The 243,793-nt window shown below is 32.7% G+C and overlaps 2 protein-coding genes across 2 annotated transcripts; one reads left to right on the top strand and one right to left on the bottom strand.

The window, feature by feature from the left end:
* The first annotated feature begins 13,527 nt into the window (after positions 1-13,527).
* On the top strand, positions 13,528-200,030 carry LOC118197185 (uncharacterized). Its single transcript, XM_085814126.1, has 4 exons — positions 13,528-13,744; positions 122,284-122,464; positions 194,264-194,371; positions 198,617-200,030. The coding sequence occupies exons 2-4, from the start codon at positions 122,296-122,298 to the stop codon at positions 199,075-199,077; spliced, it is 738 nt and encodes a 245-aa protein (XP_085670252.1). The 5' UTR covers positions 13,528-13,744; positions 122,284-122,295; the 3' UTR covers positions 199,078-200,030.
* A 1,451-nt stretch (positions 200,031-201,481) lies between these two features.
* On the bottom strand, positions 201,482-243,387 carry LOC118197186 (protein LTO1 homolog). The gene is made up of 5 exons (XM_035368693.2): positions 243,238-243,387; positions 228,561-228,666; positions 223,567-223,637; positions 209,932-210,046; positions 201,482-209,434 (listed from the first exon to the last, which is right to left on the bottom strand). The coding sequence occupies exons 1-5, from the start codon at positions 243,288-243,290 to the stop codon at positions 209,339-209,341; spliced, it is 441 nt and encodes a 146-aa protein (XP_035224584.1). The 5' UTR covers positions 243,291-243,387; the 3' UTR covers positions 201,482-209,338.
* Between the last annotated feature and the right edge of the window lie 406 nt (positions 243,388-243,793).

The raw sequence follows: 243,793 nt of genomic DNA on the forward strand, positions 1-243,793 counted from the left end.
CGAATTGAGCAAAGTCGTACTGTTCCCAGTATGGTGTTCAAGGCTATTGGCAACGAGAGGCGCAATCTTGCCCTACCTGCCACGTTGAATTTCGTGAGCTAATGTTGCTATCAGACAAGTGACGTAAGTCACACAAAAATTACGAAACAAATATTTTATACATTTCTCTGGTCCTTATATTTATATCTAGGAAAATTTTGTACTCTTTATAAAAAAATAAAACAAAAATAAAAAAAAAAAAAATAAAATAAAAAAAAAAAGTCTGAATGCTTTTAGATTTTTACGCCTAAAGAGATTTTTCTAATTATCGCTTATAACAAATATGCCAAATTTCAAAACTCGCCAATATGTAAATTCTGGTATATCTTAGGAAAATTTAAAGGAAAAACTCTAACTTTTTGCAGTTATGTTTACAAATACATCTACTTTAAAATAATGGTAAAAATTTTATAGGTATTTGATTCAAAATTGTTTTAAAAAAATTATAAAAATTATTTAAAAATACAAACTTTAAAAATAAATCATAAAAAAGATCTGAAAGCTTTCAGATTTTGCGCCCAAAGCGGCGTCTTTTTAACGTTTTGTGTATTACCTTTATTTATTAAATATCATGTTCTTCGCACTTAAGCTATAAAACTCAATTCGACAGCAATATCGCTAAATAATTTAAAAAGAGCATACCTTTGAATTTTTGATACACAGTCTCGCGCCCTTAATCCCCCCCGCACATTGCTCGCTTTGAATTATTGATTTTGTTAATTAAAAACTCATAAATGCTTTACAGAATCTAAAATAGATAATAAAACAAATTCCGAATTTCAAATTTGGGCTTTTTGATGCATATATTTGGGTGTAGACGTACGTTATTCAAAATTTGATGACTCTAGGTACCGCTGTTTTATCACACTGCGAGAAACACATACTCATTTATGCAGATTCTTCATTATTTAATTATGATACAGGGCGATAAATATTTGGTGGCAACAATTTGAAAAGTTATTTCAGATTTTTAAAGTTTTCGACGCAAATTGCCAAAACGACATTAATAGCCTCTTTGTGCTGATAAAAAGTTTGACTTCCGCTCAACAAAAATTGACAAAGATATTTAGTTTTAAACGTAGGCATCTTACACTGTAGCTGCACACTAAATGAAAAGCGAAGTATTGGATATGTACATACTCAACGCTAAAAAGGAAATATCTGTTTAAGAGAAGCTTTCTGATGTTAACATATTAAGTGATGAGTATTTCTATACAAAATTATCCTGACAAGCATTGGTCAATATAATTTCTTATTTTAAACAAGACTCAAGAAATCATATAGAGTTCTTGTTCTGAGAGCTTTTATTATTGTCCATATTGCCAACTCGTAACCCTATAAAGCATTTTTTCCCTTCTTACTGTGCCCCTTCTTGGTGTAATGGGAAAACACGTCCGATTCGCAATCGAGAGGTCTGGATTTCGAAACCTATGGTACACCATATTTCTTACATCATATTTCTTTTATTTCCTTATAAAGCATTTTTCTTGCTTTCATAAAACTGGTGACACTGTAATCTTACTTGCATAAATGAAAAAATACTTCTATCCTCATAAATATTTCGTATGATTTTTTAAGTCAAGATTCTAAAGTAATAAAATTATATGAGACTAATATTACGAAAAAAATATTAATAGTTTTTGGCGAGAGGTCGCCAGACTTGGTGACATTTTTGTTCGGTACCTGTATCACCGCAATAGGTATTGTAACTGGATAACTATAATTGATTTCATATGTAGCAGTAACCGTAATTCAGCTCTTATATGCCGTCCAGTAATTTCGAGAAGCAGCAAGTACTAGAAATATATCGGCTTTCGGGTGAAAACTATATACTGCCGGAGAGACAATCTGCCCTGATTTGTTGATGTTAGCTGTTAGTTCAGCGTAAATTCAGAGTACGTAGTTTCGCTCTTTAGATGCGTTTTGCATTGCATTGCGCTTAACGTTCTTAGTTTGAAGTGTAAGTACTGATTGTACTCTGTGACACTGTGAAGAGTTGTACGAATATTTTGTGAAAAGTTCCAGAACTCCGAAGTGCTTCTTTTCATAAAATTTTATCATTCTATCACCGAACCTGTGGACATTCAAAATATTACGAATCTGTACGCACGAAGTAATATTAACAACTCCTTTCAAACATTTCAAAACTTATAAATAATTTGTGGGAAAAGTCTTTCGGTATGTTATAAGTTAAAGAAATATTATAAATTTTAAAAAAAATAAATTAAGGAACATTACACAGTATTAGATCATAAAAGAATATCACTGAATGGCATTTAAGAAGAAAAATACCATCTTCAAAAATTATTCGAATTTATTTATTAACGTACTCCTCAATGCAAGATGAAAACGATGTCAAAAAATCTCAAATTTTGATAGTCGAAATGGTCGAATTTTGATAGACGAAATGGCTTCCGACGAATTTTTGTAATCAAAAATACTGTATTTAATGTTTGGCAACGTTATTTTTATCTCATCGTAAAACTTGGAAATATTTTATTAACAAATTCTAGGATCTGAAAGCTAGTAGTGGCAACAACTTTCGAAATAAAGCTGATTTTCATCTCCAGCTTGTGAGATTGTTGTTACTCGGAAAAATGAGGTCGAAAATTATCCTCTTTCTGAGTTTTTAATTAATATCTCTGATTGTAGCTGCTTTTTTTTTGAAAAAAAGTGGACGTTGACCTTTTCCAGGACTTAGAAAAGAATTGTAGAAAGTTTAATGACGATAGCTATAGCCAATGACTGCGTTATTAGAGGACAAACAGACTTCCTTCTTTATATATATAAATAATGAGTATAACATTCTTCTGAATATAATAAATACAGGAAAAAAACATATAAGAGGTTGCATTTTATATTAAAAAAAATTAAAACTACAAAACGTTAATATTGGGATTATTTAAAACATTTTTCTAACTTGAAATATATGTTTACGGCTGACGGTTGGAAAAATAAAGGCCTTGTAAGGACTTCTTGGACACGGTGTATCTGTTACCGTTAAAGTGCGAAAGCCCGGTCCGTGACACTTAACCGACAAATGTGGGGTTCGTGGCACTTAGCCGACGGGACACTTAATCTACACCAGTTAGCCGATAGGACATTTAGCTGACATGGACACTTAGCCGACAGGACATTTAGCCGACAGTTCATTTAGCCGACACAGACACTTAGCCGACAGGGCATTTAGCCGACAAGGACACTTAGGCGACAGGACATTTAGACGACACAGAGGGTTAGCCGACAGGTCATTTAGCCGACAAGGACTACGAAGGTATCCCTCCCTTTAGGCATACAGCCCTCTGGCTTTACCGTAATTACATAAACCAAACCTACTTCTGTTAGGTGGTCGCAGGCCACGAGATACGAATTCCCGTGCCAGAGACCTATCCCAGATTAATAAATATTGTTGTTGTTGTTGTTACTAATCTCCATGCCTAGGAATATACTAGATGAGGTCCAAGAGTCCATTCACCTTAAGAAAATCGAAAACAAGCTTAGGAGACCCGTAAAGGTCACAAGAGACAACTCCAGGCACTCAAGGATATGTGCCGGTGATGCGGGTGCATTGTGACACTTAGAATAAATTGGGTGCATCTTGATACCACTCTCAAAAGTAAGTCCCCTCAAGTGCCAAGTTAAGAATCGGGAAAGTGATGTCTGAACACATCTTTGACAATCCATAGCAAGGGATCTTCCAGAATAATCAGCTTGATACCAGGGATGATTAATAAATATGCGATGCCTAACCTGTAAATAGCATTCTGAGGGTGTAAATAGCATTTTGGATAAAAAAGTAGTTTCAGTGTGACGAGGAGTAGGGCGCATCACTCTATTTCCTAACAGGGAAAGGAAATTTCATTAGTGGGAGGAGCGAAACGACTTTATACGGGAATGAATGTAATGTGATGTGTTGAGCAAAGTAGTAATGAAATGTGAAAGTATTAGAAATGTAAAAGCATTGGGAAGAGCGAGACTCATTGTCGGTTTAATGTCATGTCGGTTAACTATCCGTGTAGACGAAGTGTCCTGTCGGCTAAGTGTCCTTGTCGGCTAACTGTCCTGTCGGCTAACCGTCCTGTCGGCTAAGTGTCCTTGTCGGCTAACTGTCCTTGTCGGCTAACCATCCTGTCGGCTAACTGTCCTTGTTGGCTAAACGTCCTGTCGGCTAAATGTCCTGTCGGCTAAGTGTCCCTGTCAGCTAAATGGTGTCGGTTAAATGTCCCGTCGGGTAAGTCTCCGACCGGTTAATATGCATATTACCTAACTAATCTGCAGATTAACTGATTTGCTCTGTTAAAGTGCAGAATTAAGAGTTTTCCGCCTATTACCTACGCAATGTGCACATTAACGGTCTCCGTATCGTTAAAGTTCAAATATTTGTTTCCCTCATTTCCTTTCCCTCTCCATCGACTTTGCGTATTACCTACTAGGCACTCGCTAATGTGCACATTGCCTACTACGCGCTCGTTAAACTGAAATTACGATCTTTGCTGGAACAACAGCAGCGTTTCTGTAAGCTTAGGTTAACATAATGCTATTTATTTATTTTTCGATATCTAAAATTAAAAAAAATCAAGTTAATACAATCAAACGATCAACAAATTAGTCGATAGAACCAATTACCAGGAAATTAAAAAATAATTATACAAAGAATAAAATGGTATTACAATTAAGGAAAACGAATTGGCAAAACATGCTCTCTTATTAGTGAAATCTAAAGATTGATGACACTTGGAATTATTTAGCAATTTTGTGACAAGCACACTTATTTTTGGTACACAATGCAAGGGAAAAAAAAAAAAAAAAATTCTATATTTTTCGTTCTACTGAACTGATTGTCAAAATTTCGTTTTCATGTCTCTAAAGCGCGAGTCAGGATATATATTAGATTTATATATAGCATTGGTACTAACATAGGTATTTTCCCAAAAATTCAGATTTTTGCTGAAATAACATACCAATATTTTTTTTAATATTTCGATTCTACGACACAAATTATGCTAGACTGCTAAGTTTTGAAAAAATCACACGAGTAGTTTTTAAAAAAATAGCTTAATTAAATTTTAGCTTCTCCATGTTAATTTAATTTGGTATATAATTATTATCTTTTCTATTAAACTTATTTGATTCTTCCGTTAACATTTGGAAAGTGATGTTCATTCCCAATAAAATTCGCCCACTTTTTATGGATATTTTATAGATTAGATTTCTAAATATTCTTCGAAAAATGTATAAAAATTATTTTAAAATACAAATTTTATTTACCATCATCTTAAAGTAGATATATCTCTAAGCACACCTGCAAAAAATTAAGAGTATTTTATTGAAAATTTCCTACGTGAACATCGGCGCGCGTTTTGAAATTTGGCATGTTCGTTATAAGCGATAATAACGCCAAATTGTGTCATTGTACAGAAGCGGAAGGACTTTCTTTTCCTTCATGTCGGATTCTTTTCCTTCCAATGAGAAGAGGGAAAAGAAAATAGGTTGCCATAAATTACAAATTTCACCAAGGAAATTATTCTTGGCGCAAACTGAAAAAAAATGTCCCAAGATAAACTTTTAAATTTCTCACAAAATATAAAAAAATTAATATCCGGACATAATTCGAGTCGCAGAATCAAAATATGGAAAAAAGATTGTATGTTTTTTTCAGAAAAATTCCGATTTTGTGTCAAAATATCTATGCTAGAATAATGCTATATATAAATCTAATATATATCCGAAGTCGCGCTTTCAAGACACGGAAAGCGCAAGTTAAATTTCCACAATCGGTTCAGTAGAACGGGAGATATAGAACTGTCCCCCCTTTTTGTGTGTGCAAGGTGTACATTTAGATTTGCAGACACATTTTCTGACCTGCTCGATCAATAATTTCAAAGTGTCGTCTGTTTCAAGCGTATAGAAACGTTGCTACTGTTCCAGCAAAGATCTTATTTTCATTTCAACCAATGCCTAGTAAGTTATAAGGTATTTCTCCCGCCTTCTTTGCATGCCTTCGTGGTGTAGTGTTCAGCACTCTCGACGCGTATTCGAGATGTCCGTGGTTCGAGTCCCGGCGACGGCATTGCTCATTTTTCATCTCTCCTGCTTCGAAAAAACCTAATGCCTCTACAAAGTAATGGGTAGCTTATCTGGGTACTTTGCAGGTTACCTAAGTAATTTCAGAAATAAAACAAATTTCGTTCTTTTACTGATCATCGTAGTTAATCAGCAGATTAACTAGATAATTTGTAGAATAACTGATTTCCGCATTTTAGCGGTAACATATATACGTATATTAAAAAATCTTCTAAAATTCTTAAACATTTACTGACGAAAGGTTCTGACCGGAAAATTTCTAGAATATCGGATTTCGATATTAAATCACTTCTATCTGTTTTTTTGCCTTTAGCGAGATATTACTTTAGCAACAAAAAGTTTACAGAAATCATTCAAATTTGTCCAATGAAGGTGAATTTTTAACACCTCGATAGGGGTATTTTTAGCTGCTATGGTAAATTCACGTTATAGCCAAATAAAATGCGTAGGCACGATCCACCCACTCAAAACAGTCAAATACGCTTATCTTCCAAGCGCCTTCGATATAAAGCGAATACTTAGAATACTGCCATTTGACAAAGAATCTTTCACATTTAACCAGCTTCATCTTGAGCTGAAAGAGAGCTGTTTAAAAGTAGCATAAGCACTTCTTAATAGTTTAAATAATTTTTTTACTTTCTTTCTAGTAATATATCACGATACGCATTATTTCGGTACGATTCAAAGAAAAAATGGAAAATAAACGAATGAGAATAGCTTGTCATTATTTACTCGCTAATTTTATCAGACTTTACAATTGTAATCGCGAAAAATTTCTGGTATCATATTTCAAGAAAAATATTCATTTTGATCCAATTTAGAGACGTTTTTGCGTGGCATCTGTACGTGCGAACAGAATAAAGGATTCCCCCCCCCACCAAAAATGTAAAACGGATTTAAAATGAACTCAGAAGTGATTTTTTTTGTGGCGTCTGTGCGTACGTACGTACGTATGTATCTCACATAACTCAAAAACGAGTCGCCTCAGAATGTTGAAATTTTGTACATAGGACTGCTATATCATGTAGTTATGCACCTCCCTCTTTGGTTACATATTTTTTCACTTTTTAAATATACAGAAGATATATAACTTCCTGATCTTAGTTTAAATGCATATTAAACTAATAAAATGCTTCGCTATTCCACCTGGGCTATCTGTGTTGTTAATCTCTGCTGATAACCCACATTAAATTTTAAAAGAGCCCTTTCGGATATTTTATACAAATTTTAGTGGTTAATTCAACATATTATAATTCGCAACTGTAATAGTGGTTAGTGACACTGACTGCCCTACCGAAGGCCCGGGTTCGAATCCCAGAGAAGGCATGGCTGTTTGTATATGTATAGTGTCTTTGAGGCATGGGGCACTCTAAATATGTGGCAGGCCGAAAGATTTTTCAAGAGGTTGTAGTAGGGAAAGAGGGCTGAAAGACCCTCGGATTCGCTGCCCAAGGTGCTCTCCTTCAAAATTGGGGGGGGGGGGGACTGAGCAAAGTCGTACTGTCACCTGTATTGTGCCAAAAGCTGTTGCCAACGACAGACGCAATACTCCCTCCTTGCCAAGTTGAATTTCGTGGGCTTGTTCTGATATCAGACCAGCAAGATTAGTCACAATAACAATACATAGTTAGGAAATGATCAGTTTGCAGTAAGATAACTTTCCCGCAAAGTAAGTTTAGGGTTGCCAGATTTCGCGCGAAATCTCCCATTTGGAGACGAAATCGGCGACATGCCATAGACGGAACGGGAACAATCTGGACGAATTCTTACCGGTTTACCCCAGAATGTTCTCGAAGGCAGGTCAAAAACTATATAAACTCTACCTGTACGCGGAATATCAGCGTATCCTGAGTTTATCGTGACGAGAAATATTGAAAGTGATGATCTTCGAGAACGATCAACCGAGTCGGAAGCTGTACTTTTGTGCTTTGCCGTGAAGCTCTCTTCACCGTTATAGCCTGAAAGCTGTGTTGCTGATTGTTTTAGCGTGTTTATCGTAGTTGTTCGACGACTATAACGCGTCTTTGAAACAGTCCTGTGAAATACTGACGAATAAATTGCGTTTTGAATCTTTTTTAAGTGTTGTCGTCAGTCACTTCAAATCCACGAACCCGTAGAGCGCAACAATATTATAATTATCTAAAATAAATGTTAGTCTGAAAATTTAACATTCAATTTTCATTACGTTTGAATTAAAAAATGTAACCTACAGGAATTTCTTGCAGATCCTAAACTTTAGATTTCTGACGAAAAATAAATATAAATTAGAATTTTTTTTCTTTTTTGTCGTTATTACTACTGTATGTTTTAAAAAATAGTTTGTAAACAAAAATTAAAAATTTAATTACGAAAATTTTATTTTTTTTCTAAGCTTACCATTTTGTTCACAAAAATTTCGGTCCGTCAGGTGCTTTCATACTGTGCAGTTGCCTCGCATGCAATTTAAGTTTCAGACTGTTGCTATAAGAAACAGTGGTATGCAAGTTTTAGATTTCATTTAAAGGCATAGTCTGTAGTGAAAAACATTCTAGCGTATGAAGGTCAGCGAGTATAAAACAATTGTCAGTTTATTTCTTTTTGATGTCATTGTTTTGAATACAATGAAGAAACTATCCGTTAAGGAGCTAATTGACAGCTTCATACTTTTTTAGGCGGGGGGGGCAATGTTTTGAAGAACTGTTGAGTTTGTACATTTCATCCTTGAAAATCTGTCTTTACGAAACTTTGTTCATGGCAACAGCTGAAGACTATTAAAAATATTTTTTCCCATTCTCCGTTTTAATCTGTTTAGTGGGAAATTAATGGACAGTCGAACGTTAAACGGGGAAAAAGTTGCTTTTTCTAGAACTTTACCTTTAAGACTTCATATTTTACTACATATATAATGCCTCAAGCATCTTCGTGGCTTTTTAGGGGTAATAAACAACTTTGCAGTGCATCACATTTCTTTGTTAGCCCAGAAGGGTTATTAATTTCGTTGTGGCATTTTGCGTCGACAAACTTAAAAGCCTGAATCGCTTTTCAAATTGTTGCCACCAAATACTATCGCCCTGTGTTATATTTTAAGAAATTAAATAATAAAGAATCTGCATAAAATGCATTGTTACGAATTTCTTATTTACTTATTTATTTTTAGTAGAATTGTAATTAAAATTGTTATATTTCTTCGTGCAATGCAGCGCGAGACGAATTTTAAGAGAAGGGTACGCCTGAAAAGTAAAAATACAAGAGCACATGCATTTAACATTTATTAAATAGATGTCTCGTAATTTATATTTAATTTGAATAAATGTAACTGAGTACAATGTTAACTGCAACCGTAATTCTACGCTTTTTGCTTTCCAGAAATTGGTAGAACTCTCTCGTGCGGTCGATTTAAAAAGCTATAAAAGTCAGAGAGAGAACATCTCAGCTCAGTTGTTTACTTAGTTTGTTGTCTTTGATTGTAGCGAATTCGTAGTGAGATCGGATTAACTTTCTCTGCGATCTGGATTGCGTTCTATTTAACGTTTTAGTAGTTTAAAATATAGCTGCTGATTATATTGCGTGAAAATAAAATTTTACTAACTTTTAATCGGACTTGTACATTCAATCTATTACGAACCCGTACGCACGGAACAATATGTATGTTCCTCGCATTGCGATAAAAAAACAGTAGCCATCCAGTTTTGAATAACGTACATCTCCACCCGAATATGGGCATCTGTAAGTCAAATTTGGAATTTGTTTTATTATCTGTTTCATATTTTGTAAAGCATTTGGGATTTTTTGATTAACAAACTTGACAATTTCAAAGCGAGCAATGGCAACATTGTGCGAAAAAAAAAACATTTTTATCTCCAGCGCGCGAGACTATGTATCGGAAATTCTAAAGATATGCTCATTTAAAAATTTTTTTGCTATATTGCTGTTAAACTGAATTTTATTGTTTAAGTGCAAAGAGCATGATATTTAATAAATAAAGGTAACACACAAAATGTTAAAAAAAGTCCCTTTAGACGTAGTTTAAAATCTGAAACCTTTCAGGGTTTTTTTTTTTTTTTTTTCTTTTCCAATTAATGTCAGTCAGCATTGTAAATAAATAGCTGCTGGTGGCAACTTTTTTGTTTTAGGTTAGTATAATTGAGACGACATATTATTGCCCCGTTAATTCTTTGATTGATACTGAAAAAAAGTTGTTGTATTACATTAAATTTAAATCATGACGTCATGTGTATAACTTGAAGTGCTAAAAATTTTTGTTTTCTGATTCGGCAATAGTAAAAATAATACTCAATAAATAAAATAAAATAAAATATAATACTCAATAAAAAAATTATTTCCGAATTTGTTGTTGGTTGGAAAGAATGAACTAATTTCTTTCATATTGAAATACTAGCGACCCGCTCCGGCTAAAGTATTAATGGATATTTTAAGAATGAATCGCAGTTCATAATCTTTTTCTAAACTTACATACCTCACCTTAAATTACGATTTTTGAAAATAATTTCCCTAATATTAAATTGATTTAACTCTAAATTTTAACCAAGATCTTAATAGAAAATTCCAATCCATAAATTATGGTTTTATTTAATCTAATCTTATCTAACCTTATGTACTTATAATTACTATAAGTGCGATTTAAAAATTAACCTTAGAATAGAATATCATTTATATTTTAAAACTACTATCATACAATTATTTATCGTAACTTACTTATAATTACTGATACGTTGTCGCGCTAAAAGAGAGCTCCGATAATAAACGCGTCCGATCGCTGCTAAATTCAAAGTGTTATAGGGAGAACCGCGGCCTCCGACGCGCTATTTATAGGCACGCTCCCGCCGCCCCGGCCGGCCGGTACCGCCGCAAACGCTACTTCCCTCAATTTTTAAATCTGTAGACCTTTTCAATGTGTACAATACTTAGTACATTATTTTGATAAACCTCGTAGGGTTGCGTTTGCAATGTAAGCGGAAAAAATGTAATTATTTACGACATCACATTAGAAACCTAAAAAATAACAGTATTTCTCCACTATTTAATGGATGTTATTATACATATAAACCTTCCTCTTCCATCACTCTATCTATTAAAAAAAACCGCATCAAAATCCGTTGCGTAGTTTTAAAGATTTAAGCATACATAGGGATATAGGGACAGAGAAAGCGACTTTGTTTTATACTATGTAGTGATTTTCATATATTTGTTTTTCAGAGGTACATAGAACTTAGAAAATTTGCTTTGGCTGCAGTCTGCTCATCTGGAGGGCTTGCCCGCTAGTATAATAGAAACTTTGAATCAGAAAAATCCCTTTTTCATCTTATTGACTGTTTAATTTTCTGTCATGTAATCTTCTACTTTCAGGTCTCACTACATCATGACAAATGACAAAGAGCTTGTAACCCATACAAACTACGTCCAGTATAACAGCTAAAATAAATAAATAAGTGAAAAATCGCCTTTGCATAACAACAAATGTGTAATAATGAATTGCGTCCAATTTAATGCTAAAGAAAGAACATTTCTACCTGATAAGCATATCGTATGCAGATAGAAAAGTATTTTTGGACTGTCTTTCACGCTGCAAGACCCGACAGGAGGAAAAACGTTTTCCCCTTTGACCTTGAAAAATGCATTATTTCATTAATGATGCTCGTATTTAGACAGCATGCAGCAGCAGTTCCAACACCATTTATGTTTTTTTTTAATCCATTTTTCATCTTGCACAGGAAAAAAAACTAGGTGTTGCCATTCGAAAATTTTAAATGCTTTCACTATAACCGTAACCGTGAGAGCTATAATGCTTTAAATCATCACAATCCGGCTCGCATATCTTCCAATAATAATATCTGAAATTTCATTTCGATTGGTTGAGCGGACAGGCGGCTAGGGGAAGTTTTTTCCCCGGTCACCCTGTATATAAATAAATGGTCAAAACAGTAAACACATTGTGATAAAGGCGTGACTAAACAAACCACGAGGATAATAGTTGAATGAATCGAAGAAGTGAGGAATTATTTACGGATTATTTCCATCTGACTGGTCGATTTTAATTTGAATGTTATGACTTTTGTGCACTTACGTAATTGCGAATTTACTTAGTTCAAGTTTCTCTCGGAAAAATGAGTTTTTTCAGAGTTTTAAAATTTATATCTGGGCTGATTAAAGTCGTACGAAGATGGAAACCGTCGAAATGGCTTCCCGATTTTTTGGAATCAGGAATAATGTGTTTAAAATTTGGCAATGTTACCTTTATTTCATTGTAAGAACTTTCTTAAGTAACCAACTCTACGATTTGAAAGCGAGTTCCAACGCTTCGCGAAATAAAGCAGATTTTCATCTCCAACTTGCGAGACTGTTGCCACTCGGAAAAATGAGGGCGAAAATTATCGTTTTCTCGAGTTTTTAATTAATATCTTTGATTTTAATTTTTTGGGGGGCTTGTAGGATTCCTACTGATCTGGAACCTAAGTTCTGCTTAGTTATGTCTGATGTTATTTCACTTAGTTTTAACCGTAAATTAAAATCCACCTTTTCTTCTTTCTTATCATGGTATTTATTTTTTAACGTGGAAGAAAATCCTTGTTCACACAAATAGGTTGTGCAAAAAGAGAATAAAAATTTAACAGCTTTATTTTAAAATGTCTTTAAATTCTTTTTCTCGGTTCAACCAAAAGTTAACAAGAAGTGTGTTATTTTTGAAATCTTCAGCCAGAGTTCGATCACAGGAAATTTCTATCAATTGTTCTCTTTCTTCATGAGATTTTTTAATTTTATTATTTAATTTTTGAATTTAATAGTTAAAAATACTTTGCTTCTTTGCGTACCACCTATTTTTCTCTTGCATACCACCAGTTGAGAATCGCTGCTCTAAGAACTAATTTGCATACCGGTGAAGAATGCGGAAAGAAGAAGTTATAGTACAGATTGAAATGAAATCTTCACTTCTTAGATTGCATTTAATGACGGAATTTCTATTCCATCAGCCAAAAGAACTCAGAATTGATTGTGACAAATACTCTAAAAACAACTTAATGAGTTTTGAAAAAACGTGGGTAGATAAAATGTTTCTACGTGTGATGGCACAAAAGCCGTCCGAAGAAAAGTAATTTGCTACCGCTACTAAATTTCTGTTTCAAAGAAAACTGAAAAGAATGTAACTCATGAAGTTCAGTTCGATAATCAGCCAACTGCAAAATTACAACTAATACACCCTCTTTCTCTGCCCACATTTTAATACTCCAATTAAAGGCTTCGTTACTCTCAACGACCAGCAAATAAAAAAAAGGGGTCTACTTTTCGAATGCTTTATTTTTCACAACCACCCCCTCACAAGCGCCTAATAGTCGAAAGACGTTGGTTAGCCCTGTTTGGTCCGTCCGTTAAATGGACTTCTTCTCCATCTTCTTCCGTAACATACCATTCGCTCATCAATGCATCCTGAATGGCAGCAACTGCGTAAAATATGAGAAGCCGCGACTCTCATTGGTCCGAGTGGAATGACGTCACGTCTCCGCCGCTTAGTACGGAAGGAACATCTGTAGTGGATGTCAGTGAGATGCCAGTCAGTATCAGAACTGATCCTCTCCCGACCTCGTAGTGCACGTGAGACTGAGCGAACTTCGAATCCAGTCAACCGGTAAGCTATCCATCATTTTACAGACGATAGGATTGAAAAGAATGCCATTCCATTGACTGTTGGTTTCCGCGATATTTTTTTTAACTGAATAAACATAATTTTTGATGTTTGTTTAAATAAAACAAGTATTATCGATTTCGTTTATGAAGAAAAAAGTACAATTAGCTATTAAAATCGGTCAGATTAAAAAAATCGCTTTAAAATTTTAAATAAAATGCAAAAATTATTTAAAAAATAGTAACTCGCTTCTTAGAGAGCAATGAAGGTTTCTTTTAATTCTATTGCAAACAGTTTCTGTCTTGCGAAATTAAATTTATTTGTATATTCATTGAAGCAGACCTAGAAATGAGGATTAATTTTGAAATTAAATAAAAATATCATTCTTAAAATAAAAGTTTTGGAGTAACAGGTTTTAATTAAAAAAAAAACGCACAGAACCCTCTGCCCCCCCCCCAAGAGAGGTATAATTATTATTTTTATGTCGTTCTACGTTTTATATTATTCCCAAGTTGTGTAACTTTTTCTTGCTTTTATTAAATAAATAAATTATTGATAATCTGCCTACTAAATCAAACAACACTATATAAAGTATAAACCTAAACTTAAATCTTACTTTTATGAGTTATCTATTTACATACAGTGGCTCACAAAAATGATCTGACACTTCGAATTTTTGTTCACTTTAATGAACGAAAAACTAAAATAAATTAAAACGGATTAAAGAATAAAAGCTAAAATAAATTAAAGAAAGGCTTTTATTTTGATTATATATAAATTCAACATTCTTTTTATAGTAGATACATTTTTCAAAAGACGAAAATAAAATTCACAAATCAATATTGTTTGTTTAATGAGGAGAAACATTCTCACAAAAATAAACGGACACTTAGTAGCAGCCAAAATGACAGAAACTTGCATTTTTTTGCTGCTTAATATTTTGTGGGATTACCTTTACACTAGATCATTTCATTTAATATTTTGGTCATTGGATCCACAAGTGTTTTGTTATTTTTAGACTTATATTATGCAACTTCTCTCGACTCGCAACTTTCCAGCTGTTGCTGCGTTGATATTCTCTGTTTTCGAATTTCTGATTGTAGCTCCTGTCAAATGTGTTCGATAGGATTAAAATTTGACGATTGAGGTGGTGCTTTAATTACTTCTGGACACTTATATAACAGTCAGAGTCTAATATTGTGCGCAGTCTGCTTTGGATCATTGACCTGGTAGAATTTAAAACTATTTTGTATATTAAATTCTTGTGGTGACGATGCCAAATTTTGCTTCAAGATGTCAAGACACTTGTACTGATCCATGATGACCATGTATAAACTCTATATTACCAACTCCGGAATATGCCATAGATCACCATTCCATAACTCCTTCTCGGCCTCGTATCTCTTGCTATTAAGTTTTGTTTCCAAAATTCTTCTTTGGGCTTTGTACACAACAGCATTTGTCTACCTGCGCCGGAGATGAAAAATTTGCTTTCTTCAACAAACAATACATTTTTCCAGTAGTCAGGTATCCTTTGTTTCATCGATTTTACGAAAGAGAGTCGAGATTTTCTATTGTTTTTACGGACATAATTCTTTTTCTTGCTACTCGCCCATGATATCCTGCAGATCGGATTACTGTTCTTAAAATTTCTGGATTTACGAATGTTCCATATAATTCACATAGTTCGCAACAAGTTTAGGAGCACTCAGTCTTGGATTCGTTTTAATATATCTTAGAATAACGTCTTTCATTCTCTCAGATAACTTAGATAGTATTCCAGATTTGAATACGACTCTGTTTCCCATAGCCCTGAATAATATCAAAAACTGTAGAATTACTTAAATTACGTAAATAGGCAATTTTCTACAGATTTACGTTTCTTTTAATGCAAATCAAGAACTAATCTGTGAATTTTTAAAAATGTTTCCTTTCGTGAGCGAGCCATAGTAAGAAAACATTAAAATAACGAATATTTTCTAAAAAATAATTCGAATTATAAATGCAAACGATTTTTAGGTTGTTTCCTAGCTTCTTTATCCAAATTTCATAAATTTTCGTGTTTTATTTATTGCAGACTATTTTAATTAGAAATTCTGAAAATGTCCAATTAATTTTGTGATATATTTTTTTTGTCCATTTCAAAATAAAACGTAATTTTATAATTTACTATTTACTTTTTTCAAATTTATTTAGTACAAAAAGGGAGCTAGGAAAATGTGCATTGAAAGAAGAAATATTCTTTATTATTTTATTTCAAAGTTTTTCTCCTGTTATTTAAAAAATAAATAAAAAAAAACAATTATAGTGCTCGATCATTTTTGTGAGACATTGTATACTTTCAGCTATCGATCATTTTCGTCAGCACATTGTTGTGAATATTAATTTATGGAAGGGAAATAATAAAGAAAATCTATTTGTCACTTTTTGTATACTTTTGTGTACTATATTTTAAGACAGTGTTTCCCAAACTTTGAATTTAGATAGCATAGTGATCCACATGCTTAATTAGTTGCGACGTATTGGAATGTAACTAGTTAAGTTTAAGAAAAGAGGAAAAGAAAGAAGAGATCCACAAGAAAATAAACTGATAATTAATTAATAAAATAGAACTACATATAATTATTTAAATGAATCAATAGTTATGAAATTTATTAATTTTCAAAAATATAAATATGGTCATCATACTACAAGGGGGGAAAATATCGCTTCGCGAGCCACTAAAAACCGTAAGGCGACACACACTTTGGGAGACACTGCTTTAAGGTTGTGTAATTTAAAAAACAAATTACACTATAAATTGTAAAGGAAACCCTATATGTCCTAATGGTAAATCCAGAGATTGCTTTTTCAGTATTATTAAGCAAAAATCATAGGCAAATGTCCATGGAAAGCCTGAAAAATTTATTATGAAAGTAGACTTTATTCGAGATTCCAGTTAAAAGTTCTACATTATTAGTACAAATTTTATTCGAATATATTTGAAATTTTACTTAGACTATTTTGAATATATTATGTGAATATGTTATGATTACTATATTATCAAAATTTAATTAGTTAAGATTTATACTCTTTTGTAATTTCATGGATTACTTCTGGTTTATCGTTTAACGAAAGCATTTTGAATTGCTTTACTGCTAAAATGACGAGTAGAAAAATACTGATTAATTTTTCTACTGCAAACGTTACGCATTTTTAAAGATCTATATTTATTTAAAAGAAAAAAAGATTTAAAAAAGTATTAAATAATTATTTATCCCATTAAAATTTTTACTATTGGAGGCTAGGTTTTCAGCATTCTGGAAACGCTTTTAGCAGCTTCTTTAATCAAAATACTATTCTTCTGTTTTATAACGTTTTGAAATGGCTTTTTAAAATTTTGAACATTACGATTTTCGTCTTCCTGGTTAGCAAGTTAACTTTCTGGTTAGTACTTTACTTTCGAATTAGTATTTTGTTCTAAATCAAAAGCAAAAATTTTCAGGTAATTATTTTGATTATTTATTAATGATGTCTGCTAATTACTCATTAACGCATTCTTTTGATTAGTCTTTATTCAAAACAATGGTGGCGAAATTCTGTACCCATGGCGATTAACTGAAGATGCGTTACGCTACTTTAAGGCCGGGTACAATAGTGTGCTTTATTTAGCCAAGATTTAGAAATGCGATGTAGATACATGTGTTAGACTTATTTTAGATTAACTTTATAAATAGGTTTTTAGATGCAACAATACTGAGACTAAATGCAAGAATGCATATACAAGCAAATGAAAATGTCATACAGTTTTCAGTAAAATGCAGAATTGTTCGCAAGATCGCTATGGTGTGATTTTCATGAAAAGATTTCTGTTATATTTGTATGGTACACAGTAAACAGGTTTTAACTTTTTTTAAATATTTTTAATTTTTTATACCATTAAATTTAAGACTTAAAAAATGCAATGCAAAGACGATACTATGAATTTTAAAAGATTCGAACGTAACTATGGATTTAATGTGGAAAAAAAACCACTTTAATTGAAGATATTTACAAAATTTAGAAGCAGTATAATTAAAAAACGATATAGATTACTTTCAAAACATAAAATTCTTAAACAGAGTTGAGTTGTAGCTGGTATTACTCAAACAAACTCCCACCTTGCAATTTGTAGAATACCTATAAATTGCAACAAAAGTTATAAATCATGTCTATTGGGAATTTCAACACATCGACCAGCTCTAGTGACAACATCTGGGACTTTGGGTGATGAATCATCATCTTCACTGTAATCTGATTCATTAGCTGCGGGGCGTAGCTAATGAATCTTCGTAGTTACGCCCCGCAGTTAATGATCTTCGTAGATCTACGTAATCTTCGTAGAGACGTAGCTACGTAATCTTCGTAGAGACGCTTTTGTCCCTTCGAGCATCTTGAGCAATGAATGGTAACTTTTCCGAACTGTTGATTTCTAACGGATAAAGTCTCTGGAATGGTCTCAATCCTCTCCACCAGCTGTTCTCACTCTGGCAACTCTTGAGTGTTCATCTGCTCCAGAAAAGACTTTAGGATGACGATTCCTAAAGGCCAGTTGATACGCTTGCCATCAGTTTCTAGGAGAACGACCTCCCCAACTCTTAAAAAGTCTTCCTGGCTCTTATCTTTATGAATCAACATTGCAAAATACTCATTCCGAAATCTCATTCTTACATTCTGCCTTAATTTTTGTACAAAACGCAGTCTTATATTTAGGCTTTTACTGTCGATTTCATCTAAATCAATTGTTTCACTGCTAGGAATACCTTGGAAGAAACAAGCGGGAGTTAATGGCTTCAGACCTTCCGAATTGTCTTCAATATACGTAAGTGGCCTAGAGTTTATTGTAGCTTCGCAGTCACATAGAATAGTTTACAACTCTTCATAGTCAAGACGTTTTCGGCCCAAAATTCTTCTTAGCATCTCTTTCAACATTCTAATCACGCGCTTTCACCATCCTCCCCACCGGACGGCTGTTGGAGGGTTGGTATTCTTTTCTTATTTCTGTGACTCTTTGTTTCCTATGAGTTCTCATGCAAAGCAACAAATTGACCAGTTTTCAAATAATAAATATTACGAGAAATTTCAACTCTAAATATACGATTATAGTATCTTTGTTTGTTGTATTTTAAAAGGAAAAAATATGAAAACATACTTCATCGCTTAGTAAGATTATATTTTGCTAAACCTGCCGAGGATACGAAAAATCATAGCTTGTATACGTATAGTGTGGGTGTGCCATCGGTCACCACTGATTTAAAGAATAATCATAAACAAATTATGCATATTTCACTTAGCCTACCAGCTGCAAAATGAAGCAGCAAAATGTTTCGGTAGTTGAACACAGCCATGCAGATGCTTTCGGGGATTTTCCTGAGCGTAACGCAAATATAAGCAATTTTTTCCTTCAAAAGCTTGTCACGAAAGCATCTCTTCGTTTACATGTCCATAAAGAGCATTGCCCTAGCTAGTCTATAAGAAATTCATTTTCCAGAACTTGTTATCGTGGGTTTAAGTGGTTAAGTGGTTAGAGAGGGCGGAAAAAGATCCGAGATTCCAATCCCGACGAAAGTACAGTTAATATTTCAAGTTTCATAGTCCAGAAATCTTAATAGCTCCTAGAAATCAACCATTCAGATATTCTAGATAATAAGGTATTACCTCGGTATTAATCAGTTTTAGATACTTGGATATATATCAAACGAACTTTTTCAATAAGTGGAGGATAAGTAACTGGTCCTTATAAAAAATCCTATTTATTATTACAACGCTATTTAATACTGTTGCTGTGTTGTGTTGTTGTGACTTAACCTCCTTTGTCTGACAGTAACATCAGATTCAAGTCCGCGAAATTTATTGCGGCAAAGAGTGCAAGTTTGCGCCTGTCGTTGGCAAGAGTCTTGAGCATCATACAGCTGACATTATGACTTCGCTCAGTTCCACCTCCAATTTTGGTGGAGAGCACTCCTGGGGGAACAGTCGAAATTGCAGATGCAATAGCCAAAAGAGCAGCAACTGACCCCCACGTTCGCACACTTGACGTGCCTCTCCCGGGTTCGTTCTTAAAAGCTGAGCTCGAGAGAGAATTACTCAAACGTTGGCAACTTCTGTGGGAGACAGAAACCACCGGCAGAAGAGTTTACAATTTTTTTCCAAAAGTCTGCCGGCTTCTAAAATCTGGCTCGTCTCACTTCACTCAGTATCTAACAGGACATGGTCCCTTCATGACTTACCTGCATCGCTTCAGACGACGCGAAAACGAGCATTGCTCATGCGGGATGGTAGGAGATCCGGACCACTATCTGTTCGCTTGCAGAGAGACCGCTAAATATCATCTTAGGCAACCAGTAGCAAACCACATCCATGCATGGGCCGAAGCTACTTCAAAAACTCGCAATGCATTGAAACGCATATGCGATTGCATAAACATTGCACGCATAATCTCAGACAGGCTGGAGTAATTCTCAGCCACCATCCTCGTCACCAGCACAGCCCCTGTATGCTCTGTACCTGTAGCGAACTAATTTTATCTTAAGTTAGCTTATTCGGCTTTTCTTATTCCCTGTATATATTTATCTTCTTGAACTGTAAACCTTGAATTATGAACCTTGAACTATGTATTTTGCCTTATTTTATGTATTGTTTCTACTGTTTTGCCTTTTTTTTATTTTATGCATTGTTTTACTTTCTAGTATTTTACTTCTTATTACTTTTAGTATTTGTAACCACCTATCCATTACTCTGTAAATATGTAACTGGAATTGTTCTTCACGCCTGCAATGCACCCTTCTTCCATCATGCGCTATCGTCTTCGTCCAGCATTTGTTTGCACTGCCCCCAGCAGTCGTCTTGAGCACAATATGTATTTATAAGTGTGTCTTTTGTTCAAGTTATTTCCGTCAGCGGGGCTACCTGGCCGATATGCTAACTACCCAGTGGACCGGCTGCCTCGCTGTCGATGGAAAGGAAAGAAAGTCAGAAGATCTCCTACCTCTCTTCCCCCTACCAAAAACCTCTCGAGAGGACTTCCGGCCCGCCACATATTTAGAGTGCCTTCATGCCGATAGACACTGTACATTTACAAACATCTATACTATCCGGGATTCGAACTCGGGCCCTTCGATACGGCAGTCAGCGTCGCTAACCACTATACCGGTTGAGTGGCCTTTAATACTAAAATACATGTGCAGTGAATGAAATACATAATGTACTCAAATGAAGAATTTTACATGATACTATGTACTACTATATACATAAATGTTTTTTCGCTATCCAGATCAAAATCAATTTCACTTAAACATGCTAAGTCATAGCGCGAGTAGTTAATTGAGTATTAGCAGCTGGCGTACTGATGCTCATGGGCTGTCAGTGTATTAGCAAGATTTAATTATTGAGTTTTAATTATTGAGAAGTGGATTTAAATCCCTCATATTTGTCGAATTCACAATTATTATTTGGAAGATAAATAAACGTTGTATTTATCTGTATTAAAGTAATAAAATAAGGAAGCCTCTGCATAAATGTATGTATATTTCTAACACTGTGATAAAATAAAGATACCTAGAGCCATCCAATTTTGAATAACGTACGTCTCCACCATTTGTACTAACGGCTAATCTATAACAAGTATTAAAGGAAGCATTTTACCAACGTATTCTCTAGAAATGCTACGAGCGAAAAACAAATTATCTATGCTCTAATAGGTTTTTCTTCGAACATAAGTAAATGATATTTTCTACATTCCAAATAGAACTATTCTACAAACAATTTTGGTGAATTGTTGGATGTAATCGTGTGTAAACAAACGATTCGGAGTGCATAATTAACATGATGATGTCACTAATGACTTTTATGAATTACAAATCAAAATATCTGTAAAATGTATCAGTTTGATATTACACGATGTTATAAACTGCAATATTAAATACTTTTTTACAATTTTTCTATAAATTATTAAATGCATATTAATTCTAAATTGATCATTTTTAATGGATAAGCAATGTGTTGCTATGGGGTAAAAAATAGCATTGAAATAAAAATTATTAAAATGTAGGTGCATTACTTAAACCCATTCCACCAGAATGATGAATAACATGTTGTTATATTTCGAAAGATTAATTTAAAATCTTATTCTGCGTGTGATGGCAACAGCTCTCAGCACCAGCAAGTGTCCCAGTAACATCGATGATTACTAAAACCTTTATGCTGCTTGAAATGACAGCAACTCTCAGAAAGGAAAATTAACTAATTCATATGGTAAATAAGTAATGTGACGCAAAATAAGAAACGTTTATTCTATAGTATTATCAAATCAAAATTCGTTTTTTTAAGTAACTGCCTTGTAAAAGAAATGTGTAGTGACATAAGAGAAAGCACCGTGGTACATCATATCAAATGACATTGCAACAATAGACAATAAACTTGATAAAATACATTCCAGATTAAATACTTCAAAGTGAATTATCGTATGTTCTCATAAAAAATAATGGGAAACAGTTTAAAATGCGACTCGAGAGTTGTAACTAACTGGATAAACAAACAGTTTCATTTTCGTACACACAGTTGTTTATTTGAATGCAAAGAAAGAACTAGCCCTGTTGACAAAAATCTTTTCTGAATAGAAATTCAAATTAGCTACAGTACTGCTGTTATAATTAGGAAAAAATTCTAATGAGAAATATCTAATGATAAAGTTTGAAGAAGTTTCTCAAATAATTAAACTTTTAGCTCTTTAATTAATCAATTAATTAATTCTTTGCAATGTTTCAGGTTTAATTAAATTAAAGAATTCGGGTTTGTAATATTCAAGCCATTTTTTACTTAAAATGCGTAGTAATTGTTAAATTCTCTTACCAATAAACAATGGCGTTTTTCTAATATTAATAAATTATTTAAGCAGAAGCTAGGAGGGGAAAAAATCTGAAGGCTTTCAAATTTTATATCACGCCCAAAGAGGCGTTTTCTCAACGTTTTGAGTGTTACGTTTATTTATTAAATATGATGTTCTTCGCACTTAAACCATAAAATTCAAGGCAACAGCAATATTGCAAAATGTTTAAAAGAGTGTATCTTTAGAATTTCCTATACACAGACTCACGCGCTGGAGATAAAAATGTTTTTTCTTCCAGTACTGTGTTGCCATTGCTCGTTTTGAAATCTTTAAGTTTCTTAATCAAAAATTCGTTAAAGGTTTGCAAAATATGAAATAGATAATAAACAAATTCCAAATTTGTGTTATTATCTTCTTACGTACCGACTGTAGTCATTCAGTAAAGCATAAGGTATTTCACTTTCAAACTTAAAGTTTTTGTTACTAAGTAGCAAATTAAGTGATTGGAAAGCAATAAATGCAGTTCTTAAAAATATTTTTTTTTAACTTTTTAATCTTATCGATTATAATAAAAATGCCTTTAAATCATAATATGTTTAATTAGAAACATTAAATATTTTCATGAAATTCACAGTAGCTGAACGTATTAAAACCGTTATCAACTTTTTCTATTTTATGATAATTCCTTTAGGCAGCTGCCTCTCGAGCAGCTAGCTTTCAAAGAAATAATACAGCGAATATAAAAAAAAGTATATGGCAACCCGGAACGCTCTATGGGAAATTCTAAAGATATGCTGTTTTTCAATACCTGTGATTTTGCTCTTCAATTTTATGTTGCTTAATTGCGAAGAAAGTGACGCTTAATAATAAAGCTAAAAGGACAAAAAAATTATTAGCAGGAGTGAGTCCAGATGCAGACTGGTAAGCTGCGATGCTCAGCGAGAGCATAAAAAGCCTTAACAAATCCTCTGGTGAGACATTAAAATATGATATGATTTTGAGATATTGCAGTTGAACTGAATTTGACGGTTTAAATGCGAAGAACATGATATTTAATAAATAAAGGTAACACAGAAAAGATTAAAAAACACCCCTTTGGGCGTAATTTAATATCTGAAACCTTTCAGATGTTTTTTGTCCTTTTTTAGGTTTTTGTTATAATTAAAGTAGCCGCTACGCGGCCAGCCTTCGTCTGGCTTTTAAATGTACCAGAAAAATGCCTGAAGGGAATACCAAACATTAAATTTAAAAACTGCACAGAATATTACTCTGCAGAACAACTTTATCAAAAAAAAATCAATAAAAATGTATTATGTATACATAAAAATGACAATGAAATTGTCAAATTCTTAAAAACAGTGACACAAGAAATACGATGAAAAATTGTTGCCAAACCCATATTTCTAAAAGAATGAAACTATTCAAAATGATGCGCTTTCATCAAAAATCTGTCAACAACAATAAGACAGGAAAATTGTTGCCAAAATCACATTTTTAAAGATGTGAGATGTGAGAAGTGTATTCAGAAGCTTCATTTAATTTTTTTTAAATATAAAATATTGTCATTTTTTCAAAAATCATTTTGTAAAAGCAGTCGCAAGGATGAAAGTTTAACGTGTCCAAAAATCAAAGAAAAATAAACTGTACATTTATAAAAATAAACTTTTTTAGAAAAAATCCCGTTGAAAAGGTGTTAAGTGCACTTTGTTAAATAGATTAATATTTAATCGATTTATTGAAACACGAAATTTATTAAGTTCGTAAAATAGCTAAGTACCTACGCTTCATGACGATGTGAAAATGGAGTGGGTAGAGTAAAATCTCGCTTTCCTATAGCCCATTATGTCTCAAAATGACGCGATTTCGTCACAAAACATAAAATTAAAAAAATTCTAATTCTAATTTGAAAAAAAAAAAAAAATCGCTTCGAGGTGCACTGGCTCTTGTCTAGCTGCACCTATGTACCAAATTTCGTAGCCGTGGGTTATTAGCTTACGCGCAAGCGCGAACGAAAGACACACACACACACAGAGACAGACTCTTTATTATACTATGTAAAGATTGTTACATCATTTATAATTATAATATTATTAAATTGCAGTTATTTATTATTATTACACTGTTCAGTTAATTGTCGCTTAAACCACCCGTTTTTAGTTTTACACTCTGCTACCTAATAGAATAAAAAAAATTCCTGAAAGCAAGCACGAAATACATTGCTGATTTATCAATCCTAAGAATCTCCCCTTCCAGCCGGCGATTCCGCTATAAACTACGTCGTAATGATTTCAGTTTTTTTTTTCACTTTGCATGTTCCCTATAAAGTACTTTTAAAACCAACAAAAGAGCCTTTATATCAAAAGACTTAACGAATAGTCGCAGTTCATTAAAAAGCTGATGTCACGCTACATGGTATTCTTTTCGCTAACCGAAAAGTTTCTTTTATACATTCAAGGCTAAAGAAACGTATTGCACAGTTTCACCTCTACGAATCCATCTTGTAAAAAGGGGTTTGAGACAGGAAACGAGGCTCATCTTGGGGTCTTGCCTTTCGAACGGCATTTAGTTTCACATTGCTGTGAAAGGGTCTTTCTTGTTTTTATTTACTTTTGGGAAAAACCTTTTAATGTAAAGTGTTCTTTGTTCCATTTTCAAGTAATTTTTTAATATGGGATGTCCAATTATTTATGTACTTATACTTAACTTCAAAATTTCCAATACTTTCAAAACCAAAAACACTTTAGCTGCCTTTTAATTGTTTACTTTAATATTTGCACTTTTAAATGGAACAACTACATTTATTTGTTCATTAAAACTAAGAATCCGTAATATTATAAAGTATTTTCTCTCTCCTTTCTGCATTCGTTCGTGATGTAACGGTAGCACACTTGGTGCGTATTCGAGAGGTCCAGGTTCGAGTCCCGGCTAGGGCATTGTTGTTGCAGTTGTAGTTCCGTGTGTACTGAGATAAATCCGAGTTAGATTTCTCTTTAGATGCTCTTTGCATTGCGTTGTGTTTAACGCTCTTAGTAGTTTGAAGTGTAACTGCTAATTATACTATGAGATACTGTGAACACTTGTACGAATATTTCTGTGGAAAATTCCGGAGTTCCGAAATATTTCTTTTGATAAAAATAATTTCTTTTTACCTATCATCGGGCTTGTGCATTCAATCTATTAGGAACCCATACGCCCTCAACAATATATATTTCAATAACGCCATATTGTAGATATGCCACAAATTCAAGATAAAATTTGATTTGTAATCCTGTTAGACAAATCAAGGAACAATTCGCCTTCATCAGCGTGCCATTCATTTTAAAGGATATTTCGACTTCAGGGTTAACCTTATCGGTGGTAAATCTTTATTTTGTTCACTATCTTGTAATACCGCGATAAGAGAAGATATCGAAACGCTTTTCAAAGCCGCCTTGAGATGGTTTCCCCACAAGACTTAGTTGTTTGGAAGCGAGGTCGAGACACTTTTTTTTTGGCTGAGCGCTGCATATGTTTCTTGAAATAAGATAAAGCCCGTGTTTAGTGTAATCTCGATGTAAATAATCATTTCCCTCATTCAGGCGGCTTCGTTCGAAATATATTAAATGCTCCTGTAGTGTGACTGAAAATTTATAAGTTTAATTCATTTTTGGCGGAGACTAATGTAGTTCTCGGCGTTTCAACGAGTAAGCAATGTTTGCAAAGATAATTTGTCCTTTTCGAGATAATATATATTAAAAAAAAATTGAAACTTAAAAAAAGGAATAAAATCTGAAAGATTTCAGATTTTAGCGGTCGCCCAAAAGGGTTTGTAAAGGTATTTTAAGCTCTCGTTGAGCTCGCAGTCTACCAATCTACTGTTACACTCACTCCTATTAACCCGTTTTTTTCCCTCTTGTCTAATGTTTTGCTTATTGTAATGTAATAATGAGTTTGGACTAATTATTACATTATATCACTGATTAATCTCTTAGTTTGGACACTGGCCAGACTAAGAGAGCCTTAAAATTTCGCGTCAAGGAACTTGAGGCATATGTTAGAAAAAAAGAAAACACAGAAGTCTTCTGTTGCCCAACATTATTGGTCCGAAAATCACACTTTCAACTTTTCTGCTGTCAAAATTATTCAAAAAACATCTTCCATTGGTGAACTGGATTTTCTAGAGGCATTTCACATTCAAAAAAATCTTTCTGTTCGACTCTAATTCCAATCCATCTTTGCCTTCAGCCTTTAAAGAAATTATGTTTTAGTTCTGGTTTCATCAACAGATGGCGCCAGTGACTTATCTCCTGTCCAGGCTTTCTTATCTTATCTAATCATTATATCTTATCTTGTTCATTTGCGCTTTTGCAGCTGAGGATGATGGTTCGGTAAAATCATCGAAACTAGTCCTGTGCAAATTTGAAAATACAAAGCTGATTTTTGTTGTTTCACTGCTAAATTAATGTTTGTTCGACGTCTTATTGTACCTTAATTAAAGAAGGAGGTATTTAATGGAAGGTTTTAGAGGAGGAAATGCACGCGCGTTAGTAATAGTATGGAGCCGTCAGGCTATACTTAAATATCATTAGATTTAGTTCATCCATTATCTTTGATTTAAAGCCAAAGCTTTGTAAGCACAAGTTGGTGACGTCTGTTAATCTTCATTTAGATTAATAAGGAGACCTTTACACTCTTTTCCTGACTCTGTGGTAATTACAAGATGCGGTGAATACTCCCATGTGATCTTTTCTGGTCTAATTGTATGCTACTTAAGAAGAACAGATCTTAAAATCTGCTTAATTCTGTTTCCTACACCGAAGGAAATAACATGAAATTTCCGTAAGTTAAACATAGGCTATTTTGTAAGGTATTTCTCCCGCCTTCTTACCATGCCTTCGTGGTGTAATAATCAGCACGCTCTTCACGGATTTCTTCGATTTCCTTGTCTGGAAAATTTTCAAATAACTGTACATTGGAGCCCGAATTAAAAGTGGTGGATGAAGATTCTTCACCACCAGGTTTTAAGCGATTGGGTCCCCTAATCCTTAATCGCCCTTTAAAAGGAGGAGTATATAAGGTATTTTTCCTGCAATCTTAGCATGCCTTTGTGGTTTAATGATCAGCAAGCTCGGCGCGTATTAAAGAGGTCCAAGGTTCGAGTCCCAGGGTGCGCATTGCCCCCCCCCTTTTTTTTTTTTTTTTTTTTTTGTCTCCAGCTTCAAAATAACCTTATGATTCTACACCTTCTTACAATTAATTAGCTCAACTGAAATATAAAGTATACACTTACTCTACAATATATTTAGTACAACTCTTAAAAATTAATAAGTCTGGATATTTGGAAAATTTTTATTAACTATTCCTATTGACTTCACTTTTAATACGTCTTCCTGCTTTAGAACTAACTGCCTGACTCGTGAATAAGTTCCTAACATGGATCTATCGTATCTTATTCCAAACAGGGTTATGCTTCGTTGCAAATTCTCCTTTGTTGAATATGGAAAATGGTAATAAAAATTTGAAGAAAACCACTTATTTAATTTACCGTATTTAAACCAGAAGAAAAATTTGAAGAATACCTTGAAATATACATAAAAAATATTAGAAAAGACCTTTATAGGGAACTTATGATAAAAAAGATTTAGAGTATAATGGTTTTAAAAGAACTAAGTATTTAACTAAAATCTGGGTTTATGACTTCTTGCTACGCATCGATTGGGGACCTTATCGTCGAACTATCAAAACTAGCAGCCAGTTTATTATAATTTCTTTTATGTAATATTCTTGCAGATTAGGGTATGTCCTATAGATGGATCTGATCGGGATTTTTCGATGTCACAGACCGAAGGTTATGTTCCTTAATACACTTCCCATTCCGTTTAAGGCAAGAACGATGGGAACTTACAACATTAAATTATTGTTGCACATTGCAAGTCTGCTTTGAGTGGACGCCAATATAACGACTCGGGTTAGATTATAACACTTATTCAGGGTTAACTACCCTGTGTTATTCAGGTGTCTCTGTTGCTGAGGCACAGAAGTTTTGCAACCAGCTTGGGATAATTTTGATTTTGCGATGAAACTCAAGTAATTTAACATCATACGGTGGAACCTCGAGATACGGACACCTCTGTATACGAGAAATTTGAGATACGAGCACTGACTCGAGTAATGAGCAATGAGCCAGGATGTTGGTATGCGTGGCGCCATTTCCCCATCCGGCTCGACTCCGGGAATCCCCTCGTCAGATCACTCGGTGCTCTTTGATCTACGTGTTTGTACACTTGTGAGTCAATTGTTTATTACATTTAATGTGAAAATAATTATTTCACGATGCCTCCCAAGGAGATTGTTGCCTCAGATAGTACTGCAAAGAAAAATAAGGAAGCCATGGCCGTTAAAATTAAGAAAGAAATCATTGATAAACATAAGCGTGGTGTAAAAATGACGGAATTGGCGAAGACTTACGTCCTTTCGACATCGATGATCTGCACTGTCCTGAAGAAGCAGAAAGAAATTGCGAAACTTCATGTAGGGAAAGAAGTTACTGTTACTTCCAAGCATGGTCCAAAACACCTAGAATCTGTTGTTGGTGTGGATTAACGAGAAGCAGTTAAAGTCGGTGTCGAAAGCTATCATAAAGGTAAACTATGGTTATATTATTCACCAAGTGTTATTTATTAGAAAAATTGATTCATATGTTGATATTTTTGGGGGTTCGAAACGGATTAACTGCATTTCCATTATTTTCAATGGGAGAGACTGTTTCTAGATACGAGAAATTCATGGTACGAGTTCAATGCTGGAACAAATTAAACTCGTATCTCGAGGTTCTACTGTATTTAACTCGGCTAACTGATCTGACAAGGTTGCGTCAGCAGAAAAGCTCCTTTAGACCTGGGTTGTAAAACACAGCAACCGTTAGCTTTCCTTAGCGGATAATTGAATCTTCAGAGTGACTTGTCGAAATAGCTGACTAACTGAAACAATAAAATATTGCACTTGAAAATGGGATGAATTGCGTTATAATGTTGTTTTAATGTAATATTCGAATTCCCATAAATTTTTGTAAATTGTCACGAAACTTCATTCGAAAATGGTTGCATTCCAAAATTGATCTTGGATGTCTCGATTTGCTGGAGCAATAAACAATTTTTTCAACGGAATTGCGCAAGCCTACTTACTTTGCTCTATATTTCTTGTTTAGTATTTGTTTTCGAAAGAGCTTTACACATGGCGGATTTAGCAGATTTTGGAATTGCATCCATCATTGTCGAAGATGATTATAGATGTAGTAGTGTAGTGCATACTTTTTATCTCATCTTAGATTCTCGATTAACCCTCCTTTAATCTCTCCATCGATTAAAGGAACTTTCTTTGCGTGAAATTATACTTTCCTACCCTCTTTGTTGTAAAAGATCAACGGCCAGCAGCTACAATTACGCGATAGACAACAAGGAAAGAATATCCCAGCTTTATGTGCGGTTGCCAATGGCAACTACAATCTAATTGGCAGATTAGATGGGGTGCAGAAGGCGCGTCGATTGCCGCTCTCTCTTTCGCGTGAGGTCATAACTCCACTTCCGGATTCGTAAGTTAGTTTGGATAGGTTCTGCCTCTTCCGGTCAGCACTGAAGACTTGCCGGAAGATAAACTGTTCTTTGTTGACAGAATATACTTTCAGTTTCATATGCCGGTGTTGTTCAACGGGCTTACTCTGATAAGTGCTCTGGAATTAAATTAAATTGAAGAGGGTTCCATTTCTTCCGTGTTCAGCTGTGAAAGTCTAAGATTGCGCCCTCTACCGCAAATACTAGCATTTACTTAAAGCTTATTAATATATATTTAAGTTGATAGATATAAAATTAACTCAACATTAGGTAGTTACTTCATTCTGACATGCTAGACTTTAGGAGAAAGGAGATTCTAATATATCAATCCTTACTTATATTAGTTTATGTAGATCCTTTCACAATTTATACTAAGAAACTGATACTGTAAAAGTTTGCAACCTCATAAAAAGCATGGTAGAAGACAAAAACTAGTTATAGTTTTTTATTATATTTAATCTAAAAGCACTCACGTCTTTATAAGAAATATTGCCAAAGATACAATTTTCCTACAAGCTGAAGTTTAAGAAGCCTTTTTTTATTAGAAAAAATGTCACTAAAATGGTCTGAAAATTCCGAAATCCCAGGGTTTGCTAATATTTATTATAGTGAAGGGGTAAAACATCGGAAAACGCGTGTAAGTACTTCTATCTCGAATTTTTATATATAATTTCCAGAGCAAACAAACGCTAACTGGTAGGTGTCCACTTGGATACATTTGAAGCTTGTATGTTTTTAATTATTTTGGGGGCAGTTTTAAAATATTTAAATAATCAGTTATCTTGCATATTTTATGAAACTCGATTTTTATACTTCTTTTTTAACTTTTAGTTTTATACATTAATTTTTATGCATTCTACCCGTACTTATCAGTATTTTTAGTTATCACTGTTTATTTAAAAAGTGTGCAGCATCATTAGCATATTTTTAACGTAGGAAACGGGAAAAATGAGCAGTGCCTTCGCCGGGACTCGAACCTGGACCTCTCGAATACGCGCCGAGTGTGCTACCTTTACACCACGAAAACATGAAGAAAGGAGGAAGAAAATACACCCTTTTAAAGGGATTTGGAACCCCAGTCACCAAACCGTGGTGAAAAGAATCATCATTCACTGCCTTTTAGTTCGGGCGCCACTTGTAAGATCTTAGGTACATTTTATGCTGGAGACGCGAAAAATGAGCAGTGCCCTCGCCGAGACTCGAACTTGGATCTGTCGAATACGACGAGTGTGCTACCGTTACACTACGAAGGCATGCAGAAAGGAGGGAGAAAATGTGTATATAGAATAGGAAATTAAACAGCATTCGATTATGAAGTTAAATTCTATTTATTTTTAAACTGATATACTACAGTAATTTGCTGACTGTGCGTTTCATTCCTTTACCAGTTATTGTTTGCAAATTTTAGTATTTACCGAAATGATTTGGAAAATGCATTTAAAGGGAATTCTTTAAAAGCAGCACTTTCAGACTTTTAACATCTCGTTCTGGTAAATCTGCGAATATAATGTACGATTTACGAATTTGTGGGACCTCAGAGTAACACAAATACTTTATGGGCAAAACCTTTAAAGTTTATAATGTATTTTTCCCTTCTTTCTGCGTGCCTTCATGGTGTAACTGTTAGCATGTCCGTCGCGTAATCAGGAGGTCGGGAATTCGAATCCCGGAGATGGCATTGCACATTCTTATTGTCTCCTTCATCCATAAACCTACCGACTCTACAAGTTTATTCATGAGCGATTTTTGCGATATTGAGCATTCAAGATAAAAACGACTGTTTTGCGATTTTTTTACAGGTAATTCATGCATGTAAAAATTACGAAATAAATTTTCCTGAAAAACTCGAGAATATTAGAGAAAACATCATTTTTGATAATGGTAATGCAGTTAGTTGATTAATTAGAAAGGCAGCATGAAAACTGTCTGCTTGGGCGAGAAAAGGGTGCATGTCATTCTAAGAGAAATTTTTCACTGCATTTGGGAAAAGTTACCATAATCTTGTACAAAAGCTTCTTCAACGGCTGAAGACTGGACTCGCAACTTAAGCTTCAACCACTAGTGGACTACGACTATAAGCGCATTGCTTATCCCATTAATAATAAAGATAAATCAACGTGCCATTTTGTCATTTTCGAAGGCAAGAATAAACAAAAATATCTGCTGCTTGTAAATGTCATAATAACGCATAACTTGAAAAAGAAAATGTGTCAATAAACAAAATCTACACGCACAAATTAATATATTTATATCATTCAGTTGAAATAATTGATAAGAAGATAAGAATTTTATTAGCTCAAAGAGCGTTAGCCCAGAAGGGCTATTAATTTCGTTTTGGCATTTTGCATTGAAAATTTTAAGTGTCAACTTATCAAATTTTTGCCACCAAAATTATCGCCCTGTATTATATTTAAAGAAATTAAATAATGAAGAATCTGCATAAATGTATGTATGTTTCTCGCATTGTGATAAAACAACGGTACCCAGAGCCATCCAATTTTGAATAACGTAATCTTCCACCGAATATGGGCATCTGGAAGCCCTAATTTGGAATTTGTTTTATTATCGGTTTCATGTTTTGTAACACTTTAACGAATTTTTGATTAACAAAATCGACAATTTCGAAACGAGCAATGGCAGGCAACACCCCTGCCCCCGAAAAAAAAAAAAAACATTTTTATGCCAGACTGTGTAGCGGAAATTCTAAAGAAATGCCCATTTTAAAATTATTTTGCGATATTGCTGTTGAATTGAATTTTATGATTTAAATGCGAAGAACATGATATTTAATAAATAAAGGTAACACACAATTCGTTAAAAAAAGTCCGTTTGGGCGTAATGTAAAATCTGAAAGTGTTCATTTTTTACCCTATTTTTTGCTGTTAATTCAAGAGAGAGAGTGGAAGTAGATTCAAACTTACATCTTTTAACTTAATAGAGACATTAGGATTTTTTTTTGGAAGCCGGAGAGATAAAAAATTAGCAACGCCTTTGCCAGGAATCGAACCCCGGACATCTGAAACACCGGCTCAGTGTACTGACCACTACACCCCGAAGGCACGCTAGGAAGGCGGGAGAAATACCTTATAAACTCTTTCTTGAAATTAACGTTGCATATTGAGCAATTATTCCCACTAATTTATTCAAAGTTCTTGCTATGCCATAAGGTTTTAATGAAATTGAATATTGCACCTTGAAAAGCACTTACGTCTAGATGGCTGTATTTAAAAAAAAAGACTCGAATTAGAAGTTTTAATTCCTTTGTAAACCCTTGAACTTCAACACAGATTGCAACCTAGAATTTCTTCTTCAAATGGTCAAATACTCTGCCGAAGACTGTCGAAGCCGGAAACCATTTTGAGATACTTAGGATGGTGCTCGACTGATTTTTTTCCCTTCACTCTTTGTTTGGCTGTAACGTTAGACTGTTCATCTTTCACATTCCTCACTTCTCTTAGATGTGGGACTTCCCCTTGTCATATAAATGATTTTTAACGGCGAACAAACCTATCACTCGAAGGGTTTTATCGCCTGAGGACACATTAAAGACAGACGGCTGAGATCTCAAGCCAGAGAACTTCCCTTTTGCACAGGGAAAGACTCTGCTGCCAAAGCCGGACAAAAGCTTTGAATAATTCCTTGTTTAATATAGGATGTCTTTAATATAGTCCATAGGATTCTATCTGACAGATTCTTCACCTTCTTCTTCAATGGCTCGACAGCCCTGAGTGGGCCCTGGCCTTCTCCAAAAGTCTTCTTCAGGCATCTCTACTTTTGGCAACTTTTTTTCAGTTTTTAACCTGATCAAGATCTTTTTCGACACCATCAATCGATCTTAGCGGGTCTGTTTTCCACGGGCTTTGCCAGAAAGATTTTCTTGGAACAACAATTTTCATTCATTCTAGCCAGAGCCCGGACCATTTAAGTCTTGGTAATTTAACGAATTTTACAATACCAGGTTGTTTGTAAATTTTATATTGAGTTCTAAATTAGATCTTCTTCTCCATGATCCGTTCACTTGGACTCCACTAAGAATGCAACGTAAGATCTTTCGTCCAAAAGTTCCCAGAGCTTCCTTATCACGTAAAGTCAACCGCCAAGTCTCTGATGCATAAGTCAGGACAGATCTGATAAGACGGAGAAGAAATTTAAAGTAATTTAGTGAAGAAGAAATTTAGTTCTTAATTTAAGAAAGCTGGATTTTAAATAACTCTTCAAGGTATAAAACATTTATTTGCAGCAATACTTCTTTTATATATTTCTGGGGCCAACACATTTTTATTATTCATCTCCGTTATCTGAAAGATTATGGCATGGGAATTATCCGAGAGCGAGTGTGTCATGATATGATCGGTCTTTGCATTTCATATCTTATACTGAGACTGCGAAACATATGACAGTTCCTTTTTGTTGAAACTCGGATTCAAATACTTATAAGGGGATTGTGTGTGTTTGATGTATGAGTGCTTGTCAAAAATTTGGTGGATTGCAAGCAAGTGAAGGTTAATGAAAAGTGACAGTTTTGTTTTTCTATGGAGTTTTATAAACTTCACATCACTGTGGCTGTTAGTGTACATATGACAGTTAACTCTATTACGGAGCTTGCAGTGTTATTCCTTCCCCCTTCTTTAAAACAAAAACATTAAAAAAGAAGAAAATGTATCTTTTCCTTCATCGTGGGAAGCCATTAACAGATTTTAGCGATAGCATTTTAGCGGATCGTTAAAAGCAAACATCTTTGGACAGCAAACCTATCCGACAGTTAGCTGTCTAAACTCATTATTGCCATGGTGTTTCTTAAAAGCTTTCTTCCGCATCTTTAGGTGCATTGACTCCTACATTTTAGTCCCATCGCAGAGATGTTAGCAGAGGTTATTTGCCTCTTCCCATTATTACTTATGAGAAGCTCTTTAATGGTAACGGTTTATTTTAAAGTTGAAATAATGTCTCAAAAACGGATCCCTCAGGGCCGCACAAGCCCTCTTTCAATGATTGCGTCGCACCGCTGGCGCTCATTCTGCTGTTATGGTTCTTGAGGGATTCTTGAGATTAAATTTAAAATGATTTCATTTTTTTTTTTTGCTTCAAACTAGAGTAAATAACATATATCATTGGATGCCGGAAGTTTGCTTTAAATATCCCTGCTTTAAATATGCTTTAGATTTATTGAATTTCAGGGAAAAATAATGTATGGTTCTTCTGCCTACATTTATTGGACATGCCTTCCTAAATACATTTTGTTTATACATATTTAAATAAATCATTTAGTTGTGTCAAAGAAAGCATATTTTATTTTCTATTCTACATACATAGAATTGTTAAAGTAAAGGGCGTTAGTCCAGAAAGGCTATTAATTTCGTGTCGGCATTTTGCGTCGAAAACTTTAAAAGTCTAAATCAGTTTTAAAATTGTTGCCACCAAATATTATCGCCCTGTATTATATTCAAAGAAATTAAATAATGACACATCTGCAAAAATGTATGTATGTTTCTTGCATTGTGATAAAACGACGGTACCTAGAGCCGTTAAATTTTGAATAACGTACGTCTGCACCCGAATATGGTCATCTAGAAGCCCAAATTTGAAATTCGGAATTTGTTTTAATGTCTGTTTCAAATTTTGTAGCTTTTCTGAGTTTTTGATTAAGAAACTCAACGATTTCAAAACGAGCCATGGCAACAATGTACGGGAAAAAAAAAAAAAAAACATTTTTATTAACTCCAGCGCGCGAGACTGTGTATCGGAAATTCTAAAGATATGCTCATTTTAAATTATTTTGCGACATTGCTGTTGAATTGAATTTTATGATTTAAGTGCGAAGAACATGATATTTAGTAAATACAGGTAACACACAAAACGTTAAAATAACGCCCCTTTGGGAGTAACATAAAATCTGAATGCTTTCAGATTTCTTTTTACTGAATTTGTTTTCAATATTTTAGGAACATTAATTATTTTTATTTTTATAACTCTATAGCGTCTCGTAAACTTCTGACGAGACCCGGAAGACTGTGTGATTAATCATCGTCAAGTGTCAGATATGAAAAACAAGAAGGGCGTAAAGAGCTCTATATTCGCTCGATTTGAGTTTACAGATGGCCCCGCTTGGAAGTACACAAAAACCAACACTCCTGACTTAACTTAAACGGGTAACGATGAACTAAAAATTAAATATAGTAAGTTTAGCCTAAGGGCTCAAAGAATAATTTAACGTGCAGAAAGGCTCTGACTCGTAGAACTCGGCGTAAACAAGCCCAATGGCTAGAAACACTCAATACCACAGAAATCTAATCGCTGGTAATTCAATATAGTATAACGCGACGACCTTCAAGCAGGCATAAGACGCTCTAAAATCACTATCCAAAACCTTCCCTTAAATACCACTTCTTTCTGCTTCATTTGAATACACACGCGTTAGTTTATTAACATTCTGGCAAGAAAGCGTGGGTGAAAATGTGCATCAAAGGAAAGTTGCTTTAAAATAAAAATTAACTGTTAGGTAAATTAAATGAATCTCCACAACTGTTTTTGAAATAAAATACAACGGATGGAGGGGGAACAGAATTCTCTCTTTTCCGTTAGAATAAAGTGATAATTGCCCTACAGGGGAAAGAAAAAGCAATTATCTGGGTTTTTTAAATATCTGAATAGGCTGTATGTAGTTCCAGGTTTTCCTAATACGTTTTAAAAATTGTAAAATTACTAAAATTTGAAGTGTAATTCCTAGCTGTTACTGATTAACTAAAGAGGATAACACAATTCATTTTCAGTGCTTCTGTTAGAGAGAGAACTAGTGCATCTCTCTTATATTTGATATGATAAATCAATAAAAAACGTGTGTTTCAAAACAGAGGTATATTGAACCGAGTTTTCGTTGCTTAGAGTTCTTTGTATATGAAATCAATAACAAGTCCATTGTCTGAAGACATTTATGAGGGGAAAATTTTGTTTTTAATTTGGAGCATGTTGTTGCTATGTTGAGTGTATATACTCGTATAACAAAAATTAACTTTTAAATTCATTTGCCAAAACCTCTATTGCCCTAAACCGACTGATATCGATCATTTTGTAGATATCTACCAAAATTCTGTGTTTTGAGTAATTTGTAATGATTTTTGATAGAAAAATAATAATGTATAAATTTCATCGATACGTTTATTATTACTTATTGACACATTATTATGAAACTAGTTGAAGAATACGGCGTTCCCCGGGCATTCAGCTTTCAGAAAATTACCATGCACTTTGGCAAATTCACCGTTTTCAGAATATTCGCAAGAAACTGATAGAGAACGGACTTACAAAATTCTGTTTTAAATGTTCTAACTGTTTTGAAAAGTTTTGAGAGTTCTAAAGGGTAAAATAGCACGGCTCTATCTGTCAGTGTTAGTAAGAATTGATAACGGAAACGTAAAAACGTGAACCTTAGGTGGATGACGTCAGCGCAATACTCTACTATAAAGGCTCTGAGTGTGGATCCCTTGGAGTGGATTTTAGAAATCTTATGTAAACAGTGAGCATATTCTTGATTTGAAACTCAAGGATGTAAAATTTCATCAAGATAGTAATAAAACTGTAGATCTGTATGAATTACACGAACACTGACAAACAAACGAACACTTTAATATCTTTAATGCTACTGTTCTTTACATATATTGTTACGGATTTTGTATTTAGTTGGCTGTTTCTAGTAGAATTGTAATTAAAATTGTTTTATTTCCACGTGCAATGTAGCACGTGACGAGTTTTAAGAGAAATCTAGGCCGGAAAAGTAAAAATACAGGATCATTTAACATTTTAATAAATAGATATCTCGTAATTGTACTCTTTTGCTTTCCAGAAACCTCGACAAATTACGAGAAGCCTCTCGTAATTGATTAAAAAACTTATAAAAGCCAGAGAAAAACATCTCAGTTCAGTTGTTTACTTATTTGTTGTTGTTGACTGTAGCGAATTCGCGGCGGGATCGGAATAGCTTTCTCTGCGCTTTAAATTGTGTTCTATTTAACGTTTTAGTAATTTAAAATATAACTACTGTGTAATATTGTGATTCTGTACGAATAATCTGTGAGGAAAAATTCCAGCGTTTTGTTATATTTCTTGAAATAAGAATAAATTTTGTTGACCTTTTATGGGACTTGTGCATTCAGTCTATTACGAACCCGTACGCACGCAACAATATACATATATGATTTTAATGAATACGGCTGATGTCATTTCACGAGTCCAGTTAGTAATTAATAAATAACTGAAATGAGTCTGCGTTTATTTCTTTTATATTTCCTAATTTGTCAAGTAATGACGTAATAAATTTGAAAGAAAAATATCTTACAATGTGCTGAACGACAAAACATTGTCACTCAGAAGATAAAAAAAATGTTTTAATTTGGGCAGCGGCAATACATTGCGTTGAAATTCCGAAGTTTATTCATTAAATATGAAAGACAAGTATACTGCGAGTGACAACGTATTTTTTCCTTCCTTTCTGCATGCCTTCGTGGTGTAACAGCACCGCACTTGGCGTGTATTGGAAATTCCATGTTCGAGTCCCGGTGCGGGCACTGCATTTGTTAATGTATGTAGTTCTACATTCAAATATCACAGCTGGATTTACAGCTTCAAATATCAAGTCCGATTTCAATAAATTCAGGTTACTATAAGTTCATGATCACGTTTTACATTAAAATGAATGAAAATATCAAGAGGCAAATCCATCACATATAATTGAAAATGCAACTGCATTTAACGTTTGCTCACCGTTCTGAAATTACTTCAGAGCAATTGGTGTATTGATCAGACTGTTAAGTGTAACACACCAAATGGTATTTATGAGTAATATTCCTTATCTTAACAAAAATGACTCTAGAGTTCCTTTTATATTGCCGAGTTTTCTGATTAAATTTGAAATACAAATATTTAAACTTTGCAGAGTGGCAACACAAAGCTGTACCGGTGATCGATGATACACGTCCTCACCGCGTTAATTTATAAATACTCCCCCCCCCTGCACCATTGACTTGTCGGCTCATATTTTGCTTCAAGCTACTACGTCTAGCCAAGTGGGCAGTTATCTACTACCTAGCCAACCGCAGCATAAAGATAGGGTCGGCAGGCAGGGCAATCGGGCATTTATGCTTGTATATTAGTAGAATTACAATATTAACTTGCAGATGCAATTACAAGTACATTATGGGGATCTGAAACTTACTAGAATTTTACAAATGTTGAAAACAGAATTTTACAGATATTTACAATGATTTTTGTAACATTTGTAGCTCTGAAACGCAAAGTTCGAAGCTGTGTCTTCATTCATTCCAAATAAAATTCACCCATTTTTTTATGATTTATCTTTAAAATTTGTAATTTTCAATAATTTTTTTATAAATTTTTCGAAAACAATTTTGAATTATAACCTATAAAATGTTTACTTTCATCTTAAAGTAGATGTATTTTTAATCATACCTGCAAAAAATTAGAGCTTTTTATTCAAAATTTCCGAAGATATACGTGAATTTATTTTTACGATTATATAACTTATATTATTTATATAACGATTATATAATTATATTATATATATTACAATTATATACTGGCGCGTTTTGAAATTTGGCATACTTGTTGAAATCGATAATAACATCAAATGGGGTTTAGGCACTCTGTTAAAATTATTTCAATACTGAATAGACTCGGAATTTATTTTTCAAAATTGTTTTCACCATATGCAGTCATATTTGATACCACGATTTTTGCCTGTAGGGATAGGGAAATATATTTAAAGAAGAATGGAAAAAAAAACACGTTTAGCATTTTCCCCTAAAATTATTTTGAAGCATTATAATCCCCCCCCCCCTCTGCTTGAGAGTAGTGTATGTTATACTGTTATATATAGTGTTTGTGTTGGTATTTTCATTTGTTGTTGTTGTCTAACCCATATTACATGGAACAGTGATTGTCAGAGCCCACTCCGAAGAGAGGTTGGACTTCTATTTTCCACACCCAATTTTGAGGGCGAGCACCCTGGGATATCCGGCGGTCTCCCACATCTCTCCCTTTCCACCAGTCCACACGAGAAGACTTTCGGTTCGCCGCATATTTAGAGTGCCGCAATGCCGCACCGACACTATACATTTGCAAACACCCATCTTTACCCGGCCTTCATTTTCGAAGTCGTTGTCGTACAGTTACAGAAGGGCTTTGAATGACAAAAATAGTCGTTTTGGCAGTGTCAAATTAAAAAAAAAAAAATATTTTGAATACCCGATTCTTACACTTATATATGGGAAAGTTTTAAACTCTTTATGAAAAAATAAAATTATAAAAAGTTTGACTCTCGTACGACAAAAATTGATGGAGATATTTTATTTCAAAATTTGCTATTTTTGATGTCATTTTCAACTTAACTTGATGGATCGGTTAATTAAGTTGGAATAATTCGATGAAATAAGTTTAAATGAAGTGCAATAAAAAAAAGTGTAGGCCGTGCAAGGAAGTCGTTAAGTGTCCATATCATATTTTTTACTGTCGTAGAAAGAGACTCAAAAATTTTCGAAGGAAAAAAAAAAAAAAAAAAAAAAAAAAAAAAAAAAAAAAAACTAATAAACATCTTTCGTCGTTTATCATTAGATTTCAATATACGCTATTTGTCTGATGGTAGACTTCGAAATTGCTTTCGATCGCGTGTAATCAGTTGCCCTTACAGTGTATGTTACGATCCTTTCCCTAAGTGCTGAAAATCACGAATATTTTTACTACACGCAATATTTTTGGCATATTGCCACATGGAGAAATATATTGAAGTTAAAAGCGTCTCACGAAGCTTCAGTGCTCTAGCGGTACTTATAGAGTTACATTATTATCTAGTCTTCGGAGAAAATTTTCATTATATTCGCCAAAGATCATATTTTAATGTTTTAGTTATGCATTTAATAATTCTGGCTTTATATCTTTGAAAATACCAGCCCTTTTGATGACTCCGTGTAATAAGCAAACTGAATTTTGAAGCATTGGAAGTACAAATCATTCTTTTCTACTATAACTCGGGTTCAAATGATCGTATAACAAATTCTGGATGATTGTTGCATTAAATGCTACTGGGCCGATTTACGAAATTCAACTTGCGTTTTTCATGTCTCGAAAGCGCCACTTAAGATATGTATTAGATTTATATATAGCATTGTTCAAATATAGGGCACAAAATCGGACTTTTTTCTGAAATCACATGCCAATTTTTTTTTTCCATATTTCCATTCTACGACTCAAATCATGCCAAACTCCCATGTTTTGTAAAAATTGCACGAGTAGTTTTTAAAAAATGATCTCTTAAAATTTTAGCTCCTCAGTGTTAATTCAATTTGGTATGTATTTATTAATATCTTCTTTTTTATGAAACTCATTTGGTTCCTTCCTACACAGTTCTAAATTTAGGTTCATTCCAAATAAAATTCACCCATTTTTTATGACTCATGTCTAAAATTTGTAATTTTGAATAATTTTTTATAAATTTTTCGAAAACAATTTTGAATTATAACCTATAAAATTTTACATTCATTATAAAGTAGATGTATTTCTAAGCATACATGCAAAATATTAGAGCTTTTTATTCAAAATTTCCGAAGATATACGTGAATTAATTTTTACGATTATATAACGATATATGATTATATTGTTTATATAACGATTATATAATTATATTTTATATATTACAGTTATATACTGGCGCGTTTTGAAATTTGGCAAACTTGTTGAAAACGATAATAACATCAAATGTGGTTTAGGCACTCTGTTAAAATTATTTGAAAGAAGGAACGATGTCACTTTTTTCCCGCTCATCCATAATGTAAAAAGGTAGGAGCGATGTCACTTTTTTTTTCCTCTCCTGCACAATGGAAGGGAAAGGAAAATAGGTTGCCATATATTAAGAAGTTCGCCAAGTGAATTATTGTTGGCTGGAAAAAATGTGCCAAGTTAAATTTTTGAATTTCTCCGTAAATTTCGCACCAAATTTTACAAAATTTAATATTTAGGCTTAATTTGAATCGTAGACTCCAAATATGGAAAAAATTGGTATGTTATTTCAGAAAACGCCCCATTTTGTTTCAAAATACCTAGATTAGACAAAGCTACATATAAATCTAATATGTAGCCTAAGGCGCCTATTAACCACTTTAATAGGTATATATATACCTATCCAATTACACTACTGTGTGCGGTTTTGTTATCACGAAAACATTGACTTGCACCTTTAACAAAGCAATTCATGTATAAAAGTTATGGAAAGAACGTTGCTTCTATTAGCGTTGGATAGGAATAATTTAAATGATCTAGCTTATTCGAGAAAAAAAAAAAATGGCAGGAATCTGGAAATGTGGCAGTAAGTTCGATTCCTGAGGGGACAGAAAGAATGTTTATCCTCCCATGTTAAAAGTTAGTTTAATTTTTTTCATTTCCCAACTTTTAAAATTTACGAAAAATTTTAATTCTAGAATTTTATAGTTAGTTTTGGGTAAGAAGAATGTAATTTCAAACTGCAGTCGAAATAAAACAGTTCAGGGAATTAGCCTTTAAATAAATCTTAATGAACCTCCTATTCCGATCGCACTGCTCGTTCCCTTGTTCCGCTTCGTCCTCGTTACCGCTCTTGATTTACTTCTCATTGCGGATCTTTTTTTTTTATCAAGGTTACTCTTAAAGAGCGGTGAGTCATAAAAATAACTCATTCATTTCAGTAAACCAGTCCCGAATCCTATTCCATAAAAATGGGGTTTAAAACAATTAATTGTTCTAGTAATTAGAGAAATAATTCTTCTAATTAATTTCTAATTGCCTATCTTTACTCAGGACTGCTGAACAATTTCCGATATATATATATATATGTGTGTGTGCGTCTGTGTGATGTACCAGCTTTTGTCCGGAATAAATAGATTGGTGAAGAAATATAGATGTAGTCGTAGCTTAAATTATCACACGATAAGTTTTAAAAAAGAGGATCCATTTATTATTGGTCAGGAGAAATAGCAGTTACAAAAATCATATTTCCGGAGTAAATAAAAAAGAATTACTAATAACTTTTTGTATGAAGTTTACTGCATCGTTACATTAAAGAAAAGACCCCGATATTCCTTTGCGAGTCCTTTTATAGCCTCTGGAAAGGCGGAGCTTCCAAGAAATGACATCAGCCTCGTCAGCCATTCCAGTTCGCTTTAAATATCTCCAGAACATTCTATAACTGTACATGTAGAAAAGGCGGGAAAAACAACTTGACTACGGGGCTGTGGATTTAATTCCCCGTACTTTCAAATAAGAGACCGTCGCCATTAAAAATGAAAAGAACATACAGTTAAAATTTTAAGGGCATTTTTGACTATGGAATTTTATTATTACATATATGTTACACAAAATAAGGAAATTTAACGGAAACTAAACTTCACTAAATTACGGAAAGCCAAAAAATTTTCAAATTAAATCAACTACAGAGCAGAATTTTAACACATTAAACCTTGGTTCACCACCCAAGCTCCTATCGACAACATTCCCGTTGATATGCTGGTAAAAATGGAAGGAAACTTCAAAACTCGACTATCTCAAAGCATTGACCAGAACGGAGCCCTCCTTAATGATATTATTTTTAAACAGTAATAAAAAAAAAACTTTAAGTGTCTCTCTATAACTTGTAAAAAAATTAAACTGATATCGCTTATACTATTTGTGTTATTCATTTTTAAAATAAAGTAGTTTCCCTGCCTTACCCTGTATATGACAAGCTTATTGGAAACTGGAAAAATCTGTAGGATCTCTCTGAGAGAAATAACAACTATCTAATGTGTTTAAAAATTAGCAAAAAAAAAAAAAAAATGCGAATTTTAGGAGATGTAGATGTCAATCAAATTCTCACTGCACATGGAAGGTTCCCTGCTTACTTAAAAAGGTTCCACCTCCAGGAAAATGATATATGTAAAGTTTGTAATAAATTCGGCGATTCAAAGCACTTCGTGTAAGACTGTTATGCCTGACGTGCGAGAGAAAAATATAAATTTGCGAATTTTGAAGATTTATTTAGAAATTATAAATTCTTTAGAAAATTTGTAAGAGATATTATGCAAACTGTGAATGAGAATAAGAAGAATATTGGTATCGAGATATAACAAAGGAGAAAATCATATTGAAAACAGAAATAATTGAAGTAATAAATTTAAGAAGAATTTTGATAATATAAAGAAGATTTGAATAATAATAACTAATTGAAAATGAAACTTATAAAGATTTTAAACTTAGGAACAAACACAGAAATGGAAACGGTACATCTATATAATAATTTCACCGAGAGTGTTCGGAATGTACGTATCTGCTTTACGTGTTTTTTTAAATAACACTTTTTTAGCTTTTATGTTCGTTTTTTGTGATTGTATGATCTGAACTTATTACCAGTAAATTTACAGTAAAAGTCCTTTTCTTAAAATATCAAGGTTGATTTTATTCAATTCCTCTTTCACAATCTTCCAGAGTCCATAAATGTTTTGGGATACCGCTTATAAAGAGATTGTTTAAAAAGTCCTATACACTCATTAGAATGTTTTTGGAAGCAGAAGAAATGAAAAATGAGCAAACGCCTTCGCCGGGAATCGAACCACGGACCTCTGGAATGTGCGACCAGCGTGCAGACCAGTACACTAAGAAGGCTGAGAAGGCGGGAGAAATACCTTATAACATTATTAACATTTTTTCGTTTCTATTTTATGAAGCTGATGGTGGTCTATAATTTCTCATTCTATCTATCTCTTGTAATGCTTCATTATTGCAAAGAACGTTTCCAGTGAGTTTCGAACAGTCCAGTTCTTCAATTAATATTCCATCTAATGATTTCGCACGACTCAAGGCGACATAATGCTGCGAAGAGTTTTCGTCCTAGATATATTACTGCATAATCTACAGTGCTACATTGCATCTTTTGTACTGTTGTTGCCCATGATAGTATTAATGGTAGCATTCTTTGTTCAGCAGTACCGTAGCTGCGTTTCGAGGGGAATTGCACTGATATTGGCTCGATTCTGTGAACACCATTATTGCCAGATCCATATATTATTATCACGTTAACATAGAAATATGGGGAGAATTTTCGCTACATAATAGGACATTACATCCGCTTCATCGAATTCTATAAAACTACAATTCTTCAATTCCCTATATTTTTAAAAATCTTTATTAGAAGCCTGTCTTACTGTTGCCACTTATGTTTGTTAAATATTACAATCCCATTGATCACAGTCACGCACTATTATTTATAAGTTGTTATAAATTTAATTTTTACAGCACGTGAGAATTCCTAATAAACGGTCATTATTTGTAAGTCTTATAATATTGTTACGAAATGTACAGGCGCTGTGAGATGGCTTTCCCGCAAAAAGAGTTTACAGTTGCCACATTTGGCGAGAAATCGCCCATTTGGCGACGAAATGAATTCTTATCGGTTTAGCCGAGAATGTTCTCGAACACAAGCCGAAAGCTATATAAACCCTGCTGGTTCGCAGTCAGTTAGTGTGTGTTTCATCTAGTTAGTCCGTGCGGAGACGATTGATTGACAGCCGCTCAGCGAGCGCCGAGTGGGTCGTCGAGTGCATCGAAGAGTCTCCTAGTGTACCGCGGTAAGTGCATCGTCGAGAGAGTGTGTTAAGCTCCAGGAACGACTGAACCGAAGCGTCGGGAGCTGTGCTCTGTGTGTAGTCGAGTGCATCGCGAATTGTAGCATGGAGAGTCTCGAGAGTACGTGGAGTTCCGAGAACGACTGAGCAGAGTCGGGAGCTGCACTCTGGTGCTTTGCAGTGAAGCTGTCTCCACTCTCCACCGTTATAGCCTGATAAACCGAAGGCTGTGTCGCTGATTGTTCCAGCGAGTACTAGATCTTCGACGACTGTAAAACGTGACTTTGGAGCTGTCCTGATTAATACCGTCCAATTAAGTGTATTTCGATACTTCCTCAAGTAGTGTCGACGTTATTCACTCCAAATCCACACGAAACCGGAACGAACGTGAAGGAAGAAAATAACGTAACAACTGGTGTCAAAGAAAAACGCAACAACATATTTAAAAAAAAAAACTGCATATCTTTAGTTTTGATAAACAGGAATCAATAAATAGGAACTGACTTTAATATGTGAAACAAGTGTGTTAAATGTCATCCACTACAAGTATAAAAAAGTGTATTTGAACTTGAGTGGATGAATGAAAATTATTTTATTAACGCTTGAAAATTTGAACAAGATTTAGGGAGATTATGAAATAATAGTAGGAATTTAATAATAACTGTTAAAACATCAGTTAACACTAACGTTATAATAGTAATTAATAATCTAAAACATTAATACTAACTATTTAAAGGGGGAAAACCAAATCATTTTACGTGAAATATTAAAACGAATGCCAATATTTCTGCGTGCAACAAATGATATTAACGATACAAACCAGCTACACAAAACTCTTATATTATTCAATAGAAATTTTCAATGAATTTTGTGACTTTTTAGCGGGTCTCTCTACTTTGCTCGCATCACGTTAATTATAATTTAGAAAAACTTTAATTTCAAGACTCTTAACGGAAAATTCCGCCGAAATGCCACCGAAAATTTCCTTCAAATGCATCAACGATTAAAGGAAAGCCGGACCGATTCATCGAACAATCGAACCGATTCATTAAAACGTCGGAGTGAGAAGGAAAGATGAAAATGCCTTGAGTGCAACCCACGTCGATTTGAAAAACTAGAAGAGTCTCGAGGAAACTCTTACTCTTCATCTGAAGTTTTATTTTTGCGCGTGGGCGGATCGCTCTTCTAGTCCGCTCCGCTTGCTGTACGAAAAGATGAACAACTTCCCCCTTTTCGCGTTTGGATTTTTTCGAACTTTCCTTCACGGAGGCGTAAGATCTGCCCTGGACTTCATTAATATAATGAGTTTGTTGTTTCGAATTTATTTGGTTTGCGGGCTCGATGTTTATGATTAAGTCTTTAATAATGAGAAATAAGAGTATTATTTTCACAGTACATTCATTATTTATTACGAGAACAGCAACTTTTATTTGAATTATGGCAACAGAAGTAGAACCGATAACTTAATGAGTAATAATTTCTTTTTTTTATAGAAGAATGCCGAGTGGAATATTACGCAAAGCACAAGACTGAATATTAAACTTAAAAACGTCGCTTGAAATATCAAAAGTGAATGTCTTCTTAATAATGCGCAACATATGTATATAAATGTGTGTAAATATGCACACCTTGCACACACAGACCCCCCCCCCCTCCCCAAATGGCGCAGTTCTACATCTTCCGTTCTATTGGGCTGATTGTCGAAATTTAACTTGCGTTTCCCATGTATCGAAAGCGCGACTGAGGATATACTCGTATATTAAATTTATATACATTGTTCTAACATACGTATTTTGACACAAATAGGACGTTTTCCGAAATAACATACCAATGGTTTTCCATATTTAGATTCTGAGACTCACAATATGCCTAGATATTAACTTTTGTAATTCTTAGCAATAAATTTATGGAATAATTAAAAAAATTATCTTGTCGCATTTTTTTTTTCCAGTTTTCGGCAAGAATATTTCACTTGGCTAAACTCTCAATTTATAGCAACCTATTTTCCTTTCGTTCTTATCGTTGTACACAAGCGGAAAAGGGACATACTTTCAAACAATTTTAAGTGCGTAAACCGCATTTGGCGTTATTATCGCTTATAACAAATATGCCAAATTTCAAAACTCGGCAATATGTAAATTCTTGTATATCTTAGGAAAACTTAAAGGAAAAATTCTAACTTTTTGCAGTTATGTTTACAAATACATCTACTTTAAAATAATGGTAAAAATTTTATAGGTATTTGATTCAAAATTGTTTTAAAAAATTTATAAAAATTATTTAAAAATACAAACTTTAAAAATAAATCATAAAAAAAGATCTGAAAGCTTTCAGATTTTACATTGCGCCCAAAGCGGCGTCTTTTTAACGTTTTGTGGGTTACCTTTATTTATTAAATATCATGTTCTTCGCACTTAAACCATAAAATTCAATTCAACAGTAATATCGCAAAATAATTTTAAAATGAGCCTATCTTTAGAATTTCCAATACACAGTCTCGCGTGCTGCAGATAAAAAGGTTCCCCCCCCCGCCGTAGAGTGTTGCCATTGTTAGCTTTAAAATCGTTGAGTTTGTTACGCAAGAATTTGTTAAAAGTTTTACAAAATATGAAATCGATAAATTCCAAATTTCAAATTTGTCTTCCACATGCCCATATTCGTAGGAGGATTACGTCATTCAAAATTGGATGGCTCTATGTACCGTTGTTTTATCACAATGCGAGAAATAGACATACATATATGCAGATTTTTATAAAATTAATAAAGAAACAGTAATTTAGTGCAGTTTTAACTTATAACTGACGAATAAGAAACCCTATAAATGTAAAATTCTCTAAGTCCAAACTAATTGCTAACTGCCGCTGCTTTGTCCGTTAAGAAGCTCAAAAACTCAATTAAGTCGATTAATTCTGTGACGTATAACTTCAAAGCTGATTCAAGAAAAAGAAATTCTCCTAATTAACTTTCACGGACAGGGCAATTGCATAAAGTTAAAAATGGGAAACAACCTAAACGGAGCACTTTCAATTCAATTACTCAGATTATCTTCGCATTCGAGTCAGATTACTCAGCATCTCCAAGAAATCTGCATAATGGCGTCTGCTTAAAGATCAAAATTCCGTGCTCGGGCAGCCGTCTGCATCCAGCAATCCAAACGGGGAAAAGCTAGATTAATAGACGTTTCTTCCTCCTTATGGAATATATCTAGACTTATCACGTTTTGTCTTGCTTGTATAAATAATCTAGGGCTTGAACAAAAGTGTTTAAACACATGATTTAAAAACTATGTGAAATGATAATCATTTTAAATTTAAAAATATGTACGGTAAAATATTTGTTTATATAATACTGTATGATATGAAATCTATCGAACCCGAAAAGTGTAATAATTATTTTCTAAATATCATTTCTATGGAGTTGCAAGGGAATTATGAGGTTTCAAAGAGGACAAATGTTTGCGCCCATCTCTCTGACCCTAAGTAACAAATTTATATAGTCCCGCTGTATCCCAGGTAATGACCACAATTTGGGATTTTGGAAAACTTTCATTTGACCTGCATGGACAAACTTTCATCTGGCCGTCATGGTTAACTTTCATCTGGCCGGCATGCACAACTTCCATCTGGCCGACATGGCTAATTTTCAACTTGGCCGGCATCGTTAACAATCATTTGGCCTGCATGGACGAACTTTCATCTGGCCGGCATGGTTAACTTTCTTGGTTAAACACCAGTATCGTCAAAATTCTTCCTCAAATGACGGAAAAAAAGAACTCATTGTAGAAGATTTTGACTGAAAATTAAGATCACAACTGCAGATGTAACTGCTGATCTGAATAACACACTTTCAAAACGTGCCTATCAGTACAACAATAATTAGAAGAGAGTTGCATAAGTAAAAAATTGATGGTCGAGCTGCCCTAGTTCAAGCAACAAGAACACAAATCCAAACGTTTCCTCTAGATTGTTAGAAAGTCCTTCACGAAGACATATCTACCCTTAGGTAGTTAATGCTCGTAGACTTTGCCTTAACCAATAATATAACATTACTATCATCCAAAATGTTTGGGAAGATTCAGTCACGGTTTGGGCAGCCACTAAAAATAATCTGGTGACCTCCCTTATTACCATTATTATGTTATGTTGTAAGGTATATTCTAATTTTATAACAGTTATTTAAAGTTTATGAACCTTTCCTATCTCTTCTAGCTTCAGCTTACAATTCCTTACCAGAACGACGTTTTAGAATCGCGTTAAATGCAAATGAGTAGTAGAAAGTATTCAATCAAAATTCCATTGAATTCGGGAGAAAGAGTTAGGATTACTGAATAGCGCGCGTTTGCCTTTATGTCTACGTCTCTCTAACTGTTACTATGCGCGACCGAATCACGTGCCTTTTGATAGCTACGCTGGCTAGTTTAATATTACGGACCAACTAGGTTAGAATTTGTGTTAGCTTCGGCTAAATCTCTTTAGTTAGTTATTAGTTAGTTCTTATTTCTTACGTCGTAAGTTCATGCCAAGTGGAGGCTTTGTTGAACGCCCTGAGAAAGGGGCCGGTTATTTATATTTATTTGGAATAAATAAAGGATAATTAACCCTTCCTGAGTTTACGTTTCTGTTCTTGGACTTAAGCGATTATTCGCTTAGCTGTTCACTCTTCGTGCTTTACAATAATACCGACAACTTGCGATGGAAACTAAGAATTTGTAACACAACAAATCCAAGGTCTAAAAAAGAATAGTGCTGTACTAGCACTTTAAGGCTAAACTAGATTGACTCGAAGACTAAACTAGGTTGACTCGACGACCTAACAGGCGGGATAATTAATCAAACGACCAAACGACGTATCAGCAAGGTCAGAAACGAAAGGTGCGCTGGCTAGCAAAAACACGCTCTGAATAAACTCCAAGATTCACCCATTTAAATACTCATTTCAATTTAAATTTACGTTCTGGCAAGGAAATGCGAGGAGAAGTTGAGGAGTTCAGGAAAGATAACAAAATTTTGAATAATGGGTTAATTAACTAAGAGAAACCCTATCATGCTAATCTAAACAGTTATTTTATGATTTAGAACTTTACTGTCATTTCTCCTTCCGTTTTCCTACCCGAATGCAAATTAAATTGAGTATTTAAGCCAAAGTTATTAAATTGTGAGATACAGCATGTTTCTACCTCTCGAAGTCATATTACTAGATTGAGTTACGCCGGTGAGAAGTCAAAGCCATTTGTGTCAGCATTAAAACATTTGTGTATCCCTTGGCTACTACTAGACTTAATTTTAAAGTTATATTGCCATAAGTGGTTGGTTGATTTGTGGGCACGAGTCGGGCATTTATGTTCCAAGTCTGACTTAATGACAGTTTTTTTAAAACCTTTTTAAGACTTTGTAGTTCTTAAAGGCGATAATTCATTCCAAATCTGTTAGGAGTTTGGATTTAGTTTATGCTAAAAAAGAAGTCTAAACTCTATGATCGCAACTTAGGTTTCTCGAAAACGAAATAAATAAACAGTTACTGTAACTACCAGCTTGACAATAATATATATACAATTTATATATTAGTTACTTAAGATGGGCACTATAAGTTAGCAATATCTCTTTTTATACTAAAAAAGAAATCTAAACTCTATTACCACAACTTACGTTTCTCGAAAACGAAATAAATAAACAGTTACTGTAACTACCAGTTTGACAATGATATATATAATTTATACAGTTACTTAAGGTGGACACGGTAAGTTAGTAACATTTTGAGAGACGCCTTTTCTTTTTTTTTTAGTCCAAAGGGATTTGAATCCCGAAGGACTATTAGTTTCGTTTTGGCATTTTGCGTCGGACTCATAAATGTCGGTTCACTTTTCAAACTGTTGCCACAAAATGTTAGAGTCCTGCATTATATTTGAAGAAATTAAATAATGAAAAATCTGCATAAATGTATGTATATTTCTCGTATTGTGATAAAACAACGGTACATAGAGTCATCGAATTTTGAATAACGTAATCCTCCATCGAATATGAGCATGTGGAAGACCAAATTTGAAATTTGAAATTTGTTTTATGATCGATTTCCTATTTTTTAAAACTTTGACGAATTTTTGATTAACAAACTCAAGGATTTCAAAGCGAGCAATGGCAACGTTGTGCAGAAAAAACATTTTTATCTCCAGCGCGTGAGTCTCTGTATCGGAAATTCTAAAGATATGCTCGTTTTAAAACTATTTTGCGATATTGCTGTTGCACTGGATCTTATGGTTTAAGTGCGAGGATTTATATTTAATAAATATTTAATAAAGAAAGGTAACACACAAAATGTTAAAAAACGCCCCTTTGGACGTAATTTAAAATCTGAAACATTTCAGATTTTTTTTTTCTTTTTTTTTTTTTTTTCTGTTACCCTTGTCCGATTGCTTTCAGTTTGTTTTAAACAAAACAACCCAAAAAAATTCATATTCTCGAGGTAACTAGTAATAATAGCAAGTTAAATTCTCACAGCTCACTTGCAAGGAATTCTTTTCCTTCCGCATCGCATGCTTTCGTGTTAAAGTAGTCCGGCTAGCATTCGGGAGTTCGGTTTTCGGCAAAACACGGCTAGGGTTGCCAACTCTGTTGAGCTGCAGTATATGACACTATAAAATATATTTATATCAATTCCTTTTCTAGATTATTAGAGTACAGTTTTAGAACTAATATTCATATGAACTATCAATTTCAGAAAATTTCAAAAATGATCGAAAACAGTTTTGCTTCAATAATTCAGATAATAATACGTTGACTCATTGAACACAACAGATGCATTGTTAGAATGGTCATTAGAATTCAGTTAAAAATGTTAATTATCAAGTCCTTTTCTACATTATTGGAGCACAGTTTTAGAATTAATGTTCATATAAACTATCAATTTCAGGAAAATTCCAAAATAATCGAAAAAATTTTTGCTTCAATAATTAAGATAATAATACACCGACTCATTAAACATAAAAGATATAATTTTAGTATGATCATTAGAATTCAGTTCAAAATTGTTAATTTAAAAATGGGAAAAATCTTCTAAAATATTAGAAACTTTTGAAACTGAAATAAACTTTTAATTTTTTAAATGACATTTGTTCTGAATTTTTGTAGACTTTAAGAAAATATGCATCACTTTTATTTTTTACGTAAATTTTGAACAAATTTCTGCCAAATTAAAGTATATAAATAATTCATTTCTCAGAAGTACAACCGAATGCATATTCCATTCTTTTTCCATCCACTAGAACCTCTTTCGCAATATGCTGATATTGCAGGAATTGAAAACAAGTACGGAACTATTTTTAATATATTCATACATTTATAATCAGCACTTTTTTAAAATCATGTACCATTTGCTACTTGACGTTTTGGATCTTATAACACGTTCAGAAACTTGAACACATTCAACGTTTTTCTTTAATTATAGTTACTTCATCAGAAAGGTCATCCATATTCAAATCCAGCTATTTTTTTTTTAACTTCGAATTTTCAATTACGTTAACAAATTTCTGGTGTGTTGCAAGTAAGTTATTTTATAGACTTAGAATTGACAGTATGCTAAATGTAGAATTTTCATCAAAGTGTTCTTCCAAATAAGTAATTACTGAAGAAAGAAATAATTTAAAATGATGGATAAACTTTTGAGATTCTGAATTATCAATTTTTTTAAATGTTAATGAACCTGAAAGACAAAATATTCCTATCATATCGAGACAAGCTTATTTTTAAACTAATGAAAAATAAGATAACCTTTCATTGGGTTACTACTCCGGGAGAACTATGTCCTCTAATGGAGATCGCAGCCAACTCTCTCACTGACTGCAAAAAGCCAGTGGAAACTCGCCCTCCCCCCTTGTGCCAAGTGTTTGAATTATAACGCCAGATGCCATCATTCAGCTTTTTTTACTTAAAAAGAAATTTTAACTTCAAAAGATTTTTTTAACTTCGAACTAAAGGACATTTGACAATTTTTCTAACTTCAAAAAAAGGCAAAGGCAGAAAAAATGATTAATACCCAAAAATATGAGAGGGTTAGAATTCAGTTCAAAAATGTTAATTATCAGTTCCTTTTCTACATTATTGGAGCACAGTCTTAGAATTAATGTTCATATGAGCTATCAGTTTCAAAACATTTTAAAAATAATCGAAAACAGCTATGTTTCAATAATTCAGATAATAATACATCGACTCATTAAACACAAAAGATGGATTGTTAGAATGGTCATTAGAATTCAATTAAAAAATGTTAATTATCAGTTCTTTTTGAGAGAGAAAAGACGCTTTTTCTTCCCCTAAAAAACGCTTGGAATTCCAGGCACAGCACATGTGTCCCTCTTCAAAAGCATATTTACTTTAAATACTGGTAAAAAGAAAAGTTCTGCAAAATAAAATTTAAAGAGAAAGCCAGTATTTTTTATATATAAGCAGTTCTACAGTTATCAATTTAACTGTAGAACTATATAGATTTAAAAGTCGTATCGCATATCGGTTTAAAAATCGATATCATACATCGCTAATAGTCTCTATCGCATTGATTATATCGTATAATCGATATATATGCCAATCGATTTAAAAATCAAAATCATAAAAAACTTCATTTTTTAATTTGCTCTTAACTTTTACTATAATATTAAATATAATTAAAGTACTATGATTTCAGACCTCTCCAGCGGCCGAATGGTTAGATTGCTAAGTACTGAGAGTTGGACCCTGGTGTGATTCCAGGCGGATGGCTGGCTTTCGCGGTTTCCCCATGCGTAACGAAAATACAAACAAGTTTTCCTTAGAAAACCTTTAGATCACAAAAGGTCCCTTCGACAGATGGCCCGCGTGTGCTTTGCCATTTCCAGATAGCTCTAGCTATCATTTCAGTTCAAGATCAATGAACCAAGACCATAGGAAAAGCATGCGTACCCAGCCAATATTCTTCTTTTGTAACAATCAAAACGCCACCAGCTTTTACCAGTCAAATAAACAAAATTTATCGAGGTGTGAAAGCCTTTTCTCACAGATATCCCATTGGTAATAATTACACTTGATACTCGCTATCTGTAAAATATTAGTGGGAGAAGCTTCCTGGAACATCAAAGTAACATATGTTCGCATTATAACTGAATCATTAACATAAATACGCGATGCTATCTATCTCACTCTTGCTAGAATCACATTGCAAAAATGATCACATTAAATGAATACCAAACCCTTGTGCATTTGTAGAGACGTTAAGTATTTTTTTAAAGCAGGAGAGTTGAAAAATGAGCAATGGCTTTGCCGGGACTCGAAACACGGACCTCTCGATATGCGCCGAGTGTGCTGGCCATTACACCACGAAGGCATGCTAAGAAGGCGGAAGGAACACCTTATACATTTGATGTACGTCGCGCAGGGCATTAGAAATATTTTATTAATTATAATAATGCTGCAACTATCATTGAATTATCAGTTGCATCAAAAATGAAATCTTTATGACAAATATTCAGTTACATACATTATTAAACAAAGAAATGAGATTTTGAAATAATTAAGAAGTACTCTTATTACGTTCTGTTCACTAAGATTATTAAGTTTAGGTTATTTGATTATAGCAAAACACACGAGGGCCGTCTACCGAAGAACAGAGAGGTCTTCATGCAGACACACCAGACGATTGATCTCCGACCCAGATCCATATTCTAGAGGACCCATACAGAGTTTAGATATCTATAGTCCAGGAGACCCCGTTCTCGCGGGTGCAACCCCCGCAGTACCCGCCCGGCTTTTACAAAGCATTGGGCAGAACAAAACGTTGCTATGTTGAAACTCTGTCACCTTGCCTCCGGTCACCACTCCATTGGCAAAACTAAATTGTTGTGGATGCTCTGTCCACTCCATCAGTCTCTGCCACGAGAACTGAATGGGGTCAAACCCCCGGGGCTCGGTCGACGATCTACGGTCTAGCCGAAGGAACAGACACGACAGTACCAGTATGGTCCCTGCCAAGCCTGAACCAACCTGAGTACAATAATCAGGTTCTAGTCCTGTGAAGCCAAATTATATACCCCCGTGGTTGAGACTGCCTAGGTACAGATCCTAACCAGTACTTCCCAGGCTTTCCCCTAAGTCAACCCCCCTGGGGGGCGCCTTCATGCAGAACTTTCTAAGGGATACTGACTCGTAATCGCTTTACGTCTTGGAGAAAGCGAGGAAAACCCTAAAGCCTGTCCGTTCACCTGGGGTTCAAAACTATGTCCAACTACAAGTATTCCGTAATCTTTCACCGCTTGTCCCCTAGTGGGGCCTGCGATTGTTAAAAAGTTACAGATTGATTAAATTTTTAATTTAAATAAGAAAAATTAATTTAAATAAAAGTCAAAGATTTCCTACTTTGCCGAAATGGCAGTATTATGATAATCAGTTATTTTTTTTTTTTTTTTTTGGGCGGCATGGAAGATAAAATTAGAAATCTTAAACTGCACGCAATGACAGCAATTGCAAATTTGCGTAGATGGTATACATTTCATTTTTCATCATTATGTCGGCCCTCTTTAGCATCGTCTCTCCTGCCTTCGAGCGACCTCTTAACTATCTTAGGTTTCTTAAGACCTTAACCTTAGGTACCTTAGGTTCCTTAGGACGAGACCTTAGGTCGACTGAATTTAAAGCATAAAACAACATAGTGAAACAAAACTTTTGCTGAGATTTTCAATAAAAGACATTTTTGTCCTTCGTATTCAAGGAGGCTAGAATAAATGGAGTAAGCCTCCTCCATATGTTCCATGCAATAGAAAGGAAAACCATGAAACGTCACGATATGACGTCACGACTTATCATGGTCGCTGCCATAAACGGACGTTTGCTTGGTTTTGTTTACGTTCTAATTGGTGTTATCTATGTGTTAGTTACACATCATTGAAAGTTAATAAGTCTTCCATTCTAGTTTTAGTACTTAGCAGAAAATGATTTTCTACTTAGAATATAGACAAATCTCAAGGACTGCAAATAACTTATCAGGTTCAATGTTCCTTCTAACCTTCTTCGGGAACATACAAGGACCTGACTCGGAACAGAGAGCTTACTAAAGCTATGTTCACTAATTGTGGTAAGTAGACAGGATACAGACGAAGGGTATACAAAACCCTTTATTTTTCTCTATATACAATAACTTCCGTACTTCGGAATACAATGACCCGCCACTCGGGGTCTAACGTAAAAGTATAAAAATAAAACTAAATTCTAATTTAACTTTAGAATAATACACGTGGAAGATTGGCCTTATAATAACAGGAAGCGTATGTAGCACAGAGACTGTGAACACTACAATACGTTTAATTTATCAAGAGGATTAAAACCTCTGGCCTGGAAGGCAAACAGCAACTGCGTAACTTCTAAGGTAAGCGGCCTGCGTTGACTCACTGCTTCCTCTCTTCCGCTTGGCAAAAAGGCCACACTTAAATACTTGGCGTTCGCCAGACAAACTTTGCATAAAAACCTTCACGCTTATAATTCTGGCCGGAAGTAGAAAATAAGAAGTGATAGTAAAGATTTAAAATAAAATAAACGTTAGTAAAACTTAAGATCCTTACATACTTCCCGCCAGAGTTAATTAGTTTGAAACTGAGGTCTAAAACGACCTTGTTGAAAACTTTTAGCTCTAGAATCTAACGCGAGGCCAATCTTTTACAAACATAACTTCGCTAGAAACTAGAAATTTAAAAGAAAGAAATTTGTTACAATAGCAGCTCCCAGGATATGCAACAATCTTTTTTTCATCTGTACTGCATCTAAACAGGAGCTTTTATTCAATTCTGGTTCCTTCCAGAGATCTGGAAGGAAAACTAGTTTAATGAAATGTTACACAATGACATGGCAAGTAACATATACAATTATACTGCTCTTTAACATTCTTATTTCATTCATGACTATTTTAATTATCTCTCCCCGTGTTCTCTGACATGTGTTGTAAAAGAACACCAAACACGAATGTGTTTCTGTCTACGTGTGCCACACTTCCTCCTACAATCAAAACACTAACGTGTTAAAATTCAACATAACGAGACCTCTTAACACACCCTAATTTCAACTCTAAACCCTGAGGTACTATTCTAAAAGTGGCTAACTCTAAAGTGTAGCGTCAGAGAGCCTAACTACATCATTCAACCTTTAACACATATTCGCCATGATTTAGTCTTTACAGTCACACGAATAACAAATTTTAACATTACTTTCACTTTTACCATATCACGGTATTTCTTAACATTTAAAATAACAGTTCACATTGTATATAAGAACATATCAACATGCCGTTAATTTTACAGATTTGAAAACATACATTAGTAGTACATTGTTAACTTCTATTCTTTTCAAAGCAAGTGCCAATTCTTTCTACATTGAAATACTATATTTCAAAAAGTCTTTCAGACTAAAACTTCTCTCTTGCTAGAATGTTTTAAATAAAATTTATACAATAACTTTTTACAATATTTAAGTCTTTACACAACGCTATTATACATCAACTTTAGTTTTACGCGCGAGTAATTGAAAAACATAATAAGAAAATCGGTCACAACTCATTTCTCGCCCTTTTGGAGATAAAGGTAGACCTCGCATGAGGTAAAACTTCTTGAAATCTGCCACTTGCAGTAAGAATGAAAGATTAACTTAAGTTTGCAAAGTAACATAAAATTTTACTTATCTTTGTAATATTCGGACATCCTTTTCTGGGCCCAGTCTTTAAAGGTACTGCAGATAGTAGCTTGATTTATCCTCCTTCTTGTACGGGCTCGCCCTTCAGTGCTTTCCTCTGGAAGCTTCCGTTTTTCACCAGTTCGGCCACCCTTGAACACCTTCCTTTTCTCCTCTGCTTGTGGTCTTGGCCGTTTGAAGGCAGCTGGTCTTGGCGGAACCGGGAAACTTCTGTCGTGATCCTGCTTGGACCTCGTTGTTGGCCGTTCAAATTTTCCTTGTACTTTTTCCTCCGCCGCTGATGGCCCTTCCGCAGTTCGGCGACTTTTGCTGCGGAGAGTTCTGTCGGATGAGTAGATCTTCGGTTTTAAAGCCGGGTTATAGTTGCCGTCATTTCTCCTGGTCCTCTTCACATACGTCGTCCTTCTCCCTTCTTCATTCTGGGGGTGTTCGTGAACTCTGTTTTCTGGACGGTGGAACGGCTTCTTTTTCTTGTTACCTTCAATTTTTCCGCGGGGAAATTTTCTTTTCACTTGCTTCTGTCTCTCATTGGCTTGCCCTTGTACTTGTCGTTTTTCCACCTCTGGAACTTGTACCTGCGGTGTCTGCCGTGCCGGATCCTGCAAAAGATCTGAAAAGATTTGCATTTTATTACGATCGAAGTAGGGCTTGATTTGATCAATGTTTGCGGAACAGGTTTCACCATTTCTGGCTTTTAGCACTACAACAGCGTGAGTTATTTTTTCTATAACATATGGTCCTTCAAATCGTGGAAAAAATTTGGCAGTTTTATCTTCTGGTGCTGAAGAAAGTGAATGCTTAATTTTTAAAACTTCATCCCCTACTTTATAAGTTACTCCCCGTCGTTTCAAATCATAATATAGCTTCTGTTTTCTTTGTGCTACTTCCGTATTCTTTTTTGCTTCTTTTATTAGTTTTTCTATATCACCCATTTTAAATTCTGGGGCTCTTTGTTGCACATAAAATAATTTATCTAACGGTGTTATAATCTTTCTGCCTAGAAATAACTCAGCAGGAGTTTGTTTTGCCCGTTGTATCATGTTTTGCGGTCCTAAGGGCGAAAGCAAATTCATTGACATAGTTATCCCAGCATTTATGAAAATTTTTAACATAACTACGGATAATTTTCACTATATTTCTATTGACCCGTTCCGCTATATTTGATTGCGGCCGATACGGGACCATTTTTAAATGACGTATGCCCAGTTTTTGGCACATGTCTTCAAATATATTACTTACAAATTGAGGACCATTATCCGATATAACTTTTAGGGGCGCCCCGTATTTTAAAATATATTTATTTAAAATAGAATCAGTAACTAATTTCGCGGAGGCTCGTTTTAAGGGAACAATTTCGGTCCATTTACTAAAATGATCAACCATAACAAGGAGATAGCGACTTTTATTTAACTGACTTTTTGGGAAAGTGCCCAATAAATCGATGCCAATTATTTCATTTGGAAATTCGGATTTAATACTATTTAGAAACCCGGCCGGGCGGAAATTAATATGCTTGACATGAATAAACTGCTTGACATGTTGGGCAGGACTGGACATACACCCTTGTTAACTTTTGCAGTTCAGGAAAGTAGACTGCCTCGCGTACGCGTTGGATAGTTTTTCGAATACCAGCATGAGAAGCTAAAGGGCTGTCATGGAGCTCCTGCAGGATATTTAATCTAAGACTAGCTGGGACAACAGGTCGAAATTCGTTGTTGGAATTCGTAGTTTTTGTATAAAATAATAGACCATCTATTAGTTCGTAATGGGCCGCCCTATTTCTTATCGCCACAATATCTTGGTGGCTAAAATTTTCAGGATCCTTCAAATACTCATAAATACTTCCAAACTCAGGATCCTTACCCAGTTCGGTTATTACAGTTTCTCGGGAATTTATTGTACACGCTGTAAGCATTGCCATCTTTACGGTATTGCCTTGTTCGTCTATTTTAATCCTTGATAGGGCATCTGCTACGATATTTTCCTTTCCAGGGGTATGCTTGATTACCAGATTATATTCTTGCAGCTTGAGTGCCCATCTTATTAACCTTGGGGATAAATTTTTCCCCGAGTACAATCTAGTTACCGCCGCATGATCAGAGTATACTGTTATCGGCGCCTTTCCAAAATAGACTCGGAACTTTTGCACTGCTAACAGAACTGCAAGTGCCTCTCTCTCGGTCGCGGAATAGTTTCTTTGTGTTTGATTTAAAGTTCGGCTAAAAAATGCCACGGGCTGCTGATTTTGCGAAAGTACCGCTCCTACCGCATAATCCGAAGCATCCGCTGAAATTTCTAAATTTTCATCCTTTTCAGGAAATTTCAACACAGGGGCTTGCGTTAATGCTTGTTTTAATTTTTCGAAAGCACTATTGGCTTCGGCCGTCCACGAGAATCTTGCCTTTTTCCTTTTTAATTTTAACAATGGCTCAGCGATAGCCGCAAAATCTTTTATAAAGGACCTATAATATGAACAAAATCCTAGAAAAGAAGAGAGCTTCTTTGCCGTGTTTGGAGTCGGATACTTTTGTACAGCGATTATTTTTGATTCATCTGTCTCGATCCCTTTTTGAGATATTTTGTAACCTAAATATTTTAATTCAGGGGCTGCAAATTTGCACTTTTCGACATTAACTTTTAGACCGGCCTCATTTAATAAAGAAAACACCTGTCTTAAATCCTGTACATGTTGGTCGAGATTATCACTAGTAATAATGATATCGTCTAAATAGATAAATGTGGACTTTCCAAGAACAGGTCTTAACACAATGTCCATACATCGCTGAAATGTTGCCGGGGCGCCTGAAAGGCCAAACGGCATACGCAAAAATGCGTAAGTGCCAGACTTGGTTATAAAAGCAGTCTTAAGGCACGTCCTCAGGCCTCACCCCTATTTGAAAATAACCAGTCGTTAAGTCTAAAGTCGTCATAAATTTGGTTGATTTTATGTTCCTTAAAATTTCTTCTATGATCGGTAACGGATATACCGGATATTTCGTTTTGGAATTTAATTTACGGTAATCAATAGCGAATCTCCACCTTTTTGGATGCTCCAAAGGATAGTCATTATTTTTCTTACATAAAACCACCGGGCTAGCATAACTACTTGAGATGGGCGTTATGATCTTTTTACGTAGCATATCGGTAATATGCCATTCTATAATTTTTTCCTTGTTCTTATCATACCGGTATGGTTTTTGACGAACTGGCAATGCATCTCCGGTGTCAATACTATGGTTAGTAACCTGAGTAAATCCTGGAATATCACTAAATAACGAAGCAAATTCACTTACCACTTGTCGGATTCTATCTTGCTCGTCATTAGGCAGGTGGTCAAGATTTAACCTTGGCGGTTCAGCCTTTTCTTCACGCACTGGTTTCATTGTCAGCTTAAGGGACGCTTCATTAAAATCCAGTGTAGCTTGTGCGTCTGAAAGAAAATCTATTCCTAAGATCAAATGTGCTTGCAGATTTTTACTATAAAAAACATCACCTTTACTTGTTCGTCCTTGATACGGATATACAAAGGTACTTTACATACGCACTTACATTTTTCTCCTTGCGCCGCTAATACTGTCGTATTATCCGCATTATATATGCGGTATTTGCGAAAATACTTTCTAAAAAACTCTTCTGCCACACAGGAACACTGCGCGCCGGTATCCAGGAGTGCGGTGGCCGGGATATTATTCACCAAGACTTCAATCTTCGGAAGAGTCATATTTTTCACCATTACTGTATTTAACTTGTAGGAAGAGGGGTTTTCGTTGCCTTCGGATTTCCGCACCCTCTCGTCCGCAGAAATCCGTTTTAGTTTAAATTATTTTTCCTTTCCGTGCTTTCCTTCTTTTTCCACTGGCCTTGAGACTTTTTTCCTGGGTTGCTATTGAACTGTCGACGTTCGCCGGCTGTTTTTGAATGCTCGGGTTTCCTTGCCCACTGATTCGCTTTTTCTCCGTAGCCATGTGCTTGAGTTTGTTGTAGTCTTGGCGTACCAAATTAGTTTCGCTGTTGATATTGGCGTCTTCTTTCGACGTCCGCCGTTCTTCTACTTTCAAACTGGATTGCTAGCTCAAATAACTTTTCCAGTGTAGTCGGATTTCTTAATTCAATAAAGTCTTGCACTTGGGGCAGTAACCTCGGCAAAATCACTTAAATTATTTCAGGATCCGGACGGTTTCCATACAAGAGCTTGAAAACGTGAATTTTTCTTAAAATAAAGCTCGAGAGGTTTTCGATTCTTTGTTGATATATACTAAAAAGTTCCGTTTCTAATTTCGCACGATCCCTTACAACAGGGAAGGCTTTTAGTAGGGCAGTCTTGAAATTTTCGTAAGTATAGGTGGGACTTCCTGCTTGACCCAAGAGACTTCTGCCGATACATTTGAACCAGTTAAGCGCTTGGCCCCTCAAAGCGCTGGTACCTAAGGTAACTTTTTGAAATTCGTGCACGGGGTAGAGCATGAAGTGGTCATCCAATTTTTCCAAAAAACTGGTTACCGGTGAGTTTCCATTAAACGTTGCTTCTGGTTTCATCGAAGCGCGCATGGTCTGGACGATGTAACCGAATCCTTCCAGGGCGGCAGCTGGCATTTCTGGATTCTGAGCCGTTTCTGCAGGCAGCACAGGTTCTTCTTGAAACTCGGCCATGGTTATTCTTCTTCGTTGGGCGCCACTATCAGGTTCAATGTTCCTTCTAACCTTCTTCGGGAACATACAAGGACCTGACTCGGAACAGAGAGCTTACTAAAGCTATGTTCACTAATTGTGGTAAGTAGACAGGATACAGACGAAGGGTATACAAAACCCTTTATTTTTCTCTATATACAATAACTTCCGTACTTCGGAATACAATGACCCGCCACTCGGGGTCTAACGTAAAAGTATAAAAATAAAACTAAACTCTAATTTTGGAATAATACACGTGGAAGATTGGCCTTATAATAACAGGAAGCGTATGTAGCACAGAGACTGTGAACACTACAATACGTTTAATTTATCAAGAGGATTAAAACCTCTGGCCTGGAAAGCAAACAGCAACTGCGTAACTTCTAAGGTAAGCGGCCTGCGTTGACTCATTGCTTCCGCTTGGCAAAAAGGCCACACTTAAATACTTGGCGTTCGCCAGACAAACTTTGCATAAAAACCTTCACGCTTATAATTCTGGCCGGAAGTAGAAAATAAGAAGTGATAGTAAAGATTTAAAATAAAATAAACGTTAGTAAAACTTAAGATCCTTACAAACTGTTCCAAATTTAATAACATATAGGCACATGAAAATGTGTAAATGGTAACTCTAAGACCTTAGTGAAACCTCGAAGACCAATGGAAGTTTTAATGATATTTTTTAATGATATTTAATGCAAATTATTCCTAAAGACATTCTTCTGAGAATACGGACATTGATATTTTCTGTCAAAGTCAGGGTAATTTTATTTAAAACTATGTTTCGAAGTCTCATCCCTACGCTGTATGGTGGTCATGATAAACCGTGACTTCCCCTTGTTGAAATATTCTTAGCTTCACTTTTATGACGTCATACTTACTCCATCTATCGTAACCTCCTTGTTAGTATTATCAAATTTTAGTAGATTAACTGCCGAAATTTGAAAAGTGTTACACAGCATGCTGAATTATTTGCGGATTATTTGTTATGTTACATGAAATGTTATAAGCATCTTAATGTTTCTTTTTTCTCGAAAGATGGCTTATAAACAGGGAATGAATTTTTAAAGCAAGCAGAAAATTAAACATTAAAATTAGCTTTCTTTTACAATAACTCCGTAAAGAATTAAGACATTTATTTAAGTATTTCTGCGATTAACGATTAGTACATCGAGTTAACCTTTTCGAGGTCTCGTATTCGATTACAAAAAACAGCATTATTTATTTTCAATTATTTCTCTGCCCCAGGCATCTCTTTGATCCACAACTCTGTTGAGCGATGACGATGAGAAATGTATTAAACAATGAGAGATGTATTAAATAGGAGAGATGATTAAAATATCATGAATGACACAATAACAAATGTATTAAAATATCATGTGTATCAACAATGAGAAGACAACAATGCATATTAACTGCGAAGTTGCTTCAGTTGATACACTATAATACTGATGCGACGATCTCCGAATTCTAATATCACAAACTTTAACCTAATTAGACTGAACGCGTTTAATTCTACATCTAATGGTTCAGTAGTAAACCTGTTTCAAGAAATAATACATTTAGTTTTAAAATGAATTAATTAGAAATATCACGAACAAGCAATCTAATCTAAAGAATCTAATATCTAGTGCTAAAGCTACATCTAAGAAAATCAAAAGAATGTTCTTTTTCTACTATTGTCACTTATCGTTTACCTAAATCGGATGCACTTTTAATGCTTCTCGTGTTGCCATTTCAAGTGTCTATTTACATATCATTAAAGCTATCTGATTGGTCTGTAATAAAGTTAAAAATGTAAATAGTTTAGACAACACTTTTACATAAAAATTCTGTTTTGCGTAGTTTTTCTTTTTTCTTTTTTTTTTTCTAAATCTAAAATGGCTGTTCGGCTTTAAAGACGATTTTGCGATGTTCGCTTCAAATGCGTTGTTTCACCTTTTTATTCGAGTCTGTTGCCATTCAGAAAAATGTAAGATATTATTCGTTAATATTTAATCTGTCTGTTATTAATTAGCAAACTAAGCTATTTAAAAGAAACAGACAGTTCTCAAGAATATTGTTTTAGCACATTTTAATCTGATTTATTTAAATAAAAATGCATTTACTTCATGCTATATCTAATGAAAAACTTCCAGTATTTTTTAGGAATAGCACTACATACTTTGTTTACTTTTCAAAGATAGAGATGACGTTTCTATGCTATTCTAAATGTATATTCATCTAATAACCTAAAAAATATTTCGCTGGGCCATCTCTATGGATAGGCTCTACTGATGAAGCATATTTAACTTCGAAAGAACCCTTTTGGGCGATCCTTAAAATATCAGCCCTTTCAGATTTTTTTAAAATTCTTTTCCTTTTTTATATTTTTCTTCTTCCTTTTATTTGTACTTTTTGTACACATTGTTTTTAAACTGTATATTGTCTTCCCGCGTTCTAATATGGTTTGAAAATTCCACTAGAGCTAACATAAATATATAAATATAAAACGAAAATGACTCTCGGAAATAAAAGAAAATATTTGAGAATGGCACCAAATTGAGGCTAAAAGTTTGTATAAGAAAGCACGTAAAAAAATGTAAATCATAACCATTTGAATTCTGAATTTAGGTCATTCAATGAAAGGAAATTCAAAGGAATTTTGTCTGCATTGAAGTTATTCGTTGTGAATTTTAGAGAAGCCCATCAATCAAAACGAACTGAATTCATTCTAAAAATAAAGATTTTTCAGAAAAGATTTAGAAAAGATTCAGATTTTTCATTTATTCAGAAAATGGAGATAATTTGTAACAGAAAAAGCGTTTGACTGCGTCTAGAGCGACGAATAAATTAAATTATGTATACTATGTAATATTATCTGGCACTTCCTAATGCGATTTTAATTCACTGGAAACAAAATTCTTTCCTTTGTGAATAAAGGCATATTTTTAAATGGATGAGTATTTTATTGCTTGAATTTTACTTTAATTTCATATAATTTAAAAATTTTATAGAAACCCGTATGTTGTAGCAATTGCAATATTTGTACAATATATTATATACACGGGATTACGATTAATTGGCGTATCAGAGCTAGGCTTGCATCTGAACACGAGTGTCTATTTTCAAATTATATAATGTATTTTAGTTCAAAGTTTCACCATTAATACAACGAAATACAGCACATTTAATACAGCGAAATGTCCTTTAAAAGCTATACAACTGAGAGTTTATGTTAGCATGTAACATTTTTAGTAATATTTTAATGTACTCAGAATTGAAGACAGTTGAATGTTACATAATATGAATTTTATTGTTCTTTTCTTATAGTAGATTCTAATATTGCCATCTCTCGGGTAGATCCGCCTCTTTCGTAAGTCCCCGGAAGCAATTTGCACTTATAAGCAGATTATCTACAGATTTTATTATGCAACCTTTTAGATGTTTCTAGGTTTATGGGTCACCTTGAATACATAATAACGCTACAATACATTACATGTGAAAATAATTCCAGGGAACAACCTTTGCACAAATACATGCTAACCAGATAATTGGCTTGAAGCATCTTAGTAGCCATTGTTATTCAAATAAGCAGATTCAATCAAATGCAATCGACCGATTACCGAACCCTTTGAAAGAACACGCCGTTATAGGAGATTACTGAATTGCATCTCGCTTTTTGTGTATTCAGAAGTAGGGTTGTAGAGCTTCCGGTTATCCAGAAAGGCCTGGATTTTTAATGAAATCATTCGCTGTTTCTACATGAGGTTTCCGAGACCTCCAAGTTTTCTTTTCTGGAAAAGAAATTGAGTAGGAATCTAGATAGTTTCTTTGTTCCTGGTTCTTAGTTGGTAAACTAGTTTCTCTCCAAATGTTTGCCTTGTTAGAATCTACTTTCTCCGTATGTTTGTCTATCCCCTTTCTGCGAGAATGTTGATTTTCTTCTGCAAGATAGGTGATTTGGCTCTGTAATAGACCTTACAAAGACATTTGTCTGTGAATAATTTTGTCGCTCCCTGTCGTTCTATTCCGTTGATCTTTCCTTCCGAGAAGGAGTTTGGATAGACACAGTTGCTTTTTTAAAATGCAGTTGTTTTCCTAAAATATATCGTAGGAGAACCACCAATGACGTTTTTATTAATTTGTTGGCTTATGTATTTATTAATTGTAATCCTTGCATATGTGTGCATTGATTTCAAGTGAGCTTCCATTGATGTGATTGACAATGTTTCTCACTGCACTAAAAGGTACCTGAGATATTCCAGTACAATATCCTGCTCTTCCTGTCCAATATTAGAATATACAGGAATATTCCCATAGCTGCCTGTTTTCATATATACCATAAATATTCTCATATATTTACAAAACATATTCTTTACATGTTCCAGGCATATTTCAGGAATTTAGTCTATAGGATCTAACTCTCTTTGGCCACATAAACTAATCTAGATCCTACTAATGAACCTGGCGACTTCTCGCACAATCGTGAAAGAATACCAGCACAGAAGGAAGTTGAACATAACCCTTCACTAAGAGACTGTCTCGATGCACTCGACGACCAACTCGGCACTAGACTCCGAGACACTCGCTCACTGACTCTTGATTGACTAGCAACTCGTTGGACTCTCCATGTACCAGCCGGGTTTATATAGCTTATGGCATGCGTTCGAGAGCATTCTGAGCTAACCCAGTAAGAATTCGTTCCAGAAGGTTCTCCATACGTCAATGGCATATTGTCAATTTTGTCGCCAAATGGGGCAACCCTGCCTTCCCTTGCATTTTCTGGCAATCCTAAACGTACTTTACGAGAAAGCTGTCTTGTCGCGGCTGGACATTTCGTAACAGTATTTAACAAATAAAGATAACACAAAAAACATTAAAAAAAAGCCTTTTCAGGCATAATATAAAAAGCTTTCAGATTTTTTTTAAACATTATTAATGTAATTTTATTAATATATCGATATACCACACTTCTACGAAGCTTTAATAGATTCTCAAAAGCCTTGGAACAAATTTAATCCGCTGGGTAGATCTATGATTACCCTCATCCATAGACATCTTCTCTAAGACCTCCCCCACCTCCAGAGAAGAATTTGCAGGAATCTTCTAAGGTGGAGGAAATCATCTTAAAAAGGATTTATTGCAGTCAGCTGTATACCTACCAGGCGTCGCAGATCTACATAAATAGTTGAGGTCTTACCTCAACTATTTATGTAACTTTTTGGCGTGCATCTTATAGAGCTGGGAGAGACCGAACTGAACTAAATTTATACTGGTTAAGTCTACAGAAACCTGAATATAAACTAAAATTGCAACACTGAGAAACTAGCGTATTGCAAAGGGATTCCATGCAAAATATTTTAGTTTATTTCTCTAAAGAGACTTATTCAAAATATCTTTTGGGTGTAACAAGGATCATTCAACGATTTCGCGAAAATGAAGTACTCGAAAAGATAATTTTTATCCTTTTTTCGCGACATCATCATTAGCCATGTTTTACAAGAAAGGAAGGGAAAATAAGAAGATTAAGTGGAGGATTGACAACTAAGAAGATAAAAACGAAACACCATCAGCGCTTATCAGAGTTCGGAAATTCTGAGAAGTGCCTATTTCCTCTTTTTCCTTCTGCCGGGGGTCAAAGACCCGGGAGTTTAATAAAGAAATTTCGATCCTTATTATCGTTGTGATGAAAACTATATCAAAAGTGATAGCATTTTACTCTGAAACAAGAATACATCAAAGGATTTGTAAAAAAGCGAGTAAAACAGAAATTAAAAGGCGATGGAAGTGAACATATTAGATTTCCTTTCACAGAAAATAATAATTAATTTTCATTATTGAAAGATACGTAATTTTCTGCAGAAGGAATTTAATAAAGTCTTTCTCAGGTATAATTATTATTTTCGTTCGGCGGACCTTCAGAAGCTTTCATAAATGTGCATCGATTAGATGGATTTCAAAGTGAAAGAGAAAATATATTTATTTTTGCGTAATAATATCTCTATTTTCTGCCAATAAGATGCCAATGGAAGGAGCAGAAATTAGCACACTCATGTCAGAATTATTTAGTTTGTTTCTTTGAGGCACTATGTCAGAGTTAGGTATATACAAGTATTTAAAATTATTGATGTTTTTTCATTCTTTAGACATAACATTATTATACAGAATTTTATTGGTGTCAGAGATTTACAATTTTAACTAGTACTGATTAAAAATGTGGTTGCCCTGGACAGAATAAGCGTTAGTAGAGGCCAAATAACTTATCTGAACTCAAGGGTGTTCGGCCTAGCTGTATGCATGCACTCTTCCTTTTCCTCGCGAATGTAATATCAATCTACAACCTGTAGTGCAGGGGCTCCCAAACCCTATGCCCGCTGCACCATGGTACCCGCCGCTTTGAGATCACAATAAAAATGCTATAGTTTACAGTAAAATTCACTGTGAAAGTTTTCTCATTTTTAATGAAATAGAAATTGCATCCAAGACAGATACCAGCACAAAGCGAAATGCGACCGATCTCCTTTTTTATGTGCATGTATTATTAACTCTATCCAACTATAAATTCACTTTGAAAACGTAAATTTTTCCCTCCGTCCAACACATATTTTAGAATGTGCTCTTAGGAACAAAAAGGTTGGGGATCCTCTACAGTAGTGCATCCTAGGAAAGATTTTCTGTGATGAGCGGCTAAATGATCGCTCGCCCATTTTCCAAGAATGTTTTAAAGCAAGTGTCCTGCCGCTAGAACAGTAGGGTTGGACTATTCACTTTAAAGATACTGTTTATGAACTTCTTTGTAATGAAACAGACGCCCAGTTTTTAAATCAAATAGTTCTACATTTATACGTGGAAAGTCAATCAGGTTTCTTTTTACAAATGCATTCCTGCATTTCGAAAGTATGGACCGACTTCTGTGGGGATGCTTGTGGAAATGTGTTTCTACGAAGCCATATTATGAAAGGATACTGAACTGCACTTCATAATTCACTTTGATTTCGAGTAATAAATAATGCAAAAGCTTTTCTCAGTAAAGGCTTCGTTTTCGCTTCCTTGTACGAAGTAAAGGAAGTTTTGTAATCACGAAAAATTCCGGGTACCATATTTCAACGAAAATATCCAATTTGACCGGTATCGAATGCAATTTAATGATGTTTTGGGGTGACATCTGTACGTAAGGGCAGAATAAAAGACTCTTTTTCCCAAATGAATTATAAAACTTATTTAAAATGGATTCAGAAGAGATTTTTTCTGGGGCGTCTGTACGTACGTAAATATGTATGTATCTCGCATAACTCAAAAACAAATAGCCTTAGAACGTTGAAATTTTGTATGTGGGACTGATATGTCCACATACAAAAGCTTTCAGTGTATTTTTGTCCAGTGTATTTTTGAATAGTGCTAGCCTACAGTGTCTTTTGGTTACATTGCTGTAGCAGAAAATCTGCCTTCTTGCCCGCTGGCCGAGGTGCTTGTTTTTGCGTAGAAACTGCAATTGTAAAAACTTTTTTTTTAAAATTGTTTTAACTGTATTTGGTGTTTTATGTTTTTCTATATTTCTATATTTTATTTGGTGTTTTATGTCTTTCAATTTTTAAGGAATATATTTTGTGTTTTTATGTATTTTTGCTTTGCCGTGAAGTGAGTGCTAGTGAATGAAATAAGTTTAAATGAAATGCAGGAAAAAATGCGTATAATTTAATATTCCGTACAAGGAAGTCATGTGGTGTACTCATCAAATATTTAAAATTGCTAGTTGAGATACAACAACGACAATAGCCGCAGTGAATATTCCATTATAGTCATCATAACAGTTACAATACCATTACTTTTTATATTTTTGTTCCTACTTACATAGGCTACATGTGCATAGGTTAGATATGGTCTCGCATTTCATTTCAAAAATACATCAATCAGTTTGATTTGATACACCCTGCATAAAATTTGCTGCTTTCTATATTCAATTACACTGCTGCAAGTCCACGATACTGCCTTCATTTATTCTTAAGCACAGCAGGAAGCAGATCGCCACAGGCATGCACTATCAGAACTCAAATTCGAAGTCCCTAATTACCGTCAAATTGGATTAAATGGACTTAGTTATCTTTATCTTCCGGAAACTTTCTACCCTATGCCGCACTGTAGTAACTGAGTTACCAAAGCGGATAGGCCATTTGGATATTTTCATTTGATATTTAATGGAGGCTATTTCCAAGTAGAAAACTATACATATTTCAATCTAATGAGATTGTACGCATCTAACTTCACATTACATGGTTGAGGAATAAATAAACTTCAATAACTATTCTCTTAAAGAAGGATTTCGTAGTAATTTATCACAAACGAATCCAATCTAAATAATCTAATATTCAGCATTTAAATATCCAAACACAAATAAAAAACGAATGTTCTTTCTCCGTGGCCAATTATCGTTTATTTAAGTGGAATGCGTTTTTACTATTTCTTGCGCTACCACTCAGCGAAGTAAAAAGTAATTATCGCAACTGGAGTACTACTTGATCATATAATCTCGGAATTGCAGTGGTATTTGTTGACGATGGTACTTTATCTCCACAGCTTGACTGGATGGAATCTATATAAGTTTTGAAATATTTTCTTTCTTTGGTTATTGAGACCAAATTCTTTATATTTGCTGTACTAATGGAACTATCCTGGACTTAATCACCTGAAGACGTAGTATTTTAGTGCTAATTTACCTTCTACATCTTTCCAACATAAGCACTTGTTGCCGTTCATTATAGTAGCTCTTCTCTCAGAACTACTGTTCATGAAGAAATTTTTGCAAATGTCTGGCCGTATGACAGCTCATGACAAAATACCTTTCTTTCAATTTAAGTAAGATTTATCATTATATTAAAGTTGCTTTCAAAGAAAGATTTCTAGCATTCTAGAGAATGTGACATGGATAATTCTTCTTCAAGAACGGAAAAGTATATTGTCAGCAGCAATTGTACAACATATAAGGCAACAGAAGTGGGCGCAGTGCCTTAAATGGTATTGGGACGACCCAACCAATACCATTTAAGGAAGTATTTTTCCCTCTCCCGAGCACGCCTTCGTAGTGTAAACGTTAGCACACTCGGCGCGCGTTCGAGAGTTCCAGCGAGTCCCGGTGAGGGCATTGCTCATTTTTCATGTCTTTTGCGTCAAAATAACCTAACTTCTCTACAGTAGCATCCAAACTAAAAAGTGGTGGATGATGATTCTTCACCACCAGGATTTGCAATTGGGTCCCCTAATCAACAGGACAGGACAGGATTAAGTGTGGGAAGCACCAACACATCGCCATTAGCAGAAGTGTCGCTTCTTCACATTAACCAAGAGAAGAACACCTCCACAGGGCGTAATTACGCTATGCATCGGTGTTAATTGAAAAGTTATCATTAAGGCATAGAGAACTTGTGGTACGGAGCATGGTCGGGATATACAGTTGCTGATGACAATGACATTACAATACAATACCATACATTACAGTTGATGGTGAAACATAAATATAAATATAAATATATGTACACAAATAAACACAAATAAACAAATAGAATTGAATGAAAAACATTAAACATTATTATCTTGGTTAAGTTATAGGATATTTGTGTGATGTTTTTCCTTTTTGCATGCCTTCGTGGTGTAACGGTAGCACATTCGGCGCGTATTCGAGAGGTCCTGGTTCGAGTCTCGGCGAAGGCATTGCTCATTTCTCACGTTTCCTGCATCGACGAACCTAATGTCTCTGCAAATATTCTATCAAAAATAATATATTGCTCATCTTGTCCGGTGAATTTTAAAATATTTTTGTTCAATACGAAAATTTCAATGAATAAAAACCTTAAATTGCAATATGCCTAACTCATAACGCTCAATCTCTACCTTATCGCTGATGACTGACTGATTTGAAATTTATTTAGATCTAGTAAGCTGTAAATCAGTTTCGCCAGTTGCGATTTTTTTCTCAAAACTGTCTTATTTAATCGGAAGATTCAAACATATCTGCTCATTTCAGAATTTCCTTAGACAGTCTCGCGTGTTGGAGGTAAAACTGTTTTGTTCCGTGCAGTGTTGTCACTGTTCGCTTTGAAATGGTTGTGACTGGGAATCAAAAATTCATTAAAATTTCACGAGATATGAAATAGATAATAAAATAAAATCGATATTTAAAAATTAAATTTGGTACAGGTACAGATCTTTGAATGAAGACTACGTTTTTTAAAACTGGAAGGCCTTAGGTACCGTCATTTTTTCACAATGCAAGAAATATACATACATTCATGACCATTCTTCATTATTTAATTTCTTTAAAAGTAATACTGAGCAATAATATTTCGTGAAAACAGTTTGAAATGTGATTCTGACATTTAAAGGAATACGCCACAAAGTCCCGTTTCGAGACTAAATAGACCATTCGGGCTGACGGCCCTTTTGGCCACACAAATAAACGAAGTTATTTTAATTATCGAATGTAACGCGGTTTCCCAAATAAGACTATCTTAAAATTTTAAGGTGTTTCTCAGGCAAAAACAGAACTTGCATGTAGTAACTTTTCAAGTATATGAACTTAGCAGGTGAACTTTTTTTTTACAAGAAATGTAATGGTAAATACCCTGCACACACGCACATACACACTAAAAAAAGAGGGGGGAAGGGGTAACAATTCTATATCTCCTGTTCTGCAGGGTCGATTGACGAAATTCAGCCTGCGTTTTTCATATCTCGAAAGCGTGACTTAGGATATATATTAGATTTATATATAGCATTATTCTAATATAGGTATTTTGACACAAAATTGGACTTTTTCTGAAGTGACATGCCAATTGTTTTTCCATATTTCGATTCTACGACTTTCATCATTCAAAACTGCCAAATATTGTAAAAATCGCAAGAGTAGGTTTTAAAAAGTTAGCTCTCAAAATTTTAGCTTCTCAATGTTAATTGGAATTTGGTATATATTTATTATTCTCTCTTTTTTTATTAAACTTATTTGATTCTTCCTTTCACATTTCGAAATTTAGGTTCATTCCAAATAAAATTCGTCGCTTTTTTATGATTTATTTTAAAAATTTGAATTTTAAAATAATTTTGCAAAATATTTCGAAAAAACGTTTAGATTACAAACTGTAAAATTTTTACGATCATTTTAAAGTAGATGTATTTCTAAGCATACTTGCAAAAAATTAACAGATTTTTGATTCAACATTTCTGAGAAAAATATGGAAAACATTTGGTATGTTGTTTCACAAAAAGTCCGATTTCGTGTCAAAATACCTATATTAGAACAATACTATATATAAATCTAATATATATCCTAAGTCTCGCTTTCGAGACACGAAAAGCCCAATTTGAATTTCGCCAATCGGCCCAGTAGAACGGGAGATATAGAACTGCCCTCCCCCCTTTTTTTTTCTGCATAGTGTACCAGTTTTTGAAGGAAAATAAGTAAATAAGCTTTTTTTCTAGCATGAAACTCAAGGAATACGATACCTTTATATACTTTTAAATTCTTAGGACGGAATATAAATTAAATGCTTCAAATGCAGCGAAATTTTGAGGCGAATCTCAGTGAATAAATTTTTGTTTAAATTTAAAACCCGATAAGACTGATCAACACATTTTAAACGTTAGATTGCGCGTACAATGTTGCCCTGTTTTACAAAGTAGCATTTTTAAACGAGGAATCGGTTTAAAGGAAGAATCATTGTATTTTATTCGGTCAGTTACGGTGATTTGCTTTGTAAAATAAGTGTTCTTAATCAGTGTTAATTTACTCTTTAAGGTGAATAACTAAGCTTTTGCTTTACGGTATTTTTCCACGACGCACAAAAATACAAAATTGAATCTTAAAGCCTGTAAAGTTGGATTCTTGCTTGTACAGGTGCATAGGCAGGGAAACCAATTTCACATGTAGTTACTAGGCGTTTTTTTGTTAGGATAACAAAAGAATAAATATAATGGCTGGCAAAAGAATGTTTTGAACTGAACTGAAATAGCGGAATTCTAACACTATGAGTTTAATTTATTCTCTTGTTTTAATAGTCTCAAAGAGTCTATTAAAACAAAGCACTAAATCTGAACGTTGACGAGCAAATGCCGAAAAAAGGAGAAAATTGTGTACTTTCTTTTCAGGAGATTAATATATTTTTTGGTTTCCATTTCCCTCTTCTACGAAAGAAATTGAAAAAGTGACGCAAAAAATGGTCTAAATGGATTTGGGAACTGTCAAAAATGGATATTTCTGTTGAAATATGATGTTCGAAATTTTTCGCGATTACAATGCTTTATTAATTCCTACGAAGAAGCAAAAAATTAAGCTGAAAGGTGGTCTACATTAAAAACCATTAAGTTTACTACGGAAATGGACTTCAGAAATCAGCCAATAACTTACATTTTCTGTAAGTTGTTTCGACAGTGTTACTTTTCTTTTTCGGTTACGACTTCGGTTACTTTTGGCGAGGGAAGATTTTCGAAGTTGCTTCAACGTTATCTTCCATCAACAATGCGCCAAAAACCTAACGGTTTGGTAATCCGTTTCACTGAAAATGCAGAAGCTAAAATCAATAATTTAAATGAAGCTATAAAAAAATTTCAGAACTCAGCTCTCAAGAAAAACAGCCTTAGCTTTTAGTATTGGCAAAAATTTAGAACCATTTATTTTAAACCATTACAAATGGCAATTCAATAAGCTTTTTACTTCCTTGTACGACGTAAAAAGCTTATTGTCACGCAAAAATATCGTAAATCCTTTTGCGTGACATCTGTACGTAAGGACAGAATAAAGAACTCTATTCCCCGAAAAAAAAATATATATATAAAACTGATTTAAAATGAATTCTCAAGAGAATTTTTCGTGGCGTCTGTGCCTACGTACGTACATATGTATGTATGTATCTCTCATAACTCAAAAACGAGTACCCTCAGAACGCTGAAATTTTGTATATAAGACTGCTGTAACATGTAGATGTGCCCCTCCTATTTTGGTTGTAATCGGCCGCACCAAAAGTATGTAAATATACATACCCACTCTGTTACTCGGTTCAGTGATCTCAGTTTCTATGTTGTTCTTATCTTACGGTTACGGTCTGTGTGCATTTCGTAAATCTGCATGCAATATTTGTAGAATTATGAGCAATTTAAAAGTTGTTTAAGTGCAGCTAAACCTAATTATTTTCCCCATCGCGACCATGTTTGTTTACAGTTGAAACTTACCTGAAGTGGATTTGTTGCCAATTCAGAGAAAATAAGTTTCGTGATAACAAAGGTAACGCCTTCTTTTATTGTTGCGAATTAAATCATATTTAATCCTTTCTGGGATTTTTTAGAGGAAATAAGTGTTTTAAGATTTACTTCGCAATTTTTAATATAGATATTGTGAGTTATGTATTTTTGCCTTGTCGCGAAGTGAGAACTGAATTAATTTAATGAAGAATATTGAATCGTTTGTGAAAAAACTGTTTCTTTTGTTTTGTTTGTTTGTTTCGTTTGCTTAATGTCTTTTATACACCGTTCTAGATTTATTATAGTATTTGAATAGGACATGTGGCAACGATTCGACAATTCTTCAGATGATATAAATTTTGTGCATTCTGAGTTAAAAAATGAGTTATTCTAATGTGATTTCTGTGCTATTGATGAAGTACAGTTAATTCAATCCAATAAGTTTAAATGAAATGCAAGAAAAAATGCGAATAATTTAATATTCCGTACAAAGAAATCATGTGGCGTACTCATGATATTTTTTAAATCTATGATTAATCTGCTAGATGTAAGTTGTTTCTTGTTTGGCTTTAAGATTTTTTTTTCTAAACCATTTTAATTATTTAAATTTTATTATACATTTGTGCTGACATTTTGTATGCTGATAGTTTCAATAATGGGAGCCCTAAGGAGATTTCAGGTCCCAGCCTCGATAGCTGTAGGTTTGCCGCTGTCTTTAAATATTGGAAAATTGTTACATATTTCAGACTTCGTGTAGCATTGCCAGTCAAGATTAGCAGTGATTGGTATTTCGAGAATTCCTGCAGATATAGGGTGGCTTAAGACAAACTGAGTAAGAGAAAAAAGCATATGAATTGTAAAGCAAAACTATAAATTGAACCATACACTGTGCAGAAAAAAACGGGACAGTTCTATATCTCCCATTCTACTGGGCCGATTGACAAAATTCAAATTGCGTTTTTCATGCCTAGAAAGCGCGATTTAGGATATATATTAGATTTATATATAGCATCATTCTAACATAGATATTTTGATACAAAATCGGACTTTTTCTGAATTGACCTAACAATGTTTTTCCGTATTTCGATTCAACGACTCCAATTATGCCTAAATATTAAATTTTGTAAAATTTGGTACGAAATTTACGGAGCAGTTCAAAAATTTATCTTGGCGTATTTCTTTCAGTTTTCGCCAAGAATAATTTACTTGGCGAACTTCTTAATTTATAGCAACCTATTTCCCTTTACCTTTTTTCATTGTAGACCAGCGGAAAATACGTCATCCTGCATACTTTCAAATAATTTTAACAAAGTGCGTATTATCGTTTGGCGTTATTATCGCTCAAAAAAAAAAACGATGCTACTCCAATATGTAAATTCGTGTATATCTTAGAAAATTTTGAAAAAAAAAACCTCTAATTTTTTGAAAGTGTGCGTAGAAATACATCTACTTTAAGATGATGTTAAAAATTTTATAGTTTTATAATGCAAAATATTTTCCAAAAAATTTATAAAAAATATTTAAAAATACAAATTTTTAAAATAAATCGCAAAAAATGTGAGTATTATATTTAGATTAAGCCTAAATTTCGAATTCTGGAAGAAGGAATCAAGTAAGTTTAATAAAAAAAGAGATATTAATAAATATATATCAAATTCAATTAACACTGAGGAGATAAAATTTTGAGAGCTAATTTGCTTGAAAATTAGTCGAGCGATTTTTACAAAACTTGGCAGTTTGGCATTATTTGAGTCGTAGATTCGAAATAGGGAAAAATTGGCATGTCATGTCAGAAAAAGTCCGATTTTGTGTAAAAATACTTACATTAGAACGACGCTTTTGATAAATGTAATGCATATCCACAGTCGTGCTTGCGAGACATGAAAAACGCAGTTTGAATTTCATCAATCGGTTCAGTAGAACGGGAGATATAGAATTGTTCTTTCTTCCTCCGCAGTGTACATGGGAAACTTCAGGCGCAGGTTATCTTCAGCCACACTACATAATATAAGTTGCAGCAGCATGAAATTCATGCCAGGGGTAGCATTGTGAAAAATTTCCTTCTTCTGTTTAGTGATCTATTGACGGTATATTTGGATATTAGTAACTAAATATTTCTACATGGTAATAACTTCCACATCTCTACCATCTGGCATACATTAAGATTTCTGTCATAGCTGCAGTGAAATATAGCATGAAAATAATTCATCCGTTATGAGATAGCTTGCAAATATCAGACTAGATGTAATTCTTTGTTTGAAAAAACATATGAAACTGATCCCTTTCTTATCCTTCTTGAAGCATTTGCTGAGCTATACAGATCAATGATCAGTGATATTCAAAGTGGATTCTGAGGAAGCTTTCAAACGGTCCGCAACTTGTGTTGAAAAATATAGATTTTTATTTTTTGTTATAGCAATTTGAAAAACGTTTGATGTTCATGACGTCTGATAATCTCCTATCAAAACAGCAAATAAAATCATAGCAAAGCATAACTGTTTTTAAACTTAGTATTTTAAAATTAAAAATCTTCAATCCCCCTCCTTTTCCTTTCTACGAACAGTCCTAGTCAATTTGATTTGTTATATTCCTTTATTTCATAATTCGAGTATTTTTTCGAGTGTAAAATAATTTAACGTTTCTAATAAAGAACTGACTGACGGTTAATTTCAATCTAATGATGAAAGTTTTTTTAGCCCAAATGACGTTAGCCCAGATGGGCTATTAATTTCGTTCTGGCGTTTTGAGTTGAATCACATTAAAAGGCGTACCACTTTTCAAATTGCTGCCACCAAATTTTATCGTCCTGTGTTATATTTAAAGAAATTAAATAATGAAGAATCTGCATAAATATATGTATGTTTCTCGCATTGTAATAAGACGACGGTAGCTAGTGCTATCCAATTTTGAATAACGTAATTCTCCTCCGAATATGGGCATCTGGAAGACAAATTTGAAATTTGGAATTTATCGATTTCATATTTTGTAAAACTTTTAACAAATTCTTGCGTATATTTGGAATTTGTTTTATTATCAATTTTATATTTTGTAACACTTTACTGAATTTTTGATTAACAAACTCAACGATTTCAAAGCGAGCAATGGCAACGCTGTATGGTAAAAAGACATTTTTATCTCCAGCGCGCGACACTGTGTATCGTAAATTCTAAAAATATGCTAAGTTTAAAATTATTTTGTGATATTTCTGTTAAATTGAATTTTATGGTTTAAGTGCGAAGGACATGATATTTAAAGGTAACACAGAAAACGTTAAAAAACGCCCCTTTGGGCGCAATGTAAAATCTGAATGCTTTCAAATTTTTTTATTTGAATTTATCTTTTTAGATCTTTTTTTATTTTACTTTATTACTTCGTTGTACGAAGTAAAAAGTAAGTATTGTAATCACGAAAAGTTTCAGGCAGCATATTTTAACAAAAATATCCATTTTGATCACTATCGAATGCAATTTAACAATGTTTTTGCGTGATATCGGTACGTAAGGACAAAATAAAACACTCATTTACTCCACAAAATTATAAAACTGCTTTAAAATTAATTCTGAAGAGAATTTTTCGTGGCGTCTGTACGAACGTATGTACGTACGTATCTCGCATAACTCAAAAACGAGTACCCTCAGAAGGTTGAAATTTTGTATATAGGACTGCTATAACATGTAGATGTGCACCTCGTATTTTGGTTGCAATCGGCCGCACCAAACGTATATAAATATATTTATATATACATTCACTCTGTTACCCGGCTCAGTAATCTCAGTTTCTTTACTCTTATATGTTTGTAAATTGTACATTTTTTGCTTTAAAAATTATTTAATTATTTTGTTTTTATCTTCCGGTTAAGGATTTTATGCCTTTAGTAAATCTGTGTGCAATGTTTTTAGAATTACCAACAATTTTAAAATTGTTTAAGTGCCGCTAAGCCTATTTTAATGGCGGCCATTGATGTTTACATTTGAAACAGCAGACTAGTGGATTTGTTGCCAATCTAGAGAAACTTAGCTTTGCAACAACAAAGATAACGCTTTCATTTATTATTGCCAATTAAATCATGCTTGATCCTTTCTGGAATTTTTTTGAGGAAATAAGTGTTTAAGATTTACTTCGTAATTTTTAATATAGATATTTTGAGTTTTTATGTATTTTTGCCTTCTCGCGAAGTGAGAACTGAATCAATTGAATGAGAAATATTCAATCGTCTGTGAAAAATTGTTTCTTTTTTGTTTTGCTTGCTTAATTTCTTTTATACATCATTCTAGCTTTATTATAGTATTTGAATAGAAGATGTGGCAACGATTAGATAATTTCATTCTTTAAATGATATAAATTTTGTGCATTATGAGTTATAATATGAATGAAATATAATACTGTTAAGTAAATCTAGCGTCAGAGTGTCGCTATGGTAAACAAATAATACAGTGAATTGTAAAGAATGCATTTATTCTATTGTGGTTTATGTGCTGTCGGCGAAGTAGATTTAATTCAATCCAATAAGTTTAAATGAAATGCAAGAAAAAATTCGTATAATTTAATATTCCGTACAAGGAAGTCATGTGGTGTACACATCAGATTTTTTTTTAAACAATGGCTGCTCCTGAAGTGGTGGTCACTTTATTATGGAGGCATCTAAATAGGCGGGCCACCTTTGCCTCCTATGAAAGGGCGGGCAGTTACAACCACGCGTTCTCCGGAATTCGAACTCGGGACCTTTGATATTGCAGTCGCCTCCCCTAAACACTATACCGTCTAGGCGGCTAATGCTGAAAGATTCGGGTGTCCATATTCGAAAGTTTTTTAATTCAGCTGTTGTAGCGTATTATGAAGATAAATCCTTTTTTCTAGTCGCTTATGTAACTGGAATGTAATCTTTCGTAGACTCAAATTACAATTAGAGTTGTACATTTCTGTGTAGAAAAGAGGAAGTCTGTGGGAAACATAAGGTAATATTGTGGAACCTCAAATTATCCATTAATCAGGACTAATGTCGTGACGGATAACAGAAAACTCTCTTCTCCGGTCTACCGTCACAACACTAACATTAGATACGAGTAACTGATAACGAAGATCGAGATTTAGTGCAATATATTTATAAAGTACGGATAAAAATCGAAATTTGAATTGAAAACTCATACCATATAACTCTTTAACTTGTGTACTGTTTAGTACGCTATCAGGAATTTTCCAGCATGCCTTCGTGGTGTAACGATAGCACGCTCGGCGCGTATTCGAGAGTTGCAGGTTCGAGTCCCGACTAGGGCATTACGCATTTCTCCAGTTTTTTGACATCGTTAATAATTCTAATAACCCTACAGTGGCCCTCGAACTAAAAGGTGATGAACAATAGTAATGGATTATTGAGAATACGGCAAAGCACACTAGGGCTACCTGTCTAAGGTGCGGGATGCCTTTGTGGAGGACTTTCTAAGGGAATTTGGCTCGTATACATGTTACAAATGGAGAAAACCACGGAAACGCCCATGCAGCCAGCCCGCTCGCTGGATTCGAACCTCGGACCGAACTACCAGTGTTCAGCGACTTTACCGCTCAGCCGCTGGTGGGCTGATGGACAATAATTCGCCACCAAAAGGATTTGGCGATTGGGTCCCCTAATCGCCCTTTAAATAGGAGGTATATAAGGTACTTTCTCTCTCCTTTCAGCATACCTTCGAGAAGTAACGGTAGGAGGATCGGCGCGTGTTCCAGAGGTCCAGGTTCGAGAGCCGGCGAAGGCATTACTCATTTTTTATGTCTTCTGCTTCAACATAACCTAATGACTCTACAGCGTTCAAAATAGCTGAAAGTAAATCCCAAATTATATGTGTATAATCATCGCATTAATTTAATCGTATTTCTTATCGTGGCAATCAGAGTTAATTTCCTGTTGAAGCTTCGCGTTATGATACATAAAGGTTTACAAATTGTGAGTTAAATTATTCATAAATAACGAGATATATCGTGATTACTAGCTTGCTCGTTGATTTTTGATGGAAAATGTTTTCTGTCAAGTTTTATTTAACAATCTAATACTTTATTCCTTAAAACAATATTTTAACCTTCCATTCTAAACAACAAAACAAGGTTTTACTGCGGTAACTTAACAAGGTTAAGGTCGATATTTTATTGCGTAGTGAGGCCTATTCATGATTTTCTTTCTTTGGTTCAGTTACGATTTATTTACTTTGCAATTATTTTTATTTTTTGTTTTTATTTCCTTGTACGAAATAAAGGAAGTATTGTAATCATGAAAAACTCCGGGTTTCATATTTCAACGAAAATATCCATTTTAACCGCAAATTAATACTGTTTTCTCTTGACATCTGTACATAAAAACATAATAAAGGACTCTTTTCCCCAAACGAATTACAAAACTGATTTAAAACGGATTCAGAAGAGTTTTTTTTCCCGTGGCGTTTGTACGTACCTACGTACGTACGTATGCATGTATCTCGCATAACTCAAAAACGAGTAGCCTCAGAACGTTGGAATTTTGCATATAGCGCTGCTGTAATATGTAGTTGCGCATCTCCCGTTTTGGTTGCAATCGGTGGCATAAAAAGTATTATGAATGTATATATATGTGTGTGTTGTATGTGTACCCACGCTGTTATTCGGCTCAGTGAACTCAGTTTTTTTCATTCTTACATATTGGTAAATTGTGCATTTTGTGCTTTAAGAATAATTGGATTATGTTCTTATCTTCCGGTTAAGGTTTTTATACCTTTAGTTAATTTGCATGCAATCGTTGTAGAATCATCAACAATTTAAAACTTTTTTAATTGCGGCTAAGCCTATTTTTTTACAATAGCAGCCATATTTGTTTACAATTGAAACTTAGCAGAATAGTAAATTACGTGTTTCTGCACCTTCGGTGTCTTTTTCCCGAGTGGGACAAAAACGAAACTTTTAGTTTTGCAACCCGAAAAATCTGCCTTCTTTCCTGCTGGACCCATTACTTGTTTTTGCATAGAAACTGTAACTTTAATTGTAAAAATTGTTTTTTAATCGTTTTAACTGTACTTGATGATTTATGTTTTTCTATATCTTTCAATTTTTAATGAACATATTTTATGTTTTTATAACTTTGACCTTGTCGCGAAGTGAGAACTGAATTAATTGAATCAGAAGTCTATGTCTAAGAAAATTTAAGGACATAAGTTTAAATGAAATTGCAAGAAAAAATGCGTATAACTTAATATTCCGTATAAGGAATTTATGTGGTGTACAGATCAGATTTTTTGGTATAATTTTTCTGTTGATCGATATCCGGTCATTACTGGATAACAGAAACTGACAGTTAAAAGAGTGATAAATAGTCGAGCGTTCGCTGCGTGCAAAGAAAGAAGAAATAAGTGCTTGAAAACTAGTTCTTTCCTGTAATTAAATGCTTTATCAGTATGCAGATATATTTATTGAATATTTGAGAGAACAGCCTTTCGAGTAACTATGGCATAATTATATTCGTATGCTGTTGAAGCTAAAGAACTCAGTTCTATGCATATTTTATTTACACAGGGACAGCGATCACTCTGAAAAATATTTCGACTTCCTCTACGACGAAATGCTAAGTGGAAAGCGCATTTACATGGAAGTATACAGAAGAGGAATAATAAACTTTTGTTTAGAACGTTATCTGTAATGAAAGTCCATCACCTTAATCGATTCCGTTTTTGCGTCCCGGGAATTCATTAGATGCTCGGCATTTGCCTGCAGGTTATAAGTCTGGAATTGAAAGTAAAGATTTTTCCCCAAAATGGCGAGTTCTAACCGTTAAGCATGTTGAGTTGCTATATACATAGAAGATTTATTTGTGCTTCGTGTAATTCTTTACTGCACTGTTTTATGTCAATAAAACAGCTTTTGGTTTGATCAGTTCCTCTGTTTTATTTTATTTGTTCCGACTGTAACGATTTCCCAACGTGGCTTCAGAACGTTAAGAGGGAAAAAAGGATTTTCAGTTTTCAGGTAAATTTCTATTTTGGCATTTTTTTTAAATATCAGTTTCGGTTTCATTTTTCAAATTTATTAAAATTTTCAGTTCTGTTTGTTTGTTTCTAGTATCTGAAGTTAGATAATTTGATTTCCAATTCATGCAGTAAATCATTGTCATAGCACATTACTACGATCAGAAACTGCCAAAATGAAGGTCAACTAAACACTTTTAAGCCTTTTAATATATATATATACACTCACCCTCTTATACAATTAGTAAAGTTATAAAGTAAGAAATTTAGAACCAATTTTTCACAAAGACCAAAAATAGAAATTCATAAGCAATAAATTTCAAATAATCTTATAAATGCAAAAAAAAAAAAAATAATGTTAAAACCAAAACACTTCAAACAAGCTATACCCCAATTCAAAAAATTAATAAAATTTAAAGAAAAAAGAATGTAATAGAGGAGGAATTCAGTCAACTTCAATGCCACTGCGTCAGGAGGAGGAACATTGAAATCAATTGAAATCTCTCTTCCACAATAATTTTTCAGCAGCATCATGCGCGAAAATGCTAGGCATGATTATATTATGTTTAAAAAAATATTTTGTAATATATATATATATATTTAATTTATTTGAAATTTATTAATTATGAATTTCAAAATTTTCATTTTTGTGAAACATTAGCTCTAAATGTCTAACTTTATGTCTTTGAAGTATTTTGCGATTACAAAACTTCTTTTATTTAGTGCAATGAAGTAAAAAAAAATGTTGTTTTCTTTTTTATCCTTTATGTAATCGAAATTCGTGCGTCCTTTACACGCATTCTTCAAGGCAGTTTTCATTCCAATCTCCTTTTTAAAAGACATCTATCATTTCATTACTGAAAATATTTTAATTTACGTATTCTTAACTCTGGCAACCACAGTACACTCGAAAGCCATTGAAAAAGAAAAAAAATGATGAATTTTTAATCATAGCCATAACGCTGTTATCCAGGAAGCAAATTAATAACTGAGAACAATAGAATTGGAACAATGAGATCTCTTTGACGGTTCTCGCTCAGCTGAAGCTGCAGATAAAATCTTACAAGGTCATGAACATGAAAGCTATCGAAAGCGAACTACATATATATAGAACATTTCTCGTGAATAATTGAGGGAAACAGGAAGTTACTTTTGCATGGCGAAGCTTATAATTCCAGCTTTCGAATAGTCTTTCCGCTTCTGTATTTTTAGCAACTGAGCAGTACTTATAAACCCGAAGTTTTTCTTCTAAGCGTAAAATTTATCTTGGGAGAAGCCATGAGCAAAGTTAATATAAATTTGTTTCTGGAGCTTTTTCATGTTTTCAGATATAGTATTTCCTAAAATACCTAATAACATGAACTTATAACGCTGCCAAAAGCGAAGATGCAGATCACGAATAACGTATATGAAGGATTTTCGTTTTTGATTACTCAGAAAATGAACATCTGAGAAGGTATTATACACTGGAAAAAATGGGATAGTTCTATATCTCCCGTTCTACTGGGCCGACTGACGAAATTCAACTTGCGTTTTCTATTTCTCCAAAGCGTAACTTAAAATGTGTATTAGTAGATTTATATATAACATTGTTCTCATATAGGCATTTTGACACAAAATCGGACTTTCTCTGAAATGACATGCCAATTTTTGAAAAGAGTTAATTTTAACTTTCGATTCATAACTTATTTAAATATAGTCTTAGAGACGATATTCATTACCGTTGGATGGAAGTTAAAATTTAAAATGATTATTTAAGGCCAAATAATTATATTTTGAGCGTTTTAAGTTTTTTTTTATCCTTTTAATCAAATTCGTTCTCTAAATAGGAAAACAGCCTTTTTGTTTATCGAATAACGGCATTTTTAATGCAATTACATTCCTGCTTGTTTAACTATAACCGTACCCTCGAAATAAAAGGAAATAACCTTCACTTCGTTAACGCTTTGTATATTAGTATACTTTTACACTCTGCGCTGGGAAAGTGAAGCATACTTCCCAATGGCATCTCGCACACATATTTCCCAGCCGCACTCATTAAAGTTGATAAAGAAAATAAGTAATGTGGAACACTGGTGACTAAGGAAATGATAGCGTCGAGTGGAAATTTATTATGCATTTGGGAAGCAGGGAAATGCATCGATAACGGAGTGCTTTACTCTGTCGCCTCGCAGTCTACTTTTATAGCTCACGTTTAACAATCGCTGCTACTCTTAAGAGCTTACAGTGTAATTTTTCACAAGAACTTGGAACCCATCGTCGTTGCCTTAGAGTTTCGTAAGGTATTTTAATTATCCTTCGTACAGAAGGAAAGAATTTCCCATAATTCTTTGAAATGCTAATACTTTATATACAACAAACGCATTACATAGACAGAGACCTACATGGATAAGAAATAAATTCTGGATAAATACATTTATATAAACTAAAACTAAACTCAGTGGCGCAACAGCCCTAGTGGGCCACGGTCTGCAGTGCTCCGAAATCTGCTTTCTTTACCTTTGGGCCCCGGCCCTGGACAAGTGGTCGGCTTGTCGCAGGATCCCCGGTTTTAGTCCCCAAACGAACTTGGTACTCATTTTATCGATCCACCTAAGGGATGAAAGGCTCAGTCGATCTTGTCTAGCTCAGGGATCGAACCCCGGACCTGTGATGCAGCTGCTTGTCGCGCTAGAGACTTCGCCACCGGGCGAGTGTGCTATTTATATATATAATCTTATATATACTTATATATATATAATCCTTACAGCATTATATATATAAGATACTTATAATGCTGTAAGGATTGGTTCATAGTGAATCCTATTCAGGCTGCCGACCAGACGATATAGTGGTTAGGGGAGTAAACCGCTGAGTTGGCTTCCGACCCAGGTATAGATATATCCATGCAGAATTGGTTACCAACTCAGCGGGCGTCAACCAATAGCTCTCAGCCCGCCGCCCTGGGCAGCCCCAGCTTAGCAGACGACATTTATAAAATGCAAAAAAGAAATATACATGTGCATAGAAGGCACTTGAAGAAAACTACAAACAAAACATATACATATAAATACCAATACAAACATATACATATAAGTACAGCATTCAGATACAGCACAAACTTTGTGTATGAAAACATGACACAGTATAAATAAAAAACTGCATATTAAACATACATATCACATACTCTGTTGCTGACATATTAAACTAGCTTATATAGTTCTAACGTGCATACTGCTATGCTTTGTAGAGCAGTTGGTTAGGGGAGCTGCTGGGGTTCCGAAAGGTCCGTATTTGAATCCCGAAGAACGCATTGAAGTTTATAAATGTATAGTGTCTTTGCGGCATGGGGGCATTCTGAATAAATGGCGTACCAAAATTCCCTCGAGAGAATAGTGGTAAGGGAAGAGGGATGACAGACCCTCAGACTCGTTCCACAGGGGTGCTCTCCACCAAAACTGGGGCGGAACTGAGCGAAGTCATATTGTCACCTGTATGGTGCTCAAGGCTCTTGTCAACGACACACACAGTCTTGCTCTCCTTGCCTCGATGAATTTTGTGGGCTTGTTCCGATGTTACTCTCATACGAGTGAGCTAAGTAACACACACACTCACTAGTTCAGGCATTCTAAAAGTATTCTAATTGCAAAAACATTGTTCGTAGACAACATTCACATTAATACGCTTATAAAATATGTCAATAGAAAGGACATATTAATTCAAAGCATATCTTCATTTTGTTAACCAGTTAACGTTTAGTTTGACTAAACCTCTGCTTCTCTTTTACATGAAACCTCATGCTTTACAACAGACACTGTCAACCTTATATATTAAGAAGACGTTTCGGGGTAGTGGTATTTTCATTTTAAAACGGTCTTTCATGGAGAATAATAAGATAAATTTTATTGAGAAAATAATTACAGTATGCTTTAAACTTTAAACATAAAAGTCAAAATTAAAATTAAAATTATTATAAAAGCAAACATATCTGAATGAACATCATTTTTCTCTTCGATATCAATAGCTCTCCTGATGATGAACTTAATTTGGTCAAGTGTCACTTATAGTGAGTTGACTTAAGATGAATGAAAGCATCTGAATTTTCTGTACATACTGCTCCTGTTCTTACTTAAAATAAGTTTCATGCGTAAAAATATTTGCTGGCATAAATTGAAGCGAATGCGGACAAATGCTGCAAACGCAACTGAATGGCAGCAAACCTATTTTACGAATTCTCCCATAGCACAAAACATCCTCAGGATGTCCTATTTAAGTCGCAATATCCCGGGACATACTTAGGATGTCTTGAGTATGTTAATTCTCCGATGTCCTGAGAACATCGTAATTTAACATCCTGAGGATGTCTTATTTAAGTCGCTAGGTCCCGGGATATGAGAGGATGTCCTGAAGATGTTGATTCTCAGATGTCTTGAGGACTTCAACAATTTCACATCCTGAGGATATTCACACTGCATTGTCCGGAAGACTTAGATTGTCAAACATTCTGAGGATATTTGTTCTCAAATTTACCACTTTTAGTTTTTTGACATTGCAACCCTGAAATTTGTTTAATTAAACATTATTTAATTTTCATTAAACATTAACATTAAATTAAACATTATTTAATGTTCATACCTATTTTACCAAGTTGTTTCTAAATGCTGTACATTAAAAATATTGATATGATTGATGATGTATTCTTGTTATTTTGTTATTAATTTCAACTATTTTTTCTGACGTTTTTAAAAATTTATTTAGTCATGGAAAAGATTTTTTTCAATGGATTAGCATTTTCTAGAATATTTGATAAATTCTAAATAACATAAGTTTTCTTATAAAAAAATTTTTAATTACATGTATAATTACTTGCAGATTACAAATCCTTCTATAAATATAGGCAATATAAGATTTTTTTTTCTTTTTTCTTTTTTTATTTTTTATTACGGAAACAATTTTTTTTTTAATTAGGGTAAAATAAATTTTTCCCTAATTAAATCCTAATAACAACCCATACGCTGTCGATTGGACATAGATAGGATGTTTTTAGGATATAATGGGATGTGTTTAGGAGGTTAGTGGGATATCCCGGGATGTCCTGCGGATGTAGTAAGTAGGAGTTCATTTTCTAATAAGATCCCGTAAGCTGTCGATGGGACTTAGTTAGGATGTCCTGAGGAGATACTAGGATGTGACATTAAGCACTCGGGAAAAGGTGTTTAGGAGGTTCGAGGGATATTCCGGGATGTCCTGAGGATGTGCACATACCCCGCGAGCAACATCCTCAAGATATCCCAAGGATGTTTTTGTGCTATCTGAGTTATGGCTTATGGATTCGGGTTGCCAAGCTTACTGATTTCTCCTTAAAATTAAATTACTATTTTTATTTCTTGAAAATAAAAATGCATATTCATTACTGCGGAAAAAGGCCTTAGTCCCGAATAGGATATTAGTCTCCAAATGGCATTTTGCATTGAATCACTATAAACGGCGTATCACTTTTCAGATTGTTGCCACCAAATATTATCACCTTGTATATTATATTTAAAGAAATAATGAATCAGTATCAGTACATGTAATTAAATAATGAAGAATTATTTAACTTTAAACAAATTTTTGATTAACAAACTCAACTATTTTAAAGCGAATAATGGCAACACTGCACAGAAAAACATAGGAGGTTAGAATAGATGGAGTAAGCATAACGTCGCAAAAGTAAAGCCAAGAAAATTTCAAATGGGTGACGTCACGTCTTACCATGGTCGCCGTACAGCGAACGGATAAGGCTTCGAAACATATTGAAAAAAAAAAAAAAAAACCTTACACTGACTTGTGAGCAAATATCAAAGCCTGCAAGCAGCTCAGAAAAGTGTCTTTAAGCATAATTTGCATAAAATACAATTGAAACTTCCACTGGTTTTTTCCAGGTTTTACCATGTATACATTTGTCTTAAAGCTACCATCACATATACATTTTTATGTACCTAGATTTTAATAAATTTGAAACAATTATTTGCAGCCCTTGCGATTTTTTAATACATTAAGTAGAAACTTTTAATTTATTTTAATACGTCAAGTATTAAAATTAGAACGGGAGACTTATAATCAATCAATGATATAAAGGTAATACATATACGACACCAGTTATAATGCAAACCAAATGTTCGCCTATGGCAGCGGCCATGATGAGTCGTGACGTCATACCGTGACGTGTCATAGCTTAATTTACATTGCAGTGGACACACGGAGAAGACTTACTACATTTATTCTAATTTCCTCCGGAAAAAAAAAAAAAAAAAAACTTTTTATCTCCAGCGCTCGAGACTGTCTATCGAAAATTCTAAATATGTGCTGTTTTTAAATATTTTGTGATTTTGCTGTTGAGTTGAAGAGCCAAGAACGTGATATTTAATAAATAAAGAAAACATACAAAATGTTAATAATAAAAAGAAAAAAAAGACTATCTTGTAGAGTCATTAGGTTAAATGGAAGCAGAAAAGATGAAAAATATGCAACCGCCTTCGCCGGGAATCGAACCACGGACCTCCGGAATACTGGCCCAGCGTGCTACCGTTACACCACGAAGGCACGGTAGGGAAGTGAGAGAAATACTTTATAATCTTAGTAAGAAAATTAAAGATTATTATGATGAGCTGAGAAATGATCGAAGAAAACAAAAAAATTATATGCCAATACTTAACCTTGTGTCGGGAATTCTAAACATGTACTGATACGTAAACGACTCTAAACATATACGTGTGATAGTAAAAATAAATGTTGCTTGTTTTAAAATATTCCTGGAAATGGCGGTGAATGATTCTCGTCAGGTTTGTCCGCAAGGTGACGCATTTCTAAATTATTTGGAGACTTTCTGCTTGCACCCGGCTAAATTATTTGCGAATTTCTGCTTGTAGCCGGCTAACCGAAAAGTACCCAATTTTTAAATTTCCTGCCTCCTGGTAAACTATCGAGTTCAAATTTTGTACACGTAGCGAGTATTTTGAAAACTCGATTCAAATTTTTAGCCCAGAATAATAGCTCAGAAGGGATATTAATTTCGTTTTTGCATTTTGCGTTGATTCACTATAAACGGCGAATCACTTTTTAAATTGTTGCCACCAAATAGAACCCTGTATTACATTTAAAGAAATTAAATAATAAGGAATCTGCATCAATGTATGTATGTATGTTTCTCGCATTGTGGTAAAAAAAGGTACCTAGAGCCATCCAGTTTTGAATAACGTAATCCTCCACCGAATATGGGCATCTGGAAGCCCAAATTTGGAATTTGTTTTATTATCTATTTCATATTTTATAAAGCATTTATGAGTTTTTGATTAATAAAGACAACGATTTTCTAAGCGAGCCATGGCAACAGTGTACGAAAAAAAGACATTTTTATCTTCAGCTCGCGAGACTGTGTATCGGAAGTTCTAAAGATATGCTCCTTTAAATATTTTGTGATATTGTTGTTGAATTGAATTTAATGGTTTAAGCGCGAAGAACATGATATTTAATAAATAAAGGTGACATACAAAACGTTAAAAAACGCCCCTTTGGGTGTAATATAAAATGTGAAAGCTTTTAGATTTTTTTTTTACTTTAAATTTAATATTTAAACTATTTTTCGCACATTTCTTTGTTAACGAATGTATTAAAAACAAACGAATGTATTAAAAATCTTAGAAATTTACTCTTTGTACTATTGCATACTCGAAACACATTTTTTAAATGAAATTTATTCAAAATTTTAATAAATTAATGTTAAAAACGTGGGAGTCTATAACGAAACCCAACGACCAAATTACTTTATCGAAAGTATAAGTCACTTATTAATTTAGCAATGTACTTATTAATTTAGCAATAACTGTTCCTGCTTTTATAGCTGATGAAATAGAAATGTAGATGAATTTTGTAAAGAGAATAATTTAATCTCTTGTTCCTATTAAACTATAAGATAAATTATTTTCGATTTTTAGTTGATTAATTATTTTATTATTTTAAAATAAAAGCTTATTTTATATATTTATATTTTTTCCCAATTTTTTTATTTATATCTTTTAATAACATATTCTTTTATTTATTAACGTCGCTCCTAAATGTTCCTAAGCCAAGCTTAAGTGTTTCGTGTGGGGTGTTTTTTAATTATCACTTCATAATGCTAGCGTGCATGTTTCTTTGCCATACTTCCTTAATATCTCCCGAGTTTTAAAAGAATGTTGAAATAAGTTGACGAACCAAAAGAAATATTCATTTCTCAGAGAAAAAATTCTGAACATTGCATTTTTGAGGGGTTTAGAAGTAGCACAACAGAATCTTTATACGTTGAGTTTATGATACGGCTTATTTCTCGAGTACATTTCGTAAAAAATCGAATTTTTTTCTCGTCATTTCGAAGAGCAATGAACTCTGCCTAGAACATACTATGCCATGATTGATTTTATAATGACATGAAACATTTTTTTATATTAAAAGCATCTTTAGCCAACTTCTTTAAACAAATTTGATCTTCTACAGAGGATGTTTACACATTTTTGTAACGCTTTTGAGTTTCTCCGTGAATTTAAATATTAAATTTAAAATACAAACGTGGCTGGCATCAAATCGGAATAAGGTTTAATTATCGTCTGCAGCATTAAAAATATTCTTTTCTTTAAAATGTCGCTCAAAAATAAACAATGGATCGAAGATTATATTTTTGCGCTGTCTGAAGAACTGTCCACTCTTATTCAATTATTAAAAAATCTTTGTGAAAAGCATAGTTTTAGTATTTCTACACGCAAAACGTTAAAAAAATCCTCTTTAGGCGTAATTTTATTTTATATATATATATATATATATGTATATATATATTTAAAATATATATACATATATATATGTATATATATTTTTATATATATTCTTGCGCGGCTGCTTAAAGAAAAGTGTATTTTAGCTATGACTGGAAGAATGGCGACTTTTGCTTTATAGTTAAGTTTAGTGGTATGCAAATTCTTCACAGAGGATCTTTGCCTAACGATAGTTTTCTGGCGAAGAATAATTTTGTAAAAGAATCACAATGCTTTACGTGTACGGAATCATAGACATCGTAAAATAGCCTGAAATTGATATTAGTAATGTATGTAAAAGTCGTCAAGACGCAATTAATGTATGCAGTACAATTTGCATGCATATAAATAGGTCTGTTTCGTTGAAGGCTAAAGAAATTATCTTAACTCTTAATCTTGGCCTTGATGGCAGGCAGTAGAACACACATAAAAAAGACGATATCTCGTATAATAAAATGTTTTTTTTTTTTTTTTTTTTTTTTTTTTTTTTTTGCAATTTAATACGAGTGCTGTTTTACTTTGCATTACTCGCTCGACAGCAATTTCCAGTTATAAAATCCTTTCAGAATGCTCTGAATTTTTTTTTAGTTGTTTAAAACAGAAAAAGTAACTTATCTTCTCAATGTAAATAAGAAAAGCTGTACGAAAAAAGTTGTCCTAGTCTAATGCTGATGTAAAAGTATAAATATCAGTATCTCTCATCACATACTATCTTATGAAAATTCTTTTAAAAAAATTAAAAACTGCTTTCAGATGCTCTTTCATTTGTGTAATTCATGTATGCTAATTGCCAGTGTAATATCGCCACATCTCTCTTAATTAAATAATAAGGAATATGCATACCATGTATATGTATGTATTTTTCTCTCATTGCGGAAAAACAGATCTTGCACCAAATCTTGAACACATATAGGCCTTCCGCTCGAAGAGATGTACTTCGAATCCCAAATTTTGAATTTTGAATTTTATTAGTCCAAAGGGCGTTAGCCCAGAAGGGCTATTAATTTCGTTTTGTAATTTTGCGTCGAAAACTTTAAAAGTTTGAGTCACTTTTTAAATTGTTGCCACCAAATATTATCGCGTTGTATTATATTTAAAGAAATTCAACAATGAAGAATCTACATCAATGTAGGTGTTTCTCACATTGTGATAAAACAACGGTACCCAGAGCCATCCGATTTGGAATAACGTACTACTCTACCCAAATATGGGCAACTGGAAGCCCAGTTTGCAATTTGTTTTATTAATCTACTTCATATTTTGTAAAGCATTTATGAGTTTTTGATTAAGAAACTCAACGATTTCAAAGCGAGCAATGGTAAGTAACACTGTATGAAAAAAAAAAAAAAAACATTTTTATCTCCAGCGCTCGAGACTGTGTATCGGAAATTCTAAAGATATGCTCGCTTTAAATTATTTTGCGATATTGTTGTTGATTTGAATTTTATAGTTTAAGTGCGAAGAACATAATATTGAATAAATAAAGGCAACATACAAACGACAAAACATTAAAAAAAAAGACCAAATTTGAAATTTGAAATTTGTTTTATGATCGATTTCCTATTTTTTAAAATTTTGACGAATTTTTGATTAACAAACTCAAGGATTTCAAAGCGAGCAATGGCAACGTTGTGCAGAAAAAACTTTTTTATCTCCAGCGCGTGAGTCTCTGTATAGGAAATTCTAAAGATATGCTCGTTTTAAAACTATTTTGCGATATTGCTGTTGCACTGGATCTTATGGTTTAAGTGCGAGGAACATGATATTTAATAAAGAAAGGTAACACACAAAATGTTAAAAAACGCCCCTTTGGACGTAATTTAAAATCTGAAACATTTCAGATTTTTTTTTTTTTTTTTTTTTTTTTTTGTGGGTGCCATGTCGCATCCTACTAAAAAGTGTATGAGTATGAATTTTTTTTTTTTTTTTTTTTTTTTTTTTTTTTTTTTTTTTACACCGTTGTTAGAGAAGGATTACTGCGGTATCGTTTTCTCTGTTGTTAGATGCATTACCCTCAATCTTTCTTAACTGGCATAGGGTACTTCCGCTAGTATTTGTTAAAATATGGAAATTATCATCAGCTTTTAAAATTTTCTCATGTTTGTAAAATTGCCCTTAACAAAAATCAGGATGTTCTGATATGATTGATTCGAGACGAAAGTAAATGGTACTATTTTGCTTATAGCATGTTTCCACAATGCCATCACGAGCTTCTTAGAAAACAAAGGTTTCTTATTTTATTCCAGTTTCTTTTTGTATCATTTTCATGAGCTCCAAATGCAACATTCTAAAAAAAATACTTATAGCATAATCGTAAGCTGTGGGGTCTAATAAATTTCGAAGAAAGTAGCTGTGTATGATTGGATGATATTTCGCATGTAAACACAAATTTATTCGGAGCGTCCTGTCAGCTTTCCGTGGCTCTCTTCCCGAGAGACCGAAATTTATTGATCTCAGACCATTCCAAATGCGTTGCGTCGCGGCTCCTGCTGTCTAAAAGCCAAGGAATGGGAACTACCCGAACAGGTGTTTCGAGATGCAGAGAAAACACAAGTGGTATGGGCTAACGCCTAAAATCTGCAATAACGCAAACTCACACTCACTAATAAAAGCTAAATTTTTCCGTGAGCTTCGGTTTTCCTGTTAATAGAAGTGAATAATGTTGTAGAAGTTAATATATCTTTAGCAAATTGCCAAGTGAAAGTAAAATAACAGCTATTTATCAAACTTTTTATCGGATAGTTAGTATTATTCATGTTGTGCATTAAAAATGTCGCTTCCAGTTTTAGATTTAAAACAAAATTCTTCCTTTTCGAAAATCATAATGTAAAAACATTACAGTTTGTTCATTGCTAGTTGAAGCACCTAGTGTTGAAGGAATTCTATGGAAAGTGAAGAGATTTCGCAGGCGATGGTGTAGGTAGATATTTCAGAACAGAAATAGTGAAACAACTGTGTTATTGTTTGGGCTGCTATTATGGCATTTAGAGATTAAAAAAAGAACAATTCAGTGTATCATGTGATTTCAGTATGTGATTGCAAGACACTACCTTAATTACAGTTATCCTAAGCAAATTCTAAGGCTACCACAAGAATTATCGTCCCGCCCTTGGCTTAGAAACCAACGGTACAATGTGATAAAAGAAATCACAGACACAAAAAAAACTATTTGTAGTTTGGCTTAAAATAAAATTTTTTAAAAAAATCCGAAAGCTTTCAGATTTTAACGCCCAAAGGGGCGTTTATTTAACATTTTGTGTGTTACCGTTATGTGTTAAATATCACGTTCGCGCACTTTAATCATGAAGTTCAATTCAACAACAATATAACAAAAATATTTAAAAGAACATATCTTTAGAATTTCCGATACACAGTCTCGCGAGCTGCAGATAAAAATGATTTTTTCCCCGTACAGTGTTGCCATGGCTAGCTTTGAAATTGTTGAGTTTTTTTAGTTTAAAACTCATAAATACTTTACAAAAAATGAAAGAGATAATAAAGCAAATTCCAAATTTGGTCTTCCAGATGTCCATATTCGGGTGGAGATGTACGTTATTCAAAACTGCATCTCTATGTCCGATTGTTTTATCAAATCTATTCAAATTTTGATAGCTTTAGGTGCAGTGGTTTTATCACATTGCGAGAAACATGCATACATTCATGCAGATTCTTCATTATTTAATTTTTTTAAATATAATACAGGGCGATAATATTTGGTGGCAACAATTTGAAAAGTGATTCACGGTTTATAGTTTTCAGCGCAAAATGCCAAAACGAAATTAAGGGTCCTTCAGGGCAAATTGCCCCTTTAAACCAAAAAATCTCATTCGAATTTTGAAAAAATCGTTTTGAGATGCAGTGGCTCTTGTATAGATGCACACCCTAGGGGCCAAATTTCGCAGCCCTGGGTCTATTAGCTTACGCGCAGCACGAACGAAAGACACACACACACAAAGACAGACTGTTCCTTTCATATATATAGATTCAAGGTAAATATATAAACGCTGTTACTACTAATTACAAATACAAACACTAAATACAAATGCAGAAAAGGAATTCCAACTTCGAGTACACTAGGCCTATTTTCTGTGCACAGTCATCTATTATAGCTTTCAGCTCTCTGCCGAGGAGCCCTGTTAAGTTTCATAGCTAAAGTTGGTGAAAAGAACGCAAAGTGGTCTGGATGAAACACCTACTCACAGTCTCAGTTGCTATCCTCTCCGAGGTCAAAGAATCTAAGATAATCAGGAAAAGGCCGATGTCCAGTGACAGCTGTAACAGATAATTCTCATCGAATGCGCTTCCAGTGGCATTTTGGGAAGAAACGTTTAGACCCGACGTCCTGTTGTGGCCTATTGCTCTTGACATTTAGAGACTAATTTCTGTCACCTGCTAGGGGCTCAAGGGTGTTGCCAACGACAGGCGTAATCTAGCGTTCCTTGCCACAAGGAATTTTGTGGCTTTGGCTGACTACGTCAGACAAGTAAGCATAAGCAACAACAACAACAGAGACTAATGCTTTAAAAGTCTGCCTCTTCAGGACTGCGATCGGCTTTAATACTGGAACTTCCCGCAGTAAGGTGAAGTTCGCTGCTTTTTTGGTAAACAGTGTCCGCTAAACTCTTTGCCTGTAATTCCCGTCTGAGCAGAAATTCAACTCAGAATGGGTCTTGACTGGCATTCGTAGCAAAATGCGTGGAATTTTCTGTACCATTAGATTCCTAGACCTGACCCCGGATATTGCTGCTAAGCTTGAGGCTGAATCGGTTTGAATGTGCTTGGATATGTTAAAATGGTTTCTCGTGTATAAAAGTTCAACTCTAATAGAATTCATTTAGTTTGGAAAACGGAGTTTTCAAACTTTAATTTCCATCTCCATAGATGTATCAGGTTATCCTCTACGAGAAGGTAATGCTGATTGCCGTACCGATGGGTCCGGGTTTGAATACCATTGAAGGCATGAATGTTTGTAAGCCCATAGTGTCTGTGCGACAAGGGGACACTTAAAATACACGCAGAGCCGAAAGTCCTCTCAACAAATTGTGGTAGGAGAAGAGGTGGGGGAGATATTTCACCGCCCTCACCCGGCATATTCTTCCTCAAAATTGGATAGGGATTAAACCAATGGTTAATTTTTTATGACCTGTTCATATCTACCTGTAGCTGTATTTCTATTAATTTCATCTGTCCATGGGCTAACACTGCCTCAACTGAAGTTGAGAATGTACTTTTTAGCATTAGCAACTGTATACAATTCGACATTCAATGGAAACAGTTTTTATTAATATAGTAGCGGGCTGCAGCCAAATAAAAATTTTTAAGTTCTATGTTACCCCTGAAAAGCAAATATATGAAAACATTTTAATGTGAAGAAATTCAGTTCCTTCTTTCCAAGCAAAAACCAACTCGTAAATATTTCTTTTTAATTGACGAACCCGGAAACGAAAACTTTTGACACTTCAGGTTAATACGCATGACGTCATGATTTAAATTTAATGTAATATAACAACATTTTCTCAATATTAATAAAAGAATTAACGCGGCAATAATATGTCGTGTCAGTTATACTAACCTCAAACAAAAAAGTTGCCAACAGCAGCTATTTATTTACAATCCTGACATTAATGAAACATTTTCGACATACAATGACGTCCCCCGCAATCGCGTGCTTTCTTCAGTGTCATAATATAGCCTTATATAATAATAGTATGTTTAATATTTGGCAATGTTATTTTATTTCATATTTTATAAAACTTACAAATTTTTCATTAACAAACTTCGTGATTTGAAAGCGAGCTGTAGCAACACTTTTCGAAATAAAGCATTTTTTGTCTCCAGCGTGCGAGACTGTTGGCACTCGAGAAAAATGAATGCGAAAAATCAGCGTTTTTTGAGTTTTTAATTAATATCTCGGTTGATAAAAGTCGTACGAAGATGGAAACAATCGAAATGGCTTCCCAGGAATTTTTAGAATCGGCAATAATATATTGATTGTTTGGCAATGCTATATTAATTTCATATTTTGTAAAACTTACAAATTTTTGATTAACAAACTCTACGATTTGAAAGCGAGCAATGGCAACATTTCTCGAAATGAAGCAGATTTTTTATCTCCAGCGTGTGCGACTGTTGCCACTCGGAAAAATGAAAGGCGAAAATTAGCGATTTCGGAGTTTTGAATCAGTATCTCCGATAATTAAAATCGTACGAAAATGAGAATGGTCGAAATGGTTTCCAACGAATTTTTGGAAACCGAGGGGGGGGGGGTTATCTCTCTCGAAATTCAAATCCCCACGGTTCCGAAGGAGATAATGCCACAAACAAACAAGCAGACAGACGAGCACAGATTTTAATATTGTTGATTATAATTATATACTCTTTATTTTCTCGAATGAACGAAGGTTTGCTTGTGTGGCCCAGGCCGCGAGTTTGGCATGCCTTGTGTATTGGAATGCATCGAAAACAAACCTTATTTATGTTGTGCGACAAAATCTTTTTTGATCAGTATAATCTAATAATAATGTAACTACTGAGGGAACAACTTATGGAGACAATGGATAAGAATAACAATATGAACGCGATTCGGTCAAGCTGCGATGGCGAAATCAGTCCAAGGCCAGGAGAAATCGATCGCAGTTTGTTTACACCCCGAGATTTCGAATAACAAACGCATCGCCCGCTGTATCACTCTGTCTCTCTGGGAATATACTCCTAAATCCCCTTACGCTACAATAATCCCAGCAAAGTTCCAGTCTGAGTGCTGGTTATTTGACCATAAACGCAGTTGGCATGATTAATTCCTAGAACTCGAATGAAGAGAACAAATGCGAAATACAAGATTGTTTTTCTACGTATTCAAGTTAAAAAGGTGTGCAGTCTTTTTAGTACAAACAGGCGTTAGGGTTTTTAGTCTCCAAAAGGGAAAAAGGGAAAATGCGCTATTAGTCTCCAAAAGGAAATTCGGGTCGGCCACTGTAAACGGCTGTATCATATTTTCAAATTGTTTCCCCCAAATATGATCGCCTTGCATTATTTTTATATGAATTAAAATAATTAAGTATCTGCACGTGTGTATTCCTCGCAGTATGAAAAACTGACGGTACTTACAGCCATTAAATTTTGAATAACCAAGTCCTCCACCCGAATATTGTGCACCTGGAAATCCGCATTTCCAATATAATATTTCATTTATATTATATTTCATTTTCAAGCGTTTAATGAATTTTTGATTAACAAACCTAAAGTTTTGAAAGCAAGCAGTGGAAATATTGTATGAAAAAAAAAAAAAGAAAAAGAAAAGAAAAAAAAAGAAAAAAAGAAAAAGAAAAAAAAACCGCGCGAAGTACACGATATTAAATGAATAAAGTAAACATACCAAACGTTAACAACAAATCAAAAAAAAAATCTGAAAGAGTTCAGGTTTTTATGTGCATTTTAATGCGCCTAAATGTTTTTCTTATCTACAAGCTACGTTGTGTTTCAGTATTTTCCACGTTGATACAAAGATCCGAAATATTTTTCGGTACAGATATAGTTTACGTTCCTATATTCGAATGGCGCCGAATTGAAAGAAGAGTTTCGATTCGAAATAACTCTATAAATTCAACTACTCTCAGTTTATTCAAACCAAACTGTAAACACATAATAATAAAATATTCATACGTAAACATATAGTAATAATCTTATAACACAGTTAAGTTTTAAAATAAGTATTATAACACAGTTAAGTTTTAAAATAAGTATTATAACAGTTATAGGTCAACTACATTCTAGCGACCGAATTCTATCGACGAGAAATCCAAAGGGTGTTGCCAACGCAGGACAATGAAAAAGTTTAAATTAATTCGAGAAGCATGAAAGTAAACAGTTATTAAAGGAAATATAAATTTACATCTAAAGGAATCCATTTTTAAATTTTAACTATTTATTTGTTTTATTTTTTAATAATTAAAATTTTTTAAAATTTTTTTATTAGAAAAAATGTTTTTAGTCCAAAGGGGCTTTGTCTTTGAAGGACTATTGTTTTCGTTTGGCGATTTTGCGTTGGTTCACTATAAATGTCCGTTTCACTTTTCAAACTATTGCCACCTAATGTTAGAGTTCTGCATTGTATTTGAAGAAATTAAATAATGAAAAATCTGTATAAATATATGTATATTGCTCGTATTGTGATAAAACAACGGTACATAGAGCCATGGAATTTTGAATGACGTAATCCTCTTACGAATATGGGCATGCGGAAGACCAAATTTGAAATTTGAAATTTATTTTATGATCAATTTAATATTTTGTAAACCTTTAACGAATTTTTGATTAACAAACTCAAGAATTTCAAAGCGAGCAATGGCAACGCTGTACGGAAAAATCATTTTTATCTCCAGCGCGCTAGTCTCTCGATCGGAAATTCTAAAAATATTCTTATTTCAAAACTATTTTACGATATTGCTGTTGAACTGAATTTTATGGTTTAAGTGGGAAGAACGTGATATTTAATAAATAAATGTAACACACAAAATGTTTAAAAAAATGCCCCTTTGGACGTAATTTAAAATCTGAAACATTTTAGATTTTCTTTTTAAATCGCTTTTTTAAATTTTTTATTAATATTTTTTATTTTAAATAGTTACATTTGCAACAGGTATAGGTACTATATAAAGAAAGGGCAAGAACACAAGGTTTTTGCTCTACGAAACAAAATACAGATGGATTATAAATTATAAAAACGCATTCTTTATCTTTATTTGCTTGCTTGTCTGCCCTTCACTGGCCACGACAAGCTACTTGGGAAAAGGCTTTCCCCGAAAGTGCTGATTGTGAGCTTTCACACGCAAAATGGAAGATAGCGTGACAGAATACACTTAGAGAGAGAAACACACTCTTTTCCCAGGGACTCTTATACAGATGTTTTACGGGATCTCTCCTATCAGGTAATGTTACAGGCACAGCAATCTCAGTTCGACCGTTTTAGATAGATGAAAGGGAGAAATTTAATGCTTGCATGAATACGCAAGAGAAAATTTCTACAAATAATTGATTCACGCTGAAGATTTTATTATTTTTTAAAATGTTGAACAAAATAATTATTTGAATCGTGTTTTATTTCTCTTTCTTTGCATATTTTTATCTTTTTTTTAGCCCAGGCAATTTCGTTTTGGCATTTTACGTCGAATCACTATAAACTGCGTATTACTTTTCAAATTCTTGCCACCAAATGTTAGAGCCGTGCACTGTATTTAAAGAAACTAAATAAGGAAAAATCTGCTTAGAGGTATGTATGTTTCTTGCACTGTGATAAAAAGAACGGTAGCTACACACATCAAATCTTGAATAACGCATTCCTTCATTCGACTATGAGCATCTAGAAGAACAAATTTGGAATTTGTTTTACTACCTATTTCATATTTTGTAAAACTTTAACGAATTTTTAATTAACAAAGTAAACGATTTCAAAACGAGCAATGGCAATACTGTACGGAAAAAAAGGACATTTTTATCTCCATCGACTTCGAGTTAATTTGTCATATAGGAAATAATAATTTTAACTATAAAGAAGTGATAACCTGCCACAGGAAGAAACAGCATTAACTTGCTATTTATGCTAAAAATTCAAATTTATTTTACAGTTTATTTTAGGAAATCTTGATTTTGAATGTCATAGGCGTAAACTGCGCGGAACCGCTTATACGCGAATTTTGTTTCGACAAATACACTGTAAAATATTCCGAGAAATATAGAAACAGTTTTGAAAATTCGCAAAAGGAATTCATAATATAGAAATACTTTAAAAGGTCAAAAAACAAGTTAGGTATCTTATGCATAATATATATTGTATACATATATGTATTCAAGATAATCTGTTTTATCATTATTACTATAAAATATGCAGAAATCCATCATTTGTTTTGTATTTGCTAAATCTGAGTTTAATAACGCGTATCGTATCTCATGAAACGTTTCATCACGTAAAACAATATTGATGTTTAGGTACTGTTAAACAGAACTTGCTTTTTATCGAAAAAAAAAAAAAATTCAAAAAATAAAAATATGGCATGAAAATTATTAGAACAATGTTAGAATATAATATTATTGAGACAAATTTTGAATGTGTATTTTTCATTTGTATAATAAGGAAACTCATAGAGTTTCAGGTCAGAATTATTTTTACATGATTTAGTCTCGCATAACTCAAAAACGGTTAGTCTCAGGACGTTACGTTTGTATACGGTATAGCTATAACATATAGTTGTGTCCCTCCCTTTCTCGTTGCTATGGGTCGCACCAAACGTATGTATATTACATATATTCCCACGCGTGTATTTCAAAAGCGCACATCAGCTTAGCCACTGAGGGAGGGGTTTCTAAAATGGACCAATGAGCTCCTATTGCTCTTGTGACGCTAAATCTTCGTGCATGTAAGCGTATGTTGTTTACGTTTTAATTTGCATTTGTTTCGCAGTTATAAATGTATGGCGTAATAACAGAAAATCTCGTAGTGCTTTTGTTTAATGAGTTTAATTAATCGCTGACATTTCACTTTCGCGATTTTTATCACGCATTGATATTTGGATTGATGTTCACGGCATATTATCGCTCTTTACATCGAGAAAATGACTCAAGCTACAATTAGCCTCAAACGTTATGCATTTACTAACACCTGTGGATTAGAAAATTCAAGTGTATAGTTTTATTTTTATTGAACTGAAAGGTACTGGAAGCGTTACAATGAATCTAGTGTCTTCTTATTTTAGTGCTTGCATTCTTTTAATTTTGAAAGTGTAAGACTCAGAATTCATATCGTGTATGATCTGATTATATCCATTGTTAACATTAAAAAAGGTATGTGAATAAATTAAATATATTCGTTGTGAATAAGATAAATTCATTCTTCTTTGATGAGTATTTCTTGTGTAGAGAGTACATTTAAGAGCGAGCGGTTAGTAAATGTGAAATTTAACACACTAAATGTATACGAATGCAAATTAGTAAAGTTCACTTATAATATTCTGCATTGGTTATTATTATGGAACATCTTTTTCATACAGACTGATAACAAAAAATATTTCATATAGACTGCAATAAAAAATGCCGAGTTCTATTTACATATGTAATTAATGTAAATATTTTTTTCATATGCATAGTTTTATGTAAAGATAGCATTTGGGCTCAGATGTTTATCACATATTTTTTCTTCATCTTGTTAAGTAATATTTCACATGGACATTTTTGCATTTATTTCAAATTTTTTCAACCAGATAATGAAATCCTCACAATTGTTTGTATTTGATCTAACTTCGCAATGAAAATTTTCAGAAGAAATCGACAATGCTTTAATTATTTTGTACAGAAAATTGAGTGCCAAAATATATCCAACCGTCTTGCTTAAATCTTAAAGCTCGCGAAACGTCATGTGACATGACAGAAATATTACTGTGTGCCCATTGGTCCATCCTAGAAGCCACTCCCTTAGTGGTTACACAGATGTGCACTTGTGAAATATGCTTTCCGCGCTCTGTTAGCCGGAACGATGCCGCCATTTTTTACATTTGTAACTGCCAATAGAACAGCTAATTAATTCTTTTGTTGCATCACCTTTAAAGTCTTGTTGCCCAGTGAGATCAAAAGTTAACTTTCAATTTTGTGCAATGAAAATTTTGTTTTCCATCCCGCTGGCTAGTTTTTGCGTAGAAACAAACTCGGATAAAAACAAACTTGAATTTTAATTGTAAAAATTTTTTTTTTTTTTTTTTACTGATTTTAGCTGTATTTGGTGTTTTGGATTTTCTGTATACTACAATTTTTAATGAAGATTGCGTCTTTATGTATTTTTGCCTTGACGGGAGAACTGAATTGATTGAATTAGAAATACAGCCGTAATGAAATTAGAGAAAATAAGTTTAAATGAAATGCAGCAAAAAATGTGTGTGTATATTTTAATTGGCCGTACAAGGAAGTCATGTGATGTGCACATCAGATATTTCAATTTTTCGTAAACTTATACTTTACTCGGATGGATTTGTTAGCAATTTTTCCATCAACCCTCAATAAATAAACCATTTTAATATAGTAGTAAATAAACCATAGTTCGGTTGATCCGCATATATTTGTTACATCAAAATATGAAAGCATAAAATGAATTAAGAAATGTAAGTAATGGAATTAAATCGTGCCTTTATTATTTAGATTTAATTTTTTTTCTTATGATGAAAATAATATATAGCTTGTAGATTTCTATTGAATAATGTAAGTTTTGAAATGTATCTAAATGGAAGTTTCTTGAAATCGGCTATATTACATAAAAGCTAACTTAATGCCGTCTTCCAGCACGGTTTAAGAGATTTAAAAAGAGTGATTGAAGCTTTGTTTCAAGGAAAGTTAACTATATAAACATAATTGGACAATAACAAACTCTAGAATCTATTACATTAATATGGATAATAATCATTCATGGTCTTTCGCCGCGAAGCTCTCCAATCGGTCCGCATATTATGCTCGTTTCAGTTTATTAATTGCAAGTCCAAAATGCGGCAGGAGCGAAGGTCGTAAGCTGTATTTGGAAGACAGCCAAGTTTCGAGCAGCAACTCTTCTTGCTCTTTTCCTGTAATCGAGGGAGGATAAGGTGCTACCGGTTCGGCCTTGCGCAAGGTGCTCGCTCATTATGTAAAAAACTTAAGCAAACACTCTTCTGTTTATCCTTCGAACTGCAGCGAAGAGTACTTATTGTAAAGCGCATCGCAGTAAATTACTGTTCGTGCGTTCTCGAGGCAAATAGCCGAGAAATGATGAACAAATAGTTTAATGGGGTGAGGAAACGAGTAGGCGAAAGATACAATTGGAATAATTATTTAAAATTTGGATATAGAGAAATGAAAGTTCAAAGTTTGGGGAATACTTTTTGCAGTATGGTAAATGGTAATTATATGCAGACTTTGTCATTTAACGCTTCCATAATTTATTCACTTAATCCATTTAATACTTTAGTCTGTTGAAAATTTATTAAGGGAATTTTCGAAGGAATGCTTTCAATTATTTTCAGTAACCGAGAATGATTTATCATTGAATCATCGAATAATCAATATTTTCCACTTCTTCCAAACAATTTTGCTTCTGGCATTTAGCCACAATTTTCGTCCAAATTTTTTGGACTTTGTGTTTTTTACATGTTTCTAAACAACAGCAGACAGGAAAATTGCATTTTTCCCCACTGAAGTGAGAGATACAATTAGACATTAGAGAATTTTTAGCGAAATAATTCTTACATTTGCATTTAAAGTTGTTAATAAATCCTTGGTCCATAGGTTGTGAAAGGATCGTCAATTATAAATAAAAGAAAGTTGTGCTTTTCAGGAATGGCAACATCAGAAGAAACGATCGTTAATTATCTAAATAGAAGAAAGTTGGGCTTATCCGGAAATGGCAACATCAGAAGAAAAAACGATCGTGATTTAAACAAATAGAGAGAGTGAGAACAATAAATAATTGTGTCAATAAGAAACTGAGGCAGAAATGAATGCTACTTACCGTATCTATAATCAACCTCATTCTCGATATTTTTAATTCTTTTTAAATAGTAATAAATTATATTGTTGTGCTAAGATGTTTGTTAAATTAAAAGCCAAACAACAGGATTTGTGATTTAATGTGACACAATCCATCTGTTCGCCGTCCCTCGCGAAGAAGAAAGTTCTATTGGTTTGATCACAGGCGTTTTAACTTTGGTGAAACAAAGGTTACAATAATACTTTCTAGGAAAATTCAGAAGCCGAATGATATTTTCTATAATTGTCCAAAAACAGGCAAAGCAACTACCAATGTATTTGGCATAGAATTTTAGTTTTAGTAAGCTTACTAAACTAAAATCTACGCCATTTGTTTTATTGGGACGTGTATTTTAAGGCATCTGTATAGTTTTTTTATCTCACTTTTCGTCTGGTTCTACTTTATCTTCCTCACTGCTTCCCAAGTTATTTTTGTTAGAGCTCACATCATCAACTTATAGTTGAAATAAAAGATTTTATGTAGTTATTGGTGTAATCAAGTAAACAAGTTTTTAGCGATTTCTAAATATTCTGGCATTTGAGCAATGCTTGCTGAGTCTGACTCTTTCAAACAATTTAGTTTCATCAGTAGTGTTCTAATTTAGAGCACTCAAACCTGGAATTTCAAAGCCGGCTTTCTTAAACCAGTGTTGAATACAACTTTGTGATACGGATTAGCAAAGTAAAACATTCCTTGGAGCTGTCACCACCAGAGCGCTTTTCTTCTTTGAAGCATAGAGTTTTATTAGTCAAAATTCGATAAAAGAATCGAGTTTAATCTGCATTGTAGATGCTTTTAGCCTCATATCGTTCACAAATTTCATTTAACTTTTTTTTATCTAGTTTGTTACATGTTGTATAGTCTGATTTTTCTTCACCACTATTAGTTTTAAAAGTAACGTTATGCCTTTGCTTAAATTCTTCTAATTAACCATTTGGTACTTTGAAGTTCTGTAATCCCAGACTCTCCGCAAATTCCTTTACCTTTTCTTGCAATAAAACTCCACTTACAGGAATATTGTTTGCTGTTACAGAACAAAATCAAATTTAACACTACTGCATCAATTTCACACGCTTCATTTTTTCTAAATTGTACAATCCTGGAATGTTCATTTGAATTAGTAATCATAATACTTTTATTTCTTCACTCTGCTTTAGCACATGACTTACTTGATTTTTACTTATTCCAAATTTCTCCCCTAAATCTCGCAAACTAAGCTTTTCACTTTCTGCTACATGAATTACATCAGCTTTTTGTTTTAGTGCTAATCGAAGACATGCTAGATAACGTATCTCAATCTAAGGCACAAGTACAAAACTACACTTCTTTTTCTCTCCAGTCGTAGCAAGAACTAAGAATAATAGAGGTTTTCATTCTATGCACATTATGAGATCCCTGTGCTTTGGCAGGTGGTCCAGTCATCTCACTACCATTTCTTTTCCATTGGTCCCTGTCTTGGATAGACTTACATTTTGTTAACATTGGTTTCTTCCTTCTATTTAAAATTTTAGCAAGAATAATTGTGTTTTGAATTCTATGAATGTGAAATATCCTTTTGATTTCACCACAACTTGTGTTTTCCCAATGTATTGTGTACAGTAATTTGGAAATCGACTCCTGCTTCGAAATAATCTAGAGATATTAGATTATTTCGAAGTAGGAGATATGAAAAATGAGCAATGCTCTCTCCGAGATTCGAACCTTAGATCTCTACGCGCCGAGTGTACTGGCTACTACACGAAGAAGGAATGCTAAGAAGGTGGGAGAAATACCTTATAATTGTTCCCCTTTTCGCTACTGAAAGACAGTCTTCAAAATAGAGGAAATTAACTTTTCATTTCATTGTTCCCTTATCATAAAGTTATCTTTTACTGATCACAAACATCTTATTTTTTTAACTCTTTTTCAGTATCCCTTAAATAGCATGTTCTTGAATAAGAGGTAAATATGTAGCGTTTGCTTTAGCTCCAATAACTAATTATTCAAATTTTTGTTATCTTTCCTGAACTCCTCAAGTTCCCCTCGCATTTCCTCGCCAGGATGTAAATTTAAAGTTAAGTGAAGTGAGTATTTAAACGGATAAATCTTGGAGTTTATTCAGAGCGTGTTTTCGCTAGCCAGCGCATGTTACGATTCTAACCTTGCTGTTACGTGGAGTTGCTGATACGTCTTTTTGGGCATTTAAATAATTATCACCCAGGTAGGTTGTCGAGTCAACCTAGTTAGCCTTAACGTAAACTGCTATTCCAGTACTACTGTTTAGACTTGAATTTATTATGTTACGATTCTTAAGTACTACCGCAAGTTGTCGGTGTTTTTGTAAAACACGAAGGACATGCCCGTCTGTCCTTAGTTGAGAATAACAAAGGGTTTTTTTCACCCTTCTTCTATGCTGGTATATTTTGCCAGAAGTCACCAGGTTCCTCAGTAGGATCTAATAGAGTTTATGTGGCCAAGGAAAGTAAGATCCTATAAATACTATTCAAAGGGACTGGGACTAACTGAACTCTCTCTTAAATAGAGACAGACTTTAACCAGAGGTGTCCCTTACAGGAGGTATGACTGTACGTTCATTGTTCAGTGTTCATCTGTTTGACACTGCAGTTTCTAGAACAAATAAATGAGCAAATAAAATTTTGTACCATTATTCTGGGATTGATTAATTTTTTTTTAAATCAGAAATCCTTAAAATACCGAAGACAAATTACCAACATAAGTCAGTATTTCAAAAAAGAAAAGAAAAGGGAAAAGAAGAGGAAGAAAACTTAAAACAGAAAGATGCATTGTTTAAGTATTTTACAAAAGGAATGTAAACATATCAAAACTTATAAATGAAGAGGAAACAAAATAACATTTACCAATGAAGATAAAGAAAGTGATGAAAACCTACATCAGCGTACGACAGAAAGAAAAGAAAAAAGCAGAAATAAAGACAAACGAACAACAGGTGTTTGAAATATTTCCAAAGTTGTGATATAACTATCATGCAGAAACCTATTATTTTCATCATGCAAGATTTCAGAATTAAAATCCAATTGCTGTGAAACATATATTTAGTAAATATATGAAATGTAACTGTTGCAGAGGTTGGAAAGAAAATTATAATATCTTTAAGAAAAGACAAAATTTGTCATGCATCAGCAAAAGGTGAAAAAACTGAAAAAGAATATTTGGTATATAGAACCAACTGTAAATAATGTATAATAAAACAGCAGACGATTTGCATTGCATAGGACATTTACTTAATTTAATCGGAAAACCTGCGACTCATTGCCAAGATGTTTAGCAACATTTCTACAAACAGAATGGAAAAAAAAGATACTTTATAAGGGCTAGTTTTGGAAAACATTATTGATCATTTTCTGAGATGAAAATACAAGACCAAAAATTAAAACTTTTCAAGACTCATTAACGATTATAATTTTAGATATTTTTTACCATACTAGAAACCATTGTATTCTCTACTAGTAATGAACTTTACCATTATTTAAATTCTCCACTAGTAATGAACTTTACCATTATTAAATTTCTAGTACCATTATTTAAACTTTTATTGGAAGTAACACATATAAATAAGATCCCAATTTAAATTTGTCTAGAGCTTGTTAGATAGGCATTGTCTTATACAACTGCAGCACTTGCCAGGGCGTGTAAGCGATAAATGGCATAATAACAGAAACATAACATAGCGGCCAAAAATTCGAAAAGCTCTATTAAAAACGCATCTAACATCAAATGATAGCATTTTCTCCCTATTTCCAATATTGGTAGAAACATCTGTATTTGCTCGAATTTTCGCCAATGGTGGGACTGATTTTTAATCGTTTTTCAATCTCAGTCTCTTTGGCCTTGTTCCGTTGAACCACCTTCTGACCTTTCCGTTCGAAATGGAATACAGTTTCTCCGCGCGTGACGGACATGTTTGATTCCCCCGTTTGCATTCATCCGCTATTTTGAGGGGCGTCACCGAACAAAATTCGCGTGCCTAATTTCTTAGACACGCAAACGTTGTCGGGGCAATAACCACGCTCGGGATTTTCTTCTATTCGTTGGCAGTCCAGTGAACTAAAAGAAATCGAATTACGATATCCACTTATTTTTTAGTTCAAAAAGCAAATTCCTACACAGTTTTGATAATTTGATTTGAAGGAGAGTTCCGGATCACTGCAAGGGGGCTCAGTTATCCGAAGAAACTGCACCGCAATCCATCAAGATTAACTATGTAATCCTTTTTTTAATAGGCAAAGGTGTATTACGTTAATGCTAGTGAGACAATTTTGTTTTCAATTTATCGTGTTTTATACCAACGAAGATTACAAATTTAAATAATTAAATGATTTAATACCAGATAATGAATGCTGTACGTAATCAAGGCATCAGAAATTAATTTTTTAATCAAAACAACTGTGCAATGTTCACAGAAATTATGAATTAGGCATAATATAATTTAAACGTATTTAAAAATTATGTCGAAGCTATTGGGTATGGTAATCTAACGGTTGACGTTCACCAGAAACCTAACTATACATCACTGACCTGAGATAATGCAGTAAATTTAATAGTTATAATATTTAAATAATTTTTAATAATATTCGGTAAATTATTTAAAAAATTTTAAATCTGAAAGTCTTCAGATTTTATATTACGCCCAAAGGGGCATTTTTAACGTTTTCTGTGTTACTTTTATTTATTAAATATCATGTTCATCGCACTTAAACCATGTAATTCAATTCAACAGCAATATCGCAAACTAATTTAAAATCAGCATATCTTTAGAATGTCCGATACACAGTCTTGCGAGCTGGAGATAAAAATATTTTTTTTCGTACAGTGTTGCGATTTCTCGCATAGAAATCGTTGAGTTTCTTAATCAAAAACTCATAAACGCTTTACAAAATATGAAATACTTAATAAAATTAATTCCAAAGTTGGGCTTCCAGATGCCCATATTCGTGTGGAAAACGTTATTCAAAATTGGATGGCTCTGGGTACCGTTGTTTTATCAAAGTGCGAGAAACGTACATACATTTATGCAGATTCTTCGTTATTTAATTTCTTTAAATATAATACAGGATGATGATATTTGGTGGCAACAATTTGAAAAGTGATTTTCCGAAATTCATAGCCCTTCTGAGCTAACGCCCTTTAGGCTAAAAATAATATTTGTATAATATTTCTTTTTCGTGATTTAAATGATAATACAGTTTTAAGCTAACATTTTATTTAATGGAACTAAAAAAGCAGTGATTATCTACTAGTTTTCTGGCTTGGAACTTTGCCATGTTTATGTGTCGTGAAAAATTAGGTTTTATTAATAAGACTGGCCTCGGGTTCATTGGTTCAGTTGCGAGTTAAATTAACTGTAAAAGGAGGTTTTATTTTAATTAATATAAAAAATTATTGTTGATCTCTCGTATTTAAAATTCAGGAGCTTTGTGGAATTTATATGTAAAGAAACGATGTTCTTACTGTTAAATCGTCACGTTTTCATCACTTAATGATACATTTAACAAAACACGCTTCATAATATTGAATCTTTTATAATCTCGAATCTTTTAAAAATATTTGCTTTTTGAACTTCGAGATAGCTATATACTCATCTGTAAGTGAGAAATTGAACGAGACAATTGATTGATGAGGCACTTGAATATCTTTAACCTTGCGTGTCAGTTGAAAAAGTTGATATTAATGAAGAGGTTTAGCAGTGAATACCAAAATCTCGTCAGGTTGCCGCGATTCGAAAACATTCACGTAATCGACGGATCCTTTTTATCGGATCCGAGTGCTTTCCTTGGGTGCATGCCAAAGACAGACTCACTCGCAATTTAATTATATTTGTTACAAGACCTGAATTTAATACTAACCGATTATTCAATAATGATGTTTTTATCTGAAACAGAACCGCTTTTAGGTGAGCTGATTAGTTACATTAGGCGTTTTTAGCTTTTATCAGAAAATCTGATGCGTACACCACATAACTTCCTTGTACGGAATATTAAATTATACGCATTTTTTCCTGCATTTCATTTAAACTTATTTCCTCGAATTTCATTAGAGATAGATTTCTCATTCAATTAATTCAGTTCTCCCTTCCCGACAAGGCAAAAATACGTAAAATATCAAAATATCTTCATTGAAAATTGAAAAATATACAAAAATGTAAAACACCAAATGCAATTAAAACAATTTGAAAACAATTTTTATAATTAAAATCGAGAGTTTCTACGCAAAAACAAGCAATCCGGACAACGGGTAAGAAGGCAGATTTTTCGGTTCAAAAAACCGAAAGTTTACTTCTGATCCCACTCGGCAAAACGGCACTAAAGTTGCAGAATAACTTAATTCACTATTCTGCTAAGTTTCAAATGCAAACAACTATGGCTGCTATGGTAAAAAAATTATGCTTAGCATCACTTAAACACCTTTTAAATTGTTGATAATTCTACAATTATTGCATGCAGATTAACTAAACGCATAAAAACCTTAACTGAAAGATAAGAACAGCATAATTCAATTATTTTTAAAGCAAAATATGCTCAATTTACCAAAATATAAGAATAAAAAAAATTGAGCTCACTGAACCGAGTAACAGAATGGGTATACATATATGCTTTTGGTGCTGCTGATTGCAAGGAAAAAAGGGAGGTGCACAACTACATGCTTCTGTAGTCCTATGTACAAAATTTGAACGTTCTGAGGCTATTCGTTTTGCCTCGTTTCGAGAAACATATATACGTGTATACGTGTGTACGCATATATATATACATATATACGTGTCTCGTATATACATGTACGTACACACGCATGTATATATATACATATATGTGTGTGTATGTACATACATAGAGACGCCACGAAAAACTCTTCTGAATCCATTTTAAATTATATTTATAATTCGTTTTGGGGAAAAAAGTCCTTTATTCTGTCCTTACGTACAGATGTCACATAAAAACATCGTTAAATTGCATTCGATGGCGGTCAAAGTGGATATTTCCGTTGAAATAGGATACCCGGAATTTTTCGTGATTACAATACTTCCTTTACTTTGTATAAGGAAGCAAAAAATGCGAAAGAAAGAGATGGTCATAGTAATACTAAGCATTTGTATCTTGCGTTGATTAGAAAATACTTAAAATATTTTTGCTAAACACAGTGTCTGATACTGCGTTTTACTCTGAGTCAATATTTTATTTCACCAGTTACAATAGCTTACTTTAGCTGTCAAAATGGCCTAATCAAGCTAAGCATAAGTTTCTGAGTTCAAATTCCATCCAGAAACCAGAATTTTATATTTTTATAAGACGCATGAAATTCATACAAGTCATATTATATATGACTAAATGTAATACAGTCATTTATATACAAGTATATTATAAAACTCATAAAATTCATATAAGTCATATTATATATGAATTTTATGAGTCATGATACACTCGAGCTATGTTATGAACCTGAATTGAAATAGCTGCTGAAAATTTCGTTTAGCAATTAGGGAAAATGATATCGATATGCTATGTATTATTAAATTTATGGCTCACTTTCGAGGGAAGGTGAAAATGGTTACAGTCGAAAACATAGCGGCAAAAATATCGCGGACAAAACAACGCAAGACGAAAACATCGTGATACAAAACATCGTGGGAGAAAATTAAGCAAAGAGAAAACATCGCAGTTCTAAAACGTAGTGGCACAAAATATCGTCTTCGAAAATAAAGCGGTTCAAAAACTTCAAAGTTTAAAAACATCGCCGTCAAAAATATCGCGGTAAAAACTAAAGTACCTACAAATCATCGCAGGTATGCGTTTATACCTGCGATAACATGCTTTAATAATTGTAAATGGATATTCGCATAATTTGTGAGGGCAAGATGGAAAGAAGGAGAATTTTTACTTTCATAATTTTTATTAAGTAATAAATTTTTATAAACTCAACGAAAAATCTAAACAAAACAAGAAATAAATTTTGCTAAAAGAGTATCAGATTAACAGAAGTGAAGAAAACAATCTCATAATTAACTTAGCAATTTTTTTATAGATAAAGTCATGCAGTTACTTATATTCGTTTTTCGTTTTATTTTCTCTTTGCTTTATTTTGTCCGACGATGTTTTATTCCACGACGTTTTCACCTTGCGTCGTTTTCTCCACGACGTTTTTGTCCGCGATGTTTTTGGCGGTCTCCGATCAAAATATACATAACTGGTTAATGCAAAATAATAGTAACCTTACACACGTTGCACATGGGGTAAAATTATGCAGCTAGCCGGTTCAATAAAATTAACTACGTTTGCTCATTGGTCTTATCCACTGAACATGTTTATTGAAAAGTCCTCTCGAGATACTGCTGGAGGGAGGAGATGCCAGACACGTGCCGAGGGGGGGGGTTGATCACAATTGGAATGCAATACTTTTATGCTTTGACGTAACCGAAAATCCACGCTTCTTCTTTAACCCTTAAATGCATGAATTTTTACTTTAGTCTAAAGTGGGAATTTGCCTAAAAGGGTTATTAATTTCGTTTTGGCGTTTTACGTTGTTCACTATAAACGGTGAATCATTTTTTAAATTGTTGCCACCGAATATTATCGCCCTGCATTACATTTAAAGAAACTAAATAATGAAGAATCTGCATAAATGTATTTATGTTTCTCGCATTGCGATAAAACAGCGGTGCCTAGAGCCATCCAATTTTGAATAAACGTACGTCTTCGCCCGAATACGCGAATCTGGAACCCAATTTTGGAATTTATCTTATTATCTATTTCACATTTCGTAAAGGATTTATGAGGTTTTAATTAAGAAACTCAACGATTTCAAAGCAAGCAATTGCAACACTGTTCGGAAAAAAAAATTATCTCCAGCGCGCGAGACTGTGTATCGGATATACTCTTTTAAATATTTTGTGATATTGCTGTTCAATTGAATTTTATCTTTTAAGTGCAAAGAAAATGGAATTTAACAAATAAAGCTAACTCACAAAACGTTGAAAAAAACGCCCCATTTGGCGTAAAATAAAATCTGAAAGCTTTCAGATTGTTTTACATTTTTATTTTATTATTTTTAAATTTAAGTCAAAAATACATTAGAATTGATACAAAATACAATAGAAAAATACTAAAAAAAATCTAAAGTAAGTTTTTATTCGTATTTTTGAGAAAATAGTATTGTTGCCAAATGGCCACATTATGCAAAGAAATATGGCAAGCAAATGTGTAATAACAACTTTATGTAGCAATACGCATCTTATTAAACTTGTTTAAACAATTTTAAAACTTTAAATACATAAAAATAACAACAAACACAAAGTCAAAAATTCGTAAGCACAAATACATGTCCACCCCCTACACATCAACTTACAACAATGACCGTTACACCGTTAGTGTTTCACTGAAGCTTTCAAAACTGTATACGTAAAGAGTATGCACCCAATTTGTTATACTGTACCGTAATTTAAAATTTGTGTTTAGATTTGATTTACATGATTAAATATGGGTATGTTTCCAAATGGCAACTATTAATACTATTTCTTCAATCAGCATCCTGGCTAAATGAAATTTTATTTCTTTGATTACGTTATTCCTTTTTTTTATCAGACTGTAAGGCGGTACGCGATAAACGACGCCGATTTATAAGAGATCTCGTTCGCGGCTTAGAGAACAAGTTGACGTTTTGGCGCAAGCCTTTCTCACGTGAGGAAATTTTTAATCAGATAACTCCACCATTTAGAAACGCTGAGCGGTGTTTTGCCTATGCATGCTATATTCTGAAGCTGCTTCCATTTGATTGCGCAATGTCTACTAACTCATCAATGGCCTTCGGTTCTTGAATAGTCCTGACAATAGAATGCGCTTAGGTGGTAATATGATTCCTGCCCAGTCAAGAAGCTTCTTGTCATTTCTGGGGAAGATAACTAAAGATACCCAAGTTGATGTGTTCATATATATTATTACGTATATTTCTTTGGCATATACTAGTTGGGCAAAGAAATTATAATGTAAATAAGTAAAAAGTGTTTTTGAAATCTGATTCTTCAGATTCTAACCTAATATTTGAAGGGCGTAAACTGGTATTCTTACAAAATGAAACGGACCAGGCCGTTAAAACTAATCATATCAAATTTTGCTTCGAAATAAATAAATATATATATACAAGGTGTTTATAAAGTCCCGGACCCATTTTGATATTTAATAACTCATAAAATAATAAAGATAGATTAAAATTAATAACATAAATGGTTAGATAGACTCAAAAAGTTTCATGACCCTTGTCAATGAACTTCCACGTGTGCCCCCTTCGTCGCACGGAGAATATCAAGTCGATATTCAATTTCACTCCAGTTACCGGCAAGCATGTCGGCATCCACAGAGACTATTGCGGTTGTAATTCTGGCTTTTCGGTCATCCATGTTGACACTCTCCTCCTGTAAACGTTGTCCTTTACAAATATCCAAAGGAAAAAGTAAACATAACATTGCAATAGTTGCCAAAAACAAAAGAGAGAAAAATGCAATTAATAAGAAGACGATATTTAGAAAAGTACAGATATTTAGACTGGAAAATGAAATTATCTGAAATTAACCACACGCGTAGACGATATTTACAAAAGTAAAGATATTCAAACCTGAAAAGGAAAATATATAAGTTATTCCATCAATAAATGCCATAAGTTTGTTTATAGCTTCATTATTTTATGAGTTATTAAACATCAAAATTGGTCCGGGACTTCATAAACACCCTGTATATATATATATACATATGGGACACTTGTGCTTTACAAAAGGAAACTGTAGTAAAATAAATTAAAAAAACATGTAAACATTTTTTGTGGGTGTGTTTCATACTTTAATTTAGTAACAATTATTACATAACATACATTTTCTAAAAATATTAAAATATTAATTTAATAGAAATACAATTGTTTAGAACGGAGCAAAAAATGGCTCACATAAGTGATGGGACACTTACTTTTCCATCAAATATTTATCCAAAAATTTTACTTTTTAAAAGGTTTTAATATTTTGTTGGATTTCCTTTTTATACCAGTTCATGTTTTACTTTTAAAACATGATTTAATCTTCTTAGGATGGATTAGACTAATTTTTTGTGGTTTCTGGAGTGATTTTACCCCCATTCTTCTTGAAGCACCGATTTTAATTGTTGTTTTGAAGAAATAGTGTGTTCGCGAATTCTTGATTCCAATTCTTGCCAAATATTCTCTATGGGATTTAAGTCTTGGAGATTGTGGTGGTGTTTTTATTATTTCAGGACAGTTATACAGCAGCCAGAGTCTAACGTTCAAAGCAGTGTGCTTGGGGTCATTGCCTTGGTAGAATTTAAAATCGTTATGAAGGTTCAATTTTCGTGCTGAAGATTTCAAATTTTGATTTAAAATGTCAATATACTTGTACTGGTCCATTATACTGTCAATAAAAACAGGATTACCAACTCCTGCGGACGACATACATCCCCATACCATAACACCTCCTACACCATGTTTTACTGTTGGTGGTGGTGTATTTAATTATGGCAAAGCACACGAGGGCTATCTGCCTAAGGGGAGGGATGCCTTTCGTGGAGGACTTTCTAAGGGAAACTGGCTCGTATACACGTTACACATAGGGAAAACCACGAAAACGCCCATGCAGCCAGCCCGTTCGCGGGATTCGAACCTCGGACCGAACTACCAGTGTTCAGCGACTTTACCGCTCGGCCGCTGGTGGGCTTTTACTGTTGGCACCAAGTTCTGTTTGCGAAATTCTTCCCTGGGTTTTCTCCACACCAAGATCCTACCGTTAGAACCAAATATATTAAATTTACTCCCATCAGCAAATATAACTTCATCCCAGTAATCAGAATTCTTATTTATGTTGGATTTTGCGAAAGCCAGTCTGAGTTTTCTATTCTTTTCACTAACGAAGAATTTTTTCCTGGTTGCGCTACTGTGATATCCAGCAGATCGAATTACTCTTCTAATAGACTCAGGATTAACAGGTACTCCATATAATGTTTGTAAATCAGCAGCAACTTTAGGAGCACTTATTCTTGGATTTTTTTTTAATATTTCGAACGATAATTCGCTTTATTCCATTGGATAGCTTTGATGGTCGGCCAGGTCTTCTTTTATCCTGAATCATATGATCCTTTTTATATCGTTTAATGATATTGAAAACTGTTGAATGACTCTAATAGATTTTCTACGTTCAATATGAAAATTAATAACTAGTTTTCGAATTTCAGGCAAAGTTTCTTTTCGTTTAGCATTCATGGCTGCACAGAGCTAAAAAACACAAAAGTTTCAAAACAAACTGGAGAGAAATACTGCAGACGATTTTATAAATTATTGCCAATTGCCTTTGAGTAAAAATAAAAAAAAAAAAATATTTTTATTGTAGTACGTAGTAGTATCTAATGGTGTCCCATCACTTACGTGAGCCATTTTTTCCTCTGTTCTAAACAATTGTATTTTTATTAAATTAATATTTTAATATTTTGAGAAAATGTATGTTATGTAATAATTGTTACTAAATTTAAGTATGATACACACCCACAAAAACCTTTTACATGTTTTTTTAATTTATTTTATTACAGTTTACTTTTGTAAAGCACAAGTGTCCCATCACTTTTGTGAGACACTGTATATCATCAAAATTTTAAAAGATAATGAAATTCCTTTAAAATTCGCTAATAGTATATTAAAGAAATTTGCAGTAGTCTACACCTTATAATACTTTTTAAAAGTCTGAATTTTTTATTTGAAAGCTCCAAAAGAGAAGAATAAAGAAGGATGTTTTAAAGGCATATAGGTTTTTTTTTTTAAAATAATTACTATTCTATTACTAACCGTGTCCTCATATATATTTAAAGTTGTCATCAGAAGCCCATGACATGAAGGCCTTTTACTTTTCTAACATAATTCCTTTATTCTCTTTTTCAACTTTTTTCTGTATTTTTAAATTACAAAATTTAAAAACTAGAATTCAACGTTATATTTTTTTTTACTCATATCTGCGAAACAACATTAAAAAAACTATCTGATTACTTTTTGGGGAACTTTTTAGTCTTTTTTAAGAATTAATTGATTTTAAAATTTAATTAAAATAATATTATTTATTCCCATTTTTGTTTTACAAGAGCAGGAATTTACTCAAATTTCATTCAATAAATATGCAATCTTTTTCTATGACTAAAAACTAAAAATAAATTTTCATTGAAATGCTTAAAAGTTTTTCTTTTGGTTTCAAACTTACATATTTAGTAGAAGATTTTAGCTTTTTGACCGATTACTTTCTAGCCAAGGATTTTTTTTAAATTTCGCCAATGAAGCAAAAATGACAAACCTATACATTCCTTACTGTTTCGCATTTCATAGTTTAGACCGGATTCTAATGAGAGTGATCGAAGTTCTTAATTACTTTTTGTGTGTTCTAATTAGGATTTTTCAACTATGTTTTATGAATTCACTCACATCTTAACCATTAATTCACATTTGACACATAAATTCAAAGAAAAAGCAAAGAGGGGGAGAAAGAAAGAAGAAGAAAGCAAAATAAGACTATAGGCAGTCTACAAATATCAGACTATTTGATACTTGCCTGCTAGTATACCCCGGTGATCCTTAAATAAGGACCATCTACGCGAGTCTAAATCTATGCAGCTTTGGCTGGTTAATTTTATATAGCATTAGATTATTTTTATATTTCCTATTTTGAGATAAAGCCCAAGTTGTGGCTTCTTGTACGCCCGAGGGGGGCCATCTGTAAATATGTTTTGAGTTGGAATAAAAATATTCTGAACCCTTCTCCAGAGTCAGCGATAAATCGCTACACAGTTCTTTGGTATTCTAGCTCTCAAAGAATTCTATTTTAGCTATGATATTACAAGATCAACAACAAACTGCTATTTGTGTTTGATGAGCAGATTTCAGTTTTAAGCTAAGCAAATACAAGAAGTCTAATAGCTTAGTAATAATTCCACCAAGAATTTAAAATATGTGGGACACGAAGCTTTATATTTAAAATGAACTGATCAAAACGGCAAAATCAAACAGTAGACAAAATTTGTATGATATATTTCAAAATGCGATTCGATATTATTACACAAATATTATTTCATAGGTAAAATAAAGCAGTGTGCATTATAATATACTATTAATCTATATATGTGTGAAGAAGAATGTTTGTGCTTTTGTTTTTTCGCGATACACTCAGTCACTATTGTAGCTATTGTCACCAAACTTTCTACAACTGATTTCTGGGCCTGAGAAAGGTCGATATCCACTTTTTTGAAAAAAAGAAACTGGATTTAAAGATATTAATTAAGAACTCTGATAAACGCTAATTTTCGCCCTCATTTTTCCGACTGGCAACAGTCTCGCACGCTGGAGATAAAAATCTTTTTATTTCGAAAGTTGTTGCCACTGCTCGCTTTCAAATACTAGAGTTTGTTAACAAAAAATTTATAAGTTTTACAAAGAAATAAAAATAGCATTGTCAAACATTAAATACATTATTTCCGGTTCCAAAAATTCTTGGGAAACCATTTCGCCTGCTTCCATCTTCGTACGACTTTGATCAGCCTAGATATTAATTAAAAACTATGAAAACACTCATTTTCACATACATTTTTCCGAGTGACAACATTCTCTCGCGTTGGATATGAAAATGCTTTTTTTTTTTTTTTTTTTTTTTCGAAACGTGTTGCTACTGCTCGCTTTCAAATCGTAGGTTTGCTAATCAAAAATTTGTAAGTTTTACAAAATCTCTATGTATAAAGAATGTCTGTTTGTGTGTTTGTTTGTTCGCTTTATTATTTCTGATCAATTATAATCCATTTTTTACCACGTTTGATCGACTAAAATTGAATATAGGTGAAATATTGGATGGAACTTGAGCGTTTTCGACTATTTGATCATAAAGACGAAAATCATTGCTGATATAACGAGAGAGAATGAGTTGATTTTTCTATGGAAATTCTTTATGTGGGTTCCATATCGCATAAGAGCGAAAAATATGTGACTATGAATCGTATTTTTTGCATCGTTATTAGAGAAGATTACGGCGGTGTCGTTCGCTCTGTTGTTAGATACATTACTCTCGATCTAACGTAACTGGTATCGGCTATTTCCGTTAGTGTGTAATAAATTTCACGATCAATGCAGACTAAGTTCTATTCTCAGCTTTTAAGCAGTATGATTACCAACAAATACGTCACAGCGTGATAATGCATATGCTTTATGGAGAAGGCTGAAACGGTTAGTGCCAATTGCAAGCGTGAGTTAATGCGTTTTTTACCTCCAGAGTCCATCCATTGCTGATTGACAACATGGTGTTTTAGCGGTTCTTCCACTGTGTAACGTATGTTCAAATTGAAAAGATAAAGTCCTCTTAGAGAATGCTTCACGAAGACATAAAATAATGTGCATGCTTAAATAGATAATTCCGAACATTTTGCCATAATTAATTAATCAGCCTGATTGTCAGCACATTGAGTGACTTTTAATAAAAATTATCCGAATTAAGATGTGATATAATTGATGTCGTTGATATTCTGCTTAAACTTCGCTATAAGCTGTCTAATTGCTTTCTTCTTTTGTAGTGAGTCTGAAGCATGGGCGAAGACGCGGCAAGTAAGCCCAGGAAGGCCATCTTCTCCTTCATCACCCCCGCCACCACCGTCCGCGCATCATACTCTGTACAAAAGCGATCTCTTACGAAAGCACTGCAAAGACATCGATGGTTCGACGAAGGAGAACTTCTCGATACCATGGAGAAAGGAGGTAATTTGTCAAATGGTTCCATTTTTAAAATTCCTTTCAGTTTCTCGGTTGGAGAAATATTGTGTGCAGCATGCGGGTGCGATTACCTGAATTTCCAGATTATTTCTCTCTGCTGTCGAAAGCTTTTAGAGTGATGCATTAGCGTTTCGGAAAATCCCGTCACGCAACTTTGACTACTCATCACGCAAACAGTATTAACTAAAAACAAATTCGTTTTACAGAAACCACGAATAGTATGTGATAAAATGTAAATCTCTTTGTTCTAAAGATTTTATGCATTAGTATCACTCAGGATTTATATCATATAGGACTATACTCTACAGTCTCTTAGTGGAACATTAAATTTAAGGTCAAAAGTTAAAAAATTAAAAAGCTTTGCTAGGAAAACGGAAAACCAGTCCTTGGTGTCAGACCGAAGGTTTTTCCAATAAAATAAAAATACTTTCTAATGGACCAAGGTAAGGTACATTAACTTGTTCCTTAAACGTAGAAAACTAATGTAATTAACAGATAACATGTACAGATCATAAGTGATTTTGCATCGGAGCAGGAGACGTGAAAAATGCGCAGTGCCCTCTCCACGATTCGAACTTTAGATCTCTGACGCTAGCCGGACGTGCCCTCCAATTACACCTCGAAGGTACGCTGTAAGGAAAACTGATGCGGAGAACGCATGACTTCCTTATACGGAATATAAAATTATACGCATTTTTGCAGCATTTCACTGAAACTTATTTCCTCGAATTTCATTAGAGATAGATTTCTCATTCAATTCATTCAGTTTTCACTTCGCGGCAAGGCAAAAATGCATAAAACCTCAAAATAACTTCATTAAAAAATGAAAAATATGGAAAAACATGAAACATCACATACAGTTAAAACAACTTTAAAAGAATTTACAATTAAAGTTTCTACTTAAAAACAAGCTATTCGGCCGGCGGGCAAGAAGCTGGTCTTTTTGCTGCACAAAACTTAAAGTTTACCTTTGGTCCCGCTCGGCAAAAAGACACTGAATGTGCAGAAGCAGACTTAATTCAATATTCTGCTAAGTCTCAAATGTAAAGAAATATGGCAGCTACAGAAAAAAAAAAAAAAAAAAAATTAGTCTGAGCCACACTTCACAAACTTTTAAATTGTTCATAATTTTACAATTATTACATTCAGATTAACTAAAGGCATAAAAATGTTAGCCGGAAAAGTAAGAACAACATAATTCAATCATTTTTAAAGCAAAAAATACACAATTTACCAATATGTAAGAATAAAAAAAAACTGAGCTCACAGAATCGAGTAACAGAGTGGGTATTTATATACTTTTGGTGCTGCTAGTCGCAACCAAACATTGAAGTGCCCAACTACATGTTATAATAGCCCTATATACTAAATTATAACGCCCTGAGGTGACTCGTTTTTGAGTTATACGGGATATATATAATTTAAGAAAGGGGAACAAACTAAAAAAGATCTTTGTGGTCAAGAATTTTGCGCATTGAGCTGCAAAAATTAGAAAACAAGGTAAGAAGAAAATTCTTCATGCTTTTGCTTAAAGGTCGTTGTGGTACTGTGGTTCCAGTGAAAATTTTTAACACAAGTTAAAATAAAGTGCAATGAAAAGTGTAAATACAAAATAAACGAAATTATCACTAGAATACTTACAATAATAAGCGTATTTAAAACTCAAATCAAATTGGAAGTAATATGTTGATTAAAGTTAAGATAAGTTTTAAACATTTGAACAGAAATACAATAGTTATATAACACATAAGCCGAAATAAAAAAATACAAAAAAAGCGGTAAATGGTAAATTAGCCCAATTTGAATCTCATTATTGACTCTTCAGGAAAAATGCATAATGGTTTTCGAAACCAGCTAATTTCATATCGCGTTTTGTCAAAACAGAAAATCAAGACTGTTCACAAAACTTTTTGAATATTTAACTGATAAAATAACCTAGATAAAAATACTTTAGCCTCAATTTTTCTTTTTCGTTTCCCAACGCGTCCGCTTCTAAAAGTAAATGAAAAACACACTAATGGTATAAAAAAAAACTATACAAACTGGCCTGGTTAGGCAAATGTACAAAATAAAATAAATAGCGAACTGCTATTAATCAATAATACAAGATTTTCAGGGATGATCTAATATATTTTTAGGGAGGACCTAATATATATAAAATTTTCATATGTGTATATTTTAATAGCTTTTCTATATGCTCATTAAAGTGTTTTTAAAATTTTACATTGGAAATAAGAACTTGGATTCTCTGTATCAATCGGCATTTTATCTAGTGATTTATTAATTAATTCATTAATTATCTTAAACTTTACACATTTATCTTGTTTGCATTAATATAGCGCTCCGTTAAGCTTTTTCTGCTTAATTTGCCACAGAAATGGTCCACTCATATACAGTGAAAATTAATTTCCAATTTCAGAGATTTTGCTTTCGTTGGAGGTTTAAAAATATCTTTTATTTTATAAGCCACTTAGCACAGTTTGTTTCCTGTTTTCCCCCAGACACCTCATTACCCATTTCAGTTTCGTTTCATGCTTTCCCGCAGCCACCTCATATATGTGTAAAATAAAAAATATATAAAACAAACTTTTAATTTTACTTTTGCAGTAGTCAGTTAACTTCCCATTTTAAAATGACTAATTTCCCTTCTAAAAACAATAATTACTTATAATAAATCTTTCTCTACTGCATCATTTCAATATGAATTGCTGCCATGTCAATGAGACAGGAATTTGCGTAATGTTTCAGCCAATAATAATTTCAAATTAGAAAACTGACACGTAAAATTAACCAAAAGGAAATAAAACTGAACTAAACCAAAATTAGTTTGAACCGGGTGTTCATTTTAGACACGTTTTATTCTTTCTCTCGCTTCCTATACTGTCGATACGTCAATCTCTGCATTATCAATCTATGTAAAAGGCACAATTGGGATCAAGAACGAACCCTTTGTGTTTATGAAAATTTAACTTGCGTTTTCCATGTTAGGATATATATTAGATTTATACATAATATTGATCCAACATAGGTATTTTGACACAAAAGCTGACTTTTTCTGAAAAAACATACCAATTTTTTTTTCCATATTTCGATTCTACGACTCAAATTATGCCAAATTGCCAAGTTTTGTAAAAATCGCAAGAGTAGTTTTTAGAAAATTAGGCCTCAAAATTTTAGCTCCTTCATATTAATTGAATTTGGTATATACTTATTAATATCTCTTTTTTTATTAAACTTATTTGATTCTTCCTTTCTCATTTCGAAATTTAGGTTCATTCCAAATAAAATTCGCCCATTTTTTATGATTTAATTTTTAAAATTTGTATTTTTGAATAACTTTTATAAATTTTCGAAAAAGAATTTCAACTATAACATAAAACTTTTTGCCATAATCTTAAAGTAGATGTATTTCTAAGCATTCCTGCCAAAAATTAGAGTTTTTTATTCAAAATTTTCTAAGATATAAGGGAATTTATATTTTGGGCCGTTTTGAAGTTTGGCATATTCGTTATAAGTGATAAGAACGCCAAATGTGTTTTACTGATTTTGTTACAATCTCGAGTGAATTGCCACAGCTATATTATCTCCAATTTTTAAATAAATTTGTACAGAAATTAATTATATAGAGAATTTTCCTCAATTTTATTAATGATGCATAATATTTATTAATTTTACATGAAAGGCTATATTTAATTATAAAGAATATCAATCAGATTTTTAACTAATTTGATATAGTTCTTTTGATTACCTTTTTTTTTTTTTTTTTTTTTTTTTTTTTTGTTTTCCTTTGTTGGATGTTTGTAAGAGTAAATTTACACTTTCGCCAAATTATCGTGAAATGGAGAAAGGCTGCCATAAATTAAGAAGTTCTCCAAGTGAATTATTCTTGGCGCAAAATGAAAAAATGTGCCAAAATAAATTTTTAAATTTTCCCATAAATTTCTCACCAAAAATTACAAAACTTAATATATAGGCATAATTTGAGTGGTAGAATCGAAATTCGGGGGGAAAAATGGCATACTATTTCAGAAAAAGTCCGTTTTTTGGGGGAAATACCTATGTTAGATAAACTGCTATATATAAATCTAATATATTTTTTGATTCGCGTTTCGAGACAGGGAAAACGCCAAGTTGAATTTCGACAATCGGTCCAGTAGAGATATAGAACTGTCCCATTTTTTGTGCAAGGTGTACCTAATTTCTTAGATATGATAGTTAGAAATTTAGAAGAAAGTTTGAGGGCTATTTTATTATATGCAAATCAATCACTTATCAACTCATGTTCTGGACTGCTTCATGAGACGTCAAGTACACTGGGGAAAAAAATTGGGACAGTTCGGTATCTTTCGTTCTACTGGGCCGATTGACAAAATTCAAATTGCGTTTTTCATGTCTCGAAAGCGCGACTTAAGATAATGCTATATATAATTGTAATATATACATATTAGAATTATATATATCATTAGTCTGATATAGGTATTTTGACACAAAATCGGACTTTTTCTGAAATAAAATATCAATTTTTTTCCATATTTCGATTCTACGACTCAAATTATGCCTAGATATCAAATTTTGTAAAATTTCGTGCGAAATTTACGAAGAAATTCAAAACTTTTGTTGGCATATTTTTTTCAGTTTGCGCCAAGAATAATTCACTTGGCGGAATTCTTAATTTGTAGTAACCTACTTACTTTCCTTCTCTTTATTGATGCACGAGAGGAAAAAAAAGGATCATCGTTCATTCTTTCAAATAATTTTAACAAAGTGCGTAAACCACATTTTCGTTATTATCCCTTATATTAAATACACCAAATTTGAAAACGCGCCAAAATGTAAATTTATGTAGAAATACATCTACTTTAAGGAGATGTTAAAAATTTTACAGGTTATAATAAAAAAAAATTTCGAAAGATTTATAAAATATATTTAAAAATACAAACTTTTAAAATAAATAATAAAATATGTGCAAATTATATTTGGATTACGCCTAAATTTCGAATTAAGGAATCAAGTAAGTTTAATAAAAAAGACATATTAATCAATATATATCAAATTCAATTGACATTGAAGAGCTAAGATTTTGACAGCTAATTTTTTAAAAACTGTTCGTGCGATTCTTAGAAAACTTGGCAATTTGGCATAATTTGAACCGTAGAATTGAAATATTAAAAAAATTGGCATGTCAATTCTAAATCAACATTCCGATTTCGTGTCAAAATAATTATATTAAAACAATGGTATATATAAATTTAATGCATATCCTAAGAAACGCTTTCGAAACATGAAAAACGCAAGTTGAATTTCGTCAAACGGCCTAGTAGAACGGAAGATATAAATAAAAACTGTACCTTTTCTTTTCTTTTTTTTTTTTTTTTTTTTTTTTTTTTTTTTTGGCGCAGTGTACATTTTAATTTAATATAACAAAAACACGCTTTCTCCAGTATATCAATTCAGTATCTCAGTTACAAAATTTCTATAGGTTAGAGTAATTAGACCTTAACTTACTTACAGTTAGAGTAACTTACTTACTTACAGTTAGAGTATTAAAACGTTCGAACATTTATTAAATACGTAGTACTAAAATAAAAAAATGTAAAGGAAATAAACTGTGAAAAAAAAAATGAACTGTTGCGCAGACGAAAAAAGTTGAAGAAGAAAAGAAGCTGGGTTAGTTAAGTTGCATATCAGTTGGAATGTCGCAACTGATATATGAACTATAAATATTTCAGAATAAAAATGCCCAGATAACTCTAAGATACGGGGTTGCTATTCTAAAAGTAAGGTTTAGGAAGTTAGAATTCAAATTTAAGAGTGAGCTTTGTTGAGAATTATTTATTTGTATTAATATTTTAAATGAGTTTTTTTAAATGAATTTAGAATACATAATATTAATTTTTTGAAGGAAGGATATTTATATAACCTGTATTTTATACACATGGATAATTCTCCTTCTTATACTTAACTAGATTTACGGGAATGTATGTGAATGTGGGAGTAAGTTAAAATTTTGGCTTACAAGCCTAATATACAAGCCTATAAGTGTTTGCTGTTACTTTGATCACTTCTTTTTTTCTACTCTAAAAATAATAAAATATTTATATTTAATCTTTCTAAAATGCATCAATGATAAATTAATGGCTGTCTTGTGATTCTTATAGTATAACGGTTATTCTTATAATAATTCTTGTGGTCTATAAGTCATCTATAAAAGAGATGGCGTAAATGTTTTCAAAAATTATCACAAGGGCGCACCTCGAAGACCTAATTTAAGTCCAATTTTGTGGTACATTGTGGTTAATACTGCATTAGACTTAGGAAATGACGTCACTCTTCAAGCATATGACGATGAGTTCATCGTCATTGTTGGCAGTAGAAGACGTAGAGAGTTAGAAAGAAAAGAAAAGAAAGCGTTAGAGAATTCAGAAAAAATGGAGTGATAAAGATAAACATAGTTTTAATAGCACTAAAATAAAACTGATAATATTTCCTGAGGGTTCAGAACTGGTAAAATGTCCACTAAGATTACGATGGAAGAATGTCCCTGTTCGAAGTAATGGTACATTAAAATTTCTGGGGTTCATTCTTGATAGAAACTTAACTTGGATTCCGCACCTCTCGGAAGTACGAAATGGAACACAGGCAATTGTAAACTATGACATACAAATGAGGATTTATAGGTAAAATATGGAAAAATGTTCTTATAGTACATTATAGTCTTACATATAGCATAACGCTATTTATATGCGATATTATAAATACCCAAAAGTAAAATATATCCATTGATACTTCTTTGTTTACGAGTTTGTAAGAAAATCTCCTTTAGATCACGAACGCTGCTATACTATGCGACAATTGTTTCCGATTTTAAGAGTTTAGAATGTCAAGAACGAAACATTGGGGGACATTGCGTTCAGTTTAAAATCTTTCCTCAAGAACAAAGTATCTAAGAAAGGGTATGAAATTCGAAAATTATTTCTTCTTTTACAAATATTTTTTCTGTAGTAAAATATTTTTTTTTTTTTTTGTTAAAATTGTTGCCCTAAATTTTTGCAATGCCTAAAAGAGAAGTGAAAGCGTAATTTTTAAGTGACTCATATAGTAGTGAAAAGGAAATCCGTTGCGAGGTTTACAAAAATTCGAATAGCAGCGATGAGGAACAGTGGAAATTTTTCAGAAAGCTAATTTAACAAAAACAAACATAAACAAAATTATATCTTCAGAATTCCGATTCGAATATTGATACATTCAGCGATAACAGCTGTTGTGTAGACGCTGCTGATCATATTTTACAAGAATTGGTCGTTTTAGTAACATAGAAAAGTTGATATCGAAGAAAGCCCAATTCAGTTTAGCGAGCGGAATGAATTTAGCTGTCGGGAATACTATTGAAGCCTTCTCTTTTTAAGCAAAAAGCCTGTTTAACCATAAACTGAACATTCTCTTTTATTCTATGGCATTGGTTTGGCTGTGTGCTTATGCATTTAGTATCATATCATATATTTTCAGCAGTATGCAGTGTACGTTTGTAATGTACACTTTACACATAAAAAAAAAAATGGACAGTTCTATTCTAACCTCCTTTGTTTGAAAGTATTAACGATGACTATTTTTCCGCTCCTGTACAATGAAAAAAAGGAAAAGAAAATAGGTTGCAATAAATTAAGAAGTTCGCCAAGTGAATTATTCTTGGCGCAAACTAAAAAAATGCACCAAGGTAATTTTTTAAATTTCTCACCAAAAATTACAAAATTTAATATCTAGGCATAATTAGAGTCTTAAAATTGAAATATGCAAAAAATTGGTATGTTATATTAAAAAATCCCCGATTTTGTGTCAAAATACCTATGTTAGAATAATGCTATATACAAATCTAATATATATCCTAAGTCGTGCTTTCGAGACATGGAAAACGCAAGTTAAATTTCGATAATTGGCCCAGTAGAACTGTCCCATATGGTGTGTGTGTGTGTGCAAGGTATACGTTTGTACTCGTACTTACAAATCTCGCTTGTTCACTTAAAAGAAGAGATGTTGTTCTTCTTTAGCGAAAATATAATGTATAGGCTACAAAAAAAATTAAAAAAAAAAAATTAAAATTTTAACAATAAAGTAAAAGAGTTAAAGGTGCTCTTTTGTTATCGGTAGCAGATTCAGAAATGTATGTGTATATGATTGTATGTGCGTATATGTGCGTGTATATATAAGTATACATTTACGTGTATTAATGAACACATACATCCATACATACAGCTATGCACACATACGTTTCTGAATCCGGTCCCATTAACAGAAGAGTACCGATTATTTAAACTAAGCGTTATACAAGGAATACATGCTTCATACATTCGTTGTCTATGTGATCATATGCGCTTATGCTGTTAAATACGTTTCAGTTACAAATGAATAGAAAAGCCCACGTAAAAAAAGGTAGGGAACTGGAAAAAATCTACCACGCAAGATTTATCAATAAGCAGAATACGCTTAAAATAATGTAATAATAATAATTATAATAATAATAATTATAATAATATACATTATTATTGTATTATTATACTGCATTATTGTACTATTATGCGCGCTGACACAAACATATAGTATTCTAAAACATATTTAGATAATTCTAACATTCTTTATATATAGGTTGGTACTATAATAAATACTAACGGAAAACTGTCAAAAACAGAAATAATGAACTTGGAACAACATAAACGAAATATACTTCCCATTTATCAGATTATGACAAGTCTCAAATTTTTATTTAGATTTTCTTTACGAAAAGTGGGCAGAATGATGAAAGAAACCCATCATTTTACACTTCCCTATTCATTTCATTCCCATTGTTGTTAAAGGAGAGCTGGATGAATCAGGAAGATTAAGACTTGATATCCTAACCTGTGGCGGTCACTAAAAGAGTTTGTGGCATTCTGAAAATCCATACAGAATCACTGCTGTCAAACAAAAGCTGTAATGACTTTATTGCGTGTCACGCTCTCAACAAAAGCTGTGCATGTTTAACAGCGACAAAAAAATAAAAACAACTATACACCTCGCCCTGACTTTTGTCGTCAGAATCCACTTGTTTCAATTGGTATGACAATGCGGAACTTTTAAATCGATGATAGCTCAAAATACAAATTGAAATTTGCTTGGTCATTTTTCTAACTTTTTACTATTTTCCTTTAGTTTTGAATGGAAATTTTAATGCGACAGTCGTAAAAAAAAAAAAAAAAAAAAAAAAAAAAAATAAGATAAATATCATCGAATAGCTTTGAATGCATTCTTCGAGACTGGGGAGGGGAGGTGCTTGCGTTTTTTTCCCCCGGCCTGACTAAAAGAGGAAAAAACAAGTAGTGACGTTAGTCGCGTGCCAACGGCGAGTAAGTCGTCGAGCGGGTCTTCTTTATCTGCCTATTTTGGCGCGTGATGCAACGCTTGTTGTCGATCTAAAAACGTTTTAACAGTGGACGCGAGAATATGTGCTATTTATTTGTTTAAATGTTGGTACGACTTATTAGATTTCTGTCGAACAACCTCAGTTCTCTCCTACTTTTAAGTTCGAATGTCATATGTTCGGATTTACCAAGATACTGGTTTTAGTTCGGTTTAATCCGTAGAATTCAGTTACAGTCGTAATCAAAACGTACTTTATTACAGATTTTTATCATGCTCTGGATTTAAGTTTCCCAGGCTCAGCGATGCCAGGATTCGTAAAATCCTGCCACTCGATGAAATTTCCGATCAATTTTCACCTTACACACAGATACGTGTAACCATATTTATCATGCTTAATTTTTATTAGCCCAGCTGGGCTCGATTCATTTTGCGTCGAAGACTTTAAAAGGTCTCAATCATTTTTTAAATTACTGCCACCAAATATTAGAGCCCTGCATTATATTTAAAGAAATTAAACAATGAAGAATCTGCATAAATGTATGTATATGTCTCGCATTGTGATAAAACAATGGTACCCAGAGCCATCCAATTTTGAATAATGTAATCCTCCTGCGAATATGGGCATCTGGAAGCCCAAATTTGGAATTTGGTTTATTATCTATTTTATATTTTGTAAAGCATTTATGAGTTTTTAATTAAGAAACTCAACGATTTCAAAGCGAATAATGGCAACACTGTACGAGGGGGGTGGGAGATTATCTCCACCGCGCGATACTCTGTATCGGAAATTTTTTAATTTCTTTAATAATCCGTATAGTAAAATAATGTTTTTAAATTATTGTGCGATATTGCTGTTGAACTGAATTTTATGGTTTAAGTGCGAAAAAAAATATATTTAATAAATGAAGGTAACACACAAAACGTTAATAAAAAACGCGCCTTGGGCATGATATAAAATCTGAAAGCTTTCAGAAGCAACCAGGGACGACATGTTTTCTATCGGCGAAAGATCCGGAGAGCGAGCCGGCCAGGGAAGCAATTCAGTCTGGTGATTGACGAAGAACCCTTGGACAATGTGTGCCACAATGTGTCCTGGAGTGATATCCAGTATCGCCCCATGCCATAATACCCGGTGCAGGACCAGTGTGGCGATGCGTAACGCAGCTGTTCAGCATCCTCTCTACACGCGTCAGTAAAGACAATTTCATTCCATTCTGCCGTCCACATCCTTCTTTCATCGCACCACTGGCGGCGGAGACGTCTGTGGTTCTGCATCAAGGGCAGACGAAGCAATGGACGTCTTGCTGTAAACGGCGTCGAATGGTACGCGCAGACACTGGATGATGCGTTACAGACTGAATGTGCTGTGCTGTGGTTCGTGATGTGACTGAGCGATCCGTCACTGCCATCCGCACAATGTTCCTGTCATCACGTGAAGTGGTGCACTGAGGTGGATGCGATCGAACACGTCGGTCCGTCGTACCCTCCTACATCCGACGGTCACATATCCGCATTGCAGTTGTTTCGTTTCGTCCGACACAACTACCGATTCCCCTGAAAGATAATCCACACTCTCGGTAGGCCACTATCCTCCCTCTGTCGAACTCGGATACTTGATCAAACGATGATCGCTGTTTACTACAAGGCATAATTGATCGTTATTTTTTTAAACCACAATAAAAACACAATTGCCGAACTTGAAATCGTCGAAAAGTCCAAGCTTTAAATAGCGCTTTGAAGTGGCGCCACAGGGGCGCGAGATGTGGGTCTGCGCTGAAATTCTAATCATTTGCATATCTCACCTCCGCTAATGCATGTTGTAAATTTCATGTTATTTGCATGCTTCCTTCAGGGTGTTGCATTTACGGTGGCCAGCAGTGTAGTTCCATATTTTTTTTTTTTTTTTTTTTTTTTTTTTTTTTTTTTTATCATTCTTGTTTTAAAAGCGAATGTTTTTTTAATCTGTAAAAATTTCAAAACTTTATATCCGATAAAATTTTAGACGTTGAAATTTTAAAATCATAAGCATTAAATAGTCTAAAAAATCGGGCAAATATTAAAAATTTGCCCCAAACTCAGAAATTAAGTTGCGACTTTGATACAAGTTTCAGAGTAACGTTTTTTCCCGCTGTGTTCGATTTTTCAAACAGGAAAATTGCGATATGCTTAGATTGTTCGATAAACGAAGATTTGTGCGAAAAAACATTTAACATTAAAAAAAAAAAAAAAAAAAAAAAAAAAAAAAATCTGATTTGGACACCACATGACTTCCTTGCACAGCCTATTTAATTATACATATTTTTTGCTGCACTTGATCTAAACTTATTTCCTCGAATTTCATTACAGATATATTTCTATTTCAATCAATTCAGTTCTCACTTCGCAGCAAGGCATACATAATAACTCAAAACATCTTCATTAAAAATTGTAAAATACAGGAAAAACTTAAGCAACAAGTACAATTAAAACAGTTTAATTTCTTTTTACAATTAAAATTAGAATTTCTACGATAAAATAGGAAATTCTGCCAAAGGGAAGAAAAACAGAAATTTCGGTGCACGGAAATGTAAAGTTTTGTTTTGGCCCCACTGGCAAAAAGATACTGAAGTTGCTGCACCAACGGACTTAATTCACTATACTAAGAGCTTTAAATGTAAACAAACAGCCGCCACGTTAGGCCTAGCCGCTTAAACATTTGCATTGTTGGTAATTTTACAATTATTGCATACAGATTAACTAAGTGCATAAAAAACTTAACCGGAACATAAGAACAACATAATTCAATCACTTTTAAAGCAAAAAATGCAAAATTTACCAACATATAAGAATAAAAAACACAGTTCACGGAGCCAGGGTGGGTATATATATATATATATATATACAAGTTTGCTGCGGCCGATTGCAATAAAAAGAGAGGTGCAAAACTAGATGTTATACTTCCATATACAAAATCTCTGCGTTGTACTGCTAATCGTTTTGACTTATACAAGCTACATGCATACGAAAAAATTCCTTTTTGAATGTATTTTATAATCCGTTTTGGAATATAGAGTTCTTTATCCTGTCCAAACATCCAAACATCACGCAAAAAAAAAAAAAAAAAAAAAAAAAAAAAAAAAAGTCCACATGGATCTGGGAACGGTAGAAATGGATATTTTCGTTGAAATATCTTACCTGAAATTTTTCGCAATTACAATACTTCCTTTAATTCGTACAAGGAGGTAAAAACCTAAACCGAATTTTGAAAAAATTCCCTTTACTATACTACATTTTGACTCAGAAACAGTGCGTGTACCAAATTCGAACTCCATAGCTTATTAGAAAATAGTTTAAAAATCGATGACGAAATTCCATTTACAATGAAATCCCATGAGTGAAGTATAAGAAATTATAAAAATAAAATTTTGGGGGAAAATGTTATACATGAAAAAGAAACTCTTGATGAAATTTTTGTGAAAAGTATCCTAACCGAATGAATCACTACATACTGTTAGCTTAACCATACAATCATGAGATGATTTCATCCTAATCCTGGATCATATCATGATTAGCCTAACCGAATGAATAAGAACATATTTGACAGGATCTTCGGGAAATTAATTAAAAAAACTATTAATATATCTTTTTGCTTACTATAGATCTATAAATATGTTGTTTTTAATGTATATGCTATTTCAGTTATTTTTTTAAACATCCAACAATAATTATCATTAATTATCATTAAATAATTATCATTAATGCAAAGGGGCTGTACCCTCTTGAGTTTTCACAAATGGGTTTCTGTTATACTGAAATTAATATAAGAGTTCTACTTTCCATGCAGTTTTCTAAACCCGGAAATCAATAAATCCATCTAAGTATCCAAAGAGAGGGAAACATATATATCTTTTACTGATAAGTAAGGAATATGAAGTCAAAATTTTCTTTCTTCCAGGTGCCGAAAACATCCTTCCCCTCCCACTCTCACGTCGATTTCCGTTAAAGCCTATTTGGAAGGATGTGGATGACACTTCTCTAGGCAGGAGGCGGCGAAAGTCTGTCCACAGCTGTCGATTCTGAGCCGGGTCGCGACATCCGGGATTAATGTGTCTGGCTCCTCGTTCGGTTTTAAGATTTAGAAAAGCGTAGTAAATGGGATTTTCTACATCATGGCTTGCTCCCACGAAATCCGAAAGACTTCTTAAGATCGGATAAATAACAAAATATCAGCAAAGAGTCCCTGTCAAAGTCTACGAAACGTGTTGAAAATTTGAGCCACAAGAAGACCTGATTTTACTTCTCTGAACTTTTTGTAAACAGGATAGAACTTCATTTTCCGCTTTCATGGATTTGTCCCGAATTTCTAGATGAGTTTCATTTGCCATTATTTTGAAAATACAGAATACCAAATATCCGAACAAAGCAGGATAGACCATGTAGTTGTTTGGAAAATCCAAATAAAAGATTTTTTTTTTCTGTAGGTTAGATACTTATTGAATATTGTGTAACTCAGGCAGTTTTTTTTTTTTTTTTTTTGTTATTTCTTTATGTTATTTCAAATATGGCTATCCTACTAGAAAATAATACAAAGTAAACCCTTCCTTAGTCGACCAGCCACGGCCCAGACAATTTTGCTCATCCAGGAAAAAACTTTCTAACAATATGATTGTTGTTGATGGCCGTTTATCGATTTGGGTATCATATTTATCCTATTTAAGACTCTCTATCCTGTTAAAGAAAAGTTCCAGAATGTTGAGATATGTTAAAGAATAACATGAAAATATTTTAGTTCTTTAAAACGCTGTAGCTGAATGTCATTTTAAATTACGCCACTGTAGAGAAATTGAGGTTATTTTCGATATCAGGAAGCTGAAAAATATGCAACGCCAACGCCGGGATTCGAACCTGGACCTCTCAAATACGCGCCGAGTGTGCTAACCGTTACACCAGGAAGGCATGCTGGAAAGAGGAAGAATATACCTTATAACTTGAACCACCTATTCTAGAGTAACAGGCTGTAACAAATGTCATCATAAAATTAGTTAAATAAATGAACCATAATAAATACATCAGAGTCCCGGATGTGACACGATAGCTGCCATTCGGTGGTTGCTGTTATCTAAAGGATTGTAATCTGTAGGTGGCTGAAAAATGTTATTAATTATTTAAAAACTTGTTTTTGATGCAAGTAGAAGAATTAGAAATTCTGTAGTAGTAAAGTGACATAGTAATAAATGGCATTAGAAAAGTCTTTTATTAATTTAATGAGATTAATAAAACAAATATTCTTTTAACGTGCTATTTGTCTTTAACATCCAGTAACACTTTTTTTGGCTAAACTGGTGTATAATATTGCGATTAAAAAAAAAGGTTATCACTACTTATTATTTAAAACAAACCACGAGTTGCTAATTGTGCTCAAAAAACACAGGAAGCGTTAATTGTTTCGATCTCAGTTCTCTTTAACTGCTTTGTGTGTCAAGGTCGAAATCGTTTCTACAGACAAAAACAGCAACTTTTCATTGTGCACCAGGGATGGCGGGAAAATTACGCGTGACCTGTAACTAGACGCTAACAAAGAATCAATAAAGAGAGAAAGAAAAAAGTCGATTACTTTTTATGATCAGAAAAAAAGCAATGTCAAGTGGGGCTATTATCTCGCTCTTTTAAGCAATGGTGGATATCGGAAATATTAAAAATATCGTTGTTCATTTTCCATGTACTCTCATGCATTATTAAACACTGTTCTTGAAAGCTAATTTCATTTTTTTCCTTCATCTTTTATCAAAATTGTGAATAAAATTAAAGAATAATTTAAGAGGCAGGTGTTTTTATTGTATTTTAAGGAAGTAGTGATTGCGAATCATATTGCCATGCAGGTTATTGATATAATAATAAATAAAAAAATCAATGGCTTTTCCCAAATTGATTCGGTTTTGCAGAAGGGGAAATTATACCAAGTATTTAAACATTGCATTAAAAATATCTTCTAGAAATCGCAATAACACTAAACCTGTTTTAATTTGTTGCAATTATTTATTCTTCACCCTCCAAGGATTTTGCCACCCGCCAAGTGTTTTTTTTTTTTTTTTTTTTTTTTTAAGATTTTGCTTTGTTTACAAAGAATTAGCTTTTTCCCGCTCCGCTCGACGTTTGAATCCAAATGATCTGATTATTCGTCTGCCAGTTTTACAATTAAGTTTTGTTTCAAACAGTTTGTCTAACTTAACTGAAAGTTTTACTGCAATAATTTTTGGTTTTGCTTGATTTTTCGCAGAGGAACCAAATTTACGATTTATTGGTGTTAGCTTGAAATGCCGACTTGATCCTTACGTCATTTCAACTGTTCCACGAACGCGTCGCAAAATCTAAAATAGTTGAACATTTTACATTAACGATTTTTCTAGTGCTTCTAATATGCACCTTTTGATTACTTTTAAAATGTTGTATAACTAAATTTCTATCATTTTTTCATAGGGTCTTGCTATGTTTATTCTCTTCGAATTTAAAACTACTGAAATGTTTTGCTGAAAATCTAACAGTTTGAACTAAAATGATAATTTTTGTCATGTGTTTCTATTTATATTCAAAAAATGTACCAAAAATGATTTTTGAAAACTATAAGAAAGTTTGTAGAGACATTAGGTATTTTTGGAAAAGCCGAAGAGATGAAAAATTAGCAATCGCCTTCGCCGGGAATCGAACCACGGACCTCTGGATACCGGCCCAGCGTGCAGAACCACTACACCACGAAGGCACGCTAGAAAGGCGGGAGAAATACCTTACAAGTTAATTACAATTTTTTTTGATGTTTTCAATTAAAAATTCTAAATCAAGGAAAAAGAGGTTTCACTTACCTTTGTTTTTATTCCAAAGGTTCTAATAGCGCCAAGCTTGCCTAGACAAAACTTCAACGATCTGTACTTGAAATTTATATTCTAAGAACACATTTTTATTTCAAAAAAATCTTACATGTCGAACACGAAAAACACAGTTACGATCTAAAAAGAATTACAGACGACTTCTTTTGAAATCCGAACTCTTATTGCCAGTTTTAATGACATAAAAAAAAATTTAAAAAAAAATTAAAAAAAAAAAAAAAAAAAAAAAAAAAAAAAACCATAACACTTCACGCCATCTGGTGAAAAAATAATTGTTTATTTTTTTCCTTTTTGAAACCCATTTTCGACTTTTACAAAAAATCTCATCAAAATATTTGTATATTCAGATTAGTATGAAATATCGATTACAGAGCTTTTTGAATCAATTATTTTATTTAAAGATACGCTTTGGACCTACATTTTTAAAACAAGCAGTTTTCGAAACAGGTAAACAACAGCACATGCGGAAAAAAATTGAAGTTTCAACATTCCGAAGATGCTTTTTGCAAATAATTTCAAAACCACAAATGTCCCAAAGCAGTTATAAGCCTCTGTATATCCATGGCTTGAGATAAAATTTAATCCCTTACTTTTTAGTAACTTAGTTTATGTATACTAAGCCTACTTCTGATTCCCAAAGGTTCGAAAAGGAAATACCTGTTGTCAACTTCAATCGCAAATAGATCCAACAGCTGCCCCCTCCGGATAAACGAAGTAAATATTTCAGAGATTGCCATAAAGGATTTCAAACTCATGTCTAAAGAATTTCAATTTACGAGATTAAAATCTTTCTTTTCACTTAAAATCTTAAAAAAAAAGGAGTATTACATTTTTATCCCTTGTGGGCGTAGATAAACTGAGTGGAGCACGTGTTCCATATCAAGCGCGTATTGAAATAATGGAAGCATTCTACTGCTGCGGGGAACGCATTTCTGATCCATTTTGTTTATTCCTTACAGGTGAATCTTTTAAAATGGCAAGAATATGAAAGATGAAATCATCATCATCATCTGATAAATTCAATATAATATCCAATTATTTTTTCTGTTCTAATTAATAACTTTCTAATTAATAATTATCTGACACAGACCCGATAAAATCTTTTTTTATTAGACCCTATGTGACAATTATTTATTGTTGTGATGTTACGGGTTTAAAGATATTAGCTTAAACAACACTTAATCTAATATTCCATGTCTTAAGACTTCCATGCTACAAATATTAATCTTCTATGCGAGTACTAAAATTAGATGAAATTATTATAGTTTTTACCTTGTAGAGTAATTAGGTTATTTTGAAGCAGGAAGCGTGAAAAATATGCAATGTCGTTGCCTGGACTCGAACCTGGATCTCTCGAATACACGTTGAGTGTGCTACTGTTACAACAAAAAGGCAGGCCGAAAGGAGGGAGGAAATACCTTATAACCTAATCGAAGATTGATACCGGCAGAATTTTATTAATCAAAATTTTAATCAAAAAGTAAAACATGCAAAATGTACAACTTCTCTTCAACTTGCAAAAAAGTTTCACGCGAAACAGAAAAGCAATATTTAAACCTGCGAGTTTAAGAGTTATATGGCTTGTCTGTGTTAAGTCTTGTGACCGACGGTTCTATAGTATTCTTCCCATGAAATCATGCTTTTAGCTTCGGGAACGCTTGTTTTATCTTCTTACAAAATCAGATAGAATCCTAAGAATATTAACTATATATAAAGCAGAAAATCTGTTTGTCTTCTAATAACTCATTCACTACTATAGCTATCGTCACCAAACTTTCTACAATTCTTTTCTGGGTTTTGGAAAAGGTAAACGCCCACTTAAAAAAAAATAGTTAAAATCAGAGATATTAATTCGAAAAACAATCATTTTTGCCCTCATTTTTTCGAGTGGCAACAGTCTCGCAAGCTGGAGATGAAAATCTAATTTATTTCGAAATTTGCTGCGATTGATCGCTTTCAAATCCTAGAGTTCGTTAATAAATAATTTCTTTTAATAAAGTTTTACGATGAAATAAAAATAGCATCGCCAAAGATTGAATATATTATTCCCGATTCCAAAAATTCGTGGGAAGCTATTTGGACTATTCCCATCTTCGTACGACTTTAATTAGCCGAGATATTAATTAAGAACCCTGAAAACATTAGTTTTCGCACTCATTTTTCCGAGTGGCAACAGTCTCCCGCATTGGAAATAAAAATACTTTATTTCGAAAAGTTTTGCTTCTGCTAGCTTTCAAATCGTAGAGTTTGCTAATAAAAAATTTGTAAGTTTTATAAAATTTAAATATATAACGAAGAATGCCTGTTTGTGTGTTTGTTTGTTCGCATTATTGATTTCTGATTAACTATGATAAATTTATTCCCACATTTAATCGACTAAAATATTGGATGGAGTTTGCGCCATTACGACCATTTGATTAGAAAGACGAAAATCATTAAAAACTGTGAGCCATTGTTGCTGATATAATGAGAGAGAATAAGTTTATTTTTCTATGGAAATTTTTTATGTGAGTACCATATCGCATGAGACTGAAAAATGTATGACTATGAATCGTACTTTTTGCATCGTTATTAGAGAAGGATTATAGCAGTATAGTTCGCTCTGTTGTTACATGCATTACTCTCAATTTAACTTAACTGCCATCGGGTACTTCCGCTAGTGTGAAATAAATTACATCATTGCTTGAAATTTCTGTGTAAGCATGCTAATTCGTCGTTTTGTTCATTTCCTATTAGTGGATGAAATTCATAATTTCTTTGATAACAGCTGTTTTAACACCTCCAGTTTTGTATACTTCTGTAACATTTTCATTGACCCTCGCCGCTTGCATCATTTGTATATAGGAAACTTTGTAGACTATAACAGAGCTATCCACCGTAAAACAACTTAGTGATTTATGAGTTTTGCCCTAAGCTAAAAAATGATTTGAAATCAAACTGGAATCTGCTTTATATATCAATCTGATGAAACAATATTTTCCGAGAATATCACGTACGCAGCTTCTTATGTTGCTGTAATAATAATAAAAAAAATCTATTTCTCGTTTTGACCCAAACCTACTGTTTAATATGTTTTGTTACCAAACAAATTTCTAGTGTGCCTTAGCAACAAGAGATGGCGCTACTGCCTCATAATTCAATTATGGTTTTTACGGTAACGAACGTGTGAAGTATGTAATTTATGAGTTCCATTTTTTATTATTTATTGCTGCAGTTCTTATGAGTGATGTGTGCATCGAAAAATGCTGTTCCGTCACTATTTTTTCTATTTTAAAGTGTTTGTGTAACTGAAGAAAATACAGTTCACAAAAAGTTTATTTTATTCTTAATCACCTACTATATAATTTTACGTTACACTTAGGTGCTTAGGCGAATTATAACGAGCACGAGGGTTAAAAACTTTATATAACAGTAAGGATTGTACAACTTAATAACAAATATAATTTTTATTTTCCCACTACTGGTATTTCACAACTGAATACAAGATCCGTCAGGAAAATGTACGCAGAATTTAACGAAAGAAAATTCCTTATTGCTAGTTAGGACCCAACTTAATCATAGCTTAGTATAATTATATATATGTAATGATTTAGGAATGTGCGCGAGAAAACACAGATAATTGTAATCACAGCCTATGGTTACAGATGGTGCTGACGTAATTGCGTAGTAAAGGAGAAATTTGCCTTTGTAGATAACAAAACATATAATTTTATTCCTTGATTAATAATTTCTTATAAAACATTTTTTTTTCCTTTCCACATCACTGTGGGTGAAACAAGAACAGTTCTGTATAACTTACACGTTTTTTAAAGAGTAAAAGATAAAGCGAAGCGGCGAGCTATGAGCTGGCCAGCTCTAAGCAATACAGATGACATAATGCAAGTTATTTTTTCAGTGGCGCGGTTTAGAGAAAATTATTACTGTTTTTAGAATAGAGAGGGGAAGTACCCAAATTAAAATAAGTAATTTTTGAGTTTCATATTTTTTTATTTTACATATATATTAGGTTATATTAGGTGTAATACAACCTTCCAGGACTTAAGTACAGTTACTTAGAGGACTCAAAGTATTAGGATACTGGCCATTAGCGACCAGAGACAGCGCAGCGGAGCTCGGTTACTTGAACAACGTTGGGCAATGTATCCCCGGGGATTGCTGCACATGACACCAATTTCTTGACGAAAGACCTGTAGACGACTTCCTTTAAAGTTGGATCTTTTAACTCATTCTGATATGTCATATTACAGATTGTTCACACAGTTTTAGACGAATTTCTTCGTATTTACAGAAACATTTTACCTAATATCTTTGTTTTAAATATGCCTGTTTGATAATCCTTATTCTTCACTATCATTCTACAAGTAATTTTTGAGACAATAAAGATTTTTGTAATGTCGGAAGAGGTATTTTATCCCATTCCTCTCGAACATCTTTCCAAAGTCCAAAGAGGGTTGTGGGGTGATGTTTGGACAATCCACTTTTTAAACGTCCAAAAGCTCAAACATCTATGGGTGATACATCAGAGATTTAATATGGATATGAGTGAAGGGTAGGGCCTTGATACCCGTTTTTGTTCCATTTTTTTCCAGAAAATTAACTGTGGATTTTGACGTGTGGCTGCTTGCTTTGTCTTGATGCAGTTCTACACTGTGACAGTGTGATTAAAGAGAAGATATTTCATATTCGAAAACTGGGTATAAAATATATTTCTGATAACACGTGGAGTTGATCTTAAAATTTTTTCCACTATTTTTGATTTTAATTTGCCGTTGTATGAAAAACCAGCAACAATCAGAAATCCCATTTAAAACATTTCTCTAGATTCTTTGAACTAATTTTAAGATTGTTTTCTCCTCTTTGATGATAATAACGCATCTCTTTCTATTGCAGTCATTTTAATATACCCAAGATTAATCTATTATGAGAATATTTTTCCACTTTCGTTCGGTTAAACATTTCTCATAAAAATTTCTGCAGCGCGTTCTGGCAATGTGTCGTAGAGAAAGACGACGCACGTTACGTGTTTTAGCCTTTTTAAGATTCAGATCAGCACTGATCACTTTGTTTACAGTTGACAAGTTGGCAGTGAGCATTTTAATGATTTTCCTGCTGTCCTTTGGCTTCGAGGAATTTTTTTAACACTGAAGATCTTACCTTGTAGAGTCATTAGGTTAATTGGTAGCAGGAGAGATGAAAAATAAGCAACCCCTTCGCCGGGAATCGGACCACGGACCTCTGGAATACGCGCCCAGCATATTATTAGCATGCCTTCGTAGACCACTACACTACGAAGGCATGCTAAGAAAGCGGGAGAAATACCTTATAACCTTGCTAAATTCAAAACATTCCGTTTTTTCCTTGGATATGTTTTGGGATCAATTTTTCCACTTGAAGCAAAAATTTGAAGTTTTTCTCCTTTCTTGTTGACAATATTATCTATCGTAGCTTTAAATATCATGGCTTTCACGGCATTTTTTAATAACTACACGCGAATAATTTTCTTCGGAAAGAGCGCAAGCATAGCCTTCCATCCATTGCTTCATTAAAAGCGCCATTTTGCATGAAAACAAAACTATCAAGTAGCAGACGATAATTGATTCTTTCAAACATATAGCTGCAGCCAAGAAAAATTTCCAAGCGAAGGATTTTTTTATAGCAAAGCAAAATCGTCTAAACAAATATACGAGCAGAATAGAATCATTAAAATGCCGATATGTATTGATCAAACGTCATACTAAATATTGCATTGATTATTCAATTCAACTTCGAAATCAATACGCATATACCTTTTGTTAAAATGAATATACACTTTTTATGACGGGCTCTGACTAAGTTAAAAGATAAAATACGAGCCTAATCTAATACAGTTTCCATTGATGGTTTGGTTTTTTCCTACATGACCTAGGGAAAAAATTAAGTTTCATTTAAATTGACCAAATTTATTACACTCTGAAAGTTTATCTTGTTTGACGCATTTCTTAAAATGAAGCTATGTGTTTACGACTAAGTGTACAATAGATAACAATTTGATAACCTTTGCAAGAAGCTTTTATATGTATAATGATCCTCAGTACTCTGTCTAGATATAATGTCCTAATGAACTAAGTAGTGAATTATCGCTGAGTTCAAATAGTTGATACAGAGACTCCAGACGGATTAAAATACCCTTTTATTTACCCAAAGAAATAATAACAGATAGCTCCTTCTCGGGCTTACAGGAAAGCCTCCACTTGGGCTTTGAAATCACAAATAAGAAACTAATCTAATACTAAACCAAATAGACTTAGCCGAAGCTAGACACAAATATCTAAAGTAGATGGCCCTTAATTTAACATAGCCGGATATTATGAACAAGCAAGTTATATACGGCCGAGCGTAACAGATTCAAGGAAGAAGTAGCCAGATGATAAACACACGCCACTAAGAACTCCTAAGCACTCGGTCTCGAAGTAAGTTGAACTTCCCTTAAATACTTCTTCTAACTCATTTGCATTCAACGCGCTTCTAGAAACCTATTCCGGTAGGGAAATGTAAGTGGGAAACAACAATTGAAAGGAAAGAGATAAAAAAAAAAAAAATCTGAAAGGTTTCAAATTTTAAATTCCGTCCAAAGGGTCTTTTTTTTAACGTTCTCTGTGTTACCTTTATTTATTAAATATGATATTCTTTGCATTTAAACCTTAAAATTCAGTTCAAAGCAATGCGGCAAAATAATTTTAAAATGAGCCTATCTTTAGAATTCCAGATACACAGTTCCGCTCGCTGGAGATAAATTTACCCCTCATAGTGTTGGCATTCCTTGCTTTTAAATCTTGAGTTTGTTAATCAAAAACTCGCTAAATTTTTATAAAATAAGAAATCGATCATAAAACAAATTCCAAATTTCAAATTTGGTCTTCGACATTCCAATATTCGCAGTAGGATTACGTCATTCAAAATTCGATGGCTCTAGAAACCGTTGTTTTATCCCAATGCGAGAAACATACATACATTTATGCGGATTCTACATTACTTAATTTCTTCAAATATAACGCAGGACTCTAACATTGGGTGGCAACAGTTTGAAAAGTGAAACGGACATTTATAGTGAACCAACGCAAAATCGCAAAACGAAAACAATAGTCTTTCAGGGACAAAGCCCGTTTGTACTAATAATAACTGTTTAAAATTAAAATACACCTTATGTATGTTATAATATTATAAAGCTTGTAAGTCGTCGTTACTGATGCTCCATGAAAAGCTATTACTTCGAAAGCATAGTTAGAAGAAAAACCAACAAAAACATATAAAATTTAGAAAAGCAAAAAATGCCATGAGAAGAATAAAACAAGTGATATGAGAGGAAGTAGAAACTCCCTACTGCCTAAGTGAAGTACAATTTACCGTGAAGTCTGACGTTTACTCTTACCCGACAAATAACCGCTTTGTTCAGTGAGGGCAGCTCTTGAGTTGAGCGATGCGGCGGAAAGATATTGAAGGAGACCTGCAAACCAGAAAGTGTGAGAATAAAAATACTTCCACTTTTTTTCTTAAACTTAGATATAGTTTATGTCGCCAGACACAAATATAAAGCATTTTTAGAAGGCAACAGACATTTTTCCTCCAGTCCCATTAAAATCGGTCTGTTACTAGCTGGAACACTTGACACTCCTTATATTTAGGAATATTCAAATAGCCTTTTATAGTTTTTTCTATAATTAGCTGAGATAAAAATAAGTTCATTTGATCCTATCCTGTTTTTACTTTCTTCTACGAAGTAAAGGAAGTATTGTAATCACGAAACATTCTGGGTACCATATTTCAACAAAAATATTCATTTTGACCGCTAGCGAATGAAATTTAACGATGTTTTTGCGTGTCATCTGTACGTAAAGATAGAATAAAAGACTCATTTTCCCCGAGCGATTTATAAAACTGATTTAAAATGGATCAGAAGAGATTTTTTCGTGGCGTCTGTACGTACCTATGTACCTCGCATAACTAAAAAAAAAAAAACAGTAGTGCCAGAACATGGAAATTTTGTATATAGGACTGCTGTAACATGTAGTTGTGCACCTCGTATTTTAGTTGGAATGAGAGGCACCAAAAGTATATATATATATATATACCTACTTTGTTACTCGGCTCCGTCAGCTCAAATTTTTTATTCTTATATATTGGTAAATTGCACATGTTTTGCTTTAAAAAATGATTGAATTGTGTTGTTCTTATCTTCCGGTTAAGGTATTTATGCCTTTAGTTAATCTGCACGCAATGGTTGTAGAATTATCAAATATTTAAAAGTTGTTTAAATGCGGCTAAGCCTAATTTTTTTTTATCGTAGCTGCCATATGTGTTAAAATGTATTAAACTTAGCAGAATACACCTTCAGTGTCTTTTTGCAGAACGAGACCAAAAGTTTTTGCACCGAAAAATATGCCTTCTTGCTTGCTGGCCGAATTGCTTGTTTTTGGGTAGAAACTGTAATTTTTAATAGTAAAAATTGTTTTTTGGTTGTTTTAATTGTACTTAGTGTTTTATGTTTTTCTATAGCCCCGTTCACATGCAACGCTCCTTCGCACAGCTGCCGTTAGCAAGGGGAGAAAAAGGAGACATGAAAGAGTTTCGTCTTTAGGACCCGTTCAGAAGACCACCGTCTTCCTTCCCCTTTACACCTAAGCCTCTGTGAACAATCACGTCTCCGAATTGGCAGATTTCTAATACTGTTTACACATTTTTAACGTTGTTTACTGTTGTTAATTTTGTAATCTGGACTTTCGCAACTGGTACCTGAACTTTCGTAATGGTTCCTGAAAAATATATGCTTTTTAATTATTATTATTATTATTTTATAAGCTGTTATTTAGTTCACTCTTGGTACTTGTCGCTATTTTTAAAAGATGATCATGGATTTTTAAACTGCTTTCCGATAAGATATAGAATTCAAATTTTGTACATACACTGCTTGTGGATGTGGTGTCACACTTTTGATTTTTAGAGGATTAGATTTTTTTTCAAATTTAAAGTTGAAACGATTTTTTGCAAATATTCACAAATAAACTGAGAATCTCAGAATATTATAGTTTGCACCATAACACTCTGTGGAGAAAAAAAAATTAAATGAAATTTGTAGCGTAATTTTTTTTAAAAAAATATTTTGGGAGAATTTTTGAAAATCGTTCATATTTTTGGACTGCTTGACGCAGATTAATTTTAAAATTTCATATCTAAAAATATATCGGTTACAAACTTCCAACATTTTTACAGCTTATAAAACAAACGTTTCGCATTAAAAAAAATTATACAGGAAATTAATTGGATGAGTTTTTTTACTTTTTTGAAAGATGTGCAATGAAAGAGAATGGGGAATATTGGTTCTTTTTGGGCATCAATTCGAAACATCGGTTTCAAAGTAATAATCTCATTATACCACACTATTTTTATGACATTATTTATGCTATATAAGTTGTTATTGTTGCCAATTGTTAGTTCAGCGTTAGATTGGAGATATTTCTGAGTTAACTTTCTCTTAAGATCCTTTTTGCATTCCGTTGTGTTTAACGTTCTTATTAGATTTAAACATAACTACTGATTATACTTAGTGATAGTCTAAACACTTGTACGAGTATTTCTGTGGAAAATTCCAGAACTTTGAAGTGTTTCTGTTGATAAAATAAATTTAATTAAGCTATCATCGGATTTGAAAGCAATGACAATCATTTACGATCTATTATCAATCTATTACAAACCCGTACGCACGCAACAATACTATAATTAATTAATGTATTAAATTGTTTTGAACGTGTTTTACAAAAAAAAAAAAAAAAAAAAAAAAAAAAAAGAGGTAAAGAAAAATTCTGCTTGCGTTTTATGAGTTTGTGCAATTTTTCTGGCCACATAAGTTTTTAAAAAAAGGTTTGTAATTTATGTTTATATTTACCAATTGAATAAATAGCAATAGGTTTGATTTATATATATATATATGTGTGTACAGAAATTCAGTAATAAAATTTTAAAGATTTGAAATCATTAAATGTCTATTTAGACAGTTTGTATTCTTTAAACTGCAAATGCAAACTGAGACATTTTTGCATTTTTTTCAATAAATCCTTTTACTTAAAGTCCTAAAACATATACAGGTATGGACTAAATTTTTTATTATTTTTATTGCTTATTTAAAATTATATACTTTATAGAAACAAGGATGGGTTTTGCAAAATACTGAAAGGAAAAAATTATTTGAAATGAAAATGTGACTGAGATCATATTTGTTTTAAAAATTTTAGATAAAAGTGTATTTTTTTTCCCCTCAGAAACTAATTCATTAATTGCAAAATCATTCCTTGAAGTTATTAAGAAAAGTCTAATAAATATAATAAAAAACTGGTGAGAGACATTGAAAATTGTAGGAGAAGAAAGACATTTTAATTGTAAAAGTTTTCTTCAAAAAATTAAATTAAAAAAAATACTAGCAAAAACTTTTTTTCAGTTTAAAATTATTTTGTCTCACTAAACCATTTAATAATATTCATAAAAAGTAGACGAAAATGCTTAAATTAAAAAAAAAAAAAAAAAATCATTCAAAAGGTACCGAGTCCCTTGTCGCGTTGAAGCCGATATGCACTTGTCTTAACTTTAGTTTTAATTTGAACGATATTTCTGGAATACCTAGCACCAGATAACCTTGTCTGTATTTGTCTATAATTTGCGTATCTTGTACAGGTCTATCTAATTTTCGGGGGTATGCTATCACATCCCCAGACATCTATCAGCGCGATTGTTTCGCTGACAGTCCAGCGAGCAGTAACTAAAATTAAGTGAACCGCGCAGTATAGTACGGGAAATCTCCCCATTTGCCCTGCTCCCGAGAGGTAAGGAACATTCAACCAAGTTCTACCTCCAATTCGGCGAGGCAGTTAATGCTTGTCCCATGTGAACGGGACACGTTGGAAGAACCGGTTTTCGCTACCGGTCGAATCTGCTCTTGTGAACGGGGCTTATATCTTTCAATTTTGAATGAAAATACTGAGTTTTTCAGTATCTTTACCTTGCCACGCAGCTAGAACTGAATTAATTGAATGAGAAAAGTATCTCTAACGAAATTCGAGAAAATAAGTGTTTCGTATTTGCAGCAAATATTGTCGCGAGTCTGCCTCGGAAGGAGGAGAATGTTTACGAATTAGGTAAACGGCCTTGTATCGTCTGTGAAAAACTATTTCTTTTTCCTTTGCTTAATTTTTTTATACATGGTTTTTGATTAATAATAGTATTTGATAGAACATGTGGCAACGATTAGATAATTCTTCAGATGATATAATTTTTAGGCATTCTGAGTTATAAAATGAAGGAGATGTAACCCTGTTAAGTGAACATAGCGCCAGAATGTCGCTATGGTAAAAAATACAGTGAATTTTAAAGAGTGCATTTATTCTATTGTGATTTATGCCCTATCGATGAAGTAGATTTAATTCAGTTCAATAAGTTTAAATGAAATGCGGGGAAAATGCGTTTAGTTTTGGGTATAGTTTAATATTCCTTACAAGGAAGTCATGTGGTGTTCTGCGTGACATCTTTACGTACACGTGAGCTTTTTTTATTTTTGTATAATTCAATGTGATCAAACTTCTTCTGTTGTATGGTATGAGTATGCTTAATCTTTCACTATCATGATCAACATCTCTTCATGTTATTTCCGGAAAACAAGGTTCTTAACTTTTATTAGTTCGAAAGACGATCGGTTTTTAAAGAGTACGAAGAAATAACAGTAATCAAAATTACCTCATTTTAATGTACTTTTATTAATGGTGTAACTTATAATGAAAAATTGGGCATAAATAGAATTAAACCAAGAAGCTGTAAGTGTTCCACGTGCGAATTTAACAACCACTAATCAACTTATTGATAAACTTCGAAAGCGAATATTCTGATCTCCTCTCAATTTCCTGAAATATTCTTACGAATTTTGTATATAGGCACATGATTTTCGTGCAATTTTATGCGAATTGTTGTATTTTTCTGTGTGATGTAACATGAAAAATCGAGAGAGACAAGATATGCGTAGATATGCGTAGAGAGACAAGATAGACAAGATTCCTTGAAACGTAGGAATACAGGGGCAAATCTGTTTAACATTGAGTAAATGGGTATCCCGGTAATTTGGCGAGATATCGCTAAACCGACAACCGTTTTGGCCAAATTTGGCGACATTTTACTCCGGTTCCTGTATCACCGTTTTAAGTATTGTAATTTAATAAATGTAATTGATCACTACATTAACTATAACCGTAATCCGAACCTGATATTGCCTTCCAGTAATTTTGCGAAGCAGAAAATGCTAGAAATATCTCGGTGGCCGGATGAAAACTATATAAAGGCGGAGAGAAAACATCTGCTCTCAGTTGTTAGCTGAGCGTGAATTCCAAGTACTGTCTCCGGGTTAGCTCCTTTGCATTGCATTGTGTTTAACGTTCTTAGCAGTTTGAAGTGTCACTGTTGATTGCACCCTGTGTTACTGTGAACACCTGTACGAGTATTTCAATGGAAAGTTACAGAATTCTGAAGTGTTGTTTTGATAAAATAAATCCTCTTATAATGCACTTATATAATTCAGTTGTACATAACGCCAAGGTCTCATCGCGTGGGATATACATGATGCTGAAAATTGCGGAGCTGATTCTGTGGTCTGGAACAAGCACAGTTTTCAAACCGGAAGGGTTTCGATGCGGAAACACATGATTCTTAAAGAAGGCTAGTAAGTAGAAACAATACCTGTGGACCTATTATGACAGTCTGGTTGTTCCCCTTACTTTTTACCTGTACCTGTCGGAATTAGGCAGGATTTTGAAGAAGTAGTAGATAAAGCAAAATTGCATGTATGCAATGTAATAAACTGTACCTTAGAAAATTAAAAATCCTTGTATATCACAAGTAATCTCAAACAAAGACACCGTGTTCTGGTTGCATTGGCACAGCTTGAGTAGCGTCATTCCACGGGTGTGTCCTGAAAACCGAGATGTTATAAGGTATTTTCTCCCTTCTTCGAGCATGCCTTCGTGGTGTAACGGTTAACACACTGGGCACGTATTCGAGAGGTCCCGGCGAGCGCACTGCACATTTTTCACGTCTCCTGCTATCAAAAATCCTAATGACTGTGCAAGGTCACAGGTTCGATTGCGGGCTATGATCTCAAGACACTGGAAGAAGTCTACAGTGTGTCCATACTTTGATGGAGTATCCCTGTAACACGGGATATCTAAGTTCCTTAACACGGATATCTGAATTCTGGGAATAAACACCATTGTTTTCTCCGTAATAGTGCAGATTATTTTAGTCCAAAAGGGCTTTGTCTCTGAAGGATTATTGTTTTCGTTTTGCGATTTTGCGTTGGTTCGCTATAAATGTCCGTTTCACTTTTCAAACTGTTGCCACCCAATGTTAGAGTCCTGCGTTATATTTGAAGAAATTAAGTAATGTAGAATACGCATAAATGTATGCATGTTTCTCGCATTGGGATAAAACAACGGTTTCTAGAGCCATCGAATTTTGAATGACGTAATCCTACTGCGAATATGGGAATGTCGAAGACCAAATTTGAAACTTGGAATTTGTTTGATTATCAATTTCATATTTTGTAAGCTTTAACGAATTTTTGATTAACAAATTCAACGATTTCAAAGCGAGGTATGGCAACGTTGTACAGAAAAAATACTTTTATCTCCAGCGCGCGAATCAGAAATTCTAAAGGATATGCTCAATTTAAAACTATTTTGCGATACTGCTGTTGAACTGAATTTTATGGTTTAAGTGCGAAGAACGTGATATTAATAAATAAAGGTAACACACAAAATGTTAAAAAAACGCCCCTTTGGACGCAATTTAAAATCCTGAGACCTTTCATATTTTTATTTATTATTATTATTATTATTTCTTTTTTTGTCGCTTCATGCTTTGCCTTCAAAAACATTAAGACAGAAAATTTCTTTTTTACTGTAAAGACGTTGTGTGTTCGAAAATTTAAAAACTGCTAAGTTCTCTTTAATACTGTGTTTAAATATTTGTTTTGATGACTACTAAATTTGATTACACTCAGAAAAGTTATCGAATTTACGCCCGATCGAATAACTGCTTATTAATATGCAAGCAATTAAAAGCAGAATATTTGGTGTATGCAACTCTTGCAGAAACACATTATTATCTGAAGATTCTAAAATTTTTTATTTGTTCTTAAAAATGTTTTTAGATTTGTATTTTTAACGCAGCACAAAACGGTGCCCACATTGCAATTTAGGGCAGTTTTAATTTATATAAATACATTTAATAAGAGTAATAATAATAAAGACATTTAAATACAAATAACAATTACCAGCTAATTAATATTTTGCTAGCATTGAGGTATTAATTATACGATGTAAATTTTATACTTTTGAAAACAACTTTGAGGATTAGAAATTCCTATACAATTAATTCTTAATTTTCGTTAACTTTAAATTTTAATCTTTCTTTCAAAATAAAATGGCAAAAGAGGCTTTCTCTGCTTATTAGTTCGAATTCTGAATAATGATTTAGTCTTAAGCTGAAAGTGAACATTCGTTATTCCTCCTCGTTAAAATATGAGGATTAAACAAGTTCATTAAAATTTAAAGATTGTTAAATTAAAAAAAATAAAGTGCATTATCATTTCGAGCAAATATTTGATTAGATCTTTGCTTAACTGCCTTATCGTTTTTTAGAGTGCATAAATTTTGTGGTTTTTATGCTAAAAAAAGGAATATAATATTCGTCAGTGTTTATGTTGGCGCAAAAATGCAATATAACATTTGTCAATAGTAATGTATATTTTATATATTAATATTTTAGATATATTGATATTTTAGATATTTTAGAAATATTGATATTTTATTCTTCAGTATATATTAAATATTGATATTTTATTTATTAATATATATTAAATATTGATATTTTAAATATTTTAGAAATATTGATATTTTATTTATTAAATGTATTAAATACTGATATCTAGAAATATTGATATTTTAGAAAATTTTGTGGATTCGAACAAAGAGATATTATTTCAGTTCTATTAATTGGCCATTGTTCCGTGTTGGCGAAATAAAGGTATAAAAGGAAACTATTTTATTAATATTAGAGGCGTAGAAAACGCATTTCATTTAAAAGAAAATATTCTTTGAAAGGTTTCAGATTTTATATACCCTCAAACGGCATTTTTAAGGGTTTGTGTGTTACCTTTATTTATTAAGTATCCTGTTCTTCGCACTTAAACCATCTAAAGTTGAATTCAACAGCAGTATCATAAAATATTTAAAAACAGCGTATCTTTAGAATTTCTGATAGACAATCTGGTGCGCTGGATATAAAAATGATTTTTTTTTTCGTCCAGTGTTGCCACTGCTCGCTTTGGAATCGTTGAGTTTGCTAATCAAAAATTCGTTAAAGTTTTATAAAATATGCAAAATTGGATGGCTTCAGGTACCCTCGTTTTTTCCCATTGCGAGAAACATACATACATTCATGCAGATTCTTAGTTATTTAATTTCTTTAAAAGTAATACTGGTCTATAATATTTGGTGGCAACAATTTGAAAAATGATACGCCGTTTATAGTGAACCCACACAAAATGGCTTTTCGAGACTAACGCTGCTTTGGCATAATAACGAAAAGAACTGCAAAAATTCTGCATCTGTTGCTTAGAAAATATTTCTTATACACGGAAAGAAATTGTTTTTATTCTGAAGTAACTAATCAAGAAAGTAATCCTTTCAAGAAACGAGAAACTCCGCCGTTTCCTCTCGTAGTTGTTGACTGAAACAATAAGATGCATATCGCTATCAAATTGTGAGTCTGTGACAAGGAAAACAAATCAGCTTCCAATCAAGTAGATGAATTTTTGAAACTATATCCTTTAGAAAATAATCTATAGAGCAGATTCGTAGTTTCGTTGATAAAGGCTTTGATTTCCACGCACAATTCCTCGTAAAGGCAGAGCGTCTGAAAAATGAAAATACCCTTGCACAATTTATTGCAAAAATCGATAAATATTATGCTAATAATACAAAAGAAAACCAAGGGAGAAGACCATTACGTAATGGCAAAAACATGATTAGGCAAAGCTTTTCTCTCAACTAAGTACAGTAGCTTTTAAGAATGCTGCGATATCTTCGACTGTATCTCTAAAAATAGTAAAATACACTGAAAAAAAAATTATGTATCTCCCGTTCTACTGAGCCCATTGACGAAATTCAAGTTGCGTTTATATTAAATTTTTGTATAACATTATTCTAACATAGGTATTTTGACATGAAATCGGACTTTTTCTGAAATAATACATCATTTTTTCCCATATTTCGATTCTACGACTCAAATTATGCCTAGATATTAAATTTTGTAATTTGTGGAGAGGAATTTAAAAAATTATCTTGGCGTATTTTTTTTCAGTTTGAGCCAAGAATAATTCACTTGGCGGAATTCTTAATTAGTGACATACTTACTTCCTTTCTTTTCATTGATGCACGAGAGAAAAAAAGATTAATCGTTCATTCTTTCAAAAAATTTTTAACAAAGAGCGTAAACCGCATTTTCGTTATTATCGCTTAAATTAAATACGCCAAATTTCAAAACACGCCAAAATGTAAATTCACGTGCAACTTAGGAAATTTTGAATAAAAAACGCGAATTTTTTTTTTTGCATATGCTTAAAAATACATATGCGTTAAGATGGGGTTAAAACTTTTATAGGTTATAATACAAAATTTTCTTGAAAAATTTATAAAAAAATATAAATTTTTAAAATAAATAATGAAAAATGTGCGAATTATATTTGGATAAAACCTAAAGTTTGAATTCTGGAAGAAGGAATCAAGTAAGTTTAATAAAAAGGAGATATTAATAAATATATATCAAATTCAATTAACACGGAGGAGCTAAAATTTTGAGAGCTAATTTTTAAAAAAGTACTCGTACAATTTTTACAAAACTTGGCAGTTTGGCATCATTTGAGTCGTAGAATTTAAATATGGGAAAAAATTGGCATGTTATTTCAGAAATAGTCCAATTTTGTGTCAAAATACCTATAGTAAAACAGTGCTATATACCCTAAGTCGCGCTAAGTCGCTATCTAATACATACCCTAAGTCGCGCTTTCGAGACATGAAAATCGCGAGTTAAATTTCGTCAAACGGCCCAGTAGAACGGGAGATATAGAACTGTCCCTTTTGTTTCTGTTTAATTTTGAATTAAAATGTTTGAACTGTATTTTAAGAAAAAATATGAAGGCTTACAGATTTTATATTACTCCCAAAGTGGATGTCGACTTCCTTACCCCTTTTGTACTAAAATTAACGTTGAGAAACCTAGTAAACTTATTAGCGACTTATCTCTGAGTTCAAACAACTAAGACGTAGACTTCAGAAGAGTTAACTGCCCTTTATTTCATTCAAAATAAGATGAACAGTTGGTCCCTTTCTCGGGCTTACAACAAAGCCTCCTCTCGGGCTTAAACTGAGAATAAGAAATAAGAACTAAATTATAACTAACCAAGAGAATTAGCCGAAGCTAACACAAGTATCTAACGTACTTGGCCCTTAGATTTAAACTAGCTGGCGCATATCAAAAGTCACGTAATATACGGCAGAGCGTAACAGTTTCTAGAGAGACTTAGCCCGAAAGCAAACGCGCGCTACTCGGGATTCCTAGATCTCTCTCAGTAAGTTGAACCTTCCTTAAATACTACTTCTAACTCGTTTGCATTCAATGCGATTCTAAAAACTCATTCTGGTAGAGAGTTGTAAATGGAAACAAGATATCGATAGGAAAGTACATTAAAATGACTGTTATAAAATTAAAATATACCTTACAGGATGTTTGTTTTATTACACACACACGTTTCAAGAGCATTTGGACTAACGCCCCTTTGGGCTAAAAATATTTAAAAACAGTATATCTTTAGAATAGCTGATTGACAGACTCGCAAGCTGGAGATAAAAATGTTGTTGCTGTTCGCTTTGAAATCGTTGAGTTTTTAATTCAAAAATTCATGAAAGTTTTAAAAAATAGGAAATAGATAAGAAAACAAATTCCAAATTCGGGCTTCCAGGTTTCCATATTCGGGTGGAGGACTACGTTATTCAAAATTTGATCGCGCTGGGTGCCATTGTTTTTTCACATTCATTCATGCAGATTCTTCACTATTTAATTTCTTTTGATAATATTTTACAGAAACACATTTTGATACAAAGTGATAATATTTGGCGGCAACAATCTGAAAAGTGTTCCACCGGTTTAGTGATTCGCCAAAAATGCCGTTTCAGGACAAATAGCCGTTCTGGGCAAACGCCCCTTTGGACTAACAATTTTTTTTATTCTACTGCTTAGAAATCTAGTTTATTGGAGTAATAATTTAACTAGTTTAAAAAAAAAAAAAAACTTGTTCACCGCTAAAAAAAAAAGTGTCCACAAAATTCTTGTTTATTGATTAAAAATATCTAAAACGCCATAAGTATTTTAATTCTAAACCCTACTTGACAGCCTATCCTTCTGCTTATATCATATAATGCAAACCTGTTTAAACTTAGTTAACTAACATTTTCTAATTCCTTCACTAATACGTTTTGTATTATTGTTTTCATCACTTATTTTTTATTCGGCTTTTGATGAAATGCCGAAATGCTCTCACAATTCGTACCTACCTTCGGTGTAAGCATATTCAAAAGGATTTAAATTTATAATATTGGGGAATTATTTTGATTACTTATCGGCAGTTCTATAACAATCACGAGCAAATATTTGAAACAGTAAACTATTGTCTTTATGCAGAGTGACAATTATTGAGCTGTATGGGAAAAAAAAAAAAAAAAAAAAAGAAAAGAAAAGAAAACATAGTAACTTTTGAACCACAGGCGAGATTGAGTTATAACTTCGCGACTGAATGCAGGGCATGTTAGGAGTTTGTTTGAGCATGCGCGTGCATATTGTTGTTTTTGTTCATTTTTCGTTTAAAACCTAGAAATACTTTATAAGAGTGCATGCATAATCAAGGCCTTCTATTCGAGCAAAAACAGCGCGGGATCACCTCAAAGGAAATTTGCGACTGAGTACAAGCTGAAGACAACCGGTGTAAGTGTTATAACAATGAAAAAACTTATTAAAAGGTTTGAGGGGAATGGTCGTGTTTCTGATGAAAATGTTGGTCGTCCAGCAAGTGTAAAAACGCTTACAAATATCGGGAAAACACGAACCTTTTTTCAACATATCTGAAAGACATAGATCAGGCGAGCTTCAGAACGGAACGGAATCAACCGGAAGACTTTGCAACAAATTGTTGTTGAAGGCCTGCAGCTCTTTCCGTATAAAATCCAGACACACCAGTCATTGAGTGCCATTGCCATTGAACAGAGTTTATGTTTCGCCAACCTATTGTCGATATGATTGGCAAACAAGAATTTGATGTGAATATGGTTTGGTTTAGAGACGAAGCCCACTTTCATTTGGTTGGGTACGTCAATAAGCAGAACTGCCACATCTGGGAGCCTGAAAATCCCTACTTTGCGATCGAGACGTCTTTCAACCCCAAACGAATAACTGGTGTGCAGTGCCAAGTCGCGAAATATTCGGTGCGATTTTTATTGCAGGCACGGTGACTGCCGAACGTTATGCCAAAATTTTTGAAAATGATGTTATTCGATAAGATGTGGTTTATGCAGGACGAAGCACGACCGAATCGGACCGATACAGTGTTTGAATTAGGGCACTTTGGAAAGTGCATTCTGGCTTCGGGGTACCTAAGGACCACTGAAACAGGAATGGCTTGGCCACCTGTTTTCAATCTATTCTCTTGTCTTCAACGTTTGTGACTCACTTTAGTTGAGGAATATTAAAGACAAAGTTTACAGAAATAACCCCGAAACCATCGCCGAGCTGAAAACAGCCATTCATGAGGTGATCGAAACAAGGATGTCTTGACACTTCAGCGAGTTTTGCAGAATTTTGCTCTTCGTCTGCGTCACGCGAGAGTCACTGATGCAAGCATATCGAACATATCATAAAATGAAATTTCTGAACTCAGTAGCTTTTTGAAATTTGATTTTTTATTTCTTTTAGCTCAATAATTATCACCCTGTATACATTCATTCCAAAACCTTCTTCTTATGCCGAGTTTTACAAGTTATCTTTTAAAAGCATGTTTAAATAGTTTTCATGGTCCATTATAATCTACATTGTCAAATAACAATTATAATATAAAACGTTCAAATAGTTTTCATGGTCCATTATAATACATATTATATATATATGTGTGTGTATGTAAGATTAAATAAAATACGATGGCTACTTTGAAAAATAATTGGCGACCTCGTAATTAACATTCGAAATTGGTGATCTGGCCCTAAATTCATCTCTTCTCCCAGAATCCAGATTTTTCTATGTTACGTAACGTTTTAATGCAGATACCTCTTGTCTAATTAAATTAATTGTAAGCCAAAACTCGAAACTGAAACTTTTCCAACTCCCCCCCTTCTTCCTTTCCTTTTTCGCATAAGCTCTCCTACTGGCAAATTACTTTTCATCTATGCTGCTGCAGCGGCAGAAGACGAAAAATGGCGCGAACTCTACATTTATAGTAGCGGTTACATAACATGCCAGAATGTTCTCGAAAGTACTGGTCTAGGGGAAATCCTGAAATTGCGGAAAGTTACATGTTGCCTGTTCGCGTAGAGCAAGGCCATCGTATTTTTATATTTTACATATATATATTCAAAATAAATGTAATTAAAAGTAAATTAAAAAGCGTATGACTTGCGCTAAAGCTGCAAAGTAATAAACCAATAATTCATAATAATTTATAATAAGAAATATGGACAGTTAAATATAACATGGAACGTTTTCTTATTATAAATTATTGGCTTATATATATATGCAAATAATTAAAAAAAAAAATTATAATCCTTCGAAGAATTTCCGCGCATTATGCCTCTGAAAATTGATCAGTAAATATGCAAGGAAAGAAATTTAGAACCAGTTTTTCATAAAGACTAAAAACTGAAATTCATAAGCAAGAAATTTCAAAAAAATCCTATAAATGTACAAAAGAGGAATTTAACAAATGTTAAAACTAAAATACTTCAAACAAGTGAAACCCAAATTCAGAAAAAGAATAAAAAAAATAATAGAACAAAAGAAAATGAAAGAAGAGGAATTCAATCAATTTCATTGCCACGTCATCAGGAGGAGGAAGCATTGAAAGCAATTAAAATCTCTCTTTCAAGAAAAAATCCTTGTTTTTCTGTATCCAGAATTATCTAATGAACCATTCCAGTGTAGTTTTATTGTGTTCACCCGAAAATTCTGGCCCCTGCCCAAAGCGATGGAAAACGGTAAAAATACAATATATATATATATATATATTAATGAAATTAGCTATTCTTTTATAAACATGATATCCTATTATAAGACTTTTGTCCAGCATAATGACTTCATGCACGATATTTTTCGGATTTTTTAATTCATTTTTAAAGCGTCAAGGCAATAAATATAATAACCTGACCTGCTGAGTAAAAAATATTAACTTATTTTCACTCACAAAAATGACCTGATATCAGATTGTATTAAATATCTATTTAACATTAACTTTGGAAACAAAATAGTGATTAGTTTCCTCATTATATACGGAAAATCTTTTTTTCTCTGAGTGACAATGGTTGATCTAACATTTTCTCCGACTGCTTCCAATGAAACAAATGTTTCAAATTTTGCATTAAATTCTGCAAAAAGTCTGTAGAGACATTAGGATTTTCTTTGGAAGCCGGAGAGATGAAAAATGAGCAACCGACTTCGCCGAGAATCGAACCACGGAGCTCTGAAATACCGGTCCAGCGTGCAGAACCACTACACCACGAAGGCACGCTAGGAAGGCGGGAGAAATACCTTATATACACCCCCTTTTAAAGGGCGACTGGGGTGTTTAGGGGACCCTATCGCCAAATCCTGGGTGTAGAGAATCCTCATCCAACACCCTTTTAGTTCGGGCGCCAATGTAGAGACATTAGGTCATTTTTGGAAAAGCTGGAGAGATGAAAAATGAACAACCGACTTCGCCGGGAATCGAACCACGGACTTCTGGAATACCGGCCCAATGTGCTGACCACTACACCACAAAGGCACACTAGGAAGGCGAAAGAAATACCTTATAAGTCTTACAGCACTTCAGCATGGATTTCTGGAAAGTTTTCTGAGTGAAAAACGTTTGAGCGTAAGTTTTGGTGGGTAATAGCTTCTTTCCTTATATAGATTTTTTTTTAAATCGCTTCACAATACAATACCAAAAACATAAAAAGGGAGTAAATTGAAATTTTCAGCAATTTTTTTTATAGATTTTATTTTATTACAGATTTTATTTGAAATAAAAAATAGCTAGTTTTCGAACCTGTCTCATATTTCATTTTGACATTATGCCATGGTGCCATAAAACATACTAAACTGAAACTTATTTTTCATAATAAATTTTTAAACGAGTCAAACGATAGCTAAGTTATTGCCGTGTATTGTGTATTTTCAAAACGAAAATACAGAATAGCAGTTTTTGTAAGTCATAATTCCTATGGGAAAAACTGATATCCCGAGACTTATTTAGACTGTTTTCTATATTACCGATTGGTTTTTAGTCTTTTAAATCTAGTAAATTATTATTTCATTAATTTCATTTATAATTTTGAATTTAATATAATAAAAGGATTATGCAATGCTATTTTTACGACAGAGTTGAAGATGTCAGAAAACTTTTAGGAGCTACTATATATTTTTGAAGCTTTCAAAACAAAGTGATCAGTGATATATATCAAACAAGAGAAAAAGTGTACACGTTTTTCCACTTACTTAATATATTCTTTATGCTACTCACACGAGCATGTAAAAATGTTACTATAGTTACACGAATGTATTCGACTTGGTAACCATCAACGAAACCTCGCCGATAACTACAGCTCAAAAGGGGAAATTGAACAGATTTATTAATTATCTCAATTTTACAACACAAAATAACAGCGACTTGCATTATGAACACAGCGTAATTACACTTCAAAAGTAATTATTAACCGTAAAGCAGATTGTGATTCTTTCAAAAGGATTTAAAGTTTTATTAATAAAAATTAATCTTGAAGTTATCCTAATAGTCATATATTGGTATTTCGAATCAGATAATGTCAGCAGTAGAAACAAGACAAACAAGTCAAATATGCTCTCTGTTACTCGGCTCCGTGAGATCAGTTTTTCTTTATTTTTATATGTTGGTAAATTGTGCATTTTTTTGCTTTAAAAATGATTGAATTATGTTGTTCATATCTTCCGGCTAAAGGTTTTACGCCTTTAGTTAATCTGCGTGCAATAGTTGTAGAATTATCAAAAGTTGTTTAAGTGCAGCTAAGTCTAGTTTTTTACCGTATCTGGCATATTTGTTTACATTTGAAACTTAGCAGAATAGTGAATTAAGTCAGCTTCGGCCCCTTCAGTGTCTTTTGCCGAGTGGGAGACCAAAAGTAAACTTTCCGTTTTGTGCACCGAAAATTCTGCCTTCTCGCCCGCTGGCCAAATTGCTTGTTTTTGCGTTAAACTCTAATTTTTAATTGTAAAAATTGTTTTAACTGCATGCAGTGTTTTATACTTTTCTATATTTTTCAATTTAATAAATATATTTTGAGATTTTATGTATTTTTGCCTTGCTACAAAGTGAGAACTGAATTAATTGAATGAGAAATATATCTCTGATGAAAATCGAGGAAATAAGTGAAGAAATGCACCCAAAAATGCGTATAATTTAATATTCCGTGCAAGGAAGTTAAGTGGTGTAGACATCAAATTTTTTACTAAACGTTATTTTGGAGTTAAGCATTTGCACGACGCAGGATTGTTCGATTCATTGCAAGATTACTTAAAGCATGTCCCTACAGCTGTGAAATATTTTTTTCGTCTTTTCACACAGTATCGGTGAGCAAGAGCATTGTTCGTGAGCCAGCCACTGGAATTATTTTTTTTTCCCTTCCATATCCGTTCCAACAGTACTCTTTAATTATCAGCTCCGTGCCTCTTAATGCTGTCATTTCTGATTTCGCGCATCCTCATCAAGGCAAATCATAATCTGTCTTGGAATGGGTGTTATGGTTGTCTTGGTGAGAACATGAGAAAATTTCGATCTAATCCTTAATTAGCTCAGCTGACTTTTCTCGTAGAGCCCACTGCTTTTGAAGGGAATTTAGATTGTTTAGTCGAGCAAATTAGAAGGCGGGAGAAATTCGAATAGATTGAATAGGAATTATTTCTGGCTCAATTCGCACGCTGCTGTGTCTTGGACAGTGCCTTGTCGATTCTTTCTAATTCGGATGTTTGAAGTTACTTTTGAATTCCAATAAAGAAGAGTAGAATTCTGGGTTGCTGACGTCAAAATTTTGAAGTAGACATGGAATATTCTATTTATCCAACCTTTTAACTAACTGTTAAGTCTCTTTGCACCTAAAACAGGTTTGCGAAGGAGATTTAAATTAAACTCAATGGCGCAACAGCCCTAGTAGGCCAAGTCCATCAGTGCCCCGAAATCTGCTTTCTTGACCGCGGGCCCCGGGGGGCGTAAGCATATACCAGGGGTGGCCAACATGCGGCTCTTTGAAGGATTATTTGTGGCTCTCGATAAATGTATCTCAGTTCACTTTTCTTTTTTGTGTTATATTTTAAAAAATTATTATCGTTCCGTATGTGTTTCAAAATGTCTTTTAAATTACAGACAACAAATATGAAAGACTAAGTGCAACGTTGTAACAAATTTCATTTTCGTCCATCGTCTCTTGATTTTTTTCCGAATCCATTTGAAATGAACATATTTCAAGATGAGTTTTCCATTTACAATATATAATTATGACCCAAAAAGCATCTGAAGAATTAGAATTAATAGAGATGCAAGAAGATCAATCTCTACAATTAAAATATAAATCGACGTCGACTGAATTTTGGAAATTTGTACTAGAATCGAAGTATCCTGAATTAAAAAAGGCTGATTGTCGAATTATTTCAATATTCGGAACAACGTACTTATGTGAATCCTTTTATTCCACTTTAAAATTCGTGAAATCAAACACCGATCAGTATTAACTAACTAGCATCTCAAAGAATAACTGAGAAATGCTATCACCAATTTTTCACCAAATCTTAAAGAATTATCAAGAGAAGATTTTGTACTTTTATTTATATGTTTTCAATAAATATAATTTCTGTAAAAAATGTGTAATACCTTTTTTGCATACCTTTTAAATATGTATTTAATTGCGGCTCGCGAAAAATTTCAAATTTTGAAAAATGGCTCGGGCTGTCAAGGAGCTTGGCCACCCCTAGCATATACCTTGAACAAGTGGTCAGCTTGTCGCAGGGCCCCCAATGTTTAGAGTCCAAGCGAACTTAAAACTCATTTTATCGACCCAAGGGATGGATATCAAGGGATGAAAGGCTGATTCGACCTTGCCCAGCCCGGAGATCGAACCTCAGAACTGGAGTGCTGCTGCGTGATGCGCTAGCCACTGCGCCTCGCGAAGAAGATTTAAGCATGGCTTAATTGATGTAGATATATATGGAGCAAAGTTGTCGTCTCAGATGCGGTCACGAAGAGGAGAATGACGTTAATTACGAAGGGGAAAGTAACCGGATGATCTTAAGCGGAGATATTTTTTAATTGGAAGTATTTCGTACCCCCAAATCTGAGGTTGGAGACGGGTCAACTTTTACCCAATTTCCACTCTCTTCCCACTTTCCCCATGGGCCCTCGTCTGCTTCCTTGGTACATGATGTCGATGATAATCTCGGCAATATTTTCGATACTTTTTTAATTTAAGGAGTTTTTTATTTATTTATTTATTTATTTATTTATTTATTTATTTATTTTTTATTGAACGTTCAAAAAGAGCCGATGCATAAAAAAAAATTAAACTTTCATAGGTACGTCGTTTTTACATACAAAATAATTAAAAATTTCCTTTACATTCGCATTGTTTTTGCTTTTGTTTGTCTTAGAATTCACTAGGCATACGAATTTATAAAGTTAGATAGATTTAAAAATTTAGAATCAACTGTTAAGCTCTTAAAAATTATAAAACGTCTATTTGGTGACCTAAACAGTCGAACTCAAAATAAAAGATTGTGGAAAATGTTTACATATAGTAAACAACTTTCAAGCTCTTGAATGTACAATATTTGATCTAACCCAAAGTTTGAGTGATATCGCGAACGCCATAACAATATACACTGCTGGTTTTATCGTTAGAAATTTAGAAATTAAACAGTGAACAATGCATTTTAGTATAATATAAATAAATATTATTAGTCCTGGATCAGAAGTATATATATTGGTGTAAAGAACTATCGGAAAAATTACATTTCTTAAAAAATGGGATATACACTAGCTGTCACGTAGCATGCCTGCGATACTACTTAAAGGAAAGAAAGTGTATTTTCATTCTGCTATGAAATTTTTTCTTTATGCATATTTTGTATGTTTCGATTTACGTGTGACACCTGAAACCAAGGCTGATAATGATTCGGGTGGTGAATTTAATTCTGACAATTTCACTTTCCCAACCGCGTAGTTTATTCTTGGTGCTTTATTTTTAAGCTTGGATACCCACATAATTTACCCATCTTCGCAAATGATCACAATTGGATGAAGACTGTAATCATAATTAGCATCGTAATGGAATGCACTAAGGTTTAAATCAGCTTGCAGTGTTTGTCTGAATCGACCAATTCGTACTCGAACGTTTTCCAGTCTTGCTTCCAGTTGCTAGTTTGTTTGTGAAACTTGTGATACATTTTCCTTTCCTGCTTGTGGTGTAGATCGAGCAATCAATTTTCGGTTTGGTGGTGAAACTGATTTCACAGAGAAAGTAATGCTTTATGACAACTATTAAAAATTCACTTTCAAAAAGCAAACAAAAAGCGTGTGATGCACTAACAGGCATGTTAAGGCGTGAAAAATTAAATATCTTACGCTTTGCTGAACGATAATACACTTTAAAATATTTCATTTTGGGCAGTGACAGCACATTTGTCTTAAAAGCTGAGTTTGTTCATTAAATTCGAGACAAATTTATATAATTCATCTTCCCGAGTGGCAACACAATTCTTTTATATCGCCAGATTTTCTGATTAAATTTGAAACATTTTACGCTTTGTAGAGTGGCAACGCAAAGCTTTTAAATCGCTGAGTTTTAATTAAAATTTCGTTAAATTAGCGTAAAATATATGTGTATAAAGAGTGTGAACCCCATGGCTGTTTTAAGAAATCTTATATAGACAGCGATTTTTCTCTTGTTGTCGAGTGAGGCAAGTTTCATAAAAATCGTAATTAAACTAAATATTTGCATAAAAGACAAATAAACGAGCATTTATTTTTATATAGATAGATTTAGCAGTAACGTTTAAAGGAGAATAAACTTACGTTTATTAGTCAAGTATAATCAAGTTTTTGATAATATTGAAGAAAGAATGTTTAATAAATAATACAATATTATTGATATAGTATTACAGGAATGCTTTTATTTTGATACAATTTTATGTGCGTTCCCCAAAATTATAGTTCGTTTAATTTTCTTCCTATTCAGTTAATTAGTTACGTTTATTTAATTTATTTTTAAGCAAATTAAATTTGAAAAAGATTGCAGTTAACGTTTTTAAGAATAGTGTGCATAAGTAGTCTAAAATTAATAAAATGCGTGACTGCAATTATTATTATAATTAATTTCTTAAATTATAGCAAAACATAAGCTTTCGGTTTCATAATATTTCCTCAGTATTATAATATACATTTATATGTATCGTTTGTGATGGCAGATTTCATCCATGGAGAAATATAGTGAAATCGCTAAAAGTACTTCATCTGCAATTATTTTTCATCGGCTAATTTCTTTTTTCGGTTTATTGGATTTTATCAGGTTTACTTGGTGTATTTATTAAGCCTATTAAATTATACACATAATTTGCTGCCAGCTGGATTTCATTTAAACTTATTTCTTCGAATTATTCTAACTTAATTAACAGATCCCTCAAAGCAAGTTGTTGAATTTTTTTAAAAATTTGATATTGCCAAAACATGAAAATTTTCATCATTTAAAACACTTCTGTAATTGGAAGTATATAAGTACGACCAACGATTGCGAAAATAAAGGCCGTGTATTTGTGTGGGTGTGTATATATATGTTAATTAAAAGAGAGACTCTGCAATATTGTTGAGAACGTAGGCGGTTGAATCCGTAATGAATAGCAAGAATTTTGATGTCCTATAATGCTGAAAAGCCGATCTACAATGCATAGGAAACTGGCAACCGAGGCAGATAAACTCTTTATTTTATTTCAGTAAGTCAAAAATAACTTTGCACTATTTTTAAAATGCTTACATCTTTTTTTGAGGGATTTGGAATAAGAAGAGAGTAGCAAGCAGCAGTTCAGCTAGGCCGAAGAGGAAGAAGCAAGTGCTTTATGTTCAGGATGGAATCTTACATCAGACTGAGTTAGTTTTGCCTCTCAATGCATTTTGATCGGATAATTAATACTGCTGTAAAATTATTATTGGATGTTTGAGTTTTAGTTCCATTTACATCATCATAGTTGCGTAAGAGTCATGGACCTTATAGAGAGAAAGACTAAGCCAGTGGGCGGGGCGCGCGTCACCAACATGTCGGCAAGAAAGAGTAGGGACGATCTGGTTTTACTTTAATACTGAAACCTACGGAGTTTGTATCACATAACTCTTTTTAATGATTAAATGCGATACGTTGTATAGTGATGAGATTATGAAAGCCACAGTTTTTTCCAAATAGGATTTAATATATCTCATTAAAGCACTTTTTACTGCATTTCGCGCATTTTTTTCACGCGTAATTCTTGTACAAACATCTTTACTTTGGTAAAACGGTAAAAACTCTAAGCACAAAATTTGTGAACTTAATTTTGCGTAAAAATAAAGTAAAATTAAATAAGATTATACTAATATATATAGTACGTGATGCTTTAAATATATATAGTACGTGATGCTTTGAAATAAATAAGGAAATATTAAACAAGATCTGATATTTTTTTTTTTTTTTTTTAAATTTAATGAACATTTTCAGGCAGTGATTCTACAAACTATAATAATATTACAAAACGATCATATTTATTTGATTATATGATCATTAAATTATAACCATTAAAGTGTATTAATTATTTTAATAATTCATAAAATTCGGAGAATAAAATTTTCTGAGCGTAATGAAGGGGAAAAAAAGGTAAAATAAAATCTAGAAGCACTCAGATTTTATATTACGCCCAAAAGGAGTCTTTTTTTAACGTTTTGTGTGACGTATATTTATTGAGTATCATGTTCTTCGCCCGTAAACCACATACATTTGAAAACAGCATATTTTTAGAATTTCCGCACTGGAGATAAAGCTGTTATTTTCCGTACAGTGCTCGCTCTGAACTCGTTGAGTTTGTTAATAAAAATTTCGTTAAAGTTTTACAAAATATGAAATAGATTAAAACAAATTCGAAATTCGGCTGTCCAGATGCCCATGTTCGGGTGGAGGACTACATTATTCAAAATTTGATGGCTCTAGATACTGTCGTTTTTGTCACAGTGCAAGAAACATACATGTATCCATGCAAATTCTTCATTGTTTAATTTCTTTACATATAATACAGGGCGATAATATTTGGTAACAACAATTTGCAAGGAGACACGGACACTAGTAAAACAGCGCAAAATGCCGCTTAACAGCCTTTCTAGGCTACCGCCGCTTTGGGCTAATAAATTAAATTAACAGTAAATAAAAAAATCTTATGCAGAACTAAAAATAAATTTAAAAAAATAATCACTATAAAATACAAGCAAAATTAATTATTACGGTTAAATACAATTTTAATATTAGAATTAAATACATAAAAATTTTTAAGGAGTCAAAAGTGTTTATCACGATGATGTATTATGAAATATAATTGAAATAAAATTCCTTTATAGAAATTGTGCTATTATACTCATCTATAATTTAAAAAAAGCAGCACAACTTAGAATTTTAAACAAAACTTTCAAAAATTCGTTTTTAAATATTTTAGTACTTTTTACTTATTTACACCAATAAAAAGCATAAAAATTGCTAGAGAAAATTGCTTGTTTGAAATTTTCTATTAGTTCAGATTTAAAATATTATTTTCTAAAAGAAGTAGTTACAAATTTCCTTACAGCATAGGAAAAGCTAAAAAAATATCCAGCTCTGAAAGCATGCGATAGCTTTATAATTATTTGGAACGTTAATTATGCTTGATAAATATGCTAAATTTTTAAAAATCAATTTCAATTTCAAAAATAAAAATATGTAAAAATTCTAATTTGTGTAATGAGGCGCTACAACCAGCTTTTTCTTGACAATTATACAAGCTGCAATAAGCAACCAATGTTAAATTTCTGCAAGTCGTCCCTACTCCTCCGGGTGTGATCAAGGTGACAGCCGGCAACGCCACAGACGAGGGAGAAAACTCGTTTGGGTTAGTCTATTTCTTATAAGGTCCATTGTAAGAGTCATATGACATGCAGCATTCTCGAAATGACGCAGTGCAAATAGAGATTACTATTTTTAGAATAAAGAGGAGAAATAATGTACGCTTCTAATTTAAATTATAATTTATCTTTTACATATATATATATGTTTAGTATTGCCGATTGCAGTAAGAAAGGGAAGACACAGCTAGATGTTATAGTAGTCCCATTCAACGTTCTACGGTAAATCGTTTTTGAGTTATGCGAGATACATTCATACATATACATACAGACGTCTTTCATACATACATACAGACGTCTGTATTGTACCTAATTTCTTGTGGGAATTAGACAAAAATTAGATACAATACAGAGAGGCTGAATGCTTGCGGCTACGCGTGCTTTCCGAACCGTTTCAACGGATGTGGCTTGTGTGCTTGCCAGTAGGACCCCCTCTCATATAAATATAGCTTTTTCTGTAACAAATTTTTAATGAAAAAGAAATATATTACATCATTGGAATCTCTAATATAGGACTAAAAAGTGATGCCTTTGAACAATGCCTTGAATTGATTCATCCTGCAGATAAATTTGGACTAAATTATGATCGATTATTATGTATTGTAAATGAATATGATATTTATATTGACAGTTCGGGCCTAGGAGGAAATGTTGGTTTCGCATGTGTAGTGTATTACTACGGAACTGAGATTGACCACAAAAAAATTCTTTTTAAGTTTCATGAATACAGTGCACCAGGCTGAATCATACGCAATAGTAGAAGCTTTGACCTGAATCGAAAGTAAAGTATCTGGTGGTCAATGTGTTCACATATTTTCTGATGCACTATCGGCCTTGCAATCAATTTCTGCAGTTGGGTTTGATAATAAACTTATTGTGAATATTAAAGGGCTTTAGAAGAAAGGCTATTGGAATTTTATACAATAGTATATGTGAAAAATAGAAAAACAATTGTGATTCCTCGAGAAAAAAAAAAGAAAAATTATATGTGTATTATATGGATTGATAAAGGAAGAAAGTGCTACACAAATATAGATCTGAATCAGGTTTTGGAGGGACATGGATGTTTTCACATGTGTTTGAATAGATTTGACTTGCAGGAAAATATTCTTTGTCGGCTATGGTCACTTCGTTGAAACCTGTGGCCTGTCTGCTAGTATTAGAGATAAAATGAAAATCGAATTTCCAAGAAATCTTAAGGATTATAGTAAAATGCTGCTTTATTCCAGGGAAATGATAAATATTATCCACGCATAGAGATAATTGGCTGGAGTGGATGTGTGAATGATGTGAATATGTTTTTTTTTCTTTATGTGTCGTTTTATTACATGTTCAACAGTTCATTATTTTAGTTCGTTTTTTTCTTTCGGGCTGGCCTCTGAAAGGTTTATGGCTAAATCATCGGCCGGGGAAGCTGGGGGCTTCGCCTTTGTAGTAACATAGTAACATACAGACGTCAAGAAAAATCCATTTTGAATCAATTTTAGGCCATATTTTGGAAAAATGAATCCTTTATTCTGTCCGTACATGCAGATGTCACCCAAAAAGGTCATCCAAATGGATTCGGGAACGGTCCAAATGGATATTTTCGTTGAAATGTGGTACCTGGTTTTTTTCGCAATTACAATAATTACTTTTCTTCGTACAAGGAAGTAAAAACTCTTGGTTGCCTCAGCTATAAATGTCTGAAATAAACATTACCCTATTACTATAAGCCCCAGGAATCAACACGTTTTCTGGCATGACAGAAGTGCACTTTGAATTGCAAATTACACTTTGGATCTTTAAATTGTACTTCTTTCACAAACTGTTCCTTCCCTCCTTTTTGTATTTATCAACATTTTTCTTTGTTTCATTAGCGGCTTTTGGCAACTGAAATACAGGATGATAGAAGTTGATTGCAAAGGGTGTGTCAAATACAACTGTTCAAGGTTATTAGAAAAAAATGTTATAAATAAGCATCTATTCCAAAGCAGTAAAAGAATTTAAGAGCAGAAGTGATGAGTTCCTAAATAATTTAGTGCATAGCAGAAGAAAAAAAACCACGGAATAACCCTAACGAAAGCCTTTGTTCTAATACGAATTATTTCCAAACTTTTAGACTGAACACAGTGCTTCTCTCTAATTTAACACGTTGGTCGGAGCTAGAATGTGCTTGCTAACTCAGTAGCCGTTATAATTTCCTTACGAAAACTATTTATATTAATTTCTTAACGTTGGCATTTAAAACAGAAGTCTTTGTAGAGAATGAGCAACTTTACGCACTAAAAGCCGAAAATTAATAGTTATAGTAGCTCTTCTATGAAAATCACTAAGTGAATATAGGTATTAAATTATCAAGCAGTACTTTTGTTATACTGGTAAGACTGCATACTGAACAGAGAGTTTTCAAACATTTGCATAAAATTTTTTCCGCAGAACATCACGTGGCGTCTCTACGCTATATACCTGTCTCCTAGTCGAAAAGCATGATTAACAGCCGTTGAATCCTCGAACCAAGAGGGCATAAAATGTTTGTGGTTGAACTATGTAAGACGAAAACACTTTCTCCTTGTTATTGTGTGTCTTCTCTCTGTTGTCTGTTGCCATTCGACAAAATGTATGATTTGATTCGACAAATGTTATTTATCTTTCAAATTTAATCTGTTATTGAGAAAGACACTAAGCTATTGAAAAGCAATAGATGCAGTTTTGAAGAATTTTTCTTTTTTTTTTTTACTTTTGAATATGGTTGATTTAATCAAAAACACATTTCATTCTTGTTATATCTAATTAAAAACATTAACTATTTTTATAGAATGATATTACATATTTCTTTGCTTCTTTTGTAATTTTCCCCTTCCTTACCTTGTTCTTTCATGCTGTAACTTGAAAGCACACCACGTTAACCGATTGGGAGATTTGAAGTTCGAATCCCGGAGAAAGCAGTTTTGTTTTTTCATATTTCCTGCTTCGAAATAAACCTAATATCTCTACAATTTATACTTTTTTTAGCGGGCAAAATTTATAAGTTCTATGTACATCTGAAAAGCAAATGTTTAAAGACATTTCAATATGACTGAAATCAGTTCACTCTCTCAGAACAGCAACCAAATTTGTAAATAATTTTTTTTGTTGCCAAACCAGAAAACAAAAACTTTGGACTTTTTAGCTTAATACGTATGATGTCATGATTAAAATTTAATGTAATTTAACAACTGTTTCTCAATATCAATTAAATAATTAATGCGGCAGTAATATATCGTGCAAATTATACTAAACTGAAAAGAAAAAGTTACCAACAGCAGCTATTTATTTAAAATGCTGACATTAACGAAACATTTCCGACATACAATGACGTTATATGCAGTCACGTGCTTTCTTCAACGTCAGAATATGACCTTATATAATAATAATATGTTTAATTTTTGACACTGCTAATTTTATTTCATAAGTTTTATTAATTAACAAATTAACAAATTATTAATATTAATTAACAAATTAATTTTTAAGTTTTATTAATTAACAAACTCTACGATTTGAAAGCGAGCAGTGGCAACACTTTTCGAAATACAGCAGATTTTTATCTCCAGCGTGCGAGACTTGCCACTCGAAAAGAATGAGGGCGAAAATGAGCGTTTTCAGAGTTTTTAATTAATATCTCGGCTGGTTCAAGTCGTACAAAGATGAGAACGTTTGAGATGACTTCCAACGAATTTTTGGAATCCGGGGGGTACCTCTCTCGAAACTGAACTCCCCGCCGTTCCAAAGGTGATAATGCCACAAACAAGCAAACAACAGACAAACGTGCACTAGTATAGATACTATATAATCACCTTCTGTAGGGTTCCGACATTTCTAACTTTAGAAAATGGTCCCTGATTATTTTTACAATTTTTATTATTACTTCGGTAACAGTTATTATTATTCCTTAATTGCTGTAGGTTTTCATAGCGGAGGTACTCAAATATTTATAAACTAAAATTTGATTGAGGATAAAAGACATTAGGATTTATTGATTCAGTTGTTTTAGAAAAGGTATTCAAAGCTCGAACGTTAGCGAAATCTAATTTCAGTCTACCTTTGGATTCTTAATGCAGTAGTTGAAGAGAAATATCGATCGAATAGAAGTCAAAATTTAAAGAACTCTCTTCTCAGTTGTGCACAGACTTGTAAAAGAAACTAAATCCATTTTTTTTCAAAAGTGTTAGATGCAAGTAAAAGCTAAAAATGCCTTTGCATTCAATGCACTTAAAATAGAATTAAATGCATGCTAAAATTAATGCTTTCAGTCAATGTTTATTAAAACATATTATTTATTTTCAAAGCTCAAGAGAATAGATAGAAATGAATATATTGTTACGGATTTTGCATTTAGTTTGCTGTTTGTAGTAGAATTATAATTAAAATTGTTTTATTTCCCCGTGCACTGCAGCGCGTGACGATTTTTAAGAGAAAGCTACGCCGAAAAAGTAAAAATACAAGAGCACGTGCATTTAACATTTAATCCTTTAACAAAAGTTTATCTCCGTAATTTATATTTAATTTGAATAAATGTAATTGACAACATTGTTAACTGTAAACGTAATTCTACGCTTTTTGCTTTCCAGAAATTGCAAGGCCGATTTAAAAAGTTATAAAACCCAGAGAAAGAACATCTCAGCTCAGTTGTTGTTGTTGATTACTTAGCTGCTGTAATTCAGAGATCGGATTAGCTTTCTCTGCGCTTTAGATTGCGTTCTATTTAACGTTTTAGTAGTTTAAAATATAACTACTATTTATATTGCGTGATACTGAGATATTGTACGAATATCTTTGAGGAATAATCCAGAGTTTTGTTATATTTCTTGCGATCAGAATCAATTGTATTGCCTTTTTATCAGACCTGTGCATTCAATCTAATACGAACCCGTATGAACGCAACAATATATTTTTTTCAATTACTTGCTACAAAATGATGACCTTTTAGTCCAGAAAAAGGTGCTGAAGCAAATCAAAGAAATCGCAAATATCAAAAATCATTCATTCGATATTTGAGAGCATTCTCGTTCGATGCCGCCCTCAATTTTCAAGTCCACAGCACGTCCTTACTATAAGAAAGCTGAACACTGATACGAAAAACTGAGAAAAGACAGGAAAAAATAGAAAAAATGTATGCCAACACAACACCGTATCGGAAATTTCAAACACACGCCGCTATGCTAATTTTAAAATTATTGTGGTTTTGCTGTTAAAATTATTTTGATTTTTGTTGTTTGCTGTTTTTAAGACGCAATTTTTATTTTTTGCAACAGGAAGTTGGTTAATTTATTTATTAGGATAATTAATATTTGTATTAAGGGATATTGCGTATTTCATGCTGCTCATTTTCTTTTGATTTTTGGACACGCAACACACACATCGCAATCTTCTTATTCTGACGCGCATGTGTCTCGCGAGGCACCAACAGAAAGAATTTACTTTCCTCTCTCTTCCTCTCTATTAGCTAATGGCAAAGAGGTTTGTATATTTTGAATTATGTCATCCACAAAGCACACTTTTGATTGGTTATTGCTTTCTGGTGATAGTTTCATTCTTTTAAAAATGTGGTTTTGGCAACAGTTTTTCATTCATTGCTTTGGGTACTGGACTGCTTACTGCTTTCTCTTGAAAAATTGAGATTTATTGCTTATTTTATTGTCATATTTTTATATTATGTTTTAATTACATATAATGTTAATTAAATAAAAAGTTTTGCATGATTTTTTAGGAAACAAAGTTCTTAAGTTCTTTTATACCATTTGAATTCTTAAGATTTTGCAACGGGAAGTTGATTAATTTATTTATTAAGAAAATTAATATTTGTATTAAGGGCTATTGCTTATTTCATTGTAACTTTTTTTAATATGTGATACATTTTTATTGAATTTTGTTTTATATAAAGCTGTACTGCAGAGTAAAATTCTATGCAGGGTTTAAATTTAATGTTCTTTAGGCATTTTTACGGCACATTTAAAAGCCAGACGAAGGCTGGCCGCTTAGAGGCTAGTACTCAAAGCTAAACGCTTGAAACAAATTTCGTTTAATTAAAATTAATAATGCATTTTGCTAGAATAAAATGCCTTGCACAACAAATATTTTCTTTTTAATACGAAAGTGAATTAACCGAAACCATCTCTTACCTCACGTACTACCAACATTCGAATCCTTAACTATACTAAAATTGCAGTATCTTAACAATTAAATACGGTGCTTAGAGAGCATGTATTTCAGAAATAAAAAAAAAAAAAAATGTTACTATGTTGGAAAAAAGCGGCTGTATATTTTCTGTAATTAATTTTATCTTAAGAAGAAAATAAGCAATATTACTGTGTCCTCTCTATGATAATACTTTCTCCTCTTCCTTTCCCGATGTTTTCTTCTTCAGGCGTTGCTTTTTGAAAGTAAACATTTTTCTATTAATTAAAGCATTCTTAAAGCTGGGGAAAAGATTGCAAATTCACGTGCTTTTTAAAATTTTTATTTCGTGGATGAAGAAATAGGTAATTTCAATGTAGCTAAAGAAGGTCAGAGCGAAGAATATACCAAACAAACATAATTTTTTTGTCTTCGTTTTTGGTTTATTTTTTTATACTTTTCTACAGCTTTGATAAATTCAACACAGGGCAATTAAAAAGCGCAAAATACCCATGTCTAAAAGCTTCAGTCATGACGAATAAAAGGGAACTAGTGATTCAAATTGATAATTGCATTGCAAAACACAAGAAGGAAATACCGGAATAAGGTCCGTTTAAGACAATTAGGGCAATCTAAAAGAAAGGTAAAAAAAGTACTTTTACAAGTTATAATGAAAACACGTTTTAACACGTTTTTAGAAGTGCTGGCATTTTTTACAAACATCCATATGAATGTATTCGAAAACGCTCGCTGGAAATTTTATTTCTTAAACATTGATACCTTGATCTTAAATATACACTTCCATTTAAGAAGTTACTTTTAAGAAGGTATTAGAACATTGATGTTAAGAAGATATATATTAAGAAGAAAATAAGGTACAGAATTTTTTAGAACTATCCCATCATTATGAATGGTACGGGTTAATGAAAAAAAAAATCTGATAATAAGTACTTCCTTGTGCGGAATATTAAATTATACGCAATTTTTCCTGCCTTTCATTTAAACTTATTTCCTCGAATTTCATTAGAGGTATATTTCTCATTCAATTAATTCAGTTCTCACTTCTCGACAAGGCAAAAATACACAAAACTCAAACTATGTATATTTAATATTGAAAGATATGGAAAAACATTAAAAAAAATTACAGTTAAAACAAGTAAAAAAAAATTACAATTAAAATTAGAGTTTCTACTTAAAAATAAGCAATTCGGCCAGCGGGCAAGAAGGCAGATTTTTCGGTGCACAAAACAGAAAGTTTACCTTTGGTCTCACTCGGCAAAAGGACAATGAAGGCGTAGAAACTGACCTAATATATTGTGGACGCTATACAAAGTCAATATATATGACAACTTAATAGCTCAAATGATAATTCCAGAATGGATTAAGCATAACTCAATTCGCAGACGTTACTTTGTTGTTGCGAAGCTTAGTTTTTGGCAACAAATTCAGTATTCTGTTAAGTTTCAAATGTAAACAAATATGGCTGCTATGGTAAAAACATTAGGCTCAGCCTCACTTAAACAACTTTTAAATTGTTCATAATTTTTCAGCCATAACATTCAGGTTAATTAAAGGCATAAAAACCTTAACCGGAAGATAAGAAAACCATAATTCAATCATTTTTAAACCAAAAAATATTTACATATTTTAACTGCGGCCGATTGTAACGAAAATAGAATGTGCACATCCACATGTTATAGCAATCCTATATACAAAATTTCAATGTTCTGAGGCTACTCGTTTATGAGTTATGCGAGATACATACATACGTACGTACAGACGCCACAGGAAAAAAAAAAAAAAAAAAAAAAAAAAAAAAAAAAAAAAACCCTCTTCTGAAGCCATTTTAAATAAGTTTTATAATTCATTTTGGGAAAAAGAGTCCTTTATTCTGCCCTTATGTACAGATGTAATGCAAAAGCATTCGATGGCGGTCAAAATAGATATTTTTGTTAAAATATGATACTCGAAATTTTTCGCAATTACAATACTTCCTTTTTACTTCGTACAAGGAAGCAAAAACTGAGCTCACTGAGCCGAATAACAGAATGAGTATATATATAAATATGTTTTATATGTATATAATTACAAAACAATACTTTTGGAAATAAAATATAAACATGTTTAGTATTTTCGCGCATCAAGCTGCAGAAAAATTGTCATTAAAAACATAAAGTAAGAAATTTAGAACTAATATTTCACAAAGAGCAAAAATTGAAAAAAATAATTAATAAATTTCAAGTAATCTTATAAATGCATCAAAGAATTTAATAAATGTTAAAAACAAACTTTTCAAACAAGCAAAACCCCATTTCAAAAAAATTAATGAAATTTAAAGAAGAATGAACAAATACAGAAGAGGAATTCAATTAACTTCAATACTCAAAACGTTTGCATATTGTTACGTTATTTTCTTCTTTCACGTTCGTACGAGGTTCATGAGGATTTGGAGTGAATAATGACGATACCACCTGATGAATTATCGAAACACAGTCGTTGAAGATCTACAATAAAAACAATCAGCGACACAGCCTTCACACTGTCAGGCAATAACGGTAGAGACAGCTTCACTGCAAAGCACCAGAGCACAGATCCCGAGTCTTCGGTTCAGTCGTTCCCGGAGCTCAACACGCGCTCTCGACGATGCACTCGCATTCTAGACGAGGAACACACTCTATGACTGACTATCAGCTCGCTAGACGAGACACACGCTAACTGACTGCGGGCGAGCAGGGTTTATATAGCTTTCGGCTTGTGTTCGAGAACATTCTGGGCTAAATAGGTAAGAATTCGTTTCAGAAGTTTCTCCATCCGTCCATAGCATATCGCCAAATGGGCCATTTCTCGCCAAATGTGGCAACCCTGTCTTCCTTGCTATTTATGGCAACCCTAAACTTGCTTTGCGGGGAAGCTACCTTTCCGCGCCTAGACATTTCCTAACAATATTAATTAAATGATATTTAAGTAAATTCTGACGCTTGTAAAACAAAAAAGCATAATATTTAATGTAAAACTTTAATTAAATTTAAAAATCAATTAATTCTTTAAAAAAAGTAGACTAAAAAATTTGCTCAAAATGCGATCAAATAGTTTTTAATAATTGTTTTGTAGATATGAGTTAAAAAATCTATCAAATTAAATTGTAGTTTTTTAATTTTGTAATTTAAAATCACAGAAAAAATTTGAAAAAGGAAGTAAAGGAACTAGATTAGAAAAGCAAAAGGTCTTCACGACAAAGGCTACTCATGAGGACTTAAAATATATACAAGGCCATGGTTAGTAACAGAATAGTAATTAAAATAAGAAATGATAAAAAAATATTTTAAAAAGATCCTGTATACCTTTTAAAAATCCATCTCTTTTGGAGCTTTGAGATAAAAAATTCATACTTTTAATAAGTATTATAGGGTGTAGACTACTCCAGATTTCTTTAATATAGCATTAATGAATTCGAAAGGAATTTCATTATCTTTTAAAATTTTGGTGAGAATTATAATTTCTTCTTTTTGTGTTTCTATTTCAGTGCAAACTTTTTTAATTCTACTAATTTGGTTAAAATTAGTATTTGCAATAACGTTTTTTAGATATGTTAGAATTCCAATTAATAAATTTATTAGTAGAAAAATTAAAATCTTTTTTTTTTTTTTTTTTTTCTAAAAAAGTTTAATTTTCGTAAGTTTATGAATACTTACTAGATAAACTATTTCTGTTTGGTTTTTACTGGTCCTACTTAGTTTTTAGACAATTTGGGTAGATGTTGCTATTTTCGATGAGATTAAAATTGTTGAAAGCATTAGCATCATCAGAAAAGCAACGATTTTTGTAGAAGAGAGATTTCAGTTCATTTCAATGTTCCTTTCCCCTGACGAAGTAGCATTGAAGTTAATTGAATTTCTCTTCTGTATTTGTTCATTCTTCTTTAAATTTCACTAATTGTTTTTAAATGGGCTTTTGCTTCTTTGAAAAGTTTTGGTTTTAACATTTATTAACTTTTTTCTTGCATTTATAAGATTATTTGAAATTTATTAATTATGAATTTCAATTTTTGGTCTCTTTGAAATATTAGTTCTAAACTTCTTACTTTATGTCTTTAATTTCATATATATATATTATTTCAAAAGTATCGTTTTGTAATTATATATATATAATTTCAACGTTCTGAGGCTACTCGTTTTGAGTTTGTTCAACTGCATTTGAAAGCGATCAAAATGGATATTTTCATTGAAATATGTATGACACACGAAAATTTTCGAGATTTCAGTATTTCCTTTACTTCGTACAAGGAATTAAAAAACTGAGCTCACGGAGCCGAGTAACAGAATGGATATATGTGTATATATATCCATTCTGTTACATGTACGTACAGACGTCACGGTTTGGTTTGGTTTGGTTTATTAGATTACGGCAAAGCACTCGAGGGCTATTTGCCTTAAGGGAGGGATGCCTTCGTGGAGGAATATTTAAGGGAAACTGGCTCGTATACACGTTACACATGTGGAAAACCACGAAAACACCCATGCAGCCAGCCCGTTCGCGGGATTCGAACCTCGGACCGAACTACCAGTGTTCAGCGACATTACAGCTCAGCCGCTGGTGGGCCCTACAGACGTCACGAAAAAATTTCTTATGAATCCATTTAAATCCTTTTTGTAACCCGTTTTGACAAAAAGCGTCTTTTATTCTGCCGTTACGTACAAATGTCACGGAAAAACATCGTTAAATTTCATTCGATAGCTGTCAAAATGGCGTTGAAATATGTCCCTTTAAAATTCTCGTGTTTACAATACTTTTTTTACTTCGTACAAGGAAGTAAAAATTAGAAAGTGAAATTCTGCTGAAGTTGAATGTAATGTTATTTCATGAACACTTAGGAACTGACTTTTCAAATGACAATGTAAATGAAAATTGGGCAGAACAACACTAATGTTTTCATGTTTTACTCGCTTATATTTTATTTCCTGAATAAGTGTGTCAGTAGGAGGGTAATGACAACTAACTCGTTTGATACCCTAACCAACGGATCATTAGTGGTGACGTTGAACATCGGAAAATGATTAGGGCTAGAAAAGTTTGAATTTTCTTTAATATATCCAGGAAGGTATAAATGTTGTAATTCCGATAACATGAATAAAAATCCATTTTCAGTAACAGCCATTAGGATTCAGAGGCAAATGGATGTCAAAATAAAGTTTATATTTTTATTGTGGTTCGATCTTTAAAAAATCAAAAATAATTCTGTGCTAGGTACGTAATATCTGACTTTCGAAACATGTCTGCCATTTGCTTTCATAAGCGTTATCAGTTAGTATATTATACATTAATGCGTTTTCAATTATATCAGTTACATATATTATTAAAAAATAAAGGTTAAATTATAAAGAATTTTTTCCCTTCAAATCTCTTAGGCTTTATAAGCTTCTATTTAGCTCACTCTTGGTGTCTTTCGCTGTGGTCGAAAGCTGCGGCTAATAAGCTGTCGCTTGTGGAGTTTCGAGTGTGGTACTCCCGGATTCCAAAAATTCGGAGGAAGCCATTTCGACCATTCTCATTTTCGTATGACTTTAATCAACCGAAATATTAATTGAAAACTCTGAAAATGCTAATTTTCGCGCTTAATTTTCCGAGTGGCAGCAGTCGCGGGGGCTGGAGATAAAAATGCTTTATTTCGAAGTGTTGCCACTGCTCACTTTCAAATCGTAGAGTTTGTTAATCAAAAACTTGCAAGTTTTACAAAATATGAAATAAAATTAGCATTGTCAAATACTAAACACATTATTATTATGTAAGGTCATATTCTGACGCTGAAGAAAGCGCGCGATGCCATTGTATGTCGAAACTTTTTATAAAATAATATAAATAATAATAAATAGCTACTGTTGGCAACTTTTTTTCTTCAGGTTAGGTAACTGGCACGATATGCTAGTTCCACGTTAATTCTTTATTGATAAAAAAGTTGTTGTATTACATTAAATTTAAATCATGTCGTCATACGTATTAACTTGAAAAAAATGTCAAAAGTTTTTGTTTCCCGGTTTGGCAACTAAAATTATTTATGAATCGGTTGTTGCTTACATACATACATTGAACTGCGGTGCTTAACCACCAGGGTGCCTGGGCGCATAGCCCTACCCCTCATCGAATAACATGATAAAAGTTTAGAATTATGAGAAATATAACTGAATGTGCTAAATAATTAAATAAATACATATTTTTTTCCTTAAGTACATAATTACTAATTCATACATAATTAACTATTTTTTAACAACTATTTCACAGAAGAATACATGTACACACAAGAGAAACAAAATACGAAGTGCGACGCCTTAGTGCCACTAGTAAAAACAAAATGCAATCAGGAGGAAAAAAGAACAATATACAATAAAGAATCTGAGCAACAATTTGCATAACACATATACAAAATTACATATTACTAACATTTAGGATCGCCCTTGGGCGTTTACTGAAATTGGGGTCCCTAGTATCATAACAATAGTTAACAACCACAGGAATGTCCAGAAGTTCCTGTTTATCATAAAATGCCCTAGATAAGCGGCAATAAAAATCACAAAGATCCTCTATTCTTAACTCTTTACGAATTTGGCTATTCCGAATGTACCAGGGGGCATTACATATCATACGCAATACCCCGTTTTGGGCAGCTTGTAACTGCCTTCTCAAACTTTTGCACGAGTATGCCCAGACGAGGCATGCGTAACTAAGAATTGGACGCAACATGGTTTTGTAAATGAGCAACTTATTATCAATAGATAGAACACTGTTTCGAGCAATTAAGGGGAAGAGTGAAGCTTTACTAGCTCGAAACTTCCTGAGAATATGTGTAACGTGTGGGTTGGAAATAATAAACTGATTTTATTCATATTGAAATGTTTTTATTGTTGCATGCGTACGGGTTTATATTAGATTAACCCATTAGCCGCTGGTGTTGCGTTGACGCAACGGTCAAAATAAAGGCGTATATAAGTATAACTACCTAAGATATTTTATAACAGCAGATGATTTTGTGTAGGGAATATTATGAAGATTATTTCTGTAAAAAATATTTGCCTTCAACAATCATTTTGTTTATAATAATTAATCTCATACTTTAAGCAAAATTTTCGACCGGGTATTTTTGCTGAAAATATTTAACGAAAGAATCGCCGTCTTTATGAGTGATCTATTTTTAGTCAAGGTCACCGTTTATCAAAACATTACATCAGTCAGATGTTTATATTTGTGTTGGGAAGGAAGGGAAAACAAGCGTTGCGCTGACGCAACGTCAGCAGGAAACGGGTAGTCAATCTCCTTTTTCACTGATTCTTTTCGATGTTCTGGTTGTTTAAAAATGCCTAGAACGAGGTATCTTACATTAGAAGAAGCCCTTCAAAGATTTTTTGATGAAGAAACAGATGATGATAATGTTAATAATGACCGGAATGAAACTGATATTGTTGTTGTTTCCCCGGAAATTGCAGAAGCTAGTGACGAAAAAAGAAAGGAATGGCAATGTTTTAAATAATGATAATGATATTTTACCAAATGATATTGCTGGGCAAGTTGAAATTCACGGAAGAAATAAGTTTCAGCCTTCTAAAAGCAGTTATAGTCGTACTAAAATGTTTAAAAAGGAGAAAACTGAAATCTTGAAGTGGATAAAAAAGGAACTGTTAGTTATGTCTCAGGAAGAAAATGAAGAAAGAGATAGAAGAGAAATTATAAAAGACAGAATACAAGGAAAAACTAGTGCACAGATTTTCGATTTTCTTTTTGGTTTAGACATTTACTCTCTTCTCGTTGAACAGACAAATATATACGCTCAGAAAAAAAAAAAAAAAAAAAAAAAAAAAAAAATTGCATCTGAAGCCTATATGAGAAGATTTATTGGAATATTATTGCTTACAGGATATCATTCTTTACCTCAAAACGTATTGGTCTTTTGTTAAGGACATTTCTATTCCTGTTGTACGAGAATCGATATCACATTTGCAGTACAGGAATATGAAGCAGAATTTGCATTTGACAATAGTCAAATTGACAATACTGATAAATTATACGAGGTGAGACCGTATTTACTAAAATCACCACTTTTTACTACTGGAAATATAAAGTCTCTTTCAGATTTCAGACGCGAGAATGCATTATTCCTTTCGCAAACTCCTATTGAGAGTGTAGAATTAGCCAGAAGTAGATCAGCATTAGGAAGACCTAGTAAATTCAGCATTCAAAAACCAATGCACGGAGGTAGTAGACATTTTATCGTAAAGTCCGTTGATAGCAAAAGACTTTGTTGTAAAGAGTACCATAGCCAGACTGTTTATAGATGCAAAGTCTGTAATGCAGCTTTATATCATGATTGAAATCAAGCTTTTCAGGCTTGAATCTTACAAATGAAATAATGAATATTTGTAAAAGAAATACAATGTATATTTTAATATTAAATTAATTACAAGTAAAGTGATTTGTAGATTTATAAAACGTTATACAGCTAAAAAGTAATCCTGCGCTCCACTCAAAAGAAACATCACACGAGTACAATCCTACTCACTCAACATCCGTAGTCTTATTCCGCTGACGTTGCGCGAACGCAACACTCGCTTTTTCCATAGGTAAGAGTATTTTTTTAATTTTCAATGTAAATTTATGTTATAAATGCTTAATTTAATATTTGTTATTATTTTCATGAGAAAAGAAACATTCTTTGTAGTTTTGGCGGTTAATGGGTTAAATGCGCACAGGTCCGATGATTGGCTAATAAAATTTATTTTTATCCAAAAAAAAAAAAAAAAAACACTTCAAAGTTCTGGAATTTTACACAGAAATTCTCGGACAGGTGTTCACAGTATCACAGAGTCCAATCAGTAAAATCTATTACTTCAAACTATCAACAACGTTAAACACAATGCAATGCAAAGCGCGTCTTAAGAGAAAGCTAACTCGGTTGTATTTCAGTTCACGCGAAACTAACAACTCGCAACACAACAACAATAACTAAGCAACTGAGAGCAGATGCTTTCTTTTTGGCCTTAAATTAGTTTTCAACCGGCCGCCGAGACGTTTCAAATACTTGCTTCTCAAAATAACCGGAAAGCAATAATACTGTGAATTAGGGTTACAGCTAACACAGTGGTCAATTACATTTATTCAATTTCAATACATATTACGGTGATACAGAGACCGAATTGCCAACCATTTGGCGACAAAACAAATCGCCAAATCATTGTCAGCTTAGCGATATCTCTATAAATTACCAAGGTACCCATTTACTTAATGTTAAATTAAGATAATTAAGTATTCTTACATTTCCGACATAGCTTCTCTTCAGATTTTTCATATTACAAAAGAAATACAACAATTTTACTTATAATTCTGCTCAAATTACCTATTTAAGTACAAAATTCGTAACATTATTCATTTTCTTTTCAGGTGTACATAGAACTTATAAATTTTGTTTTGGCCTCAGCCTGCTAGTATATTTATAAAATGGCAGGAGCCATCTACAGTACGCTTAACTCCTTTGCAAGTAATTTTCCCTAGCGTGAGGAAAAAGATTAAAGAAATCATTAGAGAAATCCACATAGAAGTAAGAAAAAAAGTGACGTAAAACCACATAGAAACTTCGAAACTCCATATAATTACACGACGCTAAAAAAAAACCTGCAATGCAATTTCTCTTTCTGCTTAACGCCTGCAGCATACTTTCTAAAGCAGTTTGGAAAATCTCTCGATCTTTTTATCTTTTTATCATATCTATTTTAAAGAAAATTGAAGAGTTTGTCTTACAATCTGTAATAATTCCGAAACTTGTAATCGATGCGTTTTTAGTTGCTGAAAAAATTCTATCACTTCCAGAAAATTCGCCAAAGTAATCAGAAATTATATTAGAAATTTTATAGAACTTTCGTTTAAAATATTTTTCTCTGCTGTATCCAGTGGCGCAAATAGTTAAAATTCTGAGGGTTTTAATTCGTTCATTAAACGAATATGAGTTTAAAAAATCTTTTCAGTATTATATTCTAAATCGAATTGTGAAAAATCTGCTACACTGCATTGTGTTGTTATCCACAAACAGAGAGTATATAAAGTATGAATTCCATAGTTTATGGAGAAGTAGTTTAAAAATGAAAGAAAACCTTTTGACCATAATACGACAAACACCATGAGTGAACAAAATAAAAGCTTATAAATATAATTAATAATAAATAAAAAAATTTTTAAATTACGTCCAAAGCGGCGTTTTTCTAACGTTTTGTGCGTTACCTTTATTTATTAAATATTATGTTCTACGCACTTAAACCATAAAATTCAGTTCAACAGCAATATCGCAAAATAATTTTAAAAAGAGCCTATCTTTAGAATTTCCGATACCCAGTTTCGCGCGCTGGAGACAAAAATCTTTTTTTTTTTTTTTTTTTTTTTTCGTACAGTGTTGCCATTGCTGGCTTTGAAATCGTTTAGTTTGTTAATCAAAAATTCGTTGAAGTGTTACAAAATAAGAAATCTGTAATAAAACAAATTTCGAATTCAAATTAGGGCTTTCACAGTCCCATATTCTATGGAAGATTACGTTATTCAAATTTTGATGGCTCTAGGTGAGAATTTTGATGGCTCAATGCGAGAAACATACCTACATTCGTGCACATTCTTCATTATTTAATTTCTTTAAATATAATACAGGGCGATAATATTTGGGGGCAAGACTTTGAAAAGTGAAACAACGCTTATCGTGAATCGACGCAAAATGCCAAAACGAAATTAATAGTCCTTCTGGGCAAATTGCCCCTTTGGACTAAAAATATAATAAAAGCCCATATATCTGCTTCAGAAATTGTAAGTCTAGTCCTATACACGTATTCTGAATCCCTTTAAGCATAATTTCAGTTACAGTTATCATGCTGAAATTAAGCGAGTATTCAAAATACGGTAACTTGCGACACGAGGAGCTATTATCATTATTTGAGATGGTCAATAATCAAATTTACGAAAATATTAATCTTCTCTAGAATGTCTAGTTTCTTTTTTTTTTCGTTATATATATGTAATAATAAAATTCTATAGTCAAGAATACACTTAAAATTCTAACTGTATTTTCTTTTCATTTTTAATGGCGACGTTCTCTTATTTGAAAGTACGTGGAATTAAATTCACAGCCCCGTAGTCAAGTTATTTTTCCCGCCTTTTCTACACCTACAGTTTTAGAATGTTCTGGAAATATTTAAAGCAAACTGGATTGGCTGACGAGGCTGACGTCATTTCTTGGAAGCTCCGCCTTTCCAGAGGCTATAAAAGGACTCGCAAAGGAATATCGGAGGCTTTTTCTTAAATGTCACGATGCAGTAAACTTCATACAAAAAGTTATTAGTAATTCTTTTTATTTACTCCGGATATCTGATTTTGTAACTGCTATTTCTCCTGAATAATAATAAATGGATCCTGTTTTTTTTTTTAAACTTATCGTCTGATAATTTAAGCTACGACTAAAGCTGGTACATCACATATATATATATATTTAAACATATGACATTTTTCTTGATTTTTGTTGCACCAATCCAAATTTTCATCTCTGAAAACTTGCAGTAATTATGTAACAACTATTTAGAAAAATCGTCAAGAACTTTATTCATATATTATAGAATTAGATTGCTCGTCAAGATCAGCACAGCGAAGTAACTTATTTTACACCCACACAAGAATGTCAATATCATTTTGTAAAAACTTTACGTTTCTTGACTTCGGTTAAAGAAGTTTGATGGCACCATCCTTTATTTATTTTTTAAGTTTAGCCAAGAAAGAACTTTTCTTTTTAAAGCAAACTTTTCTTAATATTTAAAGATCATTGGAAAGCTCATATTCCGCTCCTCTGCATAGAAAAATTTGATTAAAGTTTATTCCACGCGGGAGCTTTAAGGCAATAAAGAATGAAAAATGTTTCTGGTACATCAAAGAACGCCTACATTAACCTCTTGCGCGGGGATGTCGGACGAAAATGTTCCATCCTTCGTTCCAAAGATCCAAACCAGACACTGTCCGACGCATTACGCCCGGTCTGAACTGGAGACATGCCAATTTAATAAAGCCCTTACTCTTGTTATGAGCAATTCTCTTCGCGGTAGCTCTCGTGAAATGGCCTCCTCATGAATAATGAGCGAGGAAGACAGCAAGGTATACTTAACAGGAAATAATAGCTCCGGAGTTTTGGCCACCGAGACAAAATCATTTTAGCTCATAGATAAATCAATCGACTTCATGCATACTGCAATTGCGGTTTGAAAATATCCGTTGGTATATAAAGTTTTGCTTTATTTAATTTTACGGTTATAACTTTTATTTTGATGTTTTAGTAGTTGTTTAGTAATTTTAAGCACTTTAATAATAAAAAAATCTGATGTATTCATTACATGAGTTTCTTGTACAGAATATTAAATTATACGCATTTTTTGCTGCATTTCATTTAAACTTATTTCCTTGAATTTCATTAGAGATACATTTCTCATCAATTAATTTAGTTCTCACTTCGGGGCAAGGCAAAAATACATAAAAACTCAAAATATCTTCATTAAAAATTGAAAGATAGAGAAAACCTAAAATGCCAAATACAGTTAAAATAATTTAAATTTTTTTTTTTACAATTTAAATTTACAGTTTCCACGCAAAAACAAGTTATTTGCCCAGCAGGTAGATTTTTCGGCGCATAAAACTAAAAGTTTCCTTTCGATCCCACTCGGCAAAAAAACACTGAAGATGCAAAAAGACTTAATTCACTATTCTGCTAAGTTTCAGATGTTAAAAAATATGGCTACTATGATAAAAAAAATTAGGCTTACCCGCATTTAAGCAACTTTTAAATGGTTTATAATTCTACAATTATTGCATACATATTTATTAACCGGATAAAAACATATGCATAAAAACCTTAACCGAAAGATAAGAATAACATAGTTGAATCATTTTTAAAGCAAACAATGCACAATTTACACGTATAAGAATAAAAAAACTGAGCTCACTGAGCTGAGTAATAGAGTGGGTATATATACATGTATATATATATATAAATTTAGCAAATATTATCTATTCGTATAAAGCTAATATAAAATGAAAATTTAATTAAGAAATTTTAATTGCAAAAATAAAAAATAAACATAACTACTCAATTTCGCTTAGTTTAGTAAATACTAGACTAACTCAGGAATTCAAATATGTTCTAGGTAAGTTAAATTAAAACTTGCTATTTACTAGCCTTGTTATTATTATTATTATTATTATTTATATTTTGATAGATTGTATATAGTGTATTCGTATAGGTAAAGTTTCCAGGAGGCAAGAGTTTCTAAATTACTTTGGTTTTCTATTCTTAATTGACATTTAATTGTAATTTTAATTCTAGTCATTTTCTTGGTAATTTCTCAAAATTCCACTAGTTTAAATTTCTTTTTCAGTAATTCACAACATTTGGTTTTACTTTTGGTTTTGAATTTTACTTTACTTACTTTACCTACCTATATGGATGACGAAACAAGAATTGAGTAATTGAAGAGTTAGGTTTGGAGGCAAGTTCTTTTATAATACCAAAATGCATTATAACCAATCAATATCATAGTCACACTTACGTAACAGTCGGTTTTACTGGCGACCAGTTTTGACGGCGTTTATAACCAGACAATATAACAAGTCCAAAAATAGAGCCAAAACCAAATAATAAGGAATATGAAAGTGCTTTTTTTCGTGCGTAAGAAATCGTTCTTTTCTAACTTAATATGATGAAAGCTTCAATATATCATCAAGCGAAAACGCAGATATTGCATTCTTCCAAGAAAGAACCAACTTACCATCCATCCAAACTTGTGAAATTGGGTGTGAAATGAAGTCATATACCACCGAGGGAGCCATTTGGAAATGCAGTGTAAAAAATTGCCACAAAAAGAACTTTCGCCACTTCAAAAATCAGTGTAATAACCGACGTACTGCCAATTTATAGTCATTTAAACAGTAAATTACAACTTTTTTAAAAAAACATTTCTGTTAAAATTCCATCATTTAAAAGCGCTGTTTTCTAGGGGATGACGCCTAAACCTGGCATCATTTTTTTTCCCTTGGCACTTTGGCTTTACCGCCGAAAGAACAAAGCCTTGGTATTGTAATCATGACGTCACTAGTAGCAGATAAAGGAAAGAATGTACTCGCAGCTTGTCAGTGCTAAATCAGAAATGAGATCGTTGGCGCTGGTTAACAAGCCCCCGCTCCAATATCGAAGTGAACAGTTTATAACTGAGCATGTTTCCTTTTACATTATTGAATTTAAGACATGTGGGGTTCTACCCATTTACTTTAAATGTGTAATGTTAAATGTGTAAATGTGTAGGAACCTAGTGAACCTAAATGTGTTAAATGTGTAGGCATCTAGTGAACACCTAAGCGAATAATCGCTTCAGGAACATAGACATAGACTCGAGAAGGTTTAATTACCCTTTATTGCTTAAAATAAGAGTTAACAGATGGACCCTTTCTCAGAGCGTACAGCAAAGCCTCCACTTGCGCTTGAACTCAAAATAATATGAAATAAGAACTTAACTAAAGAGATAGAGCCGAACCTATCAAAATTTTAAATAGTTGGACGCTAAATATCGAATAAGCTAGCAAAGCTATCAAGGGTCTGTAATACGGCCTAGCGTAGTAACAGCTTAGAAAGACGTAGCCAACAGGCAAGCACGCGCTAGTCAGAAACTCTGAGGCTGTCTCTCGAAGTCAGTGCAACTTCGACTTAAATACTACTCTTACTCATTTGCATTAAACGCGATTCTTAAAACCTCATTCTGGTAGGAAATTTTAAGCTAAAATCAGGATGGTCAGAAAAGTAGCTTTAACTAAAAATACCTGTAACAAATTTAGGATAAACCTTGCAGACATTTACTGAATTTCGTCTAATGAATTAACATAAATTCGCTGTTAAAGTTTAGGTTGCTTGAAGTAATTGGTCTTTGTGACAACACTTGTATTGGATATTATTGCATTAGTCATCAAACATTATTTATTCAAAATATTCCAGTTTTCAGCGTAATAAATAGTAACTACACTTAATAATTTTAATATAATTTATGCAGTTTTGAATTTTAAGTTCTAATCAACAGCAGCAGAAATAAGGCCTTGTCCTTTTAATGATGAAGACTCTAGTTGCCAGTAAAATTGACAAGCATTACCATAATACAGTTTGTTCGGAAACGTATTCAACTTTACTAATTAATGTCTTTAAAATTATATAAAAATTATATAAAGTTCTGATTATTTATTGTTAACTTTCTTTTATTGTAGTCTTTATCAATGTCTATAATAGACAGTAAATGCAAAATCATATTAGAAAAAAACAAATTTGATTGGGATTAAAGCGACTTTTTCGTAAACGACCTGTTTTTATCTTCAAAAAAGTATTCGACTCTGGCCATTCATAGGTCGTTTGAAAGGTTACAAAGTTTTAATTAACACTTGAAGAAATCCTTAAAAGTTACATATGTCATGAGTATTGCCTTAAGGGTTATTTGAAACTTTTGTGCTTGAATCATATCCATTTCTGCAATTTTAACCAGAAAATTTAAAAATGTCTCGGAAAGGAAAAGAAACTCTTTTTTTTAATAGTGGTCACTAGCCGTTATAGGTTTTGGCCACTACTAAGATTAGAAGTGGTGGTCCTTTTATTATGGAGGCAACTTATAGGTAAACCACCGTTACCTCTTATGAGAGGACCGACAATTGGCATCCAATGCTTTTTCCAGGATTCGAACGTGCGCCCTTCGGTACAGTAATCAGAAACATTAACCACTTTCCCATCTGGAAGACAGGAAAAGACGCTACGATTGAAGAAACGAAAATTATACTTAATATGAGGAAATCTGGAGAAGCATATGAGAAAATTGCTTAACAAGTTGACGACGGCGCGGATATTCATTGTCATTTTCCTGCGGCGGCGCAGCGCCAAATTATGAAATCAAAATTTTAAATAAAAAAATTTAATTAAATTAAAATTATAAATTATAAAATTAAATTATTATATTTTATAATACAATATAAGAATTGTATTTTTTTTATATACGAGCGTGACCCATCGGTGAATCATGCCGGCCTGCGGAACAATCAAGCATGACCCACCGGTGGGTCATGCCGTCCTACGGAACAGACAAGTATGACCCACCGGTGGTTCAGGCCGCCCCATGGAACAGACAAGTATGATCCACCGGTAGGTGAGGCCGGCATCAACGTGTTAAACTATTAAAAGACCACTATGAACTGTAAAATACATAGTAAAAAATCTGTTAAGTGGTATAAACAGATTTTGCAAGCAAGACAAAAAAGTTGACCAAGTATGATAAACGGTATCATTTATAACAAGTTAAAAAAGATCTGACATTAAGTGGTCCAAAACTGAGAGAAATGATTAAGAAAGAAGTTTATACCCAAACTGTAAGTAATACTCTTGAAGAATTTGGTTATAAATTATGATCAGCTCGGAAAAAATATTACGTATCTGAAATGAATAGAAAGAAAAGACTACCATTTGCGAAAAAATATGTAAATGAGCCCCTATACTTTTGAGAAAAGTTATATTTAGCGATAAAATAAGTATAACTTATTTGGACCAGAAGGTCTGTAAGTAAGGTAGCAAGGTCTGGAGACAACCAAACACAGAATTTGAACTGAGAAATCTCCGACCAACAGCAAAGCATGGTGGACGTTCCGTTATAGTCTGGAGATGCATGTGACATGCAGTAGTAAGGAAACTACATTTTAATGATGGCATGATGGACCTTAAGGTGTATGTTAACATTCTGAAAACAAATTTATATGCCAGTGCTCAATTTATAGGATTATGGACAGATTTTGTATGTATGCAGGATAATGATCCGAAGCATAAAGCGCTAAAAACCGGACTTGGCTGGTGTACAGCGCACCAAAGTACTTGAAATGCCCCCACAATCACCAAATATAAATTCAGTCGAGCATTCATGGGAAGATTTAGGTCGAAGAATCAGAAATAAAGGTAATTCAAACAAGAAGAAGCTAAAGCAACGTTTAGAGGAAGAATTGGTATAAAATACAATTTGACTGCACCCAAAAAATCAGTTGTAAGCACGCCATTTAGACTAAAAGTCATTATAAAAGTCTAAAGTACATCCTATAAACTATTAATTATTATATAAATCATTTTTTGTTCCCAATTTAGAAAAAAAGGAGAATACCTTTTTGACCCACGCTATGGAATCTGTTTTTTCCCCCTTTTTTATGATAGAATAAATTTATTTAATTTGAAAATGTGCCTGAGGCATTTTTTCGTTTTCTGTAATTTTTACATTGCGCAAATAAAATTTTCAGCTGATTGCTTAATATTTTCAATGATGCATTGTTTTGATAATCATCAAACAAAGATTATTTGAGGGCAATTTTTTATCTTAACAGCCAACTGGAAAGTAGTGTGGCTTACTTTTAATAGCATGTTGACGATTGTAAAACTGTTTATAAGATTCAGCGGCGAACAGCAGTTAAAATAGATACAATAAATATCCAAAATATATCTACAATTCTTTAAGTATGAAAAAAAAATTAAGTGATGAAGATGAATGTGTTTACATGATTATATGTAACAAAATTAAATAGAAATTTTTGAACTTGCTATTTTTTAAACTTCACGGACCAGTGGAATCTGAGAATAGCAGTCACTGCCACTAGTTTGATTTTGGTTTGTTTAATTATGGCAAAGCATTCAAGGGCTAGAATGACTTCGTGGAGGACTTTCTAACAATCATTACTATTCTCAGAGACTCTAGTCTTACACTATGAGAGGAAACCTTTCTTTAAAACGAATTTACTATAAGTTATACCTAAATATCTAAAATAATGTGATGTGAAATCCAATTTTCAAATTAATATAATTAACCCCTTAATCTATAATGACGAGCATAGCCCGCGTACGATGGTCGGGCCAAACCTAACTTTCACGGGCATAGCCGCGTACGGTGATCGGGCCAGAAGTGATTATTACGTGGAATATTTGACACGCAATTACAGTCTGATGCAATAATTGTGGTAGACGCAAGTATTACAAGATGTTTATTTATACAAAACTCCAAAATACAAAATTAGTGATCTGTAACGATATGATATATTTCAAAGCATTCTGGTACATGTAACGGAACTTTACACAATTTACACTCGTGTTCTATGTGGATTTTCTCGTGCTTGATCTGCATACTGATTCGTTTCGGTTACAATATTGTTCCAAAATATGTCATCAAATATTAGATTAAATATATCAAATTCTCCTCTACTTCCTCTTATTGACATAAGGCTTCCTCTCTTATGCCAGAAGTCATCGTATAGTCCCAGATTTTTGGATTATTTCTTATTTCTTTCCAAAGCCAGGTCTCTGGTAGTTGATCGTCATCGGATGTATCATCAATAATTATTCGCCTATACTTTCTTCGAAAATTACATAATTCGCCATGTTTACGATTGCCCGGATTAGCTTTTTACACAAGTCGTGCAAATGTCCCGAACGCTGCGCGAGCTTGTATACAATTTCGGCACAACATCTTCGAATCTAAATCGTAGGTTAAGGGGTTAATTCAAAATTAGATAGAAGATATGTTGTTAAATAGTTATTCAGAATTCTTACTTTATAAAATACATGTTCATGTTGATTATTTATATTTCTACTATTGTTAATCCTAAGGCTTTTAAAAATTAGCCCGTGAGAATGAATAATATACTATTCAGATTCTATTCTGTATCAGTTCAAATTAAGCGTTTAATACTATTCATGAAAAGAAAATGCTCGATTGTAATACAACTGCTCTCTCTTTTCAGTGATGTATCCCATCATCCACTACGCAGAGGTATGTCCGAACGGTAACAAGCCCCCCATGTCTCTACAGGACCCGATGGCTCTCGGCCAAGAATTCACCTTGCAGCAAGGTTTGTATCCGAAATGGTCATAATTACCTTGCGGGAAGCGTAAATTATCTGACAATAAAATTAATCTAAAGACAGTTTTCAAAATAGAAAGTAGTTTAATCCCTAATTAACGTCATCTGCTGGGTTTTGTGCAAAAGTTAACTTATTTGCAGGTGCCGAATTTTACCAATTTCCCATTTATTAGTAAACATTCCATTACATTAACTAATTATATTTTGGTTATTGATTGTAATACGTATTACGTAATTTACAGGATTATTTACAATGAATAAACGTATTATATCAGTAATAATTTGTGTATATATTAGCGGCAAAGTTTGAAATCCCGCATTCTATAGAATGCCTAAACATTACATATAATGCCTAAACGACAATGTATGAAACGATTCATATTTCACACATTTCCTAGACATTCTATAAAATGCCAAATGACAAACCTGGAAAGATGAAATACATCTCCGATTCGTTTCGAAGAATTGAAACTACTTATCAGAAGTTAATAAAATCATGTAAAAGAGCCAAAATTACTACCGAGAGGGAGCCACGAGACTACTGCCGGCTGAATCGCTAGGATAAATGATATTTGTGGAAAACAAAAGTACATTCATCTATCCTGTTAAAGAAAGCGTCAGTGCTATACAGTATTAAGTTACAGACACTGAGTTATTTTCCGTACCTCATGAAAACTCACTGAGTACTGGACACGGACGACGTTACAGAATGTTGAAAGAACTTTCAACCAAATACAAAAACGTTACACGTAATGATATTGAACTGTACAACCACCTTTGTGAGCCCTGCCAAAAAAAAAAAAAAAAAAAAAAAAGGTACTAAAAAGGGTATTGTGAAACTTATGACTGTTTCTAAATTTAATTTCCGTTGTCAGGTAGAATTTACTGATTCCCAGTCTCAGTCAGATAGAAAATAGAAATTTACTATGTTATATCAAGATCATCTCACTACTTTTTTTACATATTTTAAATAATAGTTTTTAATGGCACGTTTTCATGAATTTTTCAAAATAATATTTGTACTTTTGAGGAATGTACGTCTTTTAAATAATAGTCTTATCATAACCCTTTTTTTTTCATACTTTACCTAAAGAGCATATTATCATTCTATAGATTGCCTAGCTATTTACATTCAACGCCTAGGGAAAGTGTGTAATAATTTTCTCATATTTCATACTTTGCCTAAAACCGTCCGACATTATATACAATGCCTAGGCATTCTATAGAATGCCGGGGCATTTCATATTTTGCCGGTAACAGATATAATATTTTTACTCTAAGTAAATGGAGTATATTTGGCTTTAAGATCAATTCGTCAGGAAGGGAAAGTTAAAAATTTGCAGATTAGCGTGAGATGATAATAGAACATGCGTATAAAGGGACACTCTACTGAACAATTTAAATATTGATTTGAAAGTAATGTTGCAGCACTATGCTGAAAACTTCCCTTAATATCCGTATTGTTGCTGCTGTTGTTACTTATCCTAAACAGTTAACTATTAAGCTAGGCCAGATCCACGAATCCAAGAACCGTCAATAAATCCAAAACTAAAGTAGGTCTTTTCAATAGGTCCTCTTTTACATGTCCCAAACAGATAAGATGTTCAAGAGTGAAATGTTCAGTATTACATTTCCTACTGATGAGGTAGATCTTATTTCTCCGATCAAATTTAAGACATTTTAGGTGTCCACAATGTTCCATTTTAGGTGCTAGCACGTCGCGCAGCAGCACCACAGGTCCAGGATTCGATCCCGGGTTAGGCAAGGTTGACTCAACCTTTCATCCCATGAGTGGGTCGATTAAAATGAGCATCAAGTTTGCTTGGGTACTAAACCCGGGGGGGGGGTCCTGCAACAAGCTGACTACTTGTTCAGGCTAAGATGCACAAAGCACCCGGAACCCACGGTCTAGAAAGCAGATATCATGGCACTGGCCGGCCATGGCTCTCTAAGGGCTATTTGTGCCGCCGTTTTTAGGTTTAAGTGTCCACTTAAAGAGCCTCGTCAAAGTAACCTATTGAGCTCGATTACCCCTAAAAGCATAAAAGCACCACCCGACTGCCTAACAAAGTACCGTACCAGTTTTCCATTAACATTAGTTCTTATATACCTAACTGTATCGACAGGTTATCGCCCTAATCAGAAATAAGGTTTTGCAACGACAAACTTAAATGAATACAAAATTTTATTCAGCCACAATTTGTCTTACAGAACTTTCTAGAAGGTAAATGTTTACTGTTGACTACAGTTTAGGTTACTTGCCTCTCATAAGTTTTACAAAACTGAGTCTAAAATTAAAATTTAAAAAAAAAAAAAAAAAAATGAGACTAAACTTTACAAACAAATTCGAATATAATTCAGTTGGATGGAAGCTCACGACCACCACCCACTTTGTCTTCAAAAAATATAACTAGCAACGGGGCGTACTGGCCATAAAAGTAATGATCTTCTGTTTTACTGCAATATGAGTTATAGTTAAGAATCGTATATACATAGGTTATTAATGAAAGGCTTCCCTTATCAAATTAGAAATCCAACTCTCATTTAATAAGGTATTTCCTTTAAGTTTTGTTTCTTCAGCACTATCTGTTTTCCATTTTCAAATTGATGTATCAATTCCTTCTTTCAGACTTTAAAATATAGGGTACTTCCTTATTCAAACGGCCTCCTCGGTTATAAAATCGGAAGATTAATCGCCAGAACTGGCAATCGGTGGAATTTAATTTGTAAAGTATTTAATTTTCGGACTGTTTTGATTGCGAAGTTGTCCACGTAATATCAGCGATTCAATATTTTTCTTCCTCTAAAATTCTTACCATTTTCATTATAATCAGGTGGCAAAGAAACAGTAATTTTTTAGAGATATTTATAACGTGCAGCAATTTTATTTTCAAGTTCACTTTAGATCGCGTAATATCTTTCTTTTATTATTTTTGTCTCTAAAATACTGGCATTTCTAACCTTCTATTAAGAAGAAAATAAGCAGTTTGTGCTTTCATGCTATCATTCACTCTTTCATATTTTCGTTATATTTCCCTCACTAAATGATTAATCGTATTTAATTTATGATTAATTGAAAAAGAAGTAGTAATTTTTTTTTTCTTCAAGAACACGCAAATTTTCATACTGAGCGTAATGGTCACCAGGTGGAAAAATGTCCTTGTTCGATGATTTGTTTCATAGTTCCAGGAATTGCCTTCCCTTACTGCTTTGCTTTTCATATACTCTTAAGTTGAAAAACTAACTTCCATCAGATAGTGCAACAGACAGTTAAATATGGGTGAAAATAAAAAAAGTCTCAGTATCTGATATTATAATAGCAGCAGCGGCGGAATTATGGTCTCCATACAGAAAAATAAATGTTATTTTCCGCACATTATGCTTTTTCGTTCTTTCTTAAAAATTTTCAATTTTTCGCCAAATTCATTTTAAATGTCGCCAAATTTCACCAAAGCGCTTGCGGTGACCCTTTTAACAAAAAAGTACCCAATATAGAAGTAGTCTGAAACCCCCATCTATTCCAAAATCCGATATATATATACGTACTTAACTGCGAATATAATTTCCCATCTTTTTTTCGGACTAAATATCTTCAATCTCAATAACGATTTGCTGCATTCTGCTTTTCTGAGCTTCTTCTTAAACTTGTTTTAAATAAATTTTCACTGGGACCTTGTTCTCTTGTCTGAATAAATGTTTGTTGAATTTAATGATAAAAATATATTTATATAGTATAGTTGTACAGAAGCTATTTTTTGTTAACAACACAAATAAAACTTGACGAAAGCAATAACGTTTTGCTATCTAATTGGCGAAGCTATTGTGCGCCTTCACAAGTTGTTTTTTCTCTTTTCTTAATTTGGAAGAAGAGATTACATTAATTTAACGAAATAAATATTTCTGTTCAAATTATTATCATCTCCTATTACTAACAGCATAAATTTGCATAAAAAGTGCAAATGCCTTATTTATTTACTACTTTTTACTTAATGCCATTTAAGCCATGAAGCATTTATTTCATGTCTTAAATAATTTCTCTAAATAATGCTTTCTGTGTTGTAATAAATTAATCATATTTAATTTTAAGCAATTATGTGATTACGACTTATGATGAAAGTAAAAGTCTCTCAGATCTTTCTATTACAGGCATTTATATTATAGCAAATAAAAGGAAACCTTTGTTTAGTTACATAATTGTGTTGTGTACTGAAGTTGCTTGAAAATATACTTTCAGGTTTGTACGCAGAAATTAAATTTTCCAGTCCTGGAATATTCCAAAAAATATCCGCTCCACAACAGGACATATCCACGCACAAAGCTTGTATCTTCATGGGCTTCAAAAAATTAGACAGCCATTTCAGTGAAGTCCTAGAGGACAGCTGGAAAGACTGGACAGGGGCGCGCCTCGTCTATATGAATCTGTCGGATGAGTTTGGACTATCACGGTTGTCCTTCTACAGAAGGATGGCCCCTAAAGATGCGGACATGTTCATGTATATAATGATGGTCGAATGCGATTCCGTCACATCCAAGAACCAGATTCGGCTACTGGACTTTGTGCAGAGGTTAAGAGTGGAGAGAATGATGGGATATCTTTCTGTCTATAGAGTAGATCGCTTAGTACCTTCCACAGCCAATGTCATCAATGGTCTTCTTACTGAAGCGGTGGACAGCGCCGGGAAAGTGAACATATGACAGTTGGAACAGGTTTTAGGCCTCATAACGGATTCAGTTGCAAAATCTGACGATAAGCCCATTGCTGTGAGAATGAGAAATGCGAGTGGATAATTCAAACAGATTTTTAATGTTCTGTTACCTTCTTGCTGTAAATAACACACCGATTCTAAGCAACTGGGAAACTACAACGAATTCTCAGGCTAAAGATTGAATAATCCATCTTTTTTAAAGAATTTAATTTAAACGCTTGCGCGGATTACAGCAATAAGAATACTTGAAGTTTTGATGAACAATCGAAAAAGGATTTTGTGTTAACTATTCCGAGAATTAATTAAAATTAAGTGCTGCAATTTCTCTAAATTATTTAAGTAAGAAATTTACTTGTATCTACTTCCTTATGAAATACTTAAAGCACTGTGATGAAACAAGTGAAAATAAAAATGATCAAAGTGGTGAAACAATATAGCATATTTAGATGATTGCATAAGCGCTGGAATAATAGCAAATTTTCTTCAAATGTAGACCATTTAGTGACCTTTTAAATTGGAAGCATTCTTACAGCACAGAACAAAATAAATGCCTAAACTGGGTATCTAAAGCTTTATATTCTTCGCTAGCAAATCTCTGCCTAGAACTTCTCTACTTTTACTGAATATCTCGATAAAATAAAAGTCTCTGCTTAGAATATTCTTATTCATCTATCAGAATTAAAAGTGAGATATAGGAAATCTTTTTGAAAATTTTATCAACACAGCACTTAGAATAACAGAATTTTTGCTAGCTTTCATATTTCTCTACTATGTACGCCTTATATTAGTAGTAAATTAGGGCGGTTATTAAGAGCACATTTTATAACAAAGTGCAGAAATTTTACTAAGGTACAACTTTTACTGTTTCTCCAATAAACTGTGAAGAAATTTACAGCAAACATTACATGAAAAAAAAAAAAAAAAAAAAAAAGAGAGAGAGAAGGACTACTGCTATATTCTTCCATTTATTCCCATTTGTTAATACTGAACTGTGGTGCCCGCTTTAAGTGAGAGAAAGAATTTGGATGTTTTTACTGAAGATATTCTAAAAGAGCTTGTGATGCAGAAGTGATAGAAGTCGGCTCACATCAATGGAACTTTGCATAAAAAATTTCTCTTCCTTCCTTGTGTATTAGTGACATATATACGTATTCCATATCTGTACTACCTTTTGTAAAACCACTTTCTTTCATTCCGTATACTGCTGAAAAAGAAATGCAGTCAAACCTCAAGAGTACGTAACTCATGGAACTGATTATATGTTAAGCATTAAGCTGAAAGATTTTCAGAGCAGATTGAAAAAAGATTTGAAATGATCTTTAAAACTTCCTCGAACAGAAAATTTATTCTAGATATTACTCTTCTCCTATTAAAATATTTACTGTTGCCAATTTGTAAAACAAAATATTTATTATTGAAAAAAAGTAAATTAAAACTCTAAAAAATTTTAATTTTAAAGATTGTAAAGTCTATTTCTGCATTTCTTTTTTGTGCGTAAAGTGGTAAAAGCAGAAGAATATGAAAATGTTATACACGTTAAATTACCATTTAAAATAAAATTGTCAAAACAAATATAGAGAAAGACTTGCAATATCTATACTACAAAATTTTATCACAACCATTCGATTTTGATTAGTATAAAGACGATATTGGACACAAATTAGAAATTTTGCAATCAGTTATTTATAGATTGCTAAAAATCTATTTTGTTTATGACACAAATGATACAAAATTGCATTTGTTAAAAAACTTTGTTTAACAATTCAGGTAAAATTACTTTTTAAAAGATTAGTGACAATTTCCCATTAGCGATGGCATAAAGAAATAGTTTGTTGAAAAGCCTGGAAAGTCGCTAAACGTTTCTGCCAATTTCGCGCTGGGTTAAAATCAAATAACCGTTCGAGATTAAAATATAGTCGGAAAAAACTAATCACCTTAAATTCATTTCAAGTCAAATATTATATTCCCTCTACATTTACATGTTTTCTAAGCACTTTCATAAAACGTTAATAAAGGCGAAAATATATATGCATACTTTTTAATAATTTTTCTATAGCAGTTAAAATCTAAAATATTGCAAAATAGGTGACTATATAATTTTTGAATTGTTGTTCTATTTGAACTCAACCTGCAAAGAAAACATAAAAAACATGGGGATTAATTTTTCTTCTTTCAGTTTCAAATATTTGATGCAAATATCAAAATAGCTTTGTTTTGTCATTTCAATACAATATTTAATTTATTATAATTTCACATTTTGCCCCCTCTCACTGCATAGCTCCACATGTATTATCAATAAATAATGTACCATAAATTATTCTCTTAAATTGCAAAAATATTATCCTATTAATAAAGTGGAAAATCAAAAATGAAATCATAAAATAAGAAATAAATATGAAAACAATAAAACATTTTATTTAAGATACATCAACAGGGTAACTGCAACATACAACTGGGTAACTTTTATAAACATTATAGAACACTGATAAGTTGCATAAGCCAACAAAAATATAAGCTATGCAATGCATATTACATACATACTTTTCCCAATATGCATATATACACTATGGGTCAACTTTGAAAAAGTGTCTTACTTTACTTAATCTCAACACTACACATTTTCTGTTAAGTACAACACTGTACAGCATTAGACACCGATACTGCTTTCAAACACAATCTTTACATAAAATTATATCACATATTGAAGTTTAGATTGTACATCAACACCAATATGCAAACCGAAGGTTTCAGATATGGGCACCACGTTAATAACAAATAGCACCAAACACATTATAAATTTAAAAATAATCAACTGTAAAAAAAATCTAATACATAGTTTTATTTAGAAGTAGAAGAAAGTCAAAATTATTTTATTAATTTCATTAATTTCATATTTCATAAGCATTGTACATAAAACAGATTATGTCAAATAACAAACTGCCCTTATATGCTAAACCAGTTCAATGGACATTAATGATAAAAACATTAATGAAATGTAATTATATTCACATTCTCAATTTCATAAAATATGATTTTTATCACTTTTTAATTATTCTGCCCAGCCAAAATTGCACAGAATTTGTACAAGAGATCTGTGAAACATAATACATTATGAGCATTAATACTACTTAGTGAATGTTGCAAATTGTTTTAAAATGTAAAGAGGAAAAAGTATCTAAAATACATTTTAACAGCTTCCATCATAATTATCAAGAATTCAGAAATATTTAGCATTTTTTTCATAAATTATCCACTAGAATTAAATTACCTTTGGACAAGACTAATGAGATATTCAAGGCAACAATTTGGCAGTTACTGTTGAAAGTTGGCACAATTTTGAATGTCAAACAATATTTTATAAATAAAATTACACATTATATTCATTTCTAATATTTTCAAACTTCTATACTGGAATACAAAATAATTTTCTAAAACAGATTGACTTAAATAAAGCATTAGCTAGTTTCTCTCAATTATATTTCAGCATCAATTTCACTTCTGGAAAATTCTCAAACAGAAACCCACACAGAAAACTGTTAAAAAGATCATAATGGAATGAAATTTGATACAGCCCTACATAAGAAGTGATATAATTTTAAATTAAAATTAGCTGATCTTTATTTAAAAAGAAACTTAAGTATCTCACGGAAAATATAAAATTCCTGCATCAGCTTACTGTTATCACACATATACATACAACGCTTCCTTGGATATACACAATGCTCCCACCACTTTTTTAGCCTAGAAAATTCTTGATTATAGTCCTTCATCAAATACTGAGCAATATTAGGCACAACTTCATTTAATTGTTAAAGATAACAATATATAATGCATATTATACATTAAGTGGCATTGTAAAATGTTAATTATTTTTAGCAAATGTAAAACAAATGAAAAGCAATGCAAATATTTAATAAATCATTTTTCGATGGCTACCAAAAAATTCAAAGATGTAATTGATATGGAAGAAATAACTGAAATATAACTGGCCTAAGGAAGTAATATTCATCTTACCCATAATTTATTGAGCTTGAATATAAATTCTGAAAGACAGAGCAAAATCAAATCTTTCCAACACTTCAGAACAAACATTTTCTAAACAAACTTACTTAAAATACTCTCCAGAGCAAATCAAAGGTATTTGTAGAATGTTCACTGCACATATATCACCTTGACATGACTACTTTGTTTCTAGCCATTACTGGTGAATAATCATTCAGTGTAAAAGTATCTTTCAACCACAGATGAATAATTATAGCAAAAGTCAGATATAATTCCCTATAAGAAAACCTCAAATATAGAAACAAAAAATAAGTTAAACAGATTTAGCAATATAGCAAGATATGTAGAAGTTGAGTTTTATTTTCTAGTCTGATAAAAACAAAAACAAAGTTAAGAAAATATACTTAAAATTATTCTGATCTGTTGAACTACAGAGGAAATTCATAAGATAAATAATTCCATGTTCATAGTTCATTGCATACATACAAATATTTGGAGAATATTTTCTCTAAATTTTGTTTTTATATATTTTGTTTTACGTCTAAATTTTGTTTTTATTATTTTATATTAAAATAAATTTTCTTATTTCCTTCTTGTATGATTGTTTAAATTTACAATACTATTTTTATATCACTACTTATTTTCAAAAACTGAACTTGTAAGAATAAAAAAAAATCACAAGTACAATTATTTTTATGCTGCATTTTGCATAAATTACATCTACAGCATATGAAAGATTATCATGAATTTCTCCATAAGAACTGCTTAGAAAGCTTGAAAAACAAGTGTGTGTGTACTATAATGTGGAAACTTTTGTTATCCTTCTGCACAATTTCAAAGCAATGACTCTTTATGACATCAGCGAGTAAAATTGAAATCATGATAAAATAAAATTGCCTCTGACAATTCACAAGAAGAAACAAATGCATGGTTCATAGCACTTGCACTATTAATTAAATATCAGATATTAATAGAGCATATTTTGTTTGAGCTTTGTGTGATATATAAGGTAATTTAGGCATGGATATGATTTAAAAATAAAATTTAGTTTAAATCTTGTTCACAATTTTAAATACCATATATACATATATTTTATTTTCTTCTAATGACATAATAAAATGTTGTGTGATAAAAAGAACTTTTATTATACATAAATATACTATATCGAAAGAAGAGATAAAATGTGCAGAATTAATATTAACTAAGAGTGGTAAACTAACAAGAAAGTACAAAATAAAAATAAATGTCCAATTACTTTTTATGTGTCTATCCTGTTTAAATAGTTTACTGCTCTTGGTTGACATAGTTCCACACATTTTATTTCTTTCTTAATCAACTAATTTTGCAACATTTTATGTGATATTAATAATATCTATTAATTAAATATTCTTCATTTTTTGTTATATATATGCACACATATTAAAAAAAATAAACAATTTATACAAAATATTTTAAAATATACAGGCAACCATATTTTAAAAAGGAACTTACATGGTACAAGACAAAAATAAATCGAAATATATAAAAACTTTTTTTTTCCTTTCTCTCTCTGAAACTTAATAAATCAAATCAATTGTAAACTTTTACTTAAATTTCATGCAGAAATTTTAATGAAAATAATACATGCAACGATTTTAAAATATTTACAATTAAATGAATTTTGTAGAAGCAAAAGAAAAGCAATTCACAATTATAGCACATATTGACTAGTACAGCAGCAATGATTTCAGTATTTAACTCATAACACTGCAAGTGTATTATTGCACAGAAAACATACAGTGCAATAAAAATACAGCATTGTTCATAATTCTCAGAAACATTTTAAAAATTAGTAAGATGCTATAAAACTCATACAAAATTTTATTACACTGGGAAAAAGGTAAACACATTAAGTTCTCCCCCCCCCCCTTAAATAATCCACAAACACTCAACACATCAGATTTGGATTCATTTGGATACATTTAGCTATACTGATACATCAGACATTATTGTATTACTGGAATAATTTCTTTGGACTTATTAAAGCTATAGATGCATAGTCAAATGAAAAAACTTTTGTTATCTCTTTCAACAACACAGTTGTCTAGTTTACTAATATGCAGAACATTAGAGGGATTCTTTGAAAAATGATCCCAACCAAATGTACAAAATCAGAAATGCATACTTAATGTAATGGTCATCAAAGTTTTTGAATTTTGCCTTATATGACTTTTGCTTGGAGATGTTTGTCTTTCTGGTAATTTGTTATTTTTAGTATAACAAAATTTGGTACAAGCCATGTATTTTATTTGTTGTGACTTTTTTAAATGTTTCACAAACTGATGAATAACGCCATATGATAAATTAATGAAACTTCACAATTATCAAATTAACTATTATTCAAGATAAGCCACTTTAATTACATAAAAGCATACTGTCAGAGATAAGTAATGCAGTCAAAATGATCACAAACAAGAAATTCAAGTTATAACAATGCAGCTGTCATATTATTGGAATATATACATATACATACTGATACAAATGAGACAAAGGCAGCAAAAAAGATAATAATCACATATAGAAAAATACATTGAGCGCCATATTAGTTACCTACATGACTAGAGCAGGTAATAATCAAAGTGTTTCTCTGTTGTGTCAAGAGAAGTGAACTAACAATAAAATATCACAATAAGGTATGAATAACCAAAGCTAAGTCTATCTACAAAAAATAAATAAAAAAGCACTTGCATTAAAAACAAATCTTCTTGAAAGTTTGATACTTTTCATTTGGTGCATTAAAACAGGTCAAGTTCATACAAGTCAAATTTATCATCACATTAAAAAATATACTATTTTATAATAATTTGTAATTCTATTATTTAATATTTACACCAAGCAATAAAGCACTCCTCCTAATAAAAAATTAATTCCCCAATTTGTAAGATCATTTTCAAAAATTAGAGAAAACATTTATTGAAAAAAATTAAAACTTAATTAACAATCACAGAAAATTGTAGTTCTTTAGGGTAGAAAAAAAGCAAAAGTTTTGGGCTCAGTGTGCAGTTATGTCAGTTATTTCAAAATAGTAGTAATGCAAATAAAACTACACACATACAATACACAAAACATTAAAAAACAATAATTTATTTGCTTAATTGTAAGATAAGTAAATTTTTTGAAAAGATCTTTTTTAACTCTTAAATGGATATAATTTTGAATTTATATTCCTGAAACAGTTAAAGCCTATTTCCTTTCTCTCTCTTTTTTTTTTCAAGTGACACAGGTCAACAGAAAATTATGAAAATATAATTGCATATATATACAGATGCATACAGTAAATGCTAAACATTACTACAAACAACATACTAACTAATAAATATAAGGAGTTAAACAGTAAAAGTAATAGCAGATAACAGAGTAACATTTATCATTATAATAAAACATACAATTTTAAAATGCATATTTCATACTTCAGAAAATTATAAAACTCTTCAAATAAGTATTAAGCGCTTCATTAGAATGGTTGTGACATTTTATTTTTTTAATCACTTTTCACACAGTACCCAATACATCAGACATTATTGTATTATAAGTAATGCAGTCAAAATGATCACAAACAAGAAATTCAAGTTATAAAAATGCAGCTGTCATATTATTGGAATATATACATATACATACTGATACAAATGAGCACAATTTATTCAGCTATTAGTAGCCAAAGAGAAAAACAACATTGGAAAGGAAGGTACATTCAAAAAACTCTTAAATCCAACACAAACAAATTTGAATGGAAATTTCACTCGTATAATAAACGTTAGCATATATAACATAAAAAATAGACACAAGAAATTAAATTTAAAAGAAAATAAAACTAGGGACAAGTACATGCAAGAAAATTCCAGTAAATCAAACACAATCAGATGAAATTCAATGAAGAGATTTTTGAGTGGAAAATTTAATCATTATTTTGATAAGCTTGATCTATGTAAAAATTCCTTTGCCAAGAATATGGCTGATACCTATATGTAAAGGTGCAACATGAGCAAATAACTGTAAACATGATTTAAATTTCTTGTACAAGAAGAAATTAAAGATGCTTTATTTAATAAAATGTTTATTCTTAGTACAAAGAAATGAAAAAATGCATCTAAACATGAATGTCTAAACATATTTTTCTGAAAATATTCAATACATGAGATTCAAAGATGAAAATTTTGTTCATATTCAATGCTACATATTAAGACATAAAGTGCTATGTAGAGGAGAGGTTTTATCAGTCATTCATTCAGAGACATTTAAAATGGTGACTTTGAGCCATTTCAATCCACAACAAAACTACATGATTTGTAGGCTTTCTCAAATAAAAAATGAATGAGAAAGTTATTTTAAAGCAGTAAAAAACATTTAAAAGTTTCATATTTGATTCATAAAAGACAACAATTTACTCTTAACATTTTACTGAAATCTTGAAATTATACTTTAAAATTAATGATGAAAAAAGTTTTTTCCTTTTTTTTTTTTTTCATATAAACAACTGAATACAAAGAGTTACAAATTAAAATAGTTATTCTAATGATGACACAAAAGCTTTCAAAATAAAGTGATAGTAAATAGTTTGGTAATATTTGAGAATAGAGTAAAAGATGCAATTTTAAAATACATTATTTATATTTCAGAAAATTAGAAACCTCTTTAAATAAATATTAAGCACTTTGTTAGGATGGCTGTAGTTTTTTTAAACCACTCTCCACACTTTTTGTTCAGCTTTTAGTAGCCAAAAAGAGGGGGCAGGAATGAGAGAAGAATCAAAACCTTTACATTTCATTCTGTATATACTTTTATCTATGATGTCAATATTTGATTAACAAATTGTTCCCTTTCCTATTCATATTTTGCATATATTTCAGATTATATGGCTTAGATATAATTATTAAGACTTCTTTCTACTGTGTTATCATTATTTTTCAAAAATGGGTCAAAACATAAATCTTACAATAGGTTATCTGTAACAATATCAGTTATATTTTATGTGCATATCAACGCTGAATCAAAAGCTAATGATTTGATGAAGCTGCTAAAATTCTTAACAAAATTTAAAGTCAATAAAATTCTAACCAATTTACAGAAAAGACACTAATTTGAATTATAATCTATGACTTTATTTTATGTATTTATTACAAAACTATGATATTGCATTAAAAATTTAATTTAGAATGAACTATCATATTAAGATAAATTATTGAAACAGCACTAATAAAGCAGCAATGACAAATTCACATAATATCATTTAATATAATAATCAGACAAATAAATTAAGACAAGAAATTAAAAAATTTTGGAACTTATAACCACAACTTTTGACATAACTAAGAAAACTACATTTCTCTTCTTTAAAAAAATGCTGCTTCAAATTCTAAAAGAATATTATAATAATTGCTTGAACATATGCACTGATATTTAAGTTAAAAATAAAAGTCAATGATTCCCAATATTTCAACATTGATTCTGTCTAAAATGATATATCAATCCCTCCATACATTTACATTCATTCACACAACTTGTGTACAGAAGTGACAATATCTTTGCTTTATATGATATATTCAATGACACACACAATACAGCTACACAGAGAAATTAAAATTATTTAAGTAGGAATGAATAGATGATGATTGGAATGATTATTAAGAAAAATCAATGAAAAGTGGCAAATCTAATTATTTAGATGTATTGTATAGTAGTTAGAAAAATAAGAGTCATTTTACCCACTAATCTATAAAAATATGCCCCACTCAGAAGAAAATTATTTTCAAGACTTGAAAAATCATGAATACTTATCAAGCTTACTTGAATATTTCTCATTTCATTAGTTGAAGAATGATATTAATTATTTATCAAAGCATAACTTATATTCAATATAATTTTCTTGAAAAGAAATTATCCTTTACAATTTTTACTTTCTTTTTACTAAACAGTATGCTAAATTACAATGGAACTTTAAACAATTGTTTAAAATTAATTTCTCTTACTTTAAAAGTTAGCATTAATAATCTTCCTAGTTATTTACAATTTCATATTTTACTGAACATACATAACAACAAATAACAACATTTGAGCAAATTTTATGCAAGTGTGTTTATATTACATAAGAAAAATTCCACTGAACTCATTATGATAATTATTTTCAAAATAATCTATGCAATCTCAAAGAAATGCATTTTTTTGAATGAAGTATGATAACATATTGAAATCTATTAAAAAAGAATAAAAAATTAAAATGACAGTTCATCAGGTCGAGGTTGCGCTTGTGCACTGGCTGGCCTTAGTTCAGATACATATTCTGTTTCCACATTAAGTAGAGATATAACCTGAAATAACATAAAATATTACTAAAGAATATTTTTTTTAAAAATAATTTATAAACCTATTGAAAATCTTGATATATTAATACTCATAGCAATACTTGATTCTTTATATCATAGCTGTCCCCTTAAACTTTACTTCCTGAATTTTTATAATGACTTTGTTTACATATAACAAGCAAATACATACAGAAAAAAGTATAACTGCTCCCTATTTTCTTTAATTTACTATGAACTTAAATTATTTAATACACTACTTATCAAGTTAAAAACAATGATTACTCATATTTAATTATAAAAAGATAATTCTAATATTTAAGGCTGATAATTATCAAATGAAATGCTAAATGCTCTGTGATAATCAATTGAAAATGCTTGAATGAAGAGGAAAATATTTTATTTTAAAGAAGGATAATAGTTCATATATAACAAAAACTGAGAAAAACCTCTTCTTCCAATAGGCAAACCTTACTATTATTAGTTTTAGAGAAATGTGCTCTTACTTGCTTAAACTTTGCCCTAATTTTCAAGAGTTTACTGACTGCATCATCATCTTGAATATTTGTGTGAGGGAAGCTCTCAGTCATTTCTTGCAAAGATTTAAGTGCATTTATTTTTCTGAAAGAAAAAAAAAACTTGAAATTTAATTTTCGATTATATATTATAATTATGACAGCAAGCTTAAGACTAAGAATTAATTCCATACTTATTAACAATATAACAGAAATAGACATAAATATCATAAGAATTTAAAAATTAAATTTTTTCAAAAAAAATTAAATTATTAAACAAATTAACTACTGTGATAGGCTGAAATATAGAGAATTAAAGTTCAGTATAAAATTTAGCATTTGGCATACTTTTTTTAATAAATCATTGTTTGCATGTAAAAAAAATTATTTTCTACAAGTACCTGAACTTTGGTAAACAAAGTCTGAAATCCGGACGTCCATCATCCGGAACGATCTAAAATCAGGACCTTAAAAAGACCAACAGCGTTTTCTCGTAGGCTTTATGCATGCATATCTGATCCCCCCTCCATGCATAATGAAACATCTGGAGAGTCCCAATTCTTATTTTCACTTCGAAACTAAATAAAATACTTTGTTATTGAAGAAACAATCATTTTAGCATAAATTTGTATGATCAGTAATTTGGCTCTGTTGCTGCATATCTGCTTGGCATACATGTCAAACCAAAATATTTCACATACATACATCGTTGATTTGATGCCAACCAAAATGTTAACGAGGAAAAATTCACCAAAAATTTCTTTCCATAAGCTAAAAATAGATTTTGTTGATGATACTCATAGACCCAAAGATTACATTTAGGGCTATTTGAATTGAGAATAACTGATTTGTTTATTCACATAAATCCAGAAATAGCACCAGGGCTCATATGGTCGCACCGACAAAGAATGGCACCGGGTCGCAGAATTTAGGACCCACAGAGACATCATCAGGTGGTAAGATATCTAGCACCAGCTCTCAATAATGCTTAAGTATATGTGGGAATTTATTTATTCAGAACTCTGATAAGCCTTAAGCATGTGCAAGAAATAGACATAAATATAACAAATAAATAAACAAATACAATTCAGGCTTAATTGTCCCAGTGTGCGATAGAAGCAAGATAAAATTTAACAGAACAACTTGTCGTTAGTCACCAAGTTCATGATGCATAGCCAAATATGTATAGTGAAGGATAGCTAAATTTGATGATGATAGCCGCTAATTTTAAAGGTTTTCGGATATCGCAAAACAATGATGAAATTTTCCAATTAACAGATTTTTTAAAGAAATGTGGAGAAGTGGTAATAAATGAAGATGACATAAAAGAAGTTTTTCTTTATGATGACAATGCTTCTCAATCATCAATCAATTAATGCATCGCAAAATCTGTAGTATGGATATAAATCCAGAAAATACCGCTACCGATAGTGAAGAAAGTGACAGAGATATTACTGAAAATGAGAAAATTTTGATTGAGTAGTCGGAATTCTCGAAACAGCAGTTACAGGACTTCAACAATGTAACTAAACAAGAGATTATGTCTCTCTACAGAATTAAAGAGAAAGTATTAGCACGAAAAATGAAGCAACTTAAACAACTTACATTGAAAGAAATGTTTAATAAGGTAAACAAATAAATATGAAGCTTTTTTTTAAAATTTTGATACCCTTTAGATCATAAATACTTCATTATTTTATAAATCACAATTTTATATTTTTAATGTTATAATTTCTACATGCCATCTTACTAGATTTAAACTGATGATCTAATACCAGGAAAAATCCCAAATCCGGATTCGCCGAAGTCCCGATGAGTCCGGATTTCACACTTTGTACTGTAGTTTCATATTCATAGTTTTCACTTAAATCCTTGGGTATCCCTTTTACTTTGATTGGTTTTACTTGGGTAATTGAATTATTTTGAAGTAGCAGAAATCAACTAACAGTAAACTGAATATGTATCTTTATGAACATTTGTAGTACCTGTAGATATGAACTAATGAAGTCAGAATTTCTGTATCAAAAATGAAGCAAGATAACATGAAAATATTCACTTAATCAAGTTTTAAAAGCATTCTGCATATAGATATGAAATAGCAGCAGTTCAAACATAACATTATATAGATGGTAAAAAAATGATGACTAACATTACATAGCAGGTAAAAAAAAAAAATATTACATAGATGGTAAAAAAAAGAGGTTAAAAAGAGACAAGATTAAACAAAGACCTTATTTAACCCCTTAACTGCCACGGAAAACGTACAAAATTCATTTCCCAGTGCCACGGTTTTTCACACAGGCGCACGTAGTTATGCTATGCATTAGGGGGAAAATAAGTGCAAGTTTTACTTTCTAAAAACTGTTTACTTTCACAAAATAAAGAATAAAAGAAAAAAAAATGAATGCACAAAATTTAATGTTTTGAGTTAAAAGTATAATAAAAAGATGTAAGTATAATAAAAATGATGTTTGTATAACGAAAAAGATCCCTAAAATGGAGTTTCGATCAATTCATTTTTAGACCAGTAAAGTGTAATATCAGGTTTTAGTGTTATACCTTAAGAAATCAGTATGCCTAAAAAAACATATATTTCTTCTGAACCGGTTGAATGCCACGATTTTGTTCTTGATTTTTTGTTTTCAAAGTGTTGGTGCATATACTCGTCTACAAAATGGTTAGTTTCAGTAACAATATGAAGCCCGAGCAGTTCATAAAAAAATAATTCAAAAAAGATAAATGAGTTTGAAACATCCCTTATATCTTTCTTTATTCCTGGAACCTACTACAAAAAGAAAACGAAAACAGAGGACACAGAATTAAAAAAAAGAAACGTTTTGCTCAAACAACACCTGCCAATACCAAGCAGTCATTACTTTCATCCCTTTAGACACACCCCTCCCTCCATTTTCTCCCCACACTTCTATGAAATAGTATTCTCCTTCGCATACTTTGTCAAGGTCATTGTGGTGTTGCATTCCAAAACTTTGCGAATAATTTTACAGGTAGCAGGGCAAAGCAAATGATAGTATTTTGGAAGGGCGTATATATATGCCCGTGGCAGTTAACACATCGGCTGAGCAAGGCGTATATATATGCCCGTGGCAGTTAAGGGGTTAATGCGAAAGCGTTTTTGAAGGAAATAGTATATCAGTTCGACAACCTGCATGCTTGACTAATGGCTTTGCTAAATTGCAGGTGTGCATATCCTAAAACACAATCTTACCATACGACAAAACCATCTCATTACGTTCATTATTCATGTATCTTTACATTTCATTTGTCAGCAATAAAGGAAAAGGAGAAACTGGAACAGTTCAGCATGTTTATATCTTTATTAAGTTAATACCATTAACCATATGGTATTAAGTTAATACCATAAGTTAGTCATTATAATTTCAGACTGAGGAATAAATCCTCAGAGGGGAAGCCAAAAGATAAAAAGATTCTTGCTATTTCATAATGTCTGTATATATGCATCAACAACATATACACAGCATCAATGGGAATTATAACAAATTAAAATACAAAGGAATAGCTGGATTCATAGAAAATATAAAAGAACATATTACACGATGGAAAATCAAGAGTGCACAAATGGAACTACAAGAAAATTTGACTATTTATATATGTAGAAATATGGTGTGAGGTACGATTATTTAGAAAATATTTCTGATTTCATGGAAACAAAAAAAACAAAAAAAGTAATCATCAGATATGTGTAGAAGGTAATTATCAGATTAGAGAAGACAGGTTCAGTAAATCATCAAATTATGACGATTGCTAACACAGATTAGACAACATTTTTAACAAAGATTGTTATTATGATAATTACTAACAGACATTAGGCAGATTTTTGTATTTGAAAATATTGTCGTAAATATCTGTAAAGACTTAAATCCTTATGCATTATTGTAATATTGTGTATTTTTTTTTCTTTTAGGATTTACTTTGTGTTTTGCTAAATTTGTGGCTATATGTTTTGTATATAACTGTTTTTATATATGCATATAGAACTGTAGCTCTTTCAATTGTGAGTCTAACAATGTAAGAATTATAAAAATAGCTCTGTGAGATAAGGGCAAATACACTTGTTTCAGGTCTTGCAATATTTAATGATATTTCACCACTTGCAGACTTTCTGGAAGATTTGGGAAAACACATTTTCAAAGCATTACAATTGATTTTTGGTGAAGCTTCTAGAAGTCCATGCTACACTATATAATTGTGAGACAGCCGGAGAATTAGCAGTTATTCAGTTGTGAAAGTTGGCTATTAAAGGAGAGTTACATGAATTGCATTTTCAAGTTTACCTGAGTGATTTGGAGTACTTAAGGTATTTCTTTTGCAATAAGATGGAATTGCATAACATCCACATTCTCCTTCAGCTAGTCTTGTACTTATTTACAGTACTGTGTTTCGTGAATTTTTTATAATAAAGTGTCAATTTCTTCCTGCTTATTTGGAGTAATTATTTATGGAGATATCAATAAACTTGCAGCCTGGAAAAATATATTTATCAAATACATTTACAAATGATTACTCAGTCATAAAATATTTTGTTAGAATCAGTCAACAAGTCCTTGATATCACATAATTTAAGGTAATCATACAAACTCCCGTTATATATAATGTATGATGCATTTATGATAACTCTATTTATTTATTTATTTTATATACATAACTTGCAGCCTATAAATTTCAGTATTAGAAATTAGAGCAAATTTGTAAGAGACATGGCTAAAGATTAGAAGAAGAGTAGCCCTGTAAAAATGCAGTTTCCTGGTGAGACTGCAGTTTTTAATTTTTGCTTAAAATTGTTCAGAGGTGTTTTTAACATTCCTGGCATAATGCTTAACAAAGTGCGCAAATATTTGAATGAATCCTTCATTCATAATTACTCCAAAATAGTTTGTCTTTTTGACTTCTGCATCTATTATCTTAAACAGCTCTTTCTCTATGTGATGCTTTTCCTTTTTCTGATACTGTATTTATTTGAAAATATGGACTACCTTTTTTTATATATATAATTTTATTCTAAAATTTAGTATGGCCTAATAATTAGTTACCTTGATAAGCGAAATTACAGAACTTCAGGAAGGAGTTTATCATATTACACAGAATAATTACATTGTTTAAATACTAAACTACACAGGTAATCATTGCATGTGTGTTTATGTGTATCTGTGTGCATATGAATTATGTGTGTGTGTGTGTATATCAGGGATGGGCAAACTTTTTCGGTCACGGGCCAAAAATCGAAAACAAAAAGTTTGGGGTGCCAAGATAAATTTTTCAAAAATTTTATAAACAATATACAAGTATCACAATTTAACTATGTTAATCAGATGAATGAAATTGCGATTTCATTTTTAAAAGTTCCTTATATTGAATATATACATATATATAGGTTCGAAGTACTGATTCTAAGGAACGAGGCTAAATGCTCATCTGTCAGTCTACTTCTGAAATAATTCTTTCTACAGTTCATAGTTGAAGACACTCACATATATAAGATGAAGCAAACATAGCACTGATTTTCTAGGTGTGAGATATTAAATTTAGGAAACTTACTTTCGATAATGATTTATAAAACTAACTTTGGCATATTTAGAAAAAACTGCTTGAGATGATTGTTAGATTGCAACTCAATTAATTCAAGCTGCAAATCTGAGCTTACTGCTTCACAATTTACGTTGAAAAGCATGGTAAAATTATCTAATTATGTTTGAATGGCACTGAAATCTGTATTCGAACTCAAAATGCAGTTTTTTTTTTCAAGCCATCTTCATAATGCTTAAGCTTCTCTTCATTCACTGAGGTTATTGAATTTAACCTCGGGAAATGAGACAAATCGTTCTTAGCTAGCTGCCCAGCAAGCAGATTAAGTTTTAGATTAAGATAATTAAGATTAAATTTTTTCTAAGAGGTCTAATTCACCTATATCGGATTCCCATATGTCTGCTCCCCGAAAAAAGATAACGCTTGTTGGCTACAATCTACAGCTATTACTAACAAAGAACTTCCGTTTTAGCACTTTACCAATTGAAAGCTATCTGTGCTTGCTTTTTCTGTCAATTTATGTTTTAGAACGAAAATAGAGAAAGTAAAAAGACCATCAGCCCTTTGAAAAAAAAGGAAGAACAAATAATATTTAAACAAAGTAGAAAAGGAGATGGTATATAATATATAAATAAATCTTTCTTTTAATTTGCCTTGGACCGACAAATTTAAATTCTATCCATGGGCCGGATAGAAACTTCCGGAGGGCCGGAGTTGGCCCGCGGGCCGTAGTTTGCCCTTCCCTGGTGTATATATATATATATTGTTATGAAATGTACAGGCACAGTGAGATAGCTTCCCCGCAAAGCAGTTTGAGGGTTGCCATGAAATGGCAAGAAAACGCAGGGTTGCCACATTTGGCGAGAAAATCGCCCATTTGGTGACAAAATTGGCAATAAGCCATGGACGGATGGAGAACCTTCTGGAACGAATTCTTACCAGTTTAGGCCAGAACGCTCTCGAACACCAGCCAAAAGCTATATAAACCCTGCTGGTCCGCAGTCGGGAAGTGTGTGTGTGTGCCTCGCCTAGAATGCGAGATCGTACCTCGTCCAGAGTGAGAGTTAGTCAGTATCGAGTTGGCGTCTCATTTAGCGAGCAATCAGATGTGTCAATCAGACGCGTGTGTTGCGATTTATCACACTTGTCTGACAGTAACATCAGAACAAGCCCACGAAATTCATCATGGCAAGGAGTGTAAGATTACACTTATCATTGGAAACAGTCTTAAGCACTTGTCATTGGCAACAGTCTTAAGGACAACAGTATAACTTTGTTCAGTTCTGCCCTCAATTTTGATGGTCAGCACCCTGGAGGAATGAGTCCGAGGGATTCCTGCACCTCTTCTTCTACCAACAACCTCTCGAGAAGATTTTCGGCTTGCCACATATTTAGAGTGCCTCCATGCGCACAGACGCTATATATTTACAAATGCTCATGCCTTCTCTGGGATTCAAACCCATGCCCTTTGATACCGCAGTAGGCTCCCCTAACCACTATACCATCTGGGCCTCACATGAATCAAATGAGTTATTGAAGCCAATGAATCATGACTGATTCTTAGTCATAGTTCATTTTATATACTTCAAAAGAAATAGATTATATTTAGTAAGTAATTTTATTAAAACAGAAGCTAGTTTGTCAATACTATTAGACATTTTTAGAGGTTAACATACTGAATTTGAAGGGTTTGTATGCAGATGGAAGTTAATAAGAGGGTAACAGCAGAATATGCTGGCTGCAAAAACTAAGTTAGTATTAAACCCTACAGAATGAAAAAGAACCGGAAAAACTGCACTGGTGATATCAAAAGAAAAAAACAGCGTGTAGGCTTACTTTTAAGAATAATTCACTACATAATTCAACTGTACTCATCTAGAAACCAAATCAGAACGGAGAGGGGGATAGAAGAAGATGGATCTTCAATACAACAGGCTTGTGTATCTACATTTAGTCATTAAACAGCTCATAAAGCATATTAGAGTTTGCATGTAGCAAAATTCTTTTACAGATGTCATAGTTTATTTTATGGTGGCATGTATCCATCCTTTACACATATCATCAATATATTAAGACAAAGTTAGACAGTTATTAAAAGAAAAGAAGTAGCTGGATAATGAATATAAAAAATAAACATTAATTTGCTAAGTTTAAAGCACATAATGCTAGATAAGTACACGATGAATTAAAGTTGGAGATTGAAAAGAAAGTCTATGGTAAAATGGTTACAGTCAGAGTTGACACTATGCATTTTCTAGCCAATGTTATTCTCTACGGATCTTTAATTCTGCCATCCATTGCCTTCTAAAAATTTTTAAAAATTTGCTCCCTCTAAATTCTGCATGTGATATTTTAGCAATCGAGCACATGAGTGATGATACTTGCCATCAGAGTGCGGGCATTGTTTGGCTGAGTGGAATACAGCAGAAATGATGACACAGAAGGATTTCACTTTTTACTATTCCATATCTTTATTTCAATTTTCACCGCAGATCATTTTTACTTTACATGAAATTCTCCAAATTACACATCAAATAGTAATTTAAACTAAGTACGATTAAGTTTAGACTTTCTGCATCATAACTATTCTAACAAAGGAAAGATGAGTTAACACTTTGACGTGCGGTGGTCGTGCCTTAAAACCACCAATTTTCGAATTTTTTCTTCTCTTCTTTCTGAAATTTTTGAGTGAAAATCAATTGATTACTGATCTTTGACCTCTAACTAACACAAAATGACTGCACAATCATACATGTTTTAAGTCTTAGTACTTCAAATTGGATGCCTTTTAAAATTTGTTTTCAATGAGACAAAATAACTTCCTTTTATTAATATAAACAACTTTAAATTTCAAAAGTTATTCATCACACATCATGATTTCTATTGTGAACAATAAAAAATTGCAATAATTAAACTGCATATATAAAAAAGCCTATCTATATTTATGGCATTAACTTTGTGGTTTCAGGGTGCGACCACTGAGCCACTAGAGTATTGTGTCACAATGCTCACAATCCTCTAGAGGCTCGGTGGTCACGCCTTGAAACCACTGCTCTTCATAATGGCGTTTGCTTGCTATTCGAATAGGAATGTTTATTTTTATCCAGATATAGATAAGGGGCTTTGAAACCACAGATTTATTTTATTACTAAACAATACACGCATCTGCCGAGTGAAAAGGTCTTTCTTTTCCAGAGATTTTTCTCTGACCTTAAAACACTTACTTCCCAAGCCAGTATTGTGACTTTATAAATTATTTCCTGCGGTTTAAATTTAATGTAAATATACTTTGCTATAATTAAAAGTAAAAAATCTGATGTGTACACCACGACTTCCTTGTACGGAATATTAAATTATGCGCATTTTTTCTTGCATTTTATTTAAACTTATTAGATTGAATTAAACCTACTTCGCCGAAAGCACATAAACCATAATAGAATAAATGCATTCTTTAAAATTCACTTTGTTTACCATAGCGACACTCTGATGCTAGGTTTACTTAACAGTATTATATTTCATTCATATTATAACTCAGAATGCACAAAATGTATATCATTTAAAGAATTATCTAATCATTGCCACATGTTCTATTCAAATACTATAATAAAGCTAGAACTATGTATAAAAGAAATTAAGCAAATAAAACAAAAAAGAAAGTTTTTCACAGACGACTGAGTATTTCTCATTTAATTAATTCAGTTCTTACTTTGCGAGAAGGCAAAAATACAGAAAAACTCAAAATATCTATATTAAAAATTACGCTCAAACGCTTATTTCCTCAAAAAAATTCCAGAAAGAATTAAGCATGATTTAATTGGCAATAATAAATGAATGTGTTATATTTGTTGTTGCGAAGCTAAGTTTCTCTAGATTGGCAACAAATCCACTAGTCTGCTGTTTCAAATGTAAACAATCGATGGCCGCCATGAAAATAAAGGCTTAGTGGCACTTAAACAACTTTAAAATTGTTGATAATTCTAAAATTATTGCATACAGATTTACTAAAGGCATAAAAACCTTAATCGGAAGCTAAAAACAACATAATTCAATCATTTTTAAAGCAAAAAATGTACAATTTACAAACATATAAGAGCAAAGAAACTGAGATCACTGTGCCGAGTAACAAAGTGGATATATATATACTGTAAATATAGTATTTATGTACGTTTGGTGCGGCCGATTGCAACCAAAATACGAGGTGCACATCTACATGTTATAGCAGTTCTATATACAAAATTTCAAAGTTCTACAGCTACTCGTTTTCGAGTTATGCGAGATACGTACGTACATACGTTCATACAGACGCCACGAAAAAACCACTAGTCTCCTGTTTCAAATGTAAACATCAATGGCTGCCATTAAAACAGGCTTAGCGGCAATTAAACAACTTTAAAATAGCTGATAATTCTAAAAATATTGTACACAGATTTACTAAAGGCATAAAATCCTTAACCAGAAGATAAAACAATATAATTCAATCATTTTTAAAGAAAAAAATGTACAATTTACAAACATATAAGAGTAAAGAAACTGAGAGCACTGAGCCGGGTAATAGAGTGGATATATATATATATATATATTTATATACGTTTGGTGCGGCCGATTGCAACCAAAATACGAGGTGCACATCTACATGTTATAGCAGTCCTATATACAAAATTTCAACGTTCTGAGGCTACTCGTTTTTGAGTTATGCGAGATACGTACATACACACGTACGTACATACGTTCGTACAGATGCCACGAAAAATTCTCTTCAGAATTAATTTTAAAGCAGATTTATAATTTTTTTGAAGGAAAAGAGTATTTTATTCTGTCCTTACGTACTGATATCATGCAAAAACATCATTAAATTGCATTCGATAGCGGTCAAAATGGATATTTTCATTGAAATATGCTGCCTGAAACTTTTGGCGATTACAATACTTCCTTTTTACGTCGTACAAGGAAGTAAAAATGCATAGCTCTAGAAATGAATTACCAGTTTTTCTAACATAAAAATATTGAGCTGTATCATAACCTGAAATTATAAAAGCAAAGCACATTAAAGCATTTGCGTGTCATATAAAACTCAAAAACTTATAACCAAATATCCTGTTTATGGTACTTGCATATTAATGCAACCTTGGCAATTTTTTACAGATGAAAGGGCAAAGTTTACTTATTGGGTGCAAGTTGGCAATTTGCACAAATTGTTTTTAGAAACATTCCCAAACTATGGATATTTATCTCATAAGTGGGTAGACATTATCAACACATTAAGAGAAAACATACTTCAGTTATTTAAGATACAAATTTAAATTATTAAATAAGTATTATGGAATATATTAAAAAAAATAAAACCTATTCTTCACCAGAACAAATCTCTTTGTAAATTTTTTTTGTGTTATTCTACTCCCCAAGAACACAGCAATCTGCTTAAAAAATCATCGAAAAATTGTAGAATCTCATCTCACTGAAACCTCAGCAATACCAGCTGTCTCCTAAATGTATCTCCTTATCCTTTTCTTCAAAGATTTTTCAGCAAAATTTTGTATTCCTGCAGAAATTTTACCACAGTTTTTTCCCTTGCTTGCAAATTCCACAAGTGCATTTTAAGACAAAAATGTTCATGACTTGTTTATAAAAACCATTGGAACTTGGAACAAAATAAAAAGAATGCAAATGAAAATAATGACCCTTTACTTAAAAAAATTGTTATGAGAATGCTTGCTTGCAGACTGTTTATGGGCATGGTTGCCAGAGTTTGGCACATTTTGAAAATCTGGCTGCTTCTACTAAGGGTTTGCAATAACACCCAAGGACTCTGTTTACAAGTAGTTATTTACTTCAGTTTGAAACATGTAAAAAAGAACTTAAGTAGACTAAAAATTCTGAATATGTATTCCTTAAAACTTTCACATCAATATACAGTCAAAAGTCTTTAATCCGGACTCGTCGGGACTTCGGCAATTCTGGATTATCGATTTTTCTGGATTAGAGATCATCAGTTTAAAGCTGGTAAGATGGCATGCAGAAATTATAAAATTAAAAATATGAAACCGTAATTTATAAAATAATGAGCAATTATGATCTAAAGGGTATCAAAATTTACCAAAAAAGAAGCTTAATATTTATTTGTTTACTTTATTAAACATTTCTTTCAACGCACGCATGCGTAAAGCATAACTTACGCATAGCCGAAATCAGAAAATTGCAACCAGAAAACTATTTGATTTGTATTCATGATATTTATAATGACGAGGAATTTGATTTAAATCATATCAAAGACAGAGTACATCGAGATTAAATACTACATTTAGTAAGGAATTATAAGCCGAATAAAATAAAAACATCTGCCCTGAAGATAACGATAGTGTTGACAGATCAACTTCCAGTTCATTGCGCGCCGCGACGTCCCCCCCCCGCGCAGAGCAGCGTGAAATTGATAAACAGATTTCGGAATGGTTAGATAAACAAAGGATATGCCTTTATCCATTTTTTGTAGCAATTCGTTTTTTGTTTGATGGACATCGAAACATACTTTCGTTTTCTAGATCCTTTGGGAGCTCCAGCATCGGAAATTCTATTTGACATAATCGAAAGTTCAAGCTTACTTTTATAAAATTGCTCTTACAGTCTGCAAAAAATAATAAGCCGGATCCAATTTGAAGATTAAGGAACAATGCAATCATCAACATTAACTGAAATAGATAATTAGATAATTTTAGCTTATACCATCCATTATACATTAAACGCACATGCGTAAACGTATTCTGCACTTGCGCAGACGCATATGCGCAGTCATAAATGTCTTGCGCGCACGCGTAAAACGGCTATGCGCATGCGCAGAAAGATTTTAGCTTTGAGGTCCGGATTATAGATCATTCCGGATTATGGGTGTCCGAATTAACGACTTTTGACTGTATAACTTTTCGGGTAGCCTATATTTTAGGGTACCCCTCGGATTATTGCCAAGTTGTTGTTTCATTTATGGCAAGAGTATTTTAGATTGAATGTTAAGGAAACCCTATTATGACGTGATTGGTTGTAATGCATGATTGCAGTGATTTTGACTGTTGGGAATATATTTCCTAAGGTTATTTATGCACTTGATGTTGGTTAGGAAATACGTTGCTTATTTTGTGCTTTACACCCTAAAATGCCTGCTGGTGATACAATTAACCTGAAGTTTCTGTATGCTTTGGAATGAATGGGAAAAAAATATTGATTGACTGGTGCATAAATGAAGATTTAAATGGCTTTGTTCACCTCTCAGTAAATTATGCAGCGAGATTTAAGAATTTCGAAACCATAGCTCATATCAACACTATGCAAGGTATGTGGGGTGTAAAAAAAATGGATTTTCAAAAGAAATGCCACTGATAGTCCAGCAGCATTAAGGATATTTTTGATTTTTACTTTTGTGAATTTATATGGCAACAGAAGTACACAGATTCTAGTTCAAATAATTTTAAACAGTTTTTGGATGCTATTAAGGAATTTTGTATGCAATACACCGAAGACACAGAAATTTCTAAATAAGGTTAAATTGATGTTTCCTTTTTGTACTGCGCAGATTAGATAACATGCATTTCCATTTTTATGTCATTACTTTGTATTATTTTGATTTTATGTGCAGTTTATTGAGATTATAATTTTTTATGTTTTAGATGCTAGTTTACTTGGGAAGGAGTTGCTCATAAACAAGAATGGGAAAAAAAAAAAAAAAAAAAAAACCGCCAATTTTCACCAAGAGATACCCTGAAATATATTTTCTCCAACTTTTCTACGATTAGTGACTATTATATTTGAACATTTATAGTTCTGTCAGGGCTTCAGTTTTCAACAAGAAATGAAAAATAAGCCACTTTTCCTCAAGTCCTTCTACTTTCCCTTCAGGAAGGTATCCATCTCAACTTTAACAGCACATGTATTTTTATTTATAATATTAGATTGAAATGATAACAAAGATTCATTAATTGAAAATATAATTTATAAAACTAAATCTTAAGCAATTAAAATCTTTCTATAAACATTGCACACAGAAAACACTTAATAGTTTTTTCAGTAAAATTTAGTTACCTTTGTTTGGCAGTTTCTTCTCCTTCTAAAACAATCATCCATGCAATAGCAAATCCTTTATAAAATCCAATCTAAATAAAAATGTTTTTAAATAAATCTTTTTGAAAAATGACACAATTATTGTTTTTTGCAATATATATATGTCTTATTACCCTTCTCTGAAAACAAACAGTAAGTTGAACATTCTTTAATTAAAGTGGTACATAAAAAATAAATCAATAAACTCTTCATCCTTCTAAAACAATCAAAATTGGGATTCTAAAAAATCCTTCTAAAAAATGAAATTGAGAAATTACATTCAACAGAAAGAGGAGGACTTCCGTTGCACAAAATTAAGATACAGTTATCCAGCTATGAATATCATAAAAAAAAATGTTGCCTTTCTTATCCTATTGCAAATGAAACAGCAGTTAATAGTCTTCTCAATCCAAAGTAGGAAAATATAAGATATCGTATGCTTTTATTTACACGCTTTTGCAAAAAAATCGGAGAACCATGAAGGAAGTGGTTGTTTTTGATGAAATTGAATATGTCTATAGCTCATACACAGATAATAAAATGATTAAAAAATCAAGGTCATAGTACCCGTTCATGGCTCACAATCATCCATTGAATGCTCAAATTAGTAGTTGGTCGAACCACCCCTGGGGCCAATGGATGCTTGAATTTGTTGAGGCAAGCAGTGGCAGATGTTCCTGGCAGAATGTGTCCTCCTGCGTCACATTATGCCAGGCATTCATCAGTTGTTACTCTAGATCTGCGATCCTTGCTGGTCAAGGAAGAGTATCAACCACACAGAGACAGTTTAGAGATATGCAAGCAGTATGTAGCCTGGCATTATCTTGTTGGAAAATGGCCCCAGGATGACTTGCCATGAAGGGTAATACAACCGGCCGCAGGATGGTATCAACATATCATTGAGCTGTTAAAGATGTACGGAGGATGACTAAAGATGACCTGCTGTCATAAGAAATAGCAACCCACACCATCACACCAGGGGTTATGGCTTGTAAAACAAAGGCTGATTGGGACCGCTGGCCTTGTCATCTCCACACACGAACACGATGGTCATCTGCTTCAACAGCGAAGCAGGATTCATTGCTGAACACTATTCGATGCCAGTCTGATGGCAGCCATGATGATTGGCTGCGACACTACTCCAGACAACTCCACTGATGCTGTGGGATCAAAGGCAAACATCTTAAAGGCTTCTGTGAGCGTAACCCCACTTCAGAGAAGCGCTGTGAGATGGTGGCTGTAGTGCGAATACTCAATAATGATACTGTTGGGGCGGTTCGCGCCTGGTGAGCAATCATCCTATCTTGCCTCGCATTTGTGCTCCTTGGCCTTCCAGAGCCTTCATTTCGTCAGCAGTTTCCTTGTAGCAACTATTGCTGCCAGTATCTTTGCACAGCAGTGTCTATACACTGCATGTGGCGGCCTATTGCTCGGTATAGGCACTCAGCTTCATACACCCCTATAATACGACCATGTTCAATAGTCATTTAGTTGTCTATAGTCTTGTTGTTCAATAGTCATTTAGTTTAGGTCTTAGATATCGTTGTAATGGCATCTTTAGTTGCTTCTTTACGGAATTACAATTGCAGCAACAAAAAAGATAAATTTTTCGCCTCTGTTACTGATTTTATAATTTGTGAATTGTGCACTAGAAATGCGTGCTTTTATCGGAATTCCTGTTCATTTGCCTTGAAACTTTGACCATTTGCATGTTCGATTAAGATGTTTTTGCATACCAAATTTTGTCACAATTGCAAAAGTCCTTCTTTGGTGTTTAATTTTTTTTTTTTTTTTTTTTTTTTTTTTTGCAAAAACGTTTGCAAAAACTTGCTGGTAACTAATAAAGATGAGCCACAGGAAACTGCAGCAAATCAAATTTTGAGTAGATAGATAAGAAATTTTTCACATCTTTGATGATGGCTAGATATGTTACACCCACCAGCCAAAAAATTTACAGTAAACAAATTTTATAAGTTACATTTTTCCTTCTTTAAAAATATTTCCTTGCCAATAAATTAAAACAATAAGTTTGAGTAATTTTACAGCAGTAAGTTATGTTTGTTTTATCAGTGAATGATTTCTGTTTATATTAGAGTAGTATGTATGTTTATTTTAACAGTAAATGATTTAGAATTCCGATTGTCTGATGACTTAGAATTCGCACAGTTAATCTCCATACTTTGGGACTAAAAACTGAGCGAATTAAAAAATTTTTAGCCTTTTTTTAAATTAAAAGCTGTGTTTTTCGTTTTGTTTATATTTCTGTTCTAATTTTTACATTGAACTTGGCATATTTGCATATAAGTAACTGCTAAAATTCATACCTTAAATATTTCTTAATCAAGATTTATTACAAAACTGTTACATTTTTAAAATACAATACACACAAATAAATTAATATTAGGAGAAGAGAAAAATGCTGTAGAATCGAAAATACTTCATTAATAAAAAAAATCTATTTCTTCAATCAAAACAATATATTTTTGTTAGAAAGTACACATATAAAAAATTTAATACATAATTTTTTTATATGTGTATGTAATTTAAGACATACACATATAAAAAAAATTGCCATTAAATTTGCTATGCCGAATTTCCTGGAAAATCAAAAATTTTACTTGTTTACATCCAAAAATAAGTTCAAATTATCAGCAGTCTACTCTAGCAAACTTGGAAAGCTCATGAAAATCTTATTTTCAGTTATCCAGCTTGAATTTTTTTCTATTTTATGCAAAGTGAAATTATGGCATAAAAGGATGGAATTAGATGAGCACACAATAATGGAATATCCTGCGGGCTGACAAAACTCATTTCTACTTAGATGCAAAGGTCAGTAATTATAATTGCTGCCTCTGGGATTCAGTAAACCTCAAGCACTTGAACAATGGCCTACGTTAAGATACCCCTGTCCCACTTTTCTCTCACAGACCTGAAATACCAAGATCTTGCAAAGTGACGAATTATGAGTAAACATTACAATCCAGTTTTGGAACAATACTTATTAGAATGAGAGTGTTCAACATTCACATCCTTGTAACAGCAATCCAATAACACATTGAAACATGAATGTTGGACTCTATCATTTTAATCGAAGACACATTTATGAAGTCATGTATGTTGCAGCAACAAGATGCTTCCTGTTCCAAAAGGCTCCAAAATAATTACTCAATTTTTAAAAAATCTAGTGAACATATTTCCTATTCAAAGATGAGAGATTTTTAAAAGTTCTGGTAAGATGGGCTGCCCAGTTCATAAATCTTCTCCTCGTTCTAAAGTAGTTGTTCTCAACCTTTTTTTGTCCCATTCACCCGTTTTACCACAGCTGACCATTATCCCGCATTCATTTCCCAAACTCAAAAAATACATACACATAAACAAGAAAGGGTAATGAAAATGTCGATAAATACCAGAACTTTAAAAAAGTATTTTTTTATACTCATAAACTAAATTTAGGAAAATAAAAGATTACCCTCATCCCCTTTAGAACTATGAAATTCTCATCTAGGGGGAATTCTCCCTTGTTGAGGGCCCCTGTTTTAAAGCAAAGTGCAAGAACTGCTCACATGAACTTTCATGCTAAGAGATTTAATCATGTCTGAGTAGCTAAAAAATATCATTTCTTTAAGCCTCACATATGCATGTCTCTGAAATTCCAGACAACACGTATAATTTAGGCTCTCGAATTTCTTGAGAGATCATATTTAGTGATGTGGGTTCTCTTTGACAAAGCTAAAGGTCAGGAAAGTGGGACATATTTTTCAGGTTCTTTATAAAATGCTGTACGAGGCAGTTAATAAAATGATCTTATGATTTCAGTGCATTAAAAAAATGAAGGATCTCATAATGCACATATAGTTTTATACTCTTACTGCAATTAAAATTTTGTGTACTAGTCTTACAAATGTCATTCATTAGATACCACATGTATTCTTTTGAAGAATTTGAATTTTTTTCATACTAAATTTCTTTTCCTAATCTGAACAGGATGCATGCCAAATTTCACTTGATCAGTTAATGAGAACAGTTTTCACATGTCTCTAAGCACTGTCATTTTAATTATAACATCCTTACACACTATTTTAGAGCAAGGCCATCTTATTAGAATCATGTGTCCCCACACGAACTATCTCAAGATTTACACATTTACTAAAATAAGGCTCCTATATTCATGGGACCACAGTATTGCCCTTAATGGCCATACATTAAGATGTCACTGGTTTAGATAGCTCATTCTGTTTGCTTTTCCTGTGCTATAAAGTAATCATTATTGGTAACACATTTTGAAAAATGATGTTATTTCCTAACTAATTCTTTTAAAGCAGCAATCTTCACTCATGTTACACAAAATATACTGTTATGTTGATAACCAATATTTTGTTGGTTCAAGTAAACTTAAAAGTTTTGCTTTCTGGATCACTTTTCTTGTATGTATTCATTGAAATGCAACACTTAGTATGATGTATCATAACAAATATTTAACCCTTCAATGTTAGATACTTTCCTCCATTTAAAGAAAAGTATATCACAGACAGAAAATGCAAACTGAAGCGAATATGAAGTATATTGACTGATGGTGATATTTTATACTCTCCCACAAACCAGTATATCTAGATGTAACCCCTAGAAAATAAAGAGTAGTTTACACTCACAGAAAACTTAGGCAACCCCGAAAGTTAAGGTTAAGGAGCAGACTGTATCATGTCTATTTCGAAAGGAAAAGGAAGCTATTAAACAGTCACTTCAAAATACATAGTTTTAACTGTTCCATCTAAATCTATTAAAATTATTGAAACAAATCACTTAACATTACACTGAAAAAAATACATACAAATAACTTTCAGATAAAACATGATGTAAAAATGAACAGTTTAGAAAATGTAAACTAAAATTTAATTCATTTGTTTTCCGACTAAAGCATAAAATGATGAAAATTGAAAACTAGTTAAGGAATAGATGCAAGAGGTGGAAGTACTTACTTCAGAAGCTATCTGTGCCCCTCTTTGAAGTCCCAAAGCATAACCTTCTTTATATCCTGTTTCTTCACCTAAACTAAAACCTCTGGTAAATCCTATTTTCTGATACCTGAGGGAGAAGCAATTGAGGATTGAATAAAGATTCAAAATACTAATTCTAAATACATTATATTTAAATAAAATGTATAAATCTCTCAAGAAATAAATGACATGCTGGGTTTAGATCAGTAAATGCTCATAAAAATGAAATCAGCTATACATTACTAATCATGGAGAATCTGAAAAGGAATAGAATATTATCTATCATATTGGTAGGAAACTCATAACGCTGCTCTTTTTCATTAAACTTATTTCATTACAGGTTTATATCATACATATATATATAAAGCATAAGAAATTTAGAACTCATTTTCCACAAAGACAATGAAATTTATAACATATGAATTTCAATTTTTGGTCTTTGTGAAATTAGTTCTAAGTTTCTTACTTTATGTCTTTACTGATAATTTTTCAGTAGCTTAATGGGTGAAAATACTAGGCATGATTATATATGTCATATTAAAAGCACAAGGAAAAGACGGAACACTGTAGATCGGTGATCTAAAGAGCTTGTCAGTCGAGGCAGTTTTAATTCCATTTTTATTTTGAACTGATATTTGTGGCCACAGTCACTTTGCACTCTAGTCATGCCTTTCCACAAAAGATTTACATTTTTGATATTGTTGAGAAGGAAAGCAAGCCAGCGAAATTACATCTTAGCAGAGTAGAGGGCGAAAGCTGAAGTGCGTAGTTATGCAAAATGGAAGCACGCGAAGAGAATAGTTTTTGTTTGCAATTCGGTGATTGGTTGTCAAGAGGCATCTGGTATTAACGGTTACGTAAGATCGCATGATTAATTTGAATGATGCAATGTAGAGAAGTTATTACGATTTTAGAATAGAGAGGAAGAATTAATGTTTATAGTTATATTATAATTCTGATTCATATAATTTTTATCTTACATATATATATATATATATTTTAATTATTTTGTAATTATATATATATATATATGAGTCTGTGTATTTGTTGTGTATTAATTTCACTGATACACAAATAACCACACCATTTTTTATACAAATATATAATTGATTAATATATAAATAACCAATCGTGGTTGTGGTGGTAAAATTAATGGCACATAAGCTGAGAAAAAGGTTATAATGCATCAAATGCATAATTTAACACATTCTGATAAAATCGGGACTAATATTAAAATGAGCACATAAAATTATTTTAATGACAGTTAATTAATGACACACAGATGAAAAAATATATATGATGAATGCAACTACACCACTAGCCATTTTATATGCTACACCATAAAGGAAGCATCCAAACGGCATGAAACTTGCATTATCATTCCATTCTGAATAATCAGATTTGTTCTCTCATGAGAATTTTTTTGCATGTGCAGCTTCAATATGCCTCATAGAAAAACACAAGCATAATTCGAGCATGTCTCTCTGTTCAACTAATGTAGAATCGTCGTGCACAGAGATTGCAGATTATCCTTCTAGGAAATTGGTCATCATGTCTAACAGAGCCAAACAGCCATGCAAATATGGAATTGGTAGATACAGGAGGGAATGACCGACAAACAGGAGGAAGCGCAACTGCCTCGTCACATTACTTCACAGGAAAGACAGGTTTATTGAGCACATGGCACTGATGACAATGGACTGTTCACTAGGTGTCTATTGCTTTGCTTAACTTTAAACTAAAGGCATTTGTTTCTGGTGACTGAATGGCATGATGTGTTTTCAGATTAACCACGCTTCTGCCTGCAGTACCATGACAATCGGATTAGATTTTGGAGATACTGTGGAGAGAAGCCGCTCAACTGTTGGGTTATGCATCATCATACTGGTCCTGCACCCAATGTTATGGTGTGGGGTAGTATTCAGTTCGACACTCTAGTACCCATTATCAGCGCATTTAGCAGCCAAAGCTATATTTCTCAGTTTTTGAAGCTTGTTCTCATTCCTTACCATCAGGGCTTGGTGGTGGCCATATTTCAACAGGTCAATGCAGGACTACACATTTCACACAATGTTTTGCAGTTTGAATAGCAGAATCTATCACACAGGAGCTCTTTTGCAACAGCGGTATGATATTCAACTGCCATATGACAGTCCCAAAGTCATTATCTGCTTCAAAGGCATACAAAACTTGTGCAGTGCTGCCCTTCTCATCAAAGGTCAGTGCTAATAGGAGGCAGCACATGAGCAAGCAACTACATACCAAGCAGTAATAAGAAAGCATACCATCATGTGATTGCTACAGAGGTGACCTTGGAGAACTACGCATTTCTACCCACTGGAGACAAATGACAAACTATGTTGCACATGCTCCACCCACAACCTAATGGCAATACACATTCCTACAGACTGGGTCTCTCAACCAAGCTTCACCATGCATCTGAAGATCCAACAAATCGTAGCCATACAATGCAGCTGCAACCACAGATCATCAATGCAATGATCATTCCCAACACACTGGGCTCACAGCCATGCCTACAATGCAGATTCAGTTCATGGCAACCAATTGTATCTCCTCATATCACATCAGAAATGCTGGCTGAGTGAGTGTATAGAGAGCTAATCAAAATAATCGTATTGCAAAACAGTTCAAATATCAGAATATGTCACATGGGAGCTCTTTTGTAATAGTGATATGATATTCGACTGTCATATAACAGACCCATCAAATCCCATAGTCATTATCATCTTCAAGGGCATACAAATCTCATCTACTGCTTTACTTCTCATCAATGCTAACAGATGGCAATATACACAAGCAACTACATACTGAGCAGCACCAAGCAAATTTACCAACACGCAATCATTACAAAACCCTTAAAAGAAAAAAAGGAATTCAAGATGGCTGTGCTTCAAATAAGGAGTCACACAGTCATCAAGCAGAAGAACCTTAAAAGGATGGTCAGGATATGATAAAATATTGAAATAATGCTGGACAGACAATTGTTTAAGTCTTAACTGAAATGATGGTACATAACTGTTAATATAAAAGCTCTGAACTGGTGATGTTATGAAAGGTTCCCCCCAAACTCTGCAGGGTTTGAAGACAAATGGGATCCAGTTTCAATAAAACTGAAGACCAAGATAATTCAAAAACAACTGACTGATAGTTCGGTCTAAAGCGCAGAAGTACTCTATGCAGATATCTTCAGCATTCCAGGAGGTGTTTACTAAGACTCTTTAGATATTTAATGTTTTAAAACGCTTCTTCCTCAAGTACAGGACATGGGAAACAAAGGTTAGCTTTTGGTTGAACAATACTCCTTAAAACTTGACTTCAGGTATGACAGGAACCAATGACCCCTGAAGCTGAAGCTCGGGATACATATTTCATTTTTGACAAAAGTGTATGCAAATAGGCTTCTGTTTCGAAAATACAAATCCATGTTTTTCTGACTATTTCTCAATTCTGTTAAGAGTGATCTGCAACTGTCTCTTCCAATGCCTCATATACAGACATTGAAGACTTATTTGAAGGTCATCAATATGTCTTGAACAAGTTTGGAGGTTCTGAAACGTGTGCCCTTACAACATTCAATTGTAAATAGTTAGAGAAGGGCAGCAAACAATTCACAGGCAAGATGCTTCATTTCATAACTAAAATCATCTGGACCCAGGGTAGACCTATGTGTATCTAACAAAGCTGTCCTTAGTTCAAACATCAATAAATTGCCCTTATGTGACTCCGAGTTGGAAGAGCTGAAGGCAAAAGGAAATTTCTCTGAGCATACTTCAAAGACAGAAAGAAAAGCTGAGGGTAGTTTCTTCCACTAGAAATGCTCACCAATAACGTTTGCAATTTGTTCAGTGGTGCTAATAACTTAACCATCTTCTTCCCAAATGGAAAAGGTGTGATCAGTATATGCTCTACAATCCTTTCCTAATTCTTTCGTATACTCATTTATTTGATGTAGAGGATGTTACTGATGAACTGATGACACAAAGTATATCCATAAATATTCTGCAGTTCTTTCATCTTACTTTTCTAGTGTTTTCTATAAGGTTTGATAAAGTGAGATACCTACGAAAAATTCCCCAAGCTTTTCTCTATTGTTGAGTGCTTTCTGATATTTATGGTTCCACCATAGTTTTGAATATTTTGGCAGTTTTCCTAGTATAAAGTAGGTATAAAGGCTACAGCAGGTATAAAGGTATAAAGCAGGTATAAAGGCTGTAGCAGGTATAAAGGCTACAGCCGCTTGTATTATAATATCAAAAATGGCTTTAACTGTATCACCGATTGACACATCTTGAACACTTTCTTCTGTAGCTCTTCAACAAATAAGAAAAGTTCACAGTTTGCCAAGTATAAATCGAGGAGTTCACAGTTTGCCAAGCTAAATTGCCAAGCATAAATCAAGGAGATATTGACCTGACAATAGAGTTAAGACAGGAGTTAGAGTTAGAGCCTTCTTGTGTAAGAGTTGCAGAAAAGGGAAATATCACTATTATAAGGATCCTTCCCAAAACTATAATGGCAAAAAAGACAAGACAGATAATGAACAGATGGCAAGAGTGAAAGTGTAAAAGGTCACCGCACGCTCAGCTTGCCACTGCTGATTAATTTTCTTGCATATTTTGATAACTAATAAAAATGTAGACTAAAGAGGGGCATTGAGAAATAATCCCCCTCCTAAAAGTGGGTAGTAAACCAAAAAGGTACAAAATTGATCTATTTTTACACCTCAACAACTTTTCGATACGAATGTACTACGAAATAATGCTCATTCATGAAAATTCATTCTTATCGGGGATAACTTCTCTCGATCTTGCACTAAGCAAATGGTTTTTAAAGCTAATGGCATAAACTGCAACTGAAATTTCAAATGATGTGCTGCTTGTAATAGTATATCCAGTGAAACAGGTTTTACCCATTGAAACAATTTTCCATTAATATCCATTCTGGAATTTTACAGTTTTGAAAGTTTTATGTATACAGCTTTGGGATCACCCTGTATAAACATGCAGAAACTTAATTACACAGCAAATAAATGTATTTAAAAGTAATTACCAATAACTATTCAATATATTTCATACACAGTAAATAAATAAAGCAAATTTTATTCAAAATAATTACAAGGAGAATTCCAAAATAATTCCATGGATGACAAAGTACAGATTTTATCTTGGATGTGCAACATAATTTTATAGCTCTTATACACAGAAGAAAGAGAGTAAAACAAAGTCTCTTTTCATTGTGTTTCTAAGCATGTAGCATTGAAGTTGGTGGAGAATGTACATTAGCAGTCAGAATTTTTAAAACCCCAAAAATCTGTCTAGTATAAATAATTATTGTCTATTATAAATATATAATAATTATTGTCTATTATAAATGAAGGATTTTGTAGATGACCAAGTCAGCCAAGAAGTTTTTTCTACTAAATTTTTGTACCTGGAAATAGTAACTTTTCATAATTAGAAAATCTATAGGTAACAGACAAAAAAAGCCATATTACATTGTTTGTTATATATTCACTATACATTACAGTGTTGCTATATTATTACCCGAGATTTGTCATATATGCATATTACATATGCTCATGCTGATGGATTCATTGCTAGGATGAAGACTCCTCACACATTGGAAAATCATATCTTATAAAATACTAGAACGTCATTTTACACTTTTTTTCTGTAAACATATTTAAAATTTCAATTAAATTTTATTCTCGAGCAAGAAACTTAAACAAAAACATATCAAACATCATGCAGCAAAGCAACGGCAGATTTTCTACCATCTTAAGCTATATAATCTGAAATTTGATTCCAACAGTTATTTTCCATTTTGTGTAGTCTATAACTCAAATTATATAAGAGGCCGAATTGATGATCGGAAAGCAGCTGACAGACTTGAATTTTTCCTCCCCCAAAGAAAACATTTTCTTCTGATAAAATAATTTTTTACTAATCTTTTTTTATTTAAATATTAAGTATCACTTAAAAATATTTATAGAAAGATATATAAATAATATTGCAGAGGAAAATTTTCATTTCATTTCAATTTGAAGTCTTAACACAGGGTTTCTCAATGTGTTTCGGCCTGTGCACCTCTTTTAGCACTGTTGGATGATCATTCTCCCCTTCCCTCGAAAATTTCAAAAACATATAAATACAGTTGTTTAGATTTAAATTTCTAATGTCTTTTATAAATTAAATTTCTAAAATGTTTTATAAATTAAACCCCAAAATGTAAAGAAAATGTTCGTAAATACCAAAATTTGGATAAAAGTAGTTTTTAATATTTATAAACTTAAACTAAATACTTAATAGCTAAATAAAAGGCTAACTGCATTCCTTCCTGAAACTATGAGATCTCTCCTAGGGAAGAATTTCCTCCCCTGTCTTAACATCTGCAAAAAATTTCCATTGGTTACACATCGTAATTCAGATGTTACTGGCAACTAAATATTAAATTTCCTGGAAATTAATATTAATTTAAAATAGTTCAAGTTTAATCCAGTGGTTTAATTATTAAATAACTTGATTTTAACTTTAACTAAAATAAACAAATTATGAAAAACATTACAAGTTTTCAGGAAAAACTTTCCAAGTGGGACAAAACAATTTTTGGTACTACAGTCAAAAGTCGTTAATTCGGACACCCATAATCTGGAATGATCTATAATACGGACCTCAAAGCTACAAACTTTCTGCGCATGCATCTTGTTGACGCATGCGCGTAAGACCTTTACGGCTGCGAATATGCGTGTGTGCATGCGCATAATACGTTTATGCATGCGTGTTTAATGTATAACGAATGGTATAAGCTAAGCTAAAATTATCTAATTCAGTTAATGTTGCAGATTGCGTTGTTCCTTAAACTTCGAATTGGATCCGGCTTATTATTTTTTGCAGACTGTTAGAGCAATTTTTTAAAAGTAAGCTTGAACTTTTGATTATGTCAAATAGAATTTCCGATATATATTTCCTAATATGTAAAGGATCTACAAAGCAAAAGTATGTTTCGAAGTCCATTAAACAAAAAGTGGAATTGCTGCAAAAAATGGATAAAGGCATATCCTTCATTTCTCTAACCATTCCGAAATCTGTTTATCAATTTCACGCTGCTCTGCGGCGGCAAGGGGGGGGGAACTCCGCGGTGCGCAATGAATTGGAAGTTGATCTGCCAGCACTATCCTTATCTTCAGAGAAGATGTTTTTATTTTATTTGGGTTATAAATCCTTAATAAATGTAGTATTTCATCTCGATGTACTCCGTCTTTGATATGATTAAAATCAAATTCCTCGTCATTATAATTCTCTTCCAATAGTGAAGAAAGTGACACAGAGATTATTGAAAACGAAACAATTTTGATTGATAAATTAGTCAGTATTCTCGACACATCAATTATAGGACTTGAACAGCGGAATTTTGTAACTGAAGAAGAAATTATGTCTGTTTATTGAATTAAAGAGAAAGTATTATCACATAAAACAAAGCAACTTAAACAACTTACATTGAAACAAATGTTTAATAAAGTAAACAAATAAATATTAAGCTTCTTTTTTTGTAAATTTTGATACCCTTTAGATCATAATTGTTCTTTATTTCATAAATTACGGTTTCATATTTTTAATTTTATAATTTCTGCATGCCATTTTACCAGATTTAAACCGATGACCTATAATCCGGAATCGGCGAAGTCCCAACGAGTCCAGATTAACGACTTTTGACTGTATTCGGTTTCGAGGGCCGTAAAATGTCGCCAAACTATTGTTGATGTCAATGCAGCCAAAAATAATTGCGGCAACCCTAATAATTGTGGCAAGAAAGGAAGTATAATAGTAAATAACTATCTAAGAACTGATGTTTTAATTTAGATGAAAAGTTAATTTCATATAATACTTTTTTATTATTATAATTGATATGAAAAAGCTAAACATGACTGAATGAAAGCATAAGAGTAAATAAGTATTTTAGATCATTATTATAATTTATATAAAAATTGCTAAACATAACTGAATGGATGCCTGCATCGCTATTTCGCTACTGACTTATCGCTAAAGCATAATTTCATCTCATCGGTTGTTCAAACGTAATTTTCTATGATGAATGATGCCTTTTCTTTGAAAATAATCAGAATATTAATTCAGAAGTGCAGAATCGCTCACTTATTTGTTTGCCGCTTTTTAAAAGGGTAAAAACAATTGGATTTTTGTCAATTTTATTTTACTTTTTAAATGAAAATAGGTACATAGATAAAGTCAAGGGGCTGCGCAGTGCCATTTTTGTGAAATTCTGGGATTTTTTTTTTTTAAGTGAAAATAGGTTGATGTGCACATGGATACCGAGTATGTGCAATTCTTAAAAATGCGTCAAGCAGCGAGTGATTCTGCACTTTACCCAAAATTCTATTGCCGACTTTTCATCATGGGCAATTTCCAAATTGTTAAATCCATAGGATATCAAAAAAAGGATTTAAAAATTAAATATCTATCATTCAAATTGGTACTCTTCTGTTATCGGGGCTGGATTCAGAAATGCATGTATGTATTCACGTGTCGGAGAATACATAGTACAGTTAAAAGTCATTAATTCGGACACCCATAAACCGGAATGATCTATAATCCAGACCTCAAAGCTACAAACTTTCTGCGCATAATATATAACGGACGGTATAAGATAAGCTAAAATTATCTATTTCAGTTAATGTTGCAGATTGCATTGTTCCTTAATCTTCAAATTGGATTCGGCTTACTTTTTTTTGCAGACTGTTAGAGCAATTTTATAAAAATAAGCTTGAACTTTCGATTATGTCAAATAGAATTTCTGATATATATTTACTAATATGTAAAGGATCTACAAAGCAAAAGTATAAGTCCATTAAACAAAAAGTGGAATTGCTGCAAAAAATGGATAAAGGCATATCCTTTGTTTATCTAAACTTTGTTTAACTTTAATGCTGCAGTGCGCAATGAATTGGAAGTTGATCTGTCAGCTCTATCCTTATCTTCAGGGAAGATGTTTTTATTTTATTTGGCTTATAATTCCTTACTAAATTTAGTATTTCATCTCAATGTACTCCGTCTTTGATATGATTTAAATCAAATTCCTCGTCATTATAATTCGCTTCCAATAGCGAAGAAAGTAACAGAGGTTATTGAAAACGAAAAACTTTCGATTGACGGTATTCTAGACACAGTAATTATAGGACCTGAACAGTGGATGTGTGTTTATAGAATTAAAGAAAATGTATTATCAAATAAAAAATGAAGCAACTTAAACAACTTACATTGAAAGAAATGTTTAATAAAGTAAATAAATATTAAGTTTTTTTTTTTTTTTGTAAATTTTGATACCCTTTAGATCATAATTGTTCTTTATTTCATAAATTACGGTTTCATGTTTTTAATTTTATAATTTCTGCATGCCATCTTATCAGATTTAAACTGATGATCTATAATACGGAAAAATCGATAATCCGGAATTGCCGAAGTCCCGACGAGTCCGGATTAACGACTTTTGACTGTATATACACAAAGAATATACACATACCATGAGCACGTACATTTATAATGCATGGATACATTTCTGAATCCAGTCCTGTTAACAAAAGAGTACCTTCAAATCATTGCACTATTTCAGGGTTCGTACACATTTCTGCACATGAAAATTAAGTACTTTTAAGGACCATTAATGAAAAAAATTAAGGACCTTTGAGCAAAGGAGAACTGAATATATTCAATTAAAAATACTCTTCTATGCCTGAATTTCACTTTTGTAATACCATCTTAAAAATAAAATAGATCCCTAAGTAATATGCATTATTACTCAACATGAATTAATTAACATAATTATTAGTAAGCTTGAGAATAAAATAAACTTTATGCAATTTATCAAATAGCATTAAATATTTTAACTTATAATAGTTGGACATATTTGAAAGAAGATAAGTGACATTTACGTTTTACTAATAAGATAAATGACATTTACGTTTTACTAATAGTTAGCTTTATATTTATTTTTTTATGTCTCATTTTGTCACATACTTGGTCAGTCTAAAGGTTTAGTAAATAGCCGGCAGATTTTATGTCAAACGGCATAGGTTAAAATAAGAAGTATGATCATAATCAGCATGATTCATAACAAAAGATTGAATGTTATCACCGTTGCTGCTTGTGTAGAGAGAGAGACCTGCTGATTAGAACAAACCTGAAAGGCCTGATGTAGGCACAGTTGGGCAAGTGTTGAAAGTTACTCAGGATTTGTTTAATGCAGTTAGAGCACTACTGCAGTTTAATGCAGTTAGTGCACCTTTGTGCAGAGTTCCAGGGGTTGTAACCCAGTTAATATACTTTGAGATTCCAATAAGAAATTAAAGCAACAGAGGTCATACGTTGTTTTGTATCATTTTAAGTCTCACTAGATGGAAAGAACAAGTTTTACTTGAATTTTTACATTTTTGTGTTTTATCATGTGACCACAGTGACTATAAATGAAAGGTAATAACTCACTTTAATATGTAGAGATAATTTTTAAGGGTAAGCAGTTAGCTATAAATAATTAAATTAGGTAACCTTAGTCATTATGGATTTATGTGGCCACTATTAAATTTTATTTTTTAACAATATTTGTTAAAAAAGCCCTATTAAAATCAAAATCTAATAAAATTTAACAGTTTAAAATACATAATAATTTATGACATTGATTCTGAAACAATATTAGGCCAATTACACATTAAAAGCTACAAAACATTAATGTTTTGTAACAAGAACACTCAACAAAATATTTATCTGTGATTTCAATTTGAAGCCTTCCCAAACATTTTGGCTAGTTTATATCGATATTCTCCTCTTTAAGCATCTTTGCTAACAATTAAAGATTTGTTTCAATATGCAAACCAATGCTTTTTTGCTAGTACCTGCGTGCTTTATCTCCGAACTTGTCAACCTTTCCACAATGCACCTAAGAGGATTTATTTGATCTGGCAAAAGTTAAATAGTCCCAAACTCTCTGACGGACATGGAGCAAATTATCACTATGTCTGAAATTAACTACAATATCAGACAAAGGTTTAAATAAGCCTCTTATTTAAAAAGAACTTAGAACATAAAGGCATGTTCTGATACTAACAAAATCGATTACAGCTTAAAGTGATGTAATTAAACAAGAACAGTCAAATTCCTAAAAATGTAGACTACTGGTAAGAGATAATAAAATTTAATTTTAATTTAATCTGGCTCAGTAACTCTATCATATGAGGAAATAAAAATGAAAAATTATAGTAAAGGCTGAAACCATAAACCATTGGGCAATTTACATAATAATAACTGCACATATCTTTGAAGAATAATTTTCTTTATTCTTTCTTCAACATGTTTCCTTTTCATTTTAGAATTTTTAGACTCAATTAAGGATTTCTGTTATTCTAAAAAAACACTAAATGCATTTAGAATGTATTAAAAAAAGCAGCTAATCTTATTTCTTTAGTAATATGAATATTCAGGAGAAATATGAAATATATATGGTAAAGGCCGGTTACAGAGCTAGTGTGGCAGAATATTTAGAATTTAGTGACATACTGAACAAAAAATATAGAAATGGAAAAACTTTTAGAATTTAGAGCAGGCATTGGAAGCAGAATTTAGAAAGGCACTAGGCAGCAGAATTTAGAATCCATAGAGACTGCATCAAGTGGGAAAATGATTAGTGCAAGTTCTGTGTATGATGCATTAAGACATATTAGATGAATATTTTAAATTGTAAGTTTTCAATTTCCTTATTAATAAAAAAATTACTTTCTATAATGCCTCCCCAAGTGATAAGATTAGAAGCATTTTTGATATTTTCCATACTTAAGTCTTTGAAAAGTAGAGAAAATAAAGGGAAGGTAAGCATGTTAAGAAAATAACTCTAGTATCAGGAGTAAAACTTTCAAATATATTTTCATTTTTCTTCCAGGCATTCTCCAAAAAGTAAGAAATTCATCGCAAACTTTCTGTAAAATACATCCATTATGTGTTGATACCATGGAGACATTTTTTATTTTGTCACATATTTCTCGAATTTTCTAGAATTGTTTGTCTATAAATCTTGCCTTAAAATCCTTCTAAACTTTCCAAGCTGCAGTGTCTAAAATACTAAAGAAAAATTATCCCTACCAATTCTGTAACAGCAAAAAGCCAGAAATATTTTGGAAAAAAAAAGAAAAAAAAAAAAAAAAAAAAAAAGGAGGAAAAAAGTGTAAAATTGATTTTATAGAGAAAATTGATGCATATTCTGAGAATTTTGAATATCCTCAGACAATTACATGGGCAATGAAATGAATAATTATGAAAAAATTAAAAAGAAGACATTTTAATTAATTATTTAGCTAATTTTGCTTTTGCTAAGAACTCTTTCATAAATTGTGCTTTACAGCATTATACCTTGTTTATTTTTCATATTTTAAATAGTGTATAATAAGTTGCCAAAATGAAACTTTATAATATGACAGTGAAAAATAAAAATGTTTTATTTTAATGTAACTACTTTTATTCCTTCTGAAATTATCAACTTTGTTTTTTATACTCAAGCTCAGTTTTCTTAATGTTAAATAAATAGCTGACATTTTTTACAATCTGTGCTATTCTTTTTTACACCCACTAAAGTTTATGATCCTTAGAGCCTTAGTAGCATGTTTGCCTTAGTAGTGTACAATGATTACAAGACTAAAATTTCAGAAATCTGCTCATGAAAATAATCCTATAAAATTTGAAATTCTAAAATTTAGTAGAATTCTAAAAGCATCATGTATTAATTTATTTTTTATTGCCAAAATTACTATCTATATAGTTTAAAAGTAATGATAATTAGTGAAGATATCTGTTTTAAAAGAATCAATATGTATCGAAAAATTAATTGATGAAAACTATTCTTATGAAAGTTTAAAACCAAACACTTTTAATAAAAGAAGGATTAGATACTGTGGTGTTTGAAGAAAATGTTGGATCAGTTAGTGATACTAATTCGGAAGTCAAACAACAAAAATCAGCGTTATATTTTCAAATTAGTGATACTTTGTTAAGGAACAATGCAAAAGCTCTAATTTACTTAAACACTTCAAATTCACAAATCATACATATTTTACATAGTAAATCTGCCAAAGATATAGGGCAAAAATTAAGATCAGTTTATGATTGCATAAATTTAACAAATATATTCTTTCTTCTTAGAAATCTATATTCTATCAGATATAAAAAAAAATTTAGAAATGCAAGAACACATTAAGATAAAATACAATAAACCTGCAGAACATAGGTGATGAAATTAAGGGAAGTAATTTGACAGCAATTTTACTGCGTTCTTTGCAAAATTTTTATAGTATGTTAATAACTGCTATTGACAGTAACCTGGAAAATGAACTGCCTTCAGAACATGTTAGAAACAAATAAAGTGATAAACATCATAGATATATTGGAGCTAAGCAAGTTTGTAAGTATTATTCAATTGCTTTAAAAGGTAAGAATGAAGACAAATCCAAATATAATGTTAAAAGTTAATGTACTTTTTGTGATTGAAATAACAATATTTTCAGTGATAGTTTCCACTTAAAACATAATGATGAGTTACAATTCAGAATAAAAGATAAGTTTCTGATATACAGGTCTTGTAAAAACTTTTGAAATAAAATTAGATTATTATTATTCATATATATATATATATATATTAGATTATTATATTTATTATTCATATATATATTTATTATTCATATATATATATTTATTAGATTATTATCATTCATATTCTAAATACTTTTTAACAAAAGTATTTTGTTACATATTTAGCTCTTAAATGTTTTTCAACAACAAAAATATTTTTAAAATCATGTTAATTGATAACATCTAACAAAATGTAAGTTTTTATTTTGAAATTTATTTTTCTTGGTGGCACACTTTCAGTAGATCTATTGCAGATACAGCAGAAATTGATGTCTCAACAAGGACAAAAAACAAACTTAAAGTTTTAAATCTTTCAGCAGACTTTAAGAACAGTGTTTGCAATCTGATAGAATAACTGCAATAGTTAAACATCTTGAACTGTGATTTAAAAATATATATATTAAAATTCTCGAAATTTTAATGATAAATGAAAGAATATAGCCTATTTTATAAACAAAGGCATAGAATTCTATGAAATATACTTTTGTTGTGTTTTTTTGATAAAACTATAGGTAATATTAGCATAATTCTTAGTGAGAATGGTAGTAATTCTTACTATGTTAGCTGAGGTTATTTATGAAGGGAAAAAGCTCGAGAGCTACTTGCTTAAAAAGGTAGCGTTCCTGGAGGATTTTTCTTGAGGAAACGTTTTCCCATTTACATTATACATGCGAAAAACATATGAAAGAAATAACGACTACGAGAAATAATACTGTATCTCAAGATAACGGGAAAAAGTCCTTCAGAATAAAATAAAACTCTTCATATTAATTTTCAATAATCCAGACCTTATTATAAAAATTCAGTCGATAGTTATTACAGTAGTAAGTTACAAATGATCAGTATAAGGTACAAAACACTTCCAAAACAAACGAAAGCAAATGTGTAATCTGGTAGTATGGCAAAAATTAAATCCATCGAAAAGATGAAAAAATGGTACTGCTTAATGAATATCTCACCTATTTTCTGCTAAAGCTATATCATCAAAAACGTCGTTAATATCCCGTTCCATTTCTCGCACCACCTCTGACCTTTCCGTTCCCTTGCTTTCGGACCAGACGACAAACTCAGTAAAAAAGTGTCAGTTAAGTTGAGTTGCTCTACAGAGTTAGTACAGATATTATATTTCGATTTACTTTTTCGTCTTCGCACTTTAAAAGTTATTAAAAAATTAAAAACCGATAACATTATTATGATTTTAAATTAGGCATCCTGATATTTAAGTTTAAATACATATTCGTTACCTATTATTGTTTTCTTTATGAACATAGTTTATTACTCAAAGAAAAAATATTATAAAATTTTGTTCTCATCCGTAATTTGTTTATTAAACCATTGAATACATTGTATAAACAATTCAGTTTAACGTTTTCTACTTCCGTCGTAGCAATAAATTAACCCCATCGTTCTGCGTAATTCTTGACAGCTGATTGTAATACAAATTCTTTGCGCGAGATGGCGCAGGCGTTCGTTAACATGTGTAGCAGAATAAACATTTTATTAATCAGGCATTTC

Source organism: Stegodyphus dumicola, chromosome 3 (genome assembly GCF_044657685.1).
Source record: "Stegodyphus dumicola isolate Sdum_Otavi_A_Nest chromosome 3, ASM4465768v1".
In the NCBI taxonomy this organism is placed as follows: Eukaryota; Metazoa; Arthropoda; class Arachnida; order Araneae; family Eresidae; genus Stegodyphus; species Stegodyphus dumicola.

What these genes read in the sequence shown, in the direction of transcription:
- LOC118197185 (XM_085814126.1), top strand. Translation starts at nt 122,296, where the DNA reads ATGGGCGAAGACGCGGCAAGTAAGCCCAGGAAGGCCATCTTCTCCTTC. An exon ending in CGATACCATGGAGAAAGGAG is followed by an intron (nt 122,465 to 194,263) that starts GTAATTTGTCAA and finishes CTCTCTTTTCAG; the next exon opens with TGATGTATCCCATCATCCAC. An exon ending in AGAATTCACCTTGCAGCAAG is followed by an intron (nt 194,372 to 198,616) that starts GTTTGTATCCGA and finishes ATATACTTTCAG; the next exon opens with GTTTGTACGCAGAAATTAAA.
- LOC118197186 (XM_035368693.2), bottom strand. Translation starts at nt 243,290, where the DNA reads ATGGAACGGGATATTAACGACGTTTTTGATGATATAGCTTTAGCAGAA. An exon ending in GGGCACAGATAGCTTCTGAA is followed by an intron (nt 223,638 to 228,560) that starts GTAAGTACTTCC and finishes ATTTTTATTTAG; the next exon opens with ATTGGATTTTATAAAGGATT. An exon ending in GAAGAAACTGCCAAACAAAG is followed by an intron (nt 210,047 to 223,566) that starts GTAACTAAATTT and finishes TTTTTCTTTCAG; the next exon opens with AAAAATAAATGCACTTAAAT.